This window comes from Petromyzon marinus, chromosome 25 (genome assembly GCF_048934315.1).
Source record: "Petromyzon marinus isolate PM22_M1 ecotype Great Lakes invasive population chromosome 25, UKy_Petmar_22M1.pri1.0, whole genome shotgun sequence".
Classification (NCBI taxonomy): Eukaryota; Metazoa; Chordata; class Hyperoartia; order Petromyzontiformes; family Petromyzontidae; genus Petromyzon; species Petromyzon marinus.
In genome coordinates, this window is record NC_133691.1 from 11,336,675 (window position 1) to 11,568,171 (window position 231,497).

Sequence of the window (231,497 nt, forward strand, 5' to 3'; positions counted from 1 at the left end):
CCACCATCTCTCACTCCATAATCTCTCACTCCACCATCTCTCACTCCATCATCTCTCACTCCACCATCTCTCACTCCATAATCTCTCACTCCACCATCTCTCACTCCATCATCTCTCACTCCACCATCTCTCACTCCATCATCTCTCACTCCATAATCTCTCACTCCACCATCTCTCACTCCATCATCTCTCACTCCACCATCTCTCACTCCACCATCTCTCACTTCACCATCTCTCACTCCACCATCTCTCACTTCACCATCTCTCACTCCACCATCTCTCACTCCATCTACTCTCACTCCACCATCTCTCACTCCATCATCTCTCACTCCATCCATCTCTCATTCCATCATCTCTCACTCCATCATCTCACTCCATCATCTCACTCCATCATCTCTCACTCCATCATCTCTCACTCCATCTCTCACTCCATCATCTCTCACTCCATCATCTCTCACTCCATCTCTCACTCCATCATCTCTCACTCCACCATCTCTCACTCCATCCATCTCTCACTCCACCATCTCTCACTCCACCATCTCTCACTCCATTATCTCTCACTCCATCATCTCACTCCATCCCTTTCTCACTCCACCATCTCTCACTCCATGATCTCTCACTCCATCATCTCTCACTCCACTATCTCTCACTCCACCATCTCTCACTGCACCATCTCTCACTCCACCATCTCTCACTCCATCTCTCACTCCATCATCTCTCACTCCACTATCTCTCACTCCACCACCTCTCACTCCATCCATCTCTCACTCCATCCATCTCTCACTCCATCATCTCTCACGCCATCTCTCACTCCATCATCTCTCACTCCATCATCTCTCACTCCATCATCTCTCACTCCACCATCTCTCACTCCACCATCTCTCACTTCATCATCTCTCACTCCACCATCTCTCACTCCATCATCTCTCACTCCATCATCTCACTCCATCATCTCTCACATCACCATCTCTCACTCCATCCATCTCTCACTCCATCATCTCTCACTCCATCATCTCTCACTCCATCATCTCTCACTCCACCATCTCTCACTCCACCATCTCTCACTCCACTCCATCATCTCTCACTCCACCATCTCTCACTCCATCATCTCTCACTCCATCATCTCTCACTCCACCATCTCTCACTCCACCATCTCTTACTCCATTATCTCTCACTCCATCATCTCTCACTCCACCATCTCTCACTCCACCATCTCTCACTTCATCATATCTCACTCCACCATCTCTCACTCCATCATCTCTCACTCCACCATCTCTCACTTCATCATCTCTCACTCCACCATCTCTCACTCCATCATCTCTCACTTCATCATCTCACTCCATCATCTCTCACTCCATCTCTCACACCATCATCTCTCACACCACCATTTCTCACTCCATCCATCTCTCACTCCATCATCTCTCACTCCATCATCTCTCACTCCATCATCTCTCACTCCACCATCTCTTACTCCACCATCTCTCAGTCACTCCATCTCTCACTCCATCATCTCTCACTCTACCATCTCTCACTCCATCATCTCTCACTCCACCATCTCTCACTCCATCATCTCTCACTCCACCATCTCTCACTCCATCATCTCTCACTCCACCATCTCTAGCTTCATCATTTCTCACTCCATCTCTCACTCTATCATCTCTCACTCGATCATCTCTCACTCCATCATCTCTCACTTCATCCATCTCTCACTCAATTTCTCACTCCATCAGCTCTCACACCACCATCTCTCATTCCATCCATCTCTCACTCCATCATCTCTCACTCCATTTCTCACTCCACCATCTCTCACTCCAACATCTCTCACTCTAACATCTCTCACTCCAGCTCGTCTCACTCCACCATCTCCCACTCCATCATCTCTCACTCCATCATCTCTCACTCCACCATCTCTCACTTCATCATCTCTCACTCCATCATCTCTCACTCCATCATCTCTCACTTCATCCATCTCTCACTCAATTTCTCACTCCATCATCTATCACTCCATCCATCTCTCATTCCATCATCTCTCACTCCATCTCTCACTCCACCATCTCTCACTCCAACATCTCTCACTCCAGCTCCTCTCACTCCACCATCTCTCACTACATCTTTCCCTCTCTCCGCGATATCTGCATTCCTCCTATGCTCCTGCTCTGTAACTCTTCTACCCCCCCCTCTCTCCCCCATGCACATCCTTAATGTCTTTCTTTCACGCTGTCACTTCTCGCTCTCTCTCTGCTACTATTTCTCCTCCTCCGCTCTCCTTTTCTTTTTTTCTTCTCTCTGCATCCCTGTCCGCACCCTCCTTCCTCTGTCCATCTGCGCCTCTCCCCCCCGCCCCCCATATCCTTCCACTCACTTCCCATCTCATTTTCTCTCTCCCTCCATGTCACCCTATTCTCCACACTCCTCTCGCTCCTCCTCCTCCTCGCGTCCCCATAATTTATGGATGCTTCTTCACCTGCTTGGCGATTTCCCTGCGACGCCCCAATCTGTAAACATCACCCGCGACAATTACTTAGCGCAGATGAAATATCCTCCCCTGCCAAGTTTCGGCGGGTTCCCCCCCGGGTCTGTCCCCCCCCCACCTCAACTACCCCTCCCCCATTCCCCCACCTTCAACTCTCCCCCACCGCCGCCCCCCCCCCCCCTAAAATATCATTCGACTGAGCTCATCTGCAGAGATGTAGAGAGCGAACGTGAGACGCGTGCGTGCGTGCGATGGGAGAGTTCATTCGCGACGCCGCTGGGCGCAGCGCTACGCCTGTGACGATTGTCCGAACCGGTCCGGGGCCTCCCCTAGGTCGACTCAGCCTCAAATGAGTGCCTGGTGGCGATGTGTCAACTATAGCTGACAGCACTTGCCCCAACAGTCTGCACAGGCTATACGGGAGGGGGGGGGGGGTGGGTATTTGTCTTTGTGGTTTAGAATCGGCCCCGAGTTCGACCCCACTGGTCTGTGCCTCCCCTTAGGTCGACTCAGCCTAAAATAAATAACGACCTGCCGTGCGTGGCGTGCGGCGAGGAACGTCAGTAAGCGAGGAGGAGGAGTAGGAGGCTGAGTACGTGGAGTCGCCTGCGTGTGTCCACGTCAGATCCGTGCCCTCGGTGGGAGACGAGGGAGCGTCGTTTCGCCAGGCGCCTCGCTTGTGGAACGTCTCGCCCCGGTGCGTTCGGGACGCTCCGTCAGCGGAGGTCTTAAGGGGCTCTCGTCTTAAAACCACATTTTGATTCTCCTCTTGCGTATCCGTCTGTGTTTTTTTAAGGGGTCGATCTCCTCTTAGTTTTAACGTGAACGGGGTTTTTTTACTTTCCATTTTCACCAATGGGATTCTGTTGCAAAGCCCTGTGCAGCCGTGTCCGAATGGCGCTCTCTATGACGCTGACGTCCACTCGGCACTTACCGAGACGGCCACACCACCCCACGTCTCCGGCCTTAATAGGCGCTCGCCAACACGCCGTCTGCGACAGCGGTCTAGCCTGGGACGAGAGCGGCGTCCCCTGGGCTCGCAGCGGCAGGGGAGGAGAGGCGGGAGGTGGGAGATGGGGGGGGGGGGATATTTTGGGCTGCGGGGAGTTGGGGGGGGGTGCCTCTCATTGAGTCGCGCGGAGGCAAATGGCTTGAGACGACTCAATTCGAGTCACGTGCGCACCAAAGCAAAGACAAAGATCCCCCACCACCACCACCACCCACGCCTATGTAGCCTTTAACAGACCGCCGGGGCAAGTGCTGTTAGCGAGCACCCATCACGCCCGGCAGGACGCCACGATGTGGGGATGCGTGGACAAGCACCACGCCCAGCCGCCTTTGTCTCCCCAGCGCGGATGTTTTTACACGCGGCACCAGGTACTCGTTTACCCAAACGGACACGTGCTGTACATTCTAAAGACAGAGATCCCCCGTACAGGCACAACAGGCTGTAGTGGAAAGTGCTGGAAGCGATTAGCACCTTATACGGCTGCCACGGGTACACCAAGGGGTTTAGATGTGGGGGGGGGGGCAGCACCGCACCCGGCCGCCTTTGTCTCCCCACTGCTATTTACAAACCGCCACCAGATAATCACTTTAAGGCTGAGTAGACCTAGGGGAGGCCCAAGAGCGGAGGAGGGGGGTTCAGGGCACGCGTTTTGCTCACGCGTTCTGATCCAAACAAAAAACAACGAATCGTGAATCACGAGGTTGGTGACGCAAGCCCCTAACTTAATTACAAGAAGTTACATTTTTAGTAGAATTCGGTTAAATTTTTTTAATCAATATTTCACGAGCCGCAACGCAACTCGAATACGAGACGGTGGTGTGTCCTTAATAAAGCAACATCACAAAAAGCTGTTTCTTGAAGAGGTGCAGGTTACCGACCCCTGGGTGAAGACGGTGGCTAGGAGCTGTTAACTACCTCGCCTGGTATACAGCAGGACGTGGGTTCCATCCAGACCCTGACGCCTGCTGTTCTTTTTTAGTTCGCGTGTCCTCGGGTTTTCCCTCCTCGTTTAGAAACACGCGCTTAGAGGATGTAGCTGCCATCAATGTCCGCACGCTAAGCCGCCGCGTCGCTGAGCCATCATTTGTGGCCATAAAACCCCAGTGGGCCTCACCTGGTAAGATAGGAACAACGTTTTCGTAGTTTAGCCTTTTTTTTACATTCACACTGTTGGTATCGTTGAAGCAGGTCGAGGCGCGTGGCGTTCCCGTATGCTTTATTCACGAGACACGTCCATGATCGAACACGGCCGGTTACATTCACGAGACTAAGAGGCCAGGGCCGCCAAAAATCGCGGGGCCTGGGGCGATCGCCCCTATCCGCCGTACACCCTGCAAAGAACATTCGGCCACGGCTCCCCTCCCGTGCTAGGAACGCGGGGAGCCCCGAGGCACAGCAAACCGAGACGTCCTCCTCCAGCGGAGCTGCTGCCCAAATCATCCACAAACCCTAAACCCCGCGGCGACATCTGAGCCCCGCTGTCAACCCGACACTCAGCAGCCTTCATCAACGGTGCAGCCTTCATCAGGAGCTCTCACCATCAGTGAGCTCTACCCTGAACCCACAAGTGTGCAGCCTTCATCAGGAGTCATCATCAGTGAGCTCCACCCTGAACCCTCAACAGTGCAGCCTTCATCAGGAGCGCTCACAATCAGTGAGCTCCACCCTGAACCCTCAACAGTGCAGCCTTCATCAGGAGCTCTCACAATCAGTGAGCTCTACCCTGAACCCACAAGTGTGCAGCCTTCATCAGGAGTCGTCATCAGTGAGCTCCACCCTGAACCCTCAACAGTGTAGCCTTCATCAGGAGCTCTCACAATCAGTGAGCTCTACCCTGAACCCACCAGTGTGCAGCCTTCATCAGGAGTCATCATCAGTGAGCTCCACCCTGAACCCTCAACAGTGCAGCCTTCATCAGGAGCTCTCACCATCAGTGAGCTCCACCCTGAACCCACAAGTGTGTAGCCTTCATCACAAGTCGTCATCAGTGAGCTCCACCCTGAACCCTCAACAGTGCAGACTTCATCATGAGCTCTCACCATCAGTGAGCTCCACCCTGAACCCACAGTGTGCAGCCTTCATCACAAGTCGTCATCAGTGAGCTCCACACTGAACCCTCAACAGTGCAGCCTTCATCAGGAGCTCTCACCATCAGTGAGCTCCAACCTGAACCCTCAACAATGCAGCCTTCATCAGGAGCTCTCACCATCAGTGAGCTCCACCCTGAACCCACAAGTGTGGAGCCTTCATCACAAGTCACCATCAGTGAGCTCCACCCTGAACCCTCACCAGTGCAGCCTTCATCAGGAGCTCTCACCATCAGTGAGCTCCACCCTGAACCCACAAGTGTGTAGCCTTCATCACAAGTCGTCATCAGTGAGCTCCACCCTGAACCCACAGTTTGCAGCCTTCATCAGGAGTCATCATCAGTGAGCTCCACCCTGAACCCTCACCAGTGCAGCCTTCATCAGGAGCTCTCACCATCAGTGAGCTCCACCCTGCAGTCCTCACCAGAACCGTCGCACAGCGTCTCCTCCTCTCAGTGTAACACGTAGGCTCTAGCGCGACACCCACAATTCGTTGCAGGCGGAACGGTCACAATCACAGTTTCCCTCGTTCGTCCCCCACCCCCCAGCGACGGCACAACGACACAAACGCGGGCTCGAACACGTGGTGTGAGCGAGCAAAGCAGGCAGCGTGTTAACAATCATCGTCAGCAGCATCAACATCATCATCCGCATCATCATCGTCATCATCAGCTGCAGTATCAGTCGCTGCAGGGAGGGTCGGGTTGATGCTCTTGGCGAGAGGAATCCGCCCACCAACCTCCCTTCGTCTCTCTCGCACGCGAAAGGGCGGCATTGAGGAGGCTACACGACTTTACTTCGTCAAGTTATCGAAAAATTAAAACGGCAGGCAAAGACTCGTTTCTCAAAATGACACTTTACCATTGATAAGGGGTGAGACAGTTTAAGCGTTTTTGATCAATATCTAGAAATGATGCGATTTTGGATTTAAATGTTGTTGCTTAATGTAAATTCGAGCAGACAACAAAAAAAATCACGTTTACAGAAGATTATTTTTCTTAAGCCTAAGGAGCTTTCTACAAGGTAAATGAATCAAGAAAAACGTTGTCCAGCGCGATAAGCTCGCTTGTCAGCTATCCCACATTTTCTAAATATTTTTTTCTTAGGGACAAAATAAGGGCACGGTGTTGATTATTCTGAATACGAAATGCGAAAATATCGCACCCTGGCGTGCTGCCACCCTTGATCACGCGGTGGCATCTCGTTCCGGGATTGGCCGAGTGAGCCCAGTGGAGCCCCCTCCTCATTCTCCTCCTCATTCTCCTCCTCATTCTCCTCCTCATTCTCCTCCTCATTCTCCTCATTCTCCTCCTCACCCTTCTCATTCTCCTCCTCATCCTCATTCTCTTCCTCCTCATCCTCTTCCTCCTCCTCATCCTCCTTCCCTTCCTCCTCATCCTCCTCATCCCCATCCTCACCATTCTCTTCCTCCTCATCCTCATCCTCCTCTTCTTCCTCCTCATCATCCTCCTCATCCCCATACTCCTCATCCTCTCCCTCATCCTCCTCGCCTCCTCTCCATTTAGGATTTGCTTCCCCTTGGCACTCCGCTGGTGGATGAAAGCTGCCCCACCACAGGCACGGAACCCTCACCCCGGACAACTCCACGCTCACCTTCGCGCTGTTTGACCACAAATCATCACGAGCTGGGGGTGGGGAGTGCAGGGGGGGGCGTCAGATATCACTCGCCACTGATGGTAGCCGTGACCGAGATTCAAACTCAGCCAGGTCTCCGGGTTTACAGCGCCAGCACCCCCGTCCGCCACAATGTATCATAACTGCGGTGTATTACCCACAAGAGGTTTTTTTTTTTAGGTTAGATCGCGTCAATGTGAATGTGTCGTTAAACCCGCCACCACCCGACACAGCCAATTAGTAAGGGTTGTCATGTAAACAGAACGTGCCAATTTGTCGCTATTACAGCGCACACCGCGTGCTGGAGAGCAAATCCACAACATTTACAATCTGAGTGCGACGTTTCGCCAGTAAATGCAGTATATTAATTTGTTTTAAAGGTTTGCTGGCTGGCTGGCTGGCTGGAGGGAAGGACGGGCGGGCGTTCACACCCAAAGGGCGTGCTCGTTGTTAGTTCAACAAAAAATGATTTCAGCTGGCGCGGCTCCAGCGTCACGAGGGCAAATGTTACATCCCCTTAGTCACTCCACCGCTGGATGAAGGCTCCAACGAGCCGCTGTCGGTCATGGTGGGCGTTTGACCATACTTCACCATGCGGATTGGCGCGGATTAGAGAAGTCAAAACCCATGACGGGTACACAAGAATTATAATCCACCACCGAAAATCCATCTTCTGCCTCGCCTGGTATGCAGGAGGTCGTGGGTTCGATCCCGACCCTGACGCCTGCATATTTGGATTCTGCGCGTCTCTCTCCCCGTGATCGCGTGGATTTTTATCCAGATTCTCCGGGGTTCCCCTCCACATTTAGAAACATTCGTTTAGAGTAGTTGGCTGCTATACATTTCCACACGTGATAAGCCACTTCGTTGGGCTATCATTCGTGGCCAGGTCGCTTCTGAAAACGAAGCTAATAGTTCAGTGGGCTTTGCCTGGTAAGATAAAAAATATCGCGTAGTTTTATTTGTTGATTATTTTTTGCGATTTGCTTACCTGCCCTACACTTTGCACTCCCGCCGTGTTTGCTGTTTTGTTGGTTGTTGTAACGTTCTGACGTGCCCCTACTGGACATCTGTGAAAAAGAGCTTTATAGCTCATCGGATTCCTCCTGCAGTCTAAATACAGATTCTGATTCTGGATGGGAGGGCGGTGGGGGGCGGGGGGTTGTTCGATGACCGGTTCAGATGTCACTCGCCACTGACAGTAGCCGTGTGACCATTAATCCAATCTAAGGTGGCGAACGGGTCGCTGTGTTTCATAGCGCAAGTGCCCTAACCGCTGCGCCACCGCTCCTCCGTCTCTCTTGATCTCAGCTTCTCGGAGCGGGGAGACTGCATTCGACCCTCGACACGGCCGCGTGTCACCGTGACACCGGGCTATTCGGCCATGACCGGAGCAACACGAGACGCCTCTAGCTTTGGTAAACTATTAATATATCGGAGAATTACAAATGTCACCGGGAGCAGTAGCACCACCAACATTCAGCATCAGCAGCAACAACAACATCAATATTAGCATCGGCAGTAATACAAGCGGAAGCGACATTAACAGCCATCATGATCATCAGCAACATCATTAGCAAAGACAAAGACGCCCTATGTAGCCACAAGAGAAAGTTGGGGGAAGTGCTGTTAGCGATCACTTATGAAGTCCTGAGCAGCGCCACGCCGGGTCACCGATGGGGAGGCCCCGGACCGGTTCAGACATTCGTCGCGAGTGTTGGCCCGTGAGCGGGAATCGAACTCGGGTCGCCGGGCTCGTAGCGCAGCGCGCTAACCGCTGCGCCACCGCTCCCCACACCACTACCACCAACACGGACAGCAGCACCACAATAATCAGTTTCGTCAACAGCAGCAACAGCGATCACTCAAGTTATCGCATTCCAGTGATACCCCCGTGCACTTGGGTACACGCACAGCCCTTGTCGTCAATCCACTGCCGGATGAGGGGGCCTCTCCGCACAACCGTGCGGGTCGCGGGGGGTGGATTCATCAAGCTATTCGACCATACTTCAGCTCAAAGCGGGGTGCGGGGGGCACCTTAATGTGTGGGGCTCGTGGGCACTGCCCCCCGGTGCTGCCCGCACAGCCCAGAGCCCTCCAGCCGCGGCCCCCGGTTCGTTACAGGCACGGGGTTGGGGTCACCCTGACAAGGTGACGTGCTGCCCTGCTGAGGGGCCCACCCTGTTTGGTTTCCCATGATCCCACGAGATCGGCCCACGCCCCGGGCTCATTTGGTCGCGATGCACCTCCTTTGTAAAGTAAAACAAATCACGCCCCACCATCGCTAACCTCCCACACCCGAGCCCCCTCTCCACCCCACCCCTCCTGTGATCGTCGACTCTTGCGCTCATTGGCAGCAGCAAGATGTTCAGGCGCTTGCTGCTGGCCACGACAAGAATGGCGTCGGCATGGAGTTCGTGTCGTTTGGGTGCTCCTCCTCATCCTCCTCCTTCTCCTCCTCCTCCGCTGCTGCTGCTGCGGGAGCGCAGACCGCAGTGGTTTGTAGAACCACGCGTGCTCAGGCGTGAGGATTGCACGGCCGCGATCACGCTCCCACGGCTTGTGCCTTTCCGCTGTCCGTTCACGGAGGTGCGCATCGGCCTGCCGTCGATGTTCCGGTTCCAGCAGTGGCTTCGAGGAGGAGGAATCTCGAATCCGGGAGGTCCGGTGATGTTTGTGTCTCGAATGGGGGGGGGGGCGGGGGGGGTTGGTGTTCATTCTGGACGTCGGCGTAATTGAGACGGACGTCGTTAACTTAAATCCCTCTCCCCGTTATCCAAAAGTACGGTCCGAAGTTTTCTATAATCTCATAGCGAGTGGGCGATTCCATTAGGGCCGAATGTGGAGATTTGGGGGTGGGGGGGGGTGGAACAACAGAAGGGAACCGCGTCCTTGCGTGTTCCCTCGATTCACGAACATGCCTTGCATTTCATTGCAGTCGATACAGACGCATCACAGCGTCGCGACGACGCATCACAACGAAGCGTCACGACGAGGCGTCACAATGACGTGTCATTGTGACGCCACGTCACGACGAGGCGTCATTGTGACGCGTCACGACGAGGCGTCACGACGAGGCGTCACGACGACGCGTCATTGTGACGTGTCACAGCGAGGCGTCACGACACGTCATTGTGACGCCGCGTCACGACGAGGCGTCATTGTGACGTGTCACAGCGAGGCGTCACGACGGCGCGTCACGACGACGTGTCATGACGCCGCGTCACGACGAGGCGTCACGACGACGCGTCACAGCAAGGCGTCACAGCGAGGCGTCACGACGACGCGTCACAATGACAACGCGTCACGACGAGGTGTCACGACAACGCGTCACGACGAGGTGTCACGACAACGCGTCACGACGAGGTGTCACAGTGACGCGCCACGACGACGCGTCACAATGACGAGGTGTCACAGCGAGGCATCACAGTGACGCGTCACGGCGACGCGTCACAATAATAACGAATATCGCCTATGACGTCAATTCGTTTTGCATTTGAACTTAACAATAAGGTGATAACGTGATCACGTGTGGACTTCGCCCAGTAGTGATTAATTAACTGTTTCATCAGTCGTACGAATATTGCTCTTCAAGAGACGCGCACGTCACGGGCGCCTTAATTGCGTTTAGTGCAAAAGCTGCGTGGTCAGCGTCCCGTCTTGCAGCGTCGCGATCGGTCCAGAACTCCGGCCCTCGCCGCCCACGATGGTCGGCCCTCTCTGTGTTTACCGGGTGTCTCCCCCCCCGCCACTCCTCTCCTACACGCTACTTACACGCGCCAGATGATTGCTCAACAAAACGAATTAAGTGGACAAATTCGCATCGTACCCCATTTCTGCATGAATAAATAAAAAAGTGTAATTTTTTTTCACGAATCCCATCAGCCATACGGCAGCCCTCTGGGAGTGCATATCATTATATATTATTATTATTCCATCGGCATTGGTTTCGTGCAAGGAGAACTCTGGGCTGGTTTGTGACCATTCAGCATGTGGCCCCAGCAGTCAGGCTCGCTTCAACCAATGCTGATGGAAATGTGCGTAGGAAAGGGACCCCCGCCCCCGCCTCTCTCTGTTAGATAAGGGGTTGCACGGTAGTCCCTCGGTTAACAGTGACATCGCTTAACGGTTTTAGGTTATCGTTTCGCCTCCCATAGGACCGCCACGACTTCGACTGAATGTTAACATTTGAGCAAACGGCACGTTTACGTTATACACGCGGGGCGCCAATTTCGGCCAGTCCGAGCGCTCGTAAGCAGAGCTGAGCCATGCCCTCAGCCAATCAGGGACGCTCATTTATAGGCGTTTCGGACCTCGACTGGCTTTGTTCACGTGATTATGTTCTCTGTGTGGCAGTGGAGACCGACTCTCTCTTCGATGAACGGTTATTTGGGTTAACAGTAGTTTTCGTGGAATGGATTAAAAAAACGTAAAACCGAGGGACTGCTTCTGGAGTTTGATATTGACCTACGAGGCAGCAGCGGTGGGTCACGAGGAACGGAGTCGTGGCAAGCCCAGTCGGAGGTCAAAGGTGACGGTCAGGAGTCAAGGGTCGAGGTCATCACGGGTAGGCAGTGACGACTCGGCCACACAGTGGCTGCGGCGGTCGGAAGTTGTCCACCATGGGTCGGCTCTTTTCGTTCTCCCCGGAGAAGCTGAGCTCGCGGAAGCGTGACAGCTGGTGAGCGGAGAGAGATGCAGGTCAACAACAACAACAACACACAAACAACAACAGCAGCAACAACAGCAGCACGCCCATCACTTATCAGCAGCTCACATAACAACAGCGCAAGGCGACCGGACGCTGTGCTAAACCTGGACATATGTGAAAAAGAGCTTTACAGCTCATCGGATTCATCCAGTATAAGTAGCTCTATCCCTAACCCCAGCCACACCAGTAACCCAAACCCAACCCCAACGACGCTAGTCAACCAGAACCTAGCTCTACCCCGTAACCACATTATTCGACCGAATCCTACCCCTAACACTAACGACGCTGGTCAAATTATCTGGGTCTTTCGGTAAAGTCACGTAGATAGGTTCAAAGAAAATAACAAAAAACTACGACGTTTCGATCGCAACACAAGCGGTCGTCATCAGGAAAAGGGGGTTAGCTTCTAAAGGCAAACAGTTTATAAAGGTTTGAAATGGGCGCAGCCCAAATGTAACATTGGCTGCTGACATTTGGGTTACGCCCATTTTAAACCTTTATAAACAGTTTGCCTTTAGAAGCTAACCCCCTTTTCCTCCTGACAACCGCTTGTGTTGCGATCGAAACGTCTTAGTTTTTTGTTATTTTCTTTGAACCTCTCTACGTGACTTTACCGAAAGACCCAAAGAATATTAATTCCCGCAGTCACGAAAGCTTTAAGTCAGGATGTGACGCTGGTCAAGCAAACAGCATTGCCTCTAAACCAAACCAACGACCACCAACCACGGTGGTTGGTGTTGTGTGTTACGTCAGTGGTCTGCGTGGGCCGTGGTGCTGATGGCGGCGGAAGTGATGGTGTAGTGGCTCGTGGCGGTGGTTGCGTCATTTGGCGCGTAAGGCATGGGTGGTGGTGGGAGGGAGCGGTGGCGCAGCGGTGAGCGCGCCCCACTACGAAGCCGGCGACCCGAGTTCGATTCCCGCTCGCGGCCACCAAAACCGGTGACGATGATTTGCGCCTATCCTGGGCCTCTCCTAGGTCGACTCAGGCTCCAATGAGTGCCCAGTGAGATGTGTAAAACATGCCCACTGGGGACAGAATGATGTGTAAAACATGGTCACTGGGGACACAAAGATGTGTAAAACATGCCCACTGGGGACACAAAGGTGGCCGAGCGAGAAGCTCCGCCTATGTAGGCCGTGCTACTCGCTCACTGCACTTGCCCCAACAGAACGTTGAAGGCTTTACGGGGGATCTTTGTCTTTGGTGGTGACTGAAACAGCCTCCGGGGCGTGCTGCCCCCCCCCAGCTGCCCCCCCCCCAGCTGCCCCCCCTCCACCCCCCCAGCTGCCCCCCCCCCCCCCCCCACGACGGACCAGAGGTCGCCTCCAGCAAGCGATTTAATTAATTTCGCGCAGCCCGCGCGAGTCCGACTCTTACGAAACCCAGGGCCACCCACGCGTGCCTCTCGCAGGGTTTCACAAGAGGGAGAGACAGAGAGAGGGGGGGGGGAGAGATGGGGAGAGAGAAATGGGGAGAGACAGAGAGAGATGGGGAGGGGGAGAGAGAGATGGGGAGAGACAGAGAGAGTTGGGGAGGGGGAGAGAGAGATGGGGAGAGACAGAGAGAGGGGGGGGAGAGAGGGGAAGAGAGAGATGGGGAGAGACAGAGAGAGAGATGGGGAGAGACAGAGAGATGGTAAGAGAGAGATGGGGAGAGACAGAGAGAGATGGGGAGAGACAGAGAGAGATGGGGAGAGACAGAGAGAGGGGGGAGGGGAGAGAGGGGAAGAGAGAGATGGGGAGAGACAGAGAGAGAGATGGGGAGGGGGAGAGAGAGATGGGGAGAGACAGAGAGAGGGGGGGGAGAGAGGGGAAGAGAGAGATGGGGAGCGACAGAGAGAGATGGGGAGAGAGAGATGGGGAGAGAGAGATGGGGAGAGAGACAGAGAGATGCGGAGAGACAGAGAGAGATGGGGAGAGAGAGATGGTAAGAGAGAGATGGGGAGAGACAGAGAGAGATGGGGAGAGACAGAGAGAGATGGGGAGAGAGAGATGGGGAGAGAGAGATGGGGAGAGACAGAGAGAGATGGGGAGAGACAGAGAGAGATGGGGAGAGAGAGATGGGGAGAGACAGAGAGAGATGGGGAGAGAGAGATGGGGAGAGACAGAGAGAGATGGGGAGAGACAGAGAGAGATGGGAAGAGAGAGATGGGGAGAGACAGAGAGAGATGGGGAGAGAGAGATGGGGAGAGACAGAGAGAGATGGGGAGAGACAGAGAGAGATGGGGAGAGACAGAGAGAGATGGGGAGAGAGAGATGGGGAGAGACAGAGAGAGATGGTAAGAGAGAGATGGGGAGAGACAGAGAGAGATGGGGAGAGACAGAGAGAGATGGGGAGAGACAGAGAGAGATGGGGAGAGAGAGATGGGGAGAGAGAGATGGGGAGAGACAGAGAGAGATGGTAAGAGAGAGATGGGGAGAGACAGAGAGAGATGGGGAGAGACAGAGAGAGATGGGGAGAGACAGAGAGAGATGGGTAGAGAGAGATGGGGAGAGAGAGATGGGGAGAGACAGAGAGAGATGGTAAGAGAGAGATGGGGAGAGACAGAGAGAGATGGGGAGAGACAGAGAGAGATGGGGAGAGACAGAGAGAGGGGGGAGGGGAGAGAGGGGAAGAGAGAGATGGGGAGAGACAGAGAGAGAGATGGGGAGAGAGAGAGGGGGAGAGACAGAGAGAGATGGGGAGAGACAGAGAGAGATGGGGAGACAGAGAGAGATGGGAAGAGAGAGAGGGGGAGAGACAGAGAGAGGGGGAGAGACAGAGAGATGGGGAGAGAGAGATGGGGAGAGACAGAGAGAGATGGCGAGAGACAGAGAGAGATGGGAAGAGAGAGAGGGGGAGAGACAGAGAGATGGGAAGAGAGAGAGGGGGAGAGACAGAGAGAGATGGGGAGAGAGATGGGAAGAGAGAGAGGGGGAGAGACAGAGAGAGATGGTGAGAGACAGAGAGAGATGGGGAGAGAGAGATGGGGAGAGAGAGAGATGGGGAGAGACAGAGAGAGATGGGGAGAGAGAGATGGGGAGAGAGAGAGAGAGAGGAAGAGCGAGACTTTTGACTTTTAAACAATTTTTATTGCCGCCAGCAGCAACAGCACTGGGGGCGATTCCGATGGGAAGAGCGAGAGGTGGAGACCGGGGAAGATAAAGAGGGAAAGGGAGAGGGAGAGAGAGGGGGAAAATATGTACATAGAAAACAGAGGGAACATAGACAGAGTAGGGAGAGAGGGGGTAGAGAGAGAGGGAAGGGGTAAGAAAAAGAGCAGAGCGTGAAATCTTTCGTAAAATATTTCATTTAAACAGGAGGGGGGTTACATAACGCAAAGCAGTGGAAAAAAACCGAAATGATGAACGAAGCAAAATTCCGACTACAAGCATCTTCTCGTTTCCTCTGATCGTAAAAAAAGAGAGAGAGGAAGAGAATGGGGACAGTGAGAGGGAGGGAGAGAGGAGGAGAGCGAAAAGGGATATAGAGGAGGGGGGAGAGATGGGGGGAGAGAGAGAGAGATGGGGAGGGGGAGAGAGAGATGGGGAGAGACAGAGAGAGATGGGGAGAGACAGAGAGAGGGGGGGGGGGGAGAGAGATGGGGAGAGACAGAGAGAGATGGGGAGAGAGAGATAGGGAGAGACAGAGAGAGATGGGGAGAGACAGAGAGAGATGGGGAGAGACAGAGAGAGATGGGGAGAGACAGAGAGAGATGGAGAGAGACAGAGAGAGATGGGGAGAGAGAGATGGGAAGAGACAGAGAGATAGGAAGAGCGAGACTTTTGACTTTAAAAAATTTTATTGCCGCCAGCAGCAACAGCACTGGAGGCGATTCCGATGGGAAGAGCGAGAGGTGGAGACCGGGGAAGATAAAGAGGGAAAGGGAGAGGGAGAGAGAGGGGGAAAAATATGTACACAGAAAACAGGGGGAACATAGACATAGAGTAGGGAGAGAGGGGGTAGAGAGAGGGGGTAGAGAGAGAGGGAAGGGGTAAGAAGGCGCTCGCTAACAGCAATTGCCCCAACAGTCCGTTGAGGCTATACGTGGGATCTTTGTCTTTGCCATTGGCGCTTCCATCGCTGGGGCTCCCCGTGAGGAGGCCAGGCCCCGATGGCACGCTTCCTAGCGGCGGTGGGAACGCGGGCCGACATCATCGCGGATATCATCACTAATTATTATTATACTGACCGCACTCAAGCAATAAACCGTCCGTTAAACTCACCCCTCGCGGTACGAACGCCATTACCGGCGACCAAACCAACCGCTGAAGAAAGGGCAGACGTCCCCATTAGCGGTGGATTGATGGTAATCGGGCGTGACGTCTGCCCAAGGGCATGGGGCGAGGTGGAAGAGATCCGCTCGCTCGCTCGCCGGGAAGCCCACACGGTGGACTTTGGTGAGGGGGGGGGGGGTTTCGCGGCCGGCCTCGTCGTGACCGCCGAACGACATTGCGTGGGCAAATCACGGACGTTAGGACAGGCACAAGCGGCACGCACGCGACGACAAAAACAGCAGCTCGGCAAATGTCGTCAACAACGTCGCCTTCTCTTCTTGCGCACGATGATGATGCTGACGGTGGCAGTGGCGGTGGGGGTGGGGGTGAGGGTGAGGGTGGTGGTGATGCTGACGGCGGCGGTGGTGGTGACGGCGGCGGCGGTGGTGGTGACGGCGGCGGTGGTGATGGTGGTGGTGGTGACGGCGGCGGTGGTGGTGACGGCGGTGGTGGTGGTGACGGCGGCGGTGGTGGTGGTGACGGCGGTGGTGGTGATGGTGGTGGTGACGACGGCGGCGGCGGCGGTGGGGGTGGTGGTGGTGACGGCGATGGTGGCGGTGGTGGTGGTGACGGCGATGGTGGTGACGGCGGTGGTGGTGACGGCGATGGTGGTGACGGCGGTGGTGGCGGTGGTGGTGGTGACGGCGATGGTGGCGGCGGCGGTGGTGGTGACGGCGGCGGTGGTGGTGACGGCGGCGGTGGCGGTGGTGGTGGTGACGGCGGTGGTGGCGGTGGTGGTGGTGGTGACGGCGGTGGTGGCGGTGGTGGTGGTGATGGCGGTGGTGGCGGTGGTGGTGGTGGCGACGGCGGTGGTGGTGACGGCGGCGGGGGCTAAGCGTCGTTCCGATGAGAACGGTTGGATACGTACCATGCTAAAGAAGTTCAACATACATGCAATGTATGTTGAACTTGAAGTCAGCTATAAACCACGGTACTTTATTATTTAAACTATATATATGTTTTTATTTTAACCGAGTAAGGCCCACTGAGCCAGAGAGCTCTTTTTGTCAGAAGCCACCTGGTCACAAATGATAGCTCGACGATTTAGTGGCTTATCATCACGTGGACATTTAGAGCAGCCAAAAACTCTGAACACGTGACGCTGATTGCAAAACCGGAGGACCCGGAGAAAAATCCACGCGGCCGCGGGGAGAGAGACGCGCAAAGTCCAAATATACAGCAGCAGCAGCAGGCGTCAGGGTCGGGATCGGACCCACGAACTGCTGAACACCAGGCGAGGGAGTTAACATCTCCTAGCCACCGCGTTGCTGGCCACGACGAGAGGGCTTCAGCAGTTACGTCTACGGGACATTTTTTGATACTGGAAAAAGGTCCCATAGACTTTAACTGCCCGACCCGAGCTATGCATGCTTCGACACTTGCGTTGCCTTTGTCCTGTTGACCTTTTCGCATTCTCTCGTCTGACACTGGTGGTGGGACACGGGCATAGAGACGTCTCTCTCTCTCTCTCTGGTGTGGGCCAATCAGTTTCAAAGGCAGTGAATACATTATCAGAGCATGTTTGTTTTTTGAATGTTTTTGCCAGAAGTACAGTGTGTGGTTAATTCAGACTTGATTCCTTGCAAAATGTGTCTATTGGGTGTTTGAACATCTTAACACCTCCCGTTGTATTGCCATCAAGAGCAAAGCTCATTCTTATTTCAGCATTTACAGTTCGTGTCGTTTCACTGTTCCTCTTCCTCTGTTGAAGGAGCGCAGATCGCAGTGGAGTTACCGTGCGGTCCATCGATTGATTGGTTTGCATAGCCACAGTCGCACTAATGTGGCTTGTCTTTAATGCATCTTTGTGCTTCTATAGTTGTCTCTATGAGTCGCTACGTATCTCTATGAGTCTCTAAGTATCTATACAGGTCTCTATGCATCTCTATGAGTCCCTGTGTATCTCTGAGTCCCTGTGTATCTCTATGAGTCTCTGTGTATCTCTATGAGTCCCTGTGTATCTCTATGAGTCTCTGTGTATCTCTATGATTCTCTGTGTATCTCTATCAGTCCATGTGTATCTCTATGAGTCCCTGTGCATCTCTATGAGTCTCTGTGTATCTCTATGAGTCCCTGTGCATCTCGATGAGTTTGCTACGTGGTCCCATAGTTTGGGTTGCATAGCCACAATCACACGACTGTGGCTTGCATCATTAAACCCTCCACGCTCTGAACGAGATGCGCTGTAGCATCGGCTTGCTATTTGACGTTCCCGTGCGGCTGACGGTGAAACCGATTGCCTCCGACGAGGCCGAATGTCAACCGCCGTCTCAAACGTAAAAAAAAAGTGGACAATAGGCGACGTTTCGGGCAACAGCCCTTCAACTCAGCACGCGGAAGAGGCCAGAGAGGTCGAGTGAATTCTACTTCTCCGGCCCCCCTCTCTATGCGACTTTAAGAAGGGGGCCCCACTGCCCAAAACGTCACCTATTGAATACAGGGTGTTTCAAAAAAATGTTAACACTTCGGGGAATTTGTAACACGTGCTGCTGCCTCCGGGCTCTGGAGACCAGCTGGAGAAGATTCCAGGCCACGTGTTGACGATGACGGCGAACAAGTGGAGACTCTTTGACTTTTTCAAGCTATTAAAATACATTTGTTATCATGTTACGGTGCATTATCCGTGATTTTTCTATTAAAAACGATAGTCCCATAAAAAGCGTTAACATTCTTTTGAAGCACCCTGTGTTTCTTCCTTTTAAGGCCCACTGTGCTGTTGACGAGTGCGTTGAGTTGTTATTGTTAGTGGCACTCGTGCACCCACTGCTAACGCAAAAAAAATCTTGAACATTTTCTGGTTGGCCAAGAGTCTCGTCCTTGAGCTGTCAATGGAATGGCACCCCGACTCGTAAATATGACTAAAGAGTCTCGGCTTGGTGCTGGACAATTCACCGTAGTTTCTGACCCCACTTAGAACAAGTAGTAACAAACATGCGCGTTCCACTCGCAGACATGCAAAAAGCACATCACCGCTGTGCTGTACTAGTGACGAACTGGCACGTTCTGTTGACGTGACAACCCTCACTAGATGGCTGTGTCGGGTGGTGGCGGGTTTAACGACACATTTATCTATCTACGCGATCCAACCCCCCCAAAAAAACCTCTGTCATGGACACCTTTCCTCTGCGGCGGAGATTGCGCTGCCGCCCTGAATGGCTCCTTTGTAACGCCGTCACGTGGCCACTCTGACAATGCCCTGTCCTGTGCACACGTGGGTCACCCACGGCGCTGTCGGGTCGCGTTGGGTTTCTCCAGGGCATTCGGGACGCCTCTACGCGACTCTCTCCACCGACAGACCGCTCCTTGTCGCTGGGACCCAATCTCCCAGACGTCACTGGACCTGACAACAACCTGGCTACCAACCCACCCCCACCCCCCACCCCATACCCCCACCGTGCTGCACGAGTCCAAATCGCCGCGCTAAAATTTCACGAAGGAACTCTCCCGGCGATCGCCTCGGCACCGTCGACCGACAGGTCGCGGAGCGCCCGCGGTCTTTCCGGGATCGCGGCCGGCGCTCCTCGCGGGCGCTCGTTAAAGTCAGATCACACGATCGGCGCCCTCGCGGGACGCCGGCGGGCGTCGGCCGGTCACGCCGTGCGCGTTCACGCGGAGCGGTCGCCGACGGGCGAGAGAGCGGCGAACGATTGGCCGCCAAAGGACGGGCTGCGCCCCAGACGATGACCACCGCGGAGATGCAACCCACGCCATCGTAGCGCGCCAACCGCTTTCACTGCTGTGCCGCCCTACCTCCCGATTCAAGCCACCAGAGAACGGCTCCTCCTCTGGAGCGCGCGCACGGGAATGGAGTTTTCGGAACATTTCCGCGGCGCTGGGTTACAGGCCACGGCCATGTGCAGCTTAGCCACACAAACAGACAAAGATCCCCCGTATAGCCTTAATAGATTGACGGGGCAAGTGCTATTAAGGAGCACCTATGAGACAAGGCCGGCATGGCACTCGAGGTGGTGGGTGGCCAGCACCACGCCCGGCCGCCTTTGTCTCCCCAGTGGCGATGTTTACTACACCCCCCCCCCCCCACCCCGGTACTCATTTGAGGCTGAGTCGACCAAGGGGAGGCCCAGGACCGGTTCAAATATTCGCCGCTGTTATTGGTCGTCAGCGGGAATCGTACTCGGGTCGACTGGGTTCGTACCGCAGTGCGCTAACCACTGCGCCACCGCTCCCCGCCACCACCACCACCACCGCCACCACCACCACCGCTCCCCGCCACCACCACAGAGGCGCGGTGGTTACGAGCCACTAGAGACTCTCAGGCCTCCTAGAATGTTGTTTTATTATTATTCCAAAAGAGCAGCGCTGTCTCTGGAAAAATAAAATCCATTTAGGGGCGACTCAATTAGCCGCACGGGTCATTGATTGGTCGCCCAATTAGGCGCGGAGACCGATAGAGAGCGTGGGGCGAGCAACACTGCCGCCAGCGAGTGACCCGTGGTGGTAGCGGCCACGCCGGGCCAAGAGCTGAATTCCTGCATGGTTGGTCCCAGGGGTCAACTCGACCCATCATCTACAAGGGGTCGATAAAATGAGGTTTTGCAGCAAGGCACACTCGTCGCGCTCGGGTTATACTTGGCCCCGCTAGTCATTATTACCACCACCACCACCACTATCATCACTCACCACAATCACTCACCACCATCACCACCCACTACCACAATCACCAATCACTCACTACCATCATCACCCACCACCACCACCACTCACCACTATCATCACTCAGACATCACTCACCACCTGCTAATCTGTGATTCTTCACTCACCACTACTCTCTAAGCACCACACGTCTTACTCACCACCCAGCACACACCACCGATCCCTCACCACCATCTACTTGCCACTCACCACCAGCCACCATCCACACAGCTGCATCTGCACCACCACCCTCCATCCATCGCTCACTACTCACCCCGCGCCTCCCTCCCCCCCTTCTGCACCCCCCCCCCCCTTGCCATCATCACATCTCGCTGTCCCTCTGGGGAGGTTTAGCTATGGTTCGGGGTTACAGGGCATCATCCATCTGTCAGAAAATCATCTGAGGGAGCGCCAGGGAGACAGGGGATCACGATGATGCTGCTGATGATGATGATAATGATGACCATGCTCCTGATCAGTATACTGCTGCTGATGATAATGCTGCTGATAATGCATATGAGGGTACTGCTGCTACTGATGACACTTCTGCTGCTAATTGATGATAATGCTGCTACTGATTATAATGAATTAGGGTACTGCTGCTACTGATGACACTGCTGCTGCTACTGATGATAATGAATGAGGGTACTGCTGCTACTACTACTGATGATACTGATAATGAATGAGGGTACTTCTGCTACTGATGATAATGCTGCTGCTGACGATGCTGATAATGAATGAGAATACTGCTGCTGCTACTGATGATACTGCTACTGATGCTGCTGCTGATAATGATGCCACTACTGATGATGATAATGTTTAACACGTAGGCTTTCGCGACCAAATGCATCCATAATACAGTTTTTTTGGGTTAGATCGCGTAAATATAAATGTGTCGTTAAACCCGCCACCACCCGACACAGCCAATTAGTAATGTTTGTCACGTAAATATAACGTGCCAATTCGTTACTAGTACAGCACATCGGTGGTGTATCAACACACCTCCTGTTGTTTCAACAGAAGCTGTGCATCGGATTAATTGCACTTGTGGCAAATGCTATGTTGGGGCAGACAGGACGAATGATCAGCACGAGACTAAAAGAACACCAAATAAATATTAAATACTCCTAAATACAACTGTCAGCAGTAGCAAAACACGCGTGCCAACAAGGACACCCAATTGATTTTGATAATGTTGAAGTTCCGTGAAAAACTAGCTGCTACTGGCCAAGACTAATGAGAGAATCTATCGAAATTGAGAGGGATAAAAAATAATTTTAACCGTTCGGATAGCGACAGACGTAGTGCTGCTTGGAATCGAATCATCAAGCAACACATTGTTGAAATGCAAGCCTATACAGGTCACCATACATTAATGAGGATTACCTGTGGGCAGACAAGAACAGCTATTGCTATTTTATTGCACGCAAACGATAGGCGGTATAATAACAATGTACATGCATCGTGTGTACGTTGATTGCCTTATTCATGCATTCATTAACCCCCCCCCCCCTTCATACGTGAAGGGCTCAGAGGTGATGTCATCACATCTATCCCCCCAATTACGGAACGAAACAGGAGGATGTATCCACAAATCTGGCTGTCGCCTGATGAAGCTAGTTGTAATTACTGTCGAAACGTCGTACTTAGTTTGTAAATGTTGTGGCTCGGCTCTCCAACACACCGGTTAGTGCTGTACTAGTGACGAATTGTCCACGTTCTGTTGATGTGACAACCCTTACTAGTTGGCTGTGTTGGGTGGTGGCGGGTTTTAACGACACAACATTTATATATATACGCGATCTAACCCAAAACAACCTCTATCATGATGATGATACTGCTGCTGCTGCTGCTGCTACTGATGATGATACTGATCATGTTGCTACTGATCATGATGATCATACTTCCTGCTGATTGATGATCACGATTAGGATAATGCTGATGATGATGAATGAATGACGGGAGAAATAAGGCTACAATCACCATGGTCATCATCATCATCGTCATCAGCCGTGGTCTATACACTGCTGGATGAAGGCGTCTCTCTCCGTTGACGTCACTGAAGGGCGAGTTAAAGTGCGCAGGAGAGGGCGAGGGAGCGAGGGAGGCGGTCACGAGCGACAGGAATGGACGACGTGATGGTGACCACTTTGATGGTTGTTGTTGCGTAAGCCGAGCTCACAATGACCATCTCCTCCCATGAATGTTGGGGGGGGGGGTGGGTAGGGTGTATGGGGGGAGGAGGGGGGGGGGTCCGTGACATTCACTCACAAATCACAAGGCACAGGTAACAGCCCCTCTCCGTCGATCCACTGCTGGATGAGGACCTCCCCACACCGGGCGGTTCGCGAGAGCATAGAAGCACAGTACAGCACAACCACGGATCCGGGTTTTTGTTTTAGCACTGGCCTCTGTCGCCCACCACGTGACTCCACAGCCTATAGCACCTGTTCATTGTGCACGGTGGTCGTCCCCTATAGCACGGCTGGATACGTACGGTGCGAATGAAGTTCAACAAACGTGCATACGTTCGCTCGCACAAGTCGAGGGGACCCCGGTGGGGTGCAGAGTAGCCACGCTCACAACAACGAGCGGAGCGCCGGGTGGATAAAACCGCAGCGAGGTGGCACAGTGCATGGGGAGCGCAGGTGACGGTGGTGGTGCATCTGAGTCGGTCAACCCCACGGCACCTGCGTCTCTGTGCCGTGATGCTGCTGCCAGCAAGGGAAGAGCCTTCGACGACTTAACATGGCCTCAAGCTGCACTTAGCCTGGCACGAGCGCCGTGGTGATGTCAGTCTGCGCTTAGGTGGCGAACGGCGGCCGCTGTTGACGCTGGAGGGGTGGGGAGGGGGACGAGGCAGGGGGTAGGGGTTGGGGATGGGGGGTGGGGGCTGGAGGAGGGGCCGGGTGGGATGGGGGGTAGGGGTTGGGGATGGGGGAGGGGCCGGGGGGTGGGGGGTAGGGGCCGGGGGGTGGGGGGTAGGGGCTGGGGGAGGGGCCGGGGGATGGGGGGTGGGGGAGGGGCCGGGTGGGATGCGGGGTGGGGGATGGGGGGGTTGGGGCTGGGGGAGGGACCGGAGGGTGGGGGCTGGGGGAGGGGCCGGGTGGGATGCGGGGTGGGGGCACTCACCTGCTCGCGGCTCACGTGTATGGGCTGCTGCAGCATGAGCCAGGAGACGCTCTCGTAAAGCGGCGGCGTGGTGAGGGAGCCCGGGTAGCTCCACAGCGACAGCGACGGCGGCAGCAGCAGCGCCGGGTTCACGCCACGCACGTCCACGGCGGAGCCCTGCCGAGCCGCCACGACGGTGGCGGTGGTGGTGGTGGGGAGGTTGATGGTGGTGGTGGTGGGGAGGTTGATGGTGGTGGTGGTGGTGGGGAGGTTGATGGTGGTGGTGGTGGTGGGGAGGTTGATGGTGGGGAGGTTGATGGTGGTGGGGAGGTTGATGGTGGTGGTGGTGGTGGGGAGGGTGATGATGGTGGTGGTGGTGGGGAGGTTGATGGTGGGGAGGTTGATGGTGGTGGGGAGGTTGATGGTGGTGGTGGGGAGGTTGATGATGGTGGTGGTGGTGGGGAGGTTGATGGTGGGGAGGTTGATGGTGGTGGGGAGGTTGATGGTGGTGGTGGTGGTGGGGAGGTTGATGATGGTGGTGGTGGTGGGGAGGTTGATGATGGTGGTGGTGGGGAGGTTGATGGTGGTGGTGGTGGGGAGGTTGATGGTGGTGGTGGGGAGGTTGATGGTGGTGGTGGTGGGGAGGTTGATGGTGGTGGTGGTGGTGGGGAGGTTGATGGTGGTGGTGGTGGGGAGGTTGATGGTGGTGGGGAGGTTGATGGTGGTGGTGGTGGTGGGGAGGGTGATGATGGTGGTGGTGGTGGGGAGGTTGATGGTGGGGAGGTTGATGGTGGTGGGGAGGTTGATGGTGGTGGTGGTGGTGGGGAGGTTGATGATGGTGGTGGTGGTGGGGAGGTTGATGGTGGGGAGGTTGATGGTGGTGGGGAGGTTGATGGTGGTGGTGGTGGTGGGGAGGTTGATGATGGTGGTGGTGGTGGGGAGGTTGATGATGGTGGTGGTGGGGAGGTTGATGGTGGTGGTGGTGGGGAGGTTGATGGTGGTGGTGGTGGGGAGGGTGGTGGTGGTGGGGAGGTTGATGATGGTGGTGGTGGGGAGGTTGATGGTGGTGGTGGGGAGGTTGATGGTGGTGGTGGGGAGGTTGATGGTGGTGGTGGTGGGGAGGTTGATGGTGGTGGTGGTGGGGAGGTTGATGGTGGTGGTGGTGGGGAGGTTGATGGTGGTGGTGGGGAGGTTGATGGTGGTGGTGGTGGGGAGGTTGATGGTGGTGGTGGTGGTGGGGAGGTTGATGGTGGTGGTGGTGGGGAGGTTGATGGTGGTGGGGAGGTTGATGATGGTGGTGGTGGGGAGGTTGATGGTGGTGGTGGTGGTGGGGAGGTTGATGGTGGTGGTGGTGGTGGGGAGGTTGATGGTGGTGGTGGTGGGGAGGTTGATGGTGGTGGTGGTGGTGGGGAGGTTGATGGTGGTGGTGGTGGTAGTGGGGAGGTTGATGGTGGTGGTGAGGAGGTTGATGGTGGTGGTGGTGGGGAGGTTGGTTGTGGTGATGGTGGTGAGGATGATGATGGCAATGTTGATGATATTGGTGATTGCAGTGATGATGGTGAAAAATAAGATGATAGAGCGAGTCAGGTGAATGTGCTTTGAACTTATTTCGCACCGCACATAGCCAACCGTGCTCATCGGACGTGCAGGGGAAGAACAACAACCTAAACGCAAAAAGCACTAATACAGAAATTAGTTTTCAATCTAGATGATGATGATGATGATTGCAAAGTGCATGTCTCCAGAGGCTGTCTAATATCGGAAGGAAGAGGCGTTCCAGACGGCCCCAGATGTGCATCTGAAAGCGCCGCGCGTGTGTGCATGTGTGTGTTTGCGTGTGTGCGTGTGCGTGTTTGCGTGTGTGTGTTTGCGTGTGCGTGTTTGCGTGTGTGTGTTTGCGTGCGTGTGTTTGCGTGCGTGTGTTTGCGTGCGTGTGTTTGCGTGCGTGTGTTTGCGTGCGTGTGCGTGCGTGCGCCTGTTTGCGTGCGTGTGTGCGTGCGTGTGTGTGCGTGCGTGTGTGTGTGCGCTTGTGTGTGTGTGCGTGTGTGTGCGTGCGTGTGTGTGCGTGCGTGCGTGCGTGTGCGCGTCTGTGTGCGCGTGTGCGCGTGCTATGTCCCGTGGAGAGCGGTGGCGCAGTGGTTAGCGAGGCTGTGCCACGAACCCGGCGAGTTCCATTCCCGCTCGCGACCATCGGCTGGCAAATATCTGAACCGATCCTGGGCCGCCTTCTCAAGGCCGACTCAGCCTTCAATGAGTACTCGGCGGCGGTGTGTAAAAACAAGAGCACTGGGGAGACAAAGGCGGCCGGGCGTGGCGCTGACCACCCCACTTCTCCACCGCGTGCCGTGGCCGGCCTTCGTACGCCGCTGTTACTCGTGAACGGCACTTGACTCCCAAGAGTCTGCTGAAGGCCGTGCGGCTGAATCATTGTCTTTGTCCCGTAGGCGCACGTGACGCGGTCTCACCTTGGTGGTGATTCTCGGCAGGAGATCGGTGATCTTCTTCAACTCCCTGTGCTCCTCGCTCACCTGGTCGCACCACAACGCCGGCCAGCGTGAACAACCACTCACTCGGCACCGTCGTCACCGCGGACGGGCTATGCTCTCTCCACTGCTGGACTAAGGCATCCACCCATCTGGCGCCATCCATCTCTCACAGCCTGGCAGAATCAGAAACTTGATTGAGAATCAGAAACTTGATTGAGAATCTGTTATTTATTCCGGAGAAATCCGATGAGCTATGAAGCTCTTCCCCCACCCCCCCCCTGCGCAGAAAGGGGGGGGGGGGGGGGGTGGGGGGAGCAGCAGCGTCTCATTTCACAGCGGGGGGACGTAGGGAGGGATAGACAGAGGCAGTGTCGTGGTAACTTCATCATCGCATCGGGGGCTGCGGCAAGCGCTCACACGTGGCAGGACCCCCCCAACATTTGATCTGGACTTGCACGGTCGCACCCTGAGGCTATTCTAGATACGCGCGGCTCCCCTTGCCTGACGACATCGCCGTTGCGCTCACGGTCTCGAACATTTAGCGCTGTTGGGGGGGAGGAGGGGGGGCAACTCGCGGCTTTGGCTACAGAGCGGGGGGGGGGGGGTGGTGAGGGGGGGCGAGGCACCCCCTGCTCCCACGCTCGCTACGATCCTGCAGGGGTCGGCAAGCTGCGGCTCCGGAGCGGCGTGCGGTGGCTCTTGAAGGACTGACGCCTCGTGGCCGTTCCTGATTAAGGAGCCACCACGGCGCGTTGAGGATCTTCAAGTGTTGAGTTTCGCTGATCGAATTCGAAGACAACGCCTCTTAAATTTTGATTTAAAGCTTTTCGTGACTGCAGTAATTCATATTCTTAGCTCTTTCGGTAAAGTCACGTTGAAGGGAAACAATAAAATAATAAAGTATATATAAAACAATAAAAAAATTCTCACACACCTGACGACGACCGTTTGTGTTACGGTCGAAACGTCGTGAGAATTTTTTTGTTTTATATATATTTTATTATTTTATTGTTTCCCTTCAACGTGACTTTACCGAAAGAGCTAAGAGGACAACGTCTCTTCTTGTTGTTTTGGTTGCCGACCCCTGTGCTACTGGATACGGAGCTGGGGGAGGGCGGCTTTTGGGGGGGGGGGGGGGAGCACGCAGAGGTCACGTGATTGACGAGAGGCTCGTGTAGCCTCTGCACGTCTCGCATCACGGGGGGGGGAGGGGGAGGGGGGCACGCGGTGGGGGCCGCACCTCCAGGAAGACGCCGACCACCGCCAGGCCATCGGGGGCCACAGCCGCCTCCTGGAAGCTCGCGTAGCGGTCCGCACTCCAGTGCACCAGGTGCAGCTGCGGGTGGGCGGGGCGGGGTGTGCGGGGAGGGGTGTGCGGGGAGGGGTGTGCGAGGTGATTGTAAGTACAAGCGTGTATGTGTGTTTGTGTGTAAGTGCAAATGTGTGTTGGTGTGTGTTATGGGTGTTTACAGGTGTGTTTGTAAAGACAGGTGTGTGTGTGGGAATGCAGGTGTGTGTGTGTCAGGACAGGTGTGTGTGTGTGTGTAGGAATGCAGGTGTGTGTGTGTGGGAATGCAGGTGTGTGTGTGTCAGGACAGGTGTGTGTGTGTGTGGGAATGCAGGTGTGTGTGTGTGTGTAAGGACAGGTGTGTGTGTGGGAATGCAGGTGTGTGTGTGTGTGTCAGGACAGGTGTGTGTGCGTGGGAATGCAGGTGTGTGTGTCAGGACAGGTGTGTGTGTGTGTGTGGGAATGCAGGTGTGTGGAGGTATGGGTGGGTGCGTGTGTGTACGACACAAAGAAAGAACAATTATTGATCTCTTGGGTGTTAGAGACGACACAGGCAACAAAAGAGAACAGAAGGGCACAGGAGGGAGCAGCTCAGCCAGGCACCACTCCCGACCACCTTTGTCTCCCCCGTACAAATGTATACACACCCAACCAGGTACTCTGCTCAGGCCGAGTTGTGTGTGTGTGTGTGTGGTCGACTCAGCCTGAAATGGTGCGCTGTACACACATCAATGCTGGGGAAACAAAGGCGGTCGGGCGTGATTCTGGCCGCCCATCCCCTCGTGTGCTATCCGGGCCTTCATTTGCGCTACTCGCTAATAGCCCTTGCCCCAACAGAAGGCTACACGGGGGATCTTTGCCTTTGTTTGTTAGTGGGGGGCCAGCAAGAGGTGCGATGGAAATTTTAATCATCTCATTGATCCTCGGAAAAAAAAAGATGAAGACGATTTAAAAAAAAACGATCACCATCTCTGATGAAGACAATGGGATAAATCCCCGAGTGATTCGCGTGCGTGAACTCGTTAGGACGAGGATGATGGAAAAGAGACTTAATGAGGCCCACGGGTTGTGTGTTGGTAAAGGGGGGGAGGGGAGGGCCAGGGAGGGTAGGTAGCACTTTTCCAAGGTGTACCCAAATACCAAGGTGTACCCAGGTATCAATGTGTACCCAGGTGTACCAAGGTGTACCCAGGTGTACCAAGGTGTACCCAGGTATCAATGTGTACCCAGGTGTACCAAGGTGTACCCAGGTGTACCAAGGTGTACCCAGGAATCAATGTGTACCAAGGTGTACCCAGGTATCAATGTGTACCCAGGTATCAATGTGTACCCAGGTGTACCAAGGTGTACCCAAATACCAAGGTGTACCCAGGTATCAATGTGTACCCAGGCATCAATGTGTACCCAGGTGTACCCAGGTATCAATGTGTACCCAGGTATCAATGTGTACCCAGGTGTGCCAAGGTGTTTGTGTTACCCACAAACCGTCACGACCACGTGCATTCATCGTAAAGAAAAATGCGGGGGGGGGGGGGGATGTATCCTGTTCTTATTCGCGATTGTGCTGCTGTTGGTGTCGCGTCGTTACGAGACGGAAACAGCCATCCGGAAGTCTCAGCGCGTCAATGCGACTTCTGTTGTTCGGGGAACGGTCCGCAGAAGCGGATTCCACAGAGCCGCCCCTTGAGTGCCCCTCAATGGGACCTCTGGTGGGTCCCGCACAAGGACAGAATGTCAGCGCGTTTCAGCTCGCTCTGCCACCGGGAGCCACGGTGACCACTGCACGGCGAGTCAAAGCGATGTCCGTCTTTGTTGTCAGAGCTGGAACGTTTTTGTTTTGTTTAGCCAGATCAAGCGGAGAACCAAGATGAGACCGTGGCGGCGGCAGCGGCGGTGGTGTTGTTGGTACGCTTGAAGTCACTCGAGGACCGGCACTTAATACAAACCCACGGTTGCTGAGCGCCGGTGCCCAGAGAGGTAAAAACAAAAACGCTAAGCGGCCAGCAACGCACAGCACAGGCAGTGGCTGTCACGCAGATTCGAGCCGCAGGATCTCAGTTGGTGCTGGCTCAGTTGGTGCTGGCTCAGTTGGTGCTGGCTCAGTTGGTGCTGGCTCAGTTGGTGCTGGCTCAGTTGGTGCTGGCTCAGTTGGTGCTGGCTCAGCGGTGCTGGCTCAGTTGGTGCTGGCTCAGCGGTGCTGGCTCAGTTGGTGCTGGCTCAGCGGTGCTGGCTCAGTTGGTGCTGGCTCAGTTGGTGCTGGCTCAGCGGTGCTGGCTCAGCGGTGCTGGCTCAGTTGGTGCTGGCTCAGTTGTTGCTGGCTCAGTTGGTGCTGGCTCAGTTGGTGCTGGCTCAGTTGGTGCTGATGTCCGAGCCGCACTCCGCTGGCCACGTCAGTGCTGGCGTGCAGTGCGAACTAAACTAAAAACTCTTTTTTTTTTTTACCAGCTAAGAAGGCCCCACTGAGCTAGACGGCATAGCTCAGAAGTGACGTGGATATCACAAACAGTAGGTCAACGAAGAGGCGGCTTGTCGCGTGACAATTTATCGCAGCCAAATACTCCAAACGCATGGGGTCGATTCTAACTGCGTAGGTGAACAAACCGGAGGACCCACAGAGACACAGGCACAAAAACTAAAAGTATACAGCAGGCGTCAGGGTTGGGTTCGAACCCACGACCTGCTGTATAGCAGGAAAGGTTGTTAACATCTCCCAGCCACCGTGGCGCCGAGCGTGAAACCGGCGAGACCGCTGCGAGTGTCTGAGTGCACTGGGGGCGCGGATGCGCTCAGGTTAATGAAATATGTAGGAGGCAAATGAGCCGCAATTATTAAGTGGCATCGGTAGGTAATGATGATCATGGTGGTATTAACAATATCAGCTTGTCAGGCTGCGTCCCCACCGCCGCTGCACAGCGTTTGCTCACTCTCGTACGGAGGGGGGGGAGAGAGAGGGGAGGGGACGACGACTCCGAGCTACCAGGGGGAGGAACCACATTTAGCCACGGTGGCTAGGAGATGTTAACTACCTCGCCTGGTATACAGGAGGTCGTGGGTTCGATCCAGATCCTGACGCCTGCTGCTGTATATTTGGAGTCTGCGTGTCTCTCTCTCTCTCCCCGTGGTCGCGTGGATTTTTATCCGGGTCCTCCGGTTTTTCTCTGTGCATTTAGAATCAACGTCACGCGTTTCGAGAATGTGGCTTCTATACATTTCCACGTGATGATAAGCCACTTCGTTGAGACAACATTTGTCGCCGGGTCACTCCTGAAAAAGAGCTACGTAGCTCAGCTGGCCTTTCCTGGTCAAATAAAACGTACTTTTTTTTGTTTAATAGTTTATAGTGGGAAGCCAACACCAATGAATTCCCAAGTTCTGCGTTTCTCTATATATGAAGGTGTTATCGGCCAATTAATGAGCGTTTTTCATGATGGTTAGGAAAACCAGAGCGCCTGGAGCAAAACTCACGCATGCGAGGTGGGCAACACTCCTGCCATGCAGATGCAACAGGTGGAGTCCACCTCTTGCTGTGCTGCCATCTCCTGGCGAGCCAGGGTATGGAACCTCCTCGACGCCCACGGGAAGGGAGTTTATTCACCGTGTGTGTGTGCGCGATCCACCAATCGTCGCTGTCTCCACAGTGCTTGCTTGCAGGCCACGTGCATAGCCACCACTGAGGGCCATGTGTGTTTTAACACTTGGGTGCAGCATGTGGATGTGCATGTCTATTTGGCGTGCTTTAACAATGGGGTGCGCTGTGTAGATGTGCATACTCGAGCTTTTGCACTTAATCACTTGGGTGCACTCTGAGACAAAGTACTCGAGGACCTATTGATTCTTGGGTACACCGTGTAAATGTGCATACTCGAGCTATTGCACTTCGCTACTTGGGGTGGATGTGCATGTCTATTTGGCGTGCTTTAACAATGGGGTGCGCTGTGTAGATGTGCATACTCGAGCTTTTGCACTTAATCACTTGGGTGCACTCTGAGACAAAGTACTCGAGGACCTATTGATTCTTGGGTACACCGTGTAAATGTGCATACTCGAGCTATTGCACTTCGCTACTTGGGGTGCACTTTGAAAAAGTGCCTGGGGGTAGGGGGTGATGGTGGAGAAGTGGAGTCTGGTACCTCTGCGGGATACGTTTTCCCCTTCACCGTGTGCTCCGAGCCGACATGGTCGTGCGAGCCCCAGTGCATGTGCAGCTGGCGGAGTCGGTAAGGTCCATGGAGACCCCCCCCTTCTATGACTGTTGAATAGTGAGAGGGGACACACACACACACACACAAAGACATCGACAAAGATCCCACGTACAGCCTTAACAGAGTGTTGGGGCAAGTGCTGTTAGCGAGTAGCACCTGTGAAGGCCGGCGCGGAACACGAGGGGGCGGGTGTGCCGGCACCACGCCCGACCGCCTTTGTCTCCCCAGTAACGATGTTTTTACACACCGCACCAGGTACTCATTTGAGGCCAAGTCGACCTAGGGGAGGACCAGGACACGTTGAGATAATCGTCACCGATGTTGGGACCATTGAGCGGGAATCGAACTCGGGTGGCCAGGTTCGTAGCGCAACGCACTAATCACTACACTGCCGCTCCCCTCACCGGGAGGGAGGGTGAGGGGAGCGGTATTATTAGTATTTTTATTGTTGTTATTATTTTTGTTTTTTTATCTCCAATCTACGCTAATTTACCGAAAGAACCCAGAAGATGAATCCCTGCAGTCACGAAAGCTTCAAATCGAAAAAAAGCTCTGCTTGGTTCGTCTCTCCACAGGTCTCCAGTGGGGCCACGGGGGACGGGAAGTCACGACAACAACGAAGCAAACAGACGACACAAAACAACACGGCTGGGATGCACGGACGTTGTCTGGATGGGCAAGCGCCACTCGGCTAGCCCCCATCCTCGCGTTATCTGTGCGAGACGCATTCAGCCGCTTCGCCCCGCGCCGACCGCCGTGGTGAAGTATGGTCAACAACAACAACAACAAATATCCGTGAGCGGCAAAGGCGACTTTGGCTGCTGCGATGTGGCCAGGAGAGATGGCAGCGCAACCGCCCGGGGGGGGTTGACGAACCTGGCCGTGCGGACTTTGGAGCGGTGGATTTTGCGTACGCGGTTGGAGTCTCTCCGGAAACGCGACATGTATTTATAGACGTCGGTTTAAGTGGAATCGTTGCATTTCGATTTAAAGCTTTCGTGACTGCAGGGATTCATCTTCTGGGTTCTTTTGGTCAAGTCACGTAGAATGGAAATAAAATAAAAAAAATAAAAGGTAATAAAATAAAATTATCACGACGTTTCGGCCACAAAACAAGTAGCCTTCCTCAGGTGAAGAAACAGAACTGTCGGGAAGACAGCGCTTGAGTGAACACTGCTAAGCTTGGCAGCGTCTTTTAAGCTGGGTGGGAGGAGCAGAGCGCCTTGACGAAGGAGTTTACATATCAACAGAATAATTTAGCATTGAAGTAGCTGTGTTAATGTGTTGGATTAGCAGGATGTAAAAGTCAGAAATTAGCATGTAACTGGGGGATTAGCATGGTGTTAGTGTGAGGGATTAGCATGTAACTATGTCGGAAAAAGTGGCGGTTTCTTTTTTTCTTTTCAACGTTAGCACCACGGAAAGCGACGAGCTTTGTTCAGACGGACGAGTCCATCTATGCTCGGAACGGAGGAGGGGGGAGAGAGAGAAACAGCCACGATGCGCTGCTCTGTCCTGTGTTGCGTTACAACTATGCTATAAACTAGACTACTATACATTACAATGTTATACCTTTCAATCTAAACTACATTGTATAATATCGTATACACAGCCAAATGTAAGCTCTAACATTATGCATTTTATTGATATGTCTCCAACTAAACTTTTTTCTACATTACACGACTATACACCGTAATATATACACTACCATAGACAAACACACCCTTGAATTATACAATGCATTACTTTACACTACCCTATACTTTAGACTGTAAAATATTAGACTTGTAATATTACACTATGTATTATTCTACCAACCCTACTGTATACCACACTGCTGTATATTCACTATACGATTACGGTACTATATATTGCCTTATGAATTATGTAAAACATTACACTGTTATACTATTTATTATTATACAACATGCTATAAACCATACCATTGACCGTCGTGTGAAAGGTACTAAGAGGCAGTGCCAGCGAATGGACTGCGGTCTGAAAGTCACCGTAAATAACAATCAATCAAGAACCGGTTTAAAACGTCTTTCCAATGGTTACAGTAGAATTTTTATTTCATTATGTTTTATTTTTATCATTTTATTTCCATTCCACGTGACTTTTTCTTAGGTTTGTTGAATTCTCGTCTCTCATCTTTTTGTTGTATTTACCTCCGTGCAGTTTGGCGCTCTCTACGTGTTGCGTTGATGTCGCCCCATATGCTTCCTCGCTATTTGTTTTTTACACCTGATGAAGATCGCTTGTGTTGCGGTCGAAACGTCGTGATTGATCGATTTTAATATAATTTTATGGTATTTCTACATACGTGACTTTACCGAAAAAAACCAATGAGTAATTTATGCAGTCACGAAAGCTTTTAATTCTTTATTTACCGAAGGAACCAAGAAGATGAAATCGTTGCGTGGCCCTCCCGTCGGAAATATCTGAACCACGGTGGATTTTGTCCGAGCCGGATGGGAGAGGTGAGAGAGAGGAGAGACAGGAGAGACAGGAGAGCGAGATCGCATTTCACTTACAACATCCGAGGAGTTTACATTCCACGCCCTGCTCCGTGCACTCCCGAGTTACTGACCGTGTTTGTTTTGTAAAAGCCACCACCACAAAAGGCAAAGATCCCCCGTATAGCCTAAACAGACTGCTGTGGCAAGTGCTGTTAGCGAGTAGCATCTACGAAGGCCGCCACCGAACTTGAAGGGGTGGGCAGCCAGAAGCACGCCAGGCCGTCTATGTCGCCCCAGTGCCGATGTTCACACGTTGCACTAGGCACTAATTTTAAGGCCGAGTCGACCTAAGGGAGGCACAGGACCGGTTCAAATATTCGCCACTCAATTTAGCCGTGAGCGGGAATCGAACTCGCGACCACCACACCCCACCACCACACCCCACCACCGCCACCACACCCCACCGCCACCACACCCCACCGCCACCACACCCCACCGCCACCACACCCCACCGCCACCACACCCCACCGCCACCACACCCCACCACCAGCACACCACCACCACCACACCACCACCACCACCACACCACCACCACACCACCACCACACCCATTCTCATAGGAGGGAGTGAGACGCGGGACGAGAGTGTGCACAGATGACAACAGCGTCTGTCTGTGTGTGTGTGTGTGCAGATATCCATTCGTGTACGTGGAATGAATGCACGGGTATAAGGTGTGAGTATGTGTATTGGTGCGGGGAGCGGTAGCGTAGTGGTCAGCGGACTGCGCTACGAACCCGGCGGCCCCAAGTTCCATACCAGCTCATGGCCAACAACAGTGGCGAATATTTTAACCGGCTGTGGGCTTTTCCCTAGGTAGACTCGGCCTTAAATGAGTACCTCGTGCGGTGTGCAAACATCAGCACTGCGGAGACAAAGGCGGCCGGGCGTGGTGGCAGCCACCCAGCCTCTCGCGTGCCGTGCAAGCCTTAATAGGTGTAAGCCTCAATAGGGGGGGAGGGGGGGGGTATTAATCTTTGTATGTCTGCGTGTGTTTACGCGACAACCCCCCTCTTTGGGGATGATTTCCCACTCGTGACGTCAATGTTCCCCAAGGGGATCGTTAGCGACCTCGTGTGTCCCCTCCTGCACCCCCGTGGAGACCCCTGGCATCCCCGCACTGGGTCACCTTCATCTTCATAGCTCCCCCTTCGCTAACCCCTTGGGGGTCGGGGGGGGGGGGCTACCAGATGTCTTTGGGGGCGTCTTTGCCGTAGGTCCCTGCATCACAGGTTGGTGCACAGTTGACAATTAAGGCATTAATTGGCCGTCGGTAATTAGGTCAGTAAAGTCATAGGAACGTGGAATTGCCGGCAGAGGTTTGGGAATCGCTCTTAAGCGACGCTGCTGCTGAAGATCGTGATGATCATCAGCTCCGGCACTGCTGCTGATAACCATAGTGCTGCTGCGTATGCTGCTGCTACGAAGATTCCATGTGACTCTGACGCTGCTGCTGCTGATGATGATGATGACCACGCTTAATGCTACCACCCATACTGCCACAGCAGTACAGCCACGCCTCGTGACCGTTCTGCTGCTACTGCTGATGGTGATCGCACTGCTGACGATGATACCGCTGATAATGCTGATGCTGCTTATGATGATGAGACTGATGTTCATGATGACGATGATGACCGTGATGAGAGATGATGATGATGATGCAGTTGTTGGTGCCGCTGATGCTGCTGCTGATGATGACGCTGCTGTCGACGACGATGACGGTGATGAGACGGATGTTGCCGCTGGCACCGTACCGCACGCGCCCTTGTGGCTGGAGTCGTGGAAGGAGAGCATGAAGGAGGAGCCGGTGTTCGACAGCTGGCGGGACGCCCTCGGGCTGTAGCGCAGGCGCAGGGGGTCGACGGAGGGGTCGCGCTCCACCGAGTCTGGGTCGATGTCGATGGGGGACTGCCGGGGCCCCTTCGCCACGGGGTACTCGCGGGCCCAGCACGAGGGCCCTGGGGAAATGGGGGAGGGGTCAGGCAACGTGTGGGGCTCGCATTGTGCAACGTCAGGCACGGCAACACCGCTCCCCCCCCCCCCACACCCCCCGATGCACGTCTCTCCCCTTAACGTCGTTCCGCAAAAACGTCGCCGCTTCGTGGTTGACACCGCCACAGGATTTGCGTCGTCGTCGTCGTCCCCCGCCCCCACCGCTCTCGCGTCGCTCACAGCATCGGCCGCCCTTTCTCGTCGTCCGTCGCCTCTCGGCACTTGGCCCTCCACCACCGCCCTACCCCGGACCCGAACCGCTCTGCGTGGCGCATCAACTGAACGCTACCCCATGCAAAGGCGCGCCGAGCTGCCGAGTAGCTCTCCTGCAGACAAGAGACCCGGCTACCACAAATGACGGCTCGACGAAGTGGGCTTATCTCGCGGAAACATTAACAGCGGCCAAGCAGCGTTACACACCAGTGACGTCGATTCTAAATGTGGAGGGAAAGACTGGAGGATCCGGAGGAAGAATCCACGCGACCACGTGGGGAGTGAGAGAGGGAGAGAGAGAGACACCACAAACTCCAAATATACAGCAGGGGTCGGGATCGAACCCACGAACGCCTGCATACTCTAGAGTACAATACAGTATTCGTGTACAGTATTTTGGTGATTCTATAGTGTACCGTGTCTTATTGTACCCTGTATAATTTGTGCTCAAGTTTTACTGCTGTACACGAGTGTTGAGTGCAGTGCTCTTAGTAATTAGACGTAACGTCGCGGGTACGTCCAGGATGAAGGAGCGCGCGTTAACGCAGCGCGTCGCCGTTCAAGCTTCGCTGTCTCCGTTTTGCTGTCGCGGGGAGAAAACAAAAAAAAATCGCTTCGATTGACGTCGGGGAGGGGGTGTATTACCACATTACAATTAATATATTTCTGTATTTGTATACCTATACGGTACTGTGTTTGGCGCAATTCATGCAAGTTGTGGGTCGGGTCGGGTCGCCGCTGCAGAATCTGTCGCTAGCGCAGAGCGTCGCGCGGACGGGCGGGAAGGCAGACGGAAACACGCGCTTAGCAAACGAATTGTCCGAGCTCTGCGGTCCTGTCACGGGAACGTTTGGGTCAACTCCTGTACCATCGCCCCTTCCGTCCGGGAGCCTGCCACGGCGGGGCCACGGTGCAGGGCACCGGTCTGTGTCGCGCTCTGCGATATCCTCGCAGCGGCAGAAGGCGGCTTTTGGCTCGGCCATCGAAGAAAGACGGGGGTCGCCGGCGTCGCGAGCGGCGCTTTCAGATGCGCTCCGGCGGCCGTCTGGAACGCTCTTGCTTCCTTTCCCATATTAGGAAGCCACTGGAGCTGTGCACTTTGAAATCATCTGGATTGAAAACTCATTTCTGCAGGGTCATCATGTGTTAGTTTGTCTCCTTCCCCCCACCCCCCACTGCACCTCCTGGCTACGTGTGGTGCGAAACGAGTTCATCGTACATACACACTGGACTCGGGATCCAGAGGGCGCCCGTTCGAGTCTATCTCCCGGCGCGGCATTTTCTTGAATCCCCCCGCCCCCCCCCCCCACACTAACCCCGCCCCCCACGTCGCCTCCATCACACCCAGCAGCAGTACGAACGGGATCGCGACGGGTAGTCGATCGGCAGCGTGGTGCGGCAAAACGTGGGCACTCCCGCCCGCTTCTAAGACACCTGCCCAGCATGGAAGAGTAGGCCAAGACACCCGAGATACCCTCTTGTGAGCGTGGCAAACGGCGACGGTCCACGCCCCTTTTGCCCTCGCCAGCGCGGCGAGCGGCGAGGTTAACCTTGGCGATGAATTATCATTTGACCGCAACCTGCCGGAAGGCCATGAGTGGTGCCCCGGGCAGCCCCCGCCCTCCTTTGTGACCCCAGCGAGAGCGGCGCGAATGAAGTCGTCAAAGCGACGACACGTGCTCTCCCTCTATCCCTAATCCGCGTGCGCTGTGCGTCTGTCAACTTGATCCTAGCGCAAACGCCCAACGCTGATGATTACTTAATAATAATAATAAACAACACGACACCGCACGGACAAACCTCCCCGTGCAGTCTTAACTGGCTGTCGGGGCAGGCGCGCACAGGCACAAAGCAAGCACGTGGCTATTTTAAGCCACTGTGTGGTTATCTATATATATAAAAGGGAAATTTGTGAATGTGTGCGTCTGTTCGAAATGTTTAGCGTACTAGCCGACATGCAACAAACTTGAAATTTGGCATGTGGGTAGTTTCCAGACTGTACACAATGCAAAAAATAAAAAAAATAGACTTTTGTATTTTTGGGGGGGGGGGGGCGCAATAATGGATATATTTTTCACGGCAAGTAAGCGGTGAAGTCACCCGCATGCGGCAGCGTCACGCAGTGTGCCTGCTGACGTCACGCAGTGTGCCTGCTGACGTCACGCAGTGTGCCTGCTGACGTCACGCATCCCCCCACCCTCCGCGTAGGCCGTGTATTAATCCAAGACAAGAATTCCAAGTCCCGGGCGAAGCCGGGTAGTGAAGCTCGTTTTAAAGATATTGAAAAATGTGATACTCCGACTGATGTTCCTGTTGTTGTGGAGTGACTCGTGCAGCCAGCTATGGCTCTAGGGTTTGGTGTTACATGTTGTTTATGTCGTTTATTGTTAAAAATTCGGTCACAGTCCCTATGATCACTGCTACATTGCATTTATGGCTTTATTTTGGTGATTTCGAAAAGTTTTTTGGTTTGGCCATGTTTTTGTTTATTGTAGTACGGAGTTAGACTGATGGCCTTAATCTTAGTTGCCTTGTGGTTGTTCTTGTTGTTTGACTTGCATCCCACTGGGATTTTTTACACACAGCGTTGGTGTACGGTGCTATTTCAGGAATATTTTGATGTTTTTTTCCTGGATTTTCTGTTTGCACAGTAACATAGTCACTTTAAGATGTTTTCTTGTTCATGTTTTTGGTTTGTTGCGGTTGCACCTGATTCAAGAGCCGAATGGCTCACAGGGCTATACCAAATAAATGGAACTATGAACTATGAACAGATTTTTTTCGGTGTAAAACGCCGTTAGCGAGCGCCCACGGGATGCCGGCATGGTGCACGAGGGGGCAGGTGGCCCAACGATGTCTGCGACACCATCGCTGCTGCCCCAGGTACGGTACTCGTATTTGAGGCTGAGTCGACCCAGGAGGAGGCCCAGGACCGGTTCAGATAAATCGTCGCTTGGCGTCGGTGGCCGTCAGCCCTGGGGGGTCGAACTCGGGTCGCCGGGGTCCGGAGCGCAGCGCGCTAACTGCTGCACCGCCGATGGCGCGTGCGGTTGGGGTAAGATGCAGGTGCTCAACACTCGGGCCACAACACACTAGCGTAATAATAACAACAACTCGTGGACGAGGTGTAGCGACCTCGCGCTGTGAGGGAAGAGACACAATTGCGAGCCCGTGGGTGGCTTTGAGGGTGTGATGTTTGAAGGAGGCGGTTGGCAGGGTGGAGAGGCGAGATAGGAACAGAATGGATGGTATTAATTTGCACATCACGGCCTCGTGTCAACGGGTGCCAGAGGTGTAACATTGCGTCTTGCACACACACACGCGCGCGCGCGACACACACACACACGCGTCTACGTGCACAAGGACACACGTACACTTATGCACAGAATTGACACGACAACAGATATGTGCAAAGATCGCCCGTACAGCCTTCAACAGACTGTTGGGGCAAGTGCTGCTAGCGAGTAGCACCTATGAAGACCAGCACGGGGGTGGGGTGGCCAGCACCACTCTCGGCCGCCTTTGTCTCCTTCGTGTTGATATTTACAGAACGCGACAAGCACTCATTTATCGTTGAGTCAACAACGGTGTTTGGTTTCCCGGCGCTTCGCTCGTTGCTGGCGGACGACCCCCTCCGACTGCCCAGCAGCGTCCTTCACGAGCCTCCTCCACAGAGGCCCATCTTGACACCCCTGGTACCACTCAGCTCCACATTCTCCCGCACCGCATCAGCCCATCTCCTCTCTCATCCGTGGCGTGTCCGTTTAGCCTCATTCATGTGACCAAACATGGCCAGCATGCCCGGGCACGTGGTAGCACCTGATGCTGGTGTTTACACACAGCATCAGGCGCTAATTTAAGGCTGAGTTGACCTAGGGGAGGCCTATAATCGATTCAGATATTCGTCACCGATGTATGACTGAGGGGCAATCGAACGCAGGTCGCTGGGTCGTGCAGTCCGCTAACCATTGCGCCACCGCTCCTCACCACAAAGACAAAGATCCCCCGTGTAGCCTTAACAGACTGTTGGGGCGAGTGCTGTTAGCGAGCACCACCTATGAAGGCCGGCACGGTACACGAGGAGGTGGGTGGCCTGCACCACGCCCGACCACCTTTGTCTCCCCAGTGGCGATGTTCACACACCGCACCAGGTACTCATTTGAGGCTGAGTCGACCTGGGGGGGGGGGGGGGCCCATGACCGGTTCAGATAAACGTCACTGGTGTTGGCCGTGAGCGAAAATCGAACTCGGGTCGCCAGGTTCACAGCGCAGCGCGCCAACCGCTACACCACGCGCCCACTGCTAACCCTTATAAATATCAAACGTCTCACCAAGGATGTAAATTAATACGGTGTTAATTTGAGAGCGTAAAGCTGCACCGTGGGAGACTGGCTACGCTCACTGGGAGGCGCAGAGGTATTCGTGTTGGCGCATGCATCGGTGCAATGGGTGCCACCTCTCGAGCACCTCATTGAGACCCCAACGCGGCAGTTTCAACGGAGAAATATCTCAGAACCCTGCCAATGCCACCGCTGGACTGAAGCCTCCCCTCCCCTCCTCCCCCCTTTCTCCCCTGGGGGTTGTTTGACCGCGCTTCACCGCGCTGCTTCGGCGCGGAGTGTGCGTGCGGGTCAAGGGGGGCCAGCCATGGCCGGCCGAGTCGTATCGCTCGCCACGGATGACGGCCGTGGCCCCGGGGGTGGGACTCCGGTCTCCGGGTTCGGGGGACCAGCAGCAGCAGCAGCAGCGTGATGGTGCTGCTGCTGCTGGTGCTCCAGCCGCTGCGTTGGCAGTGGTGCACCACCAACAACAACAATCAACAACAGCAACTCAACGCACTCGTCAGTAGCAGTGTGGCCTTAAAAGGGGGAACAAATATATCATGGGCGACGTTTCGGGCAATGCCCCTTCGTCATCATCGAACGTGGTGAAGGGTCATCATGTTCGAAGGGTCATCATGTGCTTTGGAAAAGGGCCATTGCCCGAAACGTTTTACTCTAACAGTTTTTCTTTTTGGGGTAATTTCGAAGTGATAATGTACGTATGTTGAACTTCTTTCGCACCGTACGTAGCCTACGGTGCTAATCGGAGGTTCTGGGGAAGGACAACAAACTAACACACACTCATCCATCAAGAAATGAGTCTTCAATCTAGATGACGATTTAATAAACGTGCACAGGTCCTGCAGCTTCCTGCCATCGGAAGACAGAGGCGTTCCAGACGGCCGCGGAAGCGCATCTGAAAGCGCCGCGCGATGACGCCATGGCCACCGTCTTTGTTCGACGGCCAGCAGCCAAAAGCCGTCGCCGCTGCTGCTGATGCGAGGATGACGAGCGGAGGTGGCGTGATGGTGGTTTATGCCCCTTGATGAGATCAGTCAAGGAACCAGTCATTGTGGTTTGCCTGGTGTGGCCGTTTGTGGCCCACAACGGTCACGATCCTCCCCGCCCTGGTTTGAGTCTCACAACTCTTCTGAGTCACCGTGGCGCTGCTGGGGGGGGGGGGGGTGTGGAGGGGGTGAGGAAGGGGGGGGGCGGTGGTCAGTGGCCTGGAGGGGGTCAAGGTTGGGGCCGGGGGGCGGGGGAGGGGTGGTGCCCGCGTTGTTTGCCGGAACATTACGGACCCGGCAATGCCATCGCATCTAAATAAGGCGACCACCGATCAATCAATCGGCCCCTCTCGTTTGTCGAGGGTTTCTAATTGAAGATGAGATGGTGGGGGCCCCGCGGGGAGGGGGAGTGGAGAGGAAGGAGGGGGTTGAGGCATGAAGACAAGTAGCTGTGGATCGTGGGAGGGGGGTGGGGGGAGTCGATGCCATGCAGCGAACGGAGGGGAAAGGGGGGGGGGGGTCCGAAACGAGATCCATTCGGGGGGAGGGCAGGGGGTACAGCACGTGACTTTCCTGCCTCACCGAGAAAATTTTGGGGGTGAAATTACGACCAAGACAAAGTGCCCCCCATATAGCCTGCACGGACTGTCGGGGCAAGTGCAGTTAGCGAGCGAGCGCCTATGAAGACCGGGACTGTGGCACACGAGGGGGTTGGTGGCTGGCCAGCATCACGCCCCCCCCCTACCGCCTTTGTCTCCCCGATAGCGATGTTTACGCACCGCACCGGGTACTTATTTAAGGCTGAGTCGACCTAGGGGAGGCCCAGGACCGGTGCAGATAATCGTCACCGGTGTTGACCGTGAGCAGGAATGGAACTCGGGTCGCCGGCTTTGCAGCGTGACGCGCTCACCACTACACTACAGCTCCCCAAGAAATTACCACAACCACCACAACCACCACAACCACCACCCACCCTCGAAGTTGCCACGGCTTTGTTGAATCCTCAGAGTCGCGCATACCTGGATTTCACACGCGCCTATCGATTACCGCGCGCCTCTTATTTTAGAAAACCACACCTACCCCTCCCCCCAGCCCAACCTCTCCCCGCTAAAAAAAAAAATCTTCCCGATGTTCTCTGTGCCACGCTGTGTTCTTGACGCCCCCTCCCTTTCAAACCCATCCACCCCCGGGTCCCCGCTCCCCCCTCCCCAGCTCCCGACTTCTCCGCTTCTTCATCTTAATCTTGCCTCTCTCTCTCCCTCCCTCTGCTTCCCCAGCCCCTCCGCCCGCGTCCCCGGACTCCGCTCATGGCGAGAGTGGCCGCGCGGGGCCGCCGGTTAGCGCGAGGGCCTCGCGGTGACCGCTAAGCTCTGCGGGGCGAGGCCCAAAAGGTGGTCGCCTCTTTAGCGTGGGCGCTCGGAGGTGGAGGAGGCTCAGCGGTGGAGGAGGCTCAGCGGTAGAGGCTCGGCGGTGGTGGAGGCTCAGCGGTGGGGGGAGGCTCAGCGGTGGAGGAGGCTCAGCGGTGGAGGCTCGGCGGTGGAGGAGGCTCAGCGGTGGAGGAGGCTCAGCGGTGGGGGAGGCTCAGCGGTGGAGCGAGTGCCTCGCAATCGGAAGGAGGGTGCGATTTCAATTCCCACTGCTTGGGAGGGAAGTTGACTCAGCCCCGTCATCATAATCATTATCACCCCCTTCTTCCGCGGTCCATAACACGAGAAGCTCTACCACTTTGCAGTCAATTTAACAGTCTGTGGTTGCGTAATGGACTGACTCGCCCACGCCGTATGAATGTGGAATTGTCACCATGAGACCCAGGGCTGTCGACAGGAGATAAGCAGCAATGTATGCTAGGGGCAGCGATGGTGCAGTGACTCACGCGCTGCGCTACGAACCTGGCGACCCGGGTTCGATTCCCGCTCACGGCCAACACCGGTGACAATTATCTGAACCGGTCATGGGCCTCCGCTAGGTCGACTCAGCCTCAAATGAGCACCTGGTGCGATGTGTAAACATCGCCACTCGGGAGACAAAGGCGGCCGGGCATGGTGTTGGCCACTCACCCCCTCGTGTGCCGTGCCGGCCTAACAGCACTTGCCCCTACATTCTGTTAAGGCTATACGGGGGATCTTTGTCTTTGTCTGTGTGTGTCTGGGGAGCGTTAGTCTAGCGGTTAGTGAGCTGCCCTATGAAACCCGGCGACCCAAGTTCGATTCCCGCTTACGGCTAAGGGGCCGTCCATAAATGACGTCACGCGATTTTGCACGATTATTGACCCCCCCTCGTCACACGGCGTCACAAAAAGTCAGAGCCCCCCCCCTCAAATATGACGTCACAAAGCTCTGCCCCCCCCCCAAAACCATATTTCCATTTTGAAAATAAAACATGCTTCGAATCGCTTTAAACGATTGTCATTGTAGTGCGTATTTAATGTGGCGCTGCACTCTGATGTTGTAGGAGTGCTGTTATAACAATTAGTGTTGTTTTAATAATTCTATATTTATTTAAAGTTGCGAATTTTTATGTGACGTCACATTTCTCAACCCCCCCCCCCCCTCGTCACACATCGTCACAAATATCTGACCCCCCCCTTCCCCCCTAGGTGCGTGACGTCATTTATGGACGACCCCTAACACCAGTGACCATTACCTCAACCGGTCCTGGGGCTCCCCTAGGTTGACTCAGCCTTAAACGCGTACGTGTCGCGGTGTGTAAATTGCAGCGTCGGGGAGACAAAGACGGCCGGGCGTGGTTCTGGCCACCCGTGCCGGCCTTCATAGGTGCTGTGCCAACAGCACTTGCCCCAACCGTCTGTGGAAGGCTACGCGGGGGACCTTTGGCTTTGTCTCACCGCCCTGCTGCGCACGCCGCTCCATGGAGCCCGAAGCCTTTGGCAGTCTCGACGCGTCGGCATGCGGCGGCGAGACGCCGGAGTGAGAGTGTGGGGAGTGTGGGGAGTGTGGGGAGTGTGGAGAGTGTGGGGAGTGTGGGGAGTGAGAGTGTGGGGAGTGTGGGGAGTGAGAGTGTGGGGAGTGTGGGGAGTGTGGGGAGTGTGGGGAGTGAGAGTGTGGGGAGTGTGAGTGTGGGGAGTGTGGGGAGTGTGGGGAGTGTGGGGAGTGTGGAGAGTGTGGGGAGTGAGAGTGTGGGGAGTGTGGGGAGTGTGGAGAGTGTGGGGAGTGAGAGTGTGAGGAGTGTGGGGAGTGTGGGGAGTGTGGAGAGTGTGGGGAGTGAGAGTGTGGGGAGTGTGGGGAGTGTGGGGAGTGAGAGTGTGGGGAGTGTGGGGAGTGTGGAGAGTGTGGGGAGTGAGAGTGTGGGGAGTGTGGGGAGTGAGAGTGTGGGGAGTGTGGGGAGTGTGGGGAGTGTGGGGAGTGTGGGGAGTGAGAGTGTGGGGAGTGTGGGGAGTGTGGGGAGTGTGGGGAGTGAGAGTGTGGGGAGTGTGGGGAGTGAGAGTGTGGGGAGTGTGGGGAGTGTGGGGAGTGTGGGGAGTGAGAGTGTGGGGAGTGTGGGGAGTGTGGGGAGTGTGGGGAGTGTGGGGAGTGTGGAGAGTGTGGGGAGTGTGGGGAGTGAGAGTGTGGGGAGTGTGGGGAGTGAGAGTGTGGGGAGTGTGGGGAGTGTGGGGAGTGTGGGGAGTGAGAGTGTGGGGAGTGTGAGTGTGGGGAGTGTGGGGAGTGTGGGGAGTGTGGGGAGTGTGGAGAGTGTGGGGAGTGAGAGTGTGGGGAGTGTGGGGAGTGTGGAGAGTGTGGGGAGTGAGAGTGTGAGGAGTGTGGGGAGTGTGGGGAGTGTGGAGAGTGTGGGGAGTGAGAGTGTGGGGAGTGTGGGGAGTGTGGGGAGTGAGAGTGTGGGGAGTGTGGGGAGTGTGGAGAGTGTGGGGAGTGAGAGTGTGGGGAGTGTGGGGAGTGAGAGTGTGGGGAGTGTGGGGAGTGTGGGGAGTGTGGGGAGTGTGGGGAGTGAGAGTGTGGGGAGTGTGGGGAGTGTGGGGAGTGTGGGGAGTGAGAGTGTGGGGAGTGTGGGGGAGTGAGAGTGTGGGGAGTGTGGGTGTGGGGAGTGTGGAGAGTGTGGGGAGTGTGGGGAGTGAGAGTGTGGGGAGTGTGGGGAGTGAGAGTGTGGGGAGTGTGGGGAGTGAGAGTGTGGGGAGTGAGAGTGTGGGGAGTGAGAGTGTGGGGAGTGTGGGGAGTGAGAGTGTGGGGAGTGTGTGAGAGTGTGGGGAGTGTGGGGAGTGTGGGGAGTGAGAGTGTGGGGAGTGTGGGGAGTGAGAGTGTGGGGAGTGTGGGGAGTGAGAGTGTGGGGAGTGTGGGGAGTGAGAGTGTGGGTAGTGAGAGTGTGGGGAGTGAGAGTGTGGGGAGTGTGGGGAGTGAGAGTGTGGGGAGTGAGAGTGTGGGGAGTGAGAGTGTGGGGAGTGAGAGTGTGGGGAGTGTGGGGAGTGAGAGTGTGGGGAGTGAGAGTGTGGGGAGTGAGAGTGTGGGGAGTGTGGGGAGTGAGAGTGTGGGGAGTGACCGGGTGGTTGAGAGTCCAGAGGTTAAGCGCGCGTGAGTGTACAGTACTGAACACGATTCCACGTGTCTGTGCACGCGTGTGTGTGTCGTGTGTGCCGCGTGCGTGTACGGATATGCGTGGTATGTGTGTGTGTCGGTGACGTTTGTCTGGGAAGACAAAGGCGGCCGCGCGTGGTCCTCGCTTTCCGGCACTTGCCCCCAGCAGTGTGTTTGAAGGGCTACACTGCGTGGGGGGGGGGGCCTTTGTCTTTTGCTTCTTTTCTTGTGGTCACGTGCACGTGGTCACGCGCACGTGCTCACGCGCACGGGTTCACGCGCGCCCGGGTCAACAGCAAACTCCCAAAGCACCACAGCACCTTCCCACCCACCCCACACCCACCCAGCCTCCACCCCCCCCCTCCCATGCACTCCCTGCGACGAGCCACACCGAGACTCCCGCCCGCCAAGAGACTCCCGCCCGCCAAGGCGGGCGGGAGTCGACGGAGGGAGGATTTTGCGCATTTGGCTAAAACACACAGGGGGAGATCCACTCCCCACCCGCGCTTAGCAAATACACAACCCCCGTGTAGCCTACGACAGACTGTTGGGGCAGCACCTATGAAGGCCGGCACGGCACGCATGGGGGGTGGGTGACCAGCACCACGCCCGACCGCCTTTATCTCCCCAGTGGCGATGTTTACTACACACCGCACCGGGTTACTCACTTGAGGCCGAGTCGATCCTCGGAGGGGAGGGCCCCGTAACCGGTTCAGATAATCGTCACTTGGTGTTGGCCGTGAGCGGGAATCGAACTCGGGTTCGCCGGATTCATAGCGCAGCGTAGCGCTAACCGCCGCACTACCGCTCCCCATCACACACATCAAGGCACACATAACAACAGCCGCCACTGACGTGACCACGGCGCTTGTGCCAGGCTAGGTGCACTTTGCGGTGACGTGAATTAAGGGTGGCTGGCTGGCAGGAGAAACAGACGCTGGTGCCGTGGGTTAGCTGACAGATGACTGGCAGATGCACAAACAAACACGCAGACGTGCACACACAGGGGTACAAAGACAAAGAACCCCGTATAGCCTCAACAGACTTTTGGGCCATGTGCTGTTTGCGAGCATCTATTAAGGCAGAGGAGGCGCACGTGTGAGGGGTGTTTTTAGCACCACGACCGGCCGCCTTTGTCTCTCCATTGCTTATGCATATACACCGCACCAGGTACTCATTCAAGGCTGATTCAACATAGGGGAAGTGCAAGAACAGATTCACATATCACTCGCCACTGATGTAAGCCGTGGCTGGGAGTCGAACTCATGCGGCTGAAGGTGTGTCAACCAGATATCACTCGCCACTGATGTAAGCCGTGGCTGGGAGTCGAACTCATGCGGCTGAAGGTGTGTCAACCAGATATCACTCGCCACTGATGTAAGCCGTGGCTGGGAGTCGAACTCATGCGGCTGAAGGTGTGTCAACCACAAGGTAATCGCTGTACACACACCCACATTGACACGTTATTTTTCACACGTAAAAAATAACAAAGACAAAGATCCCCCGTATAGCCTGTAATAGACTGTTGGAGCAAGTGCTGTTAGCGAGCACCTATTAAGGCCGGCACGGTACGCATGGGGGGGGGGGGGTGGCCAGCACCATGCCCGGCCGCCTTTGTCTCCCCAGTAACGATGTTGTGCAATTCGCATGCGCGCACACACACACATTCTTCTAACACGTGCTCACACATTATCGCGCACGTTGTGTGACCATCACCACCCCATCCCCGGGGCGCCGGTGTCTCCCCACTCTCGATGTTTACTACAGAACCGCACCAGGTACTCAGTTGAGGCTGAGTCGACCTAGGGATGTTCGTCGCTGGTGTCGGCCGTGAAACCGAACTCGGGTCATCGGGTTTATGGCGTTATAGCGCGCTAACCACACAAAGACAAAGATCCCCCGTATAGCCTTAGTAGACGTTTGGGGCAAGTGCTGTTGTTAGCGAGAACCTTTGAAGGCCGGCACAATACACGAGGAGTTGGGTGGCCAGCACTACGCCCGGCCGCCTTTGTCTCCCGAGTGGCGATGCTTACATAACGCACCAGGTACTCGTTCATGCACACAAAGACAAAGATCCCCCATATAGCCTTAACAGACTGTAGGGGCAAGTGCTGTTAGCGAGCACCTATGAAGGCCGGTAACGGTACACGAGGGGGTGGGTGGCCAGCACCACGCCCGACCGCCTTTGTCTCCCTAGTGGCGATGTTTACACACCGCACCAGGTACTCATTTGAGGCTGAGTCGACCTAGGGGAGGCCCGGGACCGGTTAAGATAATCGTCACTGGTGTTGGCCGTGAGCGGGAATCGAACCCGTGTCGCCGGGTTCATAGCGCAGCGCGCTAACCGCTACACTACCGCTCCCCCAACTCATGCGGCTGAAGGTGTGTTCATGCACACACAGTCTCACACACACATTCTCATACACACAGTCTCACACACACATACAGAGTCTTTGTACACACATACATACAGAGTCTTATACACATACAGTCTCATACACACACAGAATCTTACACACACACAGAGTCTCACTCACCATTATCCTTTCCGTAACCCCAAGACATGCTCGCCAGTCGCCAAGTCAGCCGGGCAGATGCAGCAGCGCTGGACTTCCTGCACGTGTGCCGGCGAGCGCGTGTCACACACGTGCGCGAGTGTGTCTGTCTGTGAGTGTGTGTCTGTCTGTGTGTGTGTCTGTCTGTGTGTGTCTGTCTGTGTGTGTCAAGAGTACGTGTGTGTGTGTCTGAGTACGTGTGTGTGTCTGTCTGTGTGTGTCTGTCTGTGTGTGTGTGTGTCTGAGTACGTGTGTGTGTGTCTGAGTACGTGTGTGTGTGCCTGAGTACGTGTGTGTGTGTGTGTCTGAGTACGTGTGTGTGTGTCTGAGTGTGTGCAATGCGTGTTCACTAGCAACACTTGCCCTCCCGCCCCAACAGTCTGCTGAAGGCTACACGGATGTAAAGCAGTCTTTATCTAAGCTCACACTGCACGCACGTGTGTACGTGACTGTTGTTTCCGTAAAACTGGGACGCAGAGAGGACAGGAGAGGGATCCGTGTAGTCTGTACTGTGTGTCAGTGTCTCCTTGTGTCTACGTGTCAAAGTCTCGACGCGTGTCTGCTGTGTCTGTGTGTCTCTGAGTCTCGGTGTCTGCTGTGTGTGTGTGTCTCTGGGTCTCGGTGTGTGTCTGTCGATGTCTGCTCTGTGTGTCTTTGGGTCTCGGTGTCTGCTGTGTGTGTCTGTCAGTGTCTGCTCTGTGTGTCTTTGGGTCTCGGTGTCTGCTGTGTGTCTGGGTCTCAGTGGCTGCTGTGCGTGTGTCTGGGTCTCGGTGTGTGTGTGTGTGTGTCGCTGTGTGTGTTTCGCTATGTGTGTGTGTCGCTGTGTGTGTGTGTCGCTGTGTGTGTGTCGCTGTGTGTGTGTCGCTGTGCGTGTGTCTGGGTCGGTGTGTGTGTGTCGCTGTGTGTGTGTCGCTGTGTGTGTGTCTGCTGTGAAGGCACGCGTGCTCTCACCACGAACGAGGACGGTTTCCGCACAAGTGCCGACGCACGAGGCCGCGTGCCAGACGTAACAGAGCGGATACCCGGCCCCTCCCCCCATCCCTCCCTCTCGCCCTCCCCCATTGCCTCCCTCTCGCCCTCCTCTCTTTCCTCCATCCCTCTCAGTCTCACGCATCACCTCCAGCCGTCACTCCCCGTAACCGCCCCGCCACCATCACCCCAACCCGCACCGCCTCCCTCCATCTTTCCCGAGCGTGCTTGTTTCCTTCACTCCCTCCTCCATCTCTCCTCCTTCCTCCTCCTCCTCATCTCCTCCTCCTCCCTCTCCCCAGCCCCTCCCCACTCTCTGCCCAATCCCATCTCCCCATCCCTCGCGATTTCCCTCATTCCATTCCTCCACCCGCGCTCTCCCTGCCCGTTGCCTCCCTTCCCTTTCTCTCGCTGTTCATTCATCCCCCCTCCCCCCTCTCTCACGGATCGCCGCTACGCCGAACGCACGCGTACACGCCTAGCCACAACACACCACGTGATGGTACACGCCTAACCACAACACACCACGTGTGATGGTACACGCCTAGCCACAACACACCACGTGATGGTACACGCCTAACCACAACACACCACGTGTGATGGTACACGCCTAGCCACAACACACCACGTGATGGTACACGCCTAGCCACAACACACCACGTGATGGTACACGCCTAACCACAACACACCACGTGTGATGGTACACGCCTAGCCACAACACACCACGTGATGGTACATGCCTAACCACAACACACCACGTGTGATGGTACACGCCTAGCCACAACACACCACGTGATGGTACACGCCTAACCACAACACACCACGTGTGATGGTACACGAAACAACACAACACACCACAACACACGACACACCACAACACACCACAACACACGACACACCACAACACACGACACACCACAACACACGACACACCACGACACACCACGACACACGACACATCACAACACACCACAACACACGACGACACACCACAACACACCACGACACACGACACACCACGACACAACACACCACAACACACAACACACCACAACACACCACGTGTGTGAATGTAACAGCCCTGAGCGGGCCGCACCCAGCGCCCTCTGATCGGACCCCCCCCCCCCCCTGCTGAGGAGTGACTCGTGAGTGGGGAATGAGTTTTGTGGTCGGGATGATTGAGTGGCGACGACATCGCTCATCACGCCCAGGGTCCCGCTCCGGTGTTCGGGCGGACATCGTCAGCACCATCACCCAGCCTCGCCGCCACACGCTCGGGAGGGAAGGTTTCATCACAACTCGCGCTGTGCAGGGCTGAGGGTGGTGGTGGTAGTGTGTAGGGGCTGCGGTGTGGGTGGTGGTGTGTAGGGGCTCCTGTGTGGGTGGTGGTGGTGGTGTGTAGGGGCTGCGGTGTGGGTGGTGGTGTGTAGGGGCTTTGGTGTGGGTGGTGGTGTGTAGGGGCACCGGTGTGGGTGGTGGTGGTGGTGGTGGTGTGTAGGGGCTGCGGTGTGGGTGGTGGTGTGCAGGGGCTGCGGTGTGGGTGGTGGTGTGTAGGGGCACCGGTGTGGGTGGTGGTGGTGGTGTGTAGGGGCTCCGGTGTGGGTGGTGGTGGTGGTGGTGGTGTGTAGGGGCTCTGGTGTGGGTGGTGGTGGTGTGTTGGGGCTCTGGTGTAAGATGTTACATTGGTGGGGGGAGCGCTATCTAATTCACCTTCCCCACCCTCCATCCCCCCCCCGCGCCCCTTTTCGTAGCCCCCTCCGCTGTGCCCGTGAGCCGTGCGCAGTAGCACCGCCTGCACACTCCATAAGCCACCCACTGGGCGCTTCCTCCTAGCCCCCCTCCGCCGCGCCCCCACCACCTCCCCACCGTCCCACGCAGGCAAGGGGCTGTCGCTCCGAGCGTTGCGCTGAGCTCCGCTTCTCTGTGGAATCCTAACAGCGTCCGTCTTTGTCTCTCTCGCTCTTTGTATCCACGCGTCTCATCTCTCTAGCGAATCCCCCCCCTCCATCCCCTCTCGCCACAGTCCACTCTCTCTCTCTCATCTCTCCTCCTACATCATCGATTTCCCTCCCTCCCTCCGTTTCTCCTTTATTTGTCCTTCACTTTACATCTCCCCCGCCATATCTCCCTCTCCCCAATCTCTCACCCTATCATGATATCTCTCTCCCTCGTCTCTCTCTCTCCCTCCATCGCTCCCTCTCTCTCCTGCCTCTCTCCCTCCATCGCTCACTCTCTCTTTTCTTCTTCTTTTTTTTGTATAGTATCATAGCACTTTTAATTTACACTAGGATTGTAAGACGTTGGTTCGACAAGTCAACTTGCATTTTTATTAGAAAAAAACTTGATAATGGAATGAATGTAACAAAAGCCATTCCTATTACGGAGATACAATGTTAATGAGTGTCAAAGAATCAAGAATGCATTACAGATTCCCCATGCAAATAATAAATTTAATAAAAACTGACTGATGTGCAACGATGTCTTGCGGAACATTCCAATTATGGAATTGGTGACGCCATGCCTGCATGTGCTTCATTGGTAGTACAGCTCCAGATTTTGTCCGACGTGGATCTCATAGTCCTCCAGCGTAACGTGGTCTTTAAATATGGTGTACCATTTCTTCAGGACAATTCTGTCCCATTTTGTTCCAGTCTGTGCTGCAATAAGCTATTTTTAAATCCCCGATTGTGTCGCTGGGATTGCACTTCACCCGCACTTTCTTTCCCAGCCGATCGTTGCAGGTGATCTCCAACATTGTGACCGCTCCTCTTGTGTTAAGATTCTGGCTCTTTCCTGCCTCTCTCTCCATCTCTTCCTCTCTCTCTCTCTCCTGCCTCTCTCTCCTGCCTCTCTCTTTCTCTCCTGCCTCTCTCTCCATCTCTCCCTCTCTCTCCTCTCCATCTCTCTCTCTTTTTATTTTTTACGATCAGAGGAAACAAGAAGATGCTCGGTGTAGTCGGCACTTTGCTCCGTTCATCATTTCATTTTTTTTATGCTTTGCTTTATGTAACCCCCCCCCCCCCCTTTTAAATGAAAGAACCAACAAAATATTTTTCCTTTTTTCTGCTCTCCTTACCCCTTCCCTCTCTCTCTCTCTACCCCCTCTCTGCCCCTCCTCTCTCTCTACCCCCCTCTCTGCCCCCCTCTCTCTCTGCCCCCTCTCTTCCTACTCCATTTCGCTCTCTCTCGCTCTCTCTTTTTTATAACTTAGACAAGTGCTGCATCTGCACGCAGCCCTTCCCACAGTCAAACGGCCTCCGACGGGTAGCTTAGATCTGCATGCACAGCTCTCCGTCATCTGCCACCGAGCACACGGCCTCCTCCAGCGCCCACTGCTCTTTGAAGGCCGACACGGCGTGGGTCAGCCACGCATGGCAGAACTCCAGCCACGCCCTGGCTCCGGCCAGAGCGCGGATGATGCCCAGGCTGCTGGCTGGACATTGCCCCTCCAGGGCCACCTTCCTCGCCCTGTATATGGCGAGCTTGGCGTAGCCGACGAGCACGTTGACCAGCCCCTGAAGATGTTGGGATCCGTCGCCCTTCGGGTATCCAAAGATGAGGACCGTCGGGGAGAAGTGGAGGCTGAACCTTAGGAGGATGTTTCTCAGGTCCTTGAACAGCGAGTCCAGGCTCTTGCACTCCACGTATTGGTGCGCCACCGTCTCCACTTTACCGCAGAACCGGCACTCCGGGGACGTGTCGGTGAAGCGCGCCAGAGAGGCATTGGTGGTGACGGTGCTGTGGGCGATGCTCCAGCTGAGGTCGCCGATGCGGTTGTATGTCGGGCAGGAGTAGAGTTGCCTCCAGCGAGGCCTCTCCGGAGAGATGCAGGACAGAGCTTTCCTCCAGGCATGGTCCTTGTGGCTCCTCAGGGTGTCCTGTTGGTGAAACCGGACCATGTAGGAGTAGAGCACCTTCCTATTTACATTTGCGAACGCCACCTCCGGCAGGTCTTCCAGCCGGCACAGGTTGTGATCCGCCTTCGTTTGTCGGCATTGGCGATGCAGTGGCACGACTGAGAGCTTCGGTGGAGGGGGACCGAGAGGGGCCTCGTCATCCCCATGCCGATGGGGGGCGTTCTCCCCGCTGCCGCTGAGAAGGCCCCCTTGGCTTCGGCCAGGATCCGGGCAGCCACCCGGAGCGACTGCAGCCCCCCTGTCTTTGCGGCCACGTCTGCTGGTCCGAGCCACCGGCCCCGTGTTTCAGGCTCCAAAAGAACTCCCATCCTGGTGAACCGCGCGTTGGCGAGGCGCCTCTCCATGCCTGGGGTGGCGGTGGTGGATGGCAGCTTTGTGGGTTCCTGAGGATCGGTTCGAAGACCAGATCCTTGGCCGATCGAGGCTTGTTCAGCTTCCTGACGGCGAGGGAGCTCCATATCTGCAGGACGCTTCTGTAGAAGGGTGGCAGCTGTCCCAGTGGGAGGCCCTGCAGGTCCATGTAGAATAGTTGTTTGGAGCACTGCAGACCCCCCAGCTGTTTCAGGAGGAAGGGGGCCGTGACGCTCCAGGCCGGTGCAGGGGCGAAAAATATGGAACGTTTCACGAATTTGCGTGTCATCCTTTCGCAGGGGCCATGCTAATCTTCTCTGTGTCGTTCCAGTATAAGTACTGCCGGAGCAAGTACTCTCTCTCCCTCTCTCTCTCCCTCTCTCTCTTTTTTTTCTCTGTCCATCTCTCCCTCTCTCTCTCCATCTCTCCCTCTCTTTACCCCCCTGGCTCCAAAGCCTGACACGAGGCAGACACTCGACTTCTACTGAATATAAATAGCTGCGTAACAATAATAATGAAACGACAACACAACCCCGCACACACGCAGCTCACCTGCACACTGTTGGTGCCAAGTGCTGCCAGCGAGCATCCCACGAAAGCCAACAGAGCAAGCGATGGGATGATGTGGCGAGTGTCACCCATTCCCCCAGCCGCCTTTGTCTTCCCAATGCTGATGCTTTACGCACGCGCCAAGTACTCTGTACTTGTTTGAGGCTGAGTCGACCTACAGGGAGGCCCAGGGCCGGTTCAGATAATCGTTCCTGGTGGTGGCCGTGAGCGGGAATCGAACTCGAGTCGCCGTGTTCGTAGTGCAGCGCTCTAACTGCTACACACACGAACAACAAAGACAAAGATCCCCCGTGTAGCCTGTAACAGACTGTAGGGGCAAGTGCTGTTAGCGAGCAGCACCTCTGAAGGTCGGCACGGCACACGAGGCGGTGGGTGGACAGCACCACGCCCGACCGCCTTTGTCTCCCCAGTGGCGATGTTTACACACCGCACCAGGTACTCATTTAAGGCTGAGTCGACCTAGGGGAGGCCCAGGACCGGTTCAGATAGAATCGAACTCGGGTCGCCAGGTTCATAGCGCAGCGCGCTAACAGCTCCACTCATGCACACACCACACCACACGTCGCGTTTTAAAGTCTCATTTACATGCTTGGAATTACAATTAGGAACCCGTGGAACGGAAAACAAACGCAACGCAATGCATTGTGGGGTTCGGGCAGGAGGCCCATCATGGAGAGGAGGGGGCGATGATAGTCCGTGGTCTCAAACTATCAACTAAACTACTTTTTATTTTTTGTTTACCAAATAAGGCTCACAGAGTTATACAACTCTCTGCCATAAACTCCGTTATCGCAAACGAGAGCTGCAATTAAGCGGCTTATCGCGTGCAAATGTCTAGCAGCCAAATACTCTAAGCGCGCGATGTTGATTCTAAATGTGGAGGGGAAAACCGGAGGACTCTGAGAAAAATCCATGCGACCACGGGGAGAGAGAGAGACATCCAAACTCCAAATATACAGCAAGCGTGAGGGTCGGGATCGAACCCACGACCTCTTGTATACCAGGCGAGGTAGTTAACATCTCCTAGCCACAGTGATGATGATGAGAGAGAGACACGCAAACTCCAAATATACAGCAGGCGTCAGCATCGGGATTGAACCCACGATCTCTTGCGTACCCGGCGAGGTAGTTAACATCTCGCTACCACGGCGCTGATGACCGAGTGGCAGCCAAAGGAGAGAACGCGCGCCTGAGAGGGCACCCGCCGTGGAGATGGAGCGATTAATGCAGCTCACACGGAGCAGCCACTTTGGAATGTGACATTGCAGGACCGCTAGAGCTCAGAATCTTTACTCAGAATGGAGGAATCCGATGAGCTGTGAAGCTCTTTTTCACAGATGTCCAGAGATGGCTGCGATGTTGGGAAGGATTTCATCCAGCGGTGAATATGACATCGCTACTGCTGCTGCCGATGATGATGATGATAAGCACACATTGCAAATGTGTGACGGATTACAAAGAGCACAGTCACTACAGCCGGGATGCAAACCACCGAGACCTTTGCACATTCAGTGAATCCGCCTCGCGCCGTTCCCAGAACCCACAGCGCCCCCACGCGGCAAGAGGCGGAGCGGTGCCCCCCCCCCGACTCAACCGCTGCCAGGGCTACTGCACCTTTGCCTTCACGCTGAACATCTGCAGCCTGGGCTTCAACGCTTGCCCCTCTCTGAACGACGAACCCGACCACCTGAGTTCAATTCCCCGCCACGGCTAACACGGACGGGCTAACATGTGTGGCGACGCGGTGGCTGGGAAATGTTAACTACCTCGCCTGGTATGCAGGAAGTCGTGGTGGGTTCGATCCCGACCCTGACGCCTGTTGTATATTTGGAGTTTGGGTGTCTTTCTTTCTCTGTCCATGGTCGCGTGGATTTTTCTCCGAGTCCTCCGGTTTTCCCCTCCACATTTAGAATCAACGTGCGTTTGGAGCGTTTCGCTGCTATAAATGTCCACATAAGCCACTTCGTTGGGCTATCATTTGCGATAGGCAGGTCGCTTCTGATAAATATCTGTATAGCTCAGTGGGGCTTTACCTGGTAAAATAACATTTAAAAAATGGTTTAGTTTTTAATCGAGTAATATCAGGCCCGATTCTGCCCTCCCACAGCGATTAGCCAATTCTCGCTGACCAGCGAGAATTAGCTAATCCTATATGTTGAATGTATGCACCATCCTGCCAAAGTAAATTCCGTGTCGGTGTGAACTTTCATGGCGAATAAAACCCTTTCTGATTCTGATTCTGAAGTACGGCGCACGTTTGGAACTACACACGGAGACGGAAAGAGACATGCACGGATCAGATTACGAATTTGAGAGTCACGGGGTTAAAAGTGAACGGGGAGCTCGGTTGAGGACAAGTCGCTGGCAGGGACGACGTCCTGATCGTCGACACCGGGCGGACGGAAGAGCGGCCAAAGGACGGAACGCGCCCGGGGATAAAGAAGAGGGGATCGTCTCGCGTGCAGGAGCGAGACGGATCGAGGAGGTGTCACGTGACCGTGAGTGGAGGAGGCCTTCACCCAGCACGACTGCTGCTGCTGGTGATGATGGTGATGATGACGACACGCACTGACACGCGAATTGGATAAAACGCGATTGAGTGTGAACGGAACTACGCCGCGCGAGTAGGAATAAGCGGTCGTACGGCTGTCTCTGCGTATCATCGCACAAGGCGTTGGGATGCTGCTGGATGCTTCTAGATGATACCCACGCGCCTGAGGCTTTGTTCAGCCTGCGTGCCCATCTCGCGTGTTATAGCGGACTGTGCTTTGCCCCTGCATTATATATTGTTGATTATAACGAGATGTTTCCACAACGCGGTCTGCTTCAGGAACGCAACTACCGCGTTATAGGAGAACAACAGACTGTTTACACACAACGACCCATACATATCTACATGCACACTGACGTATACAATCAGAACATCATCGTCAGTGATTTATTTCAGCTGGGTCTGTCCGGGTCGGCGATTTAGACGATATTTATGCCCCCTCCCCTCCTTACCCGGCACACCACATCCAGTATACATTCTCGCTCAGGCTACAGGACACGTGCCACCTACTGCAGCCAACCAGAGACCCAGAACATATTCAGTGAGAATTGAAACCCCGCATCTACCAATACGTGAGTACAGCCGCCGTCCGCCACTAAGTGCGCCACGGTGGCTGGGAGATGTTAACTACCTCGCCAGGTATACAGGAGGTCGTGGGTTCGGTCCCAACCCTGACGCCTGCTGTATATTTGGAGCTTGCATGATCACTCTCTCTCTATGCATTTCCACGTGATAAGCCACTTTATTGGGCTATCTTTTGTGGCCAGGTCGCTTCTGAAATAAATCTACATAGCTCAGTGGGCCTTACTTGTTATAATTTTTTTTAAAAAGTTTAATTGTTGGTTTAAATGACGATGCCGTCACCACGGCGGTTGTGCCAGACTCTGTGCTCTTTGAGGGCACGTGAAGTGTCGAACGTCCCTTGGCAGGTCACCGGGTAGACCCAGGTGGGTCGGCTGAATGAGATAACTGGCCGATGCACCACCTGTGCCCACTACTGTGCCAACACACACACACAACGACACACACACACGAAGAGTGACACACACACAGACATAAAACACACGCTTGGGGTACTCAGCTTCAGGCAGGCGGAATGACCCCTCCCCATCCCCCTTCCCCCCCCCCACCTCCACTCACCCCTCCCCCTCGAGCCGCATGGCAAAATTCCCCCGTTCCGTTCCCTCTGCCAAGAGGCGGGCGAGTACAACAACAATGAAACCAGGGCGAGTTACGCAACGGGGTTGGTGTCGAGGCGTGTGCCAAGCGCGCGCGGCAGACACACGCGGGCGTGTCACCACGCCCGCGTGTGTGTGTGCATGTGGGGAGCGGTGGTGTGGCGGTTAGCGGTACGAACCTGGCGACCCGAGTTCGATTCCCGCTCACGGTCAACACCCAGTGACGATTTTTCTGAACCGGGCTTGGGGCCTCCCCTAGGTCGGCTCAGCCTCAAACGAGTACCCGGTGCGATGTGTAAACGTCGCCACTAGGGAGACAAAGGCGGCCGGGCGTGGTGTTGGGCCACCCACCCCCTCGTGTGCTGTTCCGGTCTTCATAGGTGCTCGCTAACAGCACTTGCCCCTACAGTCTGTTAAGGCTATACGGGGGATCTTTGTCTTTGGTGCGCGCGCTGTGGCGTTCACGTAATAATGCGATTGGGGGCGGGGGGGGCCCAGCGGTCAGCGCAGTCACTGCGCCGCGATTCCCCCGCTCGTACCCAACAACACCCCAAGCGTCGAATGTCCCAACCGGTCCCCGACCTTCCCCCCCTAGGTCGACTCGGGCTTTAAACGGTTGCGGAACCCTTGGCGCGGTGTGCAGCGTGCAAACGTGGCCACGACGGCGATCGGGGCTGCTTCTGGGCAGACCACCCCCCTCGTGTGCCGCGCCGCGCCCTCTTAGGCACTCGCCAACAGCACTTGCCCCAACAGCACTTGTGACAAGCTATACGGGGGATCTTTGCCTTTGCGTCGCTAGCAGCAACTTACCCCAACAGGCCCACGTATTATTGCCATTATCGTCATCATTAGCATGGGCAGCACTCGCATCGTTATCATCAGCTGGTGGTAGCAAGGTGTCATCCATCGCCATTCGCAGCAGCATCACAAGCGTCGCGATCACCACCACCGTCGTCGTCGTCATCATCATCAGCAGTACCGCCCTCGTCAGTCACCACCACAACCACCACCATCATGACGACTGCCAGTATAGACGTACGATCAACCGCATGAGAACGCCAACAACAGGCCGATGTTGTACCGCGTCCCCTTTATAAATAGAACAAAAACTAGCCACAGGAGTGCAACTGTGGCTATGCAAACACAACCATAGACCACACTGTAAACCCATAGAGACACACGGAGATACAGAGATACCCATTGAGATACGTGGAGACCCACAGAGCTACATAGATACCCACAGAGATGACCCATGGCAATCCCCGCCTCTCGCCACCAAGTGACGGTGACTACACCCCCGTGCCAGGCCAGGTGCACTTTACGGCCACGAAATGCGTCTAAGGCCCTCTGGCAGGAAGGAGGTCACGGGACAGACCCTGCAGGTGCCATGGGTTGACTGACTGCGAGCTGTGTGACTGGCAGATGCACCAGCACCAACCCATGGCTCTATGCTTGTGCATCTGCCAGTCACACAGCACACAACTCATCGAGACCCACAGAAGCACAAAGAGACACATAGAGACTCATGGAGATGCATAGATACTCAGAGAGATGCGTAGAAACTCATTAAGATACATAGATACTCATAGAGATGCATTAAATACAAGGCACTGTTCGACTGTGGCCATGCAACGCGAACTATGGACCACACGAATAAACTCCTGTTGTCACGCGCTCCCTCGACGGAGTAGGAAGGGCAGAGCGACACGAACTTCCTCTGCTGTAGCCCTCCCGTCTTGGCGAGCAGCAGACCTCGACATTGGCATTCAGCTCGCGAACAATAAACAACGACAACACACAGCTCGCGACATGATTAAGCAGGAGCAGGACAGAACGCGGATTTGCGTAAGCATCCAAATGCGGCCACGTCTCAAGACGCCGTGGGAGGCGGTGCGCACGTTTTTAATTTATTTAATTTTCTACGTGACTTTACAGAAAGAACCAAAGAGTAAAGAATGAAGGCGGTATAAGAGAACCGCCATCACCCGTTCAGCACACAAGACCCAACAACAACAACAGACGCCATTCGCCGCTAATTGCCGGGGGACATTACCGCGACGCTTGTGCCAGGCGAAGTGCACTCCGGGTCCACGTGAAATATCGGAGGGCTCGCTGGCAGGAGGTCACACGACGACCACCACCACCGACCACTCGGCACCAGAGTTACCACTCTTAATCGTCAGCAGTTGCCCATCACCACCATCACACTGACCATCACCACCATAATACTATCACCACCATAATACCACAATACTAACCATCACCACCATCATACTAACCATCACCACCATAATACTGTCACCACCATAATACCACAATACTAACCATCACCACCAACATACTAACCATCACCACCATAATACTATCACCACCATAATACCACAATACTAACCATCAACACCATCATACTAACCATCACCACCATAATACTATCACCACCATAATACCACAATACTAACCATCAACACCATCATACTAACCATCACCACCATAATACTATCACCACCATAATACCACAATACTAACCATCACCACCATCATACTAACCATCACCACCATAATACTATCACCACCATAATACCACAATACTAACCATCAACACCATCATACTAACCATCACCACCATAATACCACAATACTAACCATCACCACCATCATACTAACCATCACCACCATAATACTATCACCACCATAATACCACAATACTAACCATCACCACCATCATACTAACCATCACCACCACAATACTATCACCACCATAATACCACAAAAATAACCATCAACACCATCATACTAACCATCACCACCATAATACTATCACCACCATAATACCACAATACTAACCATCACCACCATCATACTAACCATCACCACCATAATACTATCACCACCATAATACCACAATACTAACCATCACCACCATCATACTAACCATCACCACCATCATACTAACCATCACCATAATACCACAAAAATAACCATCAACACCATCATACTAACCATCACCACCATAATACTATCACCACCATAATACCACAATACTAACCATCAACACCATAATACTATCACCACCATAATACCACAATACTAACCATCAACACCATCATACTAACCATCACCACCATAATACTATCACCACCATAATACCACAATACTAACCATCAACACCATCATATTCAGCACCCAGCCAACCCCGCCACCGATGCAAGCACTTCGCACCCAGTTAAAGTTGGCCTACGTTTTGCCCAATCCTGGCCAGCTGCCTCAAACACGTTACAAACAAACCATCTCCCAACCACCACCACTACTACAACCACGCCCCAACCATCACTACTACAACCACGCCCCAACCACCACTACTACTACAACCACCTCCCAGCCAACACCACCACCACCACTACAACCACCTCCCAACCACCACCACCACTACTACAACCATCTCCCAGCCACCACCACTACTACAACCACCTCCCAGCCACCATCACCACTACTACTACAACCACCTTCCAACCACCACCATCACCACCACTACAACCATCTCCCAGCCACCACCATCACCACCACTACAACCACCTCCCAGCCACCACCATCACCACCACTACAACCATCTCCCAGCCACCACCACCACTACTACAACCATCTCCCAGCCACCACCACTACTACAACCACCTCCCAGCCACCACCACTACTACAACCACCTCCCAGCCACCACCACCACTACAACCATCTCCCAACCACCACCACTACAACCACCTCCCAACCACCACCATCACCACCACTACAACCATCTCCCAAACACCACCACCACCACTACAACCATCTCCCAGCCACCACCACCACTACCGCCATCTCCCAACCACCACCACTACAACCATCTCCCAGCCACCACCACCACTACTACAAACCACCTCCTAGCCACCACCACCACTACTACAACCACCTCCTAGCCACCACCACCACCACCGCCGCTCAGCCGCAAACACCAATCCCGTGTGTCTGGGCGCGTCTGTCCGCGTCCCCTCCCACTCATCTTTGTGATGTGTCGGGCGCGGTGACCGCGTGCCGCACTCTCTTAAACGACGATCAATCATTGATGGTGATGAGAGCCCCCACCACCTCCACCCACCACTCTCAACCCCCCCCACCCTCCCTACCCAATTACCTCGATCACTCCTAGCCCCCCACAACATCCGCCCCCCCGCCAATAAACATAAACCGAACAATACCCCACCACCGCAAACGTAAATCGACTCCCAATGATGCAGAGAGAGAGACGCTGCCAGTGGTAGGGTCAGAGTTACCCTGCGCTAGGCTGTCGATGGTTTACACGGGGAGGGCTCACCAAGTGCGGGCTTCGCCTGCACGAGCCTCGCTCGCCTTCAGGGCCAACTTGAGCTCGGCCTGAGACGGCGATGGTGAAACCTACCATGGTGAAACATACCATGGTGAGACCTACCATGGTGAAACCTACCATGGTGAAATCTACCATGGTGAGACCTACCATGGTGAAACCTACCATGGTGAGACCTACCATGGTGAAACCTACCATGGTGAAACATACCATGGTGAAACCTACCATGGTGAAACATACCATGGTGAGACCTACCATGGTGAAACCTACCATGGTGAAATCTACCATGGTGAGACCTACCATGGTGAAACCTACCATGGTGAGACCTACCATGGTGAAACCTACCATGGTGAAACATACCATGGTGAAACCTACCATGGTGAAACCTACGATGGTGAAACCTACCATGGTGGAACCTACCATGGTGAAACCTACGATGGTGAAACCTACCATGGTGGAACCTACGATGGTGAGACCTACCATGGTAAAACCTACCATGGTGAAACCTACCATGGTGAGACCTACCATGGTGAGACCTACCATGGTGAAACCTACCATGGTGAAACATACCATGGTGAAACATACCATGGTGAAACATACCATGGTGAAATCTACGCTCGCCTCGCTAGATTCAGGGTTGACTTGGCGTAGGTTTTGCTAACATTGGCGTAGACTTGGGGTTGTATTTGCCACGTGTAGGGTTAACATGTGTTGTATTTGTCACGTGTAGGGTTAACCTGGGTTGTATTTGCCATGTGTAGGGTTAACCTGGGTTGTATTTGCCACGTGTAGGGTTAACCTGTGTTGTATTTGCCACGTGTAGGGTTAACCTGTGTTGTATTTGCCACGTGTAGGGTTAACCTGTGTTGTATTTGCCACGTGTAGGGTTAACATGTGTTTTATTTGCCACGTGTAGGGTTAACATGGGTTGTATTTGCCACGTGTAGGGGCAACATGTGTTGTATTTGCCACGTGTAGGGTTAACCTGGGTTGTATTTGCCACGTGTAGGGTTAACCTGGGTTGTATTCGCCACGTGTAGGGTTAACATGTGTTGTATTTGTCACGTGTATGTTTAACCTGGGTTGTATTTGCCACGTGTAGGGTTAACATGTGTTGTATTCGCCACGTGTAGGGTTAACATGTGTTGTATTTGTCACGTGTAGGGTTAACCTGGGTTGTATTTGCCACGTGTAGGGTTAACATGGGTTGTATTTGCCATGTGTAGGGTTAACATGTGTTGTATTTGCCATGTGTAGGGTTAACATGTGTTGTATTTGCCACGTGTAGGGTTAACCTGGGTTGTATTTGCCACGTGTAGGGTTAACATGGGTTGTATTTGCCATGTGTAGGGTTAACATGTGTTGTATTTGCCATGTGTAGGGTTAACATGTGTTGTATTTGCCACGTGTAGGGTTAACCTGGGTTGTATTTGCCACGTGTAGGGTTAACATGTGTTGTATTTGCCACGTGTAGGGTTAACCTGGGTTGTATTTGCCACGTGTAGGGTTAACATGTGTTGTATTTGCCACGTGTAGGGTTAACATGGCTTCTGGCTTGCTAGGTGTAGGGTTAACCTGGGTTGTATCTGTCACGTGTAGGGTTAACATGGCTTCTGGCTTGCTAGGTGTAGGGTTAACATGGCTTCTGGCTTGCTAGGTGTAGGGTTAACATGTGTTATATTTGCCACGTGTAGGGTTAACATGGCTTCTGGCTTGCTAGGTGTAGGGTTAACATGTGTTGTATTTGCCACGTGTAGGGTTAACCTGGCTTCTGGCTTGCTAGGTGTAGGGTTAACATGGGTTGTATTTGCCACGTGTAGGGTTAACATGTGTTGTATTTACCACGTGTAGGGTTAACATGGCTTCTGGCTTGCTAGGTGTAGGGTTAACATTGGTTGTATTTGCCACGTGTAGGGTTAACATGGGTTGTATTTGCCACGTGTAGGGTTAACATGGCTTCTGGCTTGCTAGGTGTAGGGTTAACATGTGTTGTATTTGCCACGTGTAGGGTTAACCTGGCTTCTGGCTTGCTAGGTGTAGGGTTAACCTGGGTTGTATCTGTCACGTGTAGGGTTAACATGTGTTGTATTTACCACGTGTAGGGTTAACATGGCTTCTGGCTTGCTAGGTGTAGGGTTAACCTGGGTTGTATCTGTCACGTGTAGGGTTAACATGTGTTGTATTTGCCATGTGTAGGGTTAACATGGCTTCTGGCTTGCTAGGTGTAGGGTTAACCTGTGTTGTATTTGTCACGTGTAGGGTTAACATGTGTTGTATTTGTCACGTGTAGGGTTAACATGTGTTGTATCTGTCACGTGTAGGGTTAACCTGGCTTTTGGCTTGCTAGGTGTAGAGTTAACATGGGTTGTATTTGCCACGTGTAGGGTTAACATGGCTTCTGGCTTGCTAGGTGTAGGGTTAACCTGTGTTGTATTTGCCACGTGTAGGGTTAACCTTAGCTCTATTCGCTCGGCTTGGGCGCAAATCTGCTTGAGAGATATCATCACCACGCTCGTTTACGGATGACGAGACACGTGTTGTGGTGGAGTGTGTGTGGGGGGGGGCTCTGTGCTGAGATTGCGAGGATTAAGGAGAGAGGTTGGGGGGGCTCTCTGCTAGGCTGGGGGTGAGGGGCTATCAGCTGCGTTGGGGATCAGAGTTTCACTGAACGCTGGTTAAATCACAAATCTATTTCCTCGCGAGCATAACAAGTGACGGGAGTTAAGGGATTAAGAGTCCCAGTGAGAATGCATTTTGACGGGATCACTGTGCACGAGCACTATGTACGTTGCAGTTCCTTCGCACCGTACGTAGCCATCCGTGCTAATCGGAGGTTGTAGTAATACATCCTTGGCGAGGTCGCTCGTCAACTCACTTCCGTATCGCCACCACAACCATCGTCATCATCAGCACCTTGTGTCTGCTACCTTCGTGCTTTGCACCATCATCATCATCAGCACCATGATCGTCAGTTCAACGGGAACCGGCGAGACTCGCACAGCCCCAGGACGTGTTCACCCGATGCTGTGGGGAGGAGGAGGAGGGGGAGGAGGGGGAGGAGGAGGAGGGGGAGGAGGGGGAGGAGGAGGAGGGGGAGGAGGGGGAGGAGGAGGAGGGGGAGGAGGAGGAGGGGGAGGAGGGGGAGGAGGAGGGGGAAGAGGAGGAGGGGGAGGAGGAGGAGGGGGAGGAGGAGGAGGCGGGGGAGGAGGTGGGGAGGAAGGGGAGGAGGGGGAGGAGGAGGAGGGGGAGGAGGAGGAGGAGGCGGAGGAGGAGGATGGGGAGGAGGAGGAGGGGGAGGAGGAGGGGGAGGAGGAGGAGGGGGAGGAGGAGGAGGGGGAGGAGGAGGAGGAGGGGGAGGAGGAGGAGGGGGAGGAGGAGGAGGAGGGGGAGGAGGAGGAGGAGGGGGTGGAGGAGCGGGAGGAGGGGAGGAAGGGGAGGAGGGGGAGGAGGAGGAGGGGAAGGAGGAGGAGGGGGAGGAGGAGGAGGGGGAGGGGGAGGAGGGGGAGGAGGAGGGGGAGGAGGAGGAGGAAGCCTTCTCTGCCCCCCCCCCCCACTCGCCACGGGACGTTCCAAAGCGCCCCGAATCGTCGCTCGATTCCGCGGTCTGCGCGAGACGGCATCCGCGGCGACTTCCCTTCCCATAAGATGCACAACACAAAACAACAACAACAACAAAACAATTAATGAGGACGAAAAACAAAACCGCCCGTTTCTTTACTCATCATTTACCGGCCTTCGATTGACGCTGCGCGCAGTCGGTGTCAGACGCGGAGGTCGCCACGGATTTATTTCTCCCATTTCTGTTGCTCTCAACCCCCGTGCCGCCCACCTTCCGCTGTGATGTGCACTGATGACTACTTTATTGAGGGCGATATTTGCACGTAAAATAAAGATTGATTAATTATTGATTGAGCAGCAGTGGCAGCGATAGCAGCAGCACCGCCACCGTCACTCCAACGTTGACGAGAGGTTAGCGTAGCGTTAACACACTCGCAGTGCGCTAGGCACTACCCCACCGCTCCCCCATTCACTTGTACAAAAGCAAAGAGACGTTTATACCTGTAGCCTTAACAGACTGTTGGGGCAAGTGCTGTTAGTGAGCATCTATGAAGGCCGGCACTCCACACGAGGGGGTGGGTGGCCAGAACCACGCCCGGCCGCCTTTGTCTCCCCAGTGGCGATGATTTTACACACCGCACCAGGTAATAACTTGAGGCGGAGTCGACCTAGGGGAGGCCCAGGACCGGTTCAGATAATCGTCACTGGTGTTGGTGGCCGTGAGCGGGAATCGAACTCGGGTCGCCGGAGTTCATTCCAGCCGCTACACTACCGCTACACGACCGCTCCCCACTGACACGCATTCATACACGCACACACGTACGTGCTGTAACACAGTGGCGCGGTGACTTCATCATCAGCTCAGAGGGCGCGCCAATCGGCCACAGGTGTGGCCACAACATTTAATTTTTGCTCGCACGGCCGCACCCAGAGGCTATTCGAGATACGCGCGGCTCTCTCTTGCCTGATCAAATCATCGTCGCGCTCACGGTCTCGAAAAATTTATCTCACGGTGGCTGTCAATGGGGGGTCCAACTCGTAGGGGCGGGGGGGGGGCAAGGCACCCCCTGCCCCTACGATTATCTGTTCATATTCACAACATACCCACAAACATGAAGGTCCCGGCGAGTAGGATTAGTAGTCTGTTAGGGAAAGTGTTGTTAGCGAGCGCCTATTAAGGTCGATCCGGCACACGAGGGGGTGGTATAGATCGAAAAACGCCCAGCCGCCTTTGTCTCCCCGGTGGTGATGTTTACACACCGCACCAGGTACAGCAATCATTTAAGGCGAAGTCGACCTAGGGGAGGCTCAGATCCGGTTCAAAAATTGGTCACGAGCGAATTTCGAACTCGGGTCGCCGGGTTCGTTGCGCAGTGCGCGAACCACTCCGCTCCCACTCCCCGTGCACAAAGACAAAGCTCCCCCGTATAGCCTCAACACACTAGGACGGGGGCAAGTGCTATTGGCGAGCACCTATCCGCCACGGGCACACGAGGGGGTGGTGGCAAGCACCAAGCCCGACCGCCTTTGTCTCTCACTCACCGCAACCAAGGTTACTCAATTCAGGCCGAGTTGACCCATGCGTAGCAAAAGAAGACATTCACTCACACCTGTGGTTCTTAACCTGCAGGGGTGCAGGCTGCACCCCCTGGGGGTGCGAGATGCCCTTTTTGGGGGTGCACGCTGCACCCCCTGGGGGTGCGAGATGCCCTTTCTGGGGGTGCGAGACACGGACAGATTTTTTAAGAAGGTAAATCATCGAAAACACAAATTAAGCAGCACGGGGCACATAAGTATACAACTTACTTCGTTTAATCAAACCCTACGTATTTATCAACATTATGCATGAATATTATACATTCTCGTTGGTTCTTTCAGTAAAGTCACGTAGGTATAAAATAAAATAATTCCACCTACGTGACTTTACCGAAAGAACCAAAGAGTATGGATCCCTGCAGTCACGAAAGCTTCAAATCAACATTATACTTGCTTTGTTTTCGGAACAGTTGAGAACCAAAAGGGGTGCAAGGCTTCGGGAAAGGTTCAGAACCACTGACTCACACCTTCAACATAAACAAAAACACAATCTCACACGGGCGCAACGCGACTCCAATTGACGAGCGATGCGGCAGCAGCAGCAGCAGCATCATCATCATCAGCAAGCGGCCGCGAGCGAGTCCTTTGATTCGCCGCGTGAGCTTCACCGATGTCTTCCCACGCCAATGCGCCAATGAGTTTGATGTTATTTATTGAATCTGATCAAAGCGCTGAGATTGATGACATCGCAGCGGCACCCCCCCCCCCACCCGCCGCGTCTCTACAGCCAATCACAGAGCCGCTCCTCCCGATTCATATTCCATTGCGTGGCCACCCGAGTTAGATTCCTGGACACGGACAACACCGGTGGCGATTTGATATCTGCCCCGGTCCTGGCCATATACCCCCCCCCCATACCACCCCCACCAATACCGCCATTCGCCACTAAGTGACGTAACCACGGCGCCTGTGCCAGGCCAGGTACACTTTGAGGCTACGTGGAGTGTCGAAGGCTCGCTGACAGGAGGAGGTCTCGGGATAGACCCAGCAGGTGCCATGGGTTTGCTGAGATGGCTGGTGGAGAGGCACCAGCTGTACCCCCTACCGTGTGTTAACTTGACACGAAAAAAAGCCCACCGCCCCCTACCACCCCTACCACCCCCTATCACCCCCACCACCCCCCACCATCACCACCGCCTACCACCCCCGCACCCTCCCACCACCAGGGCCCCCCTACAAAGCGCATCGACCTGATGATGCTGGTTGCAAGCACCGGCGAAACATCCGCACCGCCAATGGTGTTAAATGCTTCCTCCAGTCTAAATAAAGATTCGGATTCTGAAATGTGCCCGCGTGTGCGGTTTTTTTTCCGGCGCCCGGGATACATCGCGGGGATACATTGGCACGTTCCTTCATCACTTGTCAACTTTATTAAGTTGGCTGTGGTCGGGTGGACGAGGGTGCACGACACACATATTACTTACGTGATCTGACCCAAAAAACAATGCATTATGATTGTTGGCGAAAGTGCACACAACACGTGTAAAGCCTAATTAATGCTGTACTTTGTGACCGCCATGGCAGGGGGCCGTCCATAAATGACGTCACACGATTTTGGACGATTTTTTACCCCCCCCCCCCTCGTCACACGGCGTCACAAAAAGTCAGACCCCCCTTCAAATATGACGTCACAAAGCTCTGCCCCTCCCCCCCCAAAAAAACCACACACGCTTCAAATCGCTTTAAACTATTGTCATTGTAGTGCGTATTTAATATGGCGCTGCATTGATGTTGTAGGAGAAAACATTTATTTAAAAAAGTATATTTAATGAAGTAGAACGTGTTGTCTATATTTATTTAAAGTTGCGCATTTTGATGTGACGTCACATTTCTCAACCGCCTCCCCACCCCTCGTCACACATCGTCACAAATGTCTGACCACCCCCCCCCCCCAGGTGCGTGACGTCATTTATGGACGGCCCCCAGGTTGGTACTAACATCGCCGTGTGGCCAAATAGCTCCACGGAGAACGGGGCGATCCCATTACCGTAATTGGCGATCACGTGACATTGCACGTTCCATTGTTCTCGGAAGGGCCGCAACTATGGACGCTTGTCTACAATTGATTTTGTACCCGTCACGTTAACGCGCTGTCTCAACCCTTCATTTTAATCCACACCCCTTTGTCTGCTGGGTGGCATCCTGGCACTGCAAAGTGTCGTGGTCACGGGGGTAGGTCCATCAGACCTCACCGCGCAAGGCCAATTGCCGGGGGGAGCGTAGAAGTACAGCACAATAAATAAATTCGCTTTGCTGCACTGCATTCTGCTACCAAACTACACCGTGACGCGTGTCGGTCACTCAAGTGCGGGAAACCCACTTTGGGGCCGTCCATAAATGACGTCACGCACCTGGGGGGGGGGGGTCAGACAATTGTGACGATGTGTGACGAGGGGGGGGGGGGTTGAGAAGTGTGACGTCACATCAAAATGCGCAACCTTAAATAAATATAAACAACACGTTCTAAATTTTGATTTAAAGCTTTCGTGACTGCAGTAATTCATATTCTTAGTTTTTTCGGTAAAGTCACGTTGAAGAGAAACAACAAAATAACAAAATATATATAAAACAATAAAAAATTCTCACGACGTTTCGACCATAACTCAAACGGTCATCAGGTGTGTCGGTTTGCATAAATGTATTTTGAAAACGGCATATTTATTTATTTATTTATATATAAAAAAAAATAACGTTTGTGTCACGCGCAACGATTGGCAGTTTGCCCAGGACTAGTCCATCTATTTTTTGAAAAGAGGAGGGGGGAGACGAAATTTGTTTTTATGTATGCTGTCTGAAAGCCACTGTAAGCGTGAACAATCAATCAAGAACTGAAATGATTTATCAAATCTTTCCAATGATTGCTAAGATAGAATCCATCTTCTCGGTTGAAATTGTCTCTGTGCTTGTATATGTGGATAGCCTCATGAACGAATCTCTCATGGAAGCCAGATGGCTTACAAAGAACCTCCGTCTTGGAAAAATCAATGGCATGTGAGCCTACTGAATTAGAACAATGATCTGCTACGGCCGAGGTGTTGGTCCTACCGTGTTTAAGGTCTGCTTTATGTTCACGAATGCGGTCCGAGATATGGCGTTTGGTTTCTCCAATGTAACTACTACCACAGAGGCAACTTAGTTTGTAGACACCAGGGTATATTGTATGTCCGGAATCACATCTTTTACAGACGGAACCAGATCACGGATTTTATGTAATGTGTTGAAACGGACCTGGATCTTGTGTTTATTCAAGATTTTGGAGATCTTTTTTGTGATCCCAGCAATGTAGGGTAAAGTGATGGTTTTGAAAGGCTCTTCAAGAGGGTTCGTCTTCATGGTTTGAGTGATAGCTTTGCGGATTGTATAGTCGGAGTAACCATTAGCCCTAAGAGCTTGGTGTACGTGCTTGAGTTCACTGCTTATGTGTTCCTGGTCGGATATGCATTGGGCTCTATGATACAGAGTCTTGATGAGAGAATTCTTCTGTGATGGATGGTGGTGGGAATCCGGTTTCAGATAAGCATCCGTATGGGTAGCTTTCCTGTAGACAGAGTGGCTCATTGAACCATCAGGTCTCTTTTTAATTAGGACATCTAAAAAAGGTATCTTGCCATCTATTTCGACTTCCATGGTAAATCTGATGGCTGGGTGTATGGAATTGATGTGGTCGAAGAATTGGTCTAGAGCAGGCCGGCCATGTGGCCAGATGACAAAAGTGTCATCCACGTACCTCTTCCATAAGGTTGGGCGCAGAGTGGCAGTCTGGATGGCGTCAGTCTCAAATTTCTCCATGAAAATGTTAGCTATAACTGGAGAAAGGGGGGAGCCCATTGGGGTGCCCTCAGTTTGTTTGTAGAAAGTTCCATTCCAAGTGAAGTATGTATTGGTTAAACAGTGTCTCACCAGGGGGGGTACCTCAGTGTTTAGTCCTTGATGAACCAAGTCTTCAATGATTGCAATGGTGTCAGGTACAGGAACCTTGGTGAATAAGGAAACTACATCAAAACTGACAAGCAGGTCGTCTGGGGACAGGGAAATACCCTTGATTGTTGATACCAGGTGAGTAGAATTTTGTACCGCAGAGGTGGTCTTTCCAGTGAAAGGACGCAGGATTTCAGACAAAAAACGAGCTAGTTTGTAGGTGGGGGAGCTGATAGTAGAGACTATGGGACGAAGAGGTGTATCAACTTTATGTATTTTTGGTAAGCCGTATAATCTTGGTGGCCTGGCAGCAGAAGGTTTCAACGAAAACTGTTTAGATTGATCAATTAATGCGGTTGAATCAGAAATTATTTTGTTGGTTTGTGTGACGAGGCTGTTGGTGGGATCTCTTTTTTATTTTTGTATAACTACCATCGTCGAGTAATTCTTTAATTTTGTTGTTGTATTCTATTTTATCCATGATGACAGTAGCATTGCCTTTGTCAGCTGAGAGAACTACAATATCATTCCTCTTTTTTAATTTATATAATTCAAAACGCTCATCTTTGCTGAGGTTGCTAGCTGGCATCTTAGCGTTTTTGAGGGTTGCAGCGATTTCAGATCTTGCTACGTCTGCAGCGATGTGACCCAGGCCCCTGAGAGCAACGTCTACTTGGGCAATTATATCATTAACTGGTATGTGTTTAGGTGTGACTGCAAAGTTTAGACCTTTAGCTAAAACGGATTTCAGACCATCGGAAATAGAACTGTTACTGCGATTAATTACGACTTTATTAACGTCTAACTTTTTGGTGTGTGGGTCCGGTCTTTTGTTGAAGAGGAGGTTAAATTTGGAAATCAGGTTTTCCTTACATTTGGTCGACATAGTAACACGTTCTACTTAATTAAATAAACTTTTCAATTAATGTTTTCTCCTATACACTCAAAAAAATGATAATTGGTAGTTGTTGGTCCAAATAATGTAATTATGTTTAAATTAAATAATGCTCTTACGTTTGTGCATTAAAATTAAAACAGTTGTAAAATTTTGATTTAAAGCTTTCGTGACTGCAGTAATTCATATTCTTAGCTCTTTCGGTAAAGTCACGTTGAAGGGAAACAATGAAATAATAAAATATATATAAAACAATACAAATTATCACGACGTTTCGACCATAACACAAACGGTCATCATCAGGTGTGAAAACCAATGGCAAGAAACATTTGAAAGAAGTGGCGGTTTGCATTTATTTATTTATTTTTAAATGGTGTATTTATTTGTAGAAAACGTTAGCGCCACGGGCAGCGATTTGGCAGTTTGTTTAGAAGGACGAGTCCATCTATGTTCTGAAAAGAGGAGGGGGGAGACGAAAAATTAATGTATGCTGTCTGAAAGCCACCGTAAGCGTGAACAGTCAATTAAGACCTGAAATGGTTTATCAAATCCTTCCAACGATTGCTAAGCCAGAATCCATCTTCTCGGTTGAAATTGTCTCTGTGCTTGTATATGTGGATAGCCTCATGAACGAATCTCTCATGGTAGCCAGATGGCTTACAAAGAACCTCTGTCTTGGAGAAGTCTTGGAGAAGTCTCCAAGACAGAGGTTCTTTGTAAGCCATCTGGCTACATCTGACACATGAATAAGATGGCATTGATGTTAGCTAACAAGTAATTATAAGCTTGGCGGTTAGGCCTAATCTAAAGTGTAAACTATTTATCAAGGATATATACAGATTTTTACTGTATAGCATACCACTTATTAATAATTTATGAACCTATTAACTAATAATTTATAAATGACTTATATCTGAATTAACAAAACAATTAAAAATTAGCATATCACTTATTAGTCATTTATGAATGTATAGTCATGTTTTGTAAATGATTAGTTCATTATTAACTAATAACCTTATAAGTGACTTATAACTAATTTAACAAAACATTCATAAAATGTTAGCACATTACTTATTAATCATTTATGAACATAGACATGTTTTGTAAATTATTAGTTTATCATTAACTAATAACTTATAAGTCACTTATAACTGAACGTCATTATAAAGTGTTACAGTGTTGTTTATATTATTATTCTTTGGTGACTTACATCTTTTATTTCTCACAGAGTTTTGGAGTTCTAGAGTCCTACATGTGGCTGTGCAGAGATTGTGGCTCGTCTCACATATCTAGATCAAAACTTTTAAAACACTTCAGGTTGGTGCATGGACCATATGGCCGCAGACACGCATATCCATGCGCATATTCTTACTGTCCATGCATTTTTAAAACCTGGAATGCACTGCGGTCCCACTTATGCAGATCAAATGGTAGTGAGCAGCAACCTCAACAGCAAAATTCTAGCGAAAGTACAAAGATAAATAGTCATGTTTGTGGTGTTACTGACATTCCTTCAGTAAATGATTACTTTCTCCACATAAATAAGCATTTGCCCAGTCATGAGACAGTAAGCTGTATGTTTAAGGACTGCTCGTTTAAATCAAATGTGTATAGCACATTCAAATCACATAAGAGGCGGAAACATTGTCAGTGTTCGTTGACTGATTTTAAGGAAGGAATAGTGAAAACACAAGAGGTAAGAGGAATATCTGATGACACTCTTTCAAAAGAAGAAATTAATACATCTACGTTAGAGGAGGATTCCAGTTGTATTGATACAGGAGAGGTTCCAGAGAACTTGCCAAAAGTTGGTAGAGCTTAAATTTGCTTCTTTGCTGTTGAAGCTGGAGAATCACTATCATGTCCCAGGCACAGCTGTCGATGAGTTGTTGGAGGACTTGCATTATTTACTGAGTGATGCTTCTTTCCCTTTGTCATACAGAATTATTGTAGACACCTTACAAAAGCACAGGATTGACAATGATGAGTTTCTAGTCAAAGACCTTGTTACATCTTTAAGTACAACAAATCCTTTACTCACTGCAATAACGTATGGTGGTCCACTAGCCTCTGCATTTAAGCGTAAAGAATATTACAGGGAAAATTTTCAAGTTGTAGACTCCGTGGAGTATGTTCTTGAGGCCAAGGGAAACATAACTTTTCAATATGTTCCAATCCTTGAGTCTTTACAGAATCTACTTGGTCAGAATGACCTACTAGACAAAGTGGTCGAAAGTCACAGTTCTCAACAGTTAAGATGAGATGTCCATCAGTACAGGTCAATTCAGGATGGTCAGTTTTTTTTAAAGCAAATAATTTCTTCTCAGGTGAGTTGAGGATATCTGTGTGCTTATATGTCGATGACTTTTGAAATTTGCAACCCTCTCGGGACATCAAGAAAGAAGCACAAGATATGTGCAATCTACTGGCTTTTGGGTAATGTGCCATCCATGTTTCAGTCAACTTTGTCAGCAATTTATCTTGCCGTTTGGTGCAAAACAGAAGACGTGATAACGCACGGATTTGAGAAAATCTTGCGACCTCTTTTGCAAGATCTCCAAACTTTGGAGCAGCAAGGTGTGTATGTCCACCAGCTGGGAACATTCCTTAAAGGAAGAGTTCAATGTGTTGTGGCCGATAATCTTGCTGCACATTCAATGGCTGGCTTCATTGAGAACTTTTGAGGAGAGTACTGTTGTCGATTTTGTACAGCTTCTCGTGCAGATTCTCAGACCAATGAAGTGAAGGCAGGTGAATTTACACTAAGGACTGCAGAAGAACACCAAGGACATGTGAAACTTGCAAAGCAGAAAGGTGTGAATGTCATGGCTGTGAAAAAAGCATGTGTTTTCAGCAATAACCTTAGCTACTTTAATGTTACAACAGGCTATCCTCCTGATTTGGCTCATGATCTTTTTGAAGGCATAGTACCAGTTGAGCTGGCAGAGTGCTTCTCTGTACTTATTTCAAATAAGATCTTGTCTCTTGATCTGCTCAATGAACTCATCCATAATTTTCCGTACAAGTGGGGTGATAAGACAAATCGACCTCAATTGGTGCCACAGACATTTGCAAGGAGAAAATCAGTTGGTGGCAATGCGCATGAAAATTGGTGTCTGTTAAGACTGCTGCCATTTATTATTGGGCATTTGGTGCCTGCAGATGAACCTGTGTGGCTTATGATTTTAGACTTCAAGGATATTGTGGAACTGGTTGTGTCTTCAGTTCATACAGATGAGACCATTGCATATTTGGAATGCAAGATCTCTGAACACCGTCAGAAGTATCAGGAGCTTTTCCCACTTAAACAGCTGCTTCCAAAGCACCACATTTTGGAGCACTATCCAGAAATGATTCGCTGCTTTGGTCCTTTAGTTTTTCTTTGGACATTGCGTTTTGAAGCTAAGCATAGCTACTTCAAACAAGTAGTTAGGCACACAAATTGCTTCAAGAACATAACACTAACTTTGGCAAGAAAACACCAATTGATGGTTGGATATAACCTCCACATACCCAGCCCTGAAAATACCACCTTACAGATCACACGTGTCTCTACCATCACGGTTGAGGTCATGAAAGAGGATGTCGTACGTTGCCTTAATTCTAGATATCCTGGCATCACCACTGTCAATGTTGCTCAGAATGTTTCTTATGATGGCATTATGTATCGAAATGTCATGATAATTGCCCATGGGTCTCTTAGTGGACTTCCAGAATTTGCAGAAATTGCTAAAATTTGTATAATCGAAGACAACCTTGCTTTCATTGCCAAAAAAATGTGTTCATGGTATCGAGAGCACTTCAGGGCGTTTGAATTGGTACCAACTCTTGAAATGTGCTTAATTACCCTCTATGAGTTGAAAGACCCATACCCTCTTGCAGATTATGAGGTGTAATAACCAGCCACTGAAGTCCTGTGTGGACTTGTATATTTTATGTATATTTCATTTTATAGTAAACATCTATTTAATGTCAATAGTTTGGATTGGTCTTCTGGTATTGTATTCATATATTCATCCCCTCTATCTCTCTTTCAGAAAAGTTTGACAGGATGGGTATCCCAGCCAAACTTCTAGTAATCTTGGGAGAAAATAATTGTGAAAGGTTAAATCTCCCAACTGGTATACCAAACTCGTTGAATGACCTTAAAAGAGAAATCCAAACACAACTGAGAGTACTTGAAGATTTTCGACTTCAATTCAAAGATCCGAACTTTAATGATTTTGTCAACCTCACTTCAACTTCAGACATACAGGATAAAGCTACACTCAAGGTCATTCAGTTGCCTTCATCTACAAGTTTACCAACTACTTCATTTGTGCCAGAAATAAAAGAGACCTCTTCAGTATCATCATGTGACACAGACATAATCTCATCCTCACAGTCATCTTTACTTTCAACTCCAGAATCTGTGTCCTCAGTTAGAAGTCAGGCATGGCCTGAACGTTTCCCAATACCACAGTTTAGTTTTGATGCTGAGATTCAACTGCAAAAAGCTCAACTTGCTTATGAGACTGATGGCACTGTCTTGAGCCCCAATGCCAAGTTGAAGTCTGATATTTTGGATGCTTTAGCTTCAGAAGTAATAAAGTACAAGGCATACCCTACAAGTGCAGATCTTGATGATGTTGCTGCTGCTTTGGTACAGAAGCACCCGTGCCTCAAAGAAAAAGGCTCTGTGAGCAGCTACTATGGCTGGAAAATAAGTCTGAAATATAAGATGGCAAACTACAGAACAAAATTGAGGAACATAGGATGTTCTGAGTTAAACATCAACTCCCACAAGCGAAAAGGATCCATGGGAAGTCCCAACCAAGTGAAGAAACCTAGAAAAGCCGAGGTTAATTACTGTCCAGATTACCCATTGGGTGAAACAAAGGATACGCTTGAAAAGCAAAGGATGACACTACTGTCTGAGGTGACTAAAATAAACAATGAGCAGGTTATGAAGGTCCTGATGGAGAGAACATTTGCGCTCCGGAGGCATGAGGTGGTAGAAGATTTGCCGTTCATCGTTGAGTTTAGGAACAGATGGCCAGCACTCTTTACTGAGAGAGAGAGGTAAGTCTTTGATGTAATGTCAGTTATGATTAAATACTTGGATGGTTTTTATAATTCTAAAATATGAAAATGTTCAAATTTTGATTTAAAGCTTTCGTGACTGCAGTAATTCATAATCTTAGTTTTTTCGGTAAAGTCACGTTGAAGAGAAACAACAAAATAATAAAATATATATAAAATAAAAAAATTCTCACGACGTTTCGACCATAACTCAAACGGTCGTCTTCAGGTAGAAGACGACCGTTTGAGTTATGAATATGAAAATGTTCATTTGTAATTTTGTATGCCATCTGTAAGTGCTGGTAAAAAAAAATGTTCAATGTTTTTTAAACATGTTTATCAGCAGCCAACATGATTTGTCCTTTCAAAATTGTATTAGGTATCTGCAGAATTCAGTAGGATTACAAGTATCCCTTTGGTGTCCAAATTTATGGGTCAGCTGGATCATTTCTCAACCCAGCTCCTCAGAATCTTCAGAAAGAAAGGAGGAACAGCAACACAGATGACAAACATCCTGTCAGTTATGGATCGGGTATGTTCTCTAAATTCATCATAATTTTAAATCTAACAATAATTAATAATAGATTAAAATAATATTTAACCCAAAGATGGAAATTCAGTCATTATGTATAGCCTCATGTTATCGAGGGGGTTAATTTTTGGGTTAAGTATCCCTTTAAAGTCTGGTATGTACAGTACTCTGCAAAAGTCTTAGGCATGTTAATATTTTCACCCAAAAAAGAAATGGTTTTAAGCCAGTTATTTAAATCTTTTACTGCAGTGTGTCAGTACGAAATATCGTTTTACATTTCCAAACATTCCTTTTGCCATTAAATTGTAATAATCCAGTGACATTTTTAAATGCACAAGGAGTCTGACAATAGCCAGTATGATCCACACAGAGATTCGATCTCATCATCATCATCAAGTCTGTCTGTGATTACATGAAGAAACAGAAAAACTAAGATTAAATCTAGAACTGCGTCAACATCTCCAAGACACCTGAAGACACCTTCCTGCGAAGCTACAGTACTTTTTGTACTGCTAAAAAACAGAATGCCATAAATAGATTTTATTTACTTAACTTCTATTAACTAAATTTTGATTTAAAGCTTTCGTGACTGCAGTAATTCATATTCTTAGCTCTTTCGGTAAAGTCACGTTGAAGGGAAACAATAAAATAATAAAATATATATAAAACAAAAACATTCTCACGACCATAACGTTCGTCATCAGGTATGACGAACGTTTGTGTTATGGTCGAAACGTCGTGAGAATTGTTATTGTTCTATATATATTTTATTGTTTCCCTTCAACGTGACTTTACCGAAAGAGCTAAGAATATTCTATTAACTACATAAAATCAATACTCGGTGTGACCAGCCTTTGCGTTTAAAAAAGCTTTTGTCCAGGTACACTTGCTCATAGTTTTTCAGGTAGCTTTGCAGGAAGGTTTATTCAGGTGTCTTGGAGATGTTGACGCAGTTCTTCTGGATTTAATCTTTCTCAGTTTTTCTGTTTCTTCATGTAATCACAAGAATGACAAACTTGACTTGAATGAAAACAACACAGTGGGATAATCTGTATAATGCTACTTATAATGGTACAATAACAAGTCTAAAAAGCAAAGTGCTAACTAATGCTCATTTAAATTTTTTTCAGACTGACACCATCGAAAAAAAAAGTGAATGCATCTTGAAAGCCCTTACTGTTTACATGAACGAAGACCCCTCAAACCTTGTGAAGGAGTACTTGGTAAGTCATTCACTTTTTTTAAAACCTATTGTATGCTTCTTTAAAACCAACTCCCACTTTCACCCCTGATCTGTTATTAATTGTTTCTATTTGTATTTTACTTTTTTCGGACGTTGAACATGATGAAGCCCAAACTTCAATGCGCAACACCACCCTAGGCATTTATGTCGTCGTACATGAAGGGGCAGATGCTACAGACCCTTACGAAGATGTTGGCATTATCATTGAAGGCGTCCAAATACTTGAAGACCTGAACAATGTGGCAAATGCTTGTTCTGTGATGCTTGGTCTAATTTATGCTTTAAACTTGGCTTACCCACAAGACCTGAGGTACACTTTTGAAGTATTTCAAAATATTTTTTATGGAGCAAGATGCAAACAAGCTGTCAAACAAGGTCCAGGTCCTGAAAAATAAACTCCTTTCGTAAACGCTGTAACTTGAGGTCAGGACCAAGACCCAGGACTTATGTTTTCTCCATAATGTTGCACTGTTGTTTGGCTGTTGCAGTACATATATTCATGTACATAATACTGTTTTTTATATATTTTTCATTTTTGTTCTTGTGCAATTAAAAGGAAACAAAAGAAGACTGCTATTATTTTTCAAGTATAACACTTGTATGTGAATATTTTATAAATCCTTTAATTTAAAGACAGTATGCTTTTATTTATTTTTATTTTCTTGTAATAAGCAGATTATTTTCATTTTGAAAAGTAAAGTTAGTCTTTTGAGAATACAGATTTTGTACAAGTTATTCTTTTTGGAAAAATGTGTGAAGTAGATGCCTTTGATTTTGAAAAGTAAAGTTAGTTTTTTTAGATTACAGATTTTGTGCAAGTTATTCTTGTTGTAATTTTTTTGTGAAAGTTTTCAGAATTGTTATTGAATGGATTCAATAAAAAGCTGGAACAGAATGAAAATGGATTATTTATTTTGGATGAATTTAAAATTATTAATTTTAGGATAATTGTAGTTAATTAACTTTATTGTTTAAAACAAAAGCAAGACTGTTAAGTTGATTCAACTAAATTTCGATTTAAAGCTTTCGTGACTGCAGTAATTCATATTCCTAGCTCTTTCGGTAAAGTCACGTTGAAGGGAAACAATAAAATAATAAAATATATATAAAACAACAAAAATTCCCACGACGTTTCGACCATAACACAAACGGTCGTCATCAGGTGTGTCGGTTCGCATTAATTTATTTATTTTAAAACGGTGTATTTATTTATAAAAAAAAAAACGTCAGCGCCACGCGCAGCGATTTGGCAGTTTATTTAGAAGGACGAGTCCATATATGTTCTGAAAAGAGGAGGGGGGAGACGAAAAATGTATGTATGCTGTCTGAAAGCCACTGTAAGCGTGAACAATCAATTAAGACCTGAAATGGTTTATCAAATCTTTCCAATGATTGCTAAGCCAGAATCAATGCATATCCGACCAGGAACACATAGGCAGTGAACTCAAGCACGTACACCAAGCTCTTAAGGCTAATGGTTACTCCGACTATACAATCCGCAAAGCTATCACTCAAACCATGAAGAAGGACCCTCTTGAGGAGCCTTTCAAAACCATCACTTTATCCTACATTGCGGGGATCACAAAAAAGATCTCCAAAATCTTGAATAAACACAAGATCCAGGTCCGTTTCAACACATTACATAAAATCCGTGATCTGGTTCCGTCTATAAAAGATGTGATTCCGGACATACAGTACCCTGGTGTCTACAAACTAAGTTGCCTATGTGGTAGTAGTTACATTGGAGAAACCAAACGCCATGTCTCGGACCGCATTCGTGAATACAAAGCAGACCTTAAACACCGTAGGACCAACACCTCGGCCGTGGCAGATCATTGTTATAATTCAGTAGGCTCACATGACATTGACTTTTCCAAGACAGAGGTGCTTTGTAAGCCATCTGGCTACCATGAAAGATTCGTTCATGAGGCTATCCACATACACAAGCACAGAGACAATTTCAACCGAGAAGATAAATTCTGGCTTAGCAATCATTGGAAAAATTGGATTAACCATTTCAGGTCTTAATTGATTGTTCACTCTTACGGTGGCTTTCAGACAGCATACATTAATTTTTTCGTCTCCCCCCTCCTCTTTTCAGAACATAGACGCACTAGTCCTTCTAAATAAACTGCCAAATCGCTGCGCGTGGCGCTGACGTTGTTTAAATAAATAAATACACAGTTTAAAAAGAAATACATTAATGCAAACCGACTCACCTGATGATGACCGTTTGTGTTATGGTCGAAACGTCGTGGGAATTTTTGTTGTTTTATATATTTTTATTTATTTTATTGTTTCCCTTCAACGTGACTTTACCGAAAGAGCGAAGAATTCGATTCAACTAAACAACATTGTATTTACCTTAAGTAATTTACTTATGTTTACCGAAATAAATAATGCTACTTAAATGCAACATAACCCAGTTGTGTGCATCCTGTTGACATAAAAAAGTTAAGTTAGTCCAACATATCATTTTTTTGAGTGTACAACATCAGAGTGCAGCGCCAAATTAAATACGCACTACAATGACAATAGTTTAAAGCGATTTGAAGCATTTTCTTGTGAAAACCACAAGAAAATTATTGTTGTGGTTTTCATACCTGATGATGATTGCTTGTGTTGCAGTCGAAACGTCGTGAGAATTTTATTCTTTTATATTTTTATTATTTTATTTGTTTCCCTTCTACGTGACTTTACCGAAAGAACCAAAAATATGAATCCCTGCAGTCACGAAAGCTTTAAATCGATTTGAAGCATGTTTTATTTTTTTTTGGGGGGGGAGGGGCAGAGCTTTGTGACGTCATATTTGAGGGGGGGTCTGACTTTTTGTGACGCCGTGTGACGAGGGGGGATCAAAAATCGTACAAAATCACGTGACATCATTTATGGATAGCCCCACACACACCAGCATCTTACAACAAACCCAGAACGCGGGGGTGGCTTGGACGCCTACAAGACGCCTGACTCCCACCAGCCGTGCCAATGATCGAGCGGCCAGGCCTGGCGCTAATCCGCACGCGCGGTTCGCGCATTGGCAGCGGACGTCAGCCGGGAGCGGTCGCCAGACTCAGCTGCAAGCCACGTGGCAACTGCATCCGCTGCACACCGACTCACTCACTCCCCCCCCCCCCCCCACAAAAAAAAACTATTGAGCCCGCGTGTTGAACTTCTTTCGCACCGTACGTAGCCAACCGCGCTAATCGGAGGTGCGGGGCCAAGGACAGCGAACTCGAGCACAAAAAGCAGTTCTAAAGAATTGGGTTTTACATTTAAGATTGGTGAATCGGTGGGGTGCAGTGAATAGCGCAACGCGCTACAGAACCAGGCGAGTCGAGTTCGATTCCAGGCCACGGCTAACACATCAGTGGCGAGCGGTTATCAGAACCAATCCTGCGTCCAGCTCTTCACCAAACCGTACTGACCAGCGTGGTGAAGAACGGTCAAACATCCCCCATGACGACCCACACGGCATTAAGAAGCTTTTGATTGTTCATTCATGTTTCTCGGATGTGTCACGTCTGTCGCGGAGACGGTGTTTTTATTGATTAAACTCGACTCAAGAGCTCATAGGGTACTTCAAAATAAACGGAAACTGATCCAGCAGTGGACTGACACCAGCCATAGAGGTACCACCGACAATACAAACTGGACCTTAGACAGATGACAGGAAAGACATTAGACTCCTTCATTGAAGCGCGGCAGATCCCTGAACCGAATGTGCCGGGCAGAGCTCACAAATCGCTCCGTGGCAGCCACAGACAGCCGATGCGTGAGCACGTTCAGCGCCTTTGCCATTCCACTGCTGGACGAGCGACTCTCTCCTCCCGCACACCGGGTGGGGTCATTTGACCCACAATTCATCCACGGTGGCCAAACGCGGGCGTTCGGTGAAGGCGGGGAGCAATCGACGCGGGGGCAAAGGGCGGCGAGTCGTCGCCTAACGCGTGGCGGCGTTCACACCGCAACGCGCGTTCGCTGGCACGCCGTTCTTCCCGTGTGGGAACACTTTTTGCACAACGGGCGCTGTTGATCTCACGCGGGAAACGCGCGCGTCCCGTCACAACGCTGAATGCGCACCATGTTATGACGCGCGCCCCGTTATCACGTGAAACGCACACGCTGCTATAAAAACGCGCAATGCGCACAGTTATGACGCGGTTCCTGAGCGCTCGACGGCGAACTACCTTCGTTGAGCCGTGCGGCCGAGCGGTACGATGCTGTGACGCGGAATGACGCGGCATGACGCGGCAACGCGGCGGCGTGCTCTCAGTTGCCCGTCCCGCCATCGCTCTGCTCGTGCGCGTAGTAGTGCAACGTATCTCGCCAAAACTTGATCGCTACAGCATTATTCGTGGGGGAAAGCTTTTCGCTCGACGCGTTTTTTCGGGAATGCATCTCCCGCGTCGGACTTGCTGGAAGAGCGCGATGGCTTGAGCTGCACTGCCCTCTGCTGACGAGATGAACCGTAGCATCGCTTCCCTAGGAGCGGGGGTTTAAGCACCGCAATTGACAACCAAAGCACCACCGTGCAAGGCCCAGCGTGACCCAAGCCGCAAGCGCGTTCACCGCTCGTTGTTGTTGCAGAGGTGTCGCGGTTCAAGAGCCCAGCGGCCGCCCTGGTTAATACTGCAGAGTGAATGAACCGTAATGCAACCAAACGACATCTGCAGCCAGGGCATTGAAAATGGGTCGTGGATGGGTATTCCAGCATGACAATGACCCAAAACACACGGCCAAGGCAACAAAGGAGTGGCTCAAGAAGAAGCACATTAAGGTCCTGGAGTGGCCTAGGCAGTCTCCAGACCTTAATCCCATAGAAAATCTGTGGAGGGAGCTGAAGGTTCGAGTTGCCAAACGTCAGCCTCGAAACCTAAATGACTTGGAGAAGATCGGCAAAGAGGAGTGGGACTAAATCCCTCCTGAGATGTGTGCAAACCCGATGGCCAACTACAAAAAACGTCTGACCTCTGTGATTGCCAACAAGGGTTTTTATCACCAAGTACTAAGTCATGTTTTGCTGAGGGGTCAAATACTTATTTCCCACATTAAAATGCAAATCAATTTATAACATTCTTGACATGCGTTTTTCCGGATTTTTTTGTTGTTATTCTGTTTCTCACTGTTCAAATAAACCTACCATTAAAATTGTAGACTGATCATTTCTTTGTCAGTGGGCAAACGTACAAAATCAGCAGGGGATCAAATACTTTTTTCCCTCACTGTATGTGTAGCCACCATGCCAATCGGAGGTGCGGGAAACATTAAAGATCCCTAATAATACAGGATTTATGGGTTACATCGCGTAAATATGTCGTTAAACCCGCCACCACCCGACACAGCCAATTAGTAAGGTTAGTCACGTAAACAGAGCGTGCCAATTCGTCACTAGTACTGCACACCGGTGTGTTGGCGTGCCAAGCTACAACATTTACAATCTGAGTACGACGTTTCGCCAGTAATTACAACTAGCTTCATCAGGCGACAGCCAGATTTGTGGAGAATTCCTCCTGTTTCGTTATTTAAATTATCCCATGATCCCAATGTGTGCCGCGTGACAACCCAAATTTGCCAAAATTTGAAACATTACACCACAAACTTCTTAACTGGGATCCCACACACACACTCGCAACAGCAGACATCGCCATACTCCTGGCAGAATGCCCCGGGTCATCTCTGGCAAATGAGGTTCATCCTTGATTTGAAGCTTTCGTGACTGCAGGAATCCATACTCTTTGGTTCTATCGGTAAATTCGCGCTCACGCAGCGACCCCCCCCATCCCCCTACCCTCTCTCTCTCCCCCCTTGCTCCTCCCCCCCTTTCTTACATATAATAACCTCTTGCCACGGCAGCTCTCTCGCCCACTGCATTGCTGCTGCACTGGCATTGCTGCTGCACTGGCATTGCTGCTGCACTGGCATTGCTGCTGCACTGGCATTGCTGCTGCACTGGCATTGCTGCTGCACTGGCATTGCTGCTGCACTGGCATTGCTGCTGCACTGGCATTGCTGCTGCACTGGCATTGCTGCTGCACTGGCATTGCTGCTGCACTGGCATTGCTGTTGCACTGGCATTGCTGCTGCACTGGCATTGCTGCTGCACTGGCATTGCTGCTGCACTGGCATTGCTGCTGCACTGGCATTGCTGCTGCACTGGCATTGCTGCTGCATTGGCATTGCTGCTGCATTGGCATTGCTGCTGCATTGGCATTGCTGCTGCATTGGCATTGCTGCTGCATTGGCATTGCTGCTGCATTGGCATTGCTGCTGCATTGGCATTGCTGCTGCATTGGCATTGCTGCTGCATTGGCATTGCTGCTGCATTGGCATTGCTGCTGCATTGGCATTGCTGCTGCATTGGCATTGCTGCTGCATTGGCATTGCTGCTGCATTGGCATTGCTGCTGCATTGGCATTGCTGCTGCATTGGCATTGCTGCTGCATTGGCATTGCTGCTGCATTGGCATTGCTGCTGCATTAATACTCGTGCGACGCCCGTGCTCCTGGTGCTGTTGATACACTTGGGCTACGCCCATCCCCAAAACCTTTATAAACAGTTTGCCTTTAGAGGCCGACTCCTTTGCCTGATGACAACCGCTTGTGTTGTGATCGAAACGTCGTGATTTGTTTTATTTCATTTCTAACGACGTGACTTGACCGAAAGAACCAAAGAGGAAAGATTCATCCTGGTCTCATGAGTTCGTGTCTGGTCAAACAAAATCAACAAAACTAGAAACAATACATTTCGATTTAAAGCTTTCGTGACTGCAATGATTCATCTTCTTTGGTTCTTTCGGTAAAGTCACGTAGAATGAGAATAAAATAATAAATTGATAAAATAAAATACCAGACAGTCTCGTCCCTTCACCTGATGAAGGCCGCTTGTGTTGTGGCCGAAACGTCGTGAGAATATTATTGTGTTATTTTATTTTATCAATTTATTATTTTATTCTCATTCTACGTGACTTTACCGAAAGAACCAAAGAAGATAGAAACAATACACTCTGCTTTGGGTGGATCCCGAGTGACCTGGTCACCGACACACCGACACACTACAAAGATCCCCCATACAGCCTTAACAGACTGTAGGGGCAAGTGCTGTTAGCGAGCACCTATGAAGGCCGGAATGGTACACGAGGGGGTGGGTGGCCAGCACCACGCCCGACCGCCTTTGTCTCCCTAGTGGCAATGTTTACACACTGCACCAGGTACTCATTTGAGGCTGAGTCGACCTAGGGGAGGCCCGGGACCGGTTCAGATAATCGTCACTGGTGTTGGCCGTGAGCGGGAATCGAACCCGGGTCGCCAGGTTCATAGCGCAGCGTAGCGCTAACCGCTACACTATCGCTCCCCACACACACACACTACAACCACCGCTGCTCGTGCAACGCGCTCCTTCATTGCAATGCCGTGTCTAGGAATAATTTAAGGCTTCATGAATACAGCGCCACTAACCCCCTCCCCCACCCCCACCGATATATTTAACATCATGAGCTCATAATTATCAATCCGTTTATATACATGAATTGGTTAATAATCACAAACTCCACGTGCTGTGAACTTCAGGATCGAAATGGGATGAACCAAAGAGTGGGATTCTAGCAAAGTGCATAACAAACAGCTGTAAAACAAACAGCTGGTTTAATACGTAGGCTTCCGCGACCAATATCATCCATATTAGAGGTTTTTTTGGGTTAGATCGCGTAAATGTGTCGTTAAAACCCGCCACCACCCGACACAGCCAACTAGTAAGGGTTGTCACGTAAACGGAACGTGGCCAATTCTTCACTAGTACAGCACACCGGTGTGTTGGAGAGCCAAGCCACAACATTTACAATCTGAGTACGACGTTTCGCCAGTAATTACAACTAGCTTCATCAGGCGACAGCCAGATTTGTGGAGAAGTCCAGTTGTTTCGTTCCTTACATAGAGATGTGTTGACCACGCTTCTGCGCTAATGCGCAAAGTGGGGGGGGGGGGGGGGTTAATGAGTCAACGTACATTATGCATTATGCGAACCCTTTGATCTTGTCCTTCCTATCCATTGCGCATTAAAATAGCCGTACCAACGGTAATCCCTATTGAAGTATGGTGCCCTTCATAGGCATGCATATAAAGAATATTATTTGACAATTCGCTTCCACGCAGCACTAAGGCGGTAGCTATTCTAACGGTTAAAATTATTTTAAATTCTTTCAATTTAGATAGATTCTCTAATTAGCCTTGGCCAGTAGTAGCTAGTTTTGCACAGAACTTAAACATTATCAAAATCAGATGAGTGTCCTTCTTGGAACGCGTGTTCTGCTACTGCTGACAGTTGTATTTGGGATAATTTAATATTTCTCTGATGTTCTTTTAGCCTCGCGCTGATCATCGGTACTGTTTGAACATAACATTTGCCACACGTTCAGTTAATCCTGTACGCACCTTCTGTTGATAGCTTCGGTAATACATCCTTTATACCACATATACATTTCTGTATTTTATGTACCGTGCCAAATCTGACTCGCATTTTTTGTTTTTCCAAACATCTGGCTAGTTTATTACTTACTCCCGCAATGTACAGTATTTTGATCGTTTTCGTTACTTGGGCAGTTCCAATGCTCGTGTTATTTGATTTGGTTTTGGCATTCAATGCCCTCTTCAACATGTTGAATTTCACTTCTCAGACTGTCACCATCTGACACTTTCTTAGCTCGATGAATGAGCGTCTTGATAAGAGCAGAAATCCGTGCGGGGTGATGGTGTGACTCTGCATTCAGATAGGCGTCAGTATGCGTTATCTTTCAGCAAACGCTGCGTGTTATTTTACCATTTCGACCCCGTCCGAGCAGAGGGATTACCGTTGGTACGGCTATTTTAATATGCACAATGGATAGGAAGGACAAGATAAAAGGGCTCACATAATGCGCATGCATAATGTAGGTTGACTCATTAATCCCCCCCCCCCACGTGGCACAAGAGCGCAGAAGCGTGGTCACCACATCTACGCCTCTATATAAGGAACGAAACAGTAAAACTTCACATATCTGGCTGTCGCCTGATGAAGCTGGTTGTAATTACTGGCGAAACGTCGTACCCAGATTGTAAATGTTGTGGCTTGGCTCTCCAACACACCGGTGTGCTGTACTAGTGACGAATTGGCCACGTTCTGTTTACGTGACAACCCTTACTAGTTGGCTGTGTTGGGTGGTGGCGGGTTTTAACGACGCATTTATATATTTACGAGATCTAACCGAAAAAAATCTCTATTATAGACAAACAGCTGGTCAGCGAGCCCACCACCACCATGCTGCTCGGCTACTTGAACACACAGCTCATCAGCAACCACACCACCAGTGCCCAGCCTCTTCAACACACAGCGCATCAGCAACCACACCACCAGTGCCCAGCCTCTTCAACACACAGCTCATCAGCAACCACACCACCAGTGCCCAGCCTCTTCAACACACAGCTCATCAGCGAGCACACCACCACCACGCTGCCCGACTTCCTCAACACACAGCTCATCAGCGAGCTCACCACCACCAAACTGCCTGACTTCCTCTACACACTGCTCATCAGCCAGCCCAACACCACAACGCAGCCCAGCTTCCACCTTCCTTGACACACACCTGATCATTCAGTCCACCACCACCACCACCACACTGACCAGCTTCCACATGATCAGCCAGCCCATGACCACCACACTGCCTGACTTCTTCTACCCACAGCTCATCAGCAAGCCCACGACCACGACCACCACACCGCCCGGCTTCCACCTTCCACAGGAACAATGGGCAGCGCTTAACCAGATCCGCACAAACCACGGCAGATGCAGACACCCAATGCATAAGTGGAGAATAAAAGAGTCCCTCTCCCTCTCTCTTCCTGTGCACGACACCAAACCACGGACCATGCAACTTCGCACTGCCCCAAATGTAAACTTGAAGGCTGTGGGTGGTGAGTGGGTGGTGAGTGGGTGGTGAGTGGGTGATGAGTGGGTGGTGATTGGGTAGTGGGTGGTGAGTGGAGGGTGGGTGGTGGGCAGAGGGTGAGTGGCTGGGTACGTGCATCTGAAAGTCACCAACTTACAGACAAAGCAATTAAAATCAGCCTAAATCACTTAGAACCGAATCTCCGATAGTTGTTCTTCATTAGCCGTACGAAAATGAAATAATCATCAAAGAAGTTAATGAGATAACGGGGCTGTTTGAAAGTTTCGCCATGATTTCTCTCAGCCCGGCATATTCACGTTGGCGAGATGTTAACTTCCTCGCCTGGTATGCAGAAGGTCGTGGGTTCAATCCCGACCCTGACGCCTGTATATTTGGAGTTTGCATTCTCTCTCTCTCCCCGTGATTGCGTGGATTTTTATCCGGGACCTCCGGTTTCCCCAATGCACATTAATAATCAACATCACACGCTTAGAGTATTTGGCTGCTGCTATGTATGTCCGCGTGACAAGCCGCCACTTTGTTGGACTATCATCTGTGGTAGCCAGGTCGCTTCTGAAAAAGAGTTGCAAAGCTCCGTTGGCTTTACCTGGTCAAATAAAAATAGCAGCATTCGTCACCGTGCATAATTTCTGCTCGTCATGCGATGCTGTTCCTGTCCTGCTGGTCACACGGGGTTACACTCGGGGCTTCATCGGGAGCTGGGTCTGTCCGGGTCCGTGACCCAGAAAACTATCTGTGCCCGGGCACACCACGTCCGGTAAACTTCCCGCTACAGCTGTGGTTATCGGTCCACGTGCCTAAACCGGTCGACCAGCCACTCGAAAGAAACAAAAAAATGTTCAGTGAGAAATTAAGCCCCGTGTGAGACTGCTGGTCAGGTGACTTAAATAAACTTTTTCCCCCCCAATATGCACTTTCGTGTCATTCGGTGATGAATCAACTGTGGATCTCTAGCATAGCTGCGCATCACCCTACGTGTTAAAGTACGGCCCAGGGAAGTAGATACTGCAGAGCTACCCACTTGAGATGGAAGCTGCTGGTCACATGGCCCGTGCTACTCTGGGTCGCGTGACTGTGCTGCTCCGATCACACGGCTATTCTTCTTGGTCACGTGACTGTGCTGCTCCAATCGCACGACCCCCGCTGCGCTGATCACGTGACCGCGCCGCCGGCCACGCGCTCGAGTTGCGGGGCGGTCAGGACTCGTCCGCCTTGGGCTCGCGGAGGCCGTCACTGTGCTTCACCTTGCCGGCCATCTCCAGCATGGCCTGCACCTCCGGGTCAGCGTCCAGCACGCTGCGGGCCTTGCCTCCCTGTGGGTGGCACACGTGGCACTCCCGTCAGCAGCAGCAGTGGCAACGGCAATGGCAGCAGTAGCAGCAGCAGCGGTAGCAGCAGCGGTAGCAGCAGCAGCAGCAGCAGCAGTCGCGTCATTAAAATAAACATTGTGGTGATGATCATCATTGTCAGCAGCAATATCATCATCATCATCATCAGCAGGAGCGACAGTGTCATCAACTTTCAACAGCAGCGGCACCATCTGCAGCAGTGTCACCACAATTAACATCAACGGGAGCAGTACCATCATCACCATCATCATTTTTTTTCCACTCCAGCGCAGTCTTCGAGACAGTCTGGTCCCTTCACCTGATGAAGGCCGCTTGTGTTGTGGCCGAAACGTCGTGATTTTTGTCGTTTTATTTTCTACCTACGTGACTTTACCGAATAGAACCAAAGACCAGGGGGCATTTAATATTCCCACAGATGGGACCTGGACAGCGACAGGGGAGGTCCTTGGGGTGGAGGGGTGGGTGGGGGGGTGGTGGCACTCACGCTCCCTTGGGCGCGTTCGGGGGGACTGCCGAGCCCCCACACCTCGACGGCGGAGAGGGAGAACTCCTCGCGAGCCGACAGCTGGGGGCTGCCGTAGGTGGTGCAGCGCGGCTTGGCGCGGCTGTGCCCACGCCCGTAGTCACTGTCCAGCCACAGCCCAAAGTAGTCGTGCTGCCCGCCCATGCCCTGCACGGACACAACATCATCAACATCAAAAACATCAAAAACATCAACAACGTCAACATCAACAACGTCAACATCAACAACGTCAACATCAACAACGTCAACATCAACAACGTCAACATCAACAACGTCAACATCAAAAACATCAACAACGTCAACATCAACAACGTCAACATCAACAACGTCAACATCAACAACGTCAACATCAACAACGTCAACATCAAAAACATCAACAACGGTCCTAATTCTCCACTAAGCAACGGTGATGTTCACTGAGGCGACAGTGTCAGGCGAGGTTACTCAAATAGGATCACACATCTGTCCTCAAATACCTTATTTACTTTCTTAATTAGTATATTCCACTGGACATCTGTGAAAAAAAAGCTTTATATCTCATCGGATTCCTCCAGTATAAATAAATATCCTCATTCCGATTCAGATGTGTTTTTACCAATGGGAGTTTTTGTCCTAGCATCGGCAGATTGTCGAGGAATCGGCGGCGGCCTGAGTTCAGCGTCATTTCGATGGTGGGGAACGGATGTAACCGGGACTGTCAGAAAAAAACTCACTCATTGGCCGACAACACCTTCATGTACAGAGGACGGTGGAGGAATTTGGACACCGCTCCTCTCTCTCTCTGAGAGCGCGAGCGAACGCTGCACGGTGACGGCACGCTCCGAGGTGACGTCACTACGATTACCACTCTGGTTACGCACGGGCCAAGGGGCAGATATGAACTCACAAGTCCGTTGGGCATGGTCTGCTGGCCGTGGTTGAGGTACATGTAGTGGTCGTTGTAGCCCGTGCAGGAGTACACGCCGACGGACGGCCGCAGGCTGAACAGAAAGCAGTGGCTGCTTCCTGGGACAACGCAAACAGAGGACGGCGAAGAGGGGGGGGGGGGTGGCTGGGGATCGTCGCTTAGTGTCGCGAGGCAAGCAAAAAGACGCGTGCTGCGGCGATTGCTGAGAGCTGGGTTAGTTCGCCGTGCACGTTCGGCCAACGCTCCATCACTGATCACTGTGGCTTGTCGTTATGCGACTGTGGTCATCCAGAACGGACCGTACAACGTATAACGACCTGATAATGCCCGATCTATAAAATACGAAGGAGACATCGCAGCGGTACACTCCGCTGCTCCCGACGCGGTTATCTGCTGGCGTGACCACCTGAATGTGAAATTGAAGTTGTTGCTCTGCATCTACATCAGTTATATGAAAGAGAGTTGTATGTATGTATGTTCAATTTCTTTCGTACTGTATGGAGTCAACCGTGCTAACAGGAGGTGCGGTCGTTGGAGCAAAAAGCTCTGACGACCTTCAATTTTAAAACGTTACTGATGCCGTCCGAATAAAGACTAATTATACAGTGCACCTTTGGATTTATATGGGGGGAGGGGGGGGTGAATGCAGCGACATAACCCAAGGGAGAGGAACCCATGTCCAGCAGTCCCTCGGTTCACGTATTTAATCCGTTCCACGAAAACTACTGTTCACCGAAATAACCATTAATCGAATTCACTTGTACGTTGAAAAATAAGTAAAAATCAACGAGTCTGCAAGAGAGCCGTTTCCACTGCCAAAATAAAAAAAACAACGTAATAATGTAAACAAAGCCAGTCGAGCTCTATAAGTTCATAAATGGGCGTTGCTGATTGGCTGAGGGCATGGCTCAGCCACACTTACGAGCCCTCGGATTGGCCAAAATTGGCGCCCTCTGTGCATAACGTAAACGTAACGTAAATCAACATTTTTAAATCATATTCTTAGCTCTTTCGGTAAAGTCACGTTGAAGGGAAACAATAAAATATATATAAAACAAACAAAACATTCTCGCAAAAATATGGAACGCTTCACGAATTTTTATTGTTTCCCTTCAACGTGACTTTACCGAAAGAGCTAAGAATATGAATTACTGCAGTCACGAAAGCTTTAAATCAAAATTTTTAAATCAGTCGAAACCATGGGGGTCCTATGAGGCGAAACGTTAACAGCAAAATCCGTGAACCGATGTCACTGCTAATCGAGTACTTGAGAACACACGCGGTCGAGCGACATCATGTTGACCGCTGAGAAGGGTGCGCTGAGGCAGGACATGTCGCAGCAAGAAGGGAGGACGTCCAGCGGTCGAGGCCGGAGGAGGACGGAATGGCAGCGAAAGGAATCACGACCGCCGTGGAGACGGAGCGGTGAAATCCGCTCGCGTGCAGAAGAGGGACGGATCAGTTTGCATCGCAAAAACCACGAGAGACGGCGGACAGCCGGGGGGGGGGGGGGGGGGGGGGTGGGGAAGCTCTCGTCCAGCAGAGCGGTGAAGTATGGCTAAACAACAAGGTCGACACGGCATGGGGAGGGCAACATGCCGTGTCGGTGGACGACTGACAAAGGGCTGTGTCGCTGCCATTAAGTTATCTATATAAAAGCGTGTGGCCCAGACAGGTTTGGGAAGAAACGACCTGGTGACTATTGGTGCTGGCTTTGAAAAGACTGCTTTGTTTGCTTTTGTTTGCTTTTGTCCGGAGAGGAAGAAGGAATTTGGGTTCCGGGGAGTGTTGACTTCCAGCACCAAGCCGAGACAATGCCCCATTGTGTGACAGGCAGCGCACGGCTGGACTTGGTCGGCGGGGGTATGGAAGTGAAAACATATAAATTTTACTGAGCCATTCGTGCCGATTAGCACGGTTGGCTATGTATGATGCGGAAGAAGTGCAACGTACATCCATACAATTGTTGGAAATATAAAAGAATAAACAAGTCACAGCAATCGGGGCGGTGATGCAATGGCTATCGCGGCCTGTTATAAATCTGCCGACCCGAGTTCAATTCCCGGTCACGGCTTGCATCAGAGGCAAAGTGATGTCTGTACTGGTTCTGCTGGGTGCTCCCTTCACCATCCCCCACTGACCAGAGCGGTGACGCATGGCTGATAGTCTATTCACCATTTCCCATTCCGGCGACGAACGCAATCGGATGGGGGAAAAAAAAAAAACTTTAGGTCGGAAGACATACCGAGGCTCTCACAAGGCCATGCGGGAGGGCGTGTGGCACAGTTTGGCGCCAGCTATCGTAGAGTGTGGTTACAGTTGTCTGTGGTGAGTACAATATATTTAAAAAACAGCGGAGCTATGCCTCTAAATAAAATTCACGCAAACCGCTTGCACGTTCCGAGATTCATCGGTGAACGGGGACAGAGGCACCCTGCAGACGTCTCGGAACGGGAAAGGGCGAATAGTTTCCAGATTTCGAAATTCAACCATTGCTGTCCTCACCCAATTATTAAAATCGCTAAAGTGTAAGCGTGAATGCAATTGTACAAATTATTGCTTCGATTAAGTTTGCGTGTATTTTCATTTCTGTAATTGGGGAATGCTCTGACGTTGATTGCCGGCCGAACCGCCCTTGACAAAGTGCTTCTGACAAAGAGTTGTGAGTGTAACGTCATTCATCATTCATCGGTCATTTTCCTGAAGTTTATAATTCCCAGTTCGGTTATCATTCGCTACTGATGTTAGCCAGTGGCCAGCAATCGAACTCGGGAGTCGTCGGGTCAAACGCCGCAGCGCCGTCACCGCTGCGCTGCGACTCCACGCGCAATGAACAATTAAGCGACGTTGTAAACAAAAATCATTAGCAGTAAAAAAAACACGGCCTCCCCTGATTGTAAAACTAATGGGCCCATGACGGAGGGGGGGGGGGGAGGAGGAACCGTAGCTGCTGATGACTGCGAGTGGAGACGAACCCTGGAACTGGGGCTTGACCTCCCAGCTGGCCGAGGCGAAGCCCCCGAAGAGATGACCGTCCACATCCTCCACGAGCAGCAGGGTTGGGCCTTGGCCTACGGCGAGGCCACACAGCCTGTGCCACAGCATCATGCACGTGACACCACACTGTCACGCATCGCAACACGATGTTTGCGTTACACACCACAACCACCGCGACAACAACCAAAGGCAAAGCTCCCCCGTGTTGCCTTAACAGATTGTTGGGGCAAGTGCTATTAGCGAGCACCTATGAAGGCCAGAATTACGCACGAGAGAGTGGGTGGCCAGCACCACGGACACCTGGCCGCCTTTGTCTCCCGAGTGGCAATGTTTACACACCGCACCAGGTACTCATTTGAGGCTGCGTCGAATTAGGTGAGGCCGAGGACTGATGCAGATAATAGTCATTGATATTGGCCGTAAGCAGGAATTGAACTCGGGGTCGCCGGATTCATAGCCAGGTGCGCTGACCACTACACTACCGCTTCCCACCACCAGGAGCACTTCCGGCGCAACCATGCCTGCCTTGAAAAGCTCTCCCCCTGAAGGCGGCTGGAAAACAGCAGCCTCCAGCGGTCGCGCAGCTCGCCCGGCAGGTGGACGCCGAGATGGAGCATCGACGGCACATCCAGCAGCAGCCGCGGGCCCCGGCCGCCACCGCCGCCGCTGCCAACCCCCAGCTGGGACCAGGCGACGCCCTCGCACGCCGGTGGCACCAGGAGCGGCGCCAGTGCGCGGCGCGGGTCCTCGTCGGGAGCGGGCGTCTCCGCGGAGGGCCCGGCGCCGCCACCGCCGCCGTTATCGTCGCTCGAGGGAGACGAGGAGGAGGATGGGGCTGGCTCAGTGGGGAGGGGGAGGAGGTTGTGACCGTGACCCAGTTCGAGGCGCAGGGAGGAGGTGACGAGGAGGGAGAGGAGTGCCGGGACGAGCGGCGTGCGGTGCAGCCAGCCCGACACGTCGTCGCGAGTCGTCGCTCCGCTCGCTGTATCGGCCGTGGAGCCATCTGTACGCGGAAGCGGCACCCAGCGTCATCCCGTGAATTTAAAATATTTATTTTATGATTTTATGTGGCGCGACAGAACCAACAAAGGGCTTCAGAGCACCATACAGAATTAAACAAATGTGTAGTTCACATATTATTGTAAATGACTACATTTGTAGTTTTTTTTAATGCGAGAATCTTCAGCGATAAGGCGCACTTCTTCATGCAGAGCATTCCAAATCCGAGGACCAAGGGCTGAAAAAGATTAAGCTCCAAAACGTTTTTGCCGAAAGCGTCGTTGACAGAGGAGCATGGCGTGTAAGGATTTAAAATATCCACACACTTATCGATTTTATTAATTGTCGTAATTCTGGGTATGATTCAAAGTGAGGATTGAGAAACAACAAAACTATTCTTTCCATATGTATGTTTGTTGAACTTATTTCGCACAGTACGTAGCGAACCATGCTAATCGGAGGTGTGGGAGGACAAAACTAAACACAAAAAGATGTTTTGAAGAAATTAGTTTTCAAACTAGATTTAAAAGTGCATAGCTCCAATGGCTTCCTAATATCGGAAGGAAGCGTGTTCCAGATGGCAACAGAAGCTGCTGTGAGGATGACCAGAGTTTGTGTGATGGTTTATGCTCCTTGATGAGATCAGCAAGGTATTCTGGTTCAGTTGTGGCAAGCACTTCGTGCGTCACGTGTGCGGCCTTACAATGTAGTCGTTCGGCAACCAGGAAGCCAATGAAGCTCAGCAAGCACCGGACAGACATGGTTGGATCTTGTAGCACCCGTCACGACACGTGCCAATGAATGTTGTGCATGCCGCAGTTTGCTAATGTTTTTACCAGACGTCCTGTAGAGTAGTGAGTTGCACTATTCGAGCCTTTTTGATACTATTATTACATGCCACCGTGTGGGCTATGTCACAACTCAATAGTAGACTAATGTGTCGCAGAGACCCCGATATGATAATTGCTCGACCTGACTATATTTTGCAGGTGGTGATCAAACGACATATGCTGGTCGAGGATGGTGCCGAGGCTCTTTATATGAGTAGAAAACTGAATACTGGAATTTGTGACCGCCACACCTAATCCTCCTACATAGAGGGAATGTAACAGCTACATGCCCAAAAATAATGCACAGCGGTGATATGAGTTCAGGCCACACTGCATTATGAAAAAAACTAAAATCTATATTACCCTCTCAGCACAGACCATCTCTGGGTCCTCCGCAAACCTCCTACATGAAGCTAAGCCCTCATTAATGATTTTGGAGGCTTGGTAAGATTTTGCTGGACATATATATACGCAGTCTGTTCTCCTGTAACGCGGGTTTTCATGACATGAATTGGATATAACGCGATGCGAATTGGATACAAAGCAATTTAGTGAAGAGAACTACTTCGCGCAAGTAGGAATAAGGGGTTGTACAGCTGCCTCAGCATAGCACGGCAGGATGCTGCTGGATGCTTCTAGATGCTATCCACGCGCCTCAGTTTTTGTTCGGCCTGCATACGCATCTCACGTATTATCGCGGACTGTTCTTATCCCATATATTATTTATAGTGACGTGATTTTTTCATAACGCAGTGTTCTTCAGGAACGCAACTACTGCGTTATAGGAGAATAGACTGATTGTAGAGCTCTCATTACTACAGGCAAACTGGGGCTGCCCCACGCTGAGAGCTGCCCTCTCACCAGACCGGCGAATCTCTGCGAGGAGGGCGGTCGCCACGAGGGCTGCCCCTTCCCGCGTGTCGGCCATCTTGTCCAGCTGCCATCCACGCAGGAGCTTGCCGTGGTGCAGCGCCTGCACCGCCACCTCTAGCAGCTCCTGCACAAGCTGGACACAAGCGCACACAACAACAACAACCGCCATTCACCATTAAGTGGCGGTGACATCACCACGACGCTTGTGCCAGGCCATGTGCACCTTGAGACCATGTGAAGTGTCGAACGTCCGCTGGCAGGAGTTCACGGGGCAGACCCAGGTGCCACGGGTCGACTGACTGGGATGACCGAGATGACTGGCTGATGCAACACCTGTGCCCCCTACTGTGCCAACTTGCTGTGCTTTAGCCACCCGGCGCTCCGCTCGTTGTTGTGAGCGTCGCTCCTCCGCCCTCCGTTGTTGTTGGAGGGCGACTGCCTCCAACTGCCCAGTAGCGTCCTTCACGAGCCTCCTCCACAGAGGACGATCTTGACACCGCTGGTACCAGTCATCGGCAAGTCCACTCAGCTCCACGTCCTCTACCACATCACTTCTTCTCTTCTCTAGCCCGTGCCACGCCCGTTTAGCCCCCTCGATCCGGCCGAACAAAAGCTGTTTAGGCATGCGGTGGCTGGGCATGCGGGCTACATGACCCAGCCAATGCAGCCTTGCCTGCCGGAGGAGCTCACCGATGGGACTTTGCCCAGATCTTTCAAGGATTCGTGAGCTCCTCACACAATCCAGCCTGGTTAAACCCAGGATGGATCGTAGGCCGGCCAGCCTAAATGTTTCCAATTGGCGAAGATGCTCCATTAAGGGGGTCCACGTTTCGCAAGCGTAGAGAGGGGAGGGAATGACCGTGGCCGCGAAGACCTGAAGCTTAGTGCGGAGCAACAGACCAGGTAGCTTCCACACAGCGTTACGCAACCGATGAAAACATATTGCCGCTCGACTGATTCGGAGTGAGACCTCTGCTGTTAAACTGGAGCCGGTCATAAGCACACTGCCCAGGTATGGGAAACTCTCCACTCTCTCCACAACTGTCCCATCACCGATTGGGAGGTGTGGGGGTGGAGTGTCCGATGGTACAAAATACCCAGGCAGGTGCTTAGTTTTGGTGGGGCTGATGGTAAGGCCCCATCTCTTAGTGGCACGCTCCAGTCTCAGCAGCAGCGTCTCCAACTCCTCCTCTGAATGAGCAGCTATTACCAAATCATCAGCATACATAACGTGGTTGAGCAATAGGGAGCCATCCCTTGACCGCACCCGGGCATCGATCAGCCTCCCATTATATCTGTACCAAATGGAGATTCCCCCGGTACAGCTATTGAAGGCTTCACGAACTACGTGGTCAAAATAGATGTTAAATAATGTGGGAGCCAGAGGACATCCCTGTCGCACCCCAAGGTGTACAGGGAATGGCTCTGACTCCCGGCCACGTAGTTTTACCCGGGCCCGCTCACCATCATGAAGGTCCTTAATGATTGTGAGCAGAGGGTCAGGGACTCCAAAAGCACGAAGAACAACCCAGAGCCCAGGCCTACTGATGGCATAATAGGCCTTGACCAGGTCAATAAAACAGGATGTAGGTCTTGCTGGAATTCCCTACACCTCTGCTGTAGCAGACGGACAGAAAATATGGCATTTGTGCAGGTCCGCCCTTTCCTGAAACCGCATTGGGGTGAAGATGCTCCATTAGGGGGGTCCACGTTTCGCAAGCATAGAGAAGGGAGGGAATGACCATGGCCGAGAAGACCTGAAGCTTCGTGCGGAGCGACAAACCAGGTAGCTTCCACACAGCTTTACGCAACCGATGAAAAGATATTGCCGCTCGACTGATTCGGAGTGAGACCTCCGCTGTTAAACCGGAGCCGGTCATGAGCACACTGCCCAGGTATTGGAAACTCTCCACTATACCTGAACAGTGTGCTCATGACCGGCTCCAGTTTAACAGTGCACACAAGCATAGACACACACGCACACACATGAACATGCGCACACATGCATATACAAAAAACAAAGACAAAGATCCCCGTATAGCCTTAACAGACTGTTGGGGCAAGTGCTGTTAGCGAGCATAGACACACATGCATGAACACGCGCACAACACGCATTGGAAAAAACACACGTGACCATACGCACACACACATAGACACACAAAGACAAAGATCCCCCCCCGTATAGCCTTTAGCAGATTGTTGGGGCAAATGCTGTTAGTGAGCATTTATGAAGGCCAGAAATGTACATGAGGGTATGGGTGGCCAGCAACCTGCCCGACCGCCTTTGTCTCCCTAGTGGCGATGTTTACACATTGCACCAGGTACTCATTTGAGGCTTAGTCAATCTAGGGGAGGCCCAGGACCAGATCAGATAATCATCACAAGTGTTGGCCGTGAGCTGGAATCGGGTCGCCGGGTTCGAAGCGCAGCGTGCTAACCGCATCGCCTGGAAGGCATGTACGCACACGAAGCACGTGTATTCCAGATGTGATTTGTGTGTAAATCCGTGTGGAGGCCGACGTGTGTGTGCACGTGCAAGCGCGCGCATGCCCTTCACACAGTGTACCCCGATCACCACTCGCTTATACACACGCCGACCCCACAGGCTACACGAAGACAAAGATTCTCCGTACAGCCTTTTATCAGACTATTGGGGCAAGTGCTATTCGCGTGCACCTATGAAGGAGGGCATGGCGCACGAAGGGGTGTGTGGCCAGCACCATGGCCACCTTTCTCTCCCCAGTGATATTTACACATTGCACCAGGTATTCATTAAAGGTTGAGTCCATCTAGGGGAGGCCTAGGACGAGTTTAAATATTTGTGACTGCTATTGGTCGAAAGCGGGGAAACAACACTAGGGTTACCGGGTTTGTAGCATAGAACGCTAACCGCTACACTACTGCTCCCCCCAAGCTACACACACACACACACACGCACGAGTGTACACGCCACACATGCAGGGACAGTCACAATTGATGTGGCGTGCTCACCACTCATTTATCTCTCGACGTGTCCTGTCAGGCGAGCCTGCGTTCGATACCGACTGCCCCTACTCAAGGGCAGCGGCCGCTATCGTTAACTTTGGCTTCAGTTCAAACAGCGGTGCATCACTGAAGGGCATGTGGGATTCGACGGGAGCTGGTGCCCAACAGACGCCTAAGAGCGTGATGTACACGAACATCCCCCTTCCTCAATCCGCTGCTGAATGAGGACCTCCCCATGCCGTGCAGGTCATGGGAAGAGGGGTTACTTGACCATTCCTTCAGCATGCTGGTCGGTGTACAGTGAGGGAAAAAAGTATTTGATCCCCTGCTGATTTTGTACGTTTGCCCACTGACAAAGAAATGATCAGTCTATAATTTTAATGGTAGGTTTATTTGAACAGTGAGAGACAGAATAACAGCAACAAAATCCAGAAAAACGCATGTCAAAAATGTTATAAATTGATTTGCATTTTAATGAGGGAAATAAGTATTTGACCCCCTCTCAATCAGAAAGATTTCTGGCTCCCAGGTGTCTTTTATACAGGTAACGAGCTGAGATTAGGAGGAGCACACTCTTAAAGGGAGTGCTCCTAATCTCAGCTTGTTACCTGTATAAAAGACACCTGTCCACAGAAGCAATCAATCAGATTCCAAACTCTTCACCATGGCCAAGACCAAAGAGCTCTCCAAGGATGTCAAGGACAAGATTGTAGACCTACACAAGGCTGGAATGGGCTACAAGACCATTGCCAAGCAGCTTGGTGAGAAGGTGACAACAGTTGGTGCGATTATTCGCAAATAGAAGAAACACAAGAGAACTGTCAATCTCCCTCGGCCTGGGGCGCCATGCAAGATCTCACCTCGTGGAGTTGCAATAATCATGAGAACGGTGAGGATCAGCCCATAACTACACGGGAGGATCTTGTCAATGATCTCAAGGCAGCTGGGACCATAGTCACCAAGAAAACAATTGGTAACACTACGCCGTGAAGGACTGAAATCCTGCAGCGCCCGCAAGGTGCCCCTGCTCAAGAAAGCACATATACATGCCTGTCTGAAGCTTGCCAATGAACATCTGAATGATTCAGAGGACAACTGGGTGAAAGTGTTGTGGTCAGATGAGACCAAAATGGAGCTCTTTGGCATCAACTCATCTCGCCATGTTTGGAGGAGGAGGAATGCTGCCTATGACCCCAAGAACACCATCCCCACCGTCAAACATAGAGGTGGAAACATTATGCTTTGGGGGTGTTTTTCTGCTAAGGGGACAGGACAACTTCACTGCATGAAAGGGACGATGGACGGGGCCATGTACCATCAAATCTTGGGTGAGAACCTCCTTCCCTCAGCCAGGGCATTGAAAATGGGTCGTGGATGGGTATTCCAGCATGACAATGACCCAAAACACACGGCCAAGGCAACAAAGGAGTGGCTCAAGAAGAAGCACATTAAGGTCCTGGAGTGGCCTAGCCAGTCTCCAGACCTTAATCCCATAGAAAATCTGTGGAGGGAGCTGAAGGTTCGAGTTGCCAAACGTCAGCCTCGAAACCTTAATGACTTGGAGAAGATCTGCAAAGAGGAGTGGGGAAAATCCCTCCTGAGATGTGTGCAAACCTGGTGGCCAACTACAAGAAACTTCTGACCTCTGTGATTACCAACAAGGGTTTTGCCACCAAGTACTAAGTCATGTTTTGCAGAGGGGTCAAATACTTTCCCTCATTAAAATGCAAATCAATTTATAACATTTTTCACATGCGTTTTTTGGGATTTTATTGTTGTTATTCTGTCTCTCACTGTTCAAATAAACCTACCATTAAAATTATAGACTGATCATTTCTTTGTCAGTGGGAAAACGTACAAAATCAGCAGCGGATCAAATACTTTTTCCTTCACTGTAGGTAGTGAAAACGGGGAGCATATACGTGAGAGCACAGAAGTACTGTACAACGATGGATGTATTGCTGCACTTCCCTCTGCTACCCACAAATACTCCGTAACAACTTGTTCTATGCATGGTGGCCCATCAGAGCACCTTTAGGCTATTTAGCTCCCGGGAAGCCTTTCCCAGGTAGTAAAGGTTTCGGTGTCTGGGCAACCATGTAGCCACCAGGTTCTGGAACTCGATCCCACGAGATGTCAGCATCTCCGAGTTCATGAACATTTTTAACGCTCGTCTAAAAACGTATCTATGCGTATCTCTCCACACCTCCGATTAGCACCATTGGCTACGTACGGTGCGAAATAAGTTTGATGTACACACATATAACTATGGGGCCTTTTTGCCAGTATCAAAATGATGAAACAGCAAAAATAGGTTTTACCCTTTCTGGCAATATTTTATTTTTATTTTATTTGTATTACCGAAAGAACCAAGAATAAGTCTACATTATAGACTGCCAGTACGCTCACTCAGTTTAATAACCATTGCTACAATCTACATTATAAACCGCCAATACGCTCATAAAACTTAAAAACCAGGCTACAGTCTACATTATAGACTGCCAGTACACTCCTTGAGGTTAAGAACCAGGCTACAGTCTACATTATAGACTGCCAGTACACTCACCCAGCTTAATAACCATTGCTACAGTCTACATTATAGACTGCCAGTACGCTCACTCCGATTAAGAACCAGGCTACAGTCTACATTAGTGTTTTTTTTATTCACTTTATTTTTATTATTATTTTTCTATCTACGTGACTTTACCGAAAGAACCAAAGCACATAAAAAACAGGTGTTAAGATGTACAAACACATCTTCTTATTGCTTCATAATTTTAACACTGCCAAAAACGTCCCATTGACGTAGCTACTCAACCCGAGCTTTAAATGCTCTGACACTTGCATGGTCTTTGTGCTGTTCGCCTTTTGGCATTCACTGGTCTAACACTGGTGAGACTAGGCCATAAAGAAAGCTGTCTCTTGTGTAGGCCAATGCGTTTCAAAGACAATGCAGATATTATCAGAGCACGAGTGTTTGCACGTTTTGCCACAAGTACCGTGTGTGGTTAATGCAGACGTGACGCCTTGCGAAAGTTATCTATTTGGTGTTTGAACGTCTTAACACCTGTTTTACTGGGTTAAAGCTTATTATTATTGTTTCACACGTACATATACACTTCTGTGATTTCAGCTTTTAGCTAATTTTGGCAAACAGCTTTTGGAACTCATTTGATAATTTTATATATATTTTTTTCTTTCTTCATGTTAGTTTTCACGAGTTAGCCAACCGCACATTGAGGTCCTTGATGAAAGGCGCGGGCGGTATAAATAGAGTCGATGTTGCTGTTATTATCTGGCGAGATCTGGCACATTGTCAGCGATTTGATCAAAAGGCGAGGCACGTCATTAGTCGCATTGAGATGGGATGCACGGACAGTTGTGAAACGCGTTTAAATCAGACCACTAGAACACAAATGGGGTGAAAGTGAGCAGTCCATCTCTGCTTAAATCCCCACTCTCTACATCTGCATCTAAATCACTGCATACTTAACATGGGAGGTCAAGTACATGTAAATGGAGATGCCCCCATTAACAAGGAATGAAGGGAAAAGTGCTATTGCTTATGTCTGGAGGCGATTATCCCTGCAAACACAACACCAATTATCTTCCCAGGAAAGCCTCGCTGAGCCTTAACACTCGTCTTAAGGGTTCTACATTGGGATGTTTGGCCAATTCCGTCCATGAATTATTTAGCGTGTGGCAAGAGGAAACTGGAGGACCGGGAGGAAAATCCACCACAAGCATGCTTTGATATAATATATGCAAAGACAATGCATATATTATCAGAGCATGTTTGTTTGCATGTTTTCCACAAGTGTGGTGCGTGGTTAATGCAGTAACTTGATGCCTCGCAAAAGGTTTCTATTTGGCATTTGAACATCTTAACATAGCCAGAAAGGGTAAACACATTCTTATTTCGATTTAAAGCTTTCATGACTGCAGGGATTCATCTTCTGGGTTCTTTCAGTAAAGTGACGTAGAATGGAGATAAAATAATAAAAATAATAAAAATAATAATAATAATATGTTCACGACGTTTTGGCCACAACACAAGTAGCCTTCCTCAGGTGAAGAAACAGGACTGTCCGGAAGACAGCGCTTGAGTGAACCCTGCCAAGCTTGGAAGCGTCTTTTAAGCTGTGTGGGAGGAACAGAGCGCCTTGACAAAGGAGTTTACATATAAATTAGCATGTAACTGGGGGATTAGCATGATGTTGGTGTGAGGGATTAGCACCACGGACAGCGACGAGCTTTGTTCAGACGGACGAGTCCATTTATCCCTCTCCTCCGTTCCGTACATAGATGGACTCGTCCGTCTAAACACAGCTCGTCGCTCTCCGTGGTGCTAATCCCTCACACCAACATCATGCTAATCCCCCAGTTACATGCTAATTTATATGTAAACTCCTCTCCCCCCTCCTCCGGTCCGAGCTCGTCGCTCTCCGTGGTGCTCATCCCTCACACCAACATCATGCTAATCCCCCAGTTACATGCTAATTTATATGTAAGCTCCTTTGTCAAGGCGCTCTGTTCCTCCCACACAGCTTAAAAGACACTTCCAAGCTTGGCAGGATTCACTCAAGTGCTGTCTTCCGGACAGTCCTGTTTCTTCACCTGAGGAAGGCTACTTGTGTTGTGGCCGAAACGTCGTGAACATATTATTATTTTTATTATTTTATCTCCATTCTATGTGACTTTACCGAAAGAACCCAGAAGACATATTCTTATTGTTCATCATTTTGGATACTGCCAAAAAGGTATCCCATAGTCGGTCGCAAGTCAAGCCGTGAACTAGTCTTGGGAGGAAGTATTGGGTGGATGACTCGTGGCTAGTCCAGACGAATTCACTTTGATTACTGATGGTAAGTTGGCATCCACGCATGGGGCCGACTTTTACGTGGAATTGTGCAAAAAAAGTGAAGGTTGATTTCTGTTGAAACGACCGCGGAATGTTGGCTCCGCCAGTGGGAAAGTGGTGGAAAGTCCACATTACCATGACAAGTTAGCATTTTAATTCCCGTCATCTGAAATGTCTATAAGGTGACGCTAGACTTACGACGGCTCGACTTGCGACCCCCCTGCTTTTACGACCTTAAAGTAATTAAGACCCCCAGAGTAACAACCAAAAACTCGCATCTACGACCGCCAAACGACTGCTACCGACGCCGAGTCGATTGGCGCGGTGCATGATATGCACAAACTCAGCGCCATCAGGCGACGAGTCTGCGTGAGTTATGCACACACTCGTTGCCAGGTGGCGCTGCTTTGCTCTTCAACCGTATGGGTATGTAGAGGATAGGCCAACAGTCTGCAGCTGCGCTCAGAGGGAACGCAGCGGCGTCTCTTTCTCGACGCTCTTCACGTGAGTTTTCTTAAAATTTGGAAAACATTTCGCCTTTCGCTACGTCTAAGAAGAGGAAATTCTATGCACGTACAGAAAGGCACTTGAGGATTTTCAAATGTAAGTGTTTGTTTTTACTTAATAAATGTTTGTAAAGGTTATGTTAAAAGTTACAATACATGTTTGTTCGGGTTATTTTAATCTATTTTCGTGGTCAATTTTGGTATTTTCATGGTATGTAATGGGTTTCCAGGAATGGAACACCAATGTATAACATTGCGCCCTATGGGGAGGGTCGCCTGTATGTAATGAAAGATTAATCACCTCCAAAGTTATTAAAATGTTTTTATTTTACCAGGTAAGGCCCACTAAGCTACGTAGCTCTTTTTCGGAAGCGACTTGGCCACAAATGATAGCGCGACAAAGTGGCTTATCAAGTATGTGGACATTTATAGCAGCCAAATACTCTAAAACGTTTTATAACACTCCAAAAGTCTGCACAAATGGGTTAAAACCCCCATTTGCTGCACTGCATTCCCCTGGCCACCTAAAAGCATCAAAGGGTTTTAGAGTTTCACAAATCCTGCTGGGTTCAATTATTTGTGGCCAGATCGCTTCAGAAAAAGAGCTATATAGCTTAGTGGGCCTTACCTGGTAAAATAAAAAAAAAGAACTGTTGCCACCTATGCGTTGGACCGCAGGTGTGTGACGACGACGATGATAATGATGAGCAGGTGGCTGTCCTCACCTGGTGGACCTGCTGACTGGCGACGCCTCCGTTCCTCTCGCCCACCATCCAGCAGAGAGTAGCGGCCTGCTCCTCCGCTCCTCCCCGCAGCACAGACGCCACGAACCTCACGAACCGCTCCTGACACACGTACTCTGCTGCCATTGAAACGCACACGCACACAAAGACTCCCTGTAAAGCCGTAGACTGAGAGCGGAAATGCTGTAAGCGAGATATCTATTAAGACCAGCATGGCGGACAAAGCGGTATGGGTGGTGTACGTCGGCGCCAAGCCTGTGCCTTTGTCTCCCCAGCACTGATGTTTACACACCAGGTACTTCTTTAAGGCTGAGTAGACCCTCGGGGAAGCCCAGGACTGGTTCATGTATCACTTGCCACCGATACTAGCCGTGGCTGGGAATAGTCACACACCTGTGGTCCTGCCCCGACTTGACATTTGTGAAGAAGAGCTTTATAGCTCATCGGATTCCTCCAGTATAAATACATATTCTGATTCTGAACTCGCGATGCCGGATTCGTAGAGCAGTACAAGAACTGAATAGACCAAGATACAGTCTCATTCGCAAGAGCGACCCGGGAAGAAGACAATCCTGAGAAAAACCACAACATGTGGGGGCAATCTCAGGCACTCGGGAGAGAAGGAGCAGGAAGAGGAGGTGTTAACCTGCTGGGGCAGGTTTCTTGAGGGTGGGGTCGTACGCGTGGCTCATTCCCCGGAACAGGCTCAGCAGCAGCACCTCCGGCAGTGCAGGTTGCACGAATTGCTGTCACGGCCGGCACGTAAAACGTTAGGACGCAAAAATAAAAACACACGGCTATCATCATTTGCCGGGCAATGGTGGCTCACGTCAGTAATCCAGCACTGTGAAGGTGAGGGTTGGTGGATCGCAGAAATGTTGTTGATCTCCCTTCCCGTGGGTGTCGGTGAGGTGTCGTACCCTGGCTCGCCAGAAGGCGGCAAAAATGTTGATTCCACCTGTTCCATATGTATGGCATAGAGTAGTGTTCTAAATTGCAAGGCCCGCGGGCCACTGGCAGCCCCCGGTGGCCTTGAGTGCGGCCCGTAACAATACACAAATGTGAAAACACCCCATTGTGCTGTCAAATACAATGGTATCAAATGTGTGGCGGCCCTCACTGATGTTTTATCAGCGAAAGTGGCTTACCTCTGAAAATTCGTGAATAACACTGGGCTAGAGTGTTTCCCCCTTGCATGCGTCCTTTTTTTTTCCGGGTGCTCTGGGTTCCTTCAACATGTAAACACCCATGAATTGGCCAGTAACACCTTAATATATAGAGGAACGTACAGCTTGGGCAATTGTTGGTGCCGCCTTAATGCATGGCTGCCTTCCTGCGTTTTTGTGGTTTCTTGCGCCTCTGAGTTGTCCTCTCTCCTCGAGAGTGAGCGAATACTGTGAGGCGCGTTGCACGTTTAAATGATTATTCATTCTAGTCCAGCTGTAATAACTATTGTAACTGCATGCTTTAAAACAGTTGAGTATCTTCTTTGGTTCTTTCGGTAAAGTCACGTAGAATGAGAATAAAATAATAAATTGATAAAATAAAATAACACAATAATATTCTCACGACGTTTCGGCCACAACACAAGCGGCCTTCATCAGGTGAAGGGACGAGACTGTCTGGTAGGACAGCGCTGGATGATGTTTTATCGGCTCCAGCGCTGTCCTACCAGACAGTCTCATCCCTTCACCTGATGAAGGCCGCTTGTGTTGTGGCCGAAACGTCGTGAGAATATTATTGTGTTATTTTATTTTATCAATTTATTATTTTATTCTCATTCTACGTGACTTTACCGAAAGAACCAAATAAGATGAATCATTGCAGTCACGAAAGCTTTAAATCGAAACAGTTGAGTATATTGCTCCTGATTGTACACGTAGAGCCTTGTCAGTCCACAGCAGGCCAAAACGTCTTCACAATGAGTGCATCGTGGTGCTTACTTTGTCCATACTTCACCACACGGGTCGGCGTGAGTTAAGGTGGGGACCATAGACGTGCCAGCATTTGTGGTGCATTACAATGGATTTTCCTGCACTGGCCTCTGCTGCTCATCACGTAGCCCTGCAGCCTATGCACGTGTGTAGCCAACCGTGCGAATCGGAGATTTCTATGCATGGTCACCCATCCAAGCACTACCCAAGCTCAAGTCTGCGTAGCTTACGTCATCTGATGACATCAGACTTCTGATCATGGAACAACAGCCTCCACTGAGCAGTCGCACCTCCGACTGGCACAGTTGGCTACGTTCGGTGCGAAAGAGGTTCAACATACATGCACATACAGCGGCCGCGGGCGCCGCTGGCCACCAAATTGACAGCATGCCTGGCTTGTGCCAGGCTAGGTGGACTTTGAGGCGATGATGTGAAGTCTCAGAGACTCTCGACTGGCAGGTGCCAACGGGACAGGCCCAGCAGGTGTTATGGCTCATCTCAGATGACTGGCAGATGCAGCAACTGTGCACCCCATTGATGATGGGAATAATTTAGTTTGATTTGTATATTTAGAAGTGATGTTTACCTTTCCTATACTTTGCACTAATATCGTGTTTTTTGTATTGGTTGTTGTAACGTTCTTACCAACCCCTACTGGACATCTGTGAGAAAGAGCTTTGAAGCTCATAGCATTCCTCCAGTATAAATATTCTGATTCTGATCCAAACACTCAGGCGCAGACAAACACAACGGGCCATCGTGACAATCATGATGATGATCGTAATGAATAAGCCTGACGCTTGGAACCGCAGCGCTGAATTATCTCACCCGTAGCGCTGCCACGTTGAAGCCCTCGCCGGGTCCCTGTTGCTTGGCCGCTTTGCCCGCCGCCGCCGCTGTCGAGGCCGCCCCAGGTCCCCGCGTGTGGGCGATCGAATCGTACCCGCGGCTCAGAGTCGCCCGCTCCTCGGGTCGAAAGCGGGCGAGCTGTTGCTGTAGAGCGGCACCGCCGCCTCCCATCGCGTTGCCCATTGCTGATCGAGCGAGCAAGGGGGACCGGTGTGAGAAGGGGAGAAGGGTCGGAGACCCGCGGTTAGCCGAGTGGGAAGATGCGCTCAGAGACCCGCGGCGCGCATGTGGACAGAGCTGCACCAACACTCTCTCTGCCCTCCCCCCCCAACTCCACCTCCCCAGTCAATTGTCGATGATTTGGGGCAGTAACCCACGGTGGCCGATGTCCAGGCTACTGCCGCAATGCACTTGATGGAGACTTTAACGAACGGGCATGGCCCTGGATTTAAAAAGCAATGCAGTGCCATCATGGGTCAAAGTAACACCCCTCCGCCGCCGTTCATAGTTAGTTCATAGTTCCATTTATTTGGTATAGCCCTGTGAACCATTCGGCTCTTGAATCGGGTGCAACCGCAACAAACAAAAAACATGAACAAGAAAACATCTTAAAGTGACTATGTGACTGTGCAAACAGAAAATCCAGGAAAAAACATCAAAATATTCCTGAAATAGCACCGTACACCAATGCTGTGTGCAAAAATCCCAGTGGGATGCAAGTCAAACAACAACAACAACAACCACAAGACAACTAAGATTAAGACCATCAGTCTAACTCCGTACAATAAACAAAAACATGGCCAAACCAAAAAACTTTTCGAAATCACCAAAATAAAGCCATAAATGCAATGTAACAGTGATCATAGGGACTGTGACCGAATTTTTTTACAATAAACTACATAAATAACATGTAACACCAAACCCTAGAGCCATAGCCTGCTGCATGAGTCACTCCACAACAACAGGAGCATCAGTCTGAGTATCACATTTTTCAATGCACCTTTAAGATCAGCAACATAAATCAAAATACAGATAATACTTTGCAGAGGTCATCCGGAGCGAAACATTTTATTTTAGGCCACTGAATAGCAGTGGCAGCTCGGGGTGTACAACTCCTCTAGAGCAGTTTTGAGTGAAGATCTCATAGGTAGTGATTCAAGTTGCAGTTTATTGGCAATAGCATTCCAGACCCTGGGGGCATCAATAGCAAAGGCCCTTCCTCCGGTTTTTATACGGCAATAGGGAATGTGAAAGCTGGTAAATGAGCGAAGACCTGAGGTCAAATTTGTTTTTTGAAACAGAGAGGAGATCCAGCAGGTAGTCTGCGAATTTTTTTGTAAGTACATCGTGAATAAATAAGAGCTGGTGCACAAGCCGTCGAACATTAAGCGATGTTAAGTTTGACCCAATGTAGAAATCACAGTGGTGAGTCCTATATGGGCAGTTCAATGCAAATCTTAAGGCCGAGCGATAGATGGAATCAAGCTTCTTCAGTGCAGTACTTGGGCCTGATTTATACACGATATCACAGTAATCAAGTAAAGGCAGTATGGTAGCTTTGATCACTTCCAAAGGTAACATTGGGGGGAAGCAGTGCTTGTGTTGATACAGAAAACCAATTTTTATTTTTGTCTTTTTACCAATATAATCAATGTGATCTTCAAAATTCAGTTTTGAATCCAGGATGACCCCAGAAGGCAATCGGGCGTTGGGTGGCGCTCACGTTCAGTTTAGCCCCGAGTCCAGGGTGGAAATTCCACATTCCTATGACACGCAACAGACACTGGTGACTTCTTACAAAGCGGTTTACTATTTTATTGGCCACAGAGGCAACGGTGATTGGTGCTGTTCACGATGAGTCGAGTCGAGCGTGGAACCAAGTTGGAACTTCCTCGTTTTAACTATAACGCCACCCAATAGATAAACAAGCAACTAAAGTCGAATCCTGTCCACTACTTTATAACTCCATAAACAGTACGAAATAAAATCACGAGAAACCATTTGGACATCGTCAGCAAGACCCACCCACCCCACCTCCCCCTCACCGATTCGAATCCGGACGCGGCTGCGGGACTCGGTGCACCAAACCCGGCCGAATCGCTAGGAAAGAGGGAGGCACCGCGTAAGGCCTACCGCTACATGGGGGGCCCCCCGCGACCCCGCGGCCCTCATTTGCCAAGGCCGGCCCGGGTCCTCCCTGCAGCGCTAGCGGCCAAGCTGAAGAGACTCGGTGGTCGCCGAGGGGATGTTGGGGGAAAGAGGAGAAGGAAGAAGCCAAAGGGAGCCGATAGCTCGCCGCGCGGTGTGTGTGTGTGAGAGTGTGGGGAGCGGTGGTGGAGCGGTTAGCGCGCTCCGATACGAACCTGGCCACCCGGGTTCGACTCTTACCTCACGGCCAACACCCAGTGACGATTTTTCTGAACCGGTCCCGGGGCCCTCCCCTTAGGTCGACTCAGCCTCAAATGAGTACCTGGTGCGATGTGTAAACATCGCCACTTGAGATACAAAGGCGGCCGGGCGTGGTGTTGGGCCACCCACCCCCTTTCGTGTGTGTCGTGCCGGCCTTTGTAGGCGCTACTCGCTAACAGCACTTGCCCCTACAGTCCGTTAAGGCTACACGGGGGATCTTTGTCTTTGGGGTAAACACGGCGTGACGTCACCGCGGCGCCTCCCGCCGTGGGATGGGGGGGGGGCTCGGAGGAGTTGGAGCGGAGGTCGCGCTGGGCATGTAGGGGGGGCAGTGCTTGGATTGTGACGTGGGTAGGGGGGGGGGTACCTCCACAACTGTTGAACTTACACAAAAAATCGTAATAAAGGTTGGAGTAATTTTTTTTTGGGGGGGTGGAGGGGTTAGATCGCGTAAATGTGTCGTCAAACAACCGCCACCACCCGACATCGCCAATTGCGTGCCAATTACATCCACAGCTGTCAACCCATACGGTTTAACCCCGCAATCTTGCACAGAGGAATTGCGTGTACATGTCCCCCGTACGGGCACACATTGTTCTGTATATTTGTTTTTTTTTCTCCCTTGTGATGGGACTTTGTAGGATGAACGTTGAGATTTATAGGGGCACGGGGTGACCAGTAAGGTCTGGATTGGTCCGTAATAAGGCAGGCGCTGATAAGGGGTTGCCAGCTATTAAATTAGCTGTCTGTTTCAGCACTCCGGTGTGTTGCAGAGGTAAACCCACAGCATTTGCAATTCAAGTACGACGTTTCGATGGTGACTACAACCAGCTTTATCAGGCGAGTTGGCCGTCGGGTGGTGGCTGAACGACACATTTATATTTACACAATCTCACCCCCCAATAAAACCTTTTATTCTGGATATCGGTCGCGAAAGCCTACTACGTGTTTAAGAAAAAAATATATACTTGAAGCAGTTTGTCAACTTCCAGATAAAACTAAGAAAGTCCCGAGGCGTCGCGAGCTCGTTATTCGAATGTCGACTACAAAAATAAAAGTCGCCGGAAAAGCGGACAAAGTATTCCCGAGAGCGAATCTCGGCAAGGTGCATCGATGTTGCTTACTTGAAGCAACTCCGTAACAATTACGTGGCGCTCAAGTGACACTTGCCATGCCATTGTGATGGTGGTCGTTGTGACCCACATGGGCGAGAGATGATGGTGGTCGCGAATTGGTGCTGTCATCGGGGTGGAAGGTGCTGATCGAGGGCAGTTGAATGTGATGCTCGTAAGGGGAAGGGATGTCTAATGTGTGTCGCAAGCCTGTAATACAACACCCGAGGGCTGATGGATGTCGCGAAGCTGCCTTCACATGGGCGTCGAGGTTGTCAGAATACCCTGTGCTCACCAGGAGATGGTGTCACAGCAACAAATGTGGACTCCGCCTGTTGGGCCTGGATGGGCGAGGGCAGCGTTCCTCATTGCAAGCCCCGCGGGCCCCCAACAATACACAGCACGTGACAACACCCCCCACCCCCATCATCATCATCGTGCTGCTGTCAAACCCAACAATGGTTTCAAATGTGTGGCGGCCCTCAAACACACTGATGATGTCTTATCGGCGAATGTGCCCCCCCCCCCCAAACTCCACTCTGAAAATGAGTGAAGCACACTGGGCTGGAGCGTCGTCCACCCTCGCTCGCCGTGGATTTTCTCCGGGCGCTCCAGTTTCCCTCCCGCATGTAAACAGTCATTAAACGACCGATATAAACATCTTAATATTTGTTGTGTTTAGTCTGTCCGTCCCCCCACACACCTCCGATTGGCTATGTACGGTGCGAAATAAGTTCAACACGCACACATACGTATAATATATAGAGAGGACGGCAGAGCTTGGGGACCGTCCATAAATGACGTCACGCGATTTGACCCCCCCCTCGTCGTCACACGTCGTCACAAAAAGTCAGACCCCCCTCAAATATGACGTCACAAAGCTCTGCCCCCCCCCCCACCCAAAATATATAAAACATGCTTCAAATCGCTTTAAACTATTGTCATTGTAGTGCGTATTTAATGTGGCGCTGCACTCTGATGTTGTAGGAGAAAACATTTATATAAAAAAGTATATTTAATTAAGTAGAACGTGTTGTCTATATTTATTTAAAGTTGCGCATTTTGATGTGACGTCACATTTCTCAAAACCCCCCCCCCTCGTCACACATCGTCTGATCCCCCCCCCCAGGTGCGTGACGTCATTTATGGACGGCCCCTTAGGAGTTGCGTCTGCTTCACTTCACGTGATAACCGCCAAGCACCCAACCAATAATAGGTACTGCAGATTCTCAGACGGACATGATCCATTGTAATTTATAGGACTACATTCACCCCCCTCCCCCCTCTGGTATTCGCGCCTGATAGGCTCAATAATGACAACACCTTAACTCCTCGATTTAAGACCGGAACACTTCTTCACAATTCTGGCCAATCGCCTGACGAAGCTGGTCGTGATCAACAGCGAAACGTCGTACTTGAATGGTAAATGTCGTGTGTTTACTCTCCAACGCAAAGGTGTGCTGAAGTTAGTAACCAATTGGCACGTTTTGTTTACGTGACGAACCTGACAAATTGAACTGTGTCGGGTGGTGGCGGGTTTAACGACACCTTGATATTTACGCGATCTAACCCAAAAACTGTATTCTGTTTTTTATATATTTTTTTGTTTATCTAAATCTGAGTTCCTAGTTCAACGTGACCCGCCACCTCCATCACTTGCACAGCGCCTTGCCCCCCCAATAACGAGTTGTGATGTTAACCACTCACATTTGGCGTCATCGCTCTGTCGCTATTGTCCACAATTGAAAGTTGATCAACCTGGCGACGAAACGGATAAGTTGGCAGCAGCCTCGTAACCGCCCAGGAGCGTCCTTCACGAGCCTCCTCCGCAGAGGCCCGATCTTGACATCCCTGGTACCGATCATCGGCAAGTTAAATCAGCTCCACATCCTCCCGTACCACATCAGCCCGTCTCGTCTCCAGCTGGTGCCGCGCCCTTTCAACACCCCCTCTAAAATTGGCTTTAAACACTCGGCTAATGCAAACAAAACCCCGGTGTACGTCGGGGATGAGTTCCTGAAAGGTTGTGACGAATATCTAAGGCTTGTGTCAATCAAAGCAGTGTCCAGGGTTAGGTGGTGGAGGCGAAGGCTGAGAGGCGACGAATCCCAGGAAAGACGGGCGATGCGTGTGGCTTGAGGCGACGCAAATGAGGTAGGAGTGGTAGTGATAAAGCCACGACGTATTTGCAAAACAATGTGAGAGGGGGGGTAACGCAAATCGGGGTATCACTGTACCTTATTCGGTTAACGTGGCGAGCATAATCGGTTAGTTCTTTTTTTTTAAACTATCTCAAAGGTCATAGGACGTGCAAAACTCATCGACGATACCATAGGTCCCGGATTCCTTCCGGATCAGAAAGATCCCTGACGTTGCTCTTCAAGACAAACATAAACTTGCATCAGTCCTATGACCGAGAAAGTGACTCACAGAAAGAAAAACAAACCCGATTCTAATAGAGTAGCGATGTAGATGGTGAAACATACCTCCCGTCTGTGTATTAGTTTAGATTGTTTTCTAGTCGATTGGCCCCAGGGTAATTCTCTTCCACTTCGCTACAGCCTGCACCACACACACACAGAAGCACATTCCAGCGCCTGACTTACCCACCCAGTGTGAAGGACACTTGCCAGTCACAGCCTGCCCAGTGTAGCTGCGACTTGCCATTTCATCACGAGCCAGCGTTGGTTGAGTGACTCCCCACGCCTTTTGGAGGGTGGGGATTTTGTGTGGATTGAGGGTGATTGTGAAGGGGTTAGGGCCAATTCAGATATCACTTGTCACTGATGTTGGCTGTGGCCAGGGACTCGAGCTCAGGTTTCCAGGACTGGACCAGTGACCCAACACAGTTAGCCTTTTGAGCCACCCGGCCAGCTCACTGGTTGGTCAAAGACATGAGGCATCGCTTTCTAAAGGTGCAACCGTGGGCCAGCTGCTGGCATGCAATTGGAACAGTTGGGCCAAAGTTGGCCCCCGACGTTCCACGTGTATCCCCAAGACATACTGCAGAGTGGGAAATAACGACACGGTACCTCGTGCGTGGCTCGTACACGTGTAACAGTGTATTATGTACATCCAGGGTCACAAATCCAACTCAGGGAGGCGAACACTGCGGGTTGTGTTTTTTTGCGTGCGAAAGTGGGCACCATTACACATCACATTTAAAACCGGCATCCAACACAAACCCCCATTTGCGACGCTCGTACACACTGTAGAAACACAAACCCTTAAAAAAATAAAATATTTCGGAATAAATACAGTATGTACAAGAATATTGTATAATAATAAGTATCCACCGCGTGTCTATGTACATATAAAACCAGTCGGGCCCCCGGGGGGTTCAGAAAACGCTTTATCCCGTCGATTGCTCCTGTGAAGGCCAAGCTACGTGGGTTACCAGCTTTAAAGAGGTGCCCGGGGTCCAGCTAGTGCGCGTGTTTAGACGCACGTCGTTTGGCACGATACCACGACACCTCGCTCAAAGTGCTGGGAGCTTTAGAAGTTTCAGTTTCCTGAAACCTACGGCTACCCAGAGCAAAATGTTGGTATCAGTATTGAAGAAGCTCGTGGAGCAAAACGTCGGACATCGTCCCAAACAACAGGTGTCAGTACAACCCGAACACGCACCGCAGAGCTGTGCGCCACGACCTTGAACACCTACGCGGCAGGTGTCTGTGTGACGTTTTTGGAAAAGGAACAGGGGGGGTTGGGTATCAGAGCAGATCGTTGTAAAAAAAAAGACCATTTAACACGTCCAATGACCACGCATTGAAAGAAACAGTTGTAGATGCCATTATGGAGTAGAGATACTGGTGGGTGGGACACGTGTAGGATGGAGGAGGCCAGGTTGCCTAAGCAGGCACTGGAGTGGTACCCAGAGTTCAGAGACGAAACGAGAACACTCAAAGCCAGATGGTGCAACACTGCAAGAATGGTTCTTGGAGGACGCATGCCGACCTTACAACAGTGCACGGATCTAGCATAGAGAAGCAAGCCATGGCAACGTATGGTGGCGTTGACCGTGATCATCTCAAACTGAATATTCTGACGACCGGCCCATGTAACAATAATAATATATTATTACTCGTGGGTTTTATTTAGTTATTTATGCAGCAAACTCCCCGCCCTCTCGTGCACCACACCAGGCTTAATAGATGGAAGCTAACAGCACTTGTCTTAACAATTGATGTAGGCTATGTGGAAGTCTTTGTAATTGTGTGTATAAATATACACACACTCATAGGAGGGGTAGTCAAAGTCCTACCTCTCACCACACATCATATATTAAATTAAGTCACCAACATACCAATGATCATATTCACCAAGTAGTACACAGGGGCTTGGAAGTTAGCCTAACATCAGCATTGTATAAACAATATTTATTACACTGTAGCATTAAAAATTATGACCACACCCCATATATACACACACAACAATGACAAAGAACCCCCGTGTAGCCATACACACTGTTGTGGCAAGTGCTATTAGCGAATATTTATTAAGGCCAGAATGACACATAAAAGGAATGGCGTGTGGAACAGCACCACCCCTGGCCACCTTTGCCTCCTCAATGCTGTTGCCCACGGCACCGGGTACTCATTGAAGGTTGAGTCAGTCTCGGGGTGGTCCAGGACCAGTTCAGTCACCACTTGCTGGGAATCAAACTCAGGTCGCCAGGTTCATACAGAGACACACTCACACGTGCGCGTGGAACCCCGGAACGAGAACCCCCACCCCGGGCTAAATGCCACGGGACAACATTTGCCGCGCAGATATGTCACACACACACACTTGCTATCCATCTCACAGTAAATTAACTCTCAAACAACATCTGCCAAAACACCCACACTCTCCCTTGGCAACCGCATCGGCCCTTACTATTTATGGCCTTAATTTTCCCTCCTCTTTTTTTTTCCTTCCCTCCCTATTTCACGGTGTGACATTGCCATTTCAATAATCGCACGAGCAAATCCGATGCGGGCCCAGAGAACCGAGTTGAACCGAGACCAGGGCCGATGGACTGGTGGTTGCCAAGCACCGGGGGAAGGGCGCAGGTTGGTGGCTCTGGTGGTGAGATGTTATCTGCCTCGCCTGGTATACAGGAGGTCGTGGGTTTGACCTCAACCATAGCACCTGTATAATTAGAGTTTGCATGCTCTCCCCGTGGCCGCATGGAATTTTCTCCGGGCACTCCGGTTTTTTCCCTTAGAATCAACGTGCGTTTAGAGTTTTTGGCTGCTATAAACGTCCAAGCGATAAGCCACTTTGCTGAGCTATCATTTGTCATAGCCAGGTCCCTTCTGAAAAAAGAGCTATATAGCTCAGTGGGCCTTACCTGTTAAAATACAAAGTTTCGTTTTAGTCCGAGGTGGCACGAGGGGGGGGGGGGAGGGAAATCGCAGAAATTAAAATACTGCTGTCATGACTCCACTACCTGGGTTGCGACGTTCACCAATTCTGCCCATTTGCACTTCCATTCAGTGACGACTGGAAATTGGTAAACACGGAATTCTGGGAGTGTTAGATTGTCATTAAAATCTGGGAGGTGACCTTGGGATCTTTTGAGGACAGCGCAAAAAAAATATTGCTGATGGGGCATGTATATTACGTTATATTTCAAATACAAATTTGATTTGATCAATTTACACAGCAGAAATGGCTCAACCCAACTGAGCCAGAGCGACCCCCAGTAATCGGAGGTTTGTACTGCTGCGAGAAGCCACCTCTGCATCTCGTGCTCACGAGACCCACCAAGTCGGCTGGTGAGCAGCGGCGACCGAAACCTTCTCACAGTGCGAAGGCGACGAGCGTCAATCAGCTGGGTCGGAAGGAATCGGCGTCCCGAGTGCCGCGCGGACACCTGTGGGAAGCGCTGGGAGGTTTGGTGGGGAAACCCAGCGCTTTCTCTCTTGAGCTCCCGTCTACAATCAGGGTTCTTCAACTGGCGGCCTCCACGGGCCACAAATCTGGCCAGGAAAAAGCTCGCAAGAGTGGCGCCAAGCTATGGCCAGCTGATTATCGAGACAAAAGGGAGATAAACAAGGCATGGAGCCAAGTTGCAGACAGCAGAGATGAGAGACCTGAAGATGGGAGGTAAACATTTCTGAGAATAAGGTGAGATCAATAAGAGTAAGAAGAGACCTGGAGACGAGAGATAGATTAGCGATCGTACGTACAGACTTTAACATTTGTACAGTACTTGACGTGTGACGGCACGGGGCACCCCATGACATGACAATGTTGTTATGCGGCCCGCTGGTAACTATAGTTGAAGAACCCTGGTCCCCGAGGTACTGTGCAATTTATAAACGCTTTATAAACTCTGCGTATTCCTCGCTGCGTCACTCCAAGGCACGTGGCAATTCACCTACCGAGCGATTCGATGAATTGTCATGTTTCAAGGGTTGCGATCGGATGCAATTCTTTTGGCCTCCGTTTTAACGTCTCGCCTCTGATGTTCCCCGCTCGTTCCGTTTGATTTGTACAGCTTTGTTCGCTCCGCTAGCCTCAAATGTTAATGCGGGCACGTGATTTGCACGCAATATGCGCCAGGTTGTAAACGATGCTTTTTTACACGTATTGCTTTGCATGTATTCGCGAGCATCAGAATCGATCGTTTAATCGACGAATCGATGCAATATCACGTGCCCGACGGTCTTTCTCCACCGTGGTCAAGGGCTCGCTGTGCGGGTTGCCGTCCACAGGGGGACGTTACCGGAACACGACGCTGCACAACCAGGACATGAAGCTGCACACTCGGGCACCCGCAAACACCACATACAGTACCACGCCACTTACACGCACGCTCACACACCCACGTGCACACAAATCATGCACACGGCACACATGCGCGAAATCTGCCGGCGTCACATCCACCGCTTGTGCGCGCGCGCGTGAGTGCACGCACGCGTGTGTGCACTCGCGCGCGTACGCGAAAACACACGAATCATGCACTCGCACACACCATGCACGTACGCGCTGGAAGGCCAGGCCAGTTGCATCACGCGACGGGCGAAACGTCGTCGGCAGCGCCTCCACGCGGTCAGCGCCGTTCGCAATTGTTTCCATCTTCTTAACTGCAAAGCGCATCACCCGCCAGGAATTACCCGCGGCGGCAATAAATCGCTTTCGCCAACATAACGGAGAGTTCGCAGCCCCTCGCAGACAGGCCCCAAATCCCAGCAGAGCGAACTTTGGCTTTCATCCGCGCCGTCTGGAACTCCGCTGCCAGCCGGCTCAATTCCACGTTGGCGGAACGGGCGCCAGCAAACGAGCGCACGCGGTGTCCGTCCGTCCGTCCGTCCGTCCGTTCGTCCTGGCACTGAACCGCTGCTGCCTCCATCTCGGTCTGGCTCTCGGAGAACGACGTGGGAGGATCGTGGGCCGGCGATCAGAGGCTGGCGAGGAGGCGCGCGGCGGATATGATGACGGTGATGACCGTCTGCCCCGAGCCAAACACCAGCGCCTCCAGCGGAAGCATAGTCTTGCCGGCGGCGCGGTAAACGCCGGCCACCGCGGCACCTGGCGGGGGGGGGGGGGGGCATGGGAGGGGGGGGGGAAGGGGGGACGGGGAGGGGGGGGCGGAGAGAACAGCGTTAGCAGGCGGCAGCGGGCCAATGCTTTGGAGGAAAAGGTTTTTGTATCTTTTGGAAGATTTGTGAAACTCTTCCAACGGCCCTCAGCCATGAGCTCGCAGTATGGGGTAAGTGGGTTCATGAACCCATCGGTGTGGACCTTCGAGGTCTAGCCTCGCGTAAGCAAGGTTTTCTCTGGATATCATAGTTTTCTCCCGAACGCAAAAAAACACTTTTTATAAAACATTTTTTATAAGAATTGGACTCTCCTGGAAAACAGTTTTGACACTCAATGAGGCATACCTGTAAAAAAAATGCATTATTAATGTCAGTGGGGAGCTGTAGCACAACGATGTGTGCTCTTGGCTACCACTGTGCGAACCTGAGTTCGATTGCGAACCATGGGTAACATCAGTGTGGAGCGATATCTAAACCGGTCCTGGGTCCCCCCTCCGTGTGATGAAGTACACACTGTTCTCCTATAACGCCGCGTGATTTCACAACGCGGATTGGATATAACGCGATTGAGCGTGAACAGAACTACGCTGCGCGAGAAGTAATAAGCGTATTCTTTGTTCTTTCGGTAAAGTCACGGAGAAGGGAAACACAACGGTTTGTGCTCTTGGCTACCACTGTGGGAACCTGACTTCGATTGTGAACCATGGCTAACATCAGTGTCGAGCGATATCAATGAGCCACTGCCTACAGGAAAGCTACCCATACGGATGCTTACCTGAAACCGGATTCCTACCACCATCCATCCCAGAAGAATTCCCTCATCAAGACTCTGCACCATAGAGCCCAATGCATATCCCACCAGGAACACATAGCCAGTGAACTCAAGCATGTACACCAAGCTCTTAAGGCTAATGGTTACTCTGACTACACAATCCGCAAAGCTATCACTCCAACCATGAAGAAGGACCCTCTTGAGGAGCCTTTCAAAACCATCACTTTACCCTACATTGCGGGGATCACAAAAAATATCTCCAAAATCTTGAATAAACACAAGATCCAGGTCCGATTCAACACATTACATAAAATCCGTGATCTGGTTCCGTCTGTAAAAGATGTGATTCCGGACATACAGTACCCTGGCGTCTACAAACTAAGTTGCCTCTGTGGTAGTAGTTACATTGGAGAAACCAAACGACATGTCTCGGACCGCATTCGTGAACACAAAGCAGACCTAAAACACGGTAGGACCAACACCTCGCCCGTGGCAGATCACTGTTATAATTCAGTAGGCTCACATGACATTGACTTCTCCAAGACAGATGTTCTTTGCAAGCCATCTGGCTTCCATGAGAGATTCGTTCATGAGGCTATCCACATATACAAACACAGAAACAATTTCAACCGAGAAGATGGATTCTGGTTTCGCAATCATTGGAAGGATTTGATAAACCATTTCGGTTCTTAATTGATTGTTCACGCTTACGGTGGCTTTCAGACCGCATCCATTATTTTCGTCTCCCCCCTCCTCTTTTCGGAACATAGATGGACTCACATTCTTAGTTTTTTCGGTAAAGTCACGTTGAAGAGAAACAACAAAATAATAAAATATATATAAAACAATAAAAAAATTCTCACGACGTTTCGACCATAACTCAAACGGTCATCTTCAGGTGTGTTGGTTCGCATAAATTTATTTTTAAACGGCGCATTTATTTATTTATAAAAAACGTTAGCGCCACGCGCAACGATTTGGCAGTTTACCCAGGACTAGTCCATCTATATTCTGAAAAGAGGAGGGGGGAGACGAAATTTTTTATAATGTATGCTGTCTGAAAAAACTAAGAATATGAATTACTGCAGTCACGAAAGCTTTAAATCAAAATAGATGGACTCGTCCATCTGAATAACTGCCAAATCGCTCTCCATGGTGCTAACGTTAAAAAAACGCCACTTTTTTCAAATTTTCTTGCTGTGGTTTTCACACCTGATGATGATTGCTTGTGTTGCAGTCGAAACGTCATGAGAATTTTATTGTTTTATATTTTTATTATTTTCTTTCCCTTCTACGTGACTTTACCGAAAGAACCAAGAATATGAATCCCTGCAGTCACGAAAGCTTTAAATCAAAACTTAGTAATAAGCGGTCGTACGGCTGTCTCTGCGTAGCATTGCACAAGGCAGTGGGATGCTGCTGGATGCTTCTAGGCGCTACCCACGCGCCTGAGGCTTTGTTCAGCCTGCGTGCCCATCTCGCGTGTTATCACGGACTGTGCTTTGCCCTACATTATGTATTGTTTCATTACAACGTGCTTTTTCCATAATGCGGTGTTCTTCAGGAACGCAACTACCGCATTATAGGAAACAGACTGATTAAATAACAGTCTCCATGACCAGAGGTCGGCAGCCTGCGGCTCCGGAGCCACATGCGGCTCTTTAAGGACTGCTGCTTCGTGACGTCATTTATTTGACATGCGTTGTGCCTCTTGAATTTTTTTTGTGATGCAATAAAAAAACTGTCTCTTCTTGTTATTTTGGTTGCCGACCCCTGCCCACGACCAACAGGCCTCCATCCAGCAGTGTATTGACGAAGGGCTGTACGTACATTGCCAACATCGGTGAACGATAGAGAGCGGGCCAACACACATTTCAGGCCACCAGCCAACCTTTAACCCCTGCTCTGCCTTGCCGACACACGTAGCACAGCGTCGTCGCACGCTGCCGCTCAACGCTCAACTGGTTAGCTCTTGGTGTGTCGCCAGCTCGTTGTTTCTCAGATTTTACGATCTTTGCAAGTTGCACAACTATTGTTGGGGTGAGTGGAGGCGGGAGATTAAAATTCAGACGGTGTCGTTGCCTCAACGGTCTCCGGATGACTTTGTCTGACCTTGTGCTCTCAACTTGGGTCCAAAGACATCCAGTAAACAGATGCCCCAGACTCCCGCCATCGACACCGAGGTGGATCTAGAAACTTCCCAAGGGAGGTGGTCCCGAAATGTTACGCTTTTTAAATATGGCATCTTCACATTGATAAAAAAACCCCAACAACATATGATCACCCTCCCCCTTGAGACCATGTAAATGTGTATTTTATTGATGTTGACTGAACAACATATATTCTTCAGTCAACATCAATAAAATACACATTTACATGGTCTCAAGGGGGAGGGTGATCACCCCCATCACATCCCCGCCCCCAAAGCCTACCCCCCCCCCCCCCCATGGATTTACACTGTGCCGGCGGGCGACATGCTGGTCTCCATCCGGGCTCGGTGAGCCATGCCCTTCATTTTATTTTAATTTTTTTGAGGAGGGGGGGGGGAAATAATTAATAAACTTTTATTGACTTCTACAAAGCAGAGTGAGTACCCGGATTGCACCTCGACTACTGTGATGAACATTTGCGATGTGAAAGCCAAAACTGAAAGGAAAAAACACATTTGAATTGAAAGGGGGGGGGGGGGGGCGTTTGTATGGTTATTGGGATCAGCGGCAGGGCTGGTGCTCGTGTCTGGTTTATTAATCGGTTAGGGGGTAAGGGTAGGGCAGGAACTACTTGCTGGTTGGTTAAGGTTAGTGGGAATGGTAGAGCCGGTACAAGTGTCAGCTTGGCTAGGTGGTTGGCGGTTAGCGCTACGGAGGGAAAGTACTCGTGTCTGCCTGGAAAGAAGGTTCGGTGAAAGAGTAGAGCTCCTATTAAGTGTCTGGTTGACTGGTTGCTTAGGTTGAGTACGAGCGATTCCATTGTCTCAACGGTTAGTGTTTAAATTGGGCGAGCGTTCAATCGGCTGCCGTGTGCTCTACCCCCCCCCCCTCCACACAAATCGTCTGCATCTCTCCTCCTGCGCAACGTACGTTGCGGCCTATACAGTTTATGACGCTTCCCCATCTGGCCTTTTACAACCACCATTCACAGCAGCCGGTAATGGGTAAAAGTTGCTGCTGCAAGGCAGTGCAAAGTACAGAGCGTGTGGCATGCTTGATGCATCTCGGTCGCGCAGATCACGGACTCGGCAATTCACTGGGCTCGTGTCGCCAAAACACCTTGGCACCTTGCCAGAGCCGGGAGCCGAGAGCAATTCCGACTCAAGCAGGGCGAGCCTCCCGGCGTCTCCCGCAGCTTAATAGCGGCGCAGCTCTCCCGTGCGTGTTAGTTTATTTTTGTCCGCGCACGCCACCTCAGCACGATGTCCGATGTTTCGCTCTCGCATGGTGGGAGCTTAAGAAACCGAAGCTCGATTAAGCTCAATTTCAGTTCCTCGAGGAAGCTGCTGCCGGCACGTGGAACGAAACGTCGGACGTCGTGCCGGTATGACTCGAGAAACGCATAGGAGAAGGACATGGCGCGAACAATGCCTTCACAGTGTGCATCATCGGCATCGTCGGCATCTGTAATGTCAAGTGTCATCAGCAGACACCGTCCTCTCCGTCACTCTGGTTGAAGCAAAAACTCTTAATTTAATGAAAACTACAAACTAAACAATTTTTAATTTTACCAGGTAAGGCCCCACTGAGCTGTATAGCTATTGTTCAGACGCGACCTGGCTATCACAAATGATAGCTCAACGAAACTTATCATGTGGAAGTTTAGAGCAGCCAAATACTCTTAATGCATGTTGATTCTGAATGTGGAGGGGAAAACCGGAGGACACGCAGAAAAATCCACGTAACCACATGGAGAACATGCAAACTCCAAATGTACAGGCGTCAGGCTCGGGATGAAACCCACGACCTCCTGTATACCAGGCGAGGCAGTTAACATCTCGGCCACCGCAGCAAAAAACCACAAACAGCATGGGGGAGGCGAAAAGACTCAACGGAATCCACGACGAGCCCCACTCTGAAGTCCGGTCCTGCTTTTGAAATCTCCCATCCAAATGAAGGCTTAGAATAATCAGTCATTAAATGAACACATTTATTTATAACCGGTGCACAGGCACCAAGAGATAAAATATCCCCAACAAAGCAGGCATCAATGGATCGAAACCAATTAGGCTTGTAGCCATTCGCTCCTCCAGTGATTCGATGGAGTGCCAAAATTTTAGATCAAGATTTGATTCGAAAACCGGTTATTTGTGAACCGGTCTCGTGTAAATTTGTTTCCGTCTATTTTGTACAGTTTTGTTTACACCATTATCATGAACGTTACATTCATATTATCACCCTCACACATGCTTCACAAATAAAACATAACCTATCCTCGCAACACTCTATGATCAGATGCTTGTATCATGAGCATGAGAATATTTTTTTATCGATAAATCGATGCGTCGCTACATACCGAGCACAAGCACGAACAGCACCTGATGTCATGTCAGAGGCAATAGACAACACAACTGTTGGGTAATCGTGACCGATGATGATAATGTGCTGCAGCAGCTACGCAAATGAAAACCTCCAGTTTACGTGTAAATGTAAATGAATGGTAAATGCAAAAACAATCCAGGCTGTGGACTACATTTTGAAAGCCTCAGCCATAAAATGTTCATATGACCTTTAAAGGTTGTTAAATTATAAAACGTTACAGCGATAAGGAAGGCTACATTTTTGTGGGCCGCATGATCAGACGAGATGGCTTGGGGACCAGTCTGCATTACCGGTGAGACTGAGCGTAAGAAAGATACCAAAGGTCAACGGGGGAGACGAGAATGTCTGGCCAAAATACCGTGGTGGTTACAGCGAGTTAGTTTCTGGGTGGGAACTCAAGAGACAAGGATGAGTGTTCCCAGGCCACCAAAATTGATGAAAGCAATAAAAGAAAAAGTACAACCAAGAAGCAAATAGAAATCAGGGCAAAAACAATCACGCTTCAGAAGAAATTAAAAACAGCGCACAAACACGATCAATATTCAATAAAAAAAGTACACTTCCTCGAAGAAAATTTGGCTTGGACATTTTTTTTTTAACAATGACTCATGGTAAAATTAGCGTGTTACGAGAAATACGGTAGGGAGGAAAGAGCGACACCGTGGTACAGCCGGGGGACGCCGCAACGGTGGACGAGCACCAACAACAATGAGCAGCCAGAGGCAGCCAGGAGCAGCCCGGCCAGCCAGGGGCACCCAGGGCACCCAGGGGCAGCCAGGGGCAGCCAGGGGCAGCCAGGGGCAGCCAGGGGCAGCCAGGGTCATTGGTCTCAGGTCACTCATGCAGATGAGACTCTCGGGCTCTTGAGTACTTACTCGGTGAAACTAAATAAACTGGAAACTTGGAACTATTTTATCCTTTTGTATGGCAATATGTACTGTAGCTAAATGCCATTCCTCCGTTGAGCAGCACAGCCTACCGTGATTTACTGTACGGCCCCCCATGGTTTGGGTCGCATGGCCACAATCGCAATACTGTGGCTTGTGTCTTCACTTTCCACCAACAACGGAGATGTGCGCATTGGCCAGTTGATGCTCTCCTGTGGTTGATGGTTATACCAGTGTCTTTGAAGGATATCAAAGCCAGGAGTATGTGATGTGTGGGTCTCCAATGAGGTGTTTATTCTGGATGTCAAACTTGAACTTAAACTATTCCATTTATTAAAAAAAAACCTCTTCTACCAGGTAAAGCCAACTGACCTATATAGCTCTTTTTCACAGGTGACCTGGCCACAAATGATAGCTCAACGAAGTGGCTTATCACGTGGAAATGTATCACAACCAAATACTCTCAACACGTGTTTCTAAATGTGGAGGGAAAAACCTGAGGACCCGGGGAACAATCCACACGACCACGGGGAGAGAGAGAAAACACACAAACTCCAAATATACAGCAGGCGTCAGAGTCGGGATCCAACTGACGGCCTCCTGCATACCAGAAAATGCAGATAACATCTCACCACTGCGGGTGTCCTAAGGAAGCACCAACAATTCCTAGAGACAACAGCCAAGGCCACAACGAATCATATGGGCGAGCGCACAGTTGGGGGGTGGGGGGGGGCTTGGGGGGGGGCTCGGGGGGGGCTCGGTGGGAGGGGTCAGGGGGTCACACTCACTGGTGATGATGCCGCCGGTGATGGGAGCCAGCACGCCCATGACGGCGATGGCCACCGAGAAGAACCGCGCCTTGCGGTGGCGCCGTAGTGACACAAAGGCGAGGAGCGCCGTGGAACCGTGGACGAAGATGGAGGAGAAGAGGGCCCACAGGAAGACCCAGTACCACATCTCTGTGGGCAAGGGCGAGAGGGAGATCGTCACAGCAGGTGGGGTCAAGGAATGTATATACCAGACAATTGCAATGTGGATTTGCACAGGGGTTTAAATGCGACCAAATCCCAAAATGCTGCACAGAAACCGTGAGCCTTAATACTCACAAAGCAACCCTGTGAATTGTACGAGTCTCTATGGGAGTCCAATGTGGAATCATACGTAGGATCTAAATACAACTGCAACTCCATATAATGTACGGAAGCAGTGTTTACATTTATTTTTTAGAGTAGCTATTACGGCTTTGGAAGACGGCTTGGGAAGACCTTATTCCATTTGATTGGTGATGTATGTATTCTTGTTAAACTTCTTTCCCACCACATGTAGCCAACCGTGCTAATCGGAGGTGATGCTGATAAGGAGGCAGTAATAAGGGCCTACAGCTTAAACAGGGGCAGATAATCTCTCCATCTCTGTGGGAGTCTACTGGTCTCCGTTTGAGTCTATGGGTTTATTTGCAGTCTATGGGTCTCTCTGTGTGTCTATGGGTCTCTCTGTGTGTCTATGGGTCTCTCTGTGCGAGTCTATGGGTCTCTCTGTGCAAGTCTCTTGCTCTCTGTGTTAGTCTATGGGTGTCTGTGTGAGTCTATAGAGCCTTGACGCTATGAGCCTATGTGTGAGTTTCTAGGTCACTGTGCAAGTCCCTGATCTCACAGAGTCTATACAATGAACGTGAATTTATATAGCAGCTAAAGGCGACTGCATCACAGGGCAAGGATATATATAGGCACACTGGGCATATGTAATTTAGAGAGAGACAGAGGTAATCAGTCATGGACAGAGGGGAAGAGGAAGGTCTTGACTCGGGGCTTAAATAAACAGAATCAGAATCTGTATTTATCCTTGAAAAAAATATCCGGTGTCCAGTGAACAGATTTACGTAGATACCCGTAGACTTATAGAATGTTAAACTCTACTGTTCATGCGTATAGAGAGAAAACCTTATACAAAACAATGTGGATGTATATTCTTGGTTCTTTCGGTAAAGTCACGTAGAAGGGAAACAATAAAATAATAAAAATATAAAACAATATTAGTATTCTTGGTTCTTTCGGTAAAGTCATGTAGAAGGGAAACAATAAAATAATAAAAATATGAAATTATTATTTAATTGTTTCCCTTCTATGTGACTTTACCGAAAGAACCAAGAATATGAATCCCTGCAGTCACGAAAGCTTTACATCAAAATTGAATGTGGATGTATGTCAAGTAATAATGCAACTCAAGACCTGTGCTGAAAAAATTAGTGGGAATATGAATTGTATAGAAAGAGGAAGTCAGTCACAGGTCTCTCTATGTGAGCCTGTGGGTCTGTGTGAGTCAACCAGTACAAACGACACCCCCTTGCACACAAACATCACAACGACACATCACCCTAACGGCGTTACACACACACACCAAGCACCACATTGGTACAACTCACGCCACTCGACATCTGACCCCTGCACACCAAACATCCGTGGCACAATATTCAGATGCCACACACACACCTCTCACTGACATAACACACAGATACCCCCGTGAAGCCTTTAACAGACTGCCTGGGCAAGTGCTGTAAGAGAACACTTATGAAGGCCGGAATGGCACATGAGGGGGTGGAGTGGCTAATACCACACACGGCCACCTTTGTCTCCTCAGTACTGAGTCCACATGGCTGAGTCCACCCAGGGGAGGCCGGTTCTTATATATCACTCGCCACTGATGTTAGCTGTGGTCACACGACCAGACAACCAAATTGACACATCATATATACGCCAGATCACTGTAGAGGCACTGTACAATGCACAGGGTGCCACACAAATGCACACATCAAAAAATAAACTATCACATTTTCGATTAGCACAGTTGACTACGTGCGGTGCAAAAGAAGTTCAACATACATAAACCGCTCCCCAATGGCACATCACACCTCCTACGCACATCACAACGACATAGCGCACACACACACACCCCAGGCAGTATAGTCATGCCACACACACACACCGCACATTATAATGAACGTCCCAGCAGTACCTGGAGAAAGCTCACCATACATAGGTAGGGGAAGATAACGCTTCAGTATTTAGATAATTTGGCTGCTATAAATGTCCACATGATCAGTCATTTTTGTTGCGTTATCAGTTGTGGCAGGTCGCTCGAGTAAAATAAGCGAAGAGTTCACTGGGCTCTACCTGGTAAGATAAACAAAAATAGCTGAGTTTTATTTGCATATTTTTTAAGCGATTTGTTTACCTATTCTATACTTTACACTCCGATCGTATTTTTTTACTGTTTGTTATCACGTTCTGACCCGCCCCTAATGGTACATCTGTGGAAAAAAATAACTTTATAACTCATCGGATTCCTCCAGCGTAAATAAATATTCGGATTGCGCGAATCCACGGGACGGGCCTAACGAATCCACTTTCTGCATGTGCCAACTCCAGAACGACTGAACTCCGCACCAGAAAACCAAACAAATCCGCACGCAATCCACCAACCCTCTGACCCACAGGCGCATGGACCCCAACCACGCCAGACAGGTCACCTCCGTGACCCCCTCAATCAACCAGTGGACACAGTGACACACAGTGACACACAGTGATACACAGTGAAACACAGTGATACACAGTGACACCCAGTGACACCCAGTGACACACAGTGATACAGTGATACACAGTGACACACAGTGACACCCAGTGACACACAGTGACACACAGTGATACACAGTGATACAGTGACACACAGTGACACACAGTGATACACAGTGACACACAGTGATACACAGTGACACAGTGATACACAGTGATACACAGTGACACACAGTGACACCCAGTGACACACAGTGACACCCAGTGACACACAGTGACACACAGTGATACACAGTGACACACAGTAATAGTGATACACAGTGACACACAGTGATAGTGATACACAGTGACACAGAGTGATACACAGTGACACACAGTGACACACAGTGATACACAGTGACACACAGTGATACAGTGACACACAGTGATACACAGTGATACACAGTGACACACAGTGATACACAGTGACACACAGTGACACACAGTGATACACAGTGACACACAGTGATAGTGATACACAGTGACACAGAGTGATACACAGTGATACACAGTGACACACAGTGATACACAGTGACACACAGTGATACACAGTGACACACAGTGATAGTGATACACAGTGACACAGTGATAGTGATACACAGTGATACACAGTGACACACAGTGATACACAGTGACACACAGTGACACACAGTGATACACAGTGACACAGTGATACACAGTGACACCCAGTGACACAGTGATACACAGTGACACACAGTGAGACCCCCCCCATAACCTGACGTGAAGGCCATCAAGACACCAGGGTTTGGACACTCTAGGTAGAAGGGGGGGTCAAGGAAGTTGAGTTATGTTCCAGTACTGTGCGAGCGAGTTAGTTTGGGCGGTCAGACAAATAAATGATGGAAGGCATCTAAAGCGATCATTCAGCGTGGAGATGGAGCGATGGAATTGACTCTAGCGCCAATTTGCATAGGAAACCCGCACACTTAACACACGCGGCCAGCAGACTTACAACAGGGCCCCATAGCCCTTCACATCACCACGGTCATTGTGGGGTGGGATTCATCCAGCAGTGGATTGGTCGCGCCCGACGATGCTGCTGCTGCTGATGATGAAGGGGTTAGAAGGGGTAAAGTAGTTGTACGAGGAGGGTTGAGACAGGAGGGTTTGGGGATCGAACCCATACCGGTGAAGGCGACGAGCGGATTGTGGGCGAGCAGTGACAGCACCTCCCGCACGCTCTCGGGAGACGAAGACGCTCCCCCCATGGCCGCGGCCACGCGGGGACCAGCGGGTACCCCGAAGGCCCGCGACCCCAGCAGCCCGCTCCCTCGCCCGGCCCCTGGCGCCAAGGGGCCTCCGTCAGCCGGCCCGCGCTCTCATGCCGGGACCTCGGGGCTCGCCTGCCCGCCCGCCTGCCCGCCCGACCGCCCGCCCCCGTCTGCGCGTACAGTCACTCGGAACCCGCTCACACGCAGCGGCGGAGGCAGTAGGGGTTGGGGGGTGGGGGGGGGCAACCCGTTCCGCCTGTATCACTTCCCGCCCCCCCCCGTTTGCAATCCTCTCCTTGACCCGTCTCTGCCCGGTTCGGTCCCCGGTCCAGGTGCCGCCGCCCTGGTAAAGAAGCAGCTGCCGTGCCCCCCCTCCCTCCCCGAGACGCCCCGCCCCCCGCCGCCACGCCCCGCCCCCCCCGCCCCTCACGGAGACGCCCCGCAGCCCTCCCCACGCCCCTCCTGGAGACGCCCCGCCCCGCTCCCCTCCCGGAGACGCCCCGCCCCTTAGGGACGCTCCGCCCCCTCTCCCAGAGACGCCCCGCCCCCTCTCCCAGAGACGCCCCGCCCCCTCTCAAACGCAACCTCCGTTCGTCACCAACCCACTGTGTATGTGTGACCCCTGTGTCCTTAAAAGGACATTGTTTTATAATATAAAATAGGCGACGTTTCGCACATTGACCCTTCGTGATAGGATATATATATACAGATGGAGTTGATAAGCGTTGAAGTGCTGCTTAACCGAAATTGGGAATATTTTTCAGATCCCAAAAAAATAGTTGTTAATTTTAACCTTCATTTTTCTGAAGCTGGTAATCTTTTTGATAATGTATTGGGAGTCACCCCTGCTCATGCAAATCCCTACACCCCTGTCCAAACATTAAACGAATTTAGTTTCCAGCCAATCCACGAAAGTAATGTCCTGAAACAACTGTTTTACCTCAAAGGGTCCTCCTCTACCGGAGCAGATAGTTTTCCCGTCATTGCTCTACTAACTGTTGGTCACCTAATATACAAACCTAAAGCCCATATTTTCAACCTGTCCATTAAAGAAGCATCAGTTCCTCTAGAATGGAAATATTCCTATGTCCGTCCACTTCACAAAGGGGGCCCTAAAGATTATCCAAATAATTACCGACCTATCTCAATTTTGTCCCCGTTGATGAAAATTTTTGAAAAATTATTAACCTACCAAATTAGCAGTTTCCTGTCCACCAACAATCTACTACATCTAAAACAATCTGGGTTCCGAAAAAAATACAGCACCACATCTGCTGCATTAGACTCTCTGAATCACATTTACAGTAGCCTTGATAATAAGCAGTACTGTGTCTGTCTTTTTCTAGACCTGTCCAAAGCTTTTGATAGAGTAGACAGAAGACCACAACACCCTGCTTAGTAAACTAAGTTGCCTCGGTTTTTCCGAAAACGCAGTAAAATGGTTACAAAATTACCTCTTTTCTCGCAACCAAACTGTATTCACAGATGGTTGGAGGTCAAACAGTGTTAAGATAACAAAAGGGGTTCCACAGGGTTCCATCCTCGGCCCCCTTTTGGTCCCCACCCGCTCCTCTGCTCCCCCCCCCCCCCGCTGCTGGTCCGTCATGGTCCCCACCCGCTCCTGGTCCATCATGGCCCATGTACCTCCTACGTACATCATGCTCATTTTTATGCTAATTCCTTTGTCAAAGTGTTTTGCTTCCTCCCACACAGCTCAAAGGATGCGACCTGGGCTTGGCTGTTTTCACTCCAACGCTGTCCTCATGACAGCACGGTCCCTTCACCTGATGAAGGCCACTTGTGTTGTGGCCGAAACGTCGTGATTTTGGTTATTTTATTTTTTACCTACGTGACTTTACCGAATAGAACCAAAGAGTACAGCCCCAAGTACTGTACTGAAGATGCTTGATTCCATCTACTGTATCACTCGGCCTTAAGATTTACATTGAACTGCCCATATAGGACTCACCACTGTGATCTCTACATTGGGTCCAACTTAACATCTCTTAATGTTCGACGGCTTGTGCACCAGATCTTATTTATTCACGATGTACTTACAAAAAAAATCCGCAGACTACCTGCTGGATCTCCTCTCTGTTTCAAAGAACAAATTTGACCTCAGGTCTTCGCTCATTTACCAGCTTCACATTCCATATTGCCGTACAAAAACTGGAGGAAGGGCCTTTGCTATTGATGCCCCCAGGGTCTGGAATGCTATTGCCAATAAACTGCAACTTGAATCGCTACCAATGAGATCTTCTCTCAAAACTGCTCTAGAGGAGTTGATCATGCAATTTAAACTTATTTGCGTTATTGATGTATTTAAGGGGTGTCACGGTGGTGAGATGTTATACTCCTCGCCTGGTATGCAGGAGGTCGGGGGTTCGATCTCGTGGCCGAGTGGATTTTTTCTCCATATTTAGAAACATGCGTTTAGAATATTTAGATAATTTTGCTGGTATAAATGTCCACATGATAAACTACTTTGTTGAGCTATCATTTATGGCCAGGTCGCTTTTGGCCAATGGGTTAATGCCTCAGTGGGCTTTGCCAGATAGGATGGAGATGGTTTAGTTGTATGTGTTTGGGTGATTTGTTTACTTTTCTACTTTTGCAGCACATGAAGAACCAGTGGCATCTACATCTGCAGAACCTGAAGAACCATTGGCATCTACATCTGCAGAACGTGAAGAACTAGTGGCATCTACATCCGCAGAACGTGAAGAACCACTTGCATCTTCATCTGCAGAACACGAAGAACCAGTGGCATCTACATCTACAGGAGATTATACAACTTTTAAAGCCATTCCCCGTGTTTAGTGTACATGTTGTACAACATGTTTGGAATCGACAGGTTTAAAGTTGGACTTGCGAACATTTCGACTTACGAATAGACCTCTGGAACCGAACTCGTTCGTAAGTAGAGGAGTGCCTGTACACACCGATACTGAACCCGCCCCTTTCAACACACGTCACGCCCCATGTATTGTTAGACCCGCCCCTCTTACATTGAGCCACGCCCCCTCCGCCTTCTAACTCCGCCCTTCTTTGGTTCTTTCGGTAAAGTCACGTAGAATGAGAATAAAATAATAAAAATAATAAAATCGAAATTTAATTCCGCCCTCTTACAGCTTAGGCCCCTCCCCCATCCCCCGCGCACTCCACGCCAGCCAATCGCAAATTCGCCTCGGCGCGGTTGACCAATCAGAGGCGTGTCCCTCGAGATCGCGTGCCACCTCCCCCCCGAATGTGCCGGCTGTCGAGGCATTCGCGGCGAGCGGATTCGTAGAGGTTACTACAGGACTTTGTCACACTCTAACCAAGGTGTGAAAATAGAAATAAAAATTGTAATCGTTGCAAACGAGTGGAAACCCCTGTCGCGAAACGACGTTGTACGAAACACGGCGAGGCAACGCGACCTGGTGTATTTATTTTATTCGTGTCACGCGCGGCGTGTTGAAACGGATTTGTGTGTGTGTGCGAATGCTTTGGCAGGGGAAACGCGCGCCGTGTTCGCGTAAGGGCTAAAGGGGGCCTAACAAGGGAGGCTTCGTCTAGACGCGAATCGGCGCGGAAAGCAACGCTGGAAGGATAAACAATAGGGTTTAACAATAAGATTAAACAATAGGATACAACAGTAGGGTTAAACAATAGGAGCAGAGGTAGAGGCGCACCCAGAGAGAGAGAGAGGGTGAGCTGAGGTCGACCCAGTAGCGGCAGGAGGAGCAGCGATAACAGAACGCAAGAGGCGAAAGAGCAGCAGCAAGGAGGGTGAGAGAGGCAGAGGGAGCAGCAGCAGCCGCAAGAGGATGTCCGACTCGGAGGACCTGAGCTCGGAGAATGATTCTGACTACGTGCCCTCGGGTGAGACTCCCACTGGTGGTGGTGGGCTTGGTAGGGCTGTGTAAGGGGGTTTTGGGATAGCAATGGGTTATGGATATCAGCGGGGTAAGGCAATGTATAGGATGGTGGGGGGCTACAGGCTCGGGCTAGAGAAGGGATTACAATTGAATCTAACGGGAGTTAAGAGTGAGCGGTGTGTGGATGTACTGTACATCGCGATCATCATCGGCCACGTTCTATCCACAGAACGCGGCCTGCCCAATGCCGCATTTCAAGTCGAGATGATGTCTGGAACTTGCGTTTGTTCTGCAATCCACGGGATCCTCTCTGTTCGGCCTCGATGTGACAGGCAGACCTGGCTCGGCGCGACCATGTAGATTGTAGAAGAACGCCGATTCCTGATCGCGATCATTGTCCTGGAGAACAAACCATTTTTTGGAGTCACGTAGAAGGGAAACAATAAAATAATAAAAATATAAAACAATAAAGTTCTCACGACGTTTCGACTGCAACACAAGCAATCATCATTAGATGGATGATTATTGCTTGTGCTACAGTCGAAACGTCGTGAGAATTTTATTGTTTTATATTTTTATTATTTTATTGTTTCCCTTCTACGTGACTTTACCGGAAGAACCAAGAATATGAATCCCTGCAGTCACGAAAGCTTTAAATCAAAAATTTTCGGAGGTTTTATATCAACAACATTGAAAAGAATCCGAAATGTCGCCGACAATAACACGTAGCGCCGACTTTATTTCCATTCGCACCGGCATGATCTTCTTCCCCATGCTTGTCTGAGCGCGTTTTAGATGCCTGGCTTGTCGGTCGTATTCGTCAAAACCGTAATATTCCGAGTCGGGTAAAACGCGCTGATTGGACAGCTCTTAAGGAGTCGCCTGGCTATGTTGATTTTTCATCAAATGTAATTATGCAAAAGCACTGCATCCCGCTGCTCGCTGCATACGGTACACCATCAATAATTGATGTAGATACGCACACTGTTGTGTTATTATCCGGGTTTTCCTACCCAAATAATTTCCTTTTGATCAGCGAATGTGTTGTGCCGTATACGAATTGTTTCGCCATCCTAAGTTAAGTAGATGATAACACATTAGTCCTGGTTTTAAGTGGGGTAAATACAATTAGTTTTCCATCCGGCGGAAGTTAAAAACGTTATCTCGTATAAGCAACACTTATTTGCACCAAGAGATTTTGTAAATCCATTGTGCGTGGACCGTGCGTGTCAGTGGCCGATTGAGTCTCGCGTCCATCACCAACTCGCTCTGTCGTCACAGCCGAGGAGTCGAGCGATGACGAGGGGGATCAGGCCGGGCATGACGAGGTGGAGGAGGATGGAGACGACGAGGTGGCGGCGGCAGCGATGAAGAAGAAGGCTCCGTCGTTGAAAAAGCGGCGGGCGGCATCCGCCAAGGGATTGCTGGGAGCCAGGTACACGGAGCTTCATTTCTCTCTGAATTATTTTTTTTACCACTAGGTAAAGCCCTAATTGGGACCTTTTTAAGCCCTAAATGGGACATTTTTTGCCAGGTTTTACCTTTTCTGGCAATAAAACAAGTGTTAAGATGCCAAAGGGTAAAAGTTATTCTTATTTTTTCATACTTTGATACTGGCAAAAAAGGTCCCATTTTGTAGCTGCTCACCCCGAGCTATAAATGATCTGACACTTGCATTGTCTTTGTGCTGTTCGCCTTTTGGCGTTCTCTGGTCTGACACTGGTGAGACTAGGCCCTAAAGAAGGCTGTCTCTGGTGTAGGCCAATCAAGTTCCAAAGACAATGCAGATATTATCAGAGCACGTTTATTTGCATGTTTTGCCACAAGTACCATGTGTGATTAATGCAGACTTGATGCTTTGCAAAAGGTTTCTATTTGGCGTTTGAACATCTTGACACCTGTTTTATTTCCAGAAAGGGTAAAACCTATTCTTATTTTCTCATACAGGTAAAGCCCTTTTTCAGAAGCGACCTGGCTATCACAAATGACAGCTCAACGAAGTGGCTTATGTGGAATTTTAAACGCGTGATGTTAATTCTAAATGTGGAGTGGAAAAACCGGAGGACCCGGAGAAAAATCCCCGCGACATGAAAACTCTAAATATACAGCAGGCGTCAGGGTCGGGATCGAACCCACAACCTCCTGTATACCAGGCAAGATAGTTAACATCTCGCCATCATGGCGCTCCATATATATAGTCCGGGTGTCTAGTAGACTGGAGAAGGCACTTGGCCAGTACCCACAGCCCAATGCGATGCCATTCAGCTGATTTGGGTCTTCTTCTTCTTCCACGTGTTTGTCCCACTCATGGGGGGTCCGCTGTCCTTACCAACCTTCTCCACGCTGCTTTGTCCTGCGCCCATCTCTCTTTCCGCTCCTCGGGCCACCATGTCCGATAGCACCACATCGCCTCACCTCTTCTTCTGCCTTCCTCTTGATCTCTTTGCTTCCACTTGCATTACTTGCACCTTCTGACCCACATAATTTTCCTGTCGTCTCTTCACTGATTTGGGTATTCACATTTATGCTGCTGTGTGGACAAAGGCAGGAGGGGGCAACACAAATGTGATGCAAAGTAATGACCCGTTGAGGGCCTATTTAAACATGAAACATGAAAAGACAATGACAGTGGTAAACACAACTAAAATATAATCGCGTTCATCATTAACACTGCCTTTAAAGAGTAATGCGCAGTAGCCTACTGTTTCAGGTAGTGGCAGTCATGACCTGTGCCCCTAGACGAAGCCTTCATGTGTCCCCTTGGCTAGTCAACAGGGATCACCAAGGTTACTTGCCAAATTCAAAGTCATGTGCACATGACTGGTCAAAGTAAAACTAAAGACACGTCACAGTTACATCGGGTGCCGCAGTGCAATTAACACGTTTGTGTACTTTTCGTTTTGCTAAACGATGTCACCAGGAAGAGAACACGAATTGGAGGCATCCGGCTGTCGGGGGATGAGGCTGAAGAGGAGTCTGGGGGTCAGGGGTCGCCTGGGCAGGAAGACGCTGAGGGCGCCGCGGTCGCCACGGAGACACCGGCCGATTCCGGCAAATCTAAGAGCCGCGCCGACGACCTCTGGGCCAGTTTCCTTAGCGACGTGGGCCAGAAGCCAAAGGCCAAGGAGGACGGCCAAGCGGAGGTCAACAAGACTCCCAGTCAAGTAAGGCTCACGTGTTTCCAACAGTTGAGATTTTCACAGGAAACACAATCGTACTCTAAACTAAAGCTATATATAAAAAAAAAATGACCAGGTAAGGCCTATTGAGCTGTATAGCTCATTTTCAGAAGCAACATGACCACAAATAGTAGCTCAACAAAGTGGTCAAACCAGCGACCTCCTGTTATAGTTAGCATCCCGCCACTGTGGAGTGTGCAGGTCGTATGTGAAACTGCATAGATGCAGTTTTATTCTTACTGCGGAGATTTTTCGTGGTTGCGCTGTGTAGCTCTCGGATATGTGTTCTGGTTGTACCGCGGGTTATTTGACACGCTGTCCGACGTTCTCTCCACGTTCTGTGGAGAGCTGAATTCACCTGAAGAAGCGTCCGGCACACGAAGCGAAACGTCAGACATGGTGCTAAACAACATGCGGTACAAACAGTAAAGACATCAGAACGATAAGCTCCACGTTATGTCAACGGCTTGTGTTTTCACAGATAATATTTCATAGTCAATTTATAGATAAGCTTTTAATGTGTTTATACGGTGCGCTGATGCAGTGCGGATCGTTCGTTAAGTGCAGAGAAGAGCAGTGGAGTGGCCGTGTCTCCATGCAGACACCACAACCTGGCACTGCGTGTTGGTTTTTGGTGTCGCGAGACGGGTTTAGCGATGTCCCCCGGTTGTCCGCTCGTCGACTGTCGGCAGAGCTCGACGGCGGTGAAGACGGAGGCGCGGAAGGAGACGGAGAGGCCCAGGGAAGGAGCCAAGGTCTCCATCACCAAGGTGTTTGACTTTGCAGGGGAGGAGGTCAGGTGGGTGGTCCGTTGGTCTATTCGAGTTGAAACTTCTTGTGTCGCAACGCAAACTGCGCTCAGAGTTAGGGTTGTTCATTTCTCGTTTTGCATTATTGAGCATTGCGTGCAACAATAACTGTAAACGATCGATAATAATCGGTATCCGCACACACGTGTCGAAGAATATCTCTCTCGCGGTTGCACACCGTGGCCACTTGATGGTGAACGTCTTGAGATATTTAATCGGAGAGACGCGAAGCGTGGAAGAGTGTCTGCTGAAGGACGATGGGGTGCCTGTGCGGTGGCGCAGGGTCACGAAGGAGGTGGATGCCGAGTCGAAGGAAGCACGCTCCTATCTCAAGTCTCTGGAGGCGGAAAAGGAGGAGGGGAAGGAGGAGGATGAGAAGGGAGGTTCTGGGTCTGGCACCGCCTCCACTGCTCCCTCACTTGCGTACGTGTGATCCCTAACCCCTAACCTCTGTATATATGTATTTATGTTGAACTTCTTTCGCACAGTACGTAGCCAACCGTGCTAATCGGAGGTGCGGGGGAAAGACAACAAACCAAACACAAAAAGCAATTCTGAAGAAATGAGTTTTCAATCTAGGTGATTTAAAAGTGCATAGCTCCAGTGGCTTCCTAATATCGGAGGGAAGAGCTTTTCAGACGGCCGCAGAAGCGCATCTGAAAGCGCGCAATGCCGGTGACCGTCTGCGAAGTGGGCAAGTGGCTTGTTTTTGTTTTTTACTAAACAATCTGAATATAAAATCCCTGTGCTCCCCGCCCCTGGCTGTCCGCCGGTCCCCAGATCGAAGCGGCCGGGCGGCGCGGCCGGCCTCAGCGCCGTGCTCGGCCAGATCGGCGGCAAGAAGACGAAGATGAGCACCCTGGAGAAGTCCAAGATGGACTGGGACCAGTTCAAGGAGGTGGAGGGCATCAGCGACGAGCTCGCCACACACAACCGCGGCAAGGCCGGGTGGGTGCCCGCAATCGCTCGAACCCCCAATACAAGCAACCGCAAAATAACGCGAGACCGCAATCGCATGCAACTGCAATCGCAAGCAACCACAACCACTCGCAATCCCAGCCACAGTACATGCAGCCGCAACCACACGCAACCACGCCCATACACACGCAACTTACGTGCGCCCCACGCACGACGATCAGCTGTACGAGCCTCTTGTTACTTGGTGAGGGCCAAAAAAAAAAACCTTTTAGGATGGTTCATTTGGTGACACCGCGTCGGCGGTGGTTTGCATAAGCACCAACGCCGGCCCTGGGCAACGGCTGTTCATCAAATCACGCACACGATGCTGCTCTACCGAACTACTGTTGCCCGAAACGTCACGCAGTAACGCACTTGAGCACTCGCGCCTTAGCATCCAATGGCGACGCGACAAACAACTAGGGCTTGCTGTTTTTAAACCATCGGCAATGCGGTGTTGCCAGGTCCAAACACATTCTGTCGAGTGTTCGATCGATAAGTGGCCTAAGAACGCTTGCAGTTATTGAGGAATATAATTCGCAGGCTGTTAGGATGCCGTAAAGCGGTGTTCTTCACTAATTTTCAGAGTGGGGGGGGGGGGTGGCACTTTTGCCGATAAGACACCATCAGTGTGAGGGCTTCCACACATTTTGAAACCATTGTTGGGTTTGTCAGCATGATGGGGGTGTTTTCACATGAGTGGTATTGTCAGGGGCTGCACTAAAGGCCACCAGGAGGCTGCCAGTTGGCCCGTGGGGCCTTGCAATGAAGAACACTGCCGTTAAGCCTTCGGACCGTTGTGAAATAAATTCGTGGGCCGTATCCTGCCCACGGGCCACAGGTTCCCTATCCATGACCGAGAGACTACCTACATGCTCCTGCCTGCGTCGCCTGCCCACTCCACCTGACTCGATGTATGGACGAAACAGCATGCTTCACATACAGACTGCACAGTCCACACAGAAATGGCGTGTATGCTGCCTGTAGGTGGGGACTATATGCTTCAGCTACACCCATACCTACAGGCAACCTGCCTGCTTTGCCCGCACGCGCCTGCTAGAGGCGGAAAGCAGGTTTCACATACGGCCTGCACGCTCCACAAGTACCTACGCATGGATCACATCCTGCACACACACACTGCACTCCACGCATACTTCACTTCTGTATATATGTATGTTTAACTTCTTTCGCTCCATACGTAGTCGACCGTGCTAATCGGAGATGCGAAATTTACACATGGGCTGCGTGATACAAGCACATACGCCACCAAACTACGCTCCACACACACCGCACATTCCACACGCACCACATGTACACGCAATCCAACAGATGGCCTGCACAAACCACACACCTGCTGACTGTCACCCTGTGTGCTCCACCTGCGAGTGAGTGAGCGAGCAAGCGCGGGATTCTTTGCACTGCCTCGCACGTGTGGTGGCGCAGCGCGCATGCGCGGTCGCTGGGCAGGAGGGGACTGTGGTGGGGGGATGGGGAGAAATCCGCGTGAACTCTCATTATTATTATCATTATAATTTTCAATGGTGCTAATCGGGTGGTGTGCGGTGTGGTTGGCGGGAGGAGGGGGGTTTGTTTTGGTGAGCGGAGAACGTGAACTCGAGACGCGCGACGAGGGAGAGTCGCGGAGAAAAAAAAAATAGGGAAGAAATACCTCTCCGATTAATCGCCCTTTGTTTGATAATCAGCTGAGCGGGAGCACGTGTTCTCATTAAGCTGTTGCGCGGGCCCTAATTGCGAGAGTTCCCAGGCTTGCCCGCCTGGTTCGTGTGTGGGCAGCGCTGGCAAGCGGCTCGCGGTGCCGGAGCCGGGGGGGCGGGGGTGCGGGGGGGACAAGTCTCGCGGACGCCCAACTCATCGAAATGGGCACGGGGCTGCCCTTGGGGACAGGGAGTGCCCGCGTGCGTGTGTGGGTGGGTGCATGTGTGCATTTGTGTAGTGCTGGTGGCCGCACGCTGAGGTTGAGGGAGGGGGAGTTGCGTAGTCGTGTCCACGGGTAGGGCCCACTTTCAGCCAAGTTTTTATATCATGGGACCTTTTTGCCAGTACCAAAATATGAGAATAGGTTTTCCCCTTTTTTCTGGCAACAAAACTGGTGTTAAGATTCTAAAACACCAAACTGAAACCTTTTACAAGGAATCATGTCTGCATTAACCACAATACTTGTGGTCAGAATGCAAACAAAAAACATACTCTGATAATATATGCATTCTCCCTCAAACTGATTGGTCCACACCAGAGACAGCTGTCTTTCGAGCCTAGTCTCAAACGGTGTTAGATCAGAGGACCTCAAAAAGCCTCTGGTCTAACAAGGGGAAAACCTATTCTCACACGTTTTTATAACTCGCTAAAAACTAACAACGCTCATTCGGAGAGAGTACGACCAATGCGGACTTGGGAGCGGATGAGGTGGCTTGTGCGTGATAGCGGTGACGTGGGGAGGCTTTCATCCAGCAGTGGACAGATGATGGTCACGGCGATGACACGAGCTAGTTGTATTGGGTCAGCCGGTGCGACGTGCTGAATCTTTCACTTTTCCTGCCAAGACAACTTCAGGTGCCCGGCCCCCGATATTTGGAACGGGGTTTAAAAGTTTTGTTTTAGTTGTAACGTCAGCGGTCTCGCCAGGCGCGTTTGGCGCTGCTGCTGCTGCTGTGGACGTGCACCATCTGGCCGACGCGTCCCGCGCGCCGGTGGGGCGGCGGGGGAGGGACTGGGGGGAGGGACTGGGGGGCTGCTCGTGAAACCGCTCCGTCGGATTCCGATCCTCTCGACAGAAACGCGCTCTTTGTGCCGAACGCGATAAAAGCGCGCGGCCCGGCCTTGGCACGGCTGACGACGGTCGGCCGCCTTCAATTTCCCCCAAACGGATCCCAGCTGCTGTCGTGGCAGCAGCAGCAGCAGCAGCGTTGGACAGATTTTCACGGAAGCCTTTTTTTGCCTTCGCCGAACGCCACCTCCACGTTGCGGACGAAGTTGAAACGTTTCGGGCTGAATTTAAACGGTGCGAGCAGCTGCCCACTGGCGTAGTTTTTCACGGTAGTGCTGTGCGGCTCCCGCACGTGTTTTCGGATATTTATCACGCATTGATCGGCACAATGCCTGACGTTCCCCACCCTCCCCCCCCCCCCCCTTCTTCCCACGTGCTGGGAGCTTCTTCTGGGACTGAATTCAGCTCTTGAAGAAGCTGAACATCCTCGTGGATTAGACCATCGGCACGTGCAAACGCTTGTCCTGGGTATGGCGTTACGTTGTATCAGCCGGTGGCTGTAACAAAAATCCCCCAGGATGGAGTGCGGTGATGCGAGGTGAAGAGGTGGGGAGTGGGGATGGAGGGAGCTCAAGCCAGGGAACCCCAACCTTCCCACCCCCCCTCCCACGAGAAGAAGATGTGGAATCGGATGTAAATTGTGATGTTTCCCTGTGTTACTGGACATCTGTGAAAAAATGGCATTATAGCTCATCGGATTCGATTCTGATTTTTGATGTTAGAGAATGGCCCACAAAAGCGGATATCACAGAACCTCTTCCGAGATCCATTTAAGCGACCTCTTAACCCTACACTAGGGGGCAGAACTCTCCCATTAACCCTTTTGTTGTATGTCAATCGAACCAAAATCTCGTTTTTTTTAAGTTCTCAGCTGTAATTTTTCTTAATTTAAGCGGCAAAAAAGTCTATGTTTTAAAAATGTTTTGTTTAATGAGTTATAGGTGACCAGGATGAAACCATAAACTCACGGACACTTGACGGCCCGCTTTTCTCACAGCAGGCCGAAATCCAGATTTGAACCCTGACCTTTGACAGTGCCGACTCGGCGCTCCGTCCCCCCCCCCTACACCGTGTCTTTCCCCCCCCCCACCTCCACGCGCAGGTACATCGAGCGTCAGGCCTTCTTGGACCGAGTTGACCACCGCACGTTCGAGATCGAGAAGAGCATCCGCCTGACCAAGAGCAAGCGGTAGCGGGCAGCCGCCTCCTGTCATCGGCGGCTCGGCGGGGCGGGGCAGTGGCACCGCCATCGCCGCCGCCGCCACCACCACCGGCAACGCGGAGCCCTCGCTCGGACGCACGGTGCCACGACGCAAGCCTGGAAACAGCTGCTGGACGCATTTAGAGGCTTGAGCGTGCGGCCCGCTGCGCCGGTGGTGGTGGTGGTGGGGGGGGGAGGAGGGTGGGGGGGGTTGAGATGGCAGCTTTTGTTTCAGGCCGTGCGCTCATTGCCGTAGCTTTACGCTGAGTGGGCCGTGACCCCCTGGGGTGTGTGGTGGGGGGCGGGGGGGCGGTGGGGCGGGGAACGTTGCAGGCCTCCAGCCAACGCCTGCCCACCCGCCCAGCTCCCAGTGTTTGCAGTTTCGCCGGCAAGGATGTTCGCCCGTTTAAGTTTGGACATCTGCGTTCTTAATGTTGGGTTTCAGAAAGTAAAAAAAGTAAAAACGCCAGCGCAGGGGGCGTTTTGAGTAAAGCAGTCCCGGCGTCGTGCAGCCGCTCCGCTACTTGGAAGCGGCAGCACCAGGCCGCGACAGCGGCGAGTAAACAGACACACGGCGCTCTTGCCGGACCCCCTTTAACATCGCGGGAACGTGTTTGGAGTAAATTGGCGCGTTTTTTTTTGGTCGCTGTTTACGCGACTGCGGGGCCTCCCTGGGGGCTCCCCCTGCCACGGACGGCCACTGCTGCGCACGTTCGTCGCGACATTTTTCCGTAATTCTTTTAATCGCTCGTTTTGGACGAGTGGAGAGCGGTGGCGGCGTTCGCCGTTTAACGGAGCGTGGGCCGCGGCGGAAACGATCGCCGACGCTGGCCCGGGGGGGGGGGGGGGGGGGAAGGTATGCCGCCCCCTGCCTGCCCTCCCCCCCTCCCTGGGTTAAAGGTCGCATCTCTGCGCTCTCGGAGGGCAGCTGTGGTGCTGCAGCATGTCGGGGTTGGTGGTGGCACGCTGGGGCTGGCGTCTGGCTGTGCGTCGGCGGCCTGCCTACCACCTTCCCGCCCTCGATGACAGAGCCTTGGAAAAATTTTTTTTTTTAACATTTTTCCAAAATTGTTGTCGCGCGCCAATCCCCCGGCGTTGAGCACGGGCGACCGAAAACCCTGGGCCCACCGCGCTGTCTGTGGAAGCGCCCCAGCTGCTGCCGAGCGATGCCGGGGCGCTGTCGTCGTCCCGTCTGCCCGGCCCGGTGATGTCACCTCCCTCTCCCACTGACCCCATTACATCACCGTCTCTTACATCACCGCGGGGCCCCATCTGGCGCGCTATTTGTTTCATTGATTATCTTCTCATACAGCGAGGGGCCACCCCCCCCCCACCCATCCCCAGCGATCTCCACTCCCACAGGGAGCGGCTGCGCTCGACGGGGTTGGGGGTGGCGAGGGGGGGGGGGGCGTCGTTCCACTGCGCGACATCTACAACGGCAGCGGCGGCTTCGGGGGCGCGCTGGCGACCGTCCCGTTTAAAGTTACTTAAATTTGTCAAATAGCGGGAGAGAGACGGCAGGAGCCGCTGTCATGGCGATCGCGAGATCATGTTCATAGTGTGTTTGCGAATAAAGTAAAGCATTTTATACAAATTCAAGTGAAACATTTCTGAACGTTTTAGAAACTTTCATCTACGCGGGCGTCGTGATCCAACACTGGCTGCCTGCACCATCGCGGTCCCACGCCTCTTCCCCCCCACTCCCACTCACCCCCCTCACCCCCACCACTACTACCACCACTACCAGCCCGTGGGGTAGAACTGGAAGAGGGCTGAAGGGCCTTCTGTTCCAAGGGGAAGATGAGCAAGTGGTTCGGGGGTCAGCGTCCGGTTTTGCTGAACACCAGCAGTTGAGTCCCCGACTTAATTCAATGGGCATGGCGCTGTGGTGTAACGGTTATCGCGCTGGAATGGCAATGCAGAGGTCAACAGTTCGATTCGACCTTCCGGCTCCGGCAATTGAAACGGTGACGCGAGTTTATTAAAATCCCTTTGCCGCAGTTAAGTCAAGTCGGCAAGATCTCTTGTGGTGGGGTAAAGTGTGGGGCAGTCCCTCTTTCATGGTGGCTAAATAACCTGTTGGGAGGCGGGGCGTGAGCGAGCAGTGACAGGGCTGGACCATTTCACTCAAGCTTGGGGGGTATTTTGACTCGAGGTGGTTTATGCACCTGGCCACACACGTGGCCATATGCCTGGCTCTGTACTTGTTTCATAACGCCGAAGTGGAATGTTCCACTTGTGCTGCAATTACGCCGATGAAGAAGTAACCCTGAACACCCATAATCGTCAGATTCCGCAAGCTAAGCAGGCGTGTTGATCCTGGAAAAACCGCTATTGGTAAACGGGTTGCGATCGGGCTGCAAGGCTCTGCAGAGGATAGTGGAGCAGACATTGCACGTTTGTGTGTCCCACCTCCACGAGCCTGCATTGACCCAGCGCGGTGAAGTATGGTCACATGACCCGGACGGCCCATGCACGGCATGGGGAAGCCCTCGTCCAGCAGTGGATTGACAAAAGGGGCTGTCCCCGTTGTTTATAGAAATGCCAGGTAACGGGGAGAAAATCACGTGGGCCCCCAACTCTTTGACGACTCGGTTCATCCTCTCGTGTGAACGATAGCAAGTCATCTCGGTTATAGAGCGAGCTTGACATGTCTCTGTGAACTACAGTGAGGGAAAAAAAGTATTTGATCCCCTGCTGATTTTGTACGTTTGCCCACTGACAAATGATCAGTCTATAATTTTAATGGTAGGTTTATTTGAGCAGTAAGAGAATAACAAAAAACTCCAGAAAAACGCATGTCAAAATTGTTATAAATTGATTTGCATTTTAATGAGTTAAATAAGTATTTGACCCCTCTACAAAACATGACTTAGTACTTGGTGGCAAAACCTTTGTTGGCAATCACAGAGGTCAGACGTTTCTTGTAGTTGGCCACCAGGTTTGCACACATCTCAGGAGGGATTTTGTCCAACTCCTCTTTGCAGATCTTCTCCAAGTCATTAAGGTTTCGAGGCTGACGTTTGGCAACTCGAACCTTCAGCTCCCTCCACAGATTTGCTATGGGATTAAGGTCTGAAGACTGGCTAGGCCACTCCAGGACCTTAATGTGCTTCTTCTTGAGCCACTCCTTTGTTGCCTTGGCCGTGTGTTTTGGGTCATTGTCATGCTGGAATACCCATCCACGACCCATTTTCAATGCCCTGGCTGAGGGAAGGAGGTTCTCACCCAAGATTTGACGGTACATGGCCCCGTCCATCGTCCTTTTGATGCGGTGAAGTTGTCCTGTCCCCTTAGCAGAAAAACACCCCCAAAGCATAATGTTTCCACCTCCATGTTTGACGGTGGGGATGGTGTTCTTGGGGTCATAGGCAGCATTCCTCCTCCTCCAAACACGGCGAGTTGAGTTGATGCCAAGAGCTCCATTTTGGTCTCATCTGACCACAACACTTTCACCCAGTTGTCCTGAATCATTCAGATGTTCATTGGCAAACTTCAGACGGGCATGTATATGTGCTTTCGCAGGGGGACCTTGCGGGCGCTGCAGAATTTCAGTCATTCACGGCGTAGTGTGTTACCAATTGTTTTCTTGGTGACTATGGTCCCAGCTGCCTTGAGATCATTGACTAGATCCTCCCGTGTAGTTCTCGGCTGATTCTTCACCGTTCTCATGATTATTGCATGAAGCCCCAGGCCGAGGGAGATTGACAGTTCTTTTGTGTTTCTTCCATTTGCGAATAATCGCACCAACTGTTGTCACCTTCTCACCAAGTTGCTTGGCAATGGTCTTGTAGCCCATTCCAGCCTTGTGTAGGTCTACAATCTTGTCCCTGACATCCTTGGAGAGCTCTTTGGTCTTGGCCATGGTGGAGAGTTTGGAATCTGATTGATTGCTTCTGTGGACAGGTGTCTTTTATACAGGTAACAAGCTGAGATTAGGAGCACTCCCTTTAAGAGTGTGCTCCTAATCTTAGCTCCTTACCTGTATAAAAGACACCTGGGAGCCAGAAATCTTTCTGATTGAGAGGGTTCAAATACTTATTTCCCTCATGAAAATGCAAATCAATTTATAATATTTTTGACATGAGTTTTTCTGGATTTTGTTGTTGTTATTCTGTCTCTCACTGTTCAAATAAACCTACCATTAAAATTATAGACTAATCATGTCTTTGTCAGTGGGCAAACGTGCAAAATCTGCAGGGGATCAAATACTTTTTTTCCCTCACTGTAGATGAGTTTAACCTGGCAGGCTCTCACTTGCTCTAAAATAAAGTATTTGTGTCTGAACAGGAGGTTGGTGGTGGTCTGGTTACGTTGTGTGCTTGGGATCCGGGATATATGGGACTTAGGAGTGGAAACGGGAGTTGGGAGACCTGGGACGGGAGCGGAGATGGGAGAAACGAGCAGATGGGGAAAGAGTTTCGCAGAAATGAGCCATAGGAGAAGGCGGAAGATGGAAGGCAAAAGAGATGAGAAGCCGTTCGGCAGGAGATGGGATATGAGAGTAAACCCCTTGGTATGGGAGACCAGAGATGAAAGAGGACAATAGGTGGTCGAAAGGAGATGGGAGGCAGGAGAAGGCAAACGGGAGACGAGAGGCAGGAAATGGGATAGGAAGGAGGGGAGACAGGGGTTGGAGAGACAGGGGAGAAGAGAGGAGAGAGGCAGGGGACAGGTGGAAGACAACAGACGGGAGCTGGAGCGAAGAGAGAGGGGGGTGGGGGAGGATCAGAGGTGGCCGATGAGACACGGAGGCAAAATGCAGAGTTCGCCGTGAGCCGTAGTGCGGCTCTTGCGTTGTTCCCTCGCGCCTCTGCGTGCCGCGTTCGGGCGCCGTGTAGCCTGGCGACACTGGATACGAGCCATGTGAATAGGGGGCAGATTAGGCTTAAGGTGATTACTGGTGCTGCGAATAGGAGCAGGTTTAGTGCTTGGTTTCAGACTCTTAATAGGGTTAGCTCTCGGAGCTAAGGTTGGAGTGATGGCCACAGATTAAACCCATTGACCCCCATAACCTCTCGATCACGAACAGCGCCCATATAAACCCTGAGCCATCAACCCTAATCCCACCATTAGCGGAACATCCCGTTCTGCCGGGCATTGCGTTTTAGGCGAGACGACGTCGATTGTAATGTTTCGCTCGCGTCTCTCGGCTTCGGCGCAATGAGGTCACCTCGTTGTGCCCTGGCGTCGCGTGGCTTGCAAGGAATGGCCACGGCGTGTGGGAGGCCTTCATCCAGCAGTGGATAGGCAATGGCCGATGGTGACATGTAGAGGGGAACGGGCCCTGCAATTGCATTGCTCTCGTCACTGCCGATGGAAGTGACCTGCGCTCGAGGGAGCTGCGGAGAGCCCCTTTAGAGCACCCACACTTTACCCCACCACAACGCAAGCTGCCGATCCACTCTGGTGTACTCATGTATACGAACTAACCTTTTGAAATGTCATCAGGTAAAAGGCCCACTGATCTATGTAGCTCTTTTTACACGCTTTTATTTAACTCACTGTGTTGTATCCTCGAATCTTGTAATTCAATTGTAACCCACTTCCCAATGTGGTATCGACTGCAAACTTGGGATACTTATGTCATACTGATGACAATACTATATTCTGTCATAAAAAATAAAAACAAAATCTTTTTAAACAATCTTTTTTATATGTTATGTTTCGGCTTGGGTCTAATTGTCCACGCTCAGCTGACGGCTGAAATTGACCACGGGCCCCTTACGTTATGGCAAGCTTCGGGGCCACTTCCTGGAGTCGTGGAGTTCTTTCATTACTAGTACGGTACATTTAATTAAAGCGTGTTTTTAAAGTTTTTATTTTAATATTACTTATTTAGAAGCAACCTGGCTATCACAAATGACGGCTCAACGAGGTGGCCGTTCGTGTAGAAAATAATAGCGGCCAAATGCCCTAAACGCGTGACGTTGATTCTAAATGTGGAGGGAAAAGCCAGAGGCCCCGGAGAAAAATACACGCGACCACGTGGAGAGAGAGACACGCAAACTCCAAATATACAGCAGCAGGCGTCAGGGTCGGGATCGAACCCACGACCTCCTGCATACCAGGCGAGGTAGTTAACATCTAGCCACCGTGGTGATGATGAGAAACACGCAAACTCCAAATAGACAGCAGCAGCAGGCGTCAGGGTCGGGATCGAACCCACGACCTCCTGCATACCAGGCGAGGTAGTTAACATCTAGCCACCGTGGTGATGATGAGAAACACGCAAACTCCAAATAGACAGCAGCAGCAGGCGTCAGGGTCGGGATGTAACCCACGTCCTGGGTGGACACAGGTGGGCTGCGGGGGAGGGGAAGTGAATTTCAGTAAATATTGCTCCTTCCTTGCAACAGCCGCGCGCGGAGATCGAACCGACAAGCCTCTACCGTTGCTATCCGCGACTGACTTGGCAGGTAGCAAACGCTGACGACGACGACGATTCAAATCGCGCTGTCGCCTCTGCCGACGCCATACTGCTGCCGGGGGCGCCATCCAGCAGTTGATAGATAATGGATGGCGACGATCAGGCCCCTTCGGGCTCTCGGCCGCGACCCCGCTCGGCTGCCCGCAAGACGTTTGGAAATCTTAATTGGCTGCAGCAGGAAGCGCTGCTAGGAAAGGACCATTAGTGCCGTTTAGTGTTTTACTTGTAAAGCAACCAGAGGGTTATGGTGGCGGGTGCGGTGGGGGTGGGTGATGGGGGGAGGGAGGCTTAAGGTAACTTTCCCGTGTGCGCTCGTCTGGTTTAGAAGGGGGTCGAACGACGGGATTTCTGAATTCTGTCCGCGCGACGACTGCAGTTGTGACCGTGACACCGGTGACTGCCCGAAAATACGCAACAGGCGTCTCGCCCGGTGCAACAGGCTGGACTGTTCCCCAGCTCGGCTATTGCCACCGGATGTCGTGCGATTTGCACGTAGCCTCTTGGGGGTTTTATTTTCGCCCAAACGCCGCGCGAAAGAAGAATGAGAAGACGGACGGGAATGCAATAAACCAAACTATTTTAAAATATATATTTTACCAGGTAGGGCCCACTGAGATGTATAGCTTTTATTTTAGGAGCGACCTGGCCAAAAATGATAGCTCATCTATGTGCAGCCAAATGCTTTAAACGCGTGTGGTTTCTAAATGTGGAGGGAAAAACCGGAGCACCCCACGCGACCACGGACAGAGAGACACGCAAACTCCACATATACAAGAGGCGTAGAGGTCGAACCCACGACCTCCTGCATACCAGGCGATGTAGTTAACATCTCCGCCACCGCGGCATAATGCCCTTTAACCCAGGACAACCTCACCGGGTCTCAAGACTCTTTTCAAGAGGGCCCTGCTGCATTGAGACATTTGGCCCATGAATCCCATCAACGCGTGGGAGTTTGTCCTCGCGTGGCAGGGGAAACCCAGAGACAATCCACCACCGCGCACGAGCGCGTGACGTCGAGAGCGCCGCACAGATGAGTTCACGAAGCCGCTCGCCGTCACCGCCACCTCGTGGCCACCTCGCACATCTCTGCGTGATCCTTCCGCAACCCTTGCCCGCACAGAGCGCTTGGACCACCGCGCCCGGCTAGTGTCACGTGCGCCCGTTTGGCAGCGATTGTTTCGCTCTGCTTCTCGTGAATAATGGATCACCTCTGTGCTCGCTAAGGTATCATCGTCTTCCCCCCACCCCCAGCCCCAAGTGCAGCCACCACTCCTGCTTGCACTCCCCCCTCCTCCTCCTCTGCAAGGGTCCCGACTCCAGACCAGAGTCATGAGGTCCTCTCTCTCGGGTCTCCCACTCGGGCCCGTCCCAAATCTGCTCCCCCCAGCCCCCGCTCTCCCCTCCCCTCCATCCTTGTCCACCCCACTCCCTCCTCCCCCCTCCCGGGTCACGGTCCGTGATGTGGGGCTTAAGGAACCCGGGGAGCGGATTTCCTGCTGCTGTTGATGTTAATGCTGTTGATGCTGCTGTTGATTCTATCGCTGCTGTTGATGCTGCTGCTGTTGATTCTACCGCTGCTGATGCTGCTGCTGTTGATTCTACCGCTGCTGTTGATGCTATTGACTCTACTGCTGCTGTTGACTCTACTGCTGCTGTTGATTCTACCGCTGCTGTTGATGCTATTGACTCTACTGCTGCTGTTGACTCTACTGCTGCTGTTGATTCTACTGCTGCTGTTGATTCTACCGCTGCTGTTGATGCTGCTGTTGATTCTACCGCTGCTGTTGATGCTGCTGTTGATTCTACCGCTGCTGATGCTGCTGCTGCTGATTCTACCGCTGCTGTTGATGCTGCTGCTGTTGATTCTACCGTTGCTGTTGATGCTATTGACTCTACTGCTGCTGTTGACTCTACTGCTGCTGTTGATTCTACCGCTGCTGTTGATGCTATTGACTCTACTGCTGCTGTTGACTCTACTGCTGCTGTTGATTCTACTGCTGCTGTTGATTCTACCGCTGCTGCTGATGCTGCTGTTGCTTCTACCGCTGCTGTTGATGCTGCTGTTGATTCTACCGCTGCTGTTGATTCTGCTGTTGATTCTACTGCAGCTGTTGATACTGCTGTTGATTCTACCGCTGCTGTTGATGCTGCTGTTGATTCTATCGCTGCTGTCGATTCTACTATTTCTGGCAATAGTGTTGCTGCTGCTGTTGTTCTTTGCTGCTGCTGTTGCCGGCCGTGTCTCTTTCAGTTGCTGCTGTTCCTGCTGTGCGTGATGCGGTCGATGAACGGCACTGGCACCGTCGTTGCTGCTGTCGATGCTTCGAACAGCCGTCGCTCTCCCGTTACTGAATTGAACGTTTCGCGTTCGCTGCCACGTGATGGACACCGCTGCTACGGTCAGCAAAGGGGCGCGTGAGAAAGACGCAGTGAGGATACGGGACGAGTCGGAAGGGCTCGACAGAAGTTGCGGCGATGATCACGATGATACCCTCGACTTGCAACGCCGCCGCACGGCATTTCGCTCTCACGGGCGGAGGGCGACTCGGGGTCGCGGGGATGAACCACGGAGGAGCGGGAAGGAAGCAGCGGCGGCGGTAGCCAGGCAAAGAGGCCGGCCCTACCAACAGTTGCCCAAGGTCTGCGGTCCCTCTACGTGTTCAGATGTTTTCAGCCGATTGGTGAAGCTGGGCCCAATTAGTGACCCAAACGTAGAAGGTAGAGGTGGCACGTGGGAGAAGACGACCTGATGGTGATGATGGTGATCATGGTGATGATGCAGGCAGCGGTGAGAAGGAAACTGGGCACTGCTGCCTGGACACATGTAGGAGGATGGACAACAACAGGAACATTCAAAGTGTGTTGTTGTTCGGAAAAAGGGGAATGGGCCGGAAAGAGAGGAAGACCTCACAGAGAATGTCTCGACGAAGACGACGAAGACGACGACACGGGAAGAGAATGGTGTCAGAGAGATGTGGCCACCACTTGGGCAGATTGGCACAAGACAGAGGGAAGTGGAAACAACAAATAACGACATGTGCAGTGGACACCTACTACGGGCTTTATCTGCCCATGGATCGTGATGATGATGTTGAAGCACTAAGCCAGGAAACCTGAGCACTCGGAGAATACCCGTGCTTCCGTGCGAGGGGGGAACACTCAATCCCGTACAGACGGAGCAGGTGAAGTCCACACTCGCTGTACCGCCTTCTCGTGGCGAGCCAGGGCGGGTGTTGACCACCCACCTCCTGTGCCGTGCCGTGCCGGCCCTATATAGGGTGGCCGCCAACAACACTTGCCCCAACAGTCTGTTAAAGGCTCTACGGGGAGGCGGTGACCTTTGTGGGGTTTTTTGGTGGATCCCCGAACCGTTGGGGAAACCGTCAACACAAAACCGCCTCCTCAAAATTCCTCGACCGTGAATCACGAGCGGGACGAGAGCAGGTGACGGCGGGGCGCCAGGGTGCGACCCCGCCCGGGTGACTCAGGTGGGGGGGATCAGGCGGTGGGGACTGCGGTGGAGCGGCGGCGGCGTCGTGGTGGTGGTGGTTGAGAGCGCCACGCTGGGCACTGTTGAACGTCCTTCGCGCACCGTCCGTAGCCCAGCCGTGCTGATCGGAGGTGCGGTGGAAGTTGATCGGAGGTGCCCCTACGATCACACAAGACAAACATCCCCCAGCCCCGCCCCCTACAATCTTCACAGACTGTTACGGGGCGAGTGCTGTGAGCGAGTAAGCCACCTGTGAAGGCCGCATTTGTCTCCCACGTGGCGATGTTTACACACCGCGCCAGGTGCTTGTTTTGAGGCCGAGTCGACCTAGGGGAGGGCCAGGATCGATTCAGATCATCGTCATTGGTGTTGGGACCACTGAGCGGGAATCGGACTCGGGTCGCCGGGTTCGTAGCGCAGGGCGCTAACCGCTACACCACCGCTCCCCAAAACACACAACAGCCGCCATTCGCCACGAAGTGGCGGTGACGTCACCACGACGCTTGTGCCAGGCTATGTGCACCTTGAGGCCACGTTAAGTGTCGACCGCCCGCTGGCAGGAGGTCACGGGGCAGACCCAGGTGCCACGGGTCGACTGACTGAGATGACTGAGATGAGTGGCTGATGCACCACCTGTGCCCCCGACTGTGCAAAATTGTAGTGCTTTAGCTACCGCTCATAAACACACATACACATACGTATTTATTTTCGGTGGCGTAGTGATGAGAGCACTACTCTCTGTAGCCGGTGAGCTGAGTTCCATTCTGGGCCACGGTTAAGGTGTCAGTGGCAACATGACAACCAAGCGCTGGCACTCTCGACCTCACCAACCCACACTGACCAGAGTGGTGAAGTATGGTCAAACAACCTCGGTGACCGACAACAACAACATTTACAAAGGATTGAACATTATTTTACCACGATCACAACAATTGTCACGGCTCTCTCTCTTGTCTTCCTTCCCTGAAGCTCGCACGTGGCGCTGAACGTCGGACATCGTGTGCAAATGGCACGCGGTGCAACCGGAGAAGGCGTGGGGAGAAAATGCGCCGGCAAAACAACAACAACGAAGCGGTCGTGTTAGCAAAACAACAATAACCAGTTTCAGTTTATTTATTTTGGTATAGCCCCGTGAGCTATTCGGCTCTTGAATCGGGTGCAACCACAACGACGAGGTCGTGTTAGCAAAACAACAATAACGACGCATTCGTCAATAACACCGTGTGTGTGGCCATAATGCAATTTTACAATAGGCGACGTTTGGAACGATGGTCCTTATTCAGAACACGTAAATAGAGCGGCCAGGAGAAAGGCAGAGTTGGATGGTAAGAGTTGCAGACTGCCAATTGTTGACACCATTGGGGGTCCCGATGAGAATTGCATTATTCAATGTTTCCCGATGACAACACGGTCTTTATTTAAACGGGCGTGTGAATAGTTACGTGATGGTTGGTTGCTATTGAGCAACAACACCCGTTCATTGATCAAAAAGTAAAAATAGTCACCATCATCATCATCGGCGTGGTCCTCCTCCTCGTGTAAACCAGGACAAAATTCCATTCAGACGCCTGTGACTCATGCCAATGAATGAGACGCGCGGAGTTGTTATTCCGCAGCAGATCGTGGTGAGAAAGTGTGCAATGGTCTCTCTGGCGGATAAACACGCTCTTCTCTTCATATTGTTCAACACACACGGACAGACGCACACACAGGCGCTCAAAAGTTGCACGAATACTCCACATTTCTTACTAATGAAGGGTATAGACTATACAAGTTCAGACTATATAATTAAAATTCCTGGCTGGTAAGCGAGCAAATAAATAAATAACGGCCGGAGTGAGTGAGTGAGTGTTGAGTGTGGGAGCCGCGTTATTTATAGATTGTCGGCTCTGCGCGTTCTCGACCGAATGGAATTCCTCTTTCTCCCCGCTCCTCCTCCTCCCCCCCTCCGCCCCCTCTTCACATTCCTTAGCCCCCAGCCGAGATTCCATCTCCCGTTCCCTTGTATGGAACGGTGGCGCCCACGTGCTCAATCTCTCATTTGCATATGATTATAAATCATTAACCGGCGTGTGCGTTTGTGTGAAGTATGGTTAAATACCCCCCCCCCCACCATGCGTGACCCCCACCCCCCATCATCCACGGTGTGTTCAGTTTCAGTTTATTTTCAGTTTATTGTGGTATAGCCCTGTGAGCCATTCGGCTCTTGAATCGGGTGCAACCACAACAAACAAAAGCACGAACAAGAAAAACATCTTAAAGTGACTCTGTAGAGGCCCTCATCCAGCAGTGGATTGATGTAAGGGTTGTACATGTACGCGTGTACATTATAACGCAGCGTAACGTATAAGCGCGATATAATATATCATCATTACGTTGCAGCCCTTTGTGTGTCAATCTACTTCTGGATGAAGTGCCACCATCCCTCCCACCCCTTCCACCCTTCCACCCTCCCACGCCATGTCGCTCATGTGGGTCGTTTGACCATACTTCACCACACTGGTTGGTGAAAAGGCGGTGGGGACCCAGGAGCGGTTCAAACACCACTCGCCACTGATGTTAGCCGTGGCCCCGAATCGAACTCAGGTGGCACTGCCCCGTAAATAGGTTCGTGGCGCGGTGCGCTAACCACTGCGCCACCGCTCCTCTCACAAGTGCAATCAGTACGCGTGGACATATCGTGTGCCATCTCCCTTCACTGCTGTCCCGTCTATTGTGCGTGCCACGTGGTTGTGTTTGGTGCGTCTCGCATCCGTGCGTTCCATCAGCGGGCATCGCAATGCATCAGCATGGCATCACAGCGTACAATCTGCACGTGGGCACGGCGCATACGATGCTGGCACGTATTACCGTTCATTGACATGCACCCCGACTAATGTCGGGGTGCATACTGACGCATCAACCACGCACCGGAGTCTTTATCTTGTAGCATCTCCGCACATGAACATGTACAGTAGTCACATATATTAACATATATTATCAGGCAGCCGTCGAATGGAATGCGCGCAGGAAGAGACTGGCGACGAAGGGGAGTGGGGGGGTGTGAATGAAGGAGGAATGTGGGAGGAATGAATGATGGAATCATGAATGGGAGAGAGAGATCATTCATGGAGGGATGGATGGTGGAGGGAGGGAGGGAATGAGTCAGGGATGGGGGGACGGTGAAAGGATGAAGGCGGCTGGGATGAATGAGTGAGTGATTGACAATGGAGGAGTGATGGATGGATGGAGCGAGTCAGAGATGGAGGGACTGCGAAGGGGTTTAGGAGCCAGGGAGGAACGAGTGAGTGATTGACAATAGAGGGAGCGAGGGATGGAGGGTGCTGGGTTCACGTCGGCCCTGCTGGGGGTGTTGGGAGTTGTCCCCCCCCAGCGCTGGGGGGGAGGGGCCGGGCCTTGGGCCGTCTTCTCCCGACCGTGGGAGGCGGTGAATGAGGTGGGGGAGAGTGGGGGAGGGAGAGTCAGGGAGGGAGAGTGGGCGGGTTCGCTGAGCTGGGGCTGGGTGTTGTCATCACTGCGCTCGGGAGGAGGAGGAGAGAGAGAGAGCGACACGGGGAGAAAGAGACGCACGGGGAGGAACTTGCCGTAGCGTCGCTGAGGATCCCCGGGGTTTCGGCGCGACGATGGCGTCGTCCTACTAAGCTCGCCGAGAGAGAGAAGAAGAGAGAGAGAGAGAGGAGGTTGCGGGGATCGCGTGCTCGGAGTGAGAGAGCGCGAAAGGGAGCAGCGAGAGGCCCGAGGAGAGCGACAGCAGCTGGGGAGGAGCCGCGCGGGTCCCGGGCTGCACGCCGGCAGCGCCCCGCGGATACGCGGCCACCATGAAGCAAATGGTAACGCGACTCCTCCCGTGCCGCTCTCTCTCGCCGTGTGTGTCTCCCTCTCTCGCTTTGCCACACGCAAGCCAGTTTGTCACCCTTATGCTCTCCCCCTTAGCTCTCTCTCAACTAGTTTAATCCACTCGCTCTTCTCCGCAGCCCCTTCCCCTCCGTCGTTCTTCTCTCGCCCCGCTCCTGACTTCGTGCGTGACTCTTTCCTCTCCCCATCTCTCTCGCTCTCGTCACTTCTTCCTCTCTTTGTCTCACTCCCTCTCTCTCGCTCCCCGTGCTCTCTCTCTCCCCGTCTCCTCGCACGAGTTGAAGCCCCGCGCTCGACGGAGGTCGAGACGAGTTAAGAACTTTAAAGAAGTTGTACGGCCCAAGCGTTTGCGCAACGGGGGACACGCGAGTGACGCCGCTGGGGTGTGACGTCACCGGTGACTTTTGAAGTCTTAATTAAATTATTAAAGAACGATACACAACGAAGCTTCTAAAACAGTGTTCTAATTTTCAGAGGTGGTGAGTGAGGGGGTCTACTTTCGCCGATAAGACATCTACAGCTGTCAACACAGACGGGTTCACCCCGTATTCTTGTCGAGGGTAATTGCGTTTTCAGGTCTAGCCTGCGTACAGCCGTTTCAATACGGGCACAACATTTGTGTTTGTCTTTTCGTGTTTCTCCCTTGTGATGGGACTTGGTAGGATGAACGTTGAGATTTCTAAGGGGCACGGGGTGACCAATAAGGTGTGAATTGGTCTGCAATAAGGTAGCGCACTGATAAGGGGTTGACAGGTACGAGACATCAACAGTGTGTGTGTGTAAGTGAGGCCGCCACACGATGTGAAACCATTGTTGGCTTTGTGACAGCAGCATGATTTTGTGTTTTGTCGTCGTGGTGGTGGTGTTGGTGGGGGGGGTTGCCCATGTCAGGGGCCGCACTAAAGGCCACCAGAGGGCCCGCCAGTGGCCCGCGGGCCTTACAATGGGAAACAAAAACCCTCACTTGACATCCTCGACTCTGGTCGAGTGTGTGAGCCACCAGATGACGGTGAGAGGCGCCCCTTCTCGTCAGCCTTCGGCGGCTGTGTGGAGATATCTCACCCCGCACGCCATGCCGGCTTTGTTGGAGGTTACTTGACCATACTTCACCACGCTGGGGTGGGGGGTTCCACGCTGTTTGGTGGAGCCGGGCAGCATAGACGTTGGAGCGTACTACAGTACAACGGTGCATTTGTGCTTCGCTGCCATCTGCTGACAACGTCGCCCAGTTATATACCCAGTAAACGTGGAACGTTGGCCCGACGTTCACCCAACGTTGTGTTTTTGTTTTAATGGGCGCCTTCCAGCTATGGTTGAAGCCAACGTTTGTTTTGGTTCAATGCCCAATCGATACTTGACATCTGCGTAACACGGCGAGGGCATATTTTGAGACGCGATCCCATTTACAGTTCCTAACAAGGGCGATTTTGTTCAGCCAAGAGTTGGAGAAAACACGCGGTACGGTTCACGTGCGCGTCTGGCCACGCGATGCTGATGAGACTCAAGAGAAATCGAAACTGGTTAAGAGTGTGGGGTTTTTTTTTTGCTCCCTTAAGCCGAATGCTGTTGGCCAACATGGTACCGGACCTCAGCGCCGATGGGCGATGGACTAATGCACACGGTACGCGTGTTGAACTTGTTTTTCACGGTACGTGGCCAGCCGCGCTAAGCGGAGGTGTGAGCGGAAGGACAACGCAACTGCACACGAGAAGCAGGCGAACACGGCCACTTTGCTGTCCACGTGGTGAAACAAGGCCGTATCGTTCAGACGAGAGGCGTCTTTAAACGGGGACTCCGGGGCTGTTCCACTATTTCGGATGTACATCTCGGACACTCGAACGTGTGTTGTGGTGCCACGGTGGCGAGACGTTAACTGCATCGCCTGGTCTGCAGGTGGTCGTGGGTTCGATCCCGACCCTGACGCAATGTATATTTGGATTTTGCACGGTCTCGTGGATATTTCTCCAGGTCCTCCGGTTTTTCCAATCCACATTCAGAATCGACGTGCGTCGAGAGTTATCCAGCTGCTATAAACCTCCACGCGATGAGCCACTTTGTTGAGCTCCCATTTGTGATAGCCAGGTTCGCTTCTGATAAAGCGCTAGAGAGCTCAGAAGTGGGCCTTACCTGGTAAAATAAACAACTTAGTTTAGTGTAATGGATTTTCAATATAGTCCTTTAACTTGGGTATACTTTGCCAGCCGATGAGGAACTTACGTGATCGAGATGCAAATTACTGCCGACATTTCTTCGGGTGCAATACAGTTCATTCAGTACCGAGCAATGTTGGACGCACTGAGACCAAGAGTCCTTTCCCATCCACGCTGCGATGGTGGTGGTGGTGATGCGTTTAGTTTTCTGCGCGTGTGTTGCGCCATTCTGTCAAACCATGGACTTGTTCCATTAATGAGCCACGGTTGTTGGTTTTTTTTTATAAAATCCAATACCGTGCTATTATTTACTTTCATAATTACACCACTTAGGTATTACTTCCGGGGAGGGGAGCGGTGGCGCCGCGGTTAGCGACCGCGCCGGTGTTCCGAACCCGGCTATCCGAGTTGTTTGATTTTCCGACCACGGCTAACGTCATCGGCGAACGATATCTGAACTGCTCCCGAGTCACCTGTAGCCTCCCCCACCTCTCGTTCACCAGCCGGCACTGACCGGCATGGTGAAGTATGGTCAAACAACTTTCATGACTGACGCAGCTTGCAGAGGCCTTTGTCCAGCAGTGGATTGACAAAGGGCTGTATGTTCGGTTTCATGGATTTGTCATCATCAGCGGCAGTCATGATCAATCCACTGTTGGATGAAGACCTCCAGGCTGGTGCTTGGGTTTAGGAGTTAGGTTCCTCCTCCTTCCCACCTTGGTCTCCCGACCCCAGGCAGGGGTGTGTGAGGATTCGGGGTTAAGGTTGCAAACAGGGACCCCGCGGTGAGTAGCTCGTGTTTCCCCAGACGGGAACTCGAAGAATGTTCACGTGAACTCGGAGAGAGTATTCACGTGAACGCCGAGAGAATGCCCGCGCGAACTCGAAGAGTGTTCACGCGAACTCCGGGAGAATGTTCACGTGAACGTGTATGGCCCTCTGTCAGACGACTGCTGGATTAGGCACTCCCCCCCCCCGCCCCACACCGCGTGCACCGTGGAGGTTATTTTGACCATACTTCACCGCACGCCGCTCTTTTGCGGGTTGATGAAAGTGGGGAGCTTATAAATGCAGTGCAGCAGTGGAGTTTTGCTGCCCTGGCCCTCTGTAGGCCACTGTGGAGAAATCGCAGCAGCCGGTATCGCCCTGCTCAGCGTGGCGGTCGCCCATCCATGCACTGTCGAAGGTCAACTCTCCTTAGCTTTCGAAATTCCAAGGGTGTTTTTTTCATGTTTGTACGTATGTATGTATGTGGAACTTCTTTTGCACCATACATAGCCAACCGTGCTAATCGGATGTGGCGGGGGAAGGACAACGAACTAAACATAAAAAAACAGTTCTAAAGAAATTACTTTTCAATCGAGATGATGATTTAAAAGTGCATAGCTCTCAGTGGCTTCCAAACATCGGAAGGAAGAGCGTTCCAGACGGCCACACAAGCGCGTCTGAACGCGGGCGATGCAGTGACCGTCTTTTGTTCGATGGACAGCCACAAGCCGCCGCTGCGACGGTGACCGGACGTAAGTTTTTATGAACTTCATCAAGCTCAAAGCCATCTCAAAGTTCACCCACAATCTGCGGTGAGTCTTTGATTGTACTGAATAGCTCAAACACTGAACAACTTGGAAATGAGGTGGCATTTTGCAGAGGTGATATGACCACAGGGCTTGATCTCTCCTGGATCTGTCCAAGTTGGTGGCCGAGAAAAAATCCTTCTGGCACTCCACACACCACGTCCAGTATACCGATCAACTATGGGCTGTGGCTACTACTAAAGTCACGTGCCACCTACTCCAGTCCACCAGCGACCCGGGAAATATTAATTTGAGAAATTAAGATCTGGATGTAATTGGTCTGGAAAGCAGTGGTGGGAGAGTGAGAGAGAGAGAGATAGAGAGAGTAAAAGCGGTTCGAGAGAGAGAAAGCAAGAGAGAGGAGAGAGAAATGAGAAGATCAGGAGAGAGAGAGCAGAGGTGAGACAGTGGAGAATGTGGAGTGACATGTGGCAGAGTTTGAATAGGGGAAAGACAGGACGAGGGGAGCGTAAACCATCGCGCAAACTCCGGTCATCCTCGCACCGCCTTTTGGCTGCTGCCATCCAACAAAGACGGTCACCGCATCGCGCGCTTTCAGACGCGCTTCTGCGGCCGTCTGGAACGCCGCTCTTCCTTCCTTTTGGTATTAGGAAGCCACCGGAGCTATGCGCTTTTAAATCACCTAGATTGAAACGTGTACATGCTGAGAACTGCTTTTTTGTGTCGAGTGTGCTGTCATTCCCCCGCACCTCCGACTAGCACGGTTGGCTACATTATTGTGCGAAACACGCTCAACATACAACACGTACACGTATGAGAGAGAATAGATATGAGAATAAGAGAGCAGCAAGGAGGAGAGAGGGAAGTGTGAGAGGTGGCGGTTCAACGGTAAGCGAGAGGGGAGACACGCACAGACACAGGCGCGAGAAAGGTAACCATCGCAAGTGATGTTTTAAAAACGCCCCCAGGCCACTTACGAGTCCTTAAGTCAGACAGCTGTAATCACCGGAGCGCACCTCCCATGCCCTGGTGATGACTCACTTGCTCGCTCGCTCGCTCCCGCCCGCCCACCCTTCCTGTTGCATTGCGCCCCGATGCATAATTACCACGGTCATTAAACGGTTAAAACGCGCGGCCAGAGTTGGGGCGTGCTTTTTAATCGGTGGCGGAAATGACATTTAATCCGCCCGGCCGATGTGCCCTCCAGAAAACAAAATGTGCTCCCATCAGCGGATTGTTTAAACGAAGGCGGCAGTGGCGGGCGGCGTCGGCGGCGTCGGCGTTCGTCGATTGGTGCGGGCGACTAAACTGTGGTCCATCGATTCCACGGGGTAACATCAGTGGCGAGTGTTATCCGAACTAAACCCGTTTTGGGTATTCGCTCCCCCCTTACCGCCACCCGTCTTCACCAACTCGCACTGACCGGCGCGGTGAAGTGTGGTCAAGCGATCCCCAGGACTCGCACCCCCTGGGGAGAGCCTTCGTCCAGCAGTGGATTGAGAATAGACGACGGAGCCGTCGGCTCGGCGGTGGAGCCTGTTAAAGGCAGCGGGCCATCGGCGTGTGTAAAACAGAGCCGCCAGAGAATTATTACTAAAAACATAGCGTCAAAGTTGATCACAGCATGAAGTGAACCACTTTCTACTTCATGATCGGAATCAGTATTTATACTGGAGGAATCCGATGAGCTATGAAGCTCTTTTTCACAAAGATCCTGTCGGGGCGGGTCAGAACGGTACAATAACAAACAATACAACACACACGATAGGAGTGCAAAGCGTAGGATAATCAGTATAGCAAAATATACAGCCCCTCATGCTCATCAACTACTGTATGAATGCCCCACTGTTCCGTATCATTCATGGGTGGGTGCTTGACCATTGTTCATCAGACTGCTCAGTATGCTTTGTGAAGCAGTGGGGAGGGAGGGGGGTGTTGGCCGTGTCCTGGAATCAAACTCGGCTCGTCAGGTTCACAGCGGGGTGTGCTAACCCCCCACCCCCGCCCCCAATAAATAATAAATACAGTATTTCACAAATACTTTACAGGAATTCACTCAAGCTGGAACTATTCCACACTGCAGGAATTCACTCCCGCTGGCCAAACTGTAAGCGCGGGCGAGAAGGTGTACCCACTGTTTACCCCACCGCAGTCGTAGTTGTGCGGTGCCTGAAATCCGTAGTCGGAGAGCGATGGGGATGTGGTGCCCATTTAGCAGGGGGTGGGGGGGGGCATAGCCCAGGGATGAGAACCTAAATGTAGTGGCGGCAAACTTCCCCAGTGGACATCCAAGAGGGCATCGCAACCAAGAGGCCCTTCCGCTGGGCAGCTGGGGAAGGGCACGGGTTTTTGTTTGTCCAGCAGAGGGGCAGCAGTTTGTCCACCTGCCCCACCCCCACCCCCCATGCTGGAGACGATCCTGAGGGTGGGGGGGGGGTGTCGGGATAGCTGGTGGTTGACGTGGTATTGGGGGTCAAGTTTCGCGAGTGGAACCCAGAGGTTGCAGCGAGTCGGGATGGTTGGTGGCTGACGTGGTATTGGTGGGGGTCAGGGTTCACGAGACGCTTTGTGTGTTTTTTTTGTTAAAGCTGCTGTCGCCGCAGTGAGAAATGCCACTGCTGGGTATTAAACAACAAATATTTGGCAATGGATAAAGCACCATTTGGTTTCAAATAGTTCTGTGGTGACCAATCGCAAGTTCCCAACCATGACCCGAGCCCGAACCCGGTCTCTGCACGGCGCATGTCCCCTGTCCTCTACGTGGCGATGTCGCGCCCATCAACACAAATTGTGATTGGTGGCAGCGGAGGGTTTCCAAAACGTCACTCATGAATGACGACGCAAACCGTTGGGCGAACAGAAAAGCGACAAGGAGGCCCCTGACAGAGCAGTTCGAGAGGTGCATTTAAAGCAGGGGTGGGGAAGCTTTTTTTCTGCCAAGGGTTCATTTGGATATCTATAACATTATTCACGGGCCATGCAAAATTATCAACTTCAAAATTAACCTTTTATATTTGGTCAAACATTTAAGTAACTCACCCCTAATGCGATGACTGGAACTGCTTCTCTTTGGTGAGGCGTGTGGTGATGTTAGCTGGTATTGATGATGTTACCACTCGCAACTGCTTTTCCACGTTTGCTCCTAGATTTATTGAATTTCGAGTCCCGCCTGCGGTTGCCTTGGCAGGGCCACACCAAATGATTTCGCGGGGCCGGACGTTCCCCACCCCTGATTTAAAGGTAGGGCTAAGGGGAGAGTGCGAGGGCCAGTCATTGCGACTGGTGAGTTGGTTGGGGCTGGCATCGGGGATAGGACTCCGTGGCTGGCTTGGGAGAGCGAGGGTGGAGGGTAGGGCTCGTACGAGCGGCTGGTAGGCTCGTTGTTTGGGGTCAAGGGGAAGGGATAACAGAAGCACAGTAAGTGGTACACGCTACGTGGTTGTCTAGCTGGTTGGGGTTGACGCTACGACTCCCGGCAACACTTGCGGTTGCTTGGTTAACTGGCGAGGGTCGGGGCTCGGAGTTGTTATCGGCGGCAAGTTGGTGGTGGTGCGGGTCAAGCGAGAGGGGACAGTTGCAGTGTCTGCTGGGCGAGGTGGTTAGGGTTGAGGGGGGGTATGGCTCATCATGTTTGCTCGCCCAGTGTGTTCCGCCCCCCCCCCCCGATTCCCCCCGCCCCCCACCAGCGCCCCCCCCCCCCCCCCCATTGAAACTTGTGACCTTTTCGAGTGTTTTTGTCCACTTGTCATGTCTGGCATTCGGCGCGCTCGCCCACCGTCGGGATCATTGTGCCTGCATAGACCGCAGGGAGGGGTCATTCATGACGACATCTCTCCACCGCACACCACTCCTCCCGCCCCCGCCCGTGTACCCCCCATCGCCTGGGGTATTCGGGGACACAGACCCCAGTTGGGGGACTTTTAGGACCCCGAGCCACGACCGCTCCTCCCCCCCCCACTAACAACCCAAACGTAACCGGAGGAACGTAGACCGTCCGTCACGGCCGGTCCATCACTGCGTACGACCGCATTGTGATGTAAAATAGTGGAGTGGTGGGAGGGGGGGGGGCTCCTGTTGGACTTTAACGACGCGGAAGCACGTGGGGATAAATAAATAATGAATGCCTCTGTGGAGGATGTGACCCCCCCCACCTCACTGTAGTCCCTCCCCCCCCCCCCCCCACGTTGAGGAAGCGGCGTGGAACCCCCCGCGATGCGTGAAGCGTCCGGCGTCGCCAAACGACGCGACGAGTTTAAGGGGCGCGGCGGTGGCTGAGATGTTGACTACCTCGCCTGGTATGCAGGAGGTCGTGGGTTCGATGCCGACCCTGACGCCTGCTGCTGCTGTATATTTGGAGTTTGCCTGTTCTCTCTCTCCCCGTGGTCGCGTGGATTTTCCTCCGGGTCCTCCGGTTTTTCCCCTCCACATTTAGAATCAACGTCACGCGTTTCGAGTCTTTGGCCGCTGTAAATGTCCACGTGATAATCTACTTAGTTGAGCTGTCATTTGTGGGCCAGGTCGCGTCTGAAAAAGAGCTACATAGCTCAGTGCGCCCGTTACCTGGTAAGAAAAATAGTTTTAGTAAGAGATGCAACGGTGACGCGCTGCTTCGTCGATGAAACACAATCAGGTTCTCAATGTCCCCGTCGCGGAAACTTCATCCTCGTAACATTACAACGCTTCGCCCTAACCCTCGCCACCCTTGCCACCCTCACCACACTCGCCACTCTGGCTACACTCACCACCCTCGCCGCCCTCACCACCCCCGACACACTCGCCACCCCCGCCACCCTCACTACACTCGCCACCCTCACCACTCCCGCTTTTTGTTCCATTTTCAGTTCAGTAAATACGCGCGTTGAACTTCTTTCGCACCGTACGTCGCCTACCGCGCTAATCGGAGGTACGGGGGAGGAGGAAGGGCAACGAACTAAACACAAAAAGCAGATCCGAAAGAAATGAGGTTTCAATCTAGATGATGATTTAAAAGTGCACAGCTCCAGTGGCTTCCTAGCATCTGAAGGGAGAGCGTTCCAGACGGCCGCAGAAGCACGTCTGAATGATGATTTAAAAGTGCACAGCTCCAGTGGCTTCCTAGCATCTGAAGGGAGAGCGTTCCAGACGGCCGCAGAAGCGCGTCTGAAAGCGCGGTCAGCGTTGACCGTCTTTGTTCGACAGCTGAGCCAAACGCCGCTGCTGCTCCTTTGTGGATGACCGACCAGAGTTCGCGTGGTTGATGGTTTTTTCTCAGCCAGACACACAGCGGTTGGCTGGGTGGCGGGGGGGGGGTGGTCATCAGTTTGTAAGGAGTTGGAGAGAGGGGAGGTTGGTGGTTGGTCGCGGGCTGGGGGCTGACGGAAGCCTCTTCCGTGGCCGGCAGCGTCCCTAGGGACAGACTTAAGAGAATCTCTTTTCCCCGTGTCTCGCCAGTGGGACACTTCCTGTCTCTCCACGGCTCAACGCCCTCCACCCCCCATCCCTGCCGACCGCTTCCCTCTGTCCCAGATGCCCCCCCTACCCCCCACTAGCCAGTGTGGCCTTTATGCCGTCTCCGATGAAACGAGTGCACGCATGCAAGCGCCCCCCCCCCTTCTGCCTCCACTTCTATGGTAGCCCCCCCCTACCACCCCCCCACTGAAGTAATCTGTGTCGCTTAGTCCGGTTCTGTCCATCGGTGTCGGTATAGATTACTGTGTAGCTGTGATGCTATGCCTCTGTGAATTAATCTCTCCGTGTGTTCTGCGTCCCTCTGTGTCTCCACGTCTTCAGCACTCTCTCTGGGGGTGGATCTCACCGTGGAATTGTATTTCTCCGTGACTTTGTCTCTCGCCACACATCAAGTGTCTCTTGATCAGCCTCTCCGCGGCTTTCTGTCTCTTGCCATGCCACGGTGGCGAGATGTTAGCTGCCTCACCTGGTATGCAGGAGGTCGTGGGTGCAATCCTGACCCTGACGATGCCTGTATATTTGGAGTTTGCGCGTGTCTCTCTCCCCCCCGTGGTCGTGTGGATTTTGCTCCGGTTTTTCGCTCCACATTTGGACGTCTCAACACGCGTTTAGAGTATTTGGCTGCTATGAATGTCCACGTGATAAGCCACCACCACTTCGTTGAGCAATCATTCGTGGCCAGATCGCTTCTGAAAGAGAGCTACCAAAGCATCAGTGGGCCCTCGCCCCGGTAAAACAAAAAAAAAGGTGAAATAGTTTAACCTCCGCAGGGTGTCTGCGTGTTCTAGCTGCTTTTCACTCCACGTTCGCGTCTCACGCCGCGCCTCTCCCGTTTCAGGGACTCTATCGTTCTCCGCGTTGTCGCCGTGTCTCTGTCTTCAGGAGGCCCAGGCCAACGAGAATCCCTCCTCCACTGCCTCTGCCACCCGGACCACCACCACCACCACCCCCCCGCCACCACCTCCTTACACAAGGCCCCACTTAGTGTAGCGATGTCACAGCCCTTGCTGCCCTGCCTCCACCCCTCCATGGAGGAACTGCTTTTAACCGTGCTTCATGAGGCACGGTGGGGTGTGCTTGGGGTGTGAAGGCCCCCCCTCCACACTCCCCGGCTGGACAACAGGAAGCTTGTAGTGAACAAGAGAGCCACTTGTGAGGAACGTTTGTGGAGTGGATCTGCAGCCGAGTCAGCCAATTTTGGGTGGTGGGGTGCGGTAGAGGCACTAGGATTGTAATCTATGCAATCCTAGGGAGATGACAGAAGAGATAAGGAGAAAGCAATATAAATGTGTACTGTACAGTAGTCGGATAACAGAAATTTAGACCGGGTGAAAAAAAAATGTAATAATGATAATAAAGAGATGTGGTGAGATGCAGAAAAAGATGTGAGATGAGAGAGAATTTAATGAAAGTTCTTCTAAAGATAGGGACTGAAGGAACGAGAAAGAGAAGGGTAAGAGATTGGTGCCAGAAAAGATGTGGCCGCCACTTGAGCAGATTGACGAAATGTGAAGTGCACACCTGCGGGGCAATATCTCTGCCCATGGATCGTGATGATGATGATGATGAAGTTCTTGCTTTGCGATGAGGATTTGAACGTGAGCTGATGTTTGATGCCCTTGGGGGGGGGGGGAGGTTGTGGCACACGCTTTCTCTCGGTTCGTTTCCTCTGCCCAGCGCCACGGCACGGGGCGCAGTGGAGAACTTTGTTGCAGAACTCGGCGCAGAACTCGGGAGTCTGGCAGGAAAATCTGTTGGAAGCGTCCCTCACTAAGTTGTCGTGACGTTCGATCAAGCGTGGGGCCCCCAGAGGCGACGCGTGAAGCCAGCTTCTGGTTAGGCGTTTTCATGTTCCCGCACGTAAAACAAACAAAAAAAATACTCCGTTGCGATCTTGCCGAATGTTGTGCAACATCCTGGTGCTAAACACAGGTCTATAGCCTCGCCGCTGCGTCCGTTTGGCGACACGTTTGCGTATTATTGATCCATTAAAATCAATTGATCCATTAAAAAAAACTGCCCCATCCCCCCCCCCTCCCCAGTACAGTACAGACTTAGGAAGGCCTGAGGGCCCCATGCCCTGCCCTCCCTGCTTGCCTGGATGGCCGTGACCCAGAGGGGTCACCAAAAACCCGGCAGGAATCTAGGCGAGAGGGACGGTGAACGACGACAACACAAAGAGTTGCGTGTAATTGTAAAAAAAATGGAAATAATACAATGGGAGCAAAAAGCTATGAATGTGCCTTATCGATCTTCATAATGCCAGCGAACCGTTTGAATTCATAACACCTCAATGCAATCGCATCTCAAGATTACAAAACAAATGGGATGAGATGTTGATCAAGTTTCCTTGTTAATCGTGCATGTATTCATAATAAAGGTTGTTGGGTTAGATCGTGTGAGTATACATGTGTCTGTAACTCTCGTGTCAAACCTTACTTGGGTGTGTTAGGTGGTGAAGGGTTACAACACATACTTACGTGATCTAACCCCCCCAAAAAAAACCTTTATTATGAATATTGGTTGCGAAAGCATACGTGTTAAGCCATGTTATGTATTCATAATAAAGGTTTTTGGGTGAGATCGCGTTATTTATAAATGTGCCGTAACCCTCCACCACCTGACACGGCCAAACAGTAAAAAAAATGTGTCACGTTTACAAAGGGCAAATAGTTCACTACCTTAGCCCACCGGTGTGTTGAAGAGTGAATCAACATCATTTAAAATTTGAGTACGACGTTTCGCTGGTAATTACATCCAGCATCATCGGGCTATTTGCCAGAATGGTGAGGCTCTCCACTTGCTCCCGGTCTTAAATAGAGCAGCAGCAGGGTGACGTCATCATTTAATTCATTCAGGTGCAGTGATTTGAGGCAGAGAGGGGGGCGGTATTGTAATTGTATAATAGATTGGTAATCATCCAATTGTTACTCATTGGTATTTGTCATGTATGTTGAACTTCTTTGGCACCGTACATGGCCAACCGTGCTAATCGGACGTTCCACGGTGTCTTAATTAGTCTTGTTGCCTTAGCAACCAGGTCACCCGGATCAAGAAAACTTCAGTAAACTCCAAGCTGTTGCATGGCGAAAGTTGTCGCTCCAGTAGTTGCAAACCCACTCGCAGTGTTGCCAGCCCGTGACAAAAACGGGGCAACGCACAAGAAGTCATTGTTGGGCACCGTAGGAGCAGCCTCTCTCCACATTATTGAGCCGTCCACATGGCCCAGCGGTAGCGGCGTCCGCCCAATGGTTGCAGAGGTTCGCGGTTTGAATCCAGCGGCAGCCCTGATTATTACTGCGGGTGTGATTATACGGTATACAGGACGTCCTGGTTTCGATCCCGACCCTGCCGATGGCTGTGTGTTTCGAGTTTGCGTGTGTCTCTCCCCGTGGTAGTGTGGATTTTTTTGTTATCCGGGTCCTCCGGTTTTTCCCGTCTACATTTAGTGTGAACATCACGCGTTCCGGGTACTTGGCTGCCACACATTTAAACGTGATGATGAGCCACTTCGTTGAGCTATCTTTTGTGATGGCCAGGCCAGTTCTGAAAAACAGCTACGTCATCTGCTTCACTCTCATTGGGTGGTTAAAGATGCCTGTGGCGACATTCGCAAGAGTAGGCCCGTCGTGTGCTGGTGTCGGGGTAACAAAGATAGAACATCGTCTCGGTTTGCCAACATTCGTTAATTACTCAATTGGGGTTTTTAAACACGGAGCGGCAATCATCGTCCATACGGCTGATGGACTCATGCCCCCCGGGCGACGCTTGCAAACTAAACTGTTCAACTAAACAATTTTTGTATTTTACCAGGTATGCCCCACTGAGCTCTATAACAGCTCTCATTCAGAAGCGACCTGGCCATCACAAATGATAGCTCCACGAAGTGGCTCGTCGTCATTGTGTGGAATGTATAACAGCCACATCCTCAAATGAGACGAAGTCCTGGTCTCATTGAGTGCCCACCGGGGCTCAACAAAATAAACCTGAAATTTGTATTTGAAACTACACGATTCACGTTTTGTTTCTTATTTGTGGAAAATCAAATAAAAAAAAGGTTTGGCTAAAATAATCACCGCTTAAACTTTCCCGGATTATTTTTCGAACGCTGTTAGTTTTGTTTCGTCACACCGAGTGTTTTGAAAGTGGTTTCAAAGTAACATTACATTTTAAATCTTCAGGCTTTAGTTAATAATGCATACCTGATCACTTATGGCCTACTCATGGCCCATAAGTGATCAGGCTAATGCTGAAATTTACTTCCCTGAAGATAAATTGTTCTACTCCTCGTCAGAACACTGTTTAGTCTAAGCGATTCCCCGCACGACTGAGTGCTCATCTCGCTACAGCCCTGAACCAATTTTGGGGGTAAATTCCACATTCCTATCGGCGAGGACGAGTCCGTCCATTGGGATAACTGCTGTTGACCCCCCCCCCCCTCCCCCGCACCAGTGGTGCTCACTGCGTCTGTCTATGATGGAGGGCAAATTACTCGCAAGCCATAAACCTTCATCTGGAGGGCTGCGGCCGGCCATAAGCAACCTTCACGGGAAGGTTGCAGCATTACCCTCAACGTAAGAGACCGAACTTGAGCGGAAGTTATAAGATAGGACCTCACTCACAGGATGACGCTGGTAATGGTATAAGCACCCTGGATTTACAATCCGGAGGTCGCTGCTTCGATCTCCCGGCGCGGCAGTTCAAACAATGGACACGTTTCCAAAAATCACCGACCCCCTTTTCTCACCCGACCTGCCCTCCTGTTCGTTTCTGCCCACCCAGCAGTTAACACGCCACGTTGGGGTGAGGCGTGGGTACGCCGACCTTTTCCGAGACGTCTGGCCAGCATGGAAGAGAAGGCCACAAGCCTCCCCCTCGACCAGGGGGGGGGGGGTCGGCAAAAAATAACCTACGGCGCCGGAGACGCGTGCGTGTGTGTGTGTGTGTCACTGTGCGTGCGTGTGGGGAGCGGTAGTGTAGCGGTTAGCGCTACGCTGCGCTATGAACCTGGCGACCCGGGTTCGATTCCCGCTCACGGCCAACACCAGTGACGATTGTCTGAACCGGTCCTGGGCCTCCCATAGGTCGACTCAGCCTCAAATGAGTACCTGGTGCGGTGTGTAGTAAACATCGTCACCGGGGAGACAAAGGCGTTCGGCCGTGGTGCTGGCCACCCACCCCCTCGTGTACCGTTTCGGCCTTCATAGGTGCTCGCTAACAGCACTTGCCCCTACAGTCTGTTAAGGCTATACGGGGGATCTTTTTGTGTGTGCGTGCGGCGGTGGCGGCTCTATTTCTGGAGCTCCTTCGTGACGTTACTCACCGAGGACCCGCCACTGTCTCGTGTTCACGTGCGTTGTGCGGCTTCAAGTATTGAGTCCTTTTTACCGAATCCGCAAAGAAATTGCTGCTTGTGTTATTCTGGTTGCCGACCCCTGCTCTGGACTCTAGCGAGGCACCTCTAGAACCCCCCCCCCCCCCCGCGTAGCGGAGGCAACTTCTGCCAGCAGTGGTGGGCGATTGCAGGGGGTGGGGGGTGGGGGGCCGCTCCGTTATCCCCACAGGAGGCCACCACCGACTCCTAATTCCAGGCGCCAACTCGGCCGGTGCGTGCGTTGACGGTACTCGCCCAGCTGCCGGTGAAAGTTCGACGCGGTGTTCATCAGACCCCGCGTGAACCAGCGGACCCACCGCGACTGCCCAAAGCTCAAGAAAATAAACTCCGCTTGATGCGAGCGCGGCTGTCGAACGTCAAACTGTGGGGAGCAGAGGGGGGGGGGCAGTTGATGATGATGGGAGATGGAGTGTGGGGGAGGAGGGGTGGGGTGGAAGGGGACCTGGTGATGAGTTTCCCCCTCCGTCTTTTAAAACTCAAGAGTGTGACCCCCTACCCCCTCTCCCCTCTACCCGGTGTTTTACAGCTACTGTGGGCACCACGCTATTCCCCGACCATATTATTTTCCACGATTCCAGCCGCACGTCCATCCGCCCCATCCTTCCCCGAAGGCCCCTCTCTGCGGCAGCAGAAACAGCAGCAGCAGCAAAAAAAAAATGGAATTCAGATATAAAATGTGGCAGAGCTATTGTACAGCAAAGATAAAGATCTACCGTGTAGCTCCAATAGACCGCAGGGGCAAGTGCTGTTAGCAAGTGCTATGCGTGCGTACATACAGCACTACACAACGTTATGGCAAGCGCTGGCAGTGATGTACACAGACACATACAGACACACAAAGATACCCCGTGTAGCCTTAGCAGACTGATGGCGCAAGTGCTGTTTGCGAGGACCTATGAAGGCCGGAACGGCACACGAGGGAGTGAGTGGCCAGCACCACGCCCGGCTGCCTTTGTCTCCCCAGTTTTTATACATCGCACTGGGTACTCAGTTGAGGCCGAGTCGACCTAGGGCAAGCCCAGTACAGGCTCAGATAATCCCCTCTGGCTTTGGCCATGAGCGGGAATCGACCTCGGGTCGCCCGGTTCGTGTTAGTGCACTGCGCTAACCGGTCCCCATAAGTGATGTACACACAGACATACAGACACAGACGTACACAGGCACGCATGTAGAGACACATTTACACGGACAGCGCAGTACACAAACAGCCTACAGACTGCAGAGGCAAATGTCATTCGCGAGCACGTCCCGGCCAACGCACTGGAGCGGGGCCAGTGTGTCCGAAACGCATTCCCGGCCGCCTTTGTCTTCCCAGTGCTGATATTTACACATTGCCAGAGGTATATTTTCTTAAGGCGGTAGTGGACCGAGGGATGCGCCAGACTAGTTTCAGATAGCCACGTTCCACTGATGGCATATTTGGATAGGAATAATAGTATGTGTGTGCGTAATGGTACGTGTCTCCGTGCGTGTCGGCGTTTTGCGCGCGCGCACACAAACGCACACCATTATTCCCCGGCAAGGGGCTGGCTCTGGCTGTAAGCCGAGATGCGGGTGTCGGGTGGAACCACACCGTCTTATCTGGGATGGCCGGCTCCTGCGTTACTGCCCTTTGATATCGCGGGGCAGGCGGGCGGGCGGGCGGGCGTCTCTCCAGCTGGTAGACAGCACCTCCCTGTCCCCCCCCCTAGGAACTCCCCGGGCATCCATCACCATGCCTGCTCCTTCTTCACCCCCCCTGCGTCTCTCTCTCTCTGCCTGCTGTTGTGTTCTCAAACCCAAGGAAGCCTGTTAACTGTTCCAAGAACAAGAATTGGAATAAGTGAAGAAGCCTTTGCCGTTGCAGCCGCTGAGCGTTTTGGAACAGGTCTCGTTTCCTCCCTTAGCATCGTAAATCATCCTTCAAAAAAAGTGTCCACAAGCGGAAGATCAGTGCCGGTCACAGCCACGTCTGAGAATGTGATGTGTAACTTTGATCCGTACCCGCGTATCGATTGTTCAATTTTTAACGTGAAATTCTATTGAGGGGGGCTGCTGTGTGTTGTCTTGGTGTGGTCTGGGACTGTTGTTTTTGTAGTTGTTGTTGCTGTTTTTCTGCCTTCTCCGAGCTTGCATTGAGTGTTGAAAACTCGGCAGGAATCGATGTTAAAGAAGAAGCCTTTGCCGTTGCAGCCGCTGAGCGTTTTGGAACAGGTCTCGTTTCCTCCCTTAGCATCGTAAATCATCCTTCAAAAAAAGTGTCCACAAGCGGAAGATCAGTGCCGGTCACAGCCACGTCTGAGAATGTGATTTGTAACTTTGATCCGTACCCGCGTATCGATTGTTCAATTTTTAACGTGAAATTCTATTGAGGGGGGCTGCTGTGTGTTGTCTTGGTGTGGTCTGGGACTGTTGTTTTTGTAGTTGTTGTTGCTGTTGTTTTTCTGCCTTCTCCGAGCTTGCATTGAGTGTTGAAAACTCGGCAGGAATCGATGTTAAAGAAGAAGCCTTTGCCGTTGCAGCCGCTGAGCGTTTTGGAACAGGTCTCGTTTCCTCCCTTAGCATCGTAAATCATCCTTCAAAAAAAGTGTCCACAAGCGGAAGATCAGTGCCGGTCACAGCCACGTCTGAGAATGTGATTTGTAACTTTGATCCGTACCCGCGTATCGATTGTTCAATTTTTAACGTGAAATTCTATTGAGGGGGGCTGCTGTGTGTTGTCTTGGTGTGGTCTGGGACTGTTGTTTTTGTAGTTGTTGTTGCTGTTGTTTTTCTGCCTTCTCCGAGCTTGCATTGAGTGTTGAAAACTCGGCAGGAATCGATGTTAAAGAAGAAGCCTTTGCCGTTGCAGCCGCTGAGCGTTTTGGAACAGGTCTCGTTTCCTCCCTTAGCATCGTAAATCATCCTTCAAAAAAAGTGTCCACAAGCGGAAGATCAGTGCCGGTCACAGCCACGTCTGAGAATGTGATGTGTAACTTTGATCCGTACCCACGTATCGATTGTTCAATTTTTAACGTGAAATTCTATTGAGGGGGGCTGCTGTGTGTTGTCTTGGTGTGGTCTGGGACTGTTGTTTTTGTAGTTGTTGTTGCTGTTTTTCTGCCTTCTCCGAGCTTGCATTGAGTGTTGAAAACTCGGCAGGAATCGATGTTAAAGTATTAAAGCATTAAAGCTTTCGTGACTGCATAAAATTACTCATTGTTTTTTTTTGTAAAGTCACGTGATTTTACCGAAAAAACCAATGAGGAATCGATGTGTTCATGCAATTTCAACGTATATACTTTATTTTGTATTTATTTTTAATGACCTGTTTGCCTCTCCTACACTTTTCACTCCTATCGGTTGTGTTGTTTGTTGTTGTTTGTGTTGTTTGTTGTTGTTTGTGTTGTTTGTTGTTGTTTGTGTTGTTTGTGCTGTTTGTGTTGTTGTTTGTTGTTGTTTGTTGTTGTTTGTGTTGTTTGTGTTTGTTGTTGTTTGTTGTTGTTTGTGTTGTTTGTGTTGTTTGTGTTTGTTGTTGTTTGTGTTGTTTGTTGTTGTTTGTGTTGTTTGTGTTGTTTGTTGTTGTTTGTGTTGTTTGTTGTTGTTTGTGTTGTTTGTGTTGTTTGTGTTGTTTGTGTTGTTTGTTGTTGTTTGTGTTGTTTGTTGTTGTTTGTGTTGTTTGTGTTGTTTGTTGTTGTTTGTGTTGTTTGTGTTGTTGTTGTTTGTGTTGTTTGGTGTTGTTTGTGTTGTTTGTGTTGTTTGTTGTTGTTTGTGTTGTTTGTGTTGTTTGTTGTTGTAACTCTCTGACCCGCCCCCTCCTGGGCGTCTGTGAAAAAGAGCTTTAGAGCTCATCGGATTTCTCCTTGTGTGTTTAATTTCTCGCCACTGCTCCTCGAATGCCGTCGCTCTTCGAGGCTTCTCCCTGCTCGCTGCCCTTTCCCTGTTTGCCGCTCGCTGCCCTTTCTCTCACTCCCGGTGCTCTTCCCTTGCTCCGGTGCTCTTCTCTCACTCCCGGTGCTCTTCTCTCACTCCCGGTGCTCTTCTCTCACTCCCGGTGCTCTTCCCCTGCTCCCGGTGCTCTCCCCCTGCTCCCGGTGCTCTCCCTCTGCTCCCGGTGCTCTTCTCTCGCTCCCGATGCTCTTCTCTCGCTCCCGGTGCTCTCCCCCTGCTTCTGGTGCTCTCCCCCTGCTCCTGGTGCTCTTCCCTTGCTCCCGGTGCTCTCCGCCTGCTCCCGGTGCTCTTCCCCTGCTCCCGGTGCTCTTCCCCTGCTCCTGGTGCTCTTCCCTTGCTCCCGGTGCTCTCCGCCTGCTCCCGGTGCTCTTCCCCTGCTCCCGGTGCTCTTCCCCTGCTCCTGGTGCTCTTCCCCTGCTCCCGGTGCTCTTCCCCTGCTCCCGGTGCTCTTCCCCTGTTCCTGGTGCTCTTCCCCTGCTCCTGGTGCTCTTCCCCTGCTCCTGGTGCTCTTCCCCTGCTCCCGGTGCTCTTCCCCTGCTCCCGGTGCTCTTCCCCTGCTCCCGGTGCTCTTCCCTTGCTCCCGGTGCTCTTCCCCTGCTCCTCACCGCTTCTTGCTGCTTCCATCGACCTTCTCTCCCTACGCCTCCGTGCTCCTGTCGGCACATCTCTGCTCCTGCCCACACCGCTCCCTGAGCACCAAGTGCTGCTCCCTTGCTACCTTCGTCTCCCGGCTGTTCCTCCTCGTGTTCTGCGTTTCGTCGCTCGTATTGCGCCTCCACGCCTCTGCCCGCGACCAACCTGCTTCACGCTCACTCCACGCTCCGTGGTCCTTCCCGCACTCCCTGGCCTGTCCCTGGCCCGTCCCTGGCCCGTCCCTGGCCCGTCCCTGGCCCGTCCCTGGCCCGTCCCTGGCCCGTCCCTGGCCTGTCCCTGGCCCGTCCCTGGCCCATCCCTGGCCCGTCCCTGGTCCCTCCCCCTGGTCCCTCCCCCTGGTCCTCCCCCTGGCCATCCCTGGCCCATCCCTGGCCCATCCCTGGCCCATCCCTGGCCCATCCCTGGCCCGTCCCTGGTCCCTCCCCCTGGTCCTCCCTGGTCATCCCTGGCCATCCCTGCTTCTTGTCCCTGCTTCTTGTCCCTGCTTCTTGTCCCTGCTTCTCTTGATGCTCGCATTGTCACCGATGCTCCTCTGTTCTCATTTACGCCACGCAGCCCACCTGCTCCCCCGTTGCTCGCTCTGCTCTGGCTACCAATCCTCCTCTGGCTTAGCAATCCTTACCCCTGCCCGCTCCTTATCAACCATGACTCCCCCCCCTCCCCACTGCCTGCTGTAATCTAGGTTTGATTCCTGGCACGGGTGCGATGGGGGTTAAACCGGCAGCAGCAGTATCAGTTGACGATCGTAATCGCCACAGCCGCCGCCACCACGCGGCTCGGCTCCCCCTCCCTGTGCAGAATGGGCTTCCAGTCAACAACCCCCGGCCCCCGGCCTTCCCAGCAACATCAGGGAGGGACAATCTTGTCGTGTGCAAAGCTAGATTTGTTATCGTTTCGGTATTTTTATGATTTTGTTTTTTCTATTTGCAGAAGCAAAAAAAATCTATTTTGATTGGAGGTTGGGTGGGGTGTATGTAGGCGGTTTGGGCTCTTGCTCTGCGTTCTCCCTAACCTTCATCCCTAACTTTCATCCCTATTCCATCCGTGTGTGTGCGCGTGTGTGTGTGTCTTTGTGATAGTGGGGGACTAGCGCTACGAACCTGGCGACTCGAGTTCGATTCCCGCTCACGGTCAACACCAGTAATGATAATCTAAATCGGTCCTTGCGCCTCCCCTAGGTCGACTCAGCCTCGAATGAGCAGCTGGTGCCATGTGTAAAACATCGCCATTGGGGAGAGAAATGCGGCCGGGCGTGGTGCTGACCCACACGCCATCCTCCTCGTGCGCCGTGCCGGCCTTCGTAGTTTCTCGATTACAGCACTTGCCCCCACCAGAATGTGTCGGCTATGCGTGGAGGTAGGGCATCTTTGTCTTTGTCTGGCTATGGGCTGTGGGCATCGCAAACAAATGCCACGATCTGTGGTGGGAGGGTAGTGTTGTGGGTGGTTGTGGGTTGGGTGTGAATCTCCTAAGCAGGAGGGAAAAAGCATCTAAAGTTCTTAGACTGCGTGTCACATTCCAGAGGGCACTGTGGGCTACAGCAGTACGGCTCAGACTCGGAGAGGGGAGAGGCCTTTGCCTCGCTTGGTAACTGTGAGGCCACCAAGCTCGACACGGAGCATCGTGGGCTACTGACACAATGCCAGTGCGAGAGATTATGGTGGAGCTCACATACGCCGCGCGGGTGTGCGTGTGTGCCTGTGCGTGTGTGTGTGTCATCCCAATCTATTTCGACAGCGTAGTTCGTGAAGCCTTCAATAGCTGTACCAGAGGAATTTCCATCTGGTACAGATACAATTGGAGGCTGATCGATGCCCGGGTGCGGTCAAGGGATGGTTCCCTATTGCTCAATCATGTTATGTATGCTGATGATCTGGTGATTGCTACTCACTCAGAGGAGGAGTTGGAGGCGCTGCTGCTGAACCTGGAGCTTGCTACTAAGAGGTGGGGACTTACCATCAGCCCCACCAAAACTAAGCACCTGCCTGGGTATTTTGTACCATCCGACACTCCACCCCCACAACTCCCAGTTGGTAATAGGGCAGTTGTGGAGAGAGAGGAGAGTGTCCCATACCTGGGCAGTGTGCTCATGACCGGATATGGTTTGACAGCAGAGGTCTCACTCTGAATCAGTCGAGCAGCATTATCTTTTCATCGGTTGCTACCTGGTCTGTTGCTATGCACGAAGCTTCAGGTCTTCTCGACCACAGTCATTCCCTCCCTTCTCTACGCTTGCGAAACGTGGACCCCCCTAATGGAACATCTTCACCGGTTAGAAACATTTAGGCTGGCCTGCCTACGAACCATCCTGGGTTTAACCAGGCTGGATTGTGTGAAGAGCTCACAAATCCTTGAAAGATCGGTGAGCTCCTCCGGCAGGCAAGGCTGCGTTGGCTGAGTCATGTAGCCTGCATGCCCAGCCACCGCATGCCTAAACAGCTTTTGTTCGTCCGGATCGAGGGAACTAAATGGGCGCGGCACGGGATAGAGAAGAGATGGAGTGATGTGGTACAGGAGGATGTGGAGCTGAGTGGACTTGCCGATGACTGGTACCAGCGGTGTCAAGATCGGCCTCTGGAGGAGGCTCGTGAAGGATGTTACTTGGCAGTTGGAGGCAGTCGCCCTCCAACAACAACGGAGGGCGAAGGAGCGATGCTCACAACAACGAGCGGAGTGCCGGGTGGCTAAAGCACAGCAAGTTGGCACAGTAGGGGGCACAGGTGGTGCATCAGCCAGTCATCTAACACAGTCGACCCGTAGCGCCTGGGTCTGCCCCATGACCTCCTGTCAGCGGGTGGTCGACTTCACGTGGCCTCAAGATGCACATAGCCTGCAACAAGCGTCGTGGTGACATCACCACCACTTAGTGGCGAATGGCGGTTGTTGTTGTCATCACAATCGTCGATGTCACGACGAGTCGCCACCTGTGACCAGATACCAATACCATTGCCATCGTCACGAGACACGATCTATCTCTGGCCCGAGACAAATATCACTGCCATCACCATCGTCAAGAGGTGTGCTCTATCCTCTGCTGGATGGAAGACCCACTCCTGCCCAAGAGCCAATCTCATTTCTCCAATCTCCACGGGGGCCAGACTATGGTGGTGTGCGTTCTCTCCTTTGGCTGCCATTCCATCACCAGTCTCACCTTCAGCCATTGGCCCTTCCAGCCACGATGGACCCTGCCCATGATGGACCCTGCCCACGTGTTGTGACGGGTACTGGAAGATCCGACTCTGTCCGTCCGGTGCTCGCTGAGCTGCATTGGCTTCCGGTTTGCTGAAAATACATTTGAAGGTCGCACTCGTTGCACACGAAGTGCTTGGCGACAAATGAACCACGACACCTTGGTGATCTCGTCAAGGAGCATGAACCATCATCACGCGAATTCCCATCGTCCTCGCAAGCCCTTTTGGCTGGCCATTGAACAAAGACGGTCACCGCATCGCACGCTCTCAGTTGCCCTTTCTTTGGCCGTCTGGAAGGCTCTTCCTTCCAATATCAGGAAGCCACTGGGATCTATGCACTTTGAAATAATGTAGATTGAAATTGAATTTCTTCGGAACCGCTTTTTGTGTGTTGGTTTGTTGCCCTGCACCTCCGACGAGCACGGATGGCTCCGCACGGCGCGAAAGAAGTTCAACATACATCTGTACTTACAGACTTAGATCCGATGTGTTTGTTACTCCCCTCAAACCCGACGTAAGCACAGACATCGGACTTAACCTGGAGGAACGCGACGAGCCGCGAGGCTCTCCTTCACCAGGTGTCCAGCCCCCCAGCTAGAATGTGTGGAGTTGGCCATTGTACGTCATGGACCACGCTTGACACTTTCGCCTCTCTAAACCAGCTCAAGCCTCCCGTGAATCACGTGACTTCTGTATAGCCCCCCCCCCCGCCGTCGTCGCCGCCCGCTGTGAGAACAGACGCCGAGCAGCTCGCTCCTGCCTTTTCTCTGCTCCCTCTCTCTAAAATGTTAACTCCATCGCCTGGTATGCAGGAGGTCGTGAGTTCGATCCCGACCCTGACGCCTGCTGCTGTATATTTGGAGTTTGCGTGTCTCGCTCTCTCTCTCTCGCTCTCTCCCTGTGGTCTTGTGGATTTTCTCCGCGTCCTCCGGTTTTTCCCACCACGTTTATAATCGACGCGTGCTTGACGTCTTCGGCTGCTGTGTCCACACGATGAGCCACTACGTCGAGCTCTCGTTTGTGGCCAGGTCGCTTCTGAGCTACATTGCTCGGTGGGCCTTACCTGGTAAAATAAAACAAATAGTCTATCGTATTCTTAGCTCTTTCGGTAAAGTCACGTTGAAGGGAAACAATAAAATAATAAAATATATATAAAACAATATTGTTTCCCTTCAACGTGACTTTACCGAAAGAGCTAAGAATATTAATTACTGCAGTCACGAAAGCTTTAAATAAAAAAATAGTCTATCGTAGTTTTCCTTTCTCTTTTCCCCATTTGTTGTGTCCTTGACGCGATTGCTCTGCCCGTTGTGTCAACGTGAAATCGGAAACAAGTAACGATTAACCGTTGACGCAGGGAAAACGCAAAACAATTTCCCTCCCCTCCCGAGATGTTGATCTGGCTGGAACCAAATAACACAAACCTTGTACAGTTACGTCTCGTGGGGGGGGGGGGGGGGAACACCGCTATCCAGACGAACCGGTTCCAGACACCAGCCCAGGTGTCGACAGGTGGCTTTCACGGAGCTCACCTGGGGGGTGGTGGAGACGTCTGGGCCAATCCAGCCTGCAGGTTAAACCCAAGATGGATTGTCGGCAGGCCAGCCTGAATGTTTCCGACCGGTGCAGATGTTCCATTAGGATTTGGGGGGGGTGGGGGGGTCCACGTTTCACAAGCATAGAGAAGGGGGGATGGCATGACTGTGGCATCCAACACACATTTATTTTCACTTGTATATCCGTCTTTGTAGGGTTGTTTTGCTCTTAGTTTACTAAGGGGTTTTTACTGGCATTGTGTTACTTGTTTGCACACAAAGACAAAGATCCCCCGTAATAGCCTTAACAAACTGTTGGGACAAGTGTTGTTAGTGAATAGCGCCTATGAAGGCCGGCACAGTAAACGAGGGGATGTGTGGCCAGCAACATGCCCTTTGTCTCCCGAGCGACGATGTTTGCGCATCGCACACCAGTTACATAATTGAGGCCGAGTCGACCCAGTGGAGGCCCAGTACCGGTTCATATACTCGTCACTGGTGTTGGCCGTGAGCGGGAATCGTTAACCGCTCCATCACCGCCCCCCACCAACACACTCACAACAACAACCGGCATTCGCCACGGCGCTTGTGCCAGGCTATGTGCACACACACCCACATACACAAACCACTCGCTGGCACCGGGGAAGCCTTACAGATTTACCCAGAACAGCTCCTTCAAGAAGACGGCAATCTCTGGGAAAACCAGGGGGGCACGCAGAGTTTCCCATTGCGGTGACCCCTAACCGTGACCTCTTCACCCCCCCCCACCCAACCCCCCCTCTCTCGGCAGAACGTTCTCGCCAAGGCCCTCTATGACAATGTGGCCGAGTCTCCGGACGAACTGGCCTTCCGCAAGGGCGACATCGTGACGGTGCTGGAGCAGAACGCCGGCGGCCTGCAGGGCTGGTGGCTCTGCTCGCTGCACGGGCGCCAGGGCGTCGCTCCGGGCAACCGCCTGCGCCTGCTCGTCGGCTGCTACGAGGGGGGTGGCACGGGAGGAGCCGGCGGCGGCGCTGCTGCCGCCCGGCAGACCTGCGCCGCCAACGCCGGCTCGGAAAGGGGCGGCTTCCGCTCGCAACCGCAGGAGGACGTCTACCGGGTGCCACCGTCGCCGGGATCGGCTCAAGGTCTCTACCGGGTGCCGCCCTCCCAGGGCGTGTACAACGTGCCGCCGGCGGCGCCCGGTTCCGGTTCCGGCGGCGGCGGCCAGGCCCTCTACCAGGTGCCGCCCTCCCTCGCCGAGTCCCGCGACGACGTCTACCAGGTGCCGCCTTGCTCCTCCTCTGCGGCGGCGGGCGACGGGCCCCACGACGCCGGCCGGGACGTGTACCAGGTGCCGCCGTCGCTGGCGGCCCAGGACGTGTACCAGGTGCCGCCGTCGCTGGCGGCCCAGGACGTGTACCAGGTCCCGCCGTCGCTGGAGGCCCCCCGCGCGGCCCAGACTGTGGGGGGCGCGGGTCAGAGGGGGGGGCCCCAGGCCCGGCTGAGCCCCACGCGGAGGGGGGGCGGCGGGGCCACGGACGGGGTCGCCCCGCCGACGCCGGACAGGAATCCCAGCGGCGGTGGAAGTGGCGGCGGCGTTGGGCAAGACTCGTGCCGGGTCCACGCCGGGGAGGTGAGTGGCGATGGGGGAACTCTGCGTGACTGCGTGCGTGTGTGGGGAGCGGTGGTGTAGCGGTTTGCGCGCTGCGCTACGTACCCGGTGGCCCGGGTTCGATGCCCGCTCACGGTCCAACACCACTGTTGGTTATCTGAACCGGTCCTGGGCCTACCCCCTAGGCCTCAAGCAGCAGGCTGACGACGACTTCCGGAGTTTAGCAGCACGGGGTGTGGAGGAGGAGGAGCAGGGTGAAGAGTAGTTCCAGGTTGTAAGAGAGCAGAGTGCGGAGGAGGTGCAGCGCTCTGTACTACTCCAGGGTCGGCAGGGTCGCACGGCGAGATGAAGAGAGGTGAGGGACAAGGGGGGGCGGTAACAGACGGGAAGGGTGAGAGAGAGAGAGATCCACCGTGTGATGGTCTAAACCAATATTTTTGATTCTCATCGTGGGATTTGGGCCAAATTAGAATCAAACGTAACTCGCTGCGGTATTGACGCGGCCGTTGGGTCGCCGGGCCGGTCCCATCGGCGCGCTCCGCCTGGAGGAGCCGACGGATCTGATCGCCAGTTTGGGAGCTGCGAAACCCAGAAGCTTGCGCATGGCGCTGGATCAATGCTCTGACCCCGCTGCCGGCATCGATTGCGACGCCCAGGGATCGATGCGCACGTCGCTTGCCCGCGGAATCAACGGATTGGCGACGCATCCTTGACCCCCCCCCCCCCCCACTGGTTACCAGACAGGGTGATCCCCCCACCCACGCCAACCCCCCCCCCCCATACCCCCTCCCCCCATCTCTGTCGTAATGTTTTATTATCTTTGTTGTAACTGCCAGAGGGATCTCATTACTCGATGGAAACATTTAGCAACAGTGGTGAAAAAAAAAAACGCTTGGCAATTATTTTATTCTTAACATTGTCGGGGATGGAAATGATTCCATTGTTATCGCATTGTTGTTGCAATCGGTAATGTCAACAGCGGCTTTGTTAATAACGGACTGGATTCTTGCCACGGGAATGTGGAATTTCCGGCGCTGGCGCTGAGATGAGCTCACCGCATTGCTTACTTGGAGCAGGCTCGAATTTAGATGTTGGCAGTTATTTAAAAACCGTAACTTGCGTTGCGCTGAAGCATTCGCGATGCCAAGCGATCAGTGTGCCGAGCGTTCGAGTCGACGAGGATTTAATACACCGAGCAATCGATATGCCCCCACTTTGTGTGTACATGCCGCTGTTTGAATGCAACCAGGTTGCACGGCATGGTGTGGTTTATCCACCCCGCGCACCGCTCGCAAGCAGCACCGCAGGGACTCGGGGTGGGGGGCAGGTGGAGAGGTCGGGGGGGAGAAAAAAGCTTTAGCCCCCCACTAAATATCACTCCGGGCAGGGGATGGAGGGGGGGTGCGTGATGGAGGGGGGGGGGTGCCCACGGCGGTGGGGGGGGGGGGCTCCAGGAACCTCCAGGAACCAGCCAGGCTGTGCTGCCGGCCTGCGAACGGTTTAATTTGGTAAAATTACGATCTCGTAAAACTCTCTCGAAGCACAAGGGGGGGGGGAGCTTCCACACGGAGGGGGGGGGGGGGGGACGGCTGCAGCGTTAACAGAGCGGAGAGAGAGAGAGGTAACAAACACCACCAAGTGTGCGGCCCGGCCCCGTGCCACTGTTATGACAGCCGGGATCAAAATAAGAGTTGCGACTTTTGTTTTTGTAGAAAGTTTGGGGGGGGGGGGTGGGTACTGGTTGCGGGGTGGAGTCTGGTGAGGCGGCTGGTGGTGGTGGTGACGGGTGCATTGTGGGTTATCTCGCACTATCTACTGCTGGATGGGATGCCTCTCCACGGGTCTCGGTCATGGGTTTGTTGCGGTATAGGCGTGGGAGGATAGCCGGGACGATTGACTGTCGAACTGCCTTCTGCTGCCCACCATGCAGCCCTGCCATCTGTAGCCTCTAGCACCAGGGTATGCATGGAGATCGCCCATCCCATGCACGGCCCAGGCTCGGCACCTGCCGAGCTTGTGAGATGTCACGAGATGAGGCGCGTGTCTTGGTGATTTGTTGTCACGCTAGCTATTTGTTATTTTAGCAGGCAAGGCCGACTAAGCTCTGTAGCTCTTTTTCAGAAGCCACCTGGCCACAAATGATAGCCCAACGATGTGGGCTTATCACGTGGAAATGTACATCAGCCAAATACTCTAAACGTGTGATGTTGATTCTAAATGTGGAGGGAAAAACCGGAGGATCCGGAGAAAATTCCACACGACCACGGGGAGAGAGAGAGTGAACATGTAAACGCCGAATATATATATACACGTGTCACGGTCTGGATCGAACCCACGACCTCCTGCATACCAGGCGAGGTAGCTAACATCTCGACATCGTGGGTGGTGATAGTGGTGACCTCTGCTTTGCCCAAGAAGCCTCACCGAGTCTCAAGACAGTGGCCAACGAGTGTCCTGCTGCTGCCACCTTGCTTTGAGCAGCGTGGCGGTCGCGCTTGCAAGCGGACACCAGAGAGACAAGGTGCTAAAAACACAAAGATACCCCCCCCCCCCCTCCCACGAAGCTTTTCACGGACTCTTGGGGCAAGTGCGCAAGGTTGGTGGGTTTACTGGGACGGTGCCTTGTCGGCGGATGGATTACCCTGGAGATTGAAGTTGCTGGGTCTCTTCGTCCGTGATGCGGCCCCAAAATAACAGCGGTGCAGGTCCCTCTCTGTGTTCACGCGCGGGGTTATGAGCGGTTCCGTCTACGAGGATCCAGGCCGATGGCTGCTGGTAATGATGATCCCGTCTTTCGTACAACATCGCCTCAACGTTCGGACGGATCAACGTTGAGGCCCATCGCCTGAAGTTGCCTTGACGATGGCCCGACGGTTCCAACCACGTGCCGACGTTGGATCGGCGTTTCGGAAGAAGGGACCATAATGGCCGACGGTAAACCGTGGACTCAACGCTGGCCCACCGTTTCGCGTTCTGCCGGGGTACGTAATCATTCGTTTGCCATCACTTGCCCCCTTTATCGATCCGTGGTAACTTTAGAAAGCATCGCAGTTCAAATGGAGGGGGGCTGTGTTGCGCCCTTATCTTATCTTCAGCCTCCCGTCCACGAGCACACATCCGCACAGAGGCACTGAAGTCACTGGGGCCTCCTGGGAGCCAACACAGCAGCGGCTTGAACCAGTGGTCCTCAAACGGGGGTGGGGGGTACGCGCGGACCCTTGGGGGGTATGTGGCAGTGTCTCGGGCCGGGGGGGGGGGGGTAACGTGGGGTGATTTATGAAACCGTTCCATTACATCGTACTGGAGTGAGTCATTGGGTGAACAATCACGTACGCGAATCTGTCAATATAAAATAACCGCGGTAAGATTTAAATCCACGTGGTATCCGAGAACGATTTAAACGATCTTCATGAACTCACTGACCGTCAACAATGTCGGCGGCTTCCAAGAGTAAGCAGCGAGCGCGAGCGAATCACGTGACGCGTGCAGAGCGTCACGTGATTTGTATTTTATAGTCGCTCGCAGTCACTTAGCCAGGCACAAGGATTACCTCACAAAATGGACGATTTGGTTAAAACGTCGTTGTTCATTATCTGCAACATTTATTTCTCAGAACCATGTTGGGGTCAGAGCAAGGGATGGGAGGGCAGTGTACTTGGTGTGAAACACAGTTCAATAACGTGGTGGGGGGGGGGGTGGGGGTACACACACACATTAGCCAAGACGAGGTTGAGAACCGGCGGCTTCATAAACCCAGCTCGAGTCCTTCGTGAGTCCTCCCCCTTGGCTCCCCACTTGCTCCACCCACACAGCGAGACGGAAACTCGAGGAGACCCTCGCCACCTCCCCCCCAAACGGAACGACGGCGACGCAACCGGAGGAGTCTCGCGAATTCGGTGGTGAACATTTTAATTGGGGAATTAGCCCCCCCCCCCCCACCCACCACAACCACCAACCCCCTCCCTCCCTCCCACCCACTACCATCACCAACCCCCGCTCACCAAAAACAACTACCCAGGCACACCGAGCCCCCCACCCCACCCACTAAGCCACCCACCCCACCCACCAAGCCACCCACCCACCAAGCCACCAACCCCACCCACCCACCCCCACCCACCAACCTACCCCACCCACCCCACCCACCAAGCCACCCACCCCACCCACCCCCACCCACCCCACCCACACCCACCCCCACCCACCAACCTACCCAACCCACCCCACCCCACCCACCACCCCACCCACCAAGCCACCCACCCCACCCACCCACCCACCAAGCCCCCGTCGGTCCCCTCCTCCGGGCCGAGTCTGGAAATGGAACCCCGAACGCTGCAGCTGAAGCCAAATTGGCAGAGGCCGTTACATTCCAGCCTCGGCTGCATCACCGGGGGAAGGTGAGTGATGAGGTAAATCCACCAGAATGTGTGCGTGTGTGTGGTGTGTCTTTGCGTGTATATATATGTGTGTGTGCGTTTATATCTTTTGGTTATGTGGCGGGGTGTGGGGGGAGCGGTGGTGTAGTGGTTAGCTGCGCTGCGCTCCGCTACGAGCCCGGCGACCCGAGTTCTATTCCCGCTCACGGCCGACACCAGTGACGATTATCTGAGCCCGTCCTGGGCCTCCCCTAGGTTGACTCAGCCTCAAGTAGCACTTGGCGAGACGTGTAAACACATCTGGGGAAGGGCGGTCGGGCGCGGTGCTGGCCGCCCACCCCCTCGTGTGCGGTGCCGGCCTTCACAGGTGCTACTCGCTAGCGGCGCTTGCCCCAACAGTCTGTTAAGGCTATACGGGGGATCTTTGTCTTTGTTGGCACAGTAGGGGGCACAGTAGGGGGCACAGCTGCCGGTCATCTCAGTCGACCCATGGCACCTGCAGGGTCTGTCCCGTGACCTCCCGTTGTCAGCTGAGAGCCTTTGATACTTTTACGTGGCCTCAAAGTGCACCTGGCCTGGCACGGACGCCGTGGTGACATCACCGCCACTTAGTGGCGAATGGCGGTTGTTGTTGTTGTAGTGTATCTGTGAGGGTGTGTAGCGCATCTGTGAGTGTAGTTTATCCGAGTGTGCACTTTCGCGGTCTCATGCTGCAGCTGTTCACGTGATCCCTTCCACGGCCAACACCAGTGGTGAGTGATGGCACCTGTGAAAAAGAGCTTTGTAGCTCATCGGATTCCTCCAGTATGAATAAATATTCTGATCTGAGCATCTGAGCTCACCCTGGGCGTCGCCTCGGTCCACTCGGCCTTAACATCCATTCCTCGCTCACAGCACTTGCCCCAACGGCCTGGGTGGCTATACTGGGAGGGGGTGGAGCTTTATCTTTGTAGCGCTCTGCTGCTGGTTGCTGCTCTCGAACGCTCGTCGCTCGAGGCCGCGCGAGTCCGGGCACGGCGCGGAGAAGCGGGGAAGACTGGTTCTGTCTCCCCCCTCTCCCTGTCGCTCTCCCCCCCCTCTCCCTGTCGCTCTCCCCCCCCTCTCCCCACCTCTCCCCCCCTCTCTCCCTGTCGCTCTCCCCACCACTCCCGGTCTCTCTACCCCCCCCCTCCATCCCTGCCTCTCTCCCCACTCCTCTCCCGCCCCCTGTCCCCGTCTCTCATGGGGAATGTGGAACAAAGACAAAGATCCCCTTTGTAGCCTTAGCAGACTCTTGGGGCAAGTGCTGTTAGCTATCGTGCACCTATGAAGGCCGGCACGGCCTTTGTCTCCCCAGTGTCGATGTTTACACACCGCACCGGGTACTCATTTGAGGCCGAGTCGACCTAGGGGAGGCCCAGGAGCGGTTCAGATAATCATCACCGCTGTTGACCATGAGCGAGAATTGAACGAGGAGAGATACAAACACGAAGTGGGGTGGGTGGGGGGTGGGAAGTCTACTCACTCCTCAGCTGTGCCCCCTACTCTGCCAACAGTACACACCCACGGACTCTTGAGTCCAAACGCATACCACAGAAATACTTCCGTGATTCCATGCGCTTTGAGGAAGGTCCATTGCCCGAAACGTTGTCCGTCCCGCGTACGGTGTTGTTTGACGAATGTGTTGAGTTGTGCAATGTGCGAGCTCCGCTGCCGCTGCAGCAGCGTCACCACATAATTAAATAATGTACCACCCCACGAATCCGAAAACTTACGCTGCAGAAAATGTGGACCCCCACCTGTGTATGTACGGGGATAGAGTGTTTCCCCCTCGCACGCGTGGTGCGTTTTCTCCGGGTGCTCCGGTTTCCTCCCACTTGCGTATCAGCAGACATTAATTGGCCGAATACTTCTTAATATGTAGTGGACCGCAGCGCTTGGGCAATTGCCAGAGCCGGCTCCTCGCCAACGTGTGGCCGCCGCTGCCGCCGCCGCCGCCGCCGCCGCCGCTGCTGCCTTCCCGCTCGTCTGTGGTTCATCCTCCTCCTCGCGCCTCTGGCTTGTCCCCCTCTCTCTCTCTCTGTCTCTTGAGTCGTCCCCTCTTCACGAGAGCGATGAGCGGGTACCGTGCATCGGTGGTGACGCACCGTTACGAGTTGACGTGATGATGATGATGATTACTATTGTTGTTGTTGCTCGGGTCGTACCGCGTATTGTTGTTCCCCATGATGTCCGCCCGTTGGTTTCGCCCCGCGCGCTGAAGAAGTTCCAGCGCCAGGCTCCGCGGCGTGCGGAGCGAAACGTCGGACACCGTGCCGCGCGAACGTGTGCGGCACAAGCCGAAGACGGAGCGCCGCCACGGAAAAACCCCCACGGTATCGGGGGGCGGTACCACAGCTTGCGGTGATCTCATCGTCCCCCTGCCTCTCCCTGTGCCACCTCCCCCCCCTCCGCCCGTTACCCCCCCCCCATCCCCCAATCAGGCATCTCCTCGCATGTCCTCCGATGATGTCTACGACGTGCCCCCCTCACTGGGATGTGCCACCCCCCCACGGCCCAACACCCGGACGGGCCAGGCCCCCCTGCACCACCACCTCCTCCACCACTACAGCAACCACAACCAGCAGCAGCAGCAGCAGCACGGCCTTCATCTACTGGCATCAGGGGCCGGCGGGGAGAATGAACTTCAGGTGAGGGGGGAGCACAGGGTGCCTAAGGCCGCCAACAGCATGTGCGTGCGTGTGTGTGTACGTGCGTGTGCGATAGTGTAGCGGTTAGCGCGCTGCGCTATGAACCCGGCGACCCGGGTTCGATTCCCGCTCACGGCCAACATCAGTGACGATTATCTGAACCGGTCCCGGGCCTCCCCTAGGTCGACTCGGCCTCAAATGAGTACCTGGTGCGATGTGTAAAATCGCTGGCCACCCACCCCCTCGTGTGCCAAAGTGTCGACCTTCATTGGCACTACATGGTAACAGCACTTGTCCCAACAGTCTGTTAAGGATAATCTGGGGATCTTTGTCTTTGTTGTTCGTTGTGCGTTGCGTGTCTGTGTGGACGTTGCGTCTAAACGTCGCTCCCGGTGACACCACAAGGGCACTTTATTTACGAACGCTTTCCAACTGAGGTCGAGCGCGCAAGTGCACGAGCTCTCGCGAAGACGATCCGATTTAAATTGCAATTTTTAGTTCAAAGTTGTGATGCTGTGTACCAGGGGGACTTGCGGTAAAACAAAACAAAAAATCGGCGGTAAAAGGCATCAGCCGTCGTCGGCCGCCTGTGACATCAGCCGACACTTGCACCGTGACGCCAGCGCCGCACGACGGGCGCCTCCCGTGGCGAACGGCGTCACGGCACCTGGGGCCCGGCCGCTGGTAAAAATGTTTCCGTAACCGCGAGCCCTCTTAAAACGACGACGTTTAGGCCCCGGGTGCCGCCGTTAAACACCCACGGCGGCGGGGGGGGGGGGGGCGGCGGGGCGGAGGAAACGTAATTGTCCGGAATTATGTTAATTGATGTAATTATGCACATAAATTAGGCTAATTAGAGATACTCGCATTAATTTATGTGAATGTATGCAATTGTGCCAATGTGAGCAGTTATGATAATTAAGCCCTTCCTCGCTGTCGAGGGTAGTATTATCAATCGGGATCATACGATTAATTGTATGCAGTTATGCAGGTGTGCTGTAAGTATGCTAGATTAAGCTCGGCTTCGTTGTCTTCGTTGTGTAGGTTCGTATTATCGATCGGGATAATATAATTATTCTCGCTTTAACATTTACTGATTATGTATTAGTGTGTTTATGTCAGGTCTCCAAATTAAAATCTCATCCGCAGGATACAGTTCTTATTATTAAGATTATTACGCATGAACTCGGGAAAGAAACACTCAAACACTTCTGTGTTAAGCAATTTTAATTTATAAACAAAACCTTAACACTCTAATATGCGAATTCTTATGCTTGAAATTGTCAATACAGTACTCCAGGAGATGTTCCCCTCATTGATCCATTCATTTAACGCTCAATGATCACGTTTGTTAACTGGGTAACAGAACAAATGATTATTTCCTTAGAGTAACACGAGCATATACGGCAAATAGAAATAGAAAGTCCTTAAAAATTCAATGAATCCACGGGCAAGATTACGTAATTAAACGAAATGTTGAAACCATGGTGTGCAGCAGTATGCCTGCTTCAGCAAATACTCATTAATTGGCTGAGGTTTCAATAAATTTACGGACAGATTCTGTGATCAAAAGAAAGATTTCAACACAATGTTCTCCGTGTGAGTGTGTAGATTCGAAACTTAGGGTTTTAAACGTTTAGTTTTCATAAATGAATTAGTTGAAAATATTTATGCAAATCAAAAAGAAACATCACTACTAAAATACTTCTAAACGACCGTTTCCCCCTAACCCAATGGCAACCGTGTTCTTCGTTATCAGTTGATACTTGACGCACTTATCACGAGTCTTCTCATTAATGATTCGTGTATGTGTTGAGTGGGGATGGTATGGGTTGAGTGGGGATGTGTTCTTGATCAATTCTTCGCGTCAAGCAGACGACAGGTGATGCGTTGTAATGCGTGGCGGTGTGCGTATCGTACGGATAGCTGGGTTCTCCCCCTTTCACACGGGCGGCCACAGTTTCTGTCCACAGCTGGGTGGAAGAGTCGGAACGACGCTCGCCGTCTGTGCGCGATGATCCGTCGTCAGATAGCGCCCGCAGCTCGTCCGCTCGCCGCAGTTCCTCGCTCTCGTCTTGGTTCCCAGCCGGTGCCGGTCGGCGCGCGTGTGGGTCGAACCCACGGCGCGCTCCGCTGGCGCCGACGCTCTTGCTCACGGGCGGCCGGTCAGGCTCTTTCCCCTGCTGGATGGGCCGAGTCGGCGCAACGCTTGTCCGCTGGCAGCTGTCACCCTTCGCTCGGTGGCGCTGGTGGCGCTGCTGCGCGACTCTCTCTTGCTCCGTCTCTTTCTGGCGGCGCCGGTTGCGCGTGCAGCTGGTTTCCTGCAATGCTGGCTCGGTCGATGCTTGGCCCTCTCTCCGCCCTCTCTCGAGGTTGATTGCTTTGACGCTGAGAATAACTTTCAGCGATACTCTGTCGGTCCATGCCGAACTCAGCACAGAGCATCACCTCGCCCCCCTTCTCTGCGATGCACCACACGCGTTGTTGTCGATCTCGAGGCCATGCCCCGGAGCTGGCTTGCTGTCCTCATCCGAGCTGTCCCTTGCCGAGCTGATGGTCGCCGTCTTCTGCCGCTGGTAGCTGTGATGCAATGTGTGGCCCGTGTCTCTCTTTTTATGCCAAAATTTCTTCCTCTGCTCGCCTTCTCACAAAGGACCGGAACTTCCTTTGATCTCGCTCTGTGTTGTGGGGGGGAAGGGTTGTACGTGTGTCCGTGTGTCTTCTGATTTATTAAGCCATCTGTGTCTCTCCCTGGCTTGATTACTGTCGCCCTCCTCAAGGTATCTTTTCATCCGTGCAACACAGATGCCCCACCTGCAATAACAGCTCTCTGTGGGAGTCATTTCCCTCGCTCTGGGCATTACATTCTTTGCTATCCCATGCTGCGGGAAGACAAAGACGGTTGGGAGGCTCTTTTCCTATCGGATACAGTTTATCTTGGTTGTGTAAGTTTGACCTATTCGGCCTCATCTCTTCTGGATAACCCTCGGTTTAATACTGCATAACTATTATTTGGTTTGTGTTTGCCAAGATTTGTGATTTGACATTACCATCACCACGTATTTCTTAGGGTTTATTAATTTCGTCCCCCTGTTTGTATCCTGGGTTTGTGCTGTTTGTTCTCGAGTTATTGTTATTATCTGATATCCCGTGGTTAGAGAATTAGTTTTGGCTTAGGAATAACCCTGACTGCCAGAATTCTTCTTGATGCTTTGGTCAGGTCGTGTAGAAAACTATTAAAGGTGAAAATAACATTAGTATTGAATTAATAAATGAGGAGTAATGATCCACTTATGTAGATTGTAGCCTGGTTTTTAATTGGAGTGTGAGGATCGATAATGTTAGCTTCATCTTTGGTCGCTAAGTTTTGGAATTTTTACCGTTTGTTAGAAGAAACATTAAAGTTAACCAAACGAAACGCCTGTTTGTTATCCTTCGTCGGGGAGGGGGGGGGGCATGTGTGTTTTTTTTCTTTATGACTGACCACTTTCCGTTGGTGGGAGGGGAGGGTGTCTTATCTTTTCGAGAGTGACAAGGCAGCTGCTCGAGAAGGGGGGGGGGGGGGGTTCCGTTTGTTTGTGCTCCCAGCGACCCCGCGAGTGATTATATGAAAATAAAAAATTGGCAAAATCATTCTTAATATCAAAAATGGAAAAAGGCCTATATATACAACATGTCCTTCCTCGGCGCTAACGGAGCTTCGGAAAAACCCTGGCGTCGCGCGACCTCGGTGGGGAGGCCGGGCGCGTAGCTACAGCTACAAGGTGAGAGCCGGCGCGCCTAAAGGCCCTCCTCCTCTGACCGCGCCTGCCTGTCCCTCGGGCCCAGGTGTACGACGTGCTGCCCGCGAGTGGGAGGGGGGGCGGCTGTGGCGTCGGCCAGGATGTGTACGACACGCCGGCGTCGCTGGGCCGCATGGTGCCCCCCGTGCCTTCCATGGCTCAGCAGCACCAGCAGCATCATCATCAGCAGCAGCAGCAGCATCATCATCAGGTGACGTCTTGCGTCACGCACAGCATGGGCACACGTGGTGAGCACAGTGTCGTGAAATCACTGGCATGCGGTGAAAGCGTCGATTTGCCTTCAATGACGCCGTAACCTCCCATGACATGCGGCCAAGGCTTCGTATCTCATCTCGGTGTCCTCCGGTTTTCCCCCCTACATTTAGAATCAATCTGGGTTGGCTACTATAAATTTCCACACGATAAGCCGCTTTGTGGCCAGGTCACTTCTGAATAAAGAGCTACATAGCGCGGTGGGCCTTACCTGGTGAAATAAAAATAGTGTTAGTTAACTTTTGTTTAATCTTCCCGCCTCGCCCTGTTTCAGATGGAGACGATGACCTCCGTGGATGAGACCTACGATGTCCCTCCGGCCTTCGGGGGCCGCAGCGTGCAGCAGGCGACCTCCGGTGCCGACGGACAGCGGCAGGCCACAGCCTCCAACGGCTACCCGCGCCAGCAGCAGCAGCAGCAGCTGCGGCATCAGCCGACGAGGAACGGCAACCACGCTCACACCGCCGAATCGCGGCGCTCCTCGGACGACGAGGTGTACGACGTGCCGGCGCTCGCCAGGGGCACGCGGGGCGAGACCCCGGCGCCCGAGAGGCCGCCGGGGCCCGTCTTCCCCTACGCGGGCACCACCGCCGCGCCGCCCCCCCCCGGCCAGGAGATATACGACATCCCGCCGGGCCTGCAGGCACCCAGGTCCGAGCCACGCGAAGCGCTGGCCACGGCGGTGCTGGCGGCGACAGACGATGCCGAAGAAGACGTCTACGACTGCCCCAAGCCCGCGGTGCCGGCGTCGGCCGACCGCGCCGCCGGTTCCGGCCGCGCGGGGAGCTCGGAGGCGCCGGTCCCGCACGGCGGGAGGGCCACCGCGCCGGACTCGCAGGCGGCGGTGGCGCCCGCGGCGGCAGAGGCCTCGGCGGAGGCCCCGTCGGCCTCGTCGGCCTCGCAGGACATTTACGACGTCCCCAGGGAGGTGTACGCCTCCGTGCGCAAGGCAAGGTCGGAGGCAGCGTTGTCGCGGGACTGCGAGTACGACGTCCCGCCGGCGGCCTCGCGCGACGCCGCTTGCGCCGAGCCGCGGTCGGTGGTGCCGGGAGTCGGTCACCAGGCGGCCGCCGCCATCAGGGCGAGCGTCGGGCGGGGCGGCGGCGGCGCCTCCTCCTCCTCCTCCTCCTCGGCGCCGGCGCGAGCCTCCAAAGACGTCGCGTCGCCGCATTCCGGCTCCCAGCAGCAGCAGCAGCAGCGAGCGGCGCCCGCGGCGTACGTCGGGGGCGCGCACGGATCGTCCAACGGGCCGGCGGGGCCTCAGCGCGGGGTCCCCGTGCCGCTCGGGAACGGCCTCTCCCACGGCGGCGTCGTCGTCGGCCACAACGGGGCCGGCTACGGCGACGGCGGACCCAGGAGGTTGCCGGGGGGCGGCGGGGACCGGCCGGGGGGCATCCAGGCGCGACCGCTGCCGTCGCCGCCGCCTTTCCCCTCCATGCCGTGCGGCGACGGGAACGACTCGGCGGATGGGTCGTGCGACCCCGGCTCGGACGAGTACGACTACGTCCACCTGCAGGTGAACGCCGTGGGCTCGCGGTGTCCCATGGGTGAATTATTATTAGGGGGCGCCACGGCAGCGAGATGTTACATTTCTCGCCTGGAGTTTGTGTGTTTCTCTCTCTCTCCCCGTGGTCACGTGGATTTTTCTCCGGGTCCTCCAGTTTCTCCCTCCACATTTAAAAACGTGTTTTGAGGGTATTTTGTTGCGATAAAGTTCCACGTGATAAGCCCCTTCGTTTAGCTATCATTTGTGGCCAGGTCTCATCTAAAAAAAGAGCTGTATAACTCAGTGGGGCCTTACCTGATAAAATAAAAAAAAAAGTTTAGTTTGATGTATCCGGGCTGGGGAGTATAACCGCGCTTGGAAAGTTTTTTTTTTTAATTCCTAAGTGATTTCTGGGTCAGATCGCAAACTAAAACGTGCGTCGTACACCCCTCTCCACCCGACACGGCCGATTAATCAAACGTGTCAACGCATTTCCCCTCTGAAGCAGCCGGTCGTTAGCAACCAGCATCAGTTGCCATGAATTGTGAACGTGTCCATCAGACCAGGGTGGCGTGCTTCCCATGCATAATTTATGGGAGCGCCGCTTCGATTGTCGACAGCTCCCCACTCGCCGAGGGTCAGGCCAATTGGTGCCGACGTGGCCACCAGCATGAACTAACGACAAAAGGAGTTCACAATTATTGTAGAATAATTCACTCCGCGTCTCCCCCCCCCCACCCCCCCCCGCTTTCCCCAGATCCTACGTTTTGTAGCCTAATGTCAGCGAATGGTGGCACATAAACAAATACACACACACACAGTGCGTATGCAGTGCACAGGTATCCCTCGATTTACGAGAGAGGGGAGGCGTTCTTAAAAGAATCAAAACATTTCGATTTAAAGCTTTCGTGACTGCAATGATTCATCTTCTTTGGTTCTTTCGGTAAAGTCACGTAGAATGAGAATAAAATAATAAATTGATAAAATAACACAATAATATTCTCACGACGTTTCGGCCACAACACAAGCGGCCTTCATCAGGTGAAGGGGCGAGACTGTCTGGACTGTCTGGTAGGACAGCGCTGGAGGTGCGTTTCGGTCAACGTCTTTTAAAAACAACAGCGCTACGCCTCCTCTACATAAAATGAACGCAGAGTCACTTGCGCGCTCCCGAGATTCGGAGGTGAACAGGCACACCCACACCCCGCAACTTGCAGACACCTCGGAACGGGAAAGGGTTAACGAGCGTTTGCACGCGTGAGAGGAGACCTGGAGACAGCCCACACATGCGAGGGGGGTCAACGCCATGCAGATGGAACAGGTGGGAGTCCGCATTGGCCTTCTGGCGAGCCGGGATACGGCACCCCCTCGACGTTCAACGGGAAGGGAGTTTGACAAACTTCGGTGATCCAACAACCCTCGCCTCCGCAGCCGCCGGCACGCAGGGCGCCACGTGCAGTAGCGTAGCCCCCGCCGCCCGGCTCGAAGTTCTGTGCCACCATTGCCCCCCTCCCACCCCTCATCACCTCTCCTTCCTCCTCCTCCAGGCAAAGGATGACCCAGAGCCGGAGAAAACGAGCAACGGGATGGGACCGATTAAAGATCAGATCGAGCTGATTCAGGTGAGCGCTCGCCGCTCGTTTGACGTGCGCGTCAGGTCGCGTGGCGTGATGGAGGGGGGGGCGGTAGTGCAGCGGTGAGCATACCGGTAACGCCGACGAATATTTGAACCGGTCCTGGGTCCTCCCCTAGGTCGACTCGGCCTTAAAGGAGTACCTGACGCGGTGCGTGAAACAACGGCTCTGGGGAGACAAAGGCGGCCGGGCTTGGTGCTGGCCACCCGCCCCCCTCGCGGCCTTACGCGGGCGCGCTGCTCGCTATCGGAATTTGTCTTTGTAAAATCCCATTGGGTCGCCCCCATTCATGCGGGGGCCACGCGGGGGCCACCGCCCGCCCTGCTTGCGTGGCGCCGCCGGTGGAGAAAACCGGAGCCCACCCACCCCGCTGTTGGTTTGAGCGCGACGCTTCTAACCACCATTTCCCATATTCCATACCCACCCCCCCCCGCTGTGCTTATCTCTCGGCATGCAACAATCCACCACTGCCCCTCCTGAATGAACCTATAAATAGTCGTGAATCCGGCGGTGTAGCGTGACTTTGATTAAAGTTGGGGGCAGCGGGCGACGACGCCGTCACTGTTGTAAACCAATCTGAAACGAATGTTAAACGCCAAACGGAATGAGTCAAGGTGCGACTTTGCCTCTGTCGACTCTAACACGTGTGTAAATATCGCATCGACATTGTTTAATCTCCCTTAAGGATTTAGAAGGTGGTGGGGGGGGGGCGTAGCGGAGGGTGAGTTGACGGGTTCAACCGTACTACGATGCTATGGGGCCGTATGAATGAATAGGCAGCTTACGGGCGACCTGTGCGGAGTGCGGTGTTGATTTATTTATTCATCATCGGCTCGGTTCATGACGAAAGTGCGTGAGCGGCGTCCAGGCCACCCCACCCCTCCTATCTGATTACAGTTACGTTGCTGCTATCGTTGTCGGTATTGTTCTGTTCACACGAAGGGGTTTCGCAGCCGACATGATTCCGAATCGATATTTTGTGGTTCGGGGCCCCGTACACCACGTGGCCAAATGTTGTGGACTCTCCGGCACACTCTGACTTCCTGGTTTTGTGCGATGAATTTGGGCATGAAAACCTTAATCAGAAGAGGTAAAACAACAACCAGTAATGGTGATCGGCGCGTCGTTAAACACGCCTGTACCACGTGACAATTTTGTTGGGCTGCGTCTATTTTTATTTTACCAGGTAAGGTCGACTGAGCTATATAGCTTTTTTTGAGACGTGACCTGGCTATTGCTATCGAGAGCCCTACGAAATTGGCTTATCACGTGGAAAGTTAGAGCAGCCAGATACTCTAAATGCATGTTTCTAAATGTGGAGAGAAAAACCGGAGAAACCGGAGGACCCGGAGAAAAAATCCACGCGACAGGCGTCAGAGTCGGGATCGAATCCACAACCACTTGTTGTATACTAGGCGAGGCAGTTAACTTTTAAAACAACGGCGCTATGCCTCTATAAATAAAATTCACGCCAACTGCTTGTGCATTCCGAGATTAAGTGGTGAACGGGACACCCACCCTGCAGACGTCTTGGAACGGGAAAGGGTTAACATTTCGTCAGGTAGGTTCAGGGCAGGACGGCGGTGGGGAGGGGTTCTTTGAGCACTTATTTGGCCAGACCACGACGTGGCCTGACCCAAAAATCAAGTAACAATCAAAATATTATTATGATCACGCTGCTGTTGTTGTTGTCGCCTGCTGCCACTGCCTCTGACCGGCCGTCCCACGTGCTCCCACCCCCCGCGCAGGTGTACCGCTTCGAGGGCGGCCCGTCTCAGCCGGCCGCGGGCTCCGCCGCGCCCCTCGAGGCCCTGTGCCGCCTGCCGCTGTGCGCCCACGACCGCCAGCTGCTGCGCTTCTACGCCGAGCAGGGCGAGGCCCCGCTGCGGGCCCTGCGCTCGGCCGCCGAGTCCTTCGCCTCCCGGCTACGCGGCGGCGGCGGCGGCGGCGACGACGACCCGGCGGACGGGCCCGAGCCCGCGGCACTGACGCCGCGGCAGCTGCTCGCCCACGGCCGCGCCGTCGTCCTCGGGGGCCACCGGCTGGCCTTCCTGGCCGACGCGCTGGCGCGCGGAGCCCTTTCCGCCGAGCTCCGCGCCGCCACGGCGGCCCTGGCCGAGGCCGTGAGCGAGCGGCTTCGCGCCGTCGCGGCCTCCAGCAAGGCGGCCGCCCTGCGCTACCCGACGGCGGCGGGGGCCGGCGCGTGGGCGCTGCGGCGCGAGACGGAGGCCCGCGTGGGCGAGCTGCTGCAGCAGGCGCACGGCTTCCACGAGCTGCTCACGCGCCTCGCCGGCATGGCCACAGCCAGCGGACACTCGGGCCCCTAGGGCCGAGCGGAGGCCTCTGGGGCGACCCCCGCTTCCGGCGTAGAGACCCGGGGCGGGCCTACGCGAGGGTGGAGGGTTTGGGCGTGGAGGGGCCCGGGGTGGCGTCTCGCACCGTGGACACCGGGGGCACGTGGGCCAGCGTGGCGACCAATGGCGGCCCTGCTCCTGCGGAGGAAGCTGGCGTGAAACGGGGCGTCAGGAAGGGGGGAGGCCCGAGGATGCCGTTGGCACAACACTCGTGTGTACAGTGGCCTCGCGTTGGTCACAGCAACAATGGGTGATTGCCTCACTAACCCCGAGTACGATGTTCTCACTGTGGAGTTTCCTGGCAGCATTCACTGATAACCACTGCTGTGCCAACTTCTGTTTGATAAAAACATTTTTTTAAAATAAATTTCCCCAAAATATGGATTAATACCATCTGCTGCTCCCCCTGCCGATTGGGTGACTGGGGATGGCGACTTCCGATCGACCGATCGACGCGCTCTTCCACAAAACCCCATGCCACGGTCATGCACAGGCCGCGTGCTACTTGCTCCCTCCCGGTCAAGGCCCTGCCGACGACGATTGGCCCCAAAATCCCCGCGCGCTTGCCGTGACCTCGGTTCTTACGGTTCCGCATGAACCGAGCGAAGCTCACGGATCCGGTCGCGTTTTTATGCGGGAGCGGTCGAGGACACGTGACACCTCTCCATTGCCTCCCTTGTCGATTAAAAACAACAGCAGTCCCTGGGCATCAGGGAGACCCCACATCTCCCTTCTCGGCGATGTCCCGGGAGAACCACTCTCGTCACTCGAGGCCATGGTTTTGGGCTCACGTCTGTCCATCTTGTCTGTCTTCTTTGTATTGTTTGTTGTGGATTGTTTGCTGTGGAGAGTCCCACGCTCGGCATGCAGGTCTCCTCGCGGCCCTCGGCGCGGGTTGATGCCAAGTGACCGCCGAGTTTGAATCGCGAGAGGCCTGGCGGTTGTGGTTTGGCGGGTGGAGGCAGTGATTCGCGCGGGGCGTCGTGGGGGGGGGGGGATGGTGGGGCCGGTGTCGCCTGTGAAGGGGGCTGACATTCGTCCTTCGCGACAGCTGTCGTGAGCGCGAGGCGCGGTGAACGAGGACCTTTTCCGTCGTCAGCGTCGCGACTGACATTTACACTCCGCGCGTCTCTCTCCATCACCCCCACTCCCCTCACGTCGCCACCGCTCCCACGCCCGGCTCTCCCCTCTCCCTTTCCGGAGTTTTTTTTTGTGTGTAAAGTGGGTTTGGCCGCAGCGACAGACGCAGGAGGATGCGATTGTGTTTGGGTTTCGTGTTCCACCGACGATGTCCGTGCAAAGGGCGGTGGTGGGGGCCCACCGGCGAAAATGCCCCTGGGTGACTTCCCCTCCTCTGTCTAAAGCCCGAAACCTTCGACCCCCCCCCCCCACGTGGGGTAGCGGCTGCACGGGGGTAGGAAAGGTTGGTTGGGTGCGGGGGGTTGGGATGGCATCCGGATATCGGGGGCGTGCGCCGTACTTCACCTTTATCCGTCATCACGCCGGGGAGATAACGTCGCGTCGTCGCCGCCACCACGCCGGAGGACCGGCGGGGTATCGCCGCGCCCGGGAAGGCGGCTTCTCAGGGTGACCCTCCACGTGCTCCCCCCGTGCCCCCTGCTGCTGCTGCTGCTGCTAGCGCCTCGTTGGCTCTGCCACGCGGCGCTTCCCCTTGCCGCCGCTCCGCCTCCGCCCTGGGGATGGGGGGGGGTCGAGAGTCCGGCGACTTTTTTTTTTCAATCACTCGTTGACCACGACGAGGGGCTCCGACCGCCGGGCCGCCTCGCGTCGTCGGCGGTCGTTGTGGATTGAGAGCGGAAGGACACGCGAGAGAATAGCGGGATGGGGTGGGGGGCGGTGGGGGTGTTTCCCTAACGGCGGTTGACTCCTCATCCCCCCCCCACCCCCCCCCCCCCGGTGATTAACGACGTGGGAAGTGGTCATCGTCCTCGCCAGGCCGAGGTCGATCCGCTGCTGGTTGAAGGCTCCTCCTCTCCCCCCCCTCACCCCCCCCCTCACCAGAAGGCCATCGCCATTTCTCTCGCGGCGCCCGCCAAGCTCCAACCTTCGAGCGTCGAGAGCGGTTTGGGGCCTCGCTCGTTGACGATGACGAACAGACGCCTCCGCGTGGTGGCTCGACACACGGCGGCAATGCGAACGCACCAACGACTGAAGAAGTGAATTAAAATTTAAGCGGTGGTGGGGGGGGGGGGGTGGTGCAGCGGGTGGCGAAGTTGGCGGCAGGGTTAGAGTCCAGAGGGCTGGTTGGCTCGTTGGTTGTGTTTAGGTGTAGGGTTTAGCACACGGTTGTCTAGTGTACTACGAGTGCCTGGTTGGCTGGTTTATTCGGGTCACGGCTGGATGTAGCGCTCGTGTCTGGACGACAGCAGCATGCGGCCCTTTTCAAACGTTGGCTACTTTGAGGTTCCCCGCGTTGACCGTGCGCCGTGTGGCCCCGGCCCGCGTGTGCTGGCCGAGGGTCCTTTGGGCAGCTTGGAGAGGGGTGCTTGGGCGAGGTGGGTTGGTGGGGGTGGTGGGTGTCAGGGGCCCACGTGGCTGGGGGTCATCCCGACCTCGTCCTGCTCCTGCTCCTGCTCCTCCCCCGCGCTCGCCCCTTCTCTCGGAATTGTCAGCAGCGTTTCCCTGGCGGTGCGGGAACTGCACGTGGGCCCCCCTCTGGGTTTTTTTTTGTCAACCCTCACGATGATATTCACGCTGCCAAATGAACAATTTAAAGATTTTTTTTTAAATTCTAAGATGTAAGAATGGCCCAAAAACACAAGTTTAATTTGTATCCGTTCTGCCGAAATCCAGGCTCCAAGACCCCCCCCCCCCCCAACTTCACGGTTCAGATTTGTTCCGATCGTCAAGTCGGCGGCGTGAAACCGTTAAGGGCTTCGTTTGTGCTTGAATGTAGGTGATCGCTAAACCCCTTGGGGTCACGAGGACTGACCTGGGATAAGAAAGGGGCCCCGCTTTTAACATCGGTGTGTTCGTCGGGGAACGAGGTCGGAAGGATGGAGCCGGAATGTCACGTGCTGAGGACCCCGAGGGTCCATCGATCTTGAGCGAGGGTGGTAAGGTGATCCTTGTGAGGGGGTCGATTCCAAATAATGAACTCGTACGGACCACTTGAGGCGCGGTGCAAGCGGCCGCGCGCGGCGAGCTCAGGGATGTGGGAGCGCACCTGCGCCGGTTAAAGCCCCGTTTGACAGTTGCAGGGAGCGCGTGTGTGTGTGTGTACGCGAGTGTGTGTGTGTGTGTGCTTGTGGGGAGCGGTGGTGCAGCGGTTAGCGTGTTGCGCTGCGCTACGAACCCGGCAACCCGAGTTCAATTCGCACTCACGGCCAACACCATCCGTGACGATTATGTGAAACCGGTCCTGGGCCTCCCCTAGGTCGACTCGGCCTCAATTGAGTACCTGGTGCGGTGCGTAAACATCGCCACTGGGGAGACGGAGACGGCCGGGCGTGATGCTGGCCAGCCACCACCTCGCGTGCCGCGCCGGCCTTCATAGGTGCTCGCTAACAGCACTTCCCCCAGCAGTGTTAAGACTATACGGGGGATCTTTGTCTGTGTCTGCGTTTGGATTTCACTTCTGGCAGTCTAAGGTGGAAGTGGGCGTTATTTGATCAAAATCGATACTGTTGCTGCCGTTCTTGCAGCCGCAGTATCTTGTGGTGGCTGCTCTTTGATGTGTTTTTTTTTGGGGGGGGGAGGGAGGGACGTGGGGGGCGGATCGTATCCGCGCGTCGTTGGGGTGCGACGGCCGACGTTTCGCGCCACGTGCTGGAGAGAGGTTGTTGTGTTTCGTACTCGTGAGAGTTAGTGGAGACTTGCCACGTGGCGCCCGGGCCTATTCAGTTTGCGGTGTGTTGGAGAGAGAGAGAGAGAGAACGATGAGAGGTCCTGTACATACAGGTATAATTATTTCCATTATTCCACGAGATAAAACATTAATCGGGTGGAGAGGGGTATCTGCACCGCACCCCCTCTACTGTTAGATCACGCATTGCTATTTAGCGGTGGATCACGTGGCCTTGAATTAAAGTTGCTTTTGTAAACACTTCAGCCATGACCTTTGTACAATGGAGTTTTCATATGAAACGATAAAAATAAGTAGACCTTTTTAAACATACAGAAAATGTTACTAACTGGAAATGTGTTCTAATAAAGTTGTATGTTGACTCGTCCTCTGCGTTGTGCTGCCGATTTCATACGGGACGGAGATTGGCACCACCTGCAAAGGTAGCCAAATGAATGCTTCTTCTATTTCAATGTATCACGTGTCGGGGCTTTCGCGACCTATATGATGATTAATAATTGATTTTTGGGTCAGATCCCGTAAGTCAAATTATGGCAAGTACCTGATGATATTGGTTGTAGTTACCAGGGAGACGTCCGTACCCTATTTGTTAAATCAACTAAAACTGCTAAACGATTTTAATTTTAATAGGTAAGGTCCAATGAGCTATATAGCTCTTTTTCAGAAGCGATCTGGCCACAAATGATAGCTCAACGAAGTGGCTTATCACGTGCAAATTAAAGCAGCCAAATACTCTATAAGCATATTGATTATAAATGTGGAGGGAAAAACCGGAGGACCCGGAGAAAAATCCGCACCACCACGGGGAGAGAGAAACGCAAACTCCAAATATAGAGCAGGAGTCAGAGTCTGGATCGAACCCACGACCTGTATACCGGGCGAGGTAGTTAACATCTCACCACCGTGGAGCCCACAGTGGTGTGGTTCGCTTTCCAAACAGCACCACATAGGTGGTGCTGGGTGGTGCTGTTGTAGCAGTAATGCGTTGGCACGTTTATTCACGTGACAACGTCATTCATTGGTTGTGTCGGGTGGAGGAGGGTATATGACACATTTTACTTTCGCGTTCTGACCCAAAATCAATTGCGGACCATGGGCCTTCTATTTACCCAGGAAGGCCTCCCTCAGTCTCAAGACTCAATGTCAGGAGCATCCCGCCACATTAGGAAGTTTTGCCAGTTCCATGTAATGAGCGTTTGGCTTCTTGTGGCAATGCCACATTTCCATGGCGGGGTATAAACTTATTAAGTGCAGAATATGCTGTGCAGGATAAACCAACAACTGCAGAAACATCGGGCTCTTTTTGGCCATCACATCCCACCCCCTAAATACGAATGACGTACAGTACTTGATTTAACCAAGTGACGGGCATGTGGTTACAACGTTGACAATTCCTCGCAGAGGAGATCTGAGAGCAAAGCTCGTTGGTCATCGCTGTGGAGTCGCTGGGAAGTTTATTTAAAGTCTTACGTTTTTAAACTCGGACGCGAGCTATATTTAAAACTCGCTCATGCTCGGGCGCCGACAAACCGGGCGCTCTGCTGCAGCCGGGAAGGCGGGCAGTGTGCGAGGAACTGGGTCACAACAAACGCGGCTTAAAACATCACACAAACTCTGGTCATCCTCGCAGAAGCAGTGGCTTTTGGCTGGCCATTGAACAAAGACGGCCGCTGTATTCCGTGCTTTCGGATGCGCTTCTGCGGCCGTCTGGAACACTCTTCCCTCTGAGATATTCGGAAGCCACTGGAGCTATGCACTTTAAAATCTAGATTGAAAACTTGTTTTCTTTAGAATTGCTCTGTGTTTAGGTTGTTGCCCTTCCCCTGCACCTCCAAATAGCACGGTTGGCTGCGTACGGTGCGAAAGAAGTTCAGCATGCACACGTGGCACAGAATTCCCTTGGTGTTGTTTTTGTTATTTACCTGTTTTAAAACGGGTCCCTGCAGGGTGGGCTGGTAGGACTAGTCTCTGCGCTGTCTATTGCTGATTTTACACCCAACAGCACGAGATTTCACTTCGTTAAAGTATTGAAAGGGGACGGACGGACGGACACATTAATCTATTGCAGGCTGGTACACTCAGTTTACAACTTCGTTCCTACCAGTATAACTCACTGCCCTAAGGGGCCGTCCATAAATGACGTTACGCACCTAGGGAGGAGGTCAGACATTTGTGACGTGTGACGAGGGGGGGGGGGGAGAAATGTGACGTCACATCAAAATGCGCAACTTTAAATAAATATAGACAACACGTTCTACTTAATTAGACTTTTTTCATGTTTTCTCCTACAACATCAGAGTGCAGCGCCACATTAAATACACACTACAATGACAATAGTAATAGGTTTTACCCTTTTAACTGGCACAAAAACTGACACCTTTATTCAAGGCATCATGTTTGCAATAACCACAACACAAGCAGTCAAAATGCAAACAAAAGAGACAACTCTGATAATGATATGCACTGTCCTTTAATTTGATTGGTCCACACCCGAGACGGCTTTTCTTAGAGCCTAATCTCCACTGGTGTTGGACCAGAAGACGCCAAAAGGCGTACAACTCAAAAACAGCGCACTATCAGAGTATTGAGGGCTCGGGGTGAGCATTTACAGGCTCTAAGAAAAGCCGTCTCGGTGGGGACCAATCAAATTCAAGGACAGTGCATATTATTATCAGAGTTGTCTCTTTTGTTTGCATTTTGACTGCTTGTGTTGTGGTTATTGCAAACATGATGCCTTGAATAAAGGTGTCAGTTTTTGTGCCAGTTAAAAGGGTAAAACCTATTACTATATCTTGTTGCTGGCAAAGGAGGTCTCATAATACAATGATAATAGTTTAAAGCGATTTGAAGCATGTTTTATACGTACTTTTTTTTGGGGGGGGGGCAGAGCTTTGTGACGTCATATTTGAGGGGGATCTGACTTTTTGTGACGCCGTGTGACGAGGGGGGAGGGGTTAAAAATCGTTCAAAATCGCGTGACGTCATTTATGGACGGCTCCTAACTACTGCAGTGGTCCAGCAGTTGCTTCCAATGGTCGAGGTCTTATCTAAGGGTCAGCTGCAGAGGTTTTGTCTCGACACGCAGCCTTTGAGGAAGTGGCAGGAAACTATTAACCAAGATAAGTATTATTTAATTTATTATAAGGCCTGCTATTGCCGCTACACAAGCTCATTGAGTAAACCGTTCTCAAAATGTAGACTCACTCGAGCCTGCGTGACAGTCCAATGTGTCTGGGCCTCATTTGCTGGGATCTCCCAATCGGTTTCTTGGGTTTCCCCCAACGTTTTTCAGAGTCGGGTCTCTGATTTGATCCCACTCGAGCTGTCTGTCACTCAAATCCACTCGCCACCAGCCCAAAGATGCCAAGTCTCTCTGGAAAAGAAAAGTGGCACTGCCTTTAAAAACACAAGGCCAAGTCCATGTCCGGAGGAAGGGGCGGGGTCTAAAGAAAAAGGGGCGGGGTCTAAAGAAAAAGGGGCAGGGCCTAAAGAGGAAGAGGCAGGGTCTAAAGAGGAAGGGGCGGGGTCCAAAGAGGAAGGGGCGGGGTCCAAAGAGGAAGCACAGATAAAGAGACCTCGAATTAAAACGAGGTGAAAAAAAACCTCACAAACCGGCAACTCTCAGAAATGTATTCCGCCTATGATGACACAGGCCAGTAGTTAAACTATAATCAACCAGGAGAGACACAAGTGTGAGATGGAGAGGCCAGGGCAGGAAAAGGGAACCCATGTGTAGTGATGTAAAATGAATCACTGCGGTGTGTAGTGCTGAGTGCAGTATAACAAGGAAATATGGGGACAGATAGCACAACGTGCAGTACCCTAGTGGGTCACTGGGGGCGTGGTACCGGGTGCTAGCAGAAAGAGGCAAAGGAGCACTACCCGACAGAATAGGGAATAGCAGCCACTCCGTCAGCGCAGTGAGTAATTGCCGCATAATTGTTCACGAGGGAAGGTGGTGAGGGCTGCTAGCGGAGGGGGGATGTTAGGACGATTCACCGCGGCTCCGGGTGAAGCGCGTGATGGGCCGGGGTGAGGGGTGGGGGGAGCAGGTGACCGAGGGGACAACGGCTAGTGTAGCCGAGAAGCTTCTGGAGAGCCCCAGAGGGGGGCGTGGCTCAGGGCAGAGCCGGGCAGGAAGCACGTGAGAGGTTGTCGGGAACCTTCGGGAACGTTCGAGGAGGGGGGCGCGGCCGAGGGTGGAGCCAGGTCGCATATCGGGGCTGTCCGTGGGTGAAGTGGAACCGAGGTGCTCCGTCTTCGACACCGTGGGTGAGACAGCACGTGACTGCTCTGACCCGACTGTAGTTATCCCGTACAGGAAAGAGATCGGAGTAATATAGACCCGTGGGTAACGAGAGTGAGAGGCAGGCGTATTAGTCCCGTGTATAATGGTGCCGTGTAAAGTGTAGAATAAACGTTGTTGCCTCCCAATAGTGTCTCTGAAATGATTCGCTGCACATGTAGTCCTGGTCTCCGGCCAAACTTGAGCAATGGGTGTCATCCTCGATACATACATCATTAGCTCTCAAGCCACAACAGCGTCAAGTTCTCAATACCAATACAATTACAACCAGGCTTGAGCGGAGCCGTGAGACGAGGGGTCATGGGTGGAAGCTGGCGACCTCCGTTGGTTTCCCGGTCCCCTGACCGAACGTGCACCCAAGCTTGCACGGTACCTCGCTAGGCCTACTTGGGAACCACCACCACCAATGTGAACACATTTAAGACCGTGGAATGGGCGTGGGGGCCGAGGAGGGATCCCGTAGGTAGTCCTCCCCGTCCTAACCTCGGTGTCCACCCCTACTCAGGACCTCGCTGGATTCTCGACCAGGACACATCACAGTCGCCACCACCACCAAGCGCCACCGTGGCCAGATTTTCACTACCTCGCCTGGTGTATAAGAGATTGTGACGTTCAATCCGGACCCTGACGCCTGTATATTTGGAGTGTGTCTCTCTCCCTGTGGTCGTGTTAAGTTTTATCCGGGTCCTCCCGGTCTTCCGCCCACAATTTAGAATCAAGGCCACGCGTTTCGAGTATTTGGCTGCTATAAATGTGCACACGATGGTAAGCCACTTCGTTGAGCTATCACTTGTGGCCAGGCCGCTTCTGAAAAATAGCTACATAGCTCAGTGGGCCTTACCTGGTAAAATTAAAAGTCAATGAAATAAAACAATAGGGAACACACGTTTGTTTAAGATTCCTGCTAGCCTCAAAAATACACAAATTGAAGTCGGCCTTCGTCAACTCCACACAGGCAGGCGTGAGCCGTCTGTGGAACTACACGTGTGTGGGGGGGGGGGCGTGTGGGGGGGGGAGGGGCGTGTGGGGGGGGCGTGTGTGGGGGGGCGTGTGTGTGGGGGGGGCGTGTGGGGGGGGGCGTGTGTGGGGGGGGGCGTGTGTGGGGGGCGTGTGTGTGGGGGGGGGGCGTGTGTGGGGGAGGGGCGTGTGTGGGGGGGCGTGTGTGTGGGGGGGCGTGTGTGTGGGGGGGGCGTGTGTGGGGGGGGGGCGTGTGTGGGGGGGTGTGTGTGTGTGGGGGGGGCGTGTGTGTGTGGGGGGGGCGTGTGTGTGGGGGGGGGGCGTGTGTGGGGGAGGGGCGTGTGGGGGGGGCGTGTGGGGGGGTGTGTGGGGGGGGGCGTGTGTGGGGGGGGCGTGTGGGGGGGGGCGTGTGTGTGGGGGCGTGTGTGGGGGGGCGTGTGTGGGGGGGGCGTGTGGGGGGGTGTGTGGGGGGGGCGTGTGTGGGGGGGGGCGTGTGGGGGGCGTGTGGGGGGTGTGTGGGGGGGCGTGTGTGGGGGGGGGGCGTGTGTGGGGGGCGTGTGTGGGGGGGGCGTGTGGGGGGAGGGGGCGTGTGTGGAGGGGGGGGCGTGTGTGTGGGGGGGGGGTGTGTGAAGAGCTTTATAGCTAATTGGATTTCTCCAGCGGAATAAACATTGTGATGTCCACGAGGGCCGACACGGTGGGCACCCAGGTGGAGAGGCGAGGCCGAGCCACGTGGCCGTGTAGCGAGGGAGGGGTGGTGCTGGTGCCCCCCCCCCACCCCGGGTGTGTGTGTGTGGGTGGGTGAAGAAGAGCTTTATAGCTCATCGGATTTCTCGAGTATATTCACTATTCTGATTCCCACGAGAGCCGGCACGTTGACAGCGCGCGAGTGAGACGGTGGGCCCGGGGAGGAGAGGCGAGGTCGAGACACGTGGCCGGGAAGCGAGCGAGGTTGTGCTGCTGCTGCTGCGGCGTGCTGGTACTGGTGGTGGTGGTGATCGCGACTCAAAACCTCGGCAGCGGCCGGCCTTGCTGAGGAACGTCGTCGTCGTGAGGGCCGACTTAGACACCAAGGCGTGAGGGAGAGAGAAGCAGCTCCGTCGTCAGAGGGGGGTCCCCGGGTCTTCTTGTGCCCCCCCCCCCCCCAGATGGCCGCTCGCCCAGGCGAGGCCTCTGTGCTGCTCGGGCTCTTGGACGGGCCCGTGCCGCCTCGCTCGGCCACCTCATGGAGCTGCAACAAGATTGGCGGCGAGCCGGTGAGGGAGAGTTTGTAATCGTCGCCTTTGTGAATGTTTAATTTAATGTCCTGTGTATTTAGTTATTATTTTTTTTTATCGCGAGTAGAGACGACTGAGAGTGAGAGAGACGGGCATGCGGTAAGGGGGGTCGAGTTGTAGGCCGCGAGGCTCTTGCGTTGCCACGGGGAAACGCGCTCGTCGTGCGGGCCTCGCGGTTGGTCCACTGCTGCAGGACCTCAGGAGTTTAGTTAAAATGTTCGTGTTGTTAAATGTACAATTCAAATAGGATCGATTATAAAATATGATGCCGCAGGCGCGAGAGTTAAGTTGGCCTTTGAGGAATGTGGATGCGGCTCGGGGCCAGTGGCGCAATGGATAACGCGTCTGACTACGGATCAGAAGATTGTAGGTTCGACTCCTGCCTGGCTCGGTATTATTTTTACATGTTTTTTTTTTAAATGTGTGTTTAAAAAAAATATATTTTAAAAGCATCGTCGTTATTAACATTTATTACGCAGCATCATAGTACGACGTCATTGCGTGAAAATGCGCCCCGCGATTTATTCCGTTACCGTTTGCATGAAGTTTAAAGTTTGGGTTCACGATGTGTCGAGTCGCACGCGGCGGCCCGCAGCGCGCCCTGCTGGCCCTGGGGTCGAATTGCAAAGAACGGAGCGCCTGGGAAGTTGACGATTTTAAAACCGTGATTTTGGTGTTGCTGCTGCTCCTGCTTCGTTGGCAGTGATGCACAAACACCACCACCACCACCAACAACAACAACACAAAGCAACACGTCGGTCAATACAACTTCTAATTTCGTACGGCTGCTGATGTGGATGCAGGGCAACAACTTACAATTGATACCCTTTTAACTGGCACAAAAACTGACACCTTTATTCAAGGCATCATGTTTGCAATGACCACAACACAAGCAGTCAAAATGCAAACAAAAAAGAAGACAACTCTGATAATAATAATATGCACTGTCCTTGAATTTGATTGGTCCACACCCGAGACGGCTTTCTTTAGAGCCTAGTCTCCACTGGTGTTGGACCAGAAGACGCCAAAAGGCGTACAACTCAATGGTTAGCCAAAAGCCGCTGCAAGGATGGCCGGAGTTCGCATGATGGTTTATGCTCCTTAACTAGACCTGCAAGGTATTGATTGTGGTTCATCTGTGGCAGGCACTTTGTGTGTAAAGAGTGCCACCTTTGATACAATTCCGGACCCCTCGCCCCGGTTGCTCGCTCTGCAGGACTGCGTGCCCGGCGTGCCGCTGGTGGGACGCACGGCCTGCGGGGCATGCGGCTCTGCACAGACACTGGTGGCGCAGCTGTACTGCCCGTTGGAGGGCTCGCCGTACCACCGCGCCCTGCACCTCCTCGCGTGCCCACGCGCCACGTGCTCCACATCGGCTCGAGGGTGAGGCTGCCCGCTGCTCGGGTCCCGCGTCGGTTGCGCGGACGTCAAAGGTGCCCGGCAGCCTGTCTTGGACTGTGACTCCCCACCGGCGACGACAATGTGGATTTAGTTTTGTGGTGTCGAAACAAATTATTTGGTGATGCTGTTGCGTCTGCGTTGGATCACCAGCGCAAATAGCACATTCGTCGGTTGCTCCGCGGTGCTGCGCTGTAGAGATGTTAACTCCCATCGCCTGGTATGCAGGAGGTCATGGGTTCCATCCCGACCCTGACGCCTGCTGCTGTATATTTGGAGTTTGCGTATTCTCCCCTGTGGTGCCGTGGATTTTTCTCCGGGTCCTCCGTTTTTTTTCCTCAACATCTAGAATTGGCATGCGTTTTGAGTGTTTGGCCGCTGTAAATTTCCAAGCGATAAGCCATTTCATTGAGCTAATCATTGGTGGCCAGGTTGCTACTGAAAAATAGCTACGTAGCTCAGTGGGCCTTACCTCGTAAAATAAAAATTGATTATAGTTTTAGTAGTCTTAAAAGGCATACAATATATAACAGGTGACGTTCGGGGCAATGGTCCTTCACCGTTCAGGGTGTGCCGTGTAGAAGGGCCGTAGCCCCATGTAAGGCTACAAGGGGATTCTTTGTGTCTCTTTGTGTGTCCGTGTCTCGTTGTGTGTCCGTGTCTCGTTGTGTGTCCGTGCCTCTGTTCTGTTTTCAGCTGGCGAGCGTTACGTTCTCAGTACTTGGAGCCTGCGCGCGCGGTGCCTGCCCCTGCACCCACACCCCCACAGGTGAGACGCGCGTGCTGAACTCATTTAATTTGTTACGTTCCTGAGTCAAGCTGGCCGTGATAAACTCATTTCATGTCGACGGGTCGTTTTCCTGCAACATTACCGCACTCGGCGCTGCTAACCCTCTGCCTTTCAAGCCACGATATTGTCACGTCAGACTCCTCAAGACTCTGTGAGCCCCAGGCAATAACGTTGAAAACTCAGAATCCCAAAGGGGGTTTAGCGTGGCTGTGTGAGTTTCTCGCAATAAAAGTGAACCAGAAGAATCTTAAATGTATCTTTAACATTATCTTCTTCTGACGCTCCTTGCTTATTGCCTGGCTGCTGATGAGGCAGTGTGTGCCAAAACCAGTCCAGAGTTTGCTTGTCTTGAAACGCTACTGAAATTGTGCACTCCCAGAAGGCTGTGCGGCTGGTGTGTGGTGTAGGAAATACTTTAAAAACATGTACATGGAAAGACGTGCATACGAATGAGACGTTGCCTATTTTTTTATTCGTTTTCTTGACAATGACGCTGATGAACATTTTGAGTTGTGCATTATTGCAACATTTGGCTTGTGTTTATATGTTGTATATGTGCAGTGGCTGCTCATGTCTACATCCTCGTGTATTTGTTGGTGGAGCAGTGACGCAGTGTTAGTGTACTATGCTGTGAGTATATCCGGCTGAGTTTGATTCCCAACTTCGGATAACATCAGTGGCGAGTAATATCTGAACCGGTCCTGATCCATCTCTCGCCCCTCCCCGCCCCCCCACTCCGACCCACACTGAACAACCGTGTTGAAGTATGGTCAAGCATCCCCCATGATCTGACGCGGTGTGTGGAGGCGGTCACCCAGCAGCGGGTTGCGAAAGCGGGGCACATTGCACTACGCACGCGTACACCGTGAGCGTCGGTCTTGGCGCACGCTCCGGTCTAAGCGCCGCACGCGCAACCGTTCCACAGGTGGAGCCTCTGATGTCCACCAAGGACTGGTGCGATGGGGCGGACGACTGGGGCGATGACGTCGATGGGGGCGCAGGGGACGCGCCCGCGCAAGCCGTCCCTCTGCCGGACTCCACGGCTCGCGTCCCCCAGCTCCCCCCCCACCCATCGCCGTCACCGAACCCCGCCATGGAGCTGTGCCCCGGTATGGACGGGCTGTCGCTGGGCGGCGGGCGCGCAATAGCGGCGGCGGCGGCGGCGGCGGCGGCATCGGCGGCAATGCCGAGACCGCAGGAAAGCGGCGAGCCAGCGCCTCGGCTGCTGGCGTACTTCCTGAACGCGGTGAGCGAGGAGGACTGCGCGGAGGAGGAGGGGGGGGAGGAGGCCGAGCTAACGCAGCACGCTCGCGCGCTGCTCTCCGAGTACCAGCGCCGGGAGGGCGGCGCCGATGGGCTGGTGGCGGCTCAGCAGCAGCCGTGGCAAGGGTGAGTGGATCTCCGAAGCGTCGTCGGGTGTGACACGCCGCTGACTGTGGTTCACGGCGGTGAGAGAGTGGTTGGCGTCCATCCGCCCCGGTGATTACCGCGTCGATCTCCGATGCCGGGAAGCACTTGTTGATGCTCACGCGGTGAGTGTGTGAATGAGTGTTTTGCGAGCGTTGCAGACGATCGTCGGTGCTGAGCCTGCGGACAGTGGCGGTAATACACATCCGAAGGCCTGTGTTCAACTGCTGGCCGTGTGCGATTCGCTCCGCTCGCGATTCGATTAATGGTCTCACGATTCGGAGTCGTGATTCAGAGCATCGATCAATGCCATACTTCAGAATCTTTATTTAGGCTGGAGGAATCTGATGAGCTATGAAGCTATTTTTCACAGATGTCCTGTATGGTCAGATCACGAAGTTACAACGGCAATCAGAAAGCTGCATTATGGCGATTGTAGCGCATCTTAAGTGAATGCAGGTGTCCCTGGAATCTTTCTGACATACCACATTTAGGAATAAAAACAATAATCGACTCTCACATGCGTGATTGGAATCTAAACGCAATATGCGCACCACACACAAAGATAAAGATCGCCCCCCCCCCCAGTGTGGCCTACATAGGCTGTTGGGGAGCGTAGTCCTAGTGAGCACCACATGCACACGGACAAAGATCCCCCGTATAGCCTTAACAGACTATTGGGGTAATTGCTGTTAGCGAGCACCAATGAAGTGAGTGGCCAGCACCACGCCTGGCCGCTTCTGTCTCCCCAGTGGCGATGTTCAGACATTTGAGGCTGAGTCGACCTTAGGGGAGGCCCAGAATCTATTCAGAAAATCGTCACCGGTGTTGTTCGTGAGCGAGGAACCGAACTCGGGTCGCCGGGTTTCGTAGCGCAAGCGCGCTTACCGCTACACCGCTGCTCCCCCCGCGGATACGCACATGGGGACGCGTGTCGTTTTCACCTCACCACGGGAAAAAAATCACCTCGCACCCAGCAGTGACAGCGGTGGCGGCAGCGGCGGGGTTGGCGGAGCGCGGGAGGAGTACGAGCCGGCGTGCGCACGCCACGGCGACCGGCTCTTCCTCAAATTCATGAAGCGGACGGCGCGGTGCCCTCGCCAGGTGCTGAGGTGAGCGGCCGCCACGGTGACGGGGTCAGCGGGGGGCCTGGTGGGAAGGGGGGCGAGGGGTGGAAGGGGGGGGGGGTCAGCCACAAGACCACATGTCGCCAGGAACAATTCTAAATAACGTTTTGTTGTTGTTGTTGCCTCGAACCGAATCATCCGGAATGCGTTCAATTTTGCCGGCGGTCTCGAGAGCTACAGTGAGGGAAAAAAGTATTTGATCCCCTGCTGATTTTGTACGTTTGCCCACCGACAAAGAAATGATCAGTCTATAATTTTAATGGTAGGTTTATTTGAACAGTGAGAGACAGAATAACAACAAACAAAATCCAGAAAAACGCATTTCAAAAATATTATCAATTGATTTGCATTTGATTGAGGGAAATAAGTATTTGACCCCTCTGCAAAACATGACTAAGTACTTGGTGGCAAAACCCTTGTTGGCAATCACAGAGGTCAGACGTTTCTTGTAGTTGGCCACCAGGTTTGCACACATCTCAGGAGGGATTTTGTCCCACTCCTCTTTGCAGATCTTCTCCAAGTCATTAAAGTTTGCGAGGCTGACGTTTGGCAACTCGAACCTTCAGCTCCCTCCACAGATTTTCTATGGGATTAAGGTCTGGAGACTGGCTAGGGCACTCCAGGACCTTAATGTACTTCTTCTTGAGCCACTCCTTTGTTGCCTTGGCCGTGTGTTTTGGGTCATTGTCATGCTGGAATACCCATCCACGACCCATTTTCAATGCCCTGGCTGAGGGAAGGAGGTTCTCACCCAAGATTTGATGGTACATGGCTCCGTCCATCGTCCCTTTGATGTGGTGAAGTTGTCCTGTCCCCTTAGCAGAAAAACACCCCCAAAGCATAATGTTTCCACCTCCATGTTTGACGGTGGGGATGGTGTTCTTGGGGTTATAGGCAGCATTTCTCCTCCTCCAAACACGGCGAGTTGAGTTGATGCCAAAGAGCTCCATTTTGGTCTCATCTGACCACAACACTTTCACTCAGTTGTCCTCTGAATCATTCAGATGTTCATTGGCAAACTTAAGACGGGCATGTATATGTGCTTTCTTGAGCAGGGGGACCTTGCGGGCACTGCAGGATTTCAGTCCTTCACGGCGTAGTGTGTTACCAATTGTTTTCTTGGTGACTATGATCCCAGCTGCTTTGAGATCATTGACAAGATCCTCCCGTGTAGTTCTGGGCTGATTCTTCACCGTTCTCATGATCATTGCAACTCCACGAGGTGAGGTCTTGCATGGAGCTCCAGGCCGAGGGAGATTGACAGTTCTTTTGTTTCTTCCATTTGCGAATAATCACACCAACTGTTGTCACCTTCTCACCAAGCTACTTGGCAATAGTCTTGTAGCCCATTCCAGCCTTGTGTTGGTCTACAATCTTGTCCCTGACATCCTTGGAGAGCTCTTTGGTCTTGGCCATGGTGAAGAGTTTGGAATCTGATTGATTGCTTGCTTCTGTGGACAGGTGTCTTTTATACAGGTAACGAGCTGAGATTAGGAGCACACTCTTAAAGGGAGTGCTACTAATCTCAGCTTGTTACCTGTATAAAAGACACCTGGGAGCCAGAAATCTTTCTGATTGAGAGGGGGTCAAATACTTATTTCCCTCATTAAAAGGCAAATCAATTTATAACATTTCTTACATGCGTTTTTCTGGATTTTTGTTGTTATTCTGTCTCTCACTGTTCAAATAAACCTACCATTAAAATTATAGACTGATCATTTCTTTGTCAGTGGGCAAACGTACAAAATCATCAGAGGATCAAATACTTTTTTCCCTCACTGTAAGCACCTCCGATTAGCACGGGTGGCTACGTACGGTTCAAAAGAAGTTCAACATACAAACATAGACTCGTACAAAAATCCATAGACTCGCACAGAGACCGATAGACTCACACAGAGACCCATGGACTCACACAGAGACCCATAGACTCACACAGAGACCCATAGACTCACACAGAGACCCATAGACTCACACAGAGACCCATAGACTCACACAGAGACCCATAGACTCACACAGAGACCCATAGACTCACACAGAGACTCATAGACTCACACAGAGACCCCCGCACCTCCGATTAGCACGGTTGATTACGTACGGTTCAAAAGAAGTTCAACTTACGTACATGCAGGGGGTGATCCCGGTTTGTTATTGGGTCGGAAACTGCCTGGGAGTAGCAGGGGTTCTAGCCTTGGGGCTGCGAGGTGGCAAGCAGACGGCAGCGTGGGTTTATGCGAGCGAGCGACGAGTCGTGCGAGTCACGTGTGTCTTCCTCTGCCGCCCGCCCCCACCCACCACTCCCCACCCCCGACGTGCGCAGGTATTCGTGGGGGGGAGAGCCCCTGTACGTGAGCGCCCCCGACCCCCACCTGACCGCGCCCCCAACGCCGTGCCCGCTCTGCGGTGCCCCCCGCGTCTTCGAGATGCAGCTGATGCCCGCGCTCGTGTGGCAGCTAAGGGGGGCCGAGGGGACAGGTGAGGGTGGCAGTGGTTGGGGGGGGGGTTGACGGGGCGCGGCCTGTGTGGACACAATGATGTTTACCACGGCTGGGGATGGAACCCGGGTCGTCATTGGGTCTGTAGGGCCGTGCACGAATCACTCTCCACGTTCACATCTCTCGGCAGCCATTCCCTACCTACGACGTCCATTGTAACCATGCAGCCCCGATAATTGCATCTGTCACTCATGGTCTCTGCATTGGGATTTTATTTCTGCTTTCTGTCTCATTTGTGTTCAGTCAGCTTATTTCCATCGCTCTCTGACATACTTGTGAACAACAAGAACCGCCTTTTGCCGCAAAGTGGCGGTGATGTGACCATGGGGCTTGTGCCAGGCTATGTACACTTTGAGGCCGCGTTGACAGGAGGTCATCGGACAGGCCCAGATGCCATGGGTTGACTGACCGAGATCATTGGCAGATGCACCACCAGCTCCCCACTGTCCCAACTTACGTTTTATCTGTCTGGCGCTCCGCTCGTTGTTGTGAGCGTCTCTCCTCCACCCTCTGTTGGTGGAGGGCGACTGCCTGTAACTGCCCAGGAGCGTCCTTCACGAGCTTTCTCCACAGAGGCCGATCTTGACACCACTGGTACCGGCCATCGGCAAGTCCACTCACTTCTAGCCCCTGCCGTGCCTGTTTAGCCCCTTCTATCTGGCCAAACAGAAGCTGCTTGGGCATGCGGTGGCTGGGCATGCAGGCACACACACACAAAAACAAAGATCCCCCGTATAGCCTTAACAAACTGTTGGGGCAAGTGCTGTTAGCGAGCACTTATGAATGCCGGCACGGCACACAAGGAGGTGGGTGGCCAGCACCACGTCCGGCCACCTTTCTCTGCCTAATGGCCATGTTTACACACACCACACCAGGTACTCATTTGAGGCTGAGTCGACCTAGGGGAGGCCAAGAACCGATTCAGATATTCGTAATTTGGTCTTGGCCGTGACCAGGAACCGAACCCCGTATCGCCGGGTTCGTAGCGCAGAGCGCTAACCGCTACACCACCGCTCCACACACCGACACACACGCGCACACCGGTGCTGAAACTCGGCCATCACTCCCCCTGCGTTGCCTCGCAGACTCCGTCCCGGAGTTCGGCTCCGTGCTCGTCTTCACGTGCGCACGCAGCTGCTGGGCCGAGGCCGGTGGGGGCGTCCCCTGTGAGGAGGAGGTGCGGTTTCAGCCGGACCCGGACCAAAGACTCTTTCAGTGACACCGCCACGGCCGCCGGGGGCACGACGAGAGCAACGTCGGGGCAACGACGTTGCCAGCAGCAGCCGCGATTTCCACGAGCGACATTGGAAACGTAGTCGCCGCTGCGTTGCCTCCTCCACCGCCACCACCACCACTACTGCTGTGAGCCACTGTGGAAGCTTTCGTCGTCAGCCCTGCACTGGACCAGCGTGGTGAAGCGTCGTCAATTCCCGCGACCCCGTGCGGTGTGGACAGGCCTGCACCCAGCAGGGTCGTCGCTGCGACGTGATGCGGCGGTGGCCTCGCGTGATGGGGCTCTGCGTTGCGAACGAGCCGCGATTGGTCTGTGGAGCACATGGCCTCGGGCAGTCACGTGACCCCCGACTCTTTCTCTGGATATCGGTCTGTGTCCATGCATTTCTAAATAAAACATTTAACTCGTTCATGTTATCTGTTTGAGTCGAACTTTGTCCTCTATGTTAACCTGAAAAAAATGTTCGTTTACCTGGCCGGGTACGGATTATCACCAACACTGTTGGGCTTTGCTCATCATCATCGTCATCATCACCATCAGGCTTGTTCTACCCACTGCTGGATGAATGCCTCCGCACTCCCTAACCATCTCGCGATGCCATGGTCCATCTCGCTCCCTCCGCGCCAGCTGATCCTTTGCTCCATCTCCGTGGTGGCGGTCGTGCCAAGCAACCTCCCTGCCACGCTGCGGGCACGTTCCCCACACGCGTCGCCAGCCTAAAATAAATAAAACCTTTTTTTATGTTACCAGATAAGGCCCACTGAGCGACCTGGCCATAAATGATAGCTCAACGAAGTAGCCTATGTGGAAATTTACAGCAGCCAAATACTCTAAACGCATGTTTCTAAATGTGAAGGGAAGAGCTGGAGGACTGGGGAAAAAAATCCATGCGACCACGAGGAGAGAGACACGCAAACTCCAAATATTCAGGCGTCGGGATCGGGATCGAACCAACGACCTCCTGTATACTGCCCACGGCGGGTGCTGCCTACAACCCGCGTCCCTACCCTAGACGGTCAGAGTGAAATGGGTCAATGCGAACCTGGATGTGAAGGAAAATATAAACACTGAACTGCGTGAACGCGGTGTGAAAAAAAACTGCAGCAGCAGTGTGTGGGCCAAGTAGTCTTGTTTCCGCATTCTTCAATCTCGTGGCAATTCTCAACGATCGCGGTCGGGGTGGTGCGTGCGTCCATCACGGCTCGTCCGCCCTCATTCTCTCGTCTCCCTTCTGCTGGAGAACACGGGGCAAGAAACATCAGCGGCAGTAGCAGCGGTATTGTAATCGTTAACAACAGCAGTGTCAACATCAGTAGCAGCAGCGCCTTTATCATCAACAGCAATGATCGCAACAGCATCGATATTCGTAGCAGAAACTACTGCTGGCAGCAGCAGCAACTAAATGACCATCATGAGCATTAACAGCATGATTGTCAGCAGCAACAGCGGCATGATGATCAACACCATGTTCCAAACGGCCAGGGGATTAAACCAGCGGTGGAGTGAAGGAGGTCGCGAGGGGAAGGACTTGTGGGGAAGAAAGCGAGCAGCGCTGTGTTCTTGAGAGGAGGAAGACCGGAATGGAGGATGTGAAGCATGGGGAAGGAGCTGGGGGGGGAAGCAAGGGGTCGAGAGCGCGAATGGAAGAGCAGGAGAGAAGCTTCCATGTAGCGGCGGAGGAGTGGAGGAGGAGGAGTTTGAGAGGAGCTGGATATGCGCGTGCGGGACTGAGAGGAGGAGTATGTATGTATGGATGTTGAACTTTCGCACCGTACGTGGCCGACCGTGCTGATCGGAGGTGCGTGCAGGAGGGCAGAAACAATTGGGATGGATTGCGGCGGGAGGAACTGACGAGGATTGGTGGAGATGCCGCAGGGGAGCCAGGGGGCTTTCCGTTCACCTGCTCCTGCCCAGGTGAGATGGGCGAGATTGGTGAGCCGGGTGTGATTGGTGAACCGGGTGTGATTGGTGAGCCGGGTGTGATTGGTGAGCCGGGTGTGACTGGTGAGCCGGGTGTGATTGGTGAGCCGGCTGTGATTGGTGAGCCGGGTGTGATTGGTGAGCCGGGTGTGATTGGTGAGCCGGGTGTGATTGGTGAGCCGGGTGTGATTGGTGAGCCGGGTGTGATTGGTGAACCGGGTGTAACTGGTGAGCCGGGTGTGATTGGTGAGCCGGGTGTGATTGGTGAACTGGGTGTAACTGGTGAGCCGGGTGTGATTGGTGAACCGGGTGTGGCTGGTGAGCCGGGTGTGATTGGTGAACTGGGTGTAACTGGTGAGCCGGGTGTGATTGGTGAACCGGGTGTGATTGGTGAACCGGGTGTGATTGGTGAGCCGGGTGTGATTGGTGAGCCGGGTCTGATTGGTGAACCGGGTGTGATTGGTGAGCCGGGTGTGATTGGTGAACCGGGTGTGATTGGTGAACCGGGTGTAACTGGTGAGCCGGGTGTGATTGGTGAGCCGGGTGTAACTGGTGTGACTGGTGAACTGGGTGTAACTGGTGAGCCGGGTGTGATTGGTGAGCCGGGTGTGATTGGTGAGCCGGGTGTAACTGGTGAGCCGGGTGTGATTGGTGAACAAGGTGTGATTGGTGAGCCGGGTGTGATTGGTGAACCAGGTGTGATTGGTGAGCCGGGCGTGATTGGTGAGCCGGGTGTGATTGGTGAGCCGGGTGTGATTGGTGAGCCGGGTGTGATTGGTGAGCCGGGTGTGATTGGTGAACTGGGTGTAACTGGTGAGCCGGGTGTGATTGGTGAGCCGGGTGTGACTGGTGGCCCCGGGCGAGTGTGAGGAACGGGCCCTGTGACCCCGTGGCCACGTGGCCCCACAGGTGGCGCGCGTTGCGTGACGGACGGACCGACTACTTGCTCGTCTTATCTTCCTGAGTGCGAGACATAAAACGAGCGAGGAGCACGGCCGTCCGCCACCTGGAACCCCCCAATCCTCTCGCCCTCCCCTCCCTCCTCCTCCCCCCGCGCATCAGGCCACCTCAGTCTCTCAAGGAAGACCACTCCAGCTCGCAATGCGCAGGGTTTGGCCGGCAGGTGGCGTGAGACGTGCGGGGTTGAGGGCTCGGGGGGGAGAGACTGAGGGCGGTTGGGAGGAAGGAGGTAGGGAAATGTCGAATATTTCGAGGTTGTTTTGTGTAACCGGGTGGGAACGCAAGATTGCAGGTGTGCTCTCAGCCCGGGGTCACGCGGAGCCCTGGGGGTACGTGAGGTCGATGGATGAATGTGTGAAATTGTATCGTAACCTGAGAGTCATTGGCGAATAATCGCGTGTGAATGTGCCAAATATAAAATAACTACGATAACAGTTAAATCCACGTGGTAGCCTAGAACGATTTGAGCGATCTTCATAAACTCACTGACCATCAACAATGTTGGCGGTTACTTAGCTAGTTAGGGATTACCTCATCAAATGAACAATTGGTTAAAATATTGTTGATCATTATCCGTACATTGACATTTCTCAGAAACATGTTTGGGTCAGGCAAGGTGTGAAACAAAAATCAACAAGGTGGTGGGGAGGGGAGGGGGGGTACACACACAGTAGCCAAGGCAAGGTTCAGAACCACACTGCACAAGAGAACCAGAATGAGTCTCGTTTGCAAGAGCGACCCTGGGCCGTGATTTTTGCCACGAGGGAGCGATGATTCCTGCTCCTGCTGCTGCTGCTGCTTCTGTGTCTAATCCCCCAATCCAGTCACTTGTTGCGCTGTCATTATCGAATGCTGACGGCGGCGCACAGTGGCCTCCTCTTCGCGAATGACGCGCAGCGGATCGCACGGCGCGTGTTGGCGCGGTTAAAGTTACGCGCCGCAGTCATCACCGGGGCGGCTACCGCTCGCCTCTAAACCGTGAACCTTTTTGCGGTAAGTGGCCGAACGAGCTGCCGCTGGGCCGTGTCACCGTCCAATAAATGTCGGCGTGCACGTGTGTGCACAAGTACCTGTGATGGTGTACGCTAATCAGGGCGCTGCGGTGGCAAGATGTTGGCTTCCTCACCTGGTATACAAGAGGTCGTGGGTTCCATCCCGATCCCGACGCTGACGCCTGCTGTATATTTGGAGTTTGCGGTGTCGCTTTCTCTCTCCTCGCAGTCGCGTGGATTTTTCTCTGGGTCTTCCAGTTTTTTCCCTCCACAGTTATAAACGTGCGTTTAGAGTATTTGGCTGCTATAAATTTTCTACGTGATAAGCCAGTTTGTTGAGTTGTCATTTGTCGACAGGTCGCTTCTAACTGTTAGAAACGTGCGTTTAGAGTATTTGGCTGCTATAAATTACTACGTGATAAGCCAGTTCGTTGAGTTGTCATTTGTGGACAGGTCGCTTCCGAAAAAGAGCTACATAGCTCAGAGTGCCTTACCTGGTAAAATAAAAACTAGTTTGCCTTACCTGGTAAAATAAAAACTAATTTAGTTTTTAGTTTACGTACACGTACCTGGTACGTGTCGTGCACGGTGAGCTGACTGCGGTACGAACCCTGCGACCCGAGTTCCATTCCTGCTCACGGCAAATACGGACGTGATGATTAACAAAAATAAAATGGAATGGGAAAGGTAAGAGCAAAGATAAACAATGGGGAATGAGAAGAAAGGATGGAGGGAGCACAGGGGGTCAGGAGAGATGAGGAGAGGGCAGGGGAAGAGTCTGCACGGAGGAGCAGCGTCTGTTCTCAAAGTGGGCGGGGAGAGGGGAGGGCTTCAGAGTGGGAGTGACCACACAGAAGTCACGTAGTTTACGGGAGATTTGTACACGTGTCTGTGTGTTCACGTACGTGGGGAGCGGTAGTGTAGCGGTTAGCGCGCTATGCTACGAACCCAGCGACACGAGTTCGATTCCCACTCACGGCCAACACCAGTGACGATCATCTGAACCGCTCCTGGGCTTCCCCTAGGTCGACTCAGGTTCATATGAGTACCTGCTGTGGTGTGTAAACATCGCCACTGGGGAGACAAAGGCGGCCGGGCGTGGTGTCTGCCACCCACTCCCTTTTGTGCCGTGCCGGCCTTCATAGGTGCTACTCGCTAACAGCACTTGCCCCAACAGTCTGTTAAAGGCTACACGGGGGATCTTTGTCTACACGTACCCGTGAGCGAGTGCTGGTGGTGCGCGTTGTCGGGGATGGAGGCGATGCGTGGAGGTGCCCTCCTGGCTCTTCTCGCCTCCACGTGGAATCACTCGTGGATGTTCACAGTGACGCAGAAGAAAGAGACCCGGGTAGGTCTGCGGTACACAAAGGGGGCGAGGTGATGATGGTGATGATTAGGATGGTGATGGTGGTTTTATGATTATTGTAGTGGTGTGATGACGATTGTGGCACTAGTGGTCATTTTTGTGGTGTGATAATGATGATGATTGTGGTACGTGATAAGTACGATTGTGATGATGTGATGATGATGAGAGTGGTGTGATGATGGTGATGATGATTGTGGCACTCGTGGTGTAATGGTGATATCAAGAAATAGTGTAAGGATGTTGACGAGTGTGGTTGTGTGATGATTTCAATGGTGTGGAATTGATACAGATGATGATGATGATCGTAGTATGATGATGATTGTCGTAGTATGGTGATGATGATAGTTGTAACAGTCTGATGAATATGATTATTGTAGCAGTATGATGATGATGCTGATGACTGTAGTACTATGATGATGAAGCTGATGATTACAATGGGTGGAAACAATGTTGGCAATGGCGTTAGTAATGCACACGACGATGATGGCGACAGCCGTGTAGATGGTCTTACTGCTGCTGGTGCTAGTGGCAGTGGTGGTGATAGGGATGTCCATGGTGATGTTGATGGAAGTGATGGACGTGATGGTGGTGGTGTTCGTGGTGATGTTGATGGACGGTAGAGGCGATGCTGGTGGTGGTGCACGTGTTGCTCTTGATTATGAAGGTGATGGTGGAGGTGGTGGTCGTGGTGATGTTGATAGACCTGGAGGCCACGATGCCCTCCGTAGATCTTCGACGACGGAGGATCGCTCTTTGAGGTTGAGCAGCACGGGCGACTCATTGAGGAAGATCAGCATGGCTGTGACCCCGATCTTGTCGAAGTTGGGCGGGTTCATCTGGTTGACCTCCGAGTCCTTCACCACTGCCACCACTGTCGACAGGACGGAGGAGGATAGTAACCAATGCTCCCTCACTCGCTCGTTCTCTCGCTCGCTCTCTCTCGCTCGCACAAAGACAAAGGTCCCCCTGATATCCGTAACATTGTTGGGGCAAGTGCCGTTAGCGAGCACCTATGAAGGTTAGAACGGCGCACGAGTTGGTGAGGTGGCCTACACCACGCTCGGCCGCCTTTGTCTCCCCAATGCCGATGTTTACACGCCACAAAAGGTACTCAACTAAGTCGAGTTAAAACTGAGCCAACCCAAGTGGTGGATCTCAGGTCGCCGGGTTCGTGGTGTATTTAGTCCATGAGACGGGGTCAGATGTGTCACCTGTCGGTACCACCTGAGGTGGCATCCCTTTAGCGGTTACAGTTTTAGAATGTGGCCAATAATAGTGAATTGTGTGGTAATCGCGTCAAATGAGTGGTGTTATCATTGAGCCAATAAATACATGAGTACGACTAAAGTTTTGCTACATTGGGTGGTACCTATTTCGTTTATTCAGTCAGGGGGAGTCACGTGGAGCCACTGAGACCCATGGTGGAAACCACGTGGAGCTGGGTGGAACAAAATCAACCGCACCGTACCCTGGTCATCCATGCTCGGTCTCCCGTCCTGACCTTTCCGCCCTCGCTTCTCTGGACCACGCGCCTGGACGAACTCCATCTTCTCGTGGAACACGAAGGGCCACGCGCTGCAAGCAGAAGGGGCGAGTCCGCTCCTCCAGCCGCTCCTCCTCCTCAGTCTTGTGCAACTAGATGGGCCGCCCCACCAAACTCGCTCTCCATGTTTCTCATTCCTGGGGGGCACACGGGAAGGGCGGGGGGCACCTGTGGGAGCACAGGGGGGCCCTTAGGGTTCGACGATCCCAAGAACGACCACGTGTATAAGTGCAGAGCGGTGGCGCAATGGTTAGCGCACTGCTCTATGAAACTGACGACCCCGAGCTCGATTCCTTCTCATGCCCAACATCATTGACGATTATCTGAACCGGTCCTGGACCTCCCCTAGGTCGACTCAGCCTCAAATGAGTACCTGGTGCGGTGTGTAAACATTGGCGCTGGTGCTGACCACCCACCCCCTTGTGTGCCGTACCGGTCTTCATAGGTGCTGCTCGCTAACATCACTTGCCCTAACAGTCTATGAAATCTACACGGGGGATCATTGTATGGAAAATCTGAACTAGTCCTGTGCCTCCTCGAGATGTACTACCAAGCACGCGGTTGCTGTGAAACAATTCCTGGTTTTCCAGTTGGGTTGCAATGACAAATCGATGGGTAAAGGTTGCTTACTGTGCCGGTTTGCACGGCTGTGCTGCTGTGCCGCGTATTGTTCAGCACCCATGTGCGACGTTTTAGCTCCACGTGCTGGGAGCTTCTTTCAGGAACCGAAAACGTCCCTGAAGAATATCGTGAAAGTGATTCCAGAAATGTGGAGCGAAACGTTGGACATCATGCTGAACAACCCCAAAAAAACCATTGCAAACACACAGTCTCTGTACCTCGAGAATAAGTTATGATCAATCACCCCACTTTAAACGAATATAAAAAGTATTTAAAAAAATCTGTTCTCATCCACATTGTTCCAAACTCATTTTGCTTCTAAATTGTATTTTTTTAAATATTTTTTTACCGGTGATTATTTGTCCTGGTATTTAGTAAACGCCAAGGTAAAGAGGTCATCACGGTCAATGTCATTGATTCCACTACACTTCGCTGTTGTTACAAAAGTCTGACTTACACAAATCTTAAAGTCTCACCATCATCATTCAATTCTGGCTTCAGCAACGCTCGTTGTGACACAGTTGGCACGTCCATCAGTGGAGCACTATTGCAGTCTCACCTCCACCACCACTTGGCTTTCAGATTTTCCCATTGGTCGGCGATCTCTGTAAGTCCAAATATCACGCTCCTGAATGGGCAACATTTATCGTACGAAGAAAACAAATCGATAAAAAAGTATCCTTCCGATCGATTTTTGTTTCTCTCTCCAAACTCATTTAATTCAAACAAACAACACTTTTTCAACCACCACAAACCGATTGTTAACCCAGCCGACTCATGCCCTCGCACGTACACACGCGTGGACGACGCGTGTCACTCACGCGATCATCACCCAGGGTAGCGGCTGCTGCGACTGTGAGATCCCGGGGCTCGCCCAAGACCACGGGGCAGACCCCCTCGACCCAGGTTACCCCCCCCCCCCCCCTTCAAGGAGCCCTTCTTACCGGCGCTGGTCGTGGTTCAGAGTTGGCCACGGGCCTGGCACTGTGTGCTCCTTTATATCCACTTTCACTGGGAGGGAGGTCGGGCACGGACGGCGGTGGTGGCAGGGAGCTGGGGGGGGGGGGGGGGCGACGAGGTGTGTTGGGCAGGGGGAGGAGGAACACGAGAGGCCCCCTCGCAAAGGGGTCCCGCACAGTCATTTCGGGGGCAGTGTGACCTCGCCTTTTAGGGGCACGAGGGGGCCCCGTATAGAAATTCCTGTTCCGCTACCCCCCCCACCGCCCCAATTTATCCCCTCCCATCCTCACACCTCCCCAGCCCCGCTGATTGTATCACCCTCAGGGTTGGAGGGCAATGGGGATAGGCACGTGGCGGGGAAAGCGAGCGGCGTTACCGCGCGCGCCGGGTGGGGAACAGCGAGCGCGGCAGAGGGGGTTGTGAGCTCCCCTCTCGCTGAGGAATGACTCTGGAAGAAGGCACTGGCGTCCTTTGTCTGCGCGCTGTAGTCGCTGCTAGCGGGGGTCATGGGTTCCACCACGATGGGCCATCGACTACCGGGGATCATCGACTCGGTAGGGGTGGGCTCCGGGCAGAGGACATTTGTAGCGGGGTTATGCGGCGGGCAGTGCAGAAACAAATAATAGTTGTACCGTACTTCTATGTCTACACCTGTGTGTTCCCCGCCTTCAACGCTCATCAACAGCGCAATGACAGTTTTGTTTATCGAGTATATGAGTCGGCTGGCCATGGTCGGGCAAGGGCATAGCACCACCACCACTTTTCACCCAGGCAACTGGAGAGCACAGACATTCACTTATTTATCTATCACTCATGACACGCACGGCGTGTGCGCGATGGGAGGCCCTCATCCAGCAGTGGAATGGCAAATAGGGTTGTTGTACACGTTCATGCGCGCAACAGTCGATGTATTTGAATGAATAGGCCAGTCGCTACAGAAGTGACTCTGGATAGTGCTTGGATGGGCGACCTCCATACGTAAAAGAGGCTGTCGGGTGATGCTGCGGGGCTATGTTGTGAGCAGCAGAGGGCAGTACAGCAAAATCTATTGTTGTACTGTACTACTACGCTCCTCTGTCCATCAATGTGAAACTGATTGACCTGTGTGCTGAAAGTGTTGTCAAACTTCCCGCATGACCGGCACGGTGTGGACAGGATGACTGCACCCAGCGGCAAGGTTTACAAAGGGCTGTGGATTCCAGAGCCTTCTGGAACGTGGAGCCCACGTGCCCGCGCGTTATTGGGTACATTGAGAACATCGTAATCCGTGCTTGCAAAATCATCAAATCGTGCCTTTTAATGCTCACGTCCCTTCAACGAAATAGTTGCTTTACGCAAAAAAAACATCTACATATATTAATTGGGTCTTTCGGTAAAGTCACGTAGGTAGGTTCGAAGAAAATAACTAAAAATAACAAAAACATTTTTTGAAATTTTTGTAAATAACACATTTTTTTTGTAAATAACAAAAAACTAGTTTTTTTATTTTTTGTTATTTTCTTTTAACCTATCTACGTGACTTTACCGAAAGACCCAAAGAATATGAATTCCTGCAGTCACGAAAGCTTTAAGTCAAGATTTTACATCTACATATCTACATCAGCTAAAACCTCCCGTAAATCACGTGGCTTCTGTGTGGCCACGCCCACTCTGAATCCATCTCCAAGCCTCCCAGTGTGAGAACAGACGCCGCTCCTCCGTGCCGCTCACTTCTGGTCATTCTTCATCCCCTCTTGTATGTATGTGTGTTAAACTTCTTTCGCGCCGTACGTAGCCAACCGTGCTCGTCAGAGGTGCTGGGGAAGGACAACAAACGAAACACGAAAATCAGTTATAAATACTTTCGCTTTCAAAACGTCTTCTTCTTTCGTACGGCTGATGTAGATGCAGAGCAACAACTACAATTTCACATTCAGGTGGTCAAGCCAGATAACCGCATCAGGAGTAGCGGAGTGTATCGCTGTGACGTCTCCTTCGTACAAAACTAATTTCTCATCACCACGAGCACCACCCTCTCATCCCCCTCCTCCTCCTCTCTCTTCCATGCTGCTCATGTTGAGCCGTGCCCTCCTCTTTGTCCGACTTTAGGACTTCCGTCCCGGCATCCCTTCCATTTCCCATTCATTTTAACCCCCTCGTCTGCCTGGTAAGCAGAAGGTCGTTGGTTCGATCCCGACCCTGACGCCTGTACATTTGCAGTTTGCAAGTCTCTCTCCCCGTGGCTGCGTGGATATGTCTCTGGGTTCTCCGGGTTTTCCCTCCATATTTATGATCTAAACGCGTTTAGAGAATGTGGCTGCTTGAAAATGCCACAAGATCAGCCACTTCGTCGCTTCTAAAAACGAGCTATATATATAGCTCAGTGGGCCTTACCTGGTCAAATAAAATATATATTTTCTACTCTACTTCCCTACCCGTGGTGTACCACGGGAACAAATTTGTTAAAAGTTTTGTTGTTTTGTTTCACTTTATACCATTATGCGTAAGCCTCTGGATCCGTGCTTGGTGGATGTTTAATTGTATTAGGCTTTGGTAAAATCCTATAATCCGCGGTGTGATGAACGATTCTACGCTTCTAACCCGCGGGGTAATAATTTGCAGGTAGCCCCACGAATAATAGGAGCAATTTCCCCCGTAATTCCGCATATCCGCGAGAACATTGTGAGTATCAGAAAGCCGATTCGCTGCGCATTGTGTGTAACATCGCGGATAATAGGAATACGGCCGCGGATAATAGGAGTTTTTCGAGGACCGTAACAGCTGCCACGGATAATAGGAGTCGAGGGTAATAGGGCGGCGGATTAGAGGAGTTCATGTGTGTGTGTATATATTATTGAAATACTCTATCACAAACGTTAGGGGTAATGTTATTTGCATCGTGGATCGTTGCATCACGGGACCGTGAGGAATCGTGAAAGCGTGGGGAGGCCTTCATCCAGCAGTGGACAGATCATGTCTGATGATTTGTTATTTATTAAAATATTTCACCTGGCTAATCAATCTGTCGACATGGGAACACCTCATTTGCAAAATGCGGTCCAGCGCGTAGATTGACACACACACACCGCACAACGTGAAAATTTTACAGCACGTTCAGAATGCGGCTGCCAGGGTGTTAACCAGAACGACTTCTTCACATCATATTACACCCGTTTTGGCCTTCCTGCACTGACTTCCAGTTTCACATAGAATACAGTATAAAATCCTATTGTTAAGTTATAAAGCAGTGAACCATCTTGCACCAGACTACATCATTGACATTGCTGGACCCCCCATGTCCCATCAAGGCCCCTAAGATCCGGGGATGCAGATCTTCTCTGTATTTATTCCCAGGTCGAGGTTTCGGTCTATGGGTGACCGAGATTTTTCCCGTGTAGCCCCCAGGCTATGGAACGCTCTGCCACGTGATATCAGCGATCTCAGAGTCTGTGGACATCTTTAAAATGCGCCTTTAAACCTATTTATACGTTTCCGCTTATTAAACTTTTATTTATTGTAGTAAATGATTCCTAAAATGTATTTATAGTATTGTTTTTATGCTGAGTGGCTGCTGCTGCTGTGTCCTATACAGCGCTTTGAGATCCTTGATGAAACGCGCGATATAAATGTAATGAATAATTATTAATCACCACGTATACGAACATTTAAAATCTTTCCCTGATTTTA

At 52.3% G+C, this 231,497-nt stretch overlaps 6 protein-coding genes, 1 long non-coding RNA gene, 1 other non-coding gene and 2 pseudogenes across 15 annotated transcripts; 4 read left to right on the top strand and 6 right to left on the bottom strand.

Annotated features, from left to right (window-relative positions):
* Positions 1-4,681: 4,681 nt before the first annotated feature.
* LOC116945823 (carbonic anhydrase 7-like) lies at positions 4,682-50,097 on the bottom strand. 4 transcript variants are annotated; one of them, XR_012945319.1, is made up of 8 exons: positions 49,995-50,097; positions 36,186-36,389; positions 31,841-31,959; positions 27,663-27,758; positions 26,402-26,464; positions 23,958-24,113; positions 5,649-11,882; positions 4,682-5,591 (listed from the first exon to the last, which is right to left on the bottom strand). XR_012945319.1 is itself a non-coding variant. In XM_032960393.2 (8 exons), exons 2-8 carry the CDS (start codon positions 49,051-49,053, stop codon positions 11,766-11,768), a joined length of 783 nt encoding a protein of 260 aa, XP_032816284.2. In that variant the 5' UTR covers positions 49,054-49,102; positions 49,995-50,089; the 3' UTR covers positions 4,682-11,765. The 4 variants fall into 4 exon arrangements, 2 of the variants coding, with proteins under 2 accessions (XP_032816284.2, XP_032816283.2); XR_012945320.1 differs by having other exon boundaries at positions 4,682-5,280; positions 5,338-11,882; XM_032960393.2 differs by adding an exon at positions 49,026-49,102 and having other exon boundaries at positions 4,682-11,882; positions 49,995-50,089.
* A 2,219-nt stretch (positions 50,098-52,316) lies between these two features.
* On the bottom strand, positions 52,317-52,821 carry LOC116945777 (ubiquitin-like protein 5; annotated as a pseudogene).
* Positions 52,822-54,534: 1,713 nt separating this feature from the next.
* LOC116946035 (U6 spliceosomal RNA) lies at positions 54,535-54,635 on the bottom strand (annotated as a pseudogene).
* An 18,590-nt stretch (positions 54,636-73,225) lies between these two features.
* On the bottom strand, positions 73,226-149,581 carry LOC142929146 (uncharacterized). Its single transcript, XR_012945321.1, has 2 exons — positions 149,114-149,581; positions 73,226-84,942 (listed from the first exon to the last, which is right to left on the bottom strand). It is a non-coding gene; the product is annotated as an uncharacterized LOC142929146 (long non-coding RNA).
* On the bottom strand, positions 87,231-112,739 carry MEAK7 (MTOR associated protein MEAK7). Of its 5 annotated transcripts, none has more exons than XM_076069731.1 (10): positions 112,415-112,739; positions 110,006-110,211; positions 107,890-107,989; positions 107,226-107,362; positions 98,137-98,281; positions 95,972-96,449; positions 95,425-95,540; positions 92,429-92,543; positions 91,504-91,689; positions 87,231-90,983 (listed from the first exon to the last, which is right to left on the bottom strand). In XM_076069731.1, exons 2-10 carry the CDS (start codon positions 110,207-110,209, stop codon positions 90,911-90,913), a joined length of 1,554 nt encoding a protein of 517 aa, XP_075925846.1. In that variant the 5' UTR covers positions 110,210-110,211; positions 112,415-112,739; the 3' UTR covers positions 87,231-90,910. The 5 variants fall into 5 exon arrangements, with proteins under 5 accessions (XP_075925846.1, XP_075925844.1, XP_032816280.2 ...); XM_076069729.1 differs by having other exon boundaries at positions 92,429-92,547; positions 112,390-112,734; XM_032960389.2 differs by having other exon boundaries at positions 92,429-92,547; positions 112,415-112,733.
* On the bottom strand, positions 116,588-132,473 carry TMEM170B (transmembrane protein 170B). The gene is made up of 3 exons (XM_032960387.2): positions 132,026-132,473; positions 128,059-128,229; positions 116,588-121,068 (listed from the first exon to the last, which is right to left on the bottom strand). Exons 1-3 carry the CDS (start codon positions 132,105-132,107, stop codon positions 120,938-120,940), a joined length of 384 nt encoding a protein of 127 aa, XP_032816278.1. The 5' UTR covers positions 132,108-132,473; the 3' UTR covers positions 116,588-120,937.
* Positions 135,404-149,193, top strand: CFDP1 (craniofacial development protein 1). Its single transcript, XM_032960386.2, has 7 exons — positions 135,404-135,974; positions 137,252-137,405; positions 138,891-139,134; positions 139,842-139,948; positions 140,241-140,381; positions 140,739-140,906; positions 144,803-149,193. The coding sequence occupies exons 1-7, from the start codon at positions 135,920-135,922 to the stop codon at positions 144,891-144,893; spliced, it is 960 nt and encodes a 319-aa protein (XP_032816277.2). The 5' UTR covers positions 135,404-135,919; the 3' UTR covers positions 144,894-149,193.
* An 8,705-nt stretch (positions 149,582-158,286) lies between the features above and the next one.
* Positions 158,287-204,847, top strand: LOC116945818 (uncharacterized). Its single transcript, XM_032960384.2, has 7 exons — positions 158,287-158,651; positions 183,284-184,108; positions 190,920-191,126; positions 194,955-195,119; positions 195,456-196,697; positions 198,215-198,289; positions 200,050-204,847. Exons 1-7 carry the CDS (start codon positions 158,640-158,642, stop codon positions 200,626-200,628), a joined length of 3,105 nt encoding a protein of 1,034 aa, XP_032816275.2. The 5' UTR covers positions 158,287-158,639; the 3' UTR covers positions 200,629-204,847.
* A 3,721-nt stretch (positions 204,848-208,568) lies between these two features.
* On the top strand, positions 208,569-219,878 carry PDCD2L (programmed cell death 2 like). The gene is made up of 8 exons (XM_032960382.2): positions 208,569-208,753; positions 210,893-211,000; positions 212,238-212,404; positions 213,116-213,188; positions 214,135-214,598; positions 215,594-215,728; positions 218,061-218,215; positions 219,321-219,878. Exons 2-8 carry the CDS (start codon positions 210,893-210,895, stop codon positions 219,452-219,454), a joined length of 1,236 nt encoding a protein of 411 aa, XP_032816273.2. The 5' UTR covers positions 208,569-208,753; the 3' UTR covers positions 219,455-219,878.
* On the top strand, positions 211,340-211,412 carry TRNAR-ACG (transfer RNA arginine (anticodon ACG)). Its single transcript has one exon. It is a non-coding gene; the product is annotated as a tRNA-Arg (tRNA).
* Positions 219,879-231,497: the final 11,619 nt, after the last annotated feature.

Excerpts from the sequence above, each read along its gene's own strand:
- CFDP1 (XM_032960386.2), top strand. The coding sequence starts at position 135,920 with ATGTCCGACTCGGAGGACCTGAGCTCGGAGAATGATTCTGACTACGTG. Across the intron at positions 137,406-138,890 it reads AAGGGATTGCTGGGAGCCAG|GAAGAGAACACGAATTGGAG; the intron begins GTACACGGAGCT and ends CGATGTCACCAG. Across the intron at positions 140,382-140,738 it reads TCCACTGCTCCCTCACTTGC|ATCGAAGCGGCCGGGCGGCG; the intron begins GTACGTGTGATC and ends GCCGGTCCCCAG.
- TMEM170B (XM_032960387.2), bottom strand. The coding sequence starts at position 132,107 with ATGGGGGGAGCGTCTTCGTCTCCCGAGAGCGTGCGGGAGGTGCTGTCA. Across the intron at positions 128,230-132,025 it reads TCCGCTCGTCGCCTTCACCG|AGATGTGGTACTGGGTCTTC; the intron begins GTATGGGTTCGA and ends CCTTGCCCACAG. Across the intron at positions 121,069-128,058 it reads CACCGGCGGCATCATCACCA|GTGCCGCGGTGGCCGGCGTT; the intron begins GTGAGTGTGACC and ends CCCCCCCGCCAG.
- MEAK7 (XM_076069729.1), bottom strand. The coding sequence starts at position 110,209 with ATGGGCAACGCGATGGGAGGCGGCGGTGCCGCTCTACAGCAACAGCTC. Across the intron at positions 96,450-98,136 it reads CGCAGAGATTCGCCGGTCTG|ATGGCTCCACGGCCGATACA; the intron begins GTGAGAGGGCAG and ends TTCCGCGTACAG. Across the intron at positions 90,984-91,503 it reads CCGAACGCGCCCAAGGGAGC|GGAGGCAAGGCCCGCAGCGT; the intron begins GTGAGTGCCACC and ends TGCCACCCACAG.
- LOC116945823 (XM_032960392.2), bottom strand. The coding sequence starts at position 50,082 with ATGGGGGGAGGGGCCGGGTATCCGCTCTGTTACGTCTGGCACGCGGCC. Across the intron at positions 36,390-49,994 it reads GGAAACCGTCCTCGTTCGTG|GGCCCTCGTGCTGGGCCCGC; the intron begins GTGAGAGCACGC and ends CCATTTCCCCAG. Across the intron at positions 24,114-26,401 it reads TGCCGAGAATCACCACCAAG|GGCTCCGCCGTGGACGTGCG; the intron begins GTGAGACCGCGT and ends GCGGCTCGGCAG.
- PDCD2L (XM_032960382.2), top strand. The coding sequence starts at position 210,893 with ATGGCCGCTCGCCCAGGCGAGGCCTCTGTGCTGCTCGGGCTCTTGGAC. Across the intron at positions 212,405-213,115 it reads TGCTCCACATCGGCTCGAGG|CTGGCGAGCGTTACGTTCTC; the intron begins GTGAGGCTGCCC and ends TTCTGTTTTCAG. Across the intron at positions 213,189-214,134 it reads CTGCACCCACACCCCCACAG|GTGGAGCCTCTGATGTCCAC; the intron begins GTGAGACGCGCG and ends ACCGTTCCACAG.
- LOC116945818 (XM_032960384.2), top strand. Across the intron at positions 195,120-195,455 it reads AGCAGCAGCATCATCATCAG|ATGGAGACGATGACCTCCGT; the intron begins GTGACGTCTTGC and ends GCCCTGTTTCAG. Across the intron at positions 198,290-200,049 it reads ATCAGATCGAGCTGATTCAG|GTGTACCGCTTCGAGGGCGG; the intron begins GTGAGCGCTCGC and ends CCCCCCGCGCAG.